General features: G+C 45.6%; 3 protein-coding genes across 4 annotated transcripts; 1 reads left to right on the top strand and 2 right to left on the bottom strand.

The window, feature by feature from the left end:
* Nucleotides 1-48,346: 48,346 nt before the first annotated feature.
* On the bottom strand, nt 48,347-155,064 carry sepsecs (Sep (O-phosphoserine) tRNA:Sec (selenocysteine) tRNA synthase). 2 transcript variants are annotated; one of them, XM_038791473.1, is made up of 12 exons: nt 154,737-155,064; nt 141,083-141,201; nt 133,893-134,047; nt 130,187-130,305; nt 103,436-103,594; nt 93,790-93,943; nt 82,155-82,257; nt 75,612-75,741; nt 72,506-72,597; nt 55,479-55,572; nt 49,351-49,441; nt 48,347-49,007 (listed from the first exon to the last, which is right to left on the bottom strand). In XM_038791473.1, the coding sequence occupies exons 2-12, from the start codon at nt 141,194-141,196 to the stop codon at nt 48,728-48,730; spliced, it is 1,491 nt and encodes a 496-aa protein (XP_038647401.1). In that variant the 5' UTR covers nt 141,197-141,201; nt 154,737-155,064; the 3' UTR covers nt 48,347-48,727. The 2 variants fall into 2 exon arrangements, with proteins under 2 accessions (XP_038647401.1, XP_038647402.1); XM_038791474.1 differs by lacking the exon at nt 141,083-141,201 and having other exon boundaries at nt 154,737-155,063.
* Nucleotides 155,065-161,962: 6,898 nt separating this feature from the next.
* Nucleotides 161,963-231,378, top strand: LOC119963016 (phosphatidylinositol 4-kinase type 2-beta-like). The gene is made up of 9 exons (XM_038791472.1): nt 161,963-162,464; nt 181,888-182,088; nt 182,639-182,770; nt 186,815-186,968; nt 198,603-198,697; nt 202,354-202,453; nt 209,155-209,288; nt 224,193-224,252; nt 230,356-231,378. The coding sequence occupies exons 1-9, from the start codon at nt 162,006-162,008 to the stop codon at nt 230,527-230,529; spliced, it is 1,509 nt and encodes a 502-aa protein (XP_038647400.1). The 5' UTR covers nt 161,963-162,005; the 3' UTR covers nt 230,530-231,378.
* A 24,299-nt stretch (nt 231,379-255,677) lies between these two features.
* Nucleotides 255,678-269,870, bottom strand: LOC119963015 (transmembrane protease serine 9-like). Its single transcript, XM_038791471.1, has 6 exons — nt 269,644-269,870; nt 263,454-263,519; nt 263,002-263,170; nt 261,469-261,737; nt 258,525-258,658; nt 255,678-256,344 (listed from the first exon to the last, which is right to left on the bottom strand). The coding sequence occupies exons 1-6, from the start codon at nt 269,816-269,818 to the stop codon at nt 256,180-256,182; spliced, it is 978 nt and encodes a 325-aa protein (XP_038647399.1). The 5' UTR covers nt 269,819-269,870; the 3' UTR covers nt 255,678-256,179.
* Nucleotides 269,871-288,358: the final 18,488 nt, after the last annotated feature.

The raw sequence follows: 288,358 nt of genomic DNA, 5'->3' as shown, positions 1-288,358 counted from the left end.
GCATCCCGATTTGGTGTCAATCCGGCACCTATCCCGATTTTGCCGTTGGAATCTATTCTCCGCCCAATTGCGTTTCGCAATTTTGGTATCGGCAAGCGGAGAATCCCGCCCATTGTCTCAGGAATGGAGAATCCCACCCCAAGTATTTCAAATATATATTCTCAATAACACAAATGAATGAATGTTTTTAAAACAGATATATGGAACGAAGAAAGGTTGTTTCATTGTTGAATCCTATGATTGTGAGGAGTAAGGAGCCGGGTTAGCTGGAATCCATTTCAAAGGTATTTCTGGGAGCACAGAATGCTTTTCCCTAGAGAGTGGCTGGAACAGGCTGTGTTCCATGTTTCAAGAGAAGATGGTTAAATAATGAAGCACAGGGAGATACAGAGCCGTGGGGAGAGAAAAAATAGCTTTAGGTTTAATTTTTCATTGTTCTAATAAAGCTGGCACAGGCTTGATAGGCCAAATAGTCTTTCATTATACTGTTAACTAACCAATTTCCAATTAACCAGAAATGTCACCTCAGTTCAATGATAGCACCTCTCAGAGAGAAGATTATAGGTTCAATCTGGATTTGAACACAAAACCCTGGCTGGCACTGCAATGCGGTACCGAGGGAGAGCTGCATTTTTGGAGATCATAGTGAAGAAAATCAATGTCCCTTCTATTATGCTGCTGTGCAGTAAGAGTGCTACAACTTACAGGCTCTGGAGCACAGAATGATTGCAGAACTTCATGCTTCATTAACAGAGTGTTAAATCTGGGAATTTACTGCAGTTGAGAATTCAATGCAGAGACGAAAAAGGAGGTGCTCTTTAACTTCAGTAGCTGGTGAGTGTTTTTCTTTTGTCTCTAAACTAGTAACCTAACTTGCTCCTACTTTACTTTCCCAAATTAGTAAACGATCAACTAGTGAAATAAATGAAGGGTTGTGAATCTTTAGAATTCTCTATCCCAGAGGGTTTTGGATGCTCCATCATTAAATATATTTAAGGCTGGGGTAGACAGATTTTGAGGGGCGCAGTTCAGTGACCTCATTCCGCCCGGCATGGATCCGGGCACAATGGGTGAATCGTGCGAGAACCCCAAAACGGGCTCTGCGCCAGGTGCTGGGCCAATCACGAGTCACCCAACTCACTCTGCCTGGCATGATTTGGATCTCACCTTTGCTGGGCGTGATCCAGTTCACCGTATTTATATGAGTCATTAGGCTCATTTAAATATCTGGAGGCCGGATTCAGCTAGCGCCGGGGAGTCAATGGCCGCGCCTGCGAGAACTCACAAGGCGCCATTTAGTACTGGTTCACACAAGAGTGGACCTGACGTAGCGGCACCTCGAATTTGAGACCCTTGGGTGGTCTGGCACATGGCAGGGTGGTACACTGGCACTCCCCAGCACATGGGCACATTGGCACTGCCAGCCTGGCACCCTGGTGGTGCCACCTGCCAGGGTTCCAGGGCACTGCCAGGGTGCCAGGCTGGCAGTGACAGGGTGCCCAGGTGCCAGGTTGACATTGCCAGGGTTGGGCCTGGAAAGCCTTGCAAATTGAAGGGGAGTGAAGGTGGGTGCGATTTGTGTGCTTCTCCAAGCTTCGCATCATGAAGGTGGGGCAGGCTGAAAGTGGGGGGAGGAACAGGGCTGCCGATCTAAATGGTGCCCCAATCTGTGAACAACCAAGATGGGTGGCATGGTAGCACAGTGGTTAGCACAGTTGCTTCACAGCTCCAGGGTCCCAGATTTGATTCCCGGTTTGGGTCACTGTCTGTGTGGTCTGCACATTCTCCCCGCGTCTGTGTGGGTTTCCTCCGGTTTCCTCCCACAAGTCCCGAAAGACATGCTTGTTAGGTGAATTGAACGTTCTGAATTCTCTCTCTCTGTATACGAACAGGTGCCAGAGTATGGCGAATATGGACTTTTCACAGTAATTTCATTGTAGTGTTAATGTAAGCCTACCTGTGACAATAAAGATTATTATTATTATTATCTGGCAGCAGGAAATTTCTCTATGTGTGGTCTCGGCAGGGAGAAACTCCCTCGAGGTCGAAAGGATCAGCAAAGTGCTGTTGAATAACCGGGTGATACATGGTGCTGCAGCCACCAAGAAACACCCCATCAGATCCGCCCAAAAGCGGACTTAAACTTCTGTTGCTGAATTGTGCCCTTGATCTCTCTGTTAGAAAAACAAAGGTATCTTTATAGGATTTAGATTTATCTTGGTAGACATTAGAAATAAAGTATAATTTTAAGTGGGTTTAATTTACTGTTTCTTTGCCAGGAAGGGTAAAACCTATAGTTAGATTCATGCTGGACAAAAAGGTTCATATGTGTGGGGATTGGATAAGTTCCAACTGTGTTTTTTTTGTGCTTAGAGAGGACCATGGCCTGCAGAATAAACAGGCCAATAGAGGTATGTGGGCATTGCTTAGCAACCTTGAAGGTCGAGAAGCTTTTAAGTTTTGGTTTAGCTAATTTGATTGCAGTTGGAGACAGGACCTCGGGGAGTGTATGTCTCTCAACTCTGCCAGAACTGGACAAGATAGGAGCTGCAAAGAGGCAAGCTTCCTACAGTGCAAGCTACAGTCCAGATAATTCAAGAATTTGGACAGAAAAATTATTAAGACAACTGGAGTTAAGTGGACAGACCAAGGTATTGTGCAGAAGAATTCAAGGAAGAGTAAACAAAGTGTTCTGAGTTAAAGAGACAATTGCTGTAACCAGATTTGAAGTGGAACAGCAGCCTTCAAAAGTACACCAAATGCTTAATGCCATTTTAATACTGTCTGGGAAATGAGAGTTAAACCAATTGTGAGCAGTGTTTGCACAGTAGTCAAGACAAAGAAATCCTAAAGGGGTTGGTGTAAAATCCTGGACTGGATTCACAGTTAAAAGTGGAGCATAAGCTTTTTTAAAAGTGTCATTTGGAAAACCTGGCCTGGACTTCAGAATACAAACCGCTAAAGGAAAGCATAGTTATGAGATTAGATTTTAAAGCGTCTTTTGGGGATTGGAGCTTGGAAACTCTCAGCTGACAATCATCTGGGGGGGAATCTTAGGAGATATCCACAAACATTCACTTGGGGTTCAGAGTGGAGAGTGTATTCGCCCACAGTCACCTTGTGTTAATGCTGCAATTGTGCAGGGCCTTGGTGAGGCCACACCTGGAATATTGTGTGCACTTTTGGTCTCTTTAACTGAGGAAGGATGTTCTTGCTTTAGACTCAGAGAGAGTGCAGTGAAGATTTCCCAGACTGATTCCTGGGATGGCGAGCTGATGTACGAGGAGAGATTGAATTGTGTAGGATTTTATTCTCTGGAGTTCAGAAGAATAAGGGGGAAGTTACATAGAAATCTTTAAAATTCTAACAGGACTAGACAGGGTAGACACGGAAGGATGTTCTCGATGGTGGAGCAGTACAAATTCTTATTTGCTAATTCTGTCCTGAGAATGAGAACATGATGAAAAGTTCCGAAGGCATTTCTCTTTCTTCAGCAATAATCTCTGGATTGTTACCACATGCCAACTGGGGTATGAATAAACAGATTAGAAGGACACATTTATGACGGAAAGTGTTGGAAGCAGGAATTTTGCTTTATGAATCACTGGCACGGATACTGGGAAAGGGGGAAGTTCAGACAGGATTCACTTGGAATCAGTGTCTTTGTGAATTGAATAATTCAGGCAATAGACAAATCTTTAAACTAATAAAAGGGGAGGTGGGAGGATTCAGGAAAGAGTCAATTCATAAGCAATAACGGAAATGTCAAGCTCTAGAGCAGAGCAGCATTTTGGATAAAAAAATAAGCAGAGTGGGTCAGGAACCAACAATGAGGGCAACAAAGATAATAGTAAGAAGTCTTACAACACCAGGTTAAAGTCCAACAGGTTTGTTTCAAACACGAGCTTTCGGAGCACGGCTCCTTCTTCAGGTGAATGGCAGACCCCATTCACCTGAAGAAGGAGCCGTGCTCCGAAAGCTCGTGTTTGAAACAAACCTGTTGGACTTTAACCTGGTGTTGTAAGACTTCTTACTGTGCTCACCCCAGTCCAACGCCGGCATCTCCACATCATAACAAAGATAATAGCACATTAGTGACTAAGGTGACATCAGGGAAAATTAGATAAAAGTTAAGACTATTGTATCTGAGTGTGTGAAGCATGCACAATAACTTAGATGAATTAATAGCATTTATTAATAGGTTTGATCTAATTGCCATGATGGAAACCTGGTTGCAAAATTACTAAAGCTGGGAAAAAAATACTCCAGGATGGTTAACCTTTAAAAGAGATAGGTAAAATAGGAAAGGAGGAGAGGAAGCCCTGATAATAAAGGATAGGCTGAAGTCAGTAGAAAAAATATCGTAGCTCAGAAAATCAAGCAGTAGAATCAGTTTGAGTGGAGTTAAAAACAGAAAGAGGCTAAAAAGACTCCCCAAAGCCTGTCCATCACCTGCAAGGCACAAGTCAGGAGTGAGAGTACCTGGCTGAGTGCAAACACCATCCAGGACAGGCAACGGACATCATTGGCACCTCATCCACCACCTCTACACCGACGCACAGTGGCAGTGGTGTGCACCATCTACAAAATGCATTGCAGGAACTTATCAAGGTTTTTTTGACGCACCTCCAAACCCGTGACTTCTATCACCTGGACGGATAACGCCATCACCTGCAAGTTCCCCTCCAAGCCACATACCATTCCGAATTGGAACTATATCGTTCTTTCACCATTGCTGGGTCAAACTCCTGGACCTTCTGGGATGTACCTATACCACATGAAATGCAGCAGTTCAAGAATGTGGCTCACTACCACCTTCTCAAAGGGAAGTAGGAGTGGAAAATAAATATATGATTTAGTCACTGATTCCCATGTCCGATGAAAGAATACATTTTGATAAATTACTTTTTAAGGGCAAGTTCATGGACAATCATGAGCTTGTCCACAAATTAGGTGCATTTCCAGATCAATATATCAAGTAAAAGGCTATTTTGGATCTAGTGTTGTATGATTAGAAACCATTAATTGTTAACCTTACAGTCGAGGCAGAGTCCAGAGAAGACTTATTATAATATGATAGGATTTTACGTTGAATTTGAAAGTGATTAATTCAAGTCTGAAAGAAGGACCTTAAATCTAAAAAAGGATCCAGATTTGTTTGAGGAGCGAGTTAACTATAGTAAATTGGGAAACGATATTAAAAGATATGACAATAGACAAGCAATGGCTAGCATTTAAAAAATATATATTTTCATTGAAATATTTGTAAAATTTTATAACAAAAACAGAAAAAGAACAATTGGCTTTAAACATTAACATAGTGCAAAAATAGATATTTCCCCGAACAGCTCTGTCCTCACAGACCACCGAAAATAACAAAAAACAAGCAAACACAACACTGGAAAATTCCATTGGAAGTGCTTGATGAGTGTCTCTGTCATTTCCATATTCCCCATTATAATATCATGAACGGGATTCTCCGATCCCGCGTTGGGTCGGAGAATCGCCGGGGGGGGGAGGGGGGTCAAGGGAATCGGGCCACGCCGCTCCGACGCTGGGCCGCCGATTCTCCGGAGAATCAGCGGCAATCACGCCCCTGTGGTCGCCGGCCCCCCAGTCGGGGGCTGTTGAAAGCTGACTCCGGTGGGGCCCTCCACGGTGGCCAGGCCCGCAATCAGGGCCTACCAATCGGCGGGCAAGCTAATTACGGGGGTGGTGGGCTATGTTCCTCTGCCAGAACTCCGAGGTCCCGCCGGGTAGGACCATGCGTAATCCACGCCGGCGGGCACTCGGCCTGTCGAGTGCAGAATCGCCGGGGGGGGGGGGGGGGGGGGGGGGCAGGGGGCACTTTCAACAGCCCCCAACTGGGGGGCCGGCGGCCACAGGGCGTGATTGCCGCTGATTCTCCGGAGAATCGGCGGCCCAGCGTCGGAGCGGCGTGGCCCGATTCCCGTGACCCCCCCCGGCGATTCTCCGACCAACGCGGGATCGGAGAATCCCGGCCATGATATTATAATGGGGAATATGGAAATGACAGAGACACTCATCAAATACTTCCAGTGGAATTTTGCCAATATGGGGAGGAGACTTTGGAGGCAGTGACTGTCTGTCTAGTTGAGGTAAGCATAACCTGGCAGGGGAGAGTCAATGATCAGGATGGTTGATCTCCCAGGATTCTGATCATGCTTCCCTCTGCTTTTGTGTGAATGCTGATTTCCGTGGGTTTCATTTCCTTTATCGGGTGGTTTCAGCAAAGGTATATTAGCCTCTTGCCCTTTGGTGTTGGAAGCTCTTCGGGGTTGTTTGTTCTCCTTGAATGAGGCCTCAGTACCTAATATCGAGAACTTGGGGGACTTGCGGCATGTAGGAGAAGGACACACGTTGGACGGCTCCTGCTCGAGGCTTAATTTTTATAGAATTTAATGCCCGGTCCCAGGGGTAATTTTCGTTAAATAAGTGCAGGAAGACATAAGGAAAAAGGATATTCAGTACCCAAAGGAGAACTGCTGTGAAGAAGGGGGCGAGTGAAGGTTCACCATCTAGTGGAAGGGTCGGCTCAGCAGCTGGAAGGAAGGCGGAGGCTGGGTCACTGGGAGGGGCCACATTGTTCACGGCAGATGGCTTTGGCTTGACAAAACAGTTCATAAAGCACATGGAGGTGATAAGGAAGGGGATGATGGCAGCACTGATGATGCTGGTGGAGGAGGCAATTGCCCCAGTGAAGGCAGTGGTGTCGAGGACATCGGCCGAGGTGCGGGAGCAGGGTGAGACACTGACGGGAGCGGAGGAGCCTTGTCGTAGTACAGCTATCAGCTCACCTCGATGGGTGAGGAGCTGCAGAGGGTGGTGGAGGCCAACAAACGTCTGCGAGCGAAGGTGGAGGACCTGGAAAATAGATCTAGGCGGCGAAATCTGAGGAATGTGGGCCTGCCTGTAGGGGTGGAGGGTCCTAGACGGACGGAGTAGTTTGCCATGTTGCACGTTTTACTTGAGTGTATTACGCGTTTATTGGAGTGTATTAACACGCCTCCGTTTAAAGGCCGTGTGCTTAACACTGCTACAGCTCTGTGTGTGTAATTTCAGCTCGGAGTCGCCAGGTGTCGTATATAGACACCTCACAAGTATCTCAAGGTCAGGTTCAAAGTAATAAAACTATACACCGATTAGTAAGTTCCAACGATCAATATTTATTATACAAATATAATAAATACGCATGCACACGCTAAAGACTAATACCTATTTCTACTATTAAACGACTAAATACTTATCTAAGTAGGAACCAGCAAGGTCAGGGGACAAGGCCTTTGTTCCTTTCTGGGCTGCACCTTCTGTTCGTTACTAGTCGAATAATGTATAAGTAATGCCGGGTTCACGTAGCGAGCGTCGTTTTGGGACTTACTGAACGATGGCTGGTGCTCAACGGCTGGTGATGGAAGACAGGATCAACGGCTGGAGTCGGAGTCAGGATACAACAGCAGATCTGGGTCGAAGTCAAAACAGCAGTCCAAGCCGGAGCACAAAAACAGCGGAGCCGGAGCAAAACAGACAGAACCATGTGCGGGGTCTATCTTTATAGGGCCCCCAATGTCCGTGCCTTTTCGGGGCGGTCTTTACCTGCCATGTATCGATTGGATCATTTCCCAATCGATGTCTCACAAATCCCCCAATCTGAGGGTCTCTTCTCGATGGGTGGGGCGGTCTCTAGGGTCTTTTGTGATGGATACTTCTGGTGCCGTTTCGTCTGGGCGTCCACTCAAAGTATCCATTCAAAACCAAATGTTGCTATTGTGTGTGCCCAGAGCTGGATTGCCTCATTACTATGCAAAGCGTTTTGCTATTTACACCTTTGGTTGAGATCTTCCACCTGGCCATAAACTAGTTTTGCTACGTGCAGAATGCTAATTAGCTTTTGCAGACTGCTTGTCCTGGCTAAACTGTTTTCTCCATTTTGTTAGCCCAGTGTCCATCTTAGGTGGCTACAGCCAAGATGTTGGTGGAGCTGTTGGGGGAGGGGGAAGATCTCTCTCGGTATGAACTGGATCGGCTCAAAAGGCATGGAGGCTTAAACCAAAGGCGAATGAGCCGCCAAGAGTGGTGATTCTTTGTTTCCATAGGCACCGCGTGAAGGAGAAGGTGCTGAATTGGGTAAAGCAAAAGCGGGAGATGCAGTGGGCTGGAGCTGGTATACGTATATACCAGGACTTAACATGGAGTTGGCAAGGAGGCACGTGGCCTTCTGCCAAGTATTGTATAACAGCAATGTGCGGTTCTGTGTTGTGTACCCAGCTAAGTTGAGAGTGACTTACAAATCCAAAGACTTTTATTTCGAGACAGTGTACCCAGTGAAGTTTTTTTAAATATTTAGAGTATCCAATTATATATTTTTTCCAATTAAGGGGCAATTTAACGTGGCCAAAACACATCTTTGGGTTGTAGGGGGTGAGGCCCACACAGACATTGGATAAGGTGCAAACTGCCGTGAGGCAGCAGTGCAGACCACTGTGCCTTCAGGGATATCCCAGTTATGATAACTGTGCAACGGTCACTACTAAATGGTGACAGGATTGAGCTCAACTGTGATGCCCCTCACAGTCAATCAATTCAATAACCTCATACGTGAGGGATAGACACTATGATAGTAATAATAATAACAATAATAATAATCTTTACTAGTGTCACAAGTAGGCTTCACATTAACACTGCAATTAAGTTACTGTCAAAATTCCCTCGTCGCCACACTCCGGCGCATGTTCAGGGACACTGGGGAGGTGGAAGAGAGAGAGAAGCGATGCATTATTGGTTGGTTGAAGCAACAGAGTGACCAGGGTGAACCATCAGTCCCACTGAGCCTTAATCCTTCATGACTTACAACCTTCAGATCTTCAGAATAGGAGATGGGGGTAGAATTTAAATGGTGCCTTTAGCTATGTCTCCAGGCACTTCACAAAGTTGTATTTAACATCAAAATAATGATGGGTGAAGCAGACTAATTACTTAAAAAAACTACTGACTTATAACTTAAAAGTTATTGTATGTTTAGCGATTACACACAGACAAGGGGGAGAATGTGCAAACACCACACGGACAGTGACCCAGGGCCGGGCTTCGAACCTGGATCCTCAGCGCCGCAGTCCCAGTGTACCCAGGGAGGTTGAGGGTGACCTACAACTCCAAAGACTTTTATTTCGAGTCAGTGGAAGCGGCGGAGGCATTTGTGAAGGCAGAAGGACTGGGGCAGAAGTGAGAAATGGGACCGAGCATTGGTCTTGGACTGAGGGTAGTGGGAGTGGAAGATTGTATGCAGCTCTATATTTTTTCTCCTGTCGTTATATGTGCTAAATTAGTTGAAGTTGCCTATTTGGACAAGGTAGGAGTTGGGATTTTCTTTTGCAAGGACAGCTCTTTGGGGCTTGTGTGTTGAAGAGGATTTCTTTGTTTTCCTGGGACCGGATGATGGGGAGGGGATTGGAGGGGAGTGGGGTCTGGGCAGGGGCCCCCACAGTAGCTAGATCAAGCTGGCCAGTGAACGGGTGTGCGGTATGGGGAGGGGCTGCGGCCATCGGAGCCTGGTAGAACAGGTTTAGATGAGTCTAGAAGGTCTGAGAAGTCGGGGGAGGGGACCGATACTGGTGAGGTGTTTTCAAGAGGAAATGGATGGGAGCATTCTGGGAGGGGGGTGCGCTTGATGGTAACAATGGGACGGGGCGGGCTAAGCCCAGTGGGCCGGGTCTGGAGTTTTGATGATGGTGGATAGGAGGGGAGGGGGACGGGGATAGGAGGGGAGGGGGGCGGGGGGGGGGGGGGGGGGGCTGGGGGGGAGTTAGGATAGTTACGTGGAATGTGAGGGGTTTTGTTGGATGGAGGTTTTTAGTGTCATCTCGGGGGTAGTGTTCAGAACCAGGGCTCCGAGAAGCGATTTTCGGGGGGTCAGACCGGCTCGGGCGTCAGGCGGCTGCGGGGGCAGATGTTTTTTGCCTTCGTCTCACTGATTGCCTCCGCGGAGGCAGGTCCTGTTGGGGTGGAGGTCAGCTTTTCCATCCTGTGCCTGGGCTTGGCGGGGGTGGGGGGACCCACTTGAATTTCTTTGACTCTCGGGAAGGTGAAGTCTCTGCTGAAGCAGATGAAGGAAGAGTTTCACAATTCGTGGGGGCTGTTTGTTATGCACTTCTGAAAATTGGTTGCCATTGAACATTGGAGGGGGGGGGGGGGGAGATCGGCGGCATTGTTGTCTTTGGTTACACTGTTTACGGATTGATTGTTAATTTGTGTTTTTTACCTGGAAAGTACGGGTGGATGTTTTGGTCTGTATATTGAGCAGGGTGCGGTTTGTGTGTGGGGATTGTTATTGTATGTGTTTTTGTTTGTTGATTCTTTGGTTGTTTATTGATGAAAATGTTGAAAATGAGGAGAATAAAAGGAGTTTTTTAAAAATCGAGAACTTAAAGAGGTGATGACTGCAACCAGTTGAGCCCCAAACCTTGGGCTATATAACACCATGATGGTGAAAGACAGCGAGGGAGGTACACCAATTGGCCGTGCATTCTTCATTAAGAAAATCCTTCTCAATTCCTGTGAATTTGAAGCTGCTGACCTCTACTGTCTGCAGGACTTCCCCAGCGCTGGACAGTTTGGCGTGACCTTCAAGAATGCTGCTGCCTGCATCAAGTTCCTGCAAGTGCTTGATGAGAAGAGAGACCTACCACACCTGAGGATCCTCTACCGGAGGTGGTGGTGTCCATGGCATTTGATCGGGTGGAGTGGCGGTACTTGTTCGAGGTTTTGGGAAGGTTTGGGTTTGGGCTGAGATTTGTGGCATGGGTGTGGTTGCTGTATGTGGCACCAAGGACGAGGGTGAGGACGAATGATATGAGCTCACAGAGCTTTGACTTACACAAGGGTATGAGGCAGGGGTGCCCGCTGTCACTGCTGCTGTTTGAGTTGGTCATAGAGCCATTGCCAATGGCTCTCAGAGGGTTAGCGCATGGGGGGGATTCTGAGGGGACAGAGGGAGCATCGGGTGTTGCTCAATGCCGATGACCTCTTGCTGTATGTTACGGATCCGTTGGAGAGTATGGAAGGATTATGGGCCGGCTGGGGAGGTTTGGAGGGTTCTCGGGATACAATCTGAATGTAGGGAAAAGTGAGATATTCCCGGTGAATGAGCTGGGGCAGCGGGCTAATTTAGGGAGGATGCCATTTACGATAGTGAGGGATAGGTTTAGGTATTTGGGGATTCAGGTAGCAAGGGAATGGATGGGGCTCCATAAGTGGAACTTAAGAAGCTGGTGGAGGAGGTCAGGGAGGATCTTAAGAGGTGGGATACACTGTGCTTAATGCTGGCGGAGAGGGTCCAAGTGGTGAAAATGAATATTCAGCCGAGGTTCTTGTTTATCTTTCAGGCTCTCCCAATCTTTATACCAAAGGCCTTTTTTCGGAAAGTGGACCCGATCATTTCTGACTTTGTATGGGTGTCGAGGGTGAGGAGGACCCTATTACAGAGGCAGAGGCAGCAGGGGAGGTTGGCATTGCCGAACTTGCTTCATTATTATTGGGCGGTGAATGTGGATAAGGTGTGGCGGTGGTTGGAAGGAGAAGAGGTAGAGTGGGTTAGGATGGAGGAGGAATCTTGTATGGGGTCTAGTTTGAGGGCTATTGTGACAGCAGTATTGACAATGGCTCCGAGTAGGTACTCAAGGAGGCCGGTGGTGCAGTCCATGGTGAAGACATGGAATCAGTTGAGGAGGCATTTTAGGGTGGAAGGGATGTTGGTGCTAACATCGCTGTGCGAGAATCATGAGGTTGAGCCGGGGGGATGGATAGTGTACACAGGTGGAGGAAGTGGGGCTGGTCAAGATGAGGGATCTATATTTGGAGGAAGGGTTCACCAGTCTGGAGGAGCTAAGGGAGAGGGTAGAGCTGCCGAGGGGGAGTGAGTTCAGATATCTGCAGGTTAGGGACTTTGCACGAAAGGTCTGGAGGGGTTTCTCTAGGTTGCCGGGTTACACCCTGCTGGAGTGACTGCTGCTCCTGGATGTGGAAGGGGAGGGAAGAACTGGGGATATATACAAGTGTCTGAGGGAGCAGGGAGGTGAGCAGGTGGTAAAGATCAAGGAGAAATGGGAAGCTGCGTTTGGAGGGGAGATCAAATGGGGAGTATGGAGTGAGGCACTGCATAGGGTAAGCGGGACCTCCTCTTGTGCACGGACGAGCCTGATACAGTTTAAGGTGATGCACAGGGTGCATATGACTCAGGCGAGAATGAATGGGTTCTTTCAGTGGGGTAGCAGATGTAGCCACCTGGGGTGGCCACGTTCCGATTCCAAAATGGACATTCGCAAAGAGTACAGGGAAAAATGCCCGCCAAGCACCAGCCAAGTAAGTCTAAGGTCAACGCACGCTACGAGATAGGCGCTTCTAGCTACGATTCTATACCAGTTCGAAGCCAGCAGTATCAGAACCGGACAACGGCCATTGTTCCTCTGACTGAGTGGGCGTCCAAAGCTAAGTATTGGCTTTTAGTAGTAGTTGTAGTTTAGTGAGTAGAGTTTATGCATGAGTAATAATTGACTGTGTGTGTAAATAAATGTGCATTGATTTCAAACTTACTAACTGATGTATCGAGTCATTGATCAGTATTCGGTTTTGAACCTTGTGGTGGTATCAGAAAGATACCTGGCGACTCTTGAGCAAAGGTAATTAAAACATAGCAAATTAAGGAAAGCATAACGAGCAACACAGATGAGTGTGAGAGGTGTGAGCGGGTCCAGTGAATCATGCGCACATGTTTTGGGGTTGAGATAAATTGGGAAAATTCTGGGCGGGAGTGTTTGCGGTCTTTCCCAGGATAATGGAGAAGAAGGTGGACCCGGACCCTTTGGTGGCGATATTTGGGGTTTCAGAGAAGCTGGAGTTCATAGAGAGGAGGAAGGCCGATGTTGTGGCCTTCACCTCTCTGATTGGGCAGCACGGTAGCATTGTGGATAGCACAATTGCTTCACAGCTCCAGGGTCCCAGGTTCGATTCCGGCTTGGGTCACTGTCTGTGTGGAGTCTGCACATCCTCCCGTGTGTGCGTGGGTTTCCTCCGGGTGCTCCGGTTTCCTCCCACAGTCCAAAGATGTGCAGGTTAGGTGGATTGGCCATGATAAATTGCCCTTAGTGTCCAAAATTTCCCTTAGTGTTGGGTGGTGTTACTGGGTTATGGGGATAGTGTGGAGGTGTTGACCTTGGGTAGGGTGCTCTTTCCAAGAGCCGGTGCAGACTCGATGGGCCGAATGGCCTCCTTCTGCACTGTAAATTCTATGATAAATTCTATGATTGCACGGCGACACATTTTGCTGGAGTGGCGGTCGGCATCGCCACCGGGGGTAGTGGCTTGGTTGAGTGACCTGTACGACGTCCTGCAATTAGAGAAGATAAAGTATGAGTTAGGGGGGTTTTGAGGAAAGATGGAGGATGTTGGTGACGTGTTTGAGGGGCTGTTCATCGCGGGGGAGGGTGGGTGGAAAAGGGGAAAGAATCTGTACAGACTATATAGTTTATTGTTGGGAAGTATGTTTCCCGGGGTGTTTGTTCGCTGTAACCTGTTTTGATACCTGTTTGCAATAAAAATACATTTCTTAAAAAACACCTGAGACTCCTCAAAGCAAATCCCCTCTTTACTCTGCTGTCTGAATGGGACTGCATGGTGACTGTGCATCTCTACAACCCCATGTTCCAGTCAGAGATTTGCTCACCTTCTTCACCAGGCAACAAGGTTGGCAACTGCTCTGTGGTCAAGGACGCCTTGGGAATCTGTACACGTAAACACCAGGTCGAGGTGACACTCAAGACTAAGGAAATAATTCTCCACCCACCCTCCAGCTTCACGATTGGGGGAAGCCGGGCTATCTCATCTATGGCAGGCAACCCAAGGTTTGTCACTCCTGTGGAAAATCTAGCCTCATGTGCCAAGGTAAATCGTGGCGAGAGTGAGGCCGTGTTCTTTGGGAAATGGGTTGCCCAATCCCTTGTCCCCTTCACCATTAGGTCAGACGGCCTGAATGTGTTGGGGATATGGTTTGGAGGGATCAGGGTATGTGTTAGAAACAAAAAGGTGCAAATAGGTACAATGAAACAAAAACAGTATGTGGGAGCGACACTTCCTCTGGCAGCCAACTGCAGTGCTTTCATCTGCAAGAATTGCAAGTAGGAAGGACATCAGACAAAGAACTGCAAGCAGACTAAGTGCTGCAACCTATGTGGTGGAAGAGAACATCTCTACTGGACTTGCCCCAGATGGAGCCTTACTTATACAAAGGCGGGTAAAGCCAAGGACTGCCAACCAGTTGGAACAGCCATCCTGAACTCCGGCAAGGAGACATGCAAACCTCCAGACAGAAATGCCTCCATCCAGCAGAATGGAACAAGGAGGATAAAGCCAGAAGACAAGGGGAAAGGAAAGAGGGAAACAGCAGGCAGCCAACCAACATCACCGCTCCCCACACCTCCCACCTCTCAGCGGATCAAACCATCAGAGAGCCAGTCAGCAGGGGTTTGGCAGCTGGTCAGGAGAAGAGGAAGAGGGGGCAAAAGGACAACGCCACCCCCCAAGTGAGCAGCAAGAGACCATTCCCATCTGACACAGATGAGAGGGCAGCTGCATTTTGGACGAGGATTAAAATGGCCATCTACAGAAGAAGCGACCACTTGAGGGGGTTAAGGCTAAGTGGGCGGAGGAGTTATGGATGGTACTGGAGGAATGGGTGTGGTGTGAAGTGTTCCAAAGGGTGAATGCCACAGCTTCATGGTGATATTAGGGATGATTGAATTAAAGGTGGTGCATCGGGCACATTTAACAAGTTCGAGGATGAGCCGGCTGTTTGAGGGAGTGAGGGACAAGTGTGAGCGGTGTGGGAGGGGCCCGGCCAATCATGTTCACATATTCTGGTCTTGCCCTGAGCTGGGCAGGTTTTGGAACTCGTTCTTCAGCACCATCTTGGCAATTTTGCAAATGGATTTGGAGACCAATCCACTAGGGGCCATATTTGGGATGTCAGACCTACCAGAGCTACAGATGGGGGCGCCTCGCTGATTGCACACAGGCAGGTCTGTTATGCTGGAGGTCGGTTTCTCCGCCCTCCTCAGTGTGGCTGGGAGACCTAATGGAATTCCTACATCTTGAAAAATTTTAGTTCACCTTGAGAGGGGCGTTCGAGTGGTTCTATAAAAGATGGCACCCGTTCAATCCATATTTCAAGGAGTTGCCCACCATCAGCTGCTAGGGATGGGGTGGGGTGTTGTGGATGTTCCTTTTTGTACTAGTTGTGTTTGGGGTGGGGTGTGTTTTCTTTGCTATGTATAAAATGTTAAAAACATTTTTAAAATACTGCAAAAAGCAAAGAAGAAGCGGCAAAACTCTAGGGAACAAAGAACAAAGAAAAGTACAGCACAGGAACAGGCCCTTCGGCCCTCCAAGCCCATGCCGACCATGCTGCCCTACTAAATTACAATCTTCTGCACTTCCTGGGTCCGTATCCCTCTATTCCCATCCTATTCATGTATTTGTCAAGATTCCCCTTAAATGTCACTATCGTCCCTGCTTCCACCACCTCCTCCGGCAGCGAGTTCCAGGCACCCACTACCCTCTGTGTAAAAAACTTGCCTCTATCTACTCTAGAGTTGCAGGAGGAGATATCTGAGCTCCAGGGCATTGGACCAGCACACCCCAACTCCAACCCCAATGTGAGGAAGCTCGCACATCCCAGCTCTTGGAATTTGGGACCAATAACGTCCCTTGAAGGGGAGAGATGGGAGAGACTTTTCCAACAGGTGCCACCTGGATGGAACAATCCCAATGGAAACTGAGGACTGTTTCCTCAGCCTATCCAAAGCGAGACAATTTACAGATGCTATGGGCAAACAGGAGCTGACCAAAGGACTGGAACTGGCAAAGACAATGGGTCTGGTAAACGACAAAACTTCCATTAATCTGCGTAGTGTTAAGCCCACTATATGATGTGTTGCCAGCTTGGATGATCTTGCCAAGATCGAAATTGACCTGCTGTTTCTGCAGGAGTGTGCGATACCACACCTCAGTTCCGACAGGTAATGGTCATGTTGGTGATCCTAGGGGCCATCAATCCTCAGGAGGAAATGACTCACGTTCCTCCAGCCTGGGTATTCTGCTACAGGGAGGCAACTTCACCATCACCAAAGTTAATCACTATCTGTGCGGAGTCTGCACATTTTCCCCGTGTCTGTGTGGGTTTCCTCTGGGTGCTCCAGTTTCCTCCAACAAAAGTCCTGAAAGACGTACTTGTTAGATGAATTGGACATTCTGAATTCTCCCTCTGTGTGACAATATTGAGTTCTTTACCCATCAGTCTGGCCTCAATAAAACTCGAGATGGATTTGTAGGTATTTGTAGTTATTTATTTTTAACCAACTTGCAACGCTGACTTGCTCCACAGAGATTCAGAACACACAGGTGGTCTTCTGAAGCCCCAGAACCGAGTGAAATCGTAGACAAAGAAATCTCTGCAAATATCATTCAAATGGCATCAAGTTTCACATACAAGATTCCCATAGGTCATCCATAGGGCAGCACGGTAGCATGGTGGTTAGCATAAATGCCTCACAGCTCCAGGGTCCCAGGTTCGATTCCCGGCTGGGTCACTGTCTGTGCGGAGTCTGCACGTCCTCCCAGTGTGTGCGTGGGTTTCCTCCGGGTGCTCCGGTTTCCTCCCACAGTCCAAAGATGTGCGGGTTAGGTGGATTGGCCATGCTAAATTGCCCGTAGTGTCCTAATAGTAAGGTTAAGGAGGGCGTTGTTGGGTTACAGGTATAGGGTGGATACGTGGGTTTGAGTGGGGTGATCATTGCTCGGCACAACATCGAGGGCCGAAGAGCCTGTTCTGTGCTGTACTGTTCTATGTTCTATGTTCTATACACCTCCTGACCTGGCCATATATCCTGATTGGCTCACTTCGAATTCCTCAACCCTGAGCCTCTTGTTACCCAGCATCCTTTTCCCCATCCTCCACGAGGCACCCCTCTCCCCTCTCTGGCCATGCTTTCTGAATCCCTTTGTCCTTTGTTTGTGAACTCATATTTATATTAGTATTCTACTCATTAAAAGAGCAACATTATTGGCGTCTCCGGTGCCGATTGGCAACAAGTGATGTATAGAACCCTTTGCTGGGCCCATCAGGAAGGATGCAGGCATAAGGGGACTGCAGATCCCAGGCAGTGGAGACACTCAAGTCAAAGCCTCATGTACATGAACGGCATCACTGTCTTCTGCTTGGATCTGCTGTCAGTTCACAGACTGATCAACATTTGCAGCCAGTTCAAACTGGCCTCAGGTGCCAAGGTAAATCGTGGCAAGAGTAAGGCCATGTTCTTTGGGAACTGGGTTGACCGTTCCTTTGTCCACTTCACCGTTAGGTCAGACGGCCTGAATGTGCTGGGGATATGGTTCAGAGGGAGCAGGGTATGTGTTAGAAACGGGAAGGAGCAAGTAGGTATAATGAACCAAAAACTGGGTACGTGGGAGTGACACATCCTCTCCATTGCAAGGAAGAACTTGGTCATCAGGTGCGAGGCACTATCAGTGTTGCTGTACGTGGTGCAGGTCTGGCCCATTTATCACATCTGCTCTGTGGCGATTATTCGAGCCATTTTCCTGCTTCATCTGGGGGTCAAAAATGGACCACGAAAGGACATGATGTCTAAATCTCTAGATAAAGAGCTAATGAAAGGAAAAATGAAATGAAAATCGCTTACTGTCACAAGTAGGCTTCAAATGAAATGACTGAAAAGCCTCTAGTCGTCACATTCTGGCGCCTGTTCGGGGAAGCTGGTACGGGAATTGAACCGTGCTGCTGGCCTGCCTTGGTCTGCTTTCATCGATTGTCATAAAAGCCCATCTGGTTCACTAATGCCCTTTAGGGAAGGAAATCTACCATCCTTACCTGGTCTGGCCTACATGCGACTCCAGACCCACGGCAATGTGGTTGACTCTTAACTTCCCTCTGAAATGGGTGAACAGACCATTCAGTTCAATGGCAGTTAGGGATAGGCCAACAAATGTTGGTCTTGCCAGTGACACCCAAATCCCATGAAAGAATAACTCAAAATATACACGTTGTTGTTCGAGCAACATTATCAATACCTCTCAGAATTTGACAGACTTAATGTGTCCCTCACTTTCTTTTCCTCAGCTGAAAATAAGTTCAGCTCTGAGTCTCTCTCCTAATTTGTTGATTGGATATCAATTATGTTTAATTATATGCAAGTGGTGGGCATTAACTGGGAGTTCCCTTGTGCCCTAATAAATAGACACAGCGGCCTGGATTCTCTGTCCTGCCGCACCAGATTTCTGGTTCAGCACGCCGGTGGGATGCTCCGTTTCGCTGGCTGGTCAATGAGGTTGCCCATTGTGGGGCAGCCCCACGCCGTTGGGAAACCTCCGGGCTCCCGGCAAAACAGAGCATCCCAACAGTTTATAATCCAGCCCTGTGTTTATGGGCTCTTCAAAAGAGGTGGGATAAACAATCACAGACTGAAACTGCTCTTCTCTTGTTAGGATGTGCATGCTTGTAATGTGTTACTCTGAAAATAATGTTCATAAAAGTATTTGAAGATGGCCTCAGTTCTAACCTTTACCAACTAGCTTTCTGGATACAACAAATTTAGAGGATTATTCCCCACTATGATGCTTGTTATCCTGCTTTGAATTTTCCTCGTGCATCAATATCTTAATGGAATTGAATTACCCAAAATGGACACGTTATTACACAGTGTAAGTTTGAAATAGATTGCTTCAAATTTAATCAAATGGCATTGAGATGCAGTTTAGTAATTCAGTACTTTTGTCAATATCAGCTTCACACTGACTGGAAACTGAAATTGTCAATTATGGCCCAGATCTTCTGATCTTGGGGAGGTGGTGGCATTGTGCTAGTGTCACTGGACTAGTGATCGGGGGACCTGGGTTTCAATCCCACCAAGGCAGATTGAAATTTGAGTTCAATTTTTAAAAAATTGGAATTAAAAAAAGTCTAATGGTGACCATGAAAATGGCCGATTGTTGTAAAAACCCAATTGGTTCACTAATGTCCTTTAGGGAAGGAAATCTGCCATCCTTACCTGGTCTGGCCGACAGGTGACTCCAGACCCACAGCAATGTGGTTGACTCTGAACTGCCCTCGGGGATGGACAGTAAATGCTGGCCAGCCAGCAACACCCACACCACAAGACCAAATGTTTTTTTAAAACTAGATTGTTGGAGACTGGACATACAACCAAAAATGCATGTCAGAATCCTGCGGAACTCCAAACACGCTAACCTACATGGGAATTGGCAGGGACGTTTTACTATCCAGTGGGCAATTCCCCTGCTCCCCAGGACCCACTTCAAATGTCTTTGATCCTGAGCTAGAGCCAGACACTTCGAACAGTTCCGATTTCTATACCTGAATGGTAGGCAGAATAAACCTAATCTAACTCCTGGGTAATTCCAGAACTGACACACCGATCACTCATATCAAGATCCCAACTACCCAGAACCCTCTCCCCTGACCCCACAACTAAACCTCCAAATACCCCTGTGACTTTCCAACAATCCCACAGACCTGGTTACCACCTCTCACCCATGTAGCCACCTGAGTTGGCCACTTCCCAAGTAAAAATGGAGAAACACAAGGAACGCAGGGAAAATTGGACAATCCCAGAGAAACAAGCAGTTTGAAGACTTTTCCTGTGTATTCTGCCTGCAAAGAAAGCAGACAGCACTGAAACCAGCAGCCATGCATATTAATGAGCGATTCCCAGGCACAATAGTAACAATCAAAGGTGATTGAAGTAAAGCTAGACTCCTCGGCGCCAGCAGGAGTCCAAGACAAAAGAAGCAAACGGGCACCCAAGGACCGCCCAGCGATCGGGAAACAGCCCCAGTATTGGGGAATTCAAACCAATTGATTGGTATGGGATCCAATCGATTGGAAGTAAGCTCGGGGTCCGCCCAAAAGGGCGCGAAGCCCCTGAGGACTATAAGATAGAGCCCCCAAGGTTAGTTCGCTCCCTTAGCCGGCCCTCCCAGCAGAACATCTTAGCAGCTCTCGAAGGACTTGACCGTAAGAAGGAGAGGCCTGGCCAACTGCTGCACCATCAAGTAAGTGTCCAGTCAATGCACGCTACGAGATAGATGCTCCTGACCCCTTAGTCCGTACCAGCTGGAAGCTTGCAGACTCAGGATCGAGCAAGAGGCCATTGTTCCCTGACCCAGCGGGTTCCCTTATCCAGATAAGTACTGGCCTGTTAGTGGTAGGAGTAGCCTAGTCTTTTAGTATTGTATGCAGGAGTAGCGATTAACTGTGTATTAATAAACGTGTTTTGATTTGAACCTTACTAATTGGTGTATTGAGTCATTGATCTGAACTTGAACTTGAACCTCGTGGCGGTATCATAAGGATACCTGGCGACTCTAGAGCTAAGGAATAAAACAGAGCCAATTGAGTGTAAAGCGCACTCACCAGAACGAGCAACACCCACGTGCCACCTCATCCATCTACCACACTACCTACCTGCTGCCTCAGCCACCTACCATTTAACTCACCTGCTATCTACCCACCTACCCCCTTAACTCACCCACCCACTTATCTCACCCAACTTATCATCCTACTTATTCATTAATGCATCCACTCACCATCCATGAACATTGATTCACCAACACACAAAAATGTAGCGTGTCCGGTCCACCTCCACCAATTCTACTCCATTGCGATGAGAGTTCTCCGAGGTTCACTGCATTCCAAACCTCCGATAAAGCTGGACTTGGAAGACACAACAAGAAATGCAGAGCAGTGCTGAGTCGGGGGAAAGTTCCAATGACGATTAATGCTCCTCAGAAGATCCAGGCCAATCGCACCAAATGGTTTATCTTTCCTAATCGACGGATGTTTCATGTTCCAGTGTTTCAAAGGCTGTACGTTTCTTTGATTCTCATTAGAAATCAGACTGCTTATTTGAATCACAAATAGACATGTCTGCCTTGTGGAGCAGCAAAAGACCAACTTTAAAAGGTGCATTGCAATGAGCTGCTCCATTAAAGAATATAGAAATCCAGGCTGAACACAAACTGTTGAATTGCCACAATTTGACAGAGTGGGTAAGGGTGTTTAATAGTAATGGAAGCTTTGTGAGGGCCATGAAGAATCTAGCACGAGTTTGTAGAGCCAAACAGAAAGTAACTTTATTTGCAACAATATGTACAAAGTATAAGCAGTTCACTACTGGTTTATCTATACAGCTGACCTCTAAATACTGCCCCACCCCCCTCATTGGGGGAGCTCATATTCCCCAAGAAACATGGGGTAACCAATTGTCCCCATCCAATAGGATCCAGGCAGGTTATAACAGGAATCCAATACATTTCTGCCTTCAAGAGTCCTCAAATATATGGCTAGTAAATATCTTATGCTAATTTCCCCATTCAAACAGCAAGCTCAAATATCGCAAAATTAGCCCGAAAGGCCTTCTGACATGCTGTATAATTTTATGACTGTATGCAACAATCGGATCCACCAGAAATATGATATTATGCCACCAATTCAGAATATAGAAACATGTCCATTCTGAACAGTCAGTAAGTCAATATCTCCATTCTTCTCAAAGTACCACCGTTCACACGCACACCTTTACATTCGTGTTAATCCTGATGCTGTTTGGAAAGTACAATACGCCAGTTCACAAAGGAATAAACAAAAAAGAAGAAAGAATCTCCTACTTCAGTACGGAGTGGATGGAGCTCATAAAGATGCCTACTAAAATAAAAATACTTCTGCAAATGTCAAACTGATCGTTAAGCTGAGAATCCAGTTTTAATAATCCCTGTATAATTTGCTGCACTGTAAAACTGCATGCTTAACAATTTATTAACACAGTAGCTTTACAGCTGATTCATTAAAAGTTGACACCGCCATATGTCAGACAATAACAGTGCTGTATCAGCTGGCACAGATGATCTTAGCTCTTTTATGTGTCCAGCTGCAACTTTGAAATAAATCATTTCACATTCAGCTGAATGTGATAACTTGCAGTTCCTTCTTTCTTCAAAATATAGTTCCTATTTCATGGCAGGAAGATCTTATAGCAAAGGAGGTAATAAGAATCTGGACAAAGCAGATCGCTTCTCTTCTTAAGCAGTCCTCAGGGCCGAGGATGACTTGCTTCCACAGTAAAAATGATTTCTTAATGACTGCGAAGTCCAATGCATGACCTAGAATCGCTGTCACAGGTGGGGCAGATGGTGGTTGGAGGAGCAGGTGGGTGGGGTGCTGGGTTGCCACACGCTCTTTTCGTTGTCAACGCTTGGCTACTTTTCTGGAGTCTTGAGGTACCTCCTGTAAATAGTCGATGTCCCTGAGCCATGTAGGAGGGTGGGTGTTCCTACTGCCTGTAGACCAAGAGGTCGGTGCTGGATCTGAGGTCCTGATCTTCAAACACTCTTCCTCAGGTGACCACAGGCTGCGCTGGTACACTGAAGGTGGTTTTGAACCTTGTTGCCGATGTCTGCCCATGTTGACAGGAGGCTCTCAAGGTATAGAAAGTGGTTCACGTTGTCTAAGACCTCGTTATGGATATTAATAATCGGGGTGCTGTGTGGTGAGGGCAGGTTAGTAGAGGACCTTCATCTTCCAAATGTTTAGTGGAAGGCCCATGCTCCTATACACCTTGGTAAGGCGTTGATAATGGTTTGGAGCTTGGTCTCCGAGTGTGTGTAGTCACAAACATTGTCATCAAACTGCAGTTCAATGACTGAGGATGGGACGACTTTGGATCTGGCCTGCAGGTGGCAGTGATTCAACAGATCCTGTTTGTTCTATAATTTAACTCCACTCCAGTGGTGAAATTGCGGAGGGTGAGATCCATCAAGAAGATCAAAAAGAGCCTCAGTGCAATGCCATAGCCTTGCTGGACCCCAGTCCAAACGTGAATTGGATCTGTGGTGGATCAGTTGGTCAGGGTCACTGCTTGTATGTCATCATGGAACAGGCAGAGGATGGTGACAAACTTTTGGGGCAGCCGAGATGCAGGGGGACTGTCCATAATCCTTCGCGGTTGACAGTGTCGAAAGACTTTGTGAGGTCCCTCTCTGTTCTTAACCAGGAATGGGCTGGAGCTTTTGGTGCTTGGGTCACAGGGGGTTTTCACTGCATTAAAGAAACCAAACCCGTCATGGTTGTCGGCTAATGGCTGGATTTCCTGTCCTTTCTCCACCTATATTTGGTTCTTTAGGTCACAGGGTTGTTTTGAATCTCAGCCTTCAGCCATCTGTGTAACTGCTCTCTTGCTCCTGGGGACTTGTTTAGCAGAGGGCTAAATAGCTGACTTTTAAAGCAGGCCAATGCAGGCCAGCAGCGTGGGTTCAATTCCCGTACCAGCCACCCCGAACAGGCACCGGAATGTGGCGACTAGGGGCTTTTCACAGTAACCATTCGAAGCCTACTTGTAACCATAAGCGATTTTCATTTCATTTAATTTCGTGTTGGGCTGCTGCTTCAGGTTCAGAAAAGCTTTGCACATGTGGCACATTCGCCCCTGGATCTCCGGGTTACCTTGGTGTTTCTGGCTCAAGTGATAAAGCGTAATTTCACAGGTGCTGATTGGAGGCCTTGAGTGCAGACCAGGCTCTGTGGACACACTGTCTCTCTGGGTCACTGGGAGTTATCAGGCTGACAGTGAGGTGTTGGCTGTCTTATCAGGATCTTTGAATGCCTCGTTATTGATTTTTCTGGTGGCATTGTCTCTGATGCTATCGCTGCTTTGGGGCTACATTGATGTTGATGACAGAGCAGATTAGACGGTGGTCCATCCAACAGTTGTTGGCTCCTGTCATGGTGCAGACGATATGCATGTCCTTGCGGTCCTTCACTTAGACAATGATGTAGTCAAGGAGGTTCCAATGCTTGGAGCGAGGGTGTTCCCATGAGGCTTTGTACTTGTCTCTCTAACCAAACAAGGTGTTGGTGATGACAAGGCCATGTTTGGAGCACTTTGTCAGGAGCAGGGTATCGTTAGTGTTGGATTTTCCTCCCCTCTCTCCACCAATTACACCTCCCCAGAGGTCTGTGTCCTTTCCAACTCGAGCGTTGAAATCACGGGAGGATGAACTTGTTGCCCATTGGGACTCAGGCCAAGGGTTGTTCGAGTCTGGGGTAGAATTCCTCTTTGGACTCGTCTGCAGCTTCCGGTGTTGGGGTGTACAAGCCAGGGACTGTAGCAAATTTGTTCTGGGGCAGGGTGAGCTTAAGGGTCATGAGGTGTTCATTTATCCCACAAGGGGAGTCTCTGAGATGGCACGCTAGCTCATTTTTAATGGAGAAGCCAACCCCATGGAGGCAGCGATCTTCTTTTGGTTTACCTTTCCAGAAAAAGGTGTAACTGCCACGTTGTTCCTTGTACTGGCCTTCCCATGCTTACCGGGTCTCGTTTAGGTGGTGATGTTAATGTCGAAATGCCTGAACTCTCAGGCAACGATAGCAGGACACCGTTGTGGTCTGTCGGGTTGGGGTTGTCCATGAGGGACCTGACTTTCCAGGTCCTAAACTTCATTTTAAAGGGTGGAAGATGTCATTGCATGTGTTCTTTTAACAGGCCCTTGCACATCAGCTATCCAATGGGCTTGACAGAGAAAGGCCTTGGTCCAGTAGCAATGGCGTCCAAGAAGAATGGAGACCGAACACCGCTGCATGGGCCTAGGACATAAAAGCGCATATGCTCCTACTGTCCTCTTTTATCCTTCCAACATGACCTCTCTTCCTGGGATTCATAAAGTGCAATGGTGCCTCATAAGGGTGGCACTGGCCTCCCACTGTTAAGGACAGCATTGTCCCTCTCTTGCTGTGGATGACCCAACTGCACCTCTCTCAATGTGAATGGCCCCACTACACCTCTCTCAATGTAAATGGCCCCACTGCACCTCTCTCAATGTTAATGGCCCCACTGCAACTCTCTCAATGTGAATGGCCCCACTACACCTCTCTCAATGTTAATGGCTCCACTGCACCTCTCTCAATGTTAATGGCCCCACTACACCTCCCTCAATGTTAATTGCCCCACTGCACCTCTCTCAATGTTAATGGCTCCAATGCAACTCTCTCAATGTTAATGGCTCCACTGCAACTCTCTCAATGTGAATGGCCCCACTACACCTCTCTCAATGTTAATGGCTCCACTGCACCTCTCTCAATGTTAATGGCCCCACTACACCTCTCTCAATGTTAATTGCCCCACTGCACCTCTCTCAATGTTAATGGCTCCAATGCAACTCTCTCAATGTTAATGGCTCCACTGTACCTCTCTCAATGTGAATGGCCCCACTGCACCTCTCTCAATGTTAATGGCTCCAATGCACCTCTCTCAATGTTAATGGCTCCAATGCAACTCTCTCAATGTTAATGGCCCCACTGTACCTCTCTCAATGTTAATGGCTCCACTGCAGCTCTCTCAATGTTAATGGCCCCACTGCACCTCTCTCAATGTTAATGGCTCCACTGCAGCTCTCTCAATGTTAATGGCCCCACTGTACCTCTCTCAATGTTAATGGCCCCACTACACCTCTCTCAATGTTAATTGCCCCACTGCACCTCTCTCAATGTTAATGGCTCCAATGCAACTCTCTCAATGTTAATGGCTCCACTGTACCTCTCTCAATGTGAATGGCCCCACTGCACCTCTCTCAATGTTAATGGCTCCAATGCACCTCTCTCAATGTTAATGGCTCCAATGCAACTCTCTCAATGTTAATGGCCCCACTGTACCTCTCTCAATGTTAATGGCTCCACTGCAGCTCTCTCAATGTTAATGGCCCCACTGCACCTCTCTCAATGTTAATGGCTCCACTGCAGCTCTCTCAATGTTAATGGCCCCACTGTACCTCTCTCAATGTTAATGGCTCCACTGCAGCTCTCTCAATGTTAATGGCCCCACTGTACCTCTCTCAATGTTAATGGCTCCACTGCAGCTCTCTCAATGTGAATGGCTCCACTGTACCTCTCTCAATGTTAATTACCCCACTGTACCTCTCTCAATGTTAATTACCCCACTGCACCTCTCTCAATGTTAATGGCCCCACTGCAACTCTCTCAATGTGAATGGCCCCACTGTACCTCTCTCAATGTTAATGGCTCCACTGCACCTCTCTCAATGTTAATGGCCCCACTGCAACTCTCTCAATGTTAATTACCCCACTGCAGCTCTCTCAATGTTAATTACCCCACTGCACCTCTCTCACACAAATAGGTGATGGTCACAGCCTCTGGGTCCTCTTTGCACCTGCTCAAGGTCCATGCCAGAGGAAACTATGATCACTCACAGTCAAAGTTTGGGTAGGGTGAGAACTGTTTCCCCTCTCCTGTGGAACATAAACAACACAATTTGCAAACTAAAAAGATGGTCTAGCTTCACAACAACTAAAAACAAAGGAAGCAACTTCCAAATCTCTCTGAAACAAAAATCAGTTAATTAATTTTCAAAACTCAGCGAACAGCTGTACTACCTTTTTTATTCATTTAAGAGATATGGGCGCCACTGGCTAGGCTAATATTTATTGCCCATCCCAGTTAACCATGAGAAGGTGGTAGTGAGCTGCCTTCTTGAACCAATAGAGTCTCTGAGGTGTAGGAGCATTGACAGTGCTGTCAGGGAGGGAGCTCCAGGAATTTTACCCAGCTACAGTGAAGGAACAGCGATATATTTCCAAGTCAGGATTGTGAGTGACTTTGAGGGGAACCTCCAGGTGGTGGCCTTATCCTTCTAGTTGTTAACGGTCGTGGGTTTCGAAGGTGCTGCCTAAAGAACATTGGTGAGTTTCTGCAGTGCATCTTGTTGATGGTGCACACTGTTGCTATTATTTGTCAGTATTGGAGGGATTGAATGTTTGTGGAAGGGGGTGCAATTGAGTGGGCTGCTTTGTACTGAATGGTGTCGAGCTTCTTGAGTGTTGTTGGAGCTGTACTCATCCAGGCAAGCGGAGAGTATTCTGTCACACCCGAGTTGTGCCTTGTGGATTGTGGACAGGCTTTAGGGAGTCAGGGAATGAGTTACTCGTCATAGGATTCCTAACCTCTAACCTACTCTTGTAGCCACAGTATTTATATGGCTCATCCAGTTTAGTTTATGCTCAATGGTAACCCCCAGGATGTTGATGGGGGGGATGGGGAAATTCAGCAATGGTAATGCCATTGAATGTCAAGGGTTGATGGTTAGTTTCCCCCTTGTTGGAGACACTCGTTGCCTGACACTTAAGTCACGGAAAGTTACCTGCCATGTGTCAGCCTAAACCTAGATATTGTCCACGTAGTGCTGAATTTGGGCTTGGGCAGCCTCAGCATCTGAGTCATGAATGATGTTGGAAATTAGCTTTTTCTTCCAACTTTATTTAATTCACTCATTTTAAATTCACCAGATGCAATTGGGAATCATTAATCCAAGCTTCTGTATTTATATACGGCATCATTACCACCATTCTACTGTACCCATGTTGAGGGAAAAGAATCTTGTTAACTCACTTTCCAATCCTTTGAGGCCAGATTATCCAAAATGTATTATTTTGTTGCAGCCATTTTTGCACAGCTGCATACAGCAGTTCAGTTCTAATTGCCGGGATTTTCGGCCTCTATTTGCGGCTGCTGTAATGGCGAGCAGGAGTGGAAAATATCAGGAGATCACAAACATCGGTTTCGCATTGTCATAAATCCAGTTCACGACCGTCCTCTCCACCTATCAATGATGGGGCCACGTTACCTGGCACCACATGTTAGGGACCTCATTTTAATACTTGAACATTTGAGATCATTCATTCTCTTTATGCACTGGTGGATGACTGCTTCTGTGCTCCGTTGGCACTGACCACCACTGCCTCCAAAACCGGCGTGGTGAGACTGTGGCCAGAGCAGACATAGAGGACATCACGCAGGGCCTCCAGGGGCATTCTAGGGAGTGGTCACTGAACGCTTCTTGGCTTTCAGGGAAATGTTGGCACTGGAGCAGTTCTGGGCTGCAAGCATTGTGAACTATGTGCACGGCTGTAGTTTAGATATGGCACCTGAGTGAAGTAACAGCGTGGTGGGTAATTCAGAGGCTTCCCACCAGTGAAAGAGGGTTTCTTTAAAAAATGAAGTCTGCAATAAGCACATCGAACTTTATTTTATTTCATCTCACCATGGGTTGGCCCATGGTGGATACTGGGTGTGTTGGCATGGAAGGTGTAAGAGAGAAGGGTGGTGAGTGGGGGGGGGGGGGGGGCATGACTTGGCACTAAGCTTGCGCAAGGGCTATAAAATGCCATGGAAGTGGGTAGAGGGGCCATGGAGTTGGGTAGGAGACATGAAGTGGCATGGATTGTCTTAGATGGAGCATGGGAGTGTGTGGGGGTGGGGGGGGTGAGAGTAGTGGCGGGTGTTGGCTGGTGGACTGGGTCACCACCCTTGTGGCTTTATTCTATTCACACATGTCTTGAGTTTTAAACTTTGTCTACTTCGAACAAAACATTATTGATCCCAAACTGGATCTTACCAACAACTTGAGGGTCTGGCCAATGATCATAACAGGCACTTGACTCACTGCCCCCCTGGCTGCCTCCAAACTGTTTCCCGGGATGAGGGGCCCGGCTCCTGTAACATCACCCTCCATCAGACTGGGCGGCACGGTAGCACAGTGGTTAGCACTGTTGCTTCACAGCGTCAGGGTCTAAGGTTTGATTCCTGCTTGGGTCACTGTCGGTGTGAAGTCTGAGCATTCTCCCCGTGGCTGGGTGGGTTTCCTCCGGGTGCTCCGGTTTCCTCCCACAACTCCTGAAAGACGTGCTTGTTCGGTGAATTGGACATTCTGAATTCTCCCTCAGTGTACCCGAACAGGTGCCGGAATGTGGCGACTCGGGGCTTTTCACAGTAACTTCATTGCAGTGTTAATGTAAGCCTACCTGTGACAATAAAGATTATTATTAACCAGACCAGGGGTGGGCAAGCTACGGCCCGCATGCAGCCCGCCAAAGGTCTTTATGCGGCCCACCAAGTCATTAAAAATAAATTTAAAAAATTTTTTTATTTAAAAAAAAAAATTTTTTTTAAGGTTAATGGGGGGGGGGGGGGTGGGCTGTTGGGTTACTTACTGGTATAGGGTGGATACGTTGACTTGAGTAGGGTGATCATTGCTCGGCACAACATCGAGGGCCGAAGGGCCTGTTCTGTGCTGTACTGTTCTATGTTCTGTGTTCTATATGAGGCGCCCAGAATCATAACCGGGTGAAGTAATTATTTTACTTAATATACTATGCGGCCCTTTAAAATTGTGAATTTCTGAATGTGGCCCTTGCACGGAAAAGTTTGCCCATCCCTGAACTAGACCATCCGGTCACTCTTTTTGGATTCTGGTTTGCGGAGTCGGAAATTTTCCCAACTCAGGAGCAAACATTCAGGCTGCTATATCTGATTTCGATGAAGGATGATTCAGGTAATTACATCACAAGAGGCTGATGCCTACAAAAATAATTACAATCCTTAATGGGAGGAGTAAAAAAATTAACAGAATGTATTTTCAAAAGAGAAATGAACCCAACTTTGTATGAAAAAAAACTTGGCAGCTTCCCCCAACATGTAATTTTTGAAAGTGCAGTTGCAGAAAAAAATATAATAGTCATAAACTAGAGTAAGCAGAGAATTTGCTTTAACAAATCTATAAGCCATTGGTGTAAAAAAAAATCACAATAGTCAAAAGCACAGCAGCTGAATAACAGAAACACATCTCTGTGTACCTTTCAAAATGGATATTGTAGTGGGGAGCACAGTCGAACAGTACAATAGAGCATCAATGTTGTCTATTGTTGACATTACTATGCTGCGGAGTTGCTGATTCAATCTGTATTGTTACGAGTTAAGAGTTAAATGTGAACCAAGTGCCTTTGTTATGATCCTTGTCTAGACCCCCAAGTTGTTGGTAAGATCCAGTTAGGGGCTGGTTTAGCTCACCAGGCTAAATCGCTGGCTTTTAAAGCAGACCAAGCAGGCCAGCAGCACGGTTCGATTCCCGTACCAGCCTCCCCGGACAGGCGCCGGAATGTGGTGACTAGGGGCTTTTCACAGTAACTTCATTGAAGCCTACTCGTGACAATAAGCGATTTTCATTTTTCATTTTCATTTCAGTTAGGGATAATAACATTTTGTTTAAAGTAGACAAAGTTTGAAATTTATGACACTTGCTCAGTGAAGAAAGCTACAGCTACGACTTTACAGCTTTGAACTAACAAAAATAAACTTTGCCACACAAGGTCAGAAAAATGGAACAATCTGCAATATCTATCTTATACTCAAACAATCAGGATTAATACAAGGCACAGGTTAATCAGCAGGCAAACTGTGGTTGAACACACTAAACTACACAATAAATCCAAATGCAACAAAAAAAGATGACACAGATTTCTCAACAACCCACCCAGATGTGCGGAATGCTGCGAGTCAAACAGTTTCACTGAAACATCTCTCTCACCAGAGTTTCCAATCTTTACCTTTGAACATCTTGCCTTGGAATTCTCTCTAAAGGTCAATCCAACCCAGACGACATCAACGATAGCCCACCTAGCAGGGTTTCAGTCCTTTACCCAGGATTCCTGAGGATAAACACAAGCACCAGTTCACAAACATAGTTTCAGTTCTTTGGCTCTGCCAAGCAGAACAATACTGTTCCAATCAGGTACCTTTGCCCCAACGGCCCACCGCAGCCCCACTGGCTCACAGCACTAACCTTCAGCTGCCATCTTAGATCTGCAGAGCTTTTCATGTGCCCACTTCAATTACCAGACTCGGACAGCATCAGCAACAGCCCATCTCTCAGGGTTTCAATCTCGTCTCCTGAGGTTCCTTTTGATGTGTTGGGTACTCTGGATCTGTGGAGACTGCGTTTACCTCAGCAGTAACATATACAGGCTACCAACATTTGAAATAGTACAACACTATTTTATTAAGCTAGGAACTGTTGAACATACTTTCACTGTCGGTTGACACTATGTTAGATTAAACTGAAGACCTATGCTTATCCTGACCAGTCTAGGCTGTTAGCACATGGCGAAGATCTGTGCTACAAGCTGCGAGCTCTGTCCTTCTCAGAGGCTGCATCCCGAATGAGCGGGAAAACTAGTGCCCTCTGGCTTTATCGTGACCGTGCCCTAACTGGTGATTGGCTGCTGTGTTGTGTGTGTTGATTGGTCTTGCAGTGTGTCAGTCAGTGTGTGTCTGCACCATTATATACTGATGTGTATATTATGACATCCCCCCTTTTATAAAAAACAATGTGTGGTTGTGGTAATAAATAATGTGTGGTGAGGATGTTCCTAACTACATGTGGGATGTGAAGGCATATTTACAAAACTATGTACATAAACACTAATCTATTTACATTGGAAGGTGTCTAGTGCAGATGGACAGTGTGCAACAAAATAGTAATGAGAGCAACATTACATACAAACCAGTGAGTTGATTAAATAAAGCAACAAAACAATTCAGAGAGTCCATGAATTCAAAAAGTTCATAAATTTAGTCTCTGAGGTGGGCGACGAATTCTGGTTGACCGCCTCAAGGATGGGTCATGAGCCGCCGGTTCTGGAACGGGCTGGACTGTGTCAGAGTCAGAGGGTGGCAGAGCGACAGGGAGCTCTGCAAGGTCCATGGCGAGGTCATCATGATGGCGAGGCAGGACCTGAAGATCATGTGGCGAGCGCAGGATGAGTCGCAGTGCACGCCAGAACAGGGAGATCATTTGCACGGGGGTCATTGGCCGCTTTGTGCTGGGCACGAGTTAGCTGCATCCGGCGAAGGACCGGAACGTGGTCGAGGTCCAGGACATGGATGGACGGCACCGTCGTCCGCAGCGTGCGATTCATGAGTAGTTGAGCCGGTGACAGGCCAGTGGACAAGAGGGCGGAACGGTAGGCAAGCAAGGCAAGGTAAAAATCAGAACCAGCATAGGCCGCCTTGCATAGGAGCAGTTTGACGATATGCACTCCTTTCTCTGCTTTGCCATTGGATTGGGGGTACAGGCAACTGGACGTGCCAGGTGCAAAGTTGTACCATCTGGCAAAGTTGTACCACTCTTGACTGTCGAAGCAGGGGCCATTGTCGGACATGACCGTGAGCGGGATGCCATGTCGAGCGAATGTTTCCTTACATGCACGAATGACAGCAGCTGAGGTGAGGTCGTGCAACCTTACCACCTCCGGGTAGTTCAAGAAGTTGTCCACAATGAGGACATAGTCTCGGCCAAGCGCATGGAACAGGTCGATGCCCACCTTGGTCGAGGGCGACGTGACCAACTCATGGGGTTGCAAAGTTTCCCATGGTTGCACAGGCTGGAATCGCTGACATGTTGGGCAGTTGAGCACGGTGTTAGCTATGTCCCCGTTAATCCCAGGCCAGTACACTGCCTCACGGGCCGGTCGACGGCACTTCTCCACTCCCAGGTGGCCCTCATGGAGCTGTTCGAGGACAAGCTGGTGCATGCTGTGCGGGATGACAATGCGGTCCAGTTTGAGAAGAACCTGTCTACTACCTTTCCCCTTACTTGGGAGTTTATCTTGGGACCTCCCTCTGTCCCCCATCTCCTTCTTTAGATCTCTCTCTGTCCCCTCTCCCCATTCTCGGATCTCTCCTGTCCACTGTTCCCTGCCTGGGACAATTGTTACCTATGGCACTCTGCACCCAGTCACCTGACCCAGTGTATTTGCGCCTTTTCTTTTCTCTTTTTATACACAGGACTATCCTGGGTCAGAAGAGCTTTACGATGCAGCCTGGCTGAATACCCGGACTGCCCATGTGCAGGAATTCTGAGGTTTCTCAGGACATGGAGTTCCCAACCTCCACGCTTAACATTAGGTAAGTTCGGGTTTCTTAACATTCATGAAAAGGAAAAAAGGTTTTCCACAAGCCTTCCCACTACGGATTTAAATGGGACAGAGATGGGAACATGGGGATCCCCAGGCACCAGCCTCCTGTCCAATTAAATGACCCCTCCATCATACCTGCCACAGAGGAGTGCACAAACTGGTATTTCTTGATCCTGCAAAAAGATCACATATAATTGTGGATCACAGAACATGCACAGCCAGGAAGAAAAGTAGGATTTTCAGCCTCTCCAAAAAAGAAATCCACGGTTGTTGATCATTTCAGGATTTCTTGTTATGTTATTAGTTGTCACCTCAGTCTTTAAACATTAAATTATTTAATTCACACTGCACGATGAGGTCTTTGGCTGCAAGCTAAGAAAGATAATAATACTGCTGCTTGCCTGCATTATGAAATGACGAGTGAAACGATATAATTTGGGCCGATCTCAGTAAAAGCAACAGAACATTCTCTCCATCCGATTTCAATTGCCTATTACAGAAAAAAAAAGACTGACTCAATTTCAATCAGATAAACGACACATTTTCCACTTGACAGAATCAAACTGCTCCAGATGCAAATCGTTCAGTGATGCCAAAGTCTCAGAGTAATTTCTTTTGCTTTCTTAAATATGATTTCCATGTGGGTGGTGCTCATTGAACAGGAGAAATTCCATTGCTGCAAAATCAAACACGCTTCCAATTTAGTAGTCAGTTTCATCATCAAGCAGCCCAGAATTAGATCTAGCATTTGCCGAGTAACACAATACTCAGAAAAATGAACCTTTGCATTTTAATGTTCACATAAACTATTCTTTTTTTTTTAAAGAACAAATTTAGAGTATCCAATTCATTTTTTCCAATTAAGGGGAAATTTAGCATGTTCAATCCACCTACCCTGCACATCTTTGGGTTGTGGGGGTGAAACCCACTCAAACACAGGGAGAATGTGCAAACTCCACACGGACAGTGATCCAGAGCCGGGATCAAACATGGGACCTCGGTGCCGTGAGACTGCAGTGCTACCACTACGCCACCGTGCTGCCCTCATATAAACTATTCTTAAGACCTTTTTGAGTGGAATTGTCAGTGCAATACTACTAATCAATTGGATCAATTTTGTGCCATTGCACCAAACTAATTTCATGTAGGTTTCTGATGAAAAAGACCCTCAAACCATCAGTTTTGTCGGGATTTGAATCAATCTCCCAGGGATGAAAAGGCAGAATAACCTGATATACAGCTAAGCCCCTAACTCCATTCCAACCACCTCAGAATCCATTCCATCTCACAGTTCTTTCCACTCAAACTGCGAATATCCTTTTATATGATGACATTTCTGACAAAGGTAATTAAGCCGCATCACCATGGTTACCATGGAAGATTGAAATCCCCTAAACCAACATTTTACAACATAATCATAAATACCTGTCATCCATCAATGAAAATTTTATACAGTGTCAGATATTCCATCTTCTGCTTGGTTGCTTCAGTAGTCACCTATGCATCATCAAAGTTATACAGCCTCCACATTTTTAATTCTTTGAATCTGGAGCTGAGTGAACTATTTCTCATTTTTTAAAAAAACAATCTTAATGGGTATATAAGAAATCATTTTTGCCCAGAATTTTCTGGGAAAATGAATTGAGTTAAAGGCACATGCTATTATTAGTGTGTAAACATCGCAGAAATTTGTGGTAGTGTAGGATATGTCATGAATTGCGATTCACCATAAATTGCTCAACAATTTGCCATTGGCTTTGTGAAAACGGGACCTAGCTGTCAACCTCCCTGTGTGTTTCAAGAAATTGCTGTATTTGCACATTAATTGTCAATTAAATGCACTACTGAAAGTTAGTGTTAGCACTTAACTGCTTAAGGACCCTTTTGCTGACAAGGTTTAGGCTCTGAAATGTTGTTCAACCATTTCAGCCCTAAAGCAAACAACTGAACCTACGGAGTCTCATTTTTCCAGCAGCAAATTGATCCTTGAGGACTTTAAATAGCAAAATATCTCTTTAAAACAAGGTAAAAAAAAAATCTTACTGTCCCTTTCTGTCTCTTTTTATTTCTCTCTGTATATTTTGACCATAATTCAGCCTAATTCCTTCTCCGTCATTCCTCTTTTCTCTATTCTTAAATCTCATTAGTTAAGACTGTTGGATCTGTTGTTTACTGGGACGCACCATTGACCTGTTATCAGCTGACATTTACAGAAATTTGCAGTTCAAAAACAGTTTGAGCTGAAGGGTAAGGGAAAGAAAGTTGCCCCATTCTAAATTTCATTATAAAATTAACCAATATGTGCAAAACATACCCTTACATAATTTACACAAAATGTAGAAATAAATATGATTTTAGTGCATTAAAATGAACTTAGGGCTTCAATTTCTAAGTTGCGGAGTTTTTAAACAAAGCATTTGTTTAAAAACAGGACTCCCAGGGTCAAAATTCCACTTAGTTGGGAAAGGTCTGCCGATTTTTAAAAATGAAGGGTGGGACATGGATGCAGATGTCCTGCCCTCATGTCCAACAGATCCCAATTTTGACGGAAAGGGAAAGAGGATGGGCTGGGAAACCAGAACTCTGCGGACACATTTGATCTCTGTGTTGAGGTCAAACAGACCTCATTTGGCGATTGCAAGGACCTTAACCGGCAGCATGGGAGTCACAAACTCTTAGAGTAGACATAAATAATCTTAGAGGGTGGATAAGGTCTGATTAACTGCTATGATCTAAAGCGTTTAATAATTTCCTTCTCGTTAAACTGTAAAAAAAACCTGAAAGCTATGCTGGATTGGTTTAATTGACAGTTCAGCTAAGGCGGCACGGTGGTGCAGTGGTCAGCACTGCTGCCTATGGCGCTGAGGACCCAGGTTCGATCCTGGCCCCGGGTCACTGTCTGCGTGGAGCTTGCATATTCTCCCCGTGTCTGCATGCATTTAACTCCCACAACCCAAAGATGTGCAGGGTAGGTGAATTGGCCACACTAAATTGCCCCTTAATTGGAAAAAATAATTGTGTATTCTAAATTTATTTTCTTTAAATTGACAGTTCAGCTGGTGTAGCATCTTTCGTTGAAGTATTTGTTGACATTTCCCTCAACACTTGGATTGTTATTATGCAAGTTTGGCTGAGTTTCAAAACCTACAATTATCTCAGCAGGGGTTTCTGAGTACACAGTTTGTTTGGCAGCTTAAAGAGTATAAATGAATTAGCTGCATTTGATGTGGGATATGAATGGAAGTTTGTTTTTATAAGAAATTAACCACTTGAGATTTAAAAGATTTGAGTAAACTTAATGAATGGGGGTTTTATCACTATTGAGTGTGAGGATTACAAGTCTTAGATTTTTAGAATTTTTTCGTTTTTCATCTCCTCATGGTTCTTGAGATCTGTCCATGGTAGATACTGGGCGAGTTGGGATTAAGGGTATGAGAGATCATGGGGGTGGGTGGAGAGTATGAATTGGCATTGGCATTGGAGGCCATGGAGAGAGTGAAGGGCATGCATGGTGGGGGGGGGGGGGGGGGGGGGGGGTGCTGAAGGCTCGCGGAATGAACAGCTTTTATTACAATTTGGACAAAATCCCAGTGAACCAAGGCGGGTTATCTAACTAGCCTGTCTTAGTTCTTGTCCCGCACCCATGGTCACTGAGTATCTGCTTCTGGAATCAAGGGGATTCAGCCTCTGATCTTCGGATAAGCGTTCTCCAAGGCGGCCTTCAGGACGCACAACAATGAAGAATCACCGAGCCAAGTTCCATACGCACGGGTATGGCCTCAACTGGGACCTTGGATTCATGTCTCACTACATTCATTCCCCATCATCTGGCCAGGGCTGACGAAATTCTACCAACTATCCTGTCTTGAGACAATTCACACCTCTTTAACCTGTGATTATCCCTCTCTCCAGTCACACCACCTGGGCCTGTAAAGACTTAATTACCTGCAAAGACTCGCATTCAAAGTATCATCTTGCATCATTGACTTTGTCTATATATGTTTTGTGGAACCTACCTCTTTACTCACCTGATGAAGGAGCTGCGCTCCAAAAGTTACTGATTCCAAATAAACAATGTTGGGCTTTAACCTGGTGTTGTAAGACTTACTACTGTGCCCACCCCAGTCTAATGCCACATCTCCACATCATAACTTTCAAACATGGCATTTGTTTTAGTGTTGATATTGATGTTGTGAAATGTACCCTGAAAGGTAAACAGGACCAACCCCAAGCAGAAATGTTGCGTAAAATACACTCAATATTTGATGTAGCAGAATGATGTTTTCAAAGAATATATTGAACATTCATATGCCTTATCCACAGAGTAATTTCAAAGCTAATTTTGTTCAGTGGAGTAAAATGTGGAACTTTTGGATGAAACAGTCATATAGATATCAAAATATAGCTTTGTGCAAATGCTCTCCACATCATTGGCCTAATTATTGCTGGAATGTTAAGGATCACCAAGTACAACACCTAAAACTAATGTAAATATTGCTGTGATTAGACGCAAGGGGGAAGAATAGAGCAAACATAGAAAGAACAAAGTCATCAGGGATCTGAACATTTTAATACTTCCATCTGAATGAATGCCAGTGCAAAGCCAAACTAATAAATAATTGGCAACACTGATCTTGACCTATGTTTCCATGGCTATGATGAGGGAAAATGAATTCCCCAGATAGAGTTCCAATTTCTCTAAAACCCAGGATCATCTCTGTTGTCTCCAACTCTTTATATGCGATTGCTTTCCTGACTTATTCTTCTAACAGGATGCGAAAACACGATCAGAAATATCATTGTGCTGCCTATTGCTTTTGTGATAACTTATATAGAATAGCAAAATGCTCCAAGGTGTTTCAAAGCATAATCAGGCAAAGATAGACACTGAGCTAAAATAGAACATATCACGACAAACAGCAAAATGCTTGGTTGAAGATACAGGTTTGAAGAATTGCATTGCGGGAGCAGAGAGAGAAATGGAGAGGCTAAGAGATTTGAGAGAGATAACTGATGGCGCAAGGCCTAGTCAACTGAAAGCATAGCCACCAATGGTGCGGTGAAGAAATTGGAGAATGCACAAGAGGTCAGAGATGGAGGGGAGCAAAGTTCTGTAAGGTAATAGGATTGGGTGATGTTACAGAGATAGGGAGAACTGAGGCTGTGCAGGTATTTGAACATGAGGATGAGAAGGCACAATGTCGGTCACCAAGCACAGGTGTGATGTGGTGAGAGTTAGGATACGGGCAGCACAGTTTCAGGTTAGCTTAAATATATGGAGGATGAAAGGTGGGAAGCTAGCCAGGACAGCATTGGAATAGTTGAGCGTGGACCAAGTCCCAATTTCAGTGCCGCCACTAGGGAAAGATTTTCCAACCACTCATATTAAGGGCAAGAAAACTTAGTGAATTATTTATGCTGCAAACAAGGAGACGGGATCAATAAAGCAGGACAACAAACATTACTCATAGTTTCTATCCTCTTTTAATGGCAGTCTGCTTGCCCAGATTCTTCCATAGCAACCCAGCAATCCAACACTGCCACCAATGACATGGGCAGAAAGGCTCAAGATGTTTTCCAACACTGGTTGTGACACTGATACTGATTAGTAGCAACACCTAGTAATAGCATTATGAGCGGGATTTACCGCACACTCCGGAGAGTATTTTTCAGCGGAGGAAGTGTCCCGCCAGCGGGATTTACCGGTCCCGCCATTGTCGACGTGATTTCTCTTGCCACCGGGAAACCCGTTCGTCGTATGGGACCGGAATTTCCAGCCGGTGTGAACAGCCGGTAAATCCCACCCTTTATTTCACAATGGTTATCATTTGAAAGAATGTGAGATTGTGTTCACACATGCACAGCCTGTTTGTTTGCCATTCTGCCATGTCACAAAACCTCATCATGCTAAGCAGAAGGATGTGAGGGAGGTTTACGAAATACTGGAGGAAAACATTGCAATTTGGTCAATTTTTTTCAGATATCCCATTTTGAGACAAGGTAATGGAAGAAACACAAAAAGCTGGCCTCGAGGGTTTTAATTATGGTTTTATGACTCAGGGTCAGAGTAAGGTGGACCCTTGGGGTTAGGCGATAATTCAACACAAAGTGTCAGCTCCCAAAATGATAAGACCACATACAACATCTGGCTCCACTGAAAACTAAAGTCAAAGCTCCCAGATCCAAGCAGTCTGTGAGACAGAGAGGTACTGTTGACTCTCACATGGACTGTTTGGAAGTGATGTTCCTGGAGTCAAGAATCAAAGCAAGCAGCTGAAACCAAGGTTAAAGCTCTGTGTGTAAAGGACAGTGTCAGTAATGATAGTAACAGTAGGAGTGTAAGTGGGGCTAATCGGTCATATCAGATGAGATGAAGCCATCTCAATTAAAAAGGTCGACATGAGGACTTGATCGATTCTGAGGAATATTCTCTTATGGGGCGGGATTCTCCAACCCCCCGCCGGGCCGGAGAATCGCCGGGGGTGGCGGAATACCGCCCCTGCCAGCTGCTGAATTCTCCGGCATGGGAGATTCGGCGGGGGCCGGAATCGCGGTGCGCCGGTCGGCGGGCCCCCCTGACGATTCTCCGGCCCACGATGGGCCGAAGTCCCGCTGGTTCTTTGCCAGTCCCGCCGGCATAAATTAGACTAGGTTGCTTACCAGCGAGACCTGGCGGCGCGGGGAGGGGGTGGGCTCCAGGGTCCTGAGGGGGGCGCAGGGTGATCTGGCCCCGGGGGCTGCCCCCACGGTGGCCTGGCCCTCGATTGGGGCCCACCGATCTATGGGCGGGCCTGTGACGTGGGGGCATTCTTTTCCTACGTGTAGGCCGTGTCAGCCTCCGCGCTGGCCGATGCGTAGGTGAACCCCCTGCGCATGCGCGGGGATATCAGCAGCCGCTGACGCTCCCGTGCATGTGCGGACCCGCGCTGGCCGGCGGAGTCCCAAAGGCTTTCCACGCCGGTCGGCGGGGCGCAAACCACTCCTGCGCCGGCCTAGCTGCTGAAGGACCGACACCGGAGTGGTTCACGCCACTCAATCCCGCCGGACCCCCCACCATGCCGGGTACGGGAGAATCCCGCCCATAATGTCTATGCTTAACAGGAACATCAGAACATTTATTATGAATCTGGGGAGTGTGATTACATCATACTCTTGAGGGGAAAAGTTACTGGTGCAGTAGTTCCAGATCCAGATGGACTATGTTATATCGATGGACTGCACGGTAGCACAGTGGTTAGCACAGTTGCTTCACAACTCCAGGGTCCCAGGTTCGATTCCCAGCTTGGGCCACTGTCTGCGCTGAGTCAGCATGTTCTCCCTGTGTCTGTGTGGGTTCCCTCTGGGTTCTCCGGTTTCCTCCCACAAGTCCAAAGATGTGCAGGTTAGGTGGATTGGCCATGCTAAATTGGCTTAGTGTCATATTCTATGAGTCAAAATCTAGTGCTTCTCCACCCCCCCCCCCCCACTTTGAAACCAATGGGCTGTTCCTGACAAAACAACATGATAAACAACATCCAGATTTGCAACCCCGAGGAGAGAGACTTAAACGTGTGGGGAGTGTGAATTATTTTCTAACGAGCTCTCTTCGGAGAAGTACGCTGTTGGAAATATGCCAACACCACCTCAAGGCAAGTAATTGAAATGTGTTTGTCCCAAAGACGAATCCCTTGATTTGGGAAAACTTGAATCTCTTGGTTCACAGTTTGGATAAAGGCCTCCTGTGAAGGGGATTGCTAGTTTCCCTAAATCTACAAATGCTGATGCCCTTATTGAAACTCAACAGGATGCTATTGTCTGCTAGCCAATACCTGTTTCATGCTGAATCAGATCAATAAGAAGTCTTACAACAGCCGGTTAAAGTCCAACATGTTTGTTTCAAACACTAGCTTTTGGAGCACTGCTCCTTCCTCAGGTGAATGAAGAGGTATGTTCCAGAAACATATATATAGACAAATTCAAAGATGCCAGACAATGCTTAGAATGCGAGCATTTGCAGGTAATCAAGTCTTTACAGATGCAGAGATAGGGGTAACCCTAGGTTAAAGAGGTGTGAATTGTCTGAAGCCAGAACAGTTGGTAGGATTTCACATGCCCAGTCCAGATGGTGGGGGATGAATCCCAGGTCCCGGTTGAGGCCGTACTCATGTGTGCGGAACATGGCTATATGTTTCTGCTCGGCGATTCTGCGTTGTCGTGCATCCTGAAGGCCGCCTTGGAGAACGCTTACCCGGAGATCAGAGGATGAATGCCCTTGACTGCGGAAGTGTTCCCCGACTGGAAGGGAACATTCCTGCCTGGTGATTGTCACACGATGTCCGTTCATTCGTTGTTGCAGCGTCTGCACGGTCTCCCAATGTACCACGCTTCGGGGCATCCTTTCCTGCAGCGTATGAGGTAGACAACGTTGGCCGAGTCGTGCAAGTATGTACCGCGTACCTGGTGGGTGGTATTCTCACGTGTAATGGTGGTATCCATGTCAATGATCTGGCACGTCATGCAGAGATTGCCATGGCAGGGTTGTGTGGTGTCGTGGTCGCTGTTCTGAAGGCTGGGTAGTTTGCTGCAAACAATGGTTTGCTTGAGGTTGCGTGGTTGTTTGAAGGCAAGTAGTGGGGGTGTGGGGATGACCTTGGCAAGATGTTCATCTTCATCGATGACGTGTTGGAGGCTGCGAAGAAGATGTCGTAGTTTTTCCGCTTCGGGAAAGTACTGGACGACTGGACTGGACGAAAGTACTGTGCTCACCCCAGTCCAACACCAACATCTCCACATCATGGCGAATCAGCTCAAGAAAGACCGAAGAAAGTCTTGATTTCAAATCAAGTGACACATGTTTGCAAACTGAGTGTAAGGATAACACAGTGGCTGTTTGGAGATGATCGTCAGAAGAAATGGACCATGAAGAAAAGACTGCAGGTGTGATGAGAAGCCGTACTCAGGCTAGAGCATGCGACAATCCATAATCACAGTCCAATGGAAGGCAGAGCAAGGCCTTTGCCGCGTCAGAAATACCTGGATGCTGATGGTTGATTGCCATCCAGGGGGAAAAGCCTTGTTTAGGGTTCAGCCATTTCAACCACCCATACTATCTGCAGAACAGGCAGGGGCAGGGAAAGGGACAAGGACTCCAAGGCACAAGCACAGGAAACTGCCTGCCACGCGTCAGCTGTCAGACAGACCCAGCTGAGCCAGAATTAGGAAACCTTTCAACCTCTGCAGCCTGTACTAATGCATCTCATGTAAGTGAAAGTGTATAGCCTTATTTTCATGTCTCAATTGAAATTGAACATATTGGAGGTTGATTGAGCAGCCATAAAGATGCTTGGGAAGCTATAATATCGGATCAATCCATTTTGAACATTGTTTCTGGGGATGAATTGGAATTTGAATTTAATATTCAAGCCAAGCAAGTTTTTAGACCTCAATCATACAAGTTGAATAGCAAAGAAACTAAAGTGATCGATGAGGAAATGTTTAGACCGCAACACGAAGGCGTAACTGAAAGGACTACACCCGAACATGAGACTTTGTCTCAAATACTTTTGGGTATCTGCGAAAAGATGGTCGATATCACATGATTCTAGATCAATGAAACCTGCACAAGCATATAAATCACCGCCATTTTTAAATGGACACTTAAGGTGTTGCTGTACCATTCCTCACCAAGAGCTGCTATGTGGCCTCTATAGACTTCAAAGATGCATATTATACTGTACTGATTACCAGAGGTTGCTTTCCCCTTTGAGGGGGAGAGTGACTGATGGTGATTTAAAATTCTTTTTAGAGTGTCCAATTCATTTTTTCCAATTAAGGGGCAATTTAGCGTGGCCAATCCACCTATCCTGCATATCTTTGGGTTGTGGGGGCGAAACCCACGCAAACAAGGGGAGAATGTGCAAACTCCACACGGACAGTGACCCAGGGCCGGGATTCGAACCTGGGACCTCGGCGTCGTGAGGCAGCAGGGCGAACCTACTGCGCCCCGACTGGTGGTGATTTAACCTGAAGATCATCATAACTCAGGCGAGGGGTGAGGTTGAAAAGGCGAGGCTTTCATGAATAACCTCAGCCGGTACAGGAATTAAACCTGCGCTGCTGGCCTCGCTCTGCATCACAAACCAGCTGTCCAGCCAACTGAGCTAAACAGGCCCCCTTGTCATACATCCACACAAGTCCATCTTTGACCCAGTACACAAAATTATTTTTCCAGGATTTATACTGAAATCCTCCACGATGTCAATCTCACTGGAGAAAAATTAGAACAAATATGTTGTCTCTGCAAATGTTTGTTGGCTTCACATTGACCATCAATGCAATTTGTTTTTTTGGTGATTGGCAAATTAGTGGCTGCTATTGATGGTGTACATTATGCCAGCACATTGTGCTGGTGTGCATTAGAGAGAGCATGAAAGGAGAAAAAAAACATGTCTTTGAAAGAAAGCATCAGGCGTTTTGACAGAAAAGTTCTTTCTAGTGCAGCTCGACCAGCTCATTAGTGAGTTGACAATGTGTTAACCAGACTTAATAACATTGATAAGCAGACACCAATTACCATCACAAGTGATGTCTCAGAATTCAGAGTGCGTCCAATAGTACCACACACATTGGAGAAAGATGGAATGCTGAATAGACAGTATGAACAAAAAGAAATTAGATTAATTATGTAAGATTGAAAGTTGCTTTGTCTTACAAGCTTTCTGTAACATAATTGCCATGTACATGTTTCTATGCAACTGGACAACCCACCTGTAGTGGTATCCATAAACCATAAAAATCATATGCATGGAACAAACTTGCCAAGATTTTCCGGAACTGGCGCATATCTACAGTATTTGGGTCACTGCTAAACATTTGCCTGCCGTCATGAATCAAATAGCATTGAAAATCAAGGAAATTTAATGAGCAGCTTGAATGGAAGCTAAATGGGGCTGTTTTCCAACTGCAATGCGAGTGGTATGAGAAGCCAGATGTTGATCTTTAAGCATTATGTTTATATACACATGTAGAGAACCATGTTTCTTAACTCCAGCACCGTGACAGCAGATATCTTTTCAATCAAAGGGCAAAGCTATTTTTTTCTATGCATTTCCCCCTTTTCATCTGATAAGCAAATGCTGACAGAAAATTGGAAGGGCGGAAGCTGATGGTTTCATGAGAGTAGCAACATAGCCAACAAAGCTATGGTTTGAAAGGTTGTTGAATGTATTAGTACAAGAAGCAGGGATACTCCCGATAATGAAGCATTTAATTTCTCAGTCTACTTTAACAATTTGCTACCCGCTTTACGAGTATCTTAACCTTATATCCTGCAGGTTATCAGTAAAAACCTACAAGATGAAGGACTTTCAGTGGAAACTGTCGACAGCATTCTATCTGCCTGGTAGCCATTGACTTGGACGCAGTACACTATTTACATCAAGCGATGGATGGGTTTTTGCAATAGGCAAAAAATTGATTCACTGCAAGCATCTGTGAAGTTGTTTTGGAATTTTTAACTTCCATTATTTCACAGGCTGGGCTACAGTGCCACAAAGACAGCAAAGTCAGATTTGTCTTCCATTGTTGTACAGCCAGAGGGACAAACTTTGGGCTCATCCACTGATCACTTATTTTCTGAGAAGTGTGTATAACCACAAACCACCGGTGACAAGATATAATGCCAGGGAAGATGTGAAGCCTGGGCCAGCCTGCCTCCAAGAGCTTTCACATGCACATCACTTACTCTTCAAGAATTGTCAATGAAAACATGTTATGTTAATTGCTTTGATGTCTGCACAGCTTCAACAAACATACATTTACCCAACACAAACAATGTGCAAAAGACTCCTATGCCCTTTATTTTTCAGGTGAATGATCTTTTGAAAATTTATTGCAAACTTCTGCTGGGAGCATATCTATCCCATCCATGTTCATACATCTACGAACATTTGCAAGAACATTTGTTTTTAACTGAACACCTTCTGTACAGTGAAGAATACCTTTTGTTGTGTGGTCCTCACAAGATTGACCACAGGCACTGTAACTAGATTGATATGTCACATCATGACCAAAGCTGGAATCGATGCCAATGTGTTCACACCCCATTCTACAAGAGCTGCAACCGCATCTGAAGCTAATTTAGCCATGATTCCATTAGTGGACATTTTGAAAGATAGGATGGAGCAGCAAAAAAATGTATCAAGCATTCTACAACACAATCAAAGACAATCCAAATACATTTGTAATGACACTTCTGCAGGACTAGAAAGTATACTACAGTAGTGCAATTTCAATTAAGGGACATGCCTGTGAGAATAGTGGTATTTCTGAATTAAAGAATTGAACTGTTCTTTGGTTTTTGAATTGGAAACAACTTCATGCTCTGGAGAGGGAGAATACTTGAGGGTAATGTTTTTCTTTTCTACATTTACTTGTATTTCTAACATAAACAGCTGAAGCACAGCCTTTGACATAATTTCCTCAGTTTTTCTTAATTGTGCAACAGTCCATGGTTGCATTAAAAGTGTGACAGAAACCGTGAATGTGGCTCGATCTGTTTCTCATCGACTTGGCATTGCGAGCCCTGATTTTTGGGAATCTCATTATTTCGAATGAACACGGTTCTGAAATAAAATGGAAGATTGGTTGCTGTTTAATCTTCATTTTATGAGCTAGGTGGAGTGAGAGATAATGGGCCCTCCATCCCCTCCCATTACTTTTTCATACAATTTGAAGTTGACTAGGAATTGTATTCAGTTACATAACGCACACATCTCATGACTGATGACATGTGCCACTCTGCCAAACACAAAAGGGAATTGCAATAGTTGACACAGATGGAGTTCAGAAACTCTGCTCCCACTTTTAAGACCGGCTGTGCATGCACAAACAGGATCTCACATTCTAAAGATTAAACATTGAACAGGTAAGTTCTCATTTAAGCTTTTCATTTTACCCTAGATTTTTTTGGCTATCCCTTTTCTGATTACAATGTATATGTTCTTCAAACATACACACGTTTCAAATGGTTCAGTGCAATGAAGTCATAGGCCTTAGCACAGCTTCAATTATAATAGAGGCTTTACTCCTACAATCTCACTGAAGTGCTTTATTAGTTAGCATTTTATATTTCCTTGGAGGTTTTGAACATGTATGCAATAAATGGAGTCACCTCCTGCTTAACTGGTTCCATCATTTGTTTTCTTGTCCCAACTGTAAAGAGCTTTTCAGACTACCTGGAATGCAATTACAATTACAAAAAATACGATTAGCCTTTATTTTTAAACTAAAAAAGGTGTATAGTTTGGTTAGCACTGCTGCCTCACAGCACCTGGGACCCAGTCCGACCAAGGTGGACTGTGTGGAGTTTGTACATTCTCCCTGTGTCTGTGTGGGTTTCCTCTGGGTGCTCCAGTTTCCTCCCACAGTCCAACGGTGTGCAGGTTCGGTCATGCTAAATTGACCCCTGGAGTGGGTCCAAAGGTTAGGTGGAGTTATGGGGATAGGGCGAGGGAGTGGGCCGAGGTTGGGTGCTCTTTGAGAGGGTCGGTGCAAACCTGATGGGCCGAATGGCCTCCTTCTGCACTGTCGAGATTCTATGCTGTAGGCTAAAATCAGCAACTTAGCCTGTGTGCATTTGACCCTAAATAGGCTCACGTCTTTGGTCTATAATCCAGTTGGGAAATGATAACGTACCATGACAGTGTTAATTCTATCAGTATTGCCTGCTAAGGGTCTCAAGTGAAATTATATCTGGCTTTTTTACATGTTCACTACAGTGGATTTGATTAGACAAGCATATCATAAGATATAGGAGCAGAATTAAGCCATTTTGCCCATCGAGTCTATCCTACCATTCGATCATGGCTGATCTCATCATGGTCTTAACACTACCATCCTGCCTGTTCTCCATAATCCTTCAACCCATTAGCAATTAAAAATCTGCCCAACTCCTCCTTAAATTTACCCGCTGCCCCAGCATCCACCACTCTGGGGTAGCGAATTCCACAGATTCCCAATCCTTAGAGAGAAGTAGGGTGGGATTCTCCCAAAGGGCGGCTAAGTGCCGACGGCGGAGTAAAAATGGGAGTGTTTTACACTGCGTTAGCGCCCGTTCCGGGACCCTATTCTGCGGTCCGCATCGTTTGCCGCTCCAGCTGCCAATCCTGGCCTGAACCCGGTGCCGCCGCGGGGTCCGTGCATGAGCAGTTGGGCCGGCACAAACTAGCGCATGTGCGGTGGCCTCCTTCCCTGTGACACCCCGACGCCAAATGGTGCAGGGCTACAGGAGCCAGTGCGGAGGAAAGGAGGCCGGGGGGCAGAGGCCGGCCCGCCAATTGGTGGGCCCCAATCACGGGCCAAGCCACTACAGAGGCTTCCCCTGGGGTCGGGAGGTTTCCCCCGTGGTCGGGAGGCTTCCCCCGGGGTCGGGACCCCCCCTCCCCCCACAGGCCGTCCACAGACCCTTCAACGCCGAGGTCTCGCCGGCTCAGAGGGTGCTAGAACGGCCTCGGCGGGACTCGGCTTTTTGTTGACAGCCATTTGGCTCATCAGGGCCGGAGAATCAGCGCATACCCCGACCGGCGCCACGCCGACCACGCCGGTGGCGATTCTCCGCACTGCAGAGTATTGGGTCCCGGTGTTGGGAGGGCGTGGCGCAATTCGGGTGGCGCCGTGCCAATTCTCCGACCCGGCGGGGGTTCGGAGAATTCCGCCAGTAGTTTCTCCTCAACTCAGTTTTAAATTTGCTACCTCTTATTCCATGACTAAGACCTCGCGTTCTAGAATGCCCCACAGGAGGAAGCATCCGCTCCATGCTTACGGTATCCATATCTTTTATCATCTTGTATATCTCAATTTGATCTCCCCTTGTTCTTCTAAACTCGAGAGTGTATAGGCCTAAACTGCCCAATTTCTCTTCATTCGACAAACCCCCTCACCTCTGGAATCAATCTAGTGAACTTCCTCTGAAATACCTCCAATGCCGCTACATCTTTCCTCAAATAAGTGGACCAAAACTGTGCACAATACTCGAGGTGTGGTCTCACCAATGCCTTGTATAGTTTCAACAATTGGATTGGATTGGATTTGTTTATTGTCACGTGTACCGAGGTACAGTGAAAAGTATTTTTCTGCAAGCAGCTCAACAGATCATTCGGTATAGTGTTCCTTACCTTCGTACTCTATTCCTTTAGCTATAAATGCCACATTCAATTCACTTTCTTTTTTATGTGCGGTACCTGCATGCTAGTTTTCTGTGCCTTATCTGTATCTGAAGGGCAAAGGCCTGTACTGCCTAGTGCGAAGGACAAAAGTGCTTTCTTACGGTAATGTTGGGATATCAAGTAAACCCTCAGATAGAAGGCAACAGATGACATCCAACCCTCATCTTAAAAGAAGAAAATAGGTCATTCCCACCCACCGCTGTACAAATGTTATTCATATTCATAAGTTTTAGTTTGACATACATTTATTGTGACAGCTTATAATTAGCAAAGAAAACAGTGCAATGTCAAATGGAATATATACCCCATTTGCAGCAGATTCTTAACTGTAGATGATGATCGAATTGTTGCTTTCGTCTTTCTCAGAAAATAATCAGGTAAGCATTAGCTCCTCAGAGTCATCACAACATTCCTTGAAAAGGGAAAAGGGTCTCCAGATGATACACAATTATCCTTACCAAAGACGAAGAAAACTAAAAGAAATAAAATGGGAATAATGAAAGTTTTCAAAATATTCCTCTGTCATGTACTTCTGCAAATTTACCTCTGAATTGAGCAAGTAGGGTTTGCCCAATTTAAGGGGTATCAAACAGGGTTACTGATGACATTTAGTCTATTTTGGACACTTTCTGGCAATTCTGCTCATCATCTTCAGATTTTGCCGACATTTCTGCTTCAATTTCCATTTCTGCTCCTGCAATTCCTTTCTCTTTCAGTAAGGTCTTGAGACATTTGTCCAGTTTTTTTATAAAAAGGTCCACATCTTGTTTTTTTATTCCAATGGCTGAGGCAGCATTCAGATAAGGACACGGATAGTTATTCGTGTGAGACATAAATCCATGGAAAGTGTATCCATTTATCATTTGTTCTGAGCAGACAGGAACAACTCTGAGACAAGAGAAAGAAACAATGTGGATCAGGTCCAAGCAGCATTTGCATACATGTTCTGTTTGACTGAAAACAAAACTGCACTGCAGACTGACTCCAAAAGCATAATTAATTCAACTCAAAATTTAAATGATATAACAAATACAAAGAAAACAAGGTGGAAGAAGTTTTTTTTTTTAAAGCCTTCTGCGTATAGGCAAGGAGAGGGTGTTTAAAATGACCAGTCTCAGTGTATGCAGCTCACATACCCACTACAGATATTTATCATTCTCATACAAAAAGGAAAACAAAGCACAAGTCAATCAATAAGTGCATTCAGCGTGCCAATTACTTCGCAACTCACCTGGCTCCAGATACCAGTCTGGTGAAAAGCATAGATCCAAGCTGAGTGACAGCCTTATCACTGTGCTCATGAAACCTTTTCAAGGACATTGCTGAAATAAGTGGAAAAGCAAGGCACAATATGAGGTGGTTGCATCGTATGAGCTTCACATAAAGCAGACAATTTGTGTTTCAAATCAAAACATACCAGCTTTTTGAAAATTGCTATAATGAGGGAGACGGCAACAAAAGAATAGAATGGGCTTAAACTATATACTGCACACATCAAACTTTCAATCTCAGCCTCTGGGAGGAACCGAATGAAAGTAACACAACTTTCTCCAAACAACTGGTGAAATCAAATAATAAGGGAAGAAGAGGATCACTCCTGTGGACCTGCTGTTTACATTGCGACAAGAAACAGTAGCTTGGCTGCCAAGGAATTTGCCTGGTAAAGAGATTAGGAAATCTTCTGAATAAATTAACAAAAATTAAAATTAGTGACCCAGCAATAATATGCACACCAATGCTTTTTAACTACTGGTTGCCTATTCCCCGCCTGAACAATAAGTGAATGAAGATATGTGTGGAGGAGACACTCTGGCTGCCTCAATGATGCCCAAGGGCCACCTGATGCAATTTTCAAGTTGGCTTGTACATGGGTGCGCAGATTTTAGATCTGAATTAGATGGGAGGCTGCTTAAATGTGCAAACTATTTCCCATGTGAGTCTATGAGCCAAATGTGCAATTTTCTGATCCAAATGAGTGAAGAATGTGCCACCTCTTTAGTCAGGCCTTAGAAGGGCAAAACTGAGGGCAGCACGGTGGCCTAGTGGTTAGCACAACCGCCTCACGGCGCTGAGGTCCCAGGTTCGATCCCGGCTCTGGGTCACTGTCCGTGTGGAGTTTGCACATTCTCCCCGTGTCTGCGTGGGTTTCGCCCCCACAACCCAAAAATGTGCAGAGTAGGTGGATTGGCCACGCTAAATTGCCCCTTAATTGGAAAAAATAATTGGGTACTCTAAATTTATTAAAAAAAAAGAAGGGCAAAACTGTCCATAAAAAGATCCATGACTCTGCTCACAAACAGCCCAGGAATCCTCATTGGGTGTTGTGCTAGGAAGAGCCAGGTATAATACCATTTGGTATAACCTGCCTGCTTACCATTAGCTGGGGACTAATGGCAATCCCACAATCCTTTGGGAGTATGAGCTTCCCCAATGAGGGGGCAGAGAAATCATTGGCAGATTTCCTGCATAAATAAAGCTGGCCAGTTTAGAACCGGCTAGAGGAGATTGAGCAGCAAGGGAGTTGCTGCTGTGTATATATGTTATTGTAAATAAATGTTATTTCTTTCTATCCTTCAACTCGTGCTGGATCCTTCGTGGCCCTTCCAAAACAAATAAAGGCAAAAAATGTTGGAAATAAACAGCAGATAGAACATAGAACAGTACAGCACAGAACAGGCCCTTCGGCCCTCAATGTTGTGCCGAGCAATGATCACCCTACTTAAACCCACGTAACCCGTATACCCGTAACCCAACAATCCCCCCCATTAACCTTACACTACGGGCAATTTAGCATGGCCAATCCACCTAACCCGCACATCTTTGGACTGTGGGAGGAAACCGGAGCACCCGGAGGAAACCCACGCACACACGGGGAGGACGTGCAGACTCCACACAGACAGTGACCCAGCCGGGAATCGAACCTGGGACCCTGGAGCTGTGAAGCATTGATGCTAACCACCATGCTACCGTGAGGCCCCTGGGCAGATCTGGCAGAATCGATGGAAAGAGAAACAGAGCCAACTTTCAGGTCATGATCTTTCATCAGAACTTTGAAAAGGTGTAACACACCACCTGCACATAACTGCCAGCAGCATGAAGTCATTCTTCTAAATTTTTATCTTAAAGCCCCTTCACTGTAACTTTGGTGTTTATATAGTGGTTTCACCCATTGAAAGTGTTTTGCACAATGATTCAAATAGTAATGTACAGTGACTGTTGTTTTGTAGGCAAATGTCTTTGGAGTCACGTCTGAACTAACATTAAATATGTCTCTGCTGTGTGTGCCCAGTGTCTACCTTCCCCATATTTACTTATGGTTCATAGATAGTCATGTAGCTTACAGCAGTATTTGGTGGCACAGTGGTTAGCACTGCTACCTCACGGCACTGAGGAACCGGGTTTCCATCCCGGCCCCAGGTCACTGTCCATGTTGAGTTTGCACATTCTCTCCGTGCCTGCGTGGGTCTCACCCCCACAACCCAAAGACGTGCAGGATAGTTGGATTGGCCTAGCCAAAATTGCCCCTTAATTAGGAAATGGACACTTTATATTTTAAAAAAAGCTTAGAGCAGTATTTAATATAGGCAATGGGAGTCTTACTGGCTGGCTTAAGAGCTGTCAACAGCCCCATAAGCCGAACTAATCAAGCATGTAACTGGCAGTGGAGGGTCTTCCAAGGATCAAGGGACCTGGGGGTTTAAATCCTGCCCCCAAGCAATACATGTCAGTCAGTGGCTGGTAGCTATGCATTTCCCAGCAGCCATGCCAGAGAGGCAGTGGCTGCTGCCATAATGCACCCGTGCTAGGTCCAGGGTTTCCAATGAATTCAGTCTACAGGGGAGTGTTGGCCAGATGAGGGCCACAGGTTCCACTTTGCAGAAAGGGGAGGTAGTTTGAAAGAATGGGGGGGGGGTTGGCTTTCAGCAGAACTCTCCCTCCAAATGTCAAGTCCCTAATCAAGCAATGAGGGACTCTCTCTCTCTCTCTCCCGTCTTCCACACCTCCCACCCCACCCCCTTCAAAACAAACACAAGCAACCCTGATAAGATTTGCTTTTTGGGCTTTCTGCATAACAAGTGTCCAGTCTGCGAGTGACTGAATACCAGTGTCACCTAGATGAGGGCCTTATGTAGGCATTAATTTCCCACTTAACAGCCTCAATTGGCAGCAGTGAGGAAAGGCTATCCACAAGCTATCCCATCCCGGAATTAAATTGGGGCAGAGATGGAAAGATGGCAGGTCTCAACCTTGCCACACTCCCACACGATTAAATGCTCCCTTACCAAATGTGCTTTGGCAATCTGCATTTAATTCCATTCTTAGTGCTGTCAGCATGTATCTCTCATAACCTTCCGAGTTTAAAGCTGGTCGGCATACTCCAAGCACACCAGTTAAGAATAACAAATGCCATTCAGTATTCAAGAGGGTTAATCAAATTTGTCATTAAATTAAATTGAGAAAACTAATCATGGCTAAGTTATAAATACCAAAGCTATGTACTGTAATATCATGCTACAATGAATGTTTATATGGCAATTAAACTGGTATTTTGCTGTCATAAAATTATAATTACTTTGGAATAATGTTTACACAATCTAAAGTGAAAATAGCATAGATGGAGCTTTTGCTTTATGACTGCTGTTTGGAAAAAAATTAAATTAAATCACTTTCCAGATATGAATACTTGAAATAGTAAAAATCAATGAAGGACTAGCAGCTGCAAAGCATCTCAAGTGTCTCTATTACAAAAAGGAACATTAGACCAGCATCATCCACTTCACCGACAATACTCCTGGTAACAGATTGAAATGCAAGGATATCTGGCAAAGTATGGTCAGGTGCCAATTACATACTAAAACTGAAAAACAAAACAAGTGAGTTATAGTCAGCATCATGAGTGAGGAATAGACGAGGCGGCACGGTGGCACAGTGGTTAACACTGCTGCCTACGGCACTGAGGACCTGGGTTTGATCCTGACCCCGGGTCACTGTCTATGTGGAGTTTGCACATTCTCCCCGTGTCTGCGTGGGTTTCACCCCCACAACCCAAAGATGTGCAGGTTAAGTGGATTGGCCACGCGAAATTGCCCCTTAATAATGTAAAAAAAATTGGGCAGTCTAAATTTATAAAAAATAAATAAGTGGGGAATAGACAAATATACTTTGTTTTTCATGTTAATTCTGATTATACCACATCTTAGGTAATGCTCAAAAATTGAGAATATTTTCTACCAGCAGCTCCACTGTGGCAACGTCTTCACCAAATATGGGCATGTTTGACTTGGATTTGGCATCAAAACTCTTCAAAACAACAAGTTTTGTGATCAATTTTTGGAGCGGGGAACTCTGTTTCTTAAAAAAATAAGGGTAAGAGCCAGCGAAAAAGGCAGCTCTCTGTGGTGTTGCCCTCAATTTCTTGTTAAAATGAACAAGGAAGAAATGGGTTCAATAATCAAATTTTTATGCAACATACTGTTTAAAAAAACTGCAGATCCAGTCACATGATGCAATATATTTTTAGCTCAGTAATAGTATTTTCCTGCTTTAGGATAGCATCACTTTAACCTTCAGAAGCAGGAATTTAAGTCTTTGTGTTGAATAGCTGGGCGACAGCTTCATGCGAAAAACACCCAGATTTAAAACAAGTTCACTAATTTTATTTTATCACTGATAATGGCTCAATAATTCAAGGTACAGATGTAATCTTGAGGTTCCAGCAACATTCATAACTGTTATTCAAATCCTTCAACTGGATTGCAATTATCTCGTAAGTCTCACAACGAATATATAAACGAAGGTCAATGACAGAATAAAGTATGTCCTGAACCAGACTCTTGGGACTAGATTTTTAGCCAGCCTGATCGTTGAGAAAAGCAATGTACAAAAGCAAATCCTTTTTTTAATATAATCAAGGCTGCAAGTAAACTGTGAGAAAATGCTAACTGCTGTGTTATAGTGACCTCTAGTGCTAAATGAAAAACAGGACATCCTGAAAGGAATTCAGATCAGACTTGTTCTGCTTTGTCTCAGGTTTGATTAAGGTCATAGTTTAGCAGGCAGCAGTAATCACTGTGCTCTTATATACTTCGGAAACTTTTAGACACTTATATGGGAAAGATGGGTATAGAGGGATATGGGCCAAATGTGGGCAATTGGGACTAGCTTAGTGGTAAAAACTGGGCGGCATGGACACGTTAGGCCGAAGGCCTGTTTCCATGCTGTAAATCTCTATGACGGTAACAACCTACAGCAGTCACCTGAAAGCACTGGAGAAGTACTATCACCAGTGCCTTCATAAGATCCTGTCTGATGACAAGAAAGGCGATCTAACAGTAATTCCTCTCCCACGCCAACTTACCCAGCATCGAGATGCTAACCACTCAAAACCAGGTCTGCTGCACAGACAGTACCATTTGCATGCCTGACACCAGTCTCCTAAAGACATTGCTCTACCACAGCAGGAGACTCCCAGAAGAACAGCAGAAACACTTTAGGGATGTCCTCAAATCATCCCTGAAGAAGCCAAACTTGCTCACTGACACTTGGGACTTCCAGGCTTGTGATCAAATTAAAAGGAGAAAGCACATTCGGGAAGGCACTGAACATATCAAGAGACTTTTTTGGGAACCTGCAGAGGCGAAGTCGAGGCATCAAGAGCGGGTGCATAAACCTCCATACAACCCATGTAGCCACGCTTCCCAGCACCACCTGCCTGACAGGTGGTAGTGTCTGCAGACTGCACATTAGAGTTAGCAACCATTTCAAAACCCATCAAATGGAATGGAAGCAAGTCAGCCTTGATCCTGAGGCACTGCCTGAGGAGGAGGGTTCTACTGAAAAATTATTGACCTGAAATGTTAAAACGCTCTCCATCTCTCCATAGATGTTGCTTGATCTGTTCAATGTTCACCAACATTTCTATGTTTTTATTTCAGGTTCCTAACATTCACATTATTTTTCTTTTGTTCTGGTGCTAAAAGCGTTTCTTAAAATTCTGCTAGTCACTCCCTCAATAATAATATATATTTTGTATAACACTGACACAATAAAATAATAATTTGTATATTAGTAAATGCATAATTTAAAAATGTAACTTTCTCCAAGATCTGCAAGATTGACTGGCTTCCCAAAGGCTTAATTCCTCTTAAAATCAAAGCTTCTAAACTTAAATTACCTGTTAATTTGAATCAAAATCATGCAAAATAAAACTTCCTGAGCTGTTACATTAAATTTGCTTAACCTAAATTACACAAAGATTTTACTTTTTTGAAATGTTAAAAATAAACGAATTAACAGAGTTGGATGAAAGTTCACACAAACGATTACCATTTGTTAAAAAATAAATAAAATCAGATCTACCTAAAGATACAGGGTTGTGGGAGGTCTCCAGAAGCCTTTCACCATGAGCCTCAGACAATTTCTTCACTTCTGTGGAAAGGTAAGTGAACATTTCCTGTAATAATACAAAATTACATTGAGTAAAACAAACTGATTTATAGTAATGACTGTTGAACATTTTTCTTTTTTGTTATAAATTTAGAGTACCCAATTCATTTTTTCCAATTAAGAGACAATTTAGCATGGCCAGTCCATCTAGCCTGCACATCTTTTGGGTTGTGGGGGCGAAACCCACGCAAACATGGGGCAGAATGTGCGAACTCCACACAGACAGTGACCCAGAGCCGGGATTGAACCTGGGGCCTTGGCGCCGTGAGGCTGCAGGGCTAACCCACTGTGCCACCGTGCTGCCCCTGTTGAACATTTTTCTTCTACATACCTTCCAATTACACATACGGTGTACAATTTCTTCCTCAGTTCGTATTCTTTTCATTTTTCCAGCTTGATAATACAGACCGTGCTCAATGCCAACTCCAAAGTGAATGTAAAAATGCCAAGGCACTATTTTGAAGAGCAGGGATGTTTCTCTTAGTGTGCTGGCCAACATTGACCTCTCAACCAGCACCACCAAAAACAAATAATCTAGTAATTTATACCATCGCTGATTATGATCTTGCTCTGTGTAAATTGGGGCCATATTTCCCTGCATTACAAAACTGGCTATGGGGCGGCAAGATAGCGCCGCAGTTAGCATTGCTGCCTCACCACACCGAGGACCTGGGTTTGATCCCAGCCCCGGGTCACTGTCCATGTGGAGTTTGCAAATTCTCCCTGTGTCTGCGTGGGTCTCACCCTCACAACCCAAAGATGTGCAGGGTAGGTGGATAGGTCATGCTAAATTGTCCCTTAATTGGAAAGAAGAAATTGGGTACTCTAAATTTATTTTTAAAATATCAAATGTGGCTACAGCCCAAAAATTAAATAATTATTTGGCTGTAATGCGATTTGAGACATACCCAAGCCACTGTCTAAAACCTGGAGAACAAAGAGTGGGATTTCTTACAATTGTTGAGAGTTACTCATAACATCACTTCACCAAAACTAGGCAACAGTAAAAAGCACAACACAAATATCATGAAGCCTGGAATTTTATGCACAGAAATACTGAAAATGACAATTTGGTCTTGATAACAAAAAACAGCATTAGCCGTTTTGCTCACTGTTTACATACTAGCAACTATATTAGTAAGCATAACATGTAGCAGAAAAAATTGAACAAAATTGTGCTGTAAAATATGTATCCTTATTGATTTTTCCAACTTCTACATACTGACACTTATTGCTACAGAATGAAAACTTAAGAGCTGCTTGTTTAACCTGATGCATCAATATACACATCTAAAAACGCCAACAGTAAAATGATTGGAACTGGACCTTTGAGAGTCTGTATATCCATAGCTTACTGAATTATCTAATTTCTAGACAAAGTCCTTTTTAAAAAAATAATTTTTATGGGATATGGGCTATGTTTGTGAGGCCAGCATGTGTGCCCATCCCTAACTGCCCTTGAAAAGGTTGTGGCGAGCTGTCTTCTTGAACTGCTGCAGTCCAAGTGGTGTAGCTACACCCACTATGCTGTCAGGGAGGGAGTTCCAGGATTTTGACCCAGTGATAGTGAAAGAACGGCAATATGTTACCACGTCAGGGCGGTGAGTGACTTGGAGGGGATTGTGCAGGTGAGGGGGTTCCCAGGTATCTCCTGCTTTTGTCCTTCTAGTTGGTAGTGGTCATGGGTTTGGAATGTGCTGCCTAAGGAGCTTTGATGAGTTCCTGCAGTGCATCTTGTAAATAGTACACCACCACTGTTAGTGTGTGTGAGTGTTGGAGGGAGTGAGTGGTTTTGGAGGTGCGCCAATCAAGTGGGCTGCTTTGTCCTGGATGGTGTCAAGTTTCTTGAGTGTTGTTGGAGCTGCACTCAGGCAGGCAAGTGGAGAGTAATCCATTGCATTCCTGACTTGAGCCTTGTAGGTGATGGACAGGCTTTGGAGAGTCAAGCGGTGAGTTACAGTATTTATATGGCTAGTTCAGTTCAGTTTCTGGTAAATAGTAACCCCCAGGGTGGTGATAGTAGGGGATTTAGTGATGGCAATGCCATTGAATGTCAAGGAGCAATGGTTTGATTCTCTCTTATTGAAGATGGTCATTGCTTGGCACTTCTATGGCGTGAATGTTACTTGCCACTTGTCAGCCCAAGCCTGGATTTTATCTAGGTCTTGCTGCATTTGCATGTAGACTGCTTCAGTGTCTGAGCAGTCGTGAATGGTGCTGAACATTGTGCATCAATGAACATCCCCACAATCATAAGCGACATCCCCACATCTGACCTTATGTTGGAAGGAAGGTCTTTAGCAGCTGAAGATGGCTGGGCCTAGGACACTACCCTGAGGAACTCCTGCAATGATATCCCGGGACTGAGATAACTGACCTCCAACAACCACAACCATCTTCTTTTGTGCTCATCTCATTTATAAATCTGAATATATTGCTTATAACAATGCCATATAAATATAAGGAAGTTATAAGAAAACATTCCACTTGGCACATCCACCCCCTATTAACATTTACCCTTTTCCCCAGATAATTTCATCCCTTTTTCTTTCATCCACCATTATACTCGTTGGGCCAAAGGCCCTGTTCCTTTTATTGTAATATACAATGATTCTAAAACAGGATAGCATTTATACATCATTAACTTGTTGAAAGATGTTTATTCTCTTAATACACATTTTCACTTGCCGATGCATATTACCCATATAACCTTATTTTATATGTATGGATCTTGGTGACAATGCAACTTCAAAGACACATTGTCCTTATGTCAGGCTTCCCAGACGTCATACTCTAAACTACAGTGCATCACAAAACAATCAAATTTTCTGTACATAATCAACACCTGAGTAAATAAAGTCCAAGTACAGGATTCATATTAGCCAGCTAGGAAAATGAAAACAGAGGTTCAATTCTGGAAAAGTTGCTGATTGCTTGCACTCAGTCATTCTTTTTTGCAGAATGTAGAATTTTGCCAAAGTCAAACGTTAGCTTCATTCAACTGGAACAAATGCCCTAATGAGTATTATTACAATTATTAGTAGCCATACCACTTGCCTAAGCTTGTTTACCATAATGCAGCAACTGAAGAGGCACATCACCAAATATATTTAGTTAGCAGTTCCAAACCTAAGCGTACAAAATTGCAAACATAGTGTAGAGGGTATTTTTCCCCATAATTGTCTGTCCTAAGTGGAAACCCATTGTACTGGTTTGCACAAACTAGTTTAGTAATTTACATGTGTGACCAACAAATGAAATGATCCATTTTGTTTAAATCTAGACAATTACAAACCCACCCTCTACTAACTGCCTTACATGCACTACAAAAACCAACATGTATGCTGTTTTAGTAATTTCTATATCAAAATTAGTCATGCCACTGAAAATGTCACATTCGCAAATTCACAGAATGTTAATAACCTCATCTAAGGTACCATCCAGACACTGAATGTTCTATTTCCCTAGCTGGAATCATTTCTAGGAATAGATTTACTCCCAAGCCCATAAAAACATATCTTAATCAATCATTTTTTAGATTCATAAATCTTCCGCGGTATATTTCCAGCCATGCATGTTCCTCTCTGTAACTCTGTAACCAGTAATTATTTTTTTTAATAAATATGCATTTCATTGCAATAGTTTATTGTTTCCACACTATTAAATCTTCATGAATTCTAAATAAAGAATGGTGACTGTCTGACTACAGGACATCTGTGTAAATGACGTTGTTAATGAACATTTAATGAGACTTAGAAAATTAATCTAATTGTGCCATTTTATCTTAATAGGATCCCTCCACCAGCCAAACTGAATTGATCTAGTTTAAATAGGAGAAAGAAGATTGTTTATTATGGACACAGTCTTTCCTGAATACAAATTAATCTAAAATGCAAGAACAACAAAAAAAATCTCCTACTGTTCAATAAGAATGCAGAAAGCAAGCAAAACAGGATGAGAGAAATAATACATAGGTGTGCAAATATCATTGGATTTATCTTACAAATCCACCATGATGCACTGTTTTGCAGTATTTTAGAACCTTTGTTCTGTGATACAAGTTAATTGCCATTTAGAATTGCCAATTTCAGCATCTTGTGTAAAACAAAAGGTTTTCTGAGTTAACTTTCCAAAGGAATTGTGAGGAAAGATTCCGACCCTATTTTATGGAGAAACTGTGAATGTGAATATAAAAGAATATATATTGGAACTACAAACATTGGAACTATATTAGAACTATAAACATTGGAACTGGCAAACGTCCAAGCGATTGAAAACAAGCTGGATGAACTTAATGCCGGACTTACCTCTCAGAGGGAAGTAAGAGACTGCTGTGTGCTCTGTTTCACAGAGACATGGCTCACCCCCGCCTCACCGGACTGTGCCATACAACCTGAAGGCTTCTCTATTCACCGGGCGGACCGCACGGCATCTTCAGGCAAAGCGAAGGGTGGAGGGGTTTGCCTCCTCATCAATTCCTCCTGGTGCTTGGATGTGGCGACCCTGGCGACCTACTGCTCCCCAGACCTGGAATACCTGACCGTAAAGTGCCGCCCATACTATCTTCCACGTGACGTGAGTTCACTTCAGCCATTATCACAGCGGTCTACATCCCACCCCTGGCAGAAGTGAGGAAGGCGCTGGATGAACTGTATACAGTCATAAACAACTACGAAACAGAACACCCGGAGGCCTTGTTCATCGTGGCCGGAGACTTCAACAAGACCAACCTCAAGAGTGTACTGCCAAAATTCCACCAGCACATCTCCTGTCCCACCAGGGGTGACAACACTCTTGACCACTGCTACTCAAAAATCAAGGGTGCCATACGTTCCATCCCCCGACCGCATTTTGGGAAATCAGACCATAAGACTGTGTTCCTTCTCCCGGCTTACAAGCAGAAACTCAAGCGGGAGAATCCAGCTCAGAAGGTTGTGCAGTGCTGGCCCGAGGAGACAGAAGAGCTCTTACATGACTGCTTAGAGACAGTGGACTGGTCCATATCTAAGAACTCAGTGACTAACTGAAATGAGTATGCCACCACCGTCACAGACTTCATCAGCAAATGTGTGGATTACTGCGTGCCAAAGAAAGCAGTATGTACGTTCCCCAACCAGAAACCATGGCTCAACCGCGAGATTGACTCCCTACTGAAGGACAGATCTGAGGCGTTCAAGGCAGACGACCCTGTCCTATACAAGAAATCCAGGTACGACCTCCGCAAAGCCATCCGAGATGCCAAGAGAGAATATCAAACTAAGCTAGAGTCACTGACATACTCTCGGCGGTTGTAGCAAGGACTAAACAACATAACGAGCTACAAAGCGAAGCCGAGAAGTATCTCTGGCAGCAGCGCACCCCTCCCCGATGAACTTAATGCATTCTATGCTCGGTTCGAGCAGGTAACCAACAATCCGATGTCGAGTGCCCCAGCAGCCCATAATTCACCCATACCCACCATCACAGTTTCCGAAGTCAGATCGGCCTTCCTGAAAGTGAACCCGCGGAAGGCGATGGGCCCGGACGGGAACCCTGGTCGTGCACTCAGAGCCTGCACAGACCAGCTCGCAGAGGTATTCACAGACATCTTTAACCTATCCCTACTCCACTCCGAGGTCCCCACCTGCTTCAAGAAGACCACCATCATACCGGTGCCAAAGAAGAACCAGGCAATGTGCCTCAACGACTACCGCCCGGTGGCCCTGACGTCAGTCGTAATGAAGTGCTTCGAGAGGCTGATCATGAAGTGCATCACCTCCATACTCCCGGAACACCTTCACCCACTTCAATTCGCATACTGTCGCAACCGGTCCACATCAGACTCCATTTCCCTGGCCCTACACTCATCCCCAGAGCATCTCGAAAACAAGGACTCCTACATCTGACTCCTATTTATTGACTACAGCTCCGCCTTCAACACCATAATCCCAGCCAAGCTCATATCAAAGCTCCAAAACCTAGGACTTGGCTCTCCACTCTGCAACTGGATCCTCGATTTTCTGTCCAACAGACCACAATCAGTAAGAATGAACACCAACACCTCCTCCACAATAGTCCTCAATACCGGTGCCCCGCAAGGCTGCGTATTTAGCCCCCTACTCTACTCCCTGTACACACACAACTGCGTGGCAAAACTTGGTTCCAACTCCATCTACAAGTTTGCTGACGATACGAACATAATGGGCCGGATCTCGAATAACGACGAGTCAGAATACAGGAGGGAGATAGAGAACCTAGTGGAGTGGTGTAACGACAACAATCTCTCCCTCAATGCCAGCAAAACTAAAAAGCTGGTCATCGACTTCAGGAAGCAATATACTGTACACACCCCTGTCAGCATCAACGGGGCCGAGGTGGAGATGGTTAGCAGTTTCAAATTCCTAGGGGTGCACATCACCAAAAATCTGTCCTGGTCCACTCACGTCGACGCTATCACCAAGAAAGCACAACAGCGCCTATACTTCCTCAGGAAACTAAGGAAAGTCGGCATGTCCTTACCATTAACCCTTACCAACTTTTCCAGATGCACTATAGAAAGTATCCTATCGGGCTGCATCACAGCCTGGTATGGCAACTGCTCGACCCAGGACCGCAAGGAACTTCAGAGAGTCATGAATACCGCCCAGTCCATCACACAAACCTGCCTCCCATCCATGGACTCCATCTACACCTCCTGCTGCCTGGGGAAAGCGGGCAGCATAATCAAGGATCCCTCCCACCCGGCTTACTCACTTTTCCAACTTCTTCCATCGGGCAGGAGATACAGAAGTCTGAGAACACGTACGAACAGACTCAAAAACAGCTTCTTCCCCACTGTCACCAGACTCCTAAATGACCCTTATTGACTGACCTCATTAACACTACACCCTGTACGCTTCATCCGATGCCAATGCTTATGCAGTTACATTGTGTACCTTGTGTTGCCCTATTATGTATCTTCTTGTATTTTCTTGAATTTTGTTTAATTCCCTTTTCTTCCCATGTACTGAATGATCTGTTGAGCTGCTTGCAGAAAAATACTTTTCACTGTACCTCGGTTCACGGGCCAATAAACAAATCCAATCCAATCCCATCCATAAACCTGTGGAAAACTTCCTAGCCAGTTTCTGATGCAAGGCGCTCACTTCGCGCAAGTTTGGTTAAAACTTAATGATGTCTTCAATTTACAGAAACAGAAGCCCATCGAAATGTAATTTCTAGCTCATTTGATACTGAAAAAAATCATGTTTGGTATTTTCCAGCTAGCAGCACTTCTAGTTCCTTAAGTTTTGAAAGTTTTCTAAAGCGTAGCTCAAAGTATTTGTGTGTCCAAGTTTTGGAAAAGAATTTGAGATGTTGGTGGTAAATCACTAGCAAGTCAGGAAAATGAAGAATAAATGTTTTTTTAGCAGCTGTATAAGGAATGAGATGGTACTTGCTCCTACCACACCAATAGATTTTTCACTTCCATACATTTAGTGAGCAGATATAATGCCTTGACACAGGATAAATGGATTTCTTTGCAGTGTATCTGCTCCATAGCACTGATCGCAATGGCAACTGCACTGTCACCCCACTCCCATCACCGAATTAATACATTGAGCCAAGTGTAGTACAGTTCCAGAGATACAACATAGAAGTGTATTTTCCAACCAGTATTCAGTTGTTAATCGTCACTTTGGATCCCACTGGATCTTTGGTCCATCTGTCAGTTATATTTAATATAAAATGTCAGATGCTGAGTAATATCCACAAGTCCCCAAAGATGTGCTGTTAGGTAAATTTGACATTCTGAATTCTCCCTCCGTGTACTTGAACAGGCACCAGGATGTGGCGACTAGGGGATTTTCACAGTAGCTTCATTGCAGTGTTAATGTAAACATACTTGTGACAATAATAAAGAATATTATTATTATATTTGACATTATCCAGTTTCACCATTCATTATGGAGAGTATTATACTAAATGACAAAATCATAAAAATAATATAAAGATTGATATGTGTACACTTGGTATCAGTTGCAGTGTCTCCATCCATTCCTGTGTCTTTACTTGAATGCCAGAGGTGAGGTGAGAGCGACTGTCCTTGACATCAAGGCAGCATTTGACAGGGTATGGTATCAAGGAGCCCTAGCTAAACTGGAGTCAGTGGGAATCGGGGGAAAACTCCCCGCTGGTTGGAATCACAACTGGCACAAAGGAAGATGGTTGTGGTGATTGGAGGTCAATCATCTCAACACCAGGACATCACAGTAGGAATTCCTCAGGGTAGTGTCTGGGCCCAACCATCTTCAGCTGCTTCATCAATGACCTTCCTTCCATCATAAGGTCAGAAGTGGGGATGTTTGCGGAAGACTGCACAATGATATCTGGGATCCCCACCACCTGGAGGTTTCCCTCCAAGTCACTCACCACCCTGACATGGAAATATATCACCGTTCTTTACCTGTTGCTGGGGCAAAATACTGGATTGCCCTCCCGAACAGCACAGTGGGTGTACCTACACCCCAAGGACTGCAGTGGTTCAAGAAGGCAACTCACCACCACCTTCTGAAGGGCAACTAGGGATGGGCAAAAAAATGCTGGCCTAACCAGCTACACATCTTGTAAATGAATTTAGAAAAACACCAGAAAAGAGGCAGCGACATTACAAATGAGAATGCAGGAATATTCCTCTTTCATGACATCATTATGTTCTTATGTTCATTCAAATGAAACGTCATGACATCAAAGCTGGAATTATTCCACACAGATGGTCTACTCCCATGTGCCTGCAAGTAGTGCTTTTGATGTATAAAAACAGTACCCAGGTTGGTATATGGATCAAAACAGCAAGCTTGCTTTTGTCTCTGTTAAACTTGAAAATATGACACTGCACATGAAACAACAGCTCAAAACCCAACAGCTACTTAATAAAAATAGAATTGTCACTCAATTAGAATTCATGGATGAAAACAAAGGGTGGAATCATGTGCCCTCCCTTGTAGCAAGTTGGAAGGTGGAGAATTTAATAAAGCACAATGGCGGTTGGGACCCCATCGTCTTTCTGCCTCCACCTTGATTAAGTCTGTGGTGGGAAGGCTCGTGAACGACCTTCCATTGGTGATGGCCCTTGTTGAAAGGCACTCAGTGCCTGATCAAAGGACTTGGCGTTGGGAAGTGGGGTTCCTTATAAGAGCCATCCCACTACCATTGCTGCTACTGTTGTCTTATCAAGTGCTTGTTTGGTGCATGATATGGCAGGCCTTACAATTAAAAGGGCAATGTGGGGCTGTGGTTGGCTCTCCAGCCAATGGCTGAGACCCCCATTGCCTCCACAACGTTCTGGCCAAAGAGTGAAAAGGAATTCATCACATTTATCATTGATAGGTAAATTCATTGTTTAAATGAGTTCAGGATATATGTTCACACAGATGAATATAATTGTCCAATATGGAAAGATATAGATTACCCTAGAGCATGGAGTTAATTAGTTGGCTTCATGCCTTGCACAGTCACAAGTTACTTGGATATTATTCTAAGCTTTCCTGTATCGCTGACAGACCAAACTGGTCTGACTTGCACCTGTGTAGTGTTTTCTTTGTGCTGTTTTCAGCATTTCACCCTGCAACTAGTCAGGCATCAGTACACAGCTAGGAATGCTGTGAATGCAGTAAAGTGCTGTGACAGCTGCCATAAATCAGCAAAATTTGCAGTGCATTAATCTTTTCATTTGTGACAGTCTTTTTTTATCATGTGGAATTGAAGCTTATTCGCATCACACACACATTTCTTTTTAAAAAGGATCATTTAAGCAGTTCACCAGAAGTAAAGACTATTCAAATCTCTTTATGCTCCTCCTGACGGTTCTTCTCTTAAGGTTTAATATGTTCATTCATTTTTCCTTCACATTTTCCTTTGAATTGGCTCCTGAACAAAGTAGATGATTCGACAAACAAGGTTCTAGTCCAATTAGCCATCCTTTACATGTGAGCTGGGTCAGTTAGGGACAAAAGCCATTTAATTGGGAAGTAGGGAAACTCAAAGCAAAGTACAAATCACCCCTTATTGAATGCACAGTTTCAGCTAGCTAACAGCCAGGAATAGTTGGAATGCTGAACAGTTTCTCTTCATCCAAGGCAAAAACCAACTGTATGCCATGATGTTGCCCATAACCACATATTCTATATCTGGGCACTGTCAAAATATCACTTCCCTTAAAACTTGGAAGTAGGAATATGGTTTCACTGACTCTAATAATGCTCTGAAGTGGTCATAGTAAGGCAGAAAACGAGACCAGATGCTAAGTAGATTGGGGGCGTAAATCAACATCTTCAGGAGAAAATAGTTATAAGCTGGTTAATTTGGAGATGCCCACCTAGCCTTATTTGAATTTGTACCATCAGAACTCAATTTTGCAATTGACTATGGAACCCCCAATAAAATTTTCCTGGAACTGCAATAACATGGAATCTTTCACCTCACTTTTCTTCTCTTCTTTTTTTTTATATGGGAAGAAGGTTATTGTAAAATGTTTCACACAAAGCTTCAGGAGAGATTATGGTCTCCATCACTGTGAAAAGCCATTCAGCACAATACATAGGGAGCATTTACAAGATGCATGAAACAATCAGCTGGAACTCAAGTACAGCAATATACCAACTCTACTCGCAAGTCAAACAATGAGAAACGTTAAAACTACCATAAGCTTTAGAGAATGACTGGGGAAGATAATAATTTATCCACATCTTTTCAGGAAATCACACTAAAGTTACTCTAACGCGTCATCCGCTCCTTCCAGAATCTTATCTTCATCAGCTTCAAATGGCTCTTTGGAGTCTTTCCTTTCATTTGCATTTTCCTCTCCTCCCAAGTCTTCCATCTCAGCTTCAGGCTCTGACTCCATTTCTTCATCTGCAGCATTAGCTGCTTCCTCAGATTTATCTATTGCTTCTTCGCCTTCATCACTCCCAGCACCTTCTTCACCGTCACTACCTTCACCATTACTGCCTTCACCTTCTTCGCCACCTTCTCCCTCTTTCTTCTCTCCATCATTGGTGCTATCGTTGAGCCCATCACCTTCACCTTCCTGCATGCTAGCCTCCTCGTCATCCTTGTCATCTGGATCATCGGTGAATGGTTTTTCACCCTTGACATACTTCTCTCGCATCGTTGCAATATTTCTGTTATTCAAGATGCTCTTAGTAACAACTAGACTACCCTTTTTTGGCTCTCTCGGTAGCTGCTTTACGGTTTTGGTTATGGTTAGCTGACCTCATGTGTTGTGCAATGAAGCCAGCCTGCATAGGAATGAACATCTCACAAGCCATACAATGGGCTGCTTTCACCTTTTTCCTGCATTGCTCCAAACCAATACACTGGAGTACATCGTTTTGCTGCATCAGCTGCTTTTTCAGAATAGTTTCATCTCCAATCTGCTCTCGGCGTGTTTTCCTGTTCTTGTTCTAGATGTATTCATCCAAGAGGTCAGCAGTCTGAGTTTGGTCCCAATTAACTTTAAAGTTTCCTTGTGAAACTTGCTCTTCGTGTGAGCAGCAATCTCCTCACCTTCAAATGTACGGAACTTACACACCGAGCAGGCATATGTTATTCTCTCTGTGAGACGGTCACAATTCTTCTTGGATTTGCCAGTCTTCTTCTTCTCTTGCATAGTAGGAAAACTCTTTGGTTTCTTCTCTCCTTTCTCATTTGAATCCTCGTCCTCACCACCTGATTCAACCCCATCATCTTCCTTTTCTTCAGCGTCAGAATCTTCACCATCATCTGTTTTGGCTTGTTTGTTTTCAGGGTCTTCAGTGATGCTCGTTGACTGTTTCCTCTTACCTGGACCACCTACAACTTTCTTCCTGCCTCTGTTTTGATTCTTGTCTCTCCTTCTCAGTCTGCCACCAAATGCTCTTGCCGAGCCCCGAGCTCGGAACAGGCCCATGGGGATAATGTTTGTGGAGAAGAGCAAGGGGAAGTTACAGGTGGAGGAGGCAGAATTGAAGTCTCTGCCTCCCATTGACATGTCATTCCACTGTGCAGACATCTGCCTGGAACCATGTAGGGGTCATTCTAGTTTGCTCTCTTATTTGGAGCCCAGTCTCAGCCCAATTTTGACCCTGTTGGCTGCTATATGCTCTGTTGTGGTACTGATCTCTGCGACTCCCGTAGAAGTTGTCATAGTGGTCATAGTGACCTCCGTAGGAATCATTATAATTAGGTCCAGAATCACCATAACCATAGCCGTAGCCAGACCTGTATGGATCATGGTCACTCATTGAAGACCTGGAATCACAGGACTCACAAGGTGTAAACCCTTGACCATCTTCTCCTCCAGCGTTCCAAGAATCATCCCCTCCGTACTCTCTGTAGCGACCGTCCATTGTGGTCCGGCTTCAGAAAGAAAACCGTTCGGGCTTCGGCGACATCAAAAGCGCTCCTTTTCTTCTCTTCTTCATCCCTCATCTCATGAAGGCATGGACTCCTTATTTCCACAAGTCTCTTGGTTCAGTGAGCGCCAGTTCAAAACCCAAGTGGTCGTTCTACACGCGTGATCCTGGACAGCCCGTCATGACAGGATAACCAACACCAAGGCTGACAGGGCTGTTACAACTGAACCAGATTCCGTCCTTGTCCCAACACCCAAACATGTTAGCAAGGGTTAGTGAAGAGCTATAAGTGGCAGGGAGCTGCTCATTTTCGTTTCCTCCTTAACCTAAAAGTAACAATACCAATTGTGGCTCTCCTCCTGCCACTCTGCCGAAGGTCAAACAGAACTGAGGACCTTCCTTTTCTGCATAGCTCAATTGAGCCATCAGAGGAAGTTACCATTTAGTTCTCAATAGAACAGCACGCAATTGCTTATCAGTTGAGCATTTTGTTCTGTCTATTAATCTGAAACAGCTGCCAAGGACAATTCACTTTCCCCAATAAAGAACACTGATATGTCAGAGCCATAGCGTTTCTGTAGGAACCTGTCTGGATTAATATATCAAAATAATTTCTGAATACAATTGAATATTCTTGCACATCTTTTTCCTGCAAATACATCCGCAAAATTTAAAAGGATTTATGGGGTGACTAATCTGATTCGGCATTTCAATGCAGCATTTGATGTAAATTTGCCTCTTGGAACTGAAGCCTGATTTAATGCGCAATACTGTTCCAGAAACAAATGTTATACTTTATACCTCGATTATGCTCATAATAGCGAATAGGAATAAACATGATGAATTAATTTCTACAAGCTTTTACGTACAAGGCAGCCGAACATATCTGAAAAGTCACCAATTAGTAAAAATCAGATTAATGAGGTTCCTTCACCATAACCCCTTGTTGTAGCTGGTTTTATCATTCAATTTTTTTGCTGACAATGTTACAGTGAAACAGATGATAAGACATTCATAGTCAATCATTGTTCAGCACGCAATTCAAAAGCAATCTTTTGATTCTCTGAACATGCAACAGGAAAACAGGTAAACAGGTAAGAAATGGGAGATGCATAAGAATTTTGTAGTGTTTTGTCTGATTTTGGGCACCTTTAGCGATCAAGGGGTAATTTAGCATGGCCAATCCACCTACCCTGCACATCTTTGGGTCGTGGGGGTGAAACCCACGCAAGCGCGGGAAGAATGTGCAAACAACACACGGAGCACCCGGAGGAAACCCACGCAGACATGACCCAGCGGGGAATCGAACCTGGGACCCTGGTGCTGTGAAGCCACAGTGCTATCCACTTGTGCTACCGTCCTGCCCGGTAAAAAGAAACACACCAACATCCATAAATTGATATTAACTATACACAACGAGAAATAGATTTAAACACTGAAATACCATTATTACAATACCAGATAATGAATATTACTGGGGTTTGATGAATTCTAGAATGATGCAGCACACAAGGGCATTCAGCCCGCTGTGCCTGTGCAGCTCTTTGCTGGAACTAGTCAATTAATCTCTGCTCTTTCCCCTTTGCCATGCCATTATTTTCCCCTTCGTGTATTTATTCTAATACCTTCTGAATGTTACTGTTAAATCTGCTTCAAGGCAGTGCATTCCGAATCACAACAACTTGCTGTGTAAAACAATACTTCCTCATGTCCCCTCTGCTTTTTCTGCCAATCATCTGAAATCTGTATTCTCCGGTTACCAATCGTTCTGCCACTGCAAACACATTGTCCTGTTTACTCTACTAAAACCATTCAAGATTTTGAATGCCTCTCTCAAATCTCCTCTTAATCGTCTCTGCCTTAAAGAGAATAATTCAGCTGCTCTGGCCTATCCGCAAAACTGAAGTCCTTCATCCAAAGTATTGTTCTAGTAAATTGTTTCTGCATTCTAAAGCCTTGACTTCAAACTGTATAACTACAACTTGCATTTATATGAAGAATGAAGGGAAGAAAGACTTGTTTTATAGAGCACCTTTCACAATATCAGGACATTGTAAAACGTTTTATGGTCAATTCAGTATTTTTGAACTGTAATCACTGTTGTAATGTAGGAATTTGTCACTTTAAGTATTGCGAGGTGTATCTCAGAGGTGAACAAACACTGAACTAAAAAATCCGATATTAGGAAGAGTCACAAAAACGCGGTAAACATGTGAATTTTAAGGGGGTTCTTAAAGCAGGAGAGGAAATTGGAGAGGCAGAGGATGAATTTCTTCACTCGTGAATCTTTGGAATTCCCTACCTCAAAGTGCTGAAGATGTTCGTCGTTGAGTACATTAAAGGCAGAGATCAATCGATTTCTGATGTCATGGGGAATTAAATGATATCTGATTGGACTGGAATATGGAGTTGAAGTCAAAGATCAGCTATGGTCCTCAGGAAAGGTGGAGTGGACCCCAGCAGGTGTGTAGCATACTGTTGCTTCTATTTCTTATGTAGATGTTTAGAGAGGGAAATCCAGAGGGGGGTGTGTCTAGGCAGCTGAAGGTAATGGTCAGAGGGCAGAGTTGGAGGAATGAAGAGTTCTTATGGAGAGGGGGTTATTGATTAGCTGGGGTTATAAAGATGGATTTAAATGCAAAGATAATGATTTTACATAGGGGTTGAGTGGAGGCCGATGTACGTCAGAAAGTAAGGGCGAGCAGAATTTAGTATGGGATATATGTGTAGCAGAGGTTTCGAGTAACTGTTTAAGGGGCATTGATGCTCGGAGGCCAGTCAGGAAAACTCTGGAATAGTCAAGTCTGAAGGTAATGAAAAAATGGAAAAGGGTTTCAGCAGCAAATGGACTAAGTGAGAGGCAGAACCAGGAGATATTATAAGCTGGAAGAAACTGATATTTGTGATGAAATGCATACAGGATTGAAATTCAGGTCAGAGTAAAATAGGAAGTTGAGGTTTCACATTGTCTGGTTAAACTTGAGATGTTGGCCTGGGATGGGTGTAGAAATTGTTAGAGCTTCAGATGATAGTTCCAAATCGTCATCAAGCTTCCCTCTTTAAGACGAACTGTCAGACAAGCAGATGACACCACGCACACGCACAAACAATGGGAAATGCAATTTGAGGGTGAGGATAGATATTCGGTGGTGATCAAGTATAAAAGTAAACCATCAACGTGGGTGTTGGTGGTCGCCATTATGACATACAACTATACCATAGCACCGTGGTTAGCATAGTCGCTTCACAGCTCCAGGATCCCAGGTTCGATTCCCGGCTTGGGTCACTGTCTGTGTGGAGTCTGCACGTTCTCCCCGTGGGTGCGTGGGTTTCCTCCGGGTGTTCCGGTTTCCTCCCACAGTCTAAAGATGTGTAGACTAGGTAGATTGGCCATGCTAAATTGCCCTGAGTGTCCAAAAAGGTTGGGTGAGGTAGGTCACTGGACCCCTCAAGTCTGCTCAGCCATTCAATAAGATCATAGCTAATCTGATTTAAACCTCTACTCCACATTCTTGCCAACCCCAATAACCTTTGAAGTGTCATTGGCATCCAAAGTAAAGAGTGAGTGAGTCCTAAACTTTTGTGCATCTTTGCAATACAGCCCAATCATCTGTTACATACCTTGCATTCAGTTATAAGGTAAGTAAAACATGTATTTGCGTGGTGCAAAAATTGAGGCTGATTCCGAATGCAAGTATAGCATGTCATGGCTGAGAAGGGAGGTCAACTTATACACTGAGCAAATGCAAAAATATGGGGCTGGATTCTCTGCAGCCCCACGCCGAAATAGCGCTTGGCGCGGGGGCGGAGAATCGACCTTTACGCAGGAATTAGGCCCAGCGCCGCTCCCGCAATTCTCCGGTCCCCGGAGAATCGCTCACCCGCGAATCACGTCGCGCGGCTGGGAGGGGGGGGGACAGGGACTAAGTGGCGCAGGGCAGATCGGTGGGACCTTGTTTCTTGGTCCTGGCCCGCGGTCCAAGTCCGCCATCGCATTTGGCATGGCTGCTGAAGGCAGCCGCTGTGCGCATGCACGGATCTGGAACCGGAAGTGCGGGAGCACGTATCTGCAGCCAAAGCTGCGTGAAGCTCCCGGGTCCCTGCCAGCCCCCTGCAGGCAAGTGAATTGCTGTTTATTTTTTTCAGGAAAGTCTGGAGTGAAACGCCAGCGTTTTTACGCTGGCATGTGGACATAGCCCCATTTAAGGCAAATCCAGCCCATGATTTTTGGTGTTGGAAAAATGAGGTTGTCTTATATACTACAATTTATGATATTTTGTGTTTTAAAAAACAGTGGTATAATAGAATTGCACTGAAACTCTATTATTATATACTATTATAATCAGAGGAAGGAAATGTATGAAATATAATTCGTTTCTCTCTGCACAAATTCTTTACATAAAACATTAGAAGCACAAACTATAACAGAAAAGCTGATGCAAGTATACTTTGAGAAACAGCATTTTAAAAATCCATTAATAATGCAATACAATTGAATACCACAACATGACAGCTATTTGCTGAGAATGAAAGTGGAAACAGAAAAATATAGAACAGTAGAGTAGCAATGGAACACCACAAACTCACCTTTCGTTCTTTTAAGAGGCGCTTATAACCATTCACACCGAGTGACAGCAATGTAATAAGAACATCAGTTGAAGGCGATGCCGAAGCTCGGCCTAGAAATATCAACGGGAAACATTTTTCATTCTTAATTATACAAATGAAAATAGAGGTCCCTCAGTTTTATGGTTATAATCGTAAGCCATGCAAACTTACTTAACAGTGGTTAACCTAAGTCAGGGAGGCAAATGTTATTTATTTTTAAAATTTTTCCAATTAAGGGGCAATTTAACGTGGCCAATCCACCTACCCTGCACATCTTTGGGTTGTGGGGGGTGAGACCCACACAGATATGGGAGAAGGTGCAAACTGCCGTGAGGCAGCAGTGCGGACCACTGCGCCACTGTGCCGCCCTTCAGGGAAGTAAATATTGATGTTATATGTGCCTATAACACCCGAGAGCTGATGATTTGGGGGGATATCCCAGTTATGATAACTGTGCAATGGTCACTACTAAATGGTGCCAGGATTGAGCTCAACTGTGATGCCCCTCACAGTCAACCAATTCACTAACCTCATACGTGAGGGATAGACACTATGATAGTAATAATAATAACAATAATAATAATAATCTTTACTAGTGTCACAAGTAGGCTTCACATTAACACTGCAATGAAGTTACTGTAAACAGGGAGGGGCCCTCCGAAGGGGGTCTGGCCCGCGGTCGGGGCCCACCGATCGGCGCCCCCCCCCCCCCCCCCCCGGGCCCACCCAACCTACATTCCGCCGCGGCCGGCCCCTGAACACCGACCCCATGTTGGGTCGGAGCCGGCGCGCAAGAAATTTCCCGCGCATGCGCAGGATTGAGCTGGCCCAACTGTGCACGCGTGGGTTGGCGCGGCACCCATCTGCCGCCGTCTACGGAGGCTGGAGCGGCATGAACCACTCCAGCGCCGTGCTGGCCCACAACAGGTTGTGGCCGGGCCCTGTTCGGCCGTCGTGAAATGCAATGGCTTTCACGATGGCACGAATACTTGGCCGCCATATCGGAGAATCGCCCCCAATGCCTAAAATTTTGCTGTATAAATAACGGCAAGGCAGTCAGCATTTGCAGTCATTACTGGGTGAAACACACAACGCCGTTGGGCATCAATACATGTACAATTAAGCACATAAAATTGGAAGTTGCTGTCACAATCCCCTGCTCCTCCAAAAACTGGGCTGTTGTAATCGTTGCTGATGGAATCAATTAGAGGATAATGATCTAAAATCCTGACTCTGAAAACAGCTGCAAAAGTTAGGGCTTGTTCAATCAGGTGGAACTGAGTGTTTAAAAAGCATACTATGTGATAATGATGCTGATCATCCCTCTAGCCCTAGAAAATCAATTTGGTGTCTTATTCCCTTTGAAGAAAATTAATGTTGTAGATTTTTTCCAAAAAAAAAATCGTTTTTTAATATATAATTTCCCTATTTTATTATTTTAGGTATTCTCTGAATCCCCTGTGATATCTCAATCTTTATTTTGCTTCATGTACAATGATTTGTCTTCTGGTGTGGTGGGTAGCATCCTGGCCTCTGAGCCAGATGTTCTGGGTTTGAGTCCCACCCTCAGGACCATAACATGGCCAAACAGGCTGAAAATCAGTCTGAAAATCCTTCCAACACATGTCAATGTTAGATGATAAGAGCAGTCATGGAAAGAAAGTTAGAGCCTCTGCCATCACTATACATAGCTCCAAACGACAACAAACATGTAAAGTGTTTGTTGCCACAGGAACACGAACTCCCTCAGTGAACTGTAACACACCACCAGCCCAATGATTCATTTATAATGCCTGCTTTTTCACTTCCAAGTTTTCAGTCTGCATGTCTCAGTGAGGGTTCTTCAAACCGATTGTTTGAAAAACCTTCTCTACTACTTGGACTTGCGCACATATGCCACATATCCAAATTCAAACAGAGACACAATTATGTGAAATCACTGTTGATTAGCTTGCAAAATGTCAATGGACAACTGTGCGCAAGGAGAATGGCAAGAGCCGGTCCTTTGACACTCATTGCAAAGTGTCGGCCATTGTTACGATTGAACATTTTTACAAAGCATAGAATCATAGCATCCCCCACTCCCCACTCCCCCGCCCAATTCCTGTAACCCCACCCAACCATTGGACACTAAGGGGCAATTGATCATGCCATTCCATCTAACACTGTTTAGAGCATTCAGCCACAGAATAGATTACGGAGGATGTTGCATTAATATTCTACACAAGTTAATGTCTTGCCAAAAATGCTCTAAACATCAAAGTTGGTTGAACGATTTTTGAACACAAACAATTGCGCCTAGAAATATTGGCACTGAATCTTACACCACATTTTCTAAAGTTTCATAATTAATGTTCTGCACGTCAGCCACAGCTGAGTGTAAAATTTTAGGGGTTGGAATTTCCTAATCTCCCTCTATAATTTCAGTGGAAACCATAGAGAGCTTACATAATTGGCCATTGGTTCAAGGTTTTCACTGATGGTTTACCAAAGTGACAGCAAGAGATTGGGGGCAAATTGTGGAAATTTCACTGCAGAATGTCTATAACAGATCTTTCTAAAAACTATGCTTGAGTTGATCAAATTCCAAAGTGGCAACCAAAAGGTTTGTTTTAAAAGGCAGTTTAGGGAAACAGGATAGGAAAAAGAGATTGTTATTTCAAGCTGGTTGATATTTTATAGCTCATCACTATATTTAAAAAATAAAGTGTGATGACTGATAAATAAAGCTGAGAAAGCATTAATATAAAATTAGACTGTCACACTTCTATTTATAGATTGACATCGGATTTTTAAAAAATCAGTTGAACGATTGAGTTAATTGTTATTCACTTCATAAATATAGAAATCTGTTTCATCAAAGCTTAAGAACTAAATCCTGCTCTGAATGTAAATGACATTCGTTTCTTAGCCAGACGTTCAGAGGAGCATTCAATCTAATATTGGCTAAGGAACTTAACCAGAATTTTGCACCACGATTTTCTAACAGCCAATCTGGATATAAATAAAAGCTAAACTTGCAGCTAATCTTATTATTATAGCTGAGATTTACTTTGTTAATGCAAAGTAACTAATAATGTAATACCTGGGTACATTTTGCTGATCTCGTTTATGAAGACATCGTCAAAACCAGCTACTATGGCACCACCTACTGGAACCATGAAGTTCTTGTCCAAGCTTTGCACAAATGCATCTATCCGGCCAACACGTGCTCCCTAATTAAAATGTTAAAACAGTTAAGAAAACAACAAAATATATTATGGCTACTTATGTAAGAAACATACAGTATCAAAGATAGTGTAATTTGAGCATTGCTTAAAAAAATTCATTTTGTCAAAACTTTTCATCTTGCACTCATCAGGATGATCACAGAATATCGAAGTCAGGGGAAACAACAGCTTTATATTGTACGAGAAGAGTGTGCTGATTGGTTGGTAAGTGGACTCTGATTGGTAGAGGCATTGCCATAGAGAATGCACCAGTTGGTGGTGACTGACAGTTGGCTGCCGAGTATGGTTTGAAATTTAAACCAGGCAGCTTGACCCTGATTGGTCAATGTATTGCCCTGTGGAGGAAACTGTCAAATGGCTGTCATTATTTTGTTTTGTTGAAACAGGTGTGTACATGTTCTTTCCATCTGAAAAGAATATGCCCTGTGTGTTAATAAATATAGCTTCCAGTACATACAAATTGCTACACTACGAGACCGACTAACAAACTTAAATTGGTTGTCAGTTAATTTTTAGCACACTGGGGACTACTTAGCATCTGATGTTGGGTGTTGTGTTTTGCGTTTTGCAAGCACATGCTGGTCGGGCATGGTCTGTACTTTGCCCATTGTGAACAGGGAAGAGATGTCCTGTTTGATATGAACTTCCAGTCTTTGGGGTGTATGGCCTACATACCTAGCGTCACATTGGCACTGAAATTCATATACCACATTACTCATTTGTGTGATGGGCAGAATGTTTTTTGGCTTGACAGCAGCATTCTGTTAGTGGTGAATACAACTCGTGTTGCTCCTGCATATTAGTAGAGTGAAAAAGCTAGTTTCACCTGTTGCTCAATTTATTTTACCCTTCCAAGGTAATCTGCGGTAGATTGGGCACTTTTCAGGGTAGAAATTGACAACTTTATGCCCATTCGTGAGTTTGTGCGATATATAATGTGGAATGTTGTGCCCTGACATTGGTATTCTTGCAATTAACCAGGTGAGTGAAGATGAAAAACTTCAACAAAATGTATTTTTTAAGCAATACTCATGTTCTGTATTACCAAACAACTATTTGTATACCTGGGACAGTGTAAATATTAAGACTATAAGATATCCTCAGTTGTATTTATCTAAGAAAGATAAAGAATGACATTTAACATTTTTTGTTTTGGGGTGTTTTAGCTTGCACCTAAATTGACAGCATCATCCAACAGATCACTCCATAAATCTGAGGCAGTTAAAGTGAGGACCATGATTGTATTCAATAGTGTTAATTCAGCTCTCATACTTTAATGCTCAATTGGATTGTGTCACCTAAAGAAACAAACAGAAGGAGTCAAATAAAAAAAATTAAGTAGGGGTGATCAGAAATTAATACTTTTAATTTGTGATCATTTATAAAAATGGGTACTGATGGACTACTGTGTTCATTAGACTTAAGGATGTTTAATGCATAGTAATCAACACTATCCATTTCAGGCGCCTTATGTCAGCATCAGATGCTCCCGGGTCACATATGGAATAGCACAGTCATGTGGTAAAGTGTACTCTTCCCAACGATGGGCTTCAGCCTTAACCTGAGGCATCTTTCTCACGTCCCACACCATCCACCTTTAAGCCTGCCAAATTGGAGGCAGGTTTTGTATTGTACAGCCCCCCCCCCCCCCCCCCCCCCCCCCCCACCCACACGAGGCTATGAGGAACTGTACTGGGGCAGCACAAACTCATCTGAAGATAGGAGATTCACTAGGTTAATCCCAGAGCTGAAGGGGTTGGATTACGAGGAGAGGTTGAGTAAACTGGGACTGTACTCGTTGGAATTTAGAAGGGTGCGGGGGGATCTTATGGAAACATATAAAATTATGAAGGGAATAGATAGGATAGATGCGGGCAGATTGTTTCCACTGGTGGGTGAAAGCAGAACTAGGGGGTATAGCCTCAAAATAAGGGAAAGTAGATTTAGGACTGAGTTTAGGAGGAACGTCTTCACCCAAAGGGTTGTGAATCTATGGAATTCCTTGCCCAGTGAAGCAATTGAGGCTCCTTCATTAAATGTTTTTAAGGTAAAGATAGATAGTTTTTTGAAGAATAAAGGGATTAAGGGTTATGGTGTTCGGGCCGGAAAGTGGAGCTGAGTCCACAAAAGATCAGCCATGATCCCATTGAATGGTGGAGCAGGCTCAAGGGGCCAGGTGGCCTACTCCTGCTCCTAGTTCTTATGATAGCAGCTGGCAGAATGAGGACATTTTCATCCCATTGTGCTGCACTAAGTTTGAACTAATGTCCATGATGACTCCTTTAAAAATCGATCATTCTTTATCTGCATCCAGCGAAGTGTCTGATCAGGAGTCGAAAGTATTTCTGACCTAGCTCCTAGACACATTAACAAAAGCAGTAAGAAATCCTGCCAGCACAGCTAAATCCTCATTAAAAATATATAATTGTTGGAACTGGATGCCACGACACCAAGTGCATCTGACCTTCACCAAAGCGATATCTTTCACTGCATTTTCTTGTATAAAGGAAGATATTTTTCTGAGCTCTTGCCACAATTTGCCACAAGTTCTTTTTGGCAGCATCTGCAAGAGGACCTACGTATCTCCACTCTCTAAATTTCTCATCACCTATTTTGTCATAAAGTGTTTATATTTACATTTACATGGTGATAATAAGTCTCCCTTTTCACAACTGTGCTGAGGAAATCACTGTAATCAGACATGCTTTATGATTTTCCTTCACCTTACATGTTTTAGCCTGCCCAAACATTCCTGTTGTATTGCCACATTTTCCTTCAATTTTATCCAGAATTGTTTCTCATCAAAACAACTACTCTGAATGATGCAAACTATGATGCAAGTAAAGTCGAAACAAGGCTTTTTACACGTTTAGGTTTTTTGATAGTGTTTTAAAAAGAACTTTAGAACATATACCTTTGAATTTACTTATTTTCACAGAATGTGGGCATCGTTGTCTAGGCCTTCATTTATTGCCCATCTCCAATTGCCCTTGAGAAGACGGTGGTGAGATGCCTTCTTGATTTGCTGCATGTGGTGTAGTTACACCCACAGTGCTGTTAGGAAAGGAGTTCCAGGAGGGTTGCCGTCGACTCAAGGGGCCAATGGCCTCATTTTGCATTGTAGGGATTCTATGGGTTCCATGGATTTTGACCCAGCGACAGTGAAGGAAAAGCGATATTGTTCCAAGTCAGGATGGGTGTGTAGCTTGGAGGGGAACTTGCAGATAGTGCTCCCACAGTTCTGCTGCCTTGCCCTAAGTTATAGAGGCCACAGATTTAGAAGGTTGCGTCAAAGGAGCCTTGGTGAATTGCTGTAGTGCATCCTTTAGATGGTACACACTGCTGCCATTGCGTGAAAATGGTGGAAGGAATAAATGTTTACGGTGGTGGAATAGGCTGCCAATGAAGCGGGCAATGACCTGAATGGTCTTGAACTTCTTGCGTAGTGTTGAAGTGTGTGGGTCAGCGATATGGCAGGGTTTCTCAGCCTGGAAAAATCAAGTTTGTCTTGAGAGGATCAACTCAGGGGTTCGCCCAGAGATGGCAACCGTTCATCGACTTCTTCAAAGAAAATTGAACGTCAGCAGTAAAGGAAGGGGGGGGGAGAAAGAAAATAGGAAGGCATGGCAGTGTTAGATAAGGACAGAGAACTCAGTATATGGATAATTAGGGAATAGGGCACGGGCAGAAGGGGACATTGTTTTTTTAGTTTTTTTGCGTGTGTCGGCCCACGTGGTTGTTTAAGAAATGTTAATGTGTTAAACTGTGAAGATTACAATTGCTTCAATAAAATATTTTCTGAAAACAAACTTAGGCCAGCCATATTAGCCTCCTGCGATGAGGTCAGATGGGGGCACGGCGGGGGGGGGGGGGGGGGGGGGGGGGGGGGGGGGGGGGGGGGGGGGGGGGGGTTGTGGCAACAGAACCCATTAAAATGTGCAGTTCTCATATGATATAACAAAAACCCTACATCACAACTCAGACTTCCTAATTATACCCAATCCAAACTCGACTCATTGATCCATTCTCCCAGCATGTTTAAAATGAGTTAACAAAAAGAGTGAAGAGAGTACAGAGGAGATTTACAGGAATGTTGCCAGGGCTGGAATCCACACCCTAAAACCCAACCCCAAGTCCCTTGAGGGGTACATTTATCCAGACCCTAACTCTAAATTTTATTTTATTGACATTTAACATCTTTTGTTTTGGGGTGTTTAAGCTTGCACCTAAATTGACAGCATCATCCAACAGATCACGCCATAAATCTGAGGCACTTAAACCCTAACTCTAAATTACAACAACAACTTTTAGACCATCTGCACCTGAAGTGTCGTAACCTGAGCCGGGATTCTCCCCTACCCGGCGGGCGGGAGGGTCCCGACGGGACGGAGTGGCGTGAACCACTCCGGCGTCGGGCCTCCCCAAAGGTGCGGAATTTTCCCCCCCAGGCCCGCCCGCGCCGCCAATCCCGCCGGCACCAGATGTCCTTTGATTCCCACTTGCGGGAACGGCCTGTCAGCGGCGGGACTTCAGCCCATCGCGGGCCGGAGAATCGGCGCGGGGGGCTGCCGACCAGCGCGGCCCGATTCCCGGCCCCGCCGATTCCCGGCGGGGGCGGGATTGACGCCGGCCCTGGGCGATTCTCCGACCCCCCGGGGGGTCGGTGAATTCCGCCCCTGGTGCTGGAAGGTGGGATTTGAATGTGCAGCTAGCTTTTCCAGCCAGCGCAGACAGAATGGGCTGAATAGTCTCCTTCTATGCCGTAATGTTTTCTATGAAAAAGCGGAGCGTAGAAAAAGTCCAAAAGGGAAATCCTGTGATAGAGTAGGAAACAAGAGAGATTAAATAACAAGAGTCAGTGGTGCAGGGTCTAAGGGGCTATTAATGGGACAAGAAACAAAGCATGTGTCTCAAGGAAGTGTGAATGGCAGAATGAAAAGCTTCCATCCAAAAGCTAAAGCAAGAGAAAAAACAGGAGTAAGATCGAAACATACAAAGAAATGGTTTCAAAATGGGGGCAGAGATTGCAGTCTGATATTGTTGATCTCAATATTGAGCTTAGAAGGCTGTAAAAGGCCTCATCATAAAATGAGGTGTTGTTCCTCGAGCTTATGGTGAGCTGCATTAGAACACTGCAGTAGACTGAGGACAGAGCAAGGTCCACAGATTTCCACCATCCACATCAGCTTTTGTACTAATTAAAGGAGTACCCTAATTTTAGAATTAGAGTCATACTGGGAAGTGTTTAAAATGACTCAGATTAATCAGGATTACGACTCTCACAGTCATGGCTGTCAGTAACATTCTCAGTCAGAGAATGGGTTCAAGTCCCACTTCAAGGCTTGAGCACAACATTCTAGGCTGATACACATGAGCAGTACCTGTCGTGCACCTGTCCAGGTGCCATCTGTTGGGTGAAACATTCAACCGAGGCCCGGTCTGTCCCTTCATGTGGATGCAAAACATCCTGTGACACTATTTCAAATAAGAACAGGAGAGCTATCCCCGCATTCTGGCCAATATTTACCCCAATATCAATACTGTATCACAAAAACAGATTATCTAGTCATTATCATACTGCTGTTGTGGGAGTTTGCTGTGTGAAAAGTGACCACTGCCATTCCCAAATTACAATAGTGACAACACTTCAAAAGTACCTCACTGTCATTAAAGTGTTGTGGGACACTGATGATCCTGAAATGTGCGATATAATTGCACATCTTTCTTGTTTCCCTACCTACACACATGAGCAGCCCAGAGTTTCGCTGGTTATACTTGATGACACAACTGAGATGTAGAGCTTATTTTGGGTCACAAGCTCCTGTCCAACAATTTGACTATTAATAGTTTCATGTGCTTATTTTTCAGAACTAATAAATGGCGCACAGGAAACAAAGGGCACGCAGTGGTCGTGCTAAAATTAGAAATACAGACTGTGCAAAACTTGGGCCTGCTGCAGATATAACATTTGTTACGGTCATTTATCCTAGTGGGAAATACTGGGCTTTCAGTTGGGATTTCAAAGTGCACTATTCCTACCTGTTCTATAAACGGACTCAGCACTTTACCCTTAGAGTGACAGTCATTTTAATGCAATTGAAGGATGAGAAAACACAGAGATGTAGTAAGAACGTAATGCTCCACATGGGTAGAACATTCTTTATGTATAATTAGAAATAAAACGTTTTATCCGCTCTTCAATTTTAGCAACAAGTTAGTTGCAAGCAGAAATAGGGATACCCATGTTATTCTTACGTCAACATTTACACTAACATCAGCAAACAGCGGAAAATGCAGCCCAAAGTATTTAAAATATGTAGGCTAAGTTAATAGTAAATTATTCCCACTGCATTTTTCTTGGTTCCTAGTAGTTTTATAGCAATGGTCTTGCTTCATACCTGTTGAATAAGGTGCATACACTTGGACAGCTGCACTCCATATGCATTATTTACTATGTGAGGGATGTCATACGTTTTACAAATTTGAGCTAGTTGTTCCAGTCTGCAAAAATAAACACATGTAAAACCATAGGATTGAAGCCAACAAACATCAGCACAATACTTGTTGTAAAATATTACTTTAAACATACATCAGAGAAATAAATTATTCGACCCAACTAGTCCATACACCAATCAAGTCTCCCATTCTTCCTCATTTAAATCTATCTGTATAACCTTTATTCCCCTTCTTCTTTGTATGCTCATCCAGCTTACCCTTAAATGCATCTATTCTATTTGTCTCATCCATTCCCTGTGGAAGCAAGTTCCACCTTTTCATCACTCTCTGGATAAATAAGCTTCTTCTGGATTTCCTACTTGATTTATTGGTGACCATCTTACATTGGTGGTCTCTAGTTTTGCTTTTCAATATCAAACCTCTGATTCTATTCAAATTTCAATTGTCATAATTTTACAGGTCCCTATTAATGCGTTTGCTTTTCTAGGGAAGAGAGATCTAGTCTGTTCATCCTTTCCTGATAAGCGTGACCAGATTTTCAAAAGTCTAAACCAGGACACACTGAAAAGTCTTTGGAAGGTGAGGCTCAGTGATGATGCATATATTGGGCAACCAATGGAAGGTGCCTGGGGAAGGGTCAGTCTAAAGGAGAAGGTCATATGATGACAGATACCAGAATCTGTCCAGCCAGAGTTGGAAACCCTGGTGGGACTTTGGTTGATTCTTGGATCTCATTGGTTGCCTAGCTGTCTGTCATGGTGCTATGCTCCATGCGCCTTTGTGATTGACAGCGATAAGGGCTAATTGCCCTCACACCTAGCCACCTCCTCCAGAAGACAATGCACCCTCTATAATTAAAGCACTGAAAAGGGTGTTTATCTCAAGAACAAACCAGATCTTGCTTCGCTACCTACTGAATTGATAGCAATGGAAATGTTTGGAGGATTTGAATTGCCCAGAGGCCAAACTTTAACTACTTTGATTAACAATTTAATCTGCACTCATCAGAACCAGTATTTACCTGGTGGGCAGGATGATGGTTTATGTAGTTACATTGTGTACCTTGTGTTGCCCTATTAAGTATTTTATTTTATTTTCATGTATTAATGATCTGTTGAGCTGCTCGCAGAAAAATACTTTTCACTGTACCTCGGTACACGTGACAATAAACAAACTCCAATGGTTGTCGGACATAACTTTTGGGGAAGAAAAAGCAATTTGAGAAATTGTTTTTTCTTGTGGGGGAAGATATAAGTGGTAGGTTTTAAATAAAGTAAATGCAATTGAAGACAGTGCCGGAAAGCATCTATTCTACCCTTGTATACTGACTCGGCATGCTCTGATCTTATTCATTCATCTATTATGTGGTAGCTTGGGAAAGCTTGGTATATTCCATCCACTGGTCTTATCTTTCTGTTGCCCCCAATGAAATTAGGCTAATCCAGCAAGATTTTCTCAATTGAAATCCATGCTGATATTATATTTTTAGTTTCTTGATATTTTACTGTTTTTGCCTTTAGTAGGGATTCTGCTATTTTTCCTGCGACCATTGAGGTTGACTGGCTTACAACTCTCTCAGAATGTTCGGGCTACCTTCTTAAATAGAACTATTTGTCATGAATCTGACACTACACCATTTTCTAATCAATTATTTAAAATGTGTAATATCCCTTGCTATCCCTTCCTTAGGTTATTTCAGAATGTACGGATACAATATGCCCAGGCCATGGCTTTTATCTTCTTTGAGTTTGAATATTTTATGGAATATTTCTTCTCTTTTTATTTTAAATGTGATGTTATTTCTAATCTCATTTCTGATGACATGTCCATATGACATGATAGTGGGTAAGTATTGGGGCAAAATAATTGTTTAATATTTCGACCAATTTGTTGCCTTTGGTTTAATCCTGCCCATACCTTTAACTTTCTGATCCCTTTATGACTTTCCTTTCTTTATTGATAAACCTGAGAATAGATACTCTTATACAGCAAAAAATTAAATAAGTAGGAGCTTGTAAGAAATGCTGATAAAGGCCTAAAACTGAAATTTGTTTTAAAATGTACTTTAGTCCAAACTTTTTAAATCCATAACCTTCACATAAATCATGAAACTTTGAAATTGGAAGAGAATAAGATGAAATGTAATAGAAATGAGGAAAAATGAAAGAACGGAGAAGCTCAAGCTGATAAGCGTGTAAGTAGAAGATTTCCCAAAGCATATAAAGTACAAATGAAGAGAGCACTCTACAGCATACTTCTGCCATGTTGTGTTAGCTCAGATTTATTACAATTACATGCCCCTCGTTGAATTCTTCCCTTCTAGGATGATGCTCTGTAACTAAAAGCTTTAAAAAAATATTCATAGCTTCCATCTCATTGGGAAGGTTTAAGGCTAATTCACATCCAACAACGTGCTCTGAAAACTCTGTTCACATTTTAACAGATGTGACAAATTCCATCAAAGCAGATGAGCAATATTCTTTAAAAAAAATCAAAGTAAGTCAAAATAAACCAATTCGCAACTTATTATAAGAAAAAGTCAATTTGATCCATCTCCTAATATTAAGGAAGCTTTTTTAAAAAATTCCAGAATACAGATCCTGCTCCGCGTCACCATCATCCTCATGCCATAGCCTACCTGTGCAAATTGCATTGAAAGCCATCCATTAGGTTTTGAGATATATTGTTTACAAACAGACTAACTAATGGGGTGAGAGCATTACCTCCGCCCACCTTCAGTGGCAGAGGTCCAAACTGGCACAGCTATGGTATACCCAGCATATTATTACAAATTAGTCCAGAAAAAAATAGGACCACAGGAAAAGTCAAAAACATTAGGCACATTAGAAATGCAGCAAAATATCACAACAGAAATGTAACATGGCTAAAGCCTTGTTAGTCTAACAACCTCATTCCTCAAAGATAGAATCACAACTAATAGTTTAAACTAATTCAGCAGGGGCATGGGAACCTGGATTGTAGTTTTGGGGTACGGGAGATTGAGAGTATAGAGGTCAGGAGCACAGATTTGACTTCGCAGGAGGGTGCCAGTGTTCAGGTAGGTGGTTTGAAGTGTGTCTACTTCAATGCCAGGAGTATACGAAATAAGGTAGGGGAACTGGCAGCATGGGTTGGTACCTGGGACTTCGATGTTGTGGCTATTTCAGAGACATGGATAGAGCAGGGACAGGAATGGTTGTTGCAGGTTCCGGGGTTTAGGTGTTTAAGTAAGCTCAGAGAAGGGGGCAAAAGAGGGGGAGGTGTGGCGCTGCTAGTCAAGGACAGTATTACGGTGGCGGAAAGGATGCTAGATGGGGACTCTTCTTCTGAGGTAGTATGGGCTGAGGTTAGAAACAGGAAAGGAGAGGTCACCCTGTTGGGAGTTTTCTATAGGCCACCTAATAGTTCTAGGGATGTAGAGGAAAGGATGGCGAAGATGATTCTGGAAAAGAGCGAAAGTAACAGGGTAGTTGTTATGGGAGACTTTAACTTTCCAAATATTGACTGGAAAAGATATAGTTCGAGTACATTAGATGGGTCATTCTTTGTACAATGTGTGCAGGAGGGTTTCCTGACACAATATGTTGACAGGCCAACAAGAGGCGAGGCCACATTGGATTTGGTTTTGGGTAATGAACCAGGCCAGGTGTTAGATCTGGAGGTAGGTGAGCACTTTGGAAACAGTGACCACAATTCGGTGACCTTTACGTTAGTGATGGAAAGGGATAAGTATACCCCGCAGGGCAAGAGTTATAGCTGGGGGAAGGGCAATTATGATGCCATTAGATAGAGATAGATAGAGAAATACAGCACAGAACAGGCCCTTCGGCCCACGATGTTGCGCCGAACCTTTGTCCTAGGTTAATCATAGAATTTTGGACAATTTGTCATGGCCAATCCACCCAACCTGCACATCTTTGGACTGTGGGAGGAAACCGGAGTACCCGGAGGAAACCCACGCAGTCACGGGGAGGATGTGCAGACTCCACACAGACAGTGACCCAAGTCGAAATCGAACTTGGGACCCTGGAGCTGTGAAGCAATTGTGCTATCCACAATGCTACCGTGCTGCCCTTAAGAAGTTAACCTACACTCCCTTATTCTACCCTAATCCAAGTACCTATCCAATAGCCGCTTGAAGGTCCATAAATTTTCCGACTCAACTACTACCACAGGCAGTGCATTCCATGCCCCCACTACTCTCTGGGTAAAGAACCTACCTCTGACATCCCCTCTATATCTTCCACCATTTATCTTAAATTTATGTCCCCTTGTAATGGTGTGTTCCACCCGGGGAAAAAGTCTCTGACTGTCTACTCTATCTATTCCCCTGATCATCTTATAAACCTCTATCAAGTCGCCCCTCATCCTTCTCCGTTCTAATGAGAAAAGGCCTAGCACCCTCAATCTTTCCTCGTATGACCTACTCTCCATTCCAGGCAACATCCTGGTAAATCTCCTTTGCACCTTTTCCAAAGCTTCCACATCCTTCCTAAAATGAGGTGACCAGAACTGCACACAGTACTCCAAATGTGGCCTGACCAAGGTTTTGTACAGCTGCATCATCACCTCACGGCTCTTAAATTCAATCCCTCTGCTAATGAACGCTAGCACACCATAGGCCTTCTTCACAGCTCTATCCACTTGAGTGGCAACTTTCAAAGAACAATGAACATAGACCCCAAGATCTCTCTGCTCCTCCACATTGCCAAGAACCCTACCATTAACCCTGTATTCCGCATTCAGATTTGTCCTTCCAAAATGGACAACCTCACACTTGTCAGGGTTAAACTCCATCTGCCACTTCTCAGCCCAGCTCTGCATTCTATCTATGTCTCTTTGAAGCCGACAACAGCCCTCCTCACTATCCACAACTCCACCAATCTTCGTATCATCTGCAAATTTACTGACCCACCCTTCAACTCCCTCATCCAAGTCGTTAATGAAAATCACAAACAGCAGAGGACCCAGAACTGATCCCTGCGGTACGCCACTGATAACTGGGCTCCAGGCTGAATATTTGCCATCCACCACAACTCTCTGTCTTCTATCGGTTAGCCAGTTTGTTATCCAACTGGCCAAATTTCCCACTATCCCATGCCTCCTTACTTTCTGCATAAGCCTACCATGGGGAACCTTATCAAATGCCTTACTAAAATCCATGTACACTACATCCACTGCTTTACCTTCATCCACATGCTTGGTCACCTCCTCAAAGAATTCAATAAGACTTGTAAGGCAAGACCTACCCCTCACAAATCCGTGCTGACTATCCCTAATCAAGCAATGCCTTTCCAGATGCTCAGAAATCCTATCCCTCAGTACCCTTTCCATTACTTTGCCTACCACCGAGGTAAGACTAACTGGCCTGTAATTCCCAGGGTTATCCCTATTCCCTTTTTTGAACAGGGGCACGACATTCGCCACTCTCCAATCCTCTGGTACCACCCCTGTTGACAGCGAGGACGAAAAGATCATTGCCAACGGCTCTGCAATTTCATTTCTTGCTTCCCATAGAATCCTTGGATATATCCCGTCAGGCCCGGGGGACTTGTCTATCCTCAAGTTTTTCAAAACGCGCAACACATCTTCCTTCCTGACAAGTATCTCCTCAAGCTTATCAGTCTGCTTCACGCTGTCCTCTCCAACAATATGGCCCCTCTCATTTGTAAATACTGAAGAAAAATACTTGTTCAAGACCTCTCCTATCTCTTCAGACTCAATACACAATCTCCCGCTACTGTCCTTAATCGGACCTACTCTCACTCTAGTCATTCTCATATTTCTCACGTATGTGTAAAAGGCCTTGGGGTTTTCCTTGATCCTACCCGCCAAAGATTTTTCATGCCCTCTCTTAGCTCTCCTAATCCCTTTCTTCAGTTCCCTCCTGGCTATCTTGTATCCCTCCAGTGCACTGTCTGAACCTTGTTTCTTCAGCCTTACATAAGTCTCCTTCTTCCTCTTAACAAGACATTCAACCTCTCTTGTCAACCATGGTTCCCTCACTCGACCATCTCTTCCCTGCCTGACAGGGACATACATATCAAAGACACGCAGTACCTGATCCTTGAACAAGTTCCACATTTCACTTGTGTCCTTCCCTGACAGCCTATGTTCCCAACTTCTGCACTTCAATTCTTGTCTGACAGCATTGTATTTACCCTTCTCCCAATTATAAACCTTGCCCTGTTGCTCGCACCTATCCCTCTCCATTACTAAAGTGAAAGTCACAGAATTGTGGTCACTACCTCCAAAATGCTCCCCCACTAACAAATCTATCACCTGCCCTGGTTCATTACCAAGTACTAAATCCAATATGGCCTCCCCTCTGGTCGGACAATCTACATACTGTGTTAGAAAAGCTTCCTGGACACACTGCACAAACACTACCCCATCCAAACTATTTGATCTAAAGAGTTTCCACTCAATGTTTGGGAAGTTGAAGTCGCCCATGACTACTACCCTGTGACTTCCGCACCTTTCCAGAATCTGTTTCCCAATCTGTTCCTCCACATCTCTGCTGCTATTGGGGGGCCTATAGAACACTCCCAACAAGGTGACTGCTCCTTTCCTATTTCTAACTTCAACCCATATTACCTCAGTAGGCAGATCCCCCTCGAACTGCCTTTCTGCAGCTGTTATACTATCTCTAATTAACAATGCCACCCCCCCACCTCTTTTACCACCCTCCCTAATCTTGTTGACACATCTATAACCAGGGACCTCCAACAACCATTTCTGGCCCTCTTCTATCCAAGACATGACTTAGGATGTGTTGGTTGGAGAAGTAGGCTGCAAGGGTTGGGCACACTGGATATGTGGAGCTTGTTCAAGGAACAGCTATTGCATGTTCTTGATAAGTACGTACCAGTCAGGCAGGGAGGAAGGGGTCGAGCGAGGGAACCGTGGTTTACCAAAGAAGTGGAATCTCTTGTTAAGAGGAAGAAGGAGGCCTATGTGAAGATGAGGCGTGAAGTTTCAGTTGGGGCGCTTGATATTTACAAGGAAGCGAGGAAGGATCTAAAGAGAGAGCTGAGACGAGCAAGGAGGGAACATGAGAAGTCTTTGGCAGGTAGGATCAAGGAAAACCCAAAAGCTTTCTATAGGTATGTCAGGAATAAAAGAATGACTAGGGTAAGAGTAGGGCCAGTCAAGGACAGTGGTGGGAAGTTGTGTGTGGAGGCTGAGGAGATAAGCGAGATACTAAATGAATACTTTTCGTCAGTATTCACTCAAGAAAAAGATAATATTGTGGAGGAGAATGCTGAGACCCAGGCTATTAGAATAGATGGCATTGAGGTGCGTAGGGAAGAAGTGTTGGCAATTCTGGACAAGGTGAAAATAGATAAGTCCCCGGGGCCGGATGGGATTTATCCTAGGATTCTCTGGGAAGCCAGGGAAGAGATTGCTGAGCCTTTGGCTTTGATTTTTAGGTCATCATTGGCTACAGGAATAGTGCCAGAGGACTGGAGGATAGCAAATGTGGTCCCTTTGTTCAAGAAGGGGAGTAGAGATAACCCCGGTAACTATAGGCCGGTGAGTCTAACGTCTGTGGTGGGTAAAGTCTTGGAGAGGATTATAAAAGATACGATTTATAATCATCTTGATAGGAATAATATGATTAGGGACAGTCAGCGTGGTTTTGTGAAGGGTAGGTCATGCCTCACAAACCTTATCGAGTTCTTTGAGAAGGTGACTGAACAGGTAGACGAGGGTAGAGCAGTTGATGTGGTGTATATGGATTTCAGTAAAGCGTTTGATAAGGTTCCCCACGGTCGTCTATTGCAGAAAATACGGAGGCTGGGGATTGAGGGTGATTTAGAGATGTGGATCAGAAATTGGCTAGTTGAAAGAAGACAGAGAGTGGTAGTTGATGGGAAATGTTCAGAATGGAGTTCAGTTACGAGTGGCGTACCACAAGGATCTGTTCTGGGGCCGTTGCTGTTTGTCATTTTTATAAATGACCTAGAGGAGGGCGCAGAAGGATGGGTGAGTAAATTTGCAGACGACACTAAAGTCGGTGGAGTTGTAGACAGTGCGGAAGGATGTTGCAGGTTACAGAGGGACATAGATAAGCTGCAGAGCTGGGCTGAGAGGTGGCAAATGGAGTTTAATGTGGAGAAGTGTGAGGTGATTCACTTTGGAAAGAATAACAGAAATGCGGAATATTTGGCTAATGGTAAAATTCTTGGTAGTGTGGATGAGCAGAGGGATCTCGGTGTCCATGTACATAGATCCCTGAAAGTTGCCACCCAGGTTGATAGGGTTGTGAAGAAGGCCTATGGTGTGTTGGCCTTTATTGGTAGAGGGATTGAGTTCCGGAGCCATGAGGTCATGTTGCAGTTGTACAAAACTCTAGTACGGCCGCATTTGGAGTATTGCGTACAGTTCTGGTCGCCTCATTATAGGAAGGACGTGGAAGCTTTGGAACGGGTGCAGAGGAGATTTACCAGGATGTTGCCTGGTATGGAGGGAAAATCTTATGAGGAAAGGCTGATGGACTTGAGGTTGTTTTCGTTAGAGAGAAGAAGGTTAAGAGGTGACTTAATAGAGGCATACAAAATGATCAGAGGGTTAGATAGGGTGGACAGCGAGAGCCTTCTCCCGCGGATGGAGGTGGCTAGCACGAGGGGACATAGCCTTAAATTGAAGGGTAATAGATATAGGACAGAGGTCAGAGGTGGGTTTTTTACGCAAAGAGTGGTGAGGCCGTGGAATGCCCTACCTGCAACAGTAGTGAACTCTCCAACATTGAGGGCATTTAAAAATTTATTGGATAAGCACATGGATGATAAGGGCATAGTGTAGGTTAGATGGCCTTTAGATTTTTTCCATGTCGGTGCAACATCGAGGGCCGAAGGGCCTGTACTGCGCTGTATCGTTCTATGTTCTATGTTCTAACTGCCTGGACAGTACGCGGAGCAATACCTTTCACTGTACCTTGGCGCACGTGACAATAAATCTAAAATCTGAAATCTTATGTTTCCTGACAGTTGTTGCATTTCCCCACCATCAATTATTATCTCTCCTTGTTTAATAAGGAAGACCTTAATGAGCTGTCCAATGACAGTTGGTAAATGCACTGCTTTGCATATTTAAGAAGTCTTCCAACACCAGGTTAAAGTCCAACAGGTTTATTTGGAAATACTAGCTTTCGGAGCGCAGCTCCTTCATCATCTGAGTGACTCACCTGATGAAGGAGCTACTCTCTGAAAGCTAGTGATTCCAAATAAACCTGTAGGACTTTAACCTGGTGTTGGAAGACTTCTTGCTGTGCCCACCCCAGTCCAACGTCAGCATCTCCACATCACAGCATATTTAAGTCTCAGTTTGATATTAATCTATGCAATTCGCTATCATCCAAATTCAGGATCATGGGTGTCACATTAGACTAGGAAGGGTAAAAGTGAGGAGACATTGTTCCCAATATTGATCACTATTTAGTCATTAGCTTCATCATCATTGTCAGTCCCTTGAAAGGAAGATGCCATCTGCCAGGTTTCATGATTTGTGTGTTCTTCGGTGATTCAGCAGAAGAACCCTGGAGCAACAGGTCTTTGGACAGAGAGGAAAAGGGTCGCCTTGAGGAAAGAGGAGTTCTTAAATTAAAGTTCTGCTCTCTCTCTCCTGCTTTCACCACTTTTCTGTAGCAGACTGTATGTGACCAGTTTCTGACTGCAGTTCAGCTTGACAGATGAGGCACTGCCACACGATATTTTTTGTGGCAAGTTCTTCCCTTGCATCAATATCAATTTGTCCCTTTTTTAATGAGGTCTTTAGAGTCCCCTTAAACCATTTCCTCAGTCCTCCTTGAGATCTGGTGTCATACTTAAGTTGTGAAAAGAAGATCTGCTTCGGAAGCATGTGGGAGCAGAGTCCAGGCCAGCGGAGATAATGTTGTATGATCATGACTACGATGATGGAGGAATTGGCTTTGGAGAGGGTGGTAGAGTTTGTTCATCTCTGTTTCTACTCGACTTCTGAGTATCCTGCAGAGACACCTCTGGTGGAAATTTCCCAGTGCTCAGAGGACCATTGGTAGGTGACCCAAGTCGCACTACCATTTAGAATGGTGGTGACAACAACAGCATTATACCGCTGTCCTTTTATGGAGATCTTTGTTTTTGAAGGCCTGATTCCACAATTGTTTTAAGTCTGCACTGGCATAGCTGATTCTGTGCTGGATCTCCTGCTTGATGGTGACATTTTCAGAACGCTCTTGAGACATGGGAACTGTTCAGCAACTTCTAAAGTCTTGCTAATAACAATAGCTGGAGGTGTAGGTGCTTATCTGGGACTGGGCTGGTGGAGGAATTTGGCCTTGTTGACGTTGAGTGAGAGACCAACCTTTTTGTATACGTAGTTGAAGAGGTTGAGGGTGGTCTGAATATCACTTTCAACGTGGACAACAACTACCAGTCATCAGCATATTGTAAGTTGCGAATATGCTGGAAATTCACCATAGCCTTGGCTCTCAGCCTGTTGCAGTTGAAAAGCTTCCCATTGTTGAACTCAACCATGAGCCCTTGTGGAAGTTGGTCAAATGAGTTCCTCGACCAGGCTCAGGTAGATAGTGAAGAGAGTTAATGCAATCACACAACCTTGCTTAACGTCTGTCTGGATACAAAAAGGCTGGGTCTCCAATCCACTGCAAAGGGTGGTTGCTGTCATATCAATGTGCAGGAGCCACAGGATAGGATAAAGCTTGCTGGATATCTCAAGTTGCTGGGAGGCTTTACAAAGGGCTTGGTGGCTGATGGAGTCAAAGGCCATGTAGAGCTATTTGCATTGTACCAAGCACTTTTCTTTTCAGGACCTCCAGCTGCAAGTCCTACGTATGAAGATAGAACCTGTCTCAACTACTCTTCCCTTGTATCAGATAGCAGTAGCCTGCTGATGTGCTTGGCTATTATGCACACTTGTAGATTGGCAACTCGAAGGGGTTGACACCCATACCCAGTATGAGGAGAGGGGAGAAAACAAAGAAAAATAAAGCAATGTCACTTACTCTATATACTACAAGCACATTGGTCGAAACTTTCTCGCTGTTCCTGCCGACAGGATCTTCCAGTCCCGCTGACCCTGCCATGGGTTCCCCAACAATGGAGGGTGCGAACAACGGGAACATTTATTGACAGCAGTTAGACCAGAAGTTCCAATGCTGGGCCGCCTCCGCTGCTGCAAAACATGCTGTGAGGTGGGAGTGCAACCCAATGCTTTATGCCTGTATATATGCAGCTTGTATGCTACACCTTGATTTTTAAAAGTACAAACACCACCATGCAGCTAACATAGTCATAAACAGAGTAACTCTTTTCATTTGAAATGAAATGAAAATCGCTTATTGTCACAAGTAGGCTTCAATGAAGTTACTGTGAAAAGCCCCTAGTCGCCACATTCCGGCGCCTGTCCGGGGAGGCTGGTACGGGAATTGAACCGTGCTGCTGGCTTGCATTGGTCTGCTTTAAAAGCCAGCGATTTAGCCGAGTGAGCTATACATTTAGCAGCATGGGTTAAGCCAGTAGAATAGTACGGTGTAGTTAACAAATCAGAAGCGAGCAGAGAGATGGACTTTACCTGTCAGGAGCCCTTGGGGCAAAGCAAGAGGTAGTGGAATGAACACAAAGGACATTTTCTGCCCCAAGCTGTTGGATCTTGCTCTCAACCGTCTGCAAATCTGTGCGCAATTCATCTCCCTCAAGCAGATTCTCAATCACTACAGGTTCAAAACCTGATCCAAAAATAAATGCAAGTGTTGAAATGAATCAGAACAATTATAAAACAGTAAGGAACATTTTACATCTCACACTGACACATGATTTCACAAAAATTCAGTTTTTTTAGTTAGCAAAATATTAAAAATGAACAAGTGTCTGCGCATTGATAAAAAAAACCATGAAAATTATTTTGTCACAATGTCACATAATAAAAAGTGCACAGGCATCCAAATAGCATTATAAACTGAAATGGCAGCCTAGGGGAGATTTTCAATCATACCTCCTTATTTTAATGTCATGTCACAGTACAGGTATATTATTTTGGAGTGGTTCAATTTATACTGTACATCTTATCCCGTTGTTGAAGGTTTCGGTGTCCTGTACATTATGGAAATATGCAATTGTGTTTGGACCATAAATTGACACATTTAATCTCTGTGGTTACATTAATAAAACAGTTATGCCTTAATAAGATCATTTGAAAAGTGATGCTATTTTATTTGTCAAAGTTTTGATGTTAACGAGTAAATCTTTGAAGCCTCTATGCTAGTGCAGGGTCCCTTAAAGGTTGCAGAACGGGGCACAGATATTAGCACAGCCAATTTGCGGCTGTTTCAGTTTTCTATTTAAGATTGGAAGCATCAAGAGTTGAGCCTGCGGCCCTCTGTGCATGATTCTCTGATCCATTCTCCAGGCTTCGTTCTGGCAGCAAACTCTATGAAATATATCAAATAAAGTTAATAGCTGGTTGCTCCCTCAACCTCTTGGTGGGTGAATGCATCACACGGTGTGATGCTAATTTGTGCTAACCAGAATGTCTGTCTTTGATTTTTGGCCTGTGCTGATTTAGATACTCCAAGCACAGGAGTAAAATCTGCAATTCATCTCAGCATGTGTGAAGTGCAGACAAGGAGCGAGATTTAATTCCCACCCCTGTGGGAGGTTTTGTGGTGGTGAGGGTATTTAATCAGGCAGGAGGGTGGCGACTGGGACCCTGCTGTCTTCCTGCCTCTGTCCTGATTAAGTCTGGGACACAAATGCTTGTGGACAGCCATCCTACTGTAGCCATCTGGGATGGCCACTTCCAGAATACAAAATGGACGATCGCAGACACCCCGGCGCCAGAAAGGCACAAACAAAGAAAGCCAACGGCCACCTAGGACACGCCCAGCCATCAGGGCACCCACCCCTTTATTGATCAAGATCAATACCAGTGATCAAGATACGGCCCAATTAATCGGGGCCAAGTTCAAGGTCCGCCCAAAAGCGCGCGAAGCCCCTTCAGGTATAAGAAGAAGCCCCCGAGAGAAAATCGCTCTCTTGGACTCGGCTCTCGAAGCGGAGATACCTGTCCACCAGCTGCACCAGAAGCAAGTAAGTCCAAGGTCAACACTCGCTACCAGACGGACGACCTTAGCTGTTCTCCTGTTACATCTTCGAACCCAACAGCCTCAGATCCGAACAACGGCCATTGTTCCTCTGACTGAGTGGGCACACAAAGTTAAGTATAGGCGTTAGCGTTAGAGATAGTTTAGTTTGTGGTATTTGTGCATGAGTAGATATTACTCTGTGTGTAAATAAATAGTATTGACTTTGAACTAACTAACTGGTGCATTAGTTCTTTGATCAGTATTCAGGTTTGAACCTTGTGGCAGTATCGAAAGATACCTGGCGACTCTAGAGCAAACATAATTAGGATCAAGGAAGGCGACCATATTGACCGCTGTATTTAGAACCAGATAAATATAGCAACACTACCCTCCTGCCAATTGAGGCCCTTAACTAATGGCCACCTAAGGTCCTCATTCTGCTACTGCTGGTATTCATCCAGCAGTGGGATATGGGGGACAAGCTGTATGGGGAGCTTTAAAAGTAACTTGCTTGCAGGCTCCTGGAGAGGGGGTCCTCATCAGCCACATTGAATACAGCTCCAGATTTCTGAACATGGTGTTGGAAATTATTCAATCCAAATTCCAAACTTAAAGATTTTAGTTGATCTCCAATATTTTGTAGGGCCTCTTCTGATTCTGCAAGTAGCACTGTGTCATCAACTTACCACATGTTTTCTACATTCATGCCCACAATTCTTACCCGTAGAAGTTTTAGTTTATTCATGAATGAGAGTATACAAAATTCTGCAAAGGACATTTTCCCAAAACAGAAAAGAAAAAGAGACAAGGAGTGGATGACTGATGAGATCCTAGCAATGATGATAGAAAGAGGAAAGAAAATATACACCCGAGTATGATGGTTGATAAGAAAATAAAGAATACACTTAGGGAACCTAAAGAGTAATGGTATAACAGGACGTCTGATGAGGCACTGGAGCTGGAAAGAAAACACAAAATGAGAGGTGAAATCTTTCACAGATAGGAAGAAAGATAAAACAACAGATTTTGGATGAATAAAAGACAAATTGAAAAGGATGCAATAGCAAAAAGATGGACAGAATATATAAGTCAACTATAGGAAGATCGAATTTGAGGGAGTCCTCAACATAATGAAGGACCAAACATTCTGATATCAGAGGTAAAGAATGCTTTAAAACTACTGGATATAGTAAAAACTCCAAACATAGGTGAAGTAACAGCATGGCATCTAAGAACAAGAAAGGGAATGTTTAACCTAAGCCAATCTTCGACAAATATCTAGGAGTAGACAAGAGCTTTACATATGCCTCACAAGTTATGTAATAACATTTGGTTGTGGTTATCACCAAAAGCTAATAGACATGCTGCTGAAATGTGACATTGACAGTAAAGATGTAAGATTGATCCAGAGGCTTTATAGGTACCAAACAGAAAGAATCAAGGTAGAAGATGGACATTCAGACATGTTTCAAGTGAAGAGAGGAGTACAAACGGCTGTGTACTGTTGCCAAAATTAATGGTAATGGGGCAAGTGAAAAAACAAAAAGGTGTTCCCAGGTGAAGTGTGAGTTGCTGGATAACAAATTGTCCAAATGTTAAATGAAAGAATAAAGCAAGAAACAAGAATTGAAAAATGAGCCATCAAAAACCAAACAAAATAGAGGCAATGGTTATGATCTAAAATTGCTGAGCACAATGTGGAGATCAGAAGATTGTAGAGTGCCGAGTAAAATGATGAGGTGCTGTTCCTCTGGCTTAACTTCAGGCTATTATCAGGGAGAGGGATTGAGCCAGTGATTGGGGAACCGAACTTGTGAAGGCGCCAAAAGACTATGGCTTTTATAATCCCAGTATTTAATTGGAGGAAATTCTATTTATCCACAACTGGAGATTGGAAAGGCAGCGTGGTAAATAAGGGAGAGGTCACGAAATGCGGTGGCGAGGTTAAGGTGGTGGGGAGATGTACCTGGGAGTCATCAGTGTACATGTGGAACTTGGCATCATATTTTCAGATGATTTCCCCATGTTGCAGTATGAACACCATGTCATAAATTCAGTCTTCGGCCCCTCTTCCCCAACACTACACTGCAATGTAGGGAAGGGAAGCCAGGTCCCTATACATGGTGAATATTAAAAAAACACAGATGAAGAACCTCTACTGTAGGGGAATAGTTAAAAAGCAAGTTTTGAAAATGAAAATATTGTAACTGTAATTAAAATACAAGCTTATATTGTTCTAAGGCAAGGTGAGATGAAATGAAATGAAAATCGCTTATTGTCACGAGTAGGCTTCAATGAAGTTACTGTGAAAAGCCCCTAGTCGCCACATTCCGGCGCCTGTTCGGGGAGGCTGTTACGGGAATCGAACCGTGCTGCTGGCTTGCCTTGGTCTGCTTTCAAAGCCAGCGATTAGCCCTGTGAGCTAATGATAAGCTTGCAGCTTGGCGGTGATAAAAGCAAACTGTTACACCAGCCTTTTAGGATCCAGACTGCAAATGTATACAGCAGTAAGTTATATACCAATGTAAGTGATGGTAAGGACCACTATTCAGAAGTCACAATTCAAAACTTGTAAGCCAATAGGGAAGAGAAAGAGGATGGGGGGGGGGGTATCAAATCATGCAGGTATAAAGCTACGGGCGCACGTGTTGCCCGCTCTCTTTGTCTTTGCTCTTCTTTCAATTTCTTCCTTATGCCCTGCTAGGCTTTTGTTTTTTTTGTATTTCCGAAGTGTACTAACCATGTTTTTGCCATAAAGCTCAATCTCGCACTACCACCAGACCCTCATCTCTTATTTGAAAATAAGAGGTCCGCTGGCCAAGAGGCGTGCTGGATTCAACCGGATGAAGGCGACCCTCTTCACCAAGGGCGTGAAATTTGGGATGCTACACCCAGCGAGGCTATGGGTCACGTACAAGGAACAGCATCACTATTTTGAGACGCCAGACGAGGCATGGTCATTCCTCAAACAAGAAAAGCTGGACTCGAATTAAAGGACGGCTAAGCTTTGGTGGAATGCGGCAATAACGCTGGGTAACATGGTACCATTTCTAATATAAGATTGTATACAATGTTGGGTGCGTGTAATGGCTGTGGTTGTGGCTGGAGGGTGCAGTGCTTTCGGCAAAGTTGAGATACGTGGGGGGGGGGGGGGGGTGAATTTTTGGGAAGTTGGAGCCTTGGTTCAACAAATGTCTCCTCACGGGGCAATGTTAGTGTTTTCTGTTTATTTTTTGTTTTGTTTTACTATTTACTCACTGGGGCTGGAGAGGTAGTTTAATTGGTTTATTCACATGGGGGGGGGGGGGGAAGAGTCCGGACAATGAGGCGACAGTCTGATCGGTGCCAGGGGCAGGAGCTGCCAGGGTCAACATGGGTCATCTGACTCTCGGGAGCATAGTGGGGGGTGAGCAAGTGCCCAGCTGGTGCTTGGCAGGGGATTTTGAGTCTTGGGGCTGTTGGGGGGGGGGGGGGGGGGGGGGAGAGGGAGGGAGGGAGGAGGGGGGCATTCTGCTTTGCTGACAAAGCAGGTATCAGTTTCGGGGTCGGCGGCTCCCTGTGGGGGCGCTTGAGGAAGCGAAGGGCGCGGGCTTGAGGTTGGCCAAGAAAGGGCGATGGCTAGTCGGCGAGGGGGTGGGGGGGGGGGGGGGGGGGGTGGGGGGGGGGGGGGGGGAGGGGGGTGTTAGCCCCCCGTCCAGGCTGATCACGTGGAATGTGAGGGGTTTGAATGGGCCGGTCAAAAGAGCGCGCGTGTTCGCGCATCTAAAGGGGTTAAAGGCAGACGTAGCAATTCTTCAGGAGACACATTTAAAGCTCACAGATCGCACGAGATTGAGAAAGGGATGGGTAGGCCAGGTGTTCCATTCAGGGCTGGATTCGAAGACCAGGGGGGTAGCAATTCTGATCCATAAGGGTGTGGCATTCGAGGCTGGGAGAATTGTGGCAGATAAGGGGGGCAGGTATATAATGGTGAGTGGAAAGTGGGAGGGGGACCGGGTGGTGTTTGTGAACGTCTATGCTCTGAATTGGGATGATGTGCAATTTATGAGACGCTTGCTGGGCAAAATCCCGGACTTAAGAGTCACACCACCCAATCATGGGGGGAGAATTTAACACAGTCATCGAGCCCGAGCTGGAACGGTTGAAGTCCAGGACAGGGAAGCGACCAGCAGTGGCTAAGGAACTGAAGGGTTTTATGGAGCAGATGGGGGGTTGGATCCCTGGAGGTTCGCGCGGCTGAGAGCAAAGGAGTTCTCTTTTTCTCCCACATTCATAAGGTTTATTCCCGCATAGATTTCTTTGTCTTGAGTAGAGCGTTAATCCCAAAGGTGGCGGAGACAGAATACTCAGCAATTACAGTCTCGGACCATGCCCCGCACTGGGTGGACCTGCAGCTTAGTGAGGAGAGAGGGCAGCGCCCACTCTGGAGACTGGATGTGAGGCTGCTGGCAGACAAAGAGGTTTGCGGGCGGATTAGCAGGAACATCCAGGATTACCTGGAAACAAACGATACGGGTGAGGTTGCAGCGGCAACGGTCTGGGAGGCTCTAAAGGCAGTTGTCAGAGGAGAACTCATCTCAATTCGATCCCATAGGGAAAAGAGAGAAAGAGCGGAGAGGGAGAGACTGGTGGAGGAGGTACTCCGAGTGGACAGGAGATACGCGGAGGCCCCCGAGGCGGGGCTACTGAGGGAGCGGCGGAGTCTGCAGGCAGAGTTTGAACTGCTGACCACAGGGAAAGTGGTAGCACAGCTGAGGAAGGCAAGGGGGGCAGTCTATTGAGTACGGGGAGAAAGCGAGTAGAATGCAGGTACACCAACTGCGAAAGAGGGAGGCGGCCAGGGAAATCGGGGGAGTAAAGAATAAGGAGGGTAACACGGTCTTGGATCCAGGGGGGGTGAACAGAGTCTTTAAGGAATTCTATAGTAAACTATATGAGTTGGAGCCCCTGACAGGAGCAGAAGGGATGAGGCAATATTTGGACCAGTTGAGGTTTACAAAGGTGGAAGAGTACCTTGTGGAGGGGCTGGGGGCCCCGATTGAATTGGAGGAGATTGTCAAGGGTATAGAGGGCATGCAATCGGGTAAAGCCCCGGGGCCGAACGGTTACCAGGTAGAATTGTACAAGAAATGTTTGGAAATATTGAGCCCACTCCTGATGAGGACCTTCAATGAGGCTAGAGAGAAAGGAACCCTCCCCCAAAAATGTTACAGGCCTTGATCTCACTCATTCTTAAATGAGGGAAGGACCCGGAACATTGCGGTCCATACAGACCGATTTCGCTGGATGCCAAATTGCTAGCTAAGATTCTGGCCACAAGAATTGAGGACTGCATCGCAGGGGTGATAGAGGAAGGCCAGACTGGGTTTGTTAAATGCAGACAACTCAAGACCAATGTCCGGAGACTTTTGAATATTATTATGATGCCCTCAGAGGGAGGGGAGGTGGAGGTGGTAACAGCGATGGGCGCAGAGAAAGCCTTTGACCGGGTGGAGTGGGAGTACCTGTGGGAAACGCTGGGGAGGTTCAGGTTTGGTGAGGGCTTTATTGACTGGGTGAAATTGCCGTACCAGGCGCCTGCAGCAAGTGTATGTACGAGCCGGCTGAGGTCGGGGTACTTCGAGCTTCACCGGGGAACGAGGCATGGGTGTCCCCTCTCCCCGTTACTATTTGCCCTAGCTATAGAACCACTAGCTCTGATGCAGAGAGCCTCGAGGAACTGGCGGGACATGCTCCCGCTGTCACTGGCAGGGAGGGTAACGCCAACCCGTTACTCCACAGGTCCAGTGTTGGAGGCGACACTGCGGATCTGGGGACAGTGGAGGAGGTACAAGAAGGTGGAGGGAGCGTTGGTCTGGACCCCGATATGCAACAACCACAGGTTTGTCCCGGGTAGAATGGATGGTGGGTTCCAGAGCTGGCAGAGGGCAGGCATCAGAAGGATGGGAGATCTGTTCATAGACGGAAGCTTTCCCAGTTTGAAGGCGCTCGAGGACAAATTAAATCTGCCACCAGGAAATGCCTTTAAATATATGGAAGTACGAGCCTTCCTGAAAAAACAGGTAGTGGCCTTTCTGACGCTGCCGCCACGGAGGATACAGGGCAGGGTGGTCTCCGGCACCTGGGTGGGGGAGGGGAGGGTGTCGGATATGGACCAGGAACTGCAGGAGGTGGAGGAAACCCCGGTGGAGGAGCTCAAGGGCAAGTGGGAGGAGGAGCTAGGTGAGGAGTTGGAAGCGGGTCTGTGGGCAGAGGTCCTGGGCAGGGTTAATTCCTCCTCATCATCTGCCAGGCTCGGTCTAATTCAATTTAAGGTGGTCCACTGGGCACACATGACGGCAGCGAGAATGAGCACGTTTTTTGGGGTAGAAGACAGTTGTATGAGGTGCAAGTGCAGCCGTGCAAACCATGTCCACATGTTTTGGGCATGCCCGGAGCTTAGAATGTTCTGGCAAGGGTTCGCGACGGCAATGTCCAAGGTGCTTGACACACGGGTGGCGCCGAGTCCAGAGATAGCGATCTTTGGAGTGTCAGAAAACCCGGGAGTTCAGGGGGCAAATAGGCCGCGTCTTGGCCTTTGCCTCACTAGTCGCCCAGAGATGGATTTTATTAATGTGGAGTGACTCGAAGCCCCTGAGTGTAGAGACTTGGGTTACCGACATGGCTGGGTTTCTCAGCCTCGAGAAAATAAAGTTTGCCTTAAGAGGGTCTACGCTAGGGTTCTCTCGGAGGTGGCAGCCGTTCGTCGACTTTCCCGGGGAAAATTAAAATGTTAGTAGCAGCAGCAATCCGTGAGGGGGCGGGGTTTGCTTCATTGGGATGGTGTGGGAAGACTGGGTCGTGTGGGGTAATGCCTATTTAATTGTTATTGTTTATTCTCTTTTTGCACTATGTTAATGTTCACTCTAGTTTGTTTGTTATTATGGTTATTACTGTTTTATTATGAAAAATTCTGCAAAACCTTAATAAAAATACTTTTAAAAAAAAAGAAAATAAGAGGTCCTACATCTAATGTGTCACTCTAATAAATGTGAAGTTATCTGCTTCGGTAGCAAAAATAGGAAGGCAGATTATTATTTGAATGGGTGTAAATTAAAAGAGGTGGATACTCAGCGAGACCTTGATTTCCTCATGCATCTGTCACTGAAAGTAAGCGCCCAGGTACAGCAGGCAGTAAAGAAGGTAAATGGTATGTTGGCCTTCATAGCGAGAGGATTTGAGTATAGGAATAGAGATGTTTTACTGCAATTGTATAGGGCATTGGTGAGGCCGCACCTGGAGTATTATGTGTAGTTTTGGTGTCCTTGTCTGAGGAAGGATGTTCTTGCTATGGAGGGACTGCAGCAAAGGTTTACAAAGCTGATTCCTAGGATGGCGGGACTGTCATATAAGGAGAGACTAAGTCAGTTAGGATTATATTCATTGTAGTTTAGAAGAGTGAGAAGGGATCTCATAAAAGTTTACAAAATTCTAACAGAATTAGACAGGGTTGAGTCAGAAAGAATGCTCCTGATGGTGGGGGAGTCCAAGCTAGGGTTAAAGTTTGAGGATAAGGAGTAAACCTTTTAGCATTGAGGTGAGGAGAAATGTCTTCACAAAGAGAATGGTGAATCTGTGGAATTTGCGATCAAAGTAGTTGAGGCCAAAATATTCTGTAATTTCAAGAATGAATGAGATAAAACTCTTGGGGCTAAATGGATCAAGGGACATTGGGGGAAGGCGGGATCAGGGTATTGAACCTGATGATCAGCCATGATCGTAATGAATGGCAGAGCAGGCACGAAGGGCTGAATGGCCACCTCATGCTTCTATTTTCTATGTTTCTAATACAGAGCTGCAGAAATACTTTGTTGTAATGATGACATCATGGGAATATTCTCCAAGAAACAGGAATGTTTTCCCAGGGAGGAAAGGGAGATGAAATATCAGGGAGGCTGTAAAATGTGATACATACCCCTATGGGAGGGTACACAACCTCAACAAAGTTAATGAAGGGAAGAAAGATGATAAAATAGAATAAACACTATAGACGAACGAGAGATCAGAATCGCTAAAACAGGAAAACAGTGACAGTAGGGGTAGACGTCCATGTTCAGTTACTATCTGATACCGATACCATGAATTATAATTTTGTACCTGCAGTGATCATTGATTTGAAGCATGATTTCTGATCAATCCTTGGCCATATGATATACTTTGCTTTAGGTCTCCTATGTCGCAATGCAAGGAAGCAAAGAGTCAGGCTCATTCCTGTTGCCATTGGAACCACAAAGCAGCTAGAAACAGTTCGAACACCTGGTAATAGAAGAGGTTCACTGTCAGCATCTTCAGGGTGCAGATTATCAAGAGAGTTAAACAATATCCACACATTTGATGGCCATGAAGGGTAGGATTTAATCGTTCAATTATTTGTTAACTATTTTGTCAAAGAATGTCAATTATAATTGTATCCAGCGCAGAAGGGTGAACATGTGTAAAAGATTAGTCAATTAAAAAGAGTCCAAACTGCGGAATTGCCTGAGGAAAATTGGACAGCAAGAACCTGCGCCAGCAAAGGTCAAGTTGCAGAGTATTATTCTGAGCAAATAATATACAAGTCAGCAACTGAAAGAAGGAACGATACAGACAAAGCAAATAGGTAACAGTTTTCCTTGTAAATCTAAAAGTGGAGTAATAAAGGAATACTTAGACTTCTGAATTAACCAATTCATTATATTCGTGGAATACATTTTTGGATTACCAGTACCTGGCCTCTCTCCTAACTGTCTAAGTTTACTTGTTTGCAAATTACACACCGTGTGGGTTGAGAAATTCAGCATCTCATCAACTGGGCACTCGGCTTCTCTGTAATATTTTATAAAACAAAAGCTCATGTAGAACAGCACTTCACTTCAAAACATGCGACTGTATTTAATTACAATTTTTCTTGAGATTTGCAATCTGCCAAAAAGATAATCAGATAGTACTTCTCTAGCTCCAGCTATTATGAAGAAATGAAATGAAATGAATGAAATGAAAATAGCTTATTGTCACGAGTAGGCTTCAATGAAGTTACTGTGAAAAGCCACTAGTCGCCACATTCCGGCACCTGTCCAGGGAGGCTGATAGGAGAAGAAGAACTGGTTGTGGTACATTTTAAGGATTAACACATTTTGGAATGTAGAAAATGGATGTGCTGCAGATGCTGTCTTGTCTTCCTTTCATTTAAAACACTGGTTGTGAAATACAGCTGCATAACACTCTATTTCTTGGTTATATAAGTATCATTTGATCCAATATGGCAGCTACAGTGTGCACACAATTCTTGTTTGGATATTTAAGGACATGGAGGGTGCGAATGTGGGAAACAGGCAGAGTAGGAATTCAGCAGTGGGATGGTCTCCCTCTAGTGTTTTTAAAGGAATCATCAACTACTTACATGTTAGTTGCTGATTGATTTCTACTGGTTGTTGCTGCAATTGTAGAAGTATTTGGTGATTTCTGGAGTTGCTTAAAGCTACTCATGGCTACAGGGAGTGAAGTGGCAAGTGCTAAAGGACTTTGTTCAGGATTCTGCACAGACCTCTTGCTCTCAGACATGGTTGGAGTAGTAGGCATTCCTCTTGGAATATAGGGCATGCTTCTCTAGAATGATTTCCAAGTGTGGCAGCGGCAGGAAATGCGGCGAGCTTCCCAGCGCTTGGCACTTTGAGGCTGGCAATGCAATTCAACGTTAAGTGGTCCACTTAAGAAGACCCCATTTGTGTCACGTCATAAATGAAGGCTCGCCAGTCGATTTGCCGGGACTGCGCTCGCCAGCACCCCGCCTCCCTGCACCCTACCCAACAAGGTCGAGCAGCACTTAAACAGCCCTTGCACAGCCAACCCCACTCAGCTCACAGCCATGACGCTGCAACAACCGGTCCCAAGGTTTGAAGACGCGGACAAGGTTTGAAGAACCTCTGGAACAGGTTTATCTGGAGCTGATGGAGACATTAGGGAGTGGCTGGGATATTCAGAGAGAGACATCAGTGACACTCCAGCATGTCCATAGCCGGTTGGAGGAGAACCAGAGGCTACGGGCACAGGAGTTGTCGCCGGCAATTCTTGGCACCGAGGCTAGAGTGCTGACTGCAGTGGAGAGCCTGGTGCATGAAAATGAAATGAAATGAAAATCGCTTATTGTCACGAGTAGGCTTCAATGAAGTTACTGTGAAAAGCCCCTAGTCGCCACATTCCGGCGCCTGTCCGGGGAGGCTGGTACGGGAATCGAACCGTGCTGCTGGCCTGCTTGGTCTGCTTTATGATGTCGGCAACAAGAGTGAAGGTGTCGAAGGCGTTGCACAGTCGGTGTCGGCGATAGCTAAGAGCCTCGGTAGACTGTCCAACTCGATGGGGCGTGACCCAGTACCAGACTGACCTAGATGAGATCTCAGATGGGAATGGCCGAGGTGCTGCGGAGCTTATCCCAGTCACAGGTGTGCTTTGCTGAGTCACTGCAGAACATGGCCCAATCACTGATGAGCATCGTCAAGGGCTTCGATGCCATGGTGCAGACATTGGGGAGCAGCCAGGGCTGGCAGAGCCAGCTCGGGGCTGCCGGGGCTCAATCCAGCTGCTCTGCCATCCTGAGGGGATTTCCATGGCCCTATGGGCACCGAGCAGGAGGAGGGGGCGCTGGGTGGCCACCCGGACCAATCCTATGATTGGCGACGGTGACCACCAGCTCCCTCACGTTCCACCCTCCTGACGAAGCCGCATCTCACAGCCACAATCTGGAACAGGGCAGCACGGTTGTGCATGTACTGCCGACATGTGCGCCGGGGCCTTTGGGCCCCAGAGGACACCTGCCAGGGGCATTCAAGGCCACGGGGTATGGTAAGCAGCTGTCTGCCTCCACCTGTGATGTGCATGTTGGTAATACATCGAGAATAGCGGTAGAGCAAGGAAGGCCAAGCACATTGAGGATCACTGAGGGTACTGGGTTGGGGGGAGGGGGGTAAGGAGTAGCGTGTGCGTTGGGGCATGGGGTGTTTGGGGGAGGGAAGGAGGGAAGGTGGGGATAGTGGGGCAGCACCATCGGGAGAGTGGAGCAATGGTGTACACTTTTACGAGGAACATTAAAATACCCTCGCCACAACCAGTATGTTGCCTCTTTGTTCCGCGATGCGGACCAACATCCAATCTCATGCCCCCCCCCCCCCCCCACGCCTCAACCGAGACACCCTGTTCACACACAACCGGCCCCGGACATGTGGCTGGGGCTAGGTCCCATCCCCAGGGTGATCAAAGGCTGGCCGCTAATTCTGACGTGCTGCCTCCTGCAGTGTTCATACACAGTGTCCGTGCATCAAGGTGTAATTGGGATGCTGGGCAATGCGCCCCACATGCTACATGACACGCCCACCCATGGGGGTCCATTTGGGATGTGTGAAGCACGCACTTAACCACGATTATATCCCTATTAGCAATAGCCTTCAACCGCAATGCCAAAGTTGTCTACCGTCAGTGGGAGTGGTCATTGGAGCAGATAGGCAAAGGCTAGGGTTGCCCCCGGAATGGGAACACATGGTCCAGGGGTTGGCATAGCGGGCCTGCTCACATCCGGCGTCCACCCTCCCCCTCCCCAGCAGAGCCCCCCCCCACCCTCCCATGGCAGCCCAACCGCACCGCACCTGGTGTTACAGTCCCCAGTTGCACCCCCCGCTCCCACACTGCGCATGGGGGCTGCATGCCCAGTGTGCCCGGGCTCATTGCCTGTGAGCGAAGATACTGCTCTCCTTCTCGGCTCCCTACAGCAGCCCGTCCGCCAGGTTCACGTTTTTCAAAGGGAAGCAGCGCCAGAGTGACCACTTGCTGGGGAGACCACTGAATCACGGGAGGTCTGGATATGGTTTGGCTCACGTTAAATATATGGAAATAGTGCTTAAGTGGTGATAATTGCTTTCTCGTCACTTTACGGTGGGATCCCGATTTTGCCAGTACGGGTGGTGCCGATTGGGCTAGGGGCTGCGCTGCTCGGGTGTTGGAAGGTGCGAGGGAGGGCAGGGACCCCAGAGGTCGGGATGCCACCTCGCTAGACTGAGGAGTTCTGGCGAGCGTAGCTCCCCAGGCACAAACGGGGCTATGTGCAGCCTCGGCCGCACGTTCCCCGTTGAGGCCCTCTATCTAACCCAGGTGCTTTTTATAGGGTTTTGTTTATCGGCACTGCCCAATGTTTTCTACTTTGCGATTTTTCCCCAAATCACTAAACTGCTAACCCTTTTGTAACCCATCGTTTCACTTCAGGAGTTAAAACCAGATTAAAAATGCATGCATACAAACAAATCCAGAAACTGGACCTCTTTGCTCGGAGGCACTCCAGGGGTGTAATTCTCCCAAAGGGAGACAAACAGCCGACGCCCGAGTGAAACCCGGAGTGTTTCACTCCGGCGTCGGAGGCCGCTCCTCGCCCCCTATTCCCCCCCCCCCCCCCCCCGGGGGGCTAAGAGCGGCAGCGCGTGAATTCCGAGCGCCCGGCCTTGATGCTTGCGTCAAAGCGGCTCGCCGGGAATGACGCGGCCGGCGGCGCCGGTGCCAACCCGCGAATGCGCGGTTGCCGTCTTCCCCTCCGCTGCCCCGCAAGACATGGCGGCTTGATCTTGCTGGGTGGCAGAGGGAAAAGAGTGCGTCTTTTAGAGACGCCGGCCCGACGATCGGTCGGCACCGATCTGCCGGTGCTGTTCACGCCGGCAGCGACCAGGTGTGGTTGGCGCCAGCGTGAACCGGTCGGGTTAGGCAGGCCGTTTGGCCCATCCGGGCCGGAGAATCGCCGTTCGCCGTGAGAAACGGCGAGCGGCGATTCTCCGAGCGGCCTTTCGCAAAACGCGACGCGCCATTCTGGGGGGGGGGGTGGGAGAATCGCGCGGGGGGGGGGGGGGGGTGCCAGGGCTGCGTGGCGTGATTCGCCCGGCCCTCCTGCGATTCTCCCACCCGGCGTGGGGGTCGGAGAATCACGCCCCAGATGTCCCAGCACCAAGCTCACAAAAAAAACTAAATGAAACTGAAACCATGTCCCACCTTTCTTAACAGACAAATATAAATTCAACTTAAAGTTTCATATGGTTCCGAACACAGAAATAAGTGAATGACAGTTAGACCTGTGGAATATGGGCGAGGCTTAATCTCAGTTTGAGAGCTGGAAGATTGCCTAGTGTGAAGCTCGTGGAAGAATCTACAGTGATCCTCACATAACCTTGTTGCTTGAGAAAACAATCAACAGAATTAGTGGGGAAGTATTGAAATGGAAACCCAAACAAGGGACTGAAGCATCCTCAGTCAAAGGTAGTAAATGAAACTTGCTGAAAATGTTAGTGAGACTCACTGGAACACTGGAGAAAATTAAAGTGTGAAGTTCCAATGGACTTTGAATACTTGTTGGTGGTCTCAACAGAAGTAAATCATTCTGAGATATCAGAAAGTATAACAGTGTTTGGGAGAAATAAGGAGTTAAACTGAGTGCATAACATATATAATTAACAAAATCATAATTGCATTGTTTAACTTGTTTTATAATGTGGAAATTATAATGCCTTAATTCTGCAATAATCCGCTGTGCCCTCAGCACTTGGAGGACTACGACAAACCAATCCCCTGATGTGGCTCATAACTTTGGTACGCAATCCACAAACGCATGGGCAACATGTATTTAACAAAAGCTAAGTGCCAGAGCAGGCCCTTGGTGTGCTGAAACAACCTTCTGCATCGTGGACTGCTCTGAAGGAGTCCTGCAGTACTCAGCAGAGCGAAAGTCAAGATCCACGGGGGTCTGTTACATGCTGCATTACCTCGCAATCATGAGGACACAGCCCTTTCCACCAGCTGTATGATGAACAATGGAGGAGAAGGAAAAGAGGAGACCCATTTGTGGCCAGGATGTCACTGAATGACCTACCCGAATGTTCCGAGTAAATCCTATCCCAAATTCCGTACCCACACTGTACCGTCCCTCTTTAATGACGATCACAGCATCCCCTTGCCACAATGTAAAAATAAACTCAACAGAAAAGAAACATTCAAAACCTAATTTATAAAACATAACAACATTATATTTTGTATAAAAATTAAATAATGACCCTTGTGCATTCTTTTAATGCCTGTCTTCCATTTGCCTTTGCCTGTCCTAGCACTCCTATACAGTGCTACCCCCAGTGGCTACAGCATTGCTGATGGAAGGATGCTCATGGAAGGCTGTTGACACTCTTTGGGGACATTGCAGATGGCCTTACAGGGCAATAAAAAGGAGCTCTAGCCCAGGAAAACCCAGTTTCAGGTTGCAGCACCTCGCCATGGGCAGCAGTGCTCTGGGCTTTCTGCCGGACAGGCAACAACAACAGCAGAAGTGGGAGTGGGAGCAGTAATGCTGTCACCCTGAGAGAGAACAGTATGTTCATGCTCCACGGATCTACTGCCACTGTTGAGCTTCTTCAAAAATCCTAGTACTCTTTTGGGGGACAGATTGCTGAACATCTGTGAGATCCTGCAAGCCCTTTTGAACATTGATATTCATAACCACGAGATTGGGAACATTACCCTCCTATTAGTTGTCGAGTGATGTGTACTTGTGATAATTTAATAAGATTCCAGATCTTCCAAGTTCCATCTCTGTTCAGTGTGATTTACTAATTCCTGTGAAAAGCTCTGAATCTGTTTCTATACGTATATTTTTTTAATGTATAAAGTTATTAACCATTAAAATCACAGTGCAAAAGTTGTTCATTTCACTGGATTGCAATTTGTCTCAGATTTTCATAACCCCTGTAATAATCTTGCCAAGGCTAGTCTTCCAACACCATACTCTTCTATTTATATAATGGAAAAGGTTGTAGCTGCAGCTTATTGTGCACAACTCCAAGCCCGGGGACCTACACTTGCCCGGGTTGAAGCAGCGGGGTTTAAATCCCCATTGCTGGTTTCCCATTGGACGAGCTCCCACCCACTCAATAGGGAAGTTCATACTCCACGAAGCCCACGGGGAGATCTATTGATGATCCCCTCTGTCCTTTGTGGCCACCATAACATCCCTCTCCTTTTAAGTCTGTTTCTCCCCCCAGGTACCCTCGCTGTGGGAAATTCCCATCTGTTGCTTGGTGATCAGCCTGAGTCCAGTCGAGGCTGGGGCTGAATCTGGTGGTGTAAACCAAATTAGGAACCTTTACTTCCAGAGAAAGCGGCAAAGAGTTACTGACACGGTCTCCTCTTTGGGATCCGCTTCACAGCTGGGTTACCTGCTTCCTCTGCTTCTATCTCATAGTCCATGTCCCCATTATCCAGAGCGATGGGCACTGGGCCAGCTTCGAGCTGTTGCCCGGTTCCGGCAGGTTTGCTTGGGGGTGGCCTCCTTGCTCTTTAGGTGGTCCAGATGTTTCTTTATGACCTTATCCTGGACCTTCACTTTGTTTGACACTGGCCCTGTTTTCTCCATTATGATCCCAGGGACCCAGCTGGGACCATCTCTGAAGTTCCTCAAGTAAACCTGATCGCCTGTTTCAAATGTTCTTTTCTGGTTCTCTTATTGGGACTTTCACTCTCCCCACCAGGTTTGGGAGTGGTAGGCTTAATCTCGTACAAAGCTGCCAGTCCATGAACATTTCCACTGGAACAATTCCTGTTGTTGTGTGAGGAGTGGTGCAGTAGTGGGATAGAAATCGTGCCAATTTGGTCTTTATGAATGCCGTAGGTTGTTTCTTCATGCTAGTTTTAAAAGTCTGTACCGCCCGTTCCAGCAGCCCATTTGATGATGGGTGATGAAGCGCTGCTCTGATGTGTCCGATGCCATTGGATGGCATGAGGTTTTGGAACTCACTACTGAAGGCAGTGCCATTATCGGAAACAAAGACTTCTGGTATTCTGGGCATACAGAAACTCTGTCGTAATTTCTCGACTGTAGTGTGGGAGATACTGGAATGCGGTGTATCCCCAACCATTTGGAGTGTGCATCTACCAGGATCAAAAACATAGAATGCATAAAAGGCCCAGTAAAGTCTATGTGTATTCCCACACATGGATGTAGAGAGACTGAGGGGGAGTGTTTTTGATTCTCCTGACATAGATTGCACAACCTTACCAAGTTTGAGATGTCTGAGTCGAAGCCAGACCACCAGACGTAACTCCTGCCGAGTATTTTCATTTTCAATACTCCAGGGTGGCCATTATGTAGTTCCAGAAGTATTGCACAACACTCTGGATGAGGGACAACTACTGAGTTTACCTTTCTTAGTGAGATAGGGTTTCATTTCTTCTGAGGGTTGTGCTCTAAATCCACCATTCAGCATCATGTACCTTAGTTTAGACAAAGTTGGAACTTTTTGTGTCCAGGCCTTAATTTGCCCTGCGGACACCGGCAAAGTCTTTAAAATACTTAGGGTCATCGTGACCTCTTCCAGTGCTGAGAAAGGAGCCCAGCTTGTGAGTAGCGAGACACAACTCAACGCATCGGTATTAGCTATGCAGGTTCCAGGGTAGTGCTTTAAAAAGTATTCATAAGCTGCGAGTAACAGGGCCCAATGCACCATCCAGGCGCAGGCAATTGGGGGTTGGCATTCTCCTCTTTAACAAATCCTACTAAGGCCTTGTGGTCTGTTATTATTATGAAATGCCAACCATACGTATATGGTGGAATCTTTTTACACCAAACACAACCGTCAAGTCCTGCTTCTCAATTTGAGAATACCTGTGCTTGTCATCGGAAAGGCTCCTGGATGGTATTTTTCTCTCCTCGGGTGTATCCCAGTTCTTGAGTCTCCGCAGGACCTTTTCTATGTTTGTCAGATGCTCTCGTTCTGAAGTCCCCGTGACCAGGAACTCATCCAAGTACACAGCCACTTTGGGTATCCCTTGGAATATGTTCTCCATAATCCTTTCGAAAAATGGCACATGCTGATGAGACCCAGAAGGGTAAGTACCTATACTCATATAGACCCTTGTGCATGTTGATTGTAACAAACGTCCGAGAATGCTCGTCTAATTCAAGTTGAAGAAAGGTGTGGCTCATATTCAACTTAGTGAATGTCTGGCCACCTGCTAACCTGAACTATAGGTCTTCGATTTGAGGCATGGGTATCTACCTAGCTTGGAATCCCATTGACTGTTAGCTTATAACCTCCACAGAGAGTGGTTAGCACTACTGCCTCAAGAAGCCGGGGACCGGTGTTCAATTCCGGCCCAGGGTCACTGTCCGTGTGGAGTTTGTACATTCTCGCCGTGTCTGCGTGGGTATCACCGCCACAACCCATGGATGTGCAGGGCAGTGAATTGGCCACGCAAAATTGCCCTTTAATTGGAAAAAAAAAAGAATGGAATCATCTCAATTTATTTTTAAAGTAAATAAATAATAATCTCCACAGAGACGGACCGATTTTTCTGGCTTAAAGACAGAGACGACAGGCACGACTCACTCTGCAAACTGTATGGGCCTATTATGCCCAGATATTTCAGACACCCAAGTTCAGTCGCCACCTTTTCCAATAGGGAGTATGGAACGAGTCTCACTCTAAAATATTTAGGTATAGCATCAGTGGCGACATAAATCTTGGCTTTATCTCCTCTTATTTTCTCAAGTCCTTCCTGGAAAACTTCAGGGTATTTGGTGATGACTTCATAGTCCTACCACGCAAGATCTTCAACCTGTTCAGCCTGATCCACTGGTGCCAATCTCTCCCCATTAGGCTTGGTCATTGTCCCCACGCAACGATGTGCACAAGTTGGGCTGATTGCTGCCTGGAAGTCACTGGGCTCATTGTGGTATCCTTTATTCATAATGGTTTCCCCTGTATAAGGTGGCTAAGCTGGCCTCCGTGTCTTCTAAGCTCAAGAGTTGAATGCCAGTTTAGACGTGGTTATGTGTCTGCTCCCTGAAAACAGAGACCGCAGCTCCTGTGTCCATTTTCAATGGATGACCATTTACCAGCAGTTCCTCCATTATTGGGGTAGTCTTGGTCAGAATGATGCCGTTTATTTGCATTGTCCCTATTTCTGGAAGTGAGTATTCCTGCATGGTGTAGACCAGTACTAGCTTTGGCTTCTTCCTTGAACAGAACAAGTTCCGCCTATTCCTATAACGCTGTCTTGGCCGTATCCTTTGGCAGTGCTTTGTCCTTTGTCTGGCACCTGTAACCTTACGGAGCATGTTCCCTAGTATTCTTGGGGCCATCAGTGCATTTCCTTGATTGAGTTGAGCTCCAATACTGTAATTGACGATCCAACATCGTACTTTCACAAGCACCCTTAGTTGAGGAATGGTCACTGTTACACGGGGCCCCTCCCCCTAACCGGAGAACATAGTTGTCTGACAACCGTTGTAGCCCCTGTGTAGGAGTTAGCAGATTGGCTTCGTTATGATGCAGAATTAATGGATCTACATGTACTTTTGTCTGAGGTTTAACTTCTGTTAGTGGGCGATTAGTTTTGGAGCTGTCCGATCCTTTTGTCTTCAATCAGCGTGACTGTACCAACCATAATGGAATGTGTAAGAATATTTTACCGAGCCCACTTTGTAAATGCTCATGATTGTAATACATTTATATTGCACACTTTGTATATATCTTTGTGTATATTTTTGAGGATTACCCACTGTGTAATTCTCTGTATGAGGTTCATATTTTTTGTTTAAAATTATAAATGGCGGGGAGGCCCGGTGGCGCAGTGGTTAGCACTACTGCATCAAAGAGCCGAGAACCCAGGTTCGATCCCAGCCCCTGGTCACTGTCCATGTGGAGTTTGCACATTCTCCCAGTGTTTGCGTGTCTCTCACCCCCACAACCCAAAGATGTGCAGGGTCGGTGGATTGGCCATATCTTTTTATTAAAACTGTTAAAAATATATACAAGGCCAAACGGTGCAAACACTAATTTTGCATTGGAGAGAAAGGGTACCCTCCCCTCAGTACCAAACTACCGGGAGTGGGGTAGGATACTCTGATTGTTAAACCAGTTCACAACACAGTTGTACGAAAAACAAAATTGTACAAGCACTAAACTTTGTGCTGGAGAGATCAGATACCCTCGCCTCTATACCAACAGAAGGGAAAGGAAGGGGGATTGGTGGGAGAGAGGGGAAAGGAGGGCGGTGGGAGGGAGGGAGTCGGGGTGTTGGTGGAGGGGGGCCCAATAGGACACTGCCTGAACTATCTACGGATGGAAGAAAAACAAAAGAACCGTCAATTATGATGTGCCAGATTCCATGAGTCAGCCGGAAGAGGTGAGGGGCGACAGTGTCAGGCATGAGCGAACCCTGCACCCTACCTCAAGAGAGCCTCGTGTGCACAATAAATTGCCCCTTAATTGGAAATGTTTTAAATAAGTTATAAATAGCTTTGCAATCTGTCTTAAAAGTAAAATAGCTACTCAAAACACTACAGCCACAGTAAAGTACATCACCCAGCAGGAGACCGCCCAAAAAGTAGACATTTAAAAGCTGATCTAATCAACAACACTTACAGGCGCTATAAGATAAGTGTCTGATTTAATTAGGAATTCAAACTAAATATACAAAGTCAGAGACAATGAGCTAATCATTCTTCCTATCCTGGAAGAATTGTCATCAGGAGATCACCTTCCATTATACATGCGTCACCTAGCCAACCAGAATCTAATCATGTATTACATGGACCAATCATCATTCTGGGATATCACTGGTCGGGCTGTGGCTATAATTTGGAAGGGTTAATAAGGCCTGCTGTTCGAGCACAGATAGAAAATAGGAGTTAGAAGAATTTCAGAGAGAGAGAGGGGGGGCGTAATTCTCCGACCCCCCGCTGGGTCAGAGAATCGGTGTGGCGTCACGCGAATCGCACCACGCTGCCCCGACGCAGTTCTCCGCAGAGCAGAGAATCGGCACCATCAGCGCCAGCATAGTCGGCGTGGTGCTGGTCGGGGTATACGCTGACTCTCCGGCCCAGGCCGGCATGGGCCAGCTCGCCAATTCTCTGGTCCGGGGGCGGCCTGTGGAGGGGGGAGGGGGTCCGACCTGGGGGGGGGGGGGGGGCTCTGTAGTGGCCTGGCCCGTGATCGGGGCCCACTGATTGGCGGACCGGCTTCTCTGGAAGGGGGCCTCCTTTCCTCTGCGCCGGCTCCTGTAGTCCTGCGCCATTTGGCATCGGGGCCAGTGCAGGGACAAAAGCCACTGCGCATGCACTAATTGGCGCCGGCCCAACTGCGTATGCATGGACCCCGCGGCGCCAGGATCGGCAGCTGCAGCGGCGTGGGCCGTTTTTACGCCGGCGTCGACACTTAGCCTCCCGAAGGGAGAATCCCGCCCCAAGTCTGGGAGTGAGAGTGAGCGAGAGTGAGTTTGGTAACTCAGTAAATCTTGTCTAAACTTGTCCCTGGTGTGTCTGGTACTTAGTCGGACCCTAAGTCTTACAATTGAAGTTAAATTCGATTTCAGAATCCTGCACCGGAGTCTCTTTTAATGCATTTTTCAATGATAGAGCTTTGTTGATGGCCTTTTTTTAAAATCCAGGTTGGGTTCTGCCAATACAATTTTGGCTATCAAGTTATTTATTCCTTCTTTTAAAATTTTAAATCCCCAATTCATTTTTTTCCCAATTAAGGGGCATTTTGCGTGGCCAATTCACTGACCCCGCATATCTTTGGGTTGTGGGGGTGAGACCCATGCAGACACAGGGAGAATGTGCAAACTCCACACGGGCAGTGATCCGGGGCCGGGATTGAACCTGGATCTTCAGCGCTGTGAGGCAGCAGTGCTGACCACTGTGCCACCCTTCAAGTTATTTATTCCACACACCAATCTGTCTCACATCATTTTGTTCACGGGTGGTCCTAATTCACAATGTTCTGACAATTTTCATCATCTGGACAAAGATTCAGTGACAGGTTCCCCCAGGGTTCTCCCTGCTGCATTAAAATGGTATCTCTGGGGTATAACAAAGGGCTTTGGATCATAGTGGGTTTTTTAACCAAATCTACTAACTCATTAAAAGTCTTAAAGTCATGGGCACCTGGATTGGTCAGACTTTCTACCACGCTAAATGTTGGGGCCCTACATGCTGCCAGTAAGCTCAATTTCTCTTTTTCATCTCCCTCAATATTGTTACCCAGACAAGTAACGCTCTGTGTATCGGGTCCAGTCTTGTCTACTTACATCATAGTGTTCAAGTTTACCAAAACGAGAGACATTTTTTTGTTCTTACCAGAGAAGCCGCTTGTTCAATAAAGAGAAAAAAAAAACTTGTTTACTCCTTGTCGCCAATGTAATTATCTCGCCAAGGCCTGTTTTCCTATACCATACTCTTTTATTTATGTAATGGGAAACGCTGCAGCCGCAGCTTACAGAGTTCATGTCCAAGTCTGGGGACTTACAGAATACTGGCCCTAGTTGAAGCAGCGGGTTTTATATTCCTGCTGCTCGTTTTCCATTGGGAAAGCTGCCGCCCGCTCAATAAGTAAGTTCATACTTCACGAATCCCACAGGGAGATCGATTGATGATCCCCAGTGTCCTTCACGGCCACTGCAGCAATCCCAAAAAATTCTTACTGCTGAATGTTTCAAACTTGGCAAGTTGATGGCTTCCCCTGAATTCAATATCTACTCTGCTCTATGAGTGGTGAATATGATTGCAACATATATGATTTACTGGGTACACTTCAAAAAGTCACCAAAGTTACAAAATTAAAGAACACTGAAATGTTCACCTGTTATATATTTTCGAACTGGGCTGCATTTTGATTGGTAAATATGTCAAGTATGACACGTGAAAACTGGTTTAGTTTTAATGAAAAAGGGATTTTCCTTCACATGACATGATACCAATTTGCACAACTTCCTCAATTTACACATTCTCCTGTGAAACTGGCTTTGAAATTGCTTCAGATAATGTTACGGAGCTAGTAACAAAGGAATTACCACAACTGGTAATTGTCAAAATTTCCAACATCAGCACTTGAAAATTGATGAAGACAGAGTATGAACAGATCAGTGTTGTTGGATTATTATTCCTCTCATTCTTCAAATCATTTTACTGCTTCCTATTTCAGTCCTCAATATCATAGACAAGTCACAATGACTAGATCTTGCTGTTGTAGCTTACTGTCCTTTGCCAAAACCACAGAAAGGTATGCAAACAACACTGCTTTATCCTGCCCTATGTCCTGTTCTCTATAAATGACCAAGAAAGAGTTCAGAAACATGGAACATGGTAGGAGAAGACAATCCATGTCCTGACATTTGGCGTGACAAAATCCTAACGCTTTAAGGCTTCCTAGAGCCCATGGAAATGTGTGCAACACATGGGCAGTGCTGTGGAACAGCACTGAGCCTGACATCACTTCTCTGCACCCTGATTTGCTGTTGGCGGTGAGGTGCTGACATCTCCCTCCCTTTCAGCACAATCCCCAGGAGGCCAGAGACCAAAGGGCCGCTGCCAGCCTCAAAAGGGCTGTGGTTACTCAAAGGGGTGAGTAGATATTGGGAGATTTGGAATACCCATGGAAGGAGCAATGGAGCCTGTACTTAGTGAGGAAGTTTACAATTAGCAGTCAAATACTTCTGATGTTCTTTCACCAGTAGACTAAAATGGCAGTTGGAAGGAGGATGATTTGGGAGTTTAAAAAACTGTACCTCATCAGTAAGGATGGCAGCTTACCTAAAAGCAGTCTGCTTGGAGGACAAGGACAGCAAATGGCTGCTGCAAGAAACAGAGCAAAAGAGGGAAACTCTAACACTCTGCGTAGAAGGAAGGTCTTGGAATAGAGGCGATGGCAGGAGACAACTGACACATAGGGCGGAGTCTTACAGCCCTGTGGGGCAGTGGAGACCATAAAATGCGGTGAGTCATTCAAAACTCCATTGACTTTGTCAGGAAAGGAAGATCCCGCAGACGGGAGGGGCAGTAAAATTCTGCCCATGAAAAGTAGCAGCACTATGCCGAGGTATCAGACATGGCGGATGGAAAAAATACAGTCAATGTGGTGTGTATGGACAACAGAAAACCGTCACAAGTTATCACACAAGAGAATATTAGAAGATATTAATTGCTATGAAATTAGGGAAAAGATAGGATAAGGATTAAGATTATAGAATGAATTAAGCACAGGAGACCATTTGGCTCCTCCTGCCCATGCCTGCTTTCTGCAAGAGCAACTCATTTAGTCCCACTCACCAGCCTTTTCCCAAAGCACTGCAAATTATTCCTCTTCAGGTCACTGTTTTGTTATCTTCTGAAGGTCTCAGTTGAATCGGCCTTCATCACATTCATGCAGTACATTCCACACCTTGTCCACTTGCCATTTAAAAAGGCTTTTCCCCATTTCACCCTTGGTTCTTTTGCAATTTGCCTTAAATTAGTGACCTCTGGTTCTCAAACTGTCTACCGACCGAAACAGTATCTCCATAGCTACTCACCGCACAATTTTAAACAGGTCGGGACAAAAGGTAAGCGAGCAGTGGAGAAGGAGCCAAGGAAGAGGGAGGAAGGGCAGCACTGAGGCGCAGCGGTTAGCACTGCTGTCCACGGTGCTGAGGACCCAGGTTCGGTCCCGTTCCATGAAATACAAAAGGAAACTCTGCTGCTTGAGAGAACACAGACGGTTCTGCATTCTGACAGATCCTGGTTTCAAGCCCATGTTAATTAGATGTTGAGAGAAAGCCCAAGAGACCCGAGTACAGGTAGATTGACAAAGGCCCTAATGCTTCAAATAAACCTACATTGCCTGAAAACATCACACCTCGATGTTTTAGCTCACATGCATAATTTGTGGACTGCTACAAGTCTGCATGGAAAATATTGTTGACGGGGTTTCTGTAAGAAACTGAAGTAGGACTCACGAGAGTTTCATAGAGATGAAAACAAAACAGCAAAATTTCCACAAGTCTGCTGTTGCAACAGAAATTTCTGTCTTGGAGAATGATATGAATGGTTAAAGCCTATTCTTTGACACATCAGTATGTGTGGAAACTAGGTCCTGAAAGAATGGGATACTCAATAGCTGGAGTACCATCTCCTTCTTTGGTAGTTACAAGAATTCCTTGACTGGGGTGGGTACTGCATTCTCTGCTTTCCATAAGATTAGGAATAAGAAAGATAACCTCATGCAGATTTACACATGTCTCTGGCATTTAAAAAGCTGAAGAATAAATGTAGTTTATGGATGGCATCTCATCTTCCCACTTCAGGGACCTGGCGACACATTCAGCTCAGACAGTTAGGATACATCTCCTCAGTCTTCTGGCTGCAAAGAGCCACATGAAAAAGAAGACTTAAACAAAACAATACCACTAAACTTCCACAGTTCAGCACAAAACCACTGGCCTCACTCACTAACGTCGGAAGGAATGACTGGCGCAGCAAGGGGAATGGCACAGAAGAGGAACACTGGCACTGCATCGTTGGGGCTGATTAACAGAAGCTTTCTTCTGCACCGGACCTTACTATTCAACAACCAGAGTTGCTTTAGTCAGATATTACAATAATAACTTCCATTAATAAAGCACCTTCAACACACTGAAACATCTCAAGGCATTACACAAGAGTGTATTCAGAGGAAAACTGACAATAGACTAAAGGGGAGAATAAGGTAGGTGGCAAAAAGGTAGCTTTCAAATACTGCCTTAAAAGGTGTAGTGGGGAATAGAGCAGAAGAGAGGATTAGGAAGGGGATTCCAGACCTCAGAGGAAGTGGTGAATGAATAAGAGGCTAAAGTTGGAAGAATCAGATTTCTTGAACAGTTGGAGGGCTGGAGGAGGTTATAGAATCAGGTGGCACCATTTTCCTCCCGCGTTCGCCACGATGGAAATGGCGACGCGTGTGCAAAATGTCACAAAACATGGAAAACGAGAATCTTGCCAGTACCCTGGCATCGCAACTGGCACTGGCCCCTGGCATCCTTGAACTGCCATCTTCAGGGACCTGGATTCCCTTTGGCATCCTGGCGCTGCTGCTCAGGTATACTGCCAGGGTGGAATATCAGTGGGTCCTCTAGGGGTCTCCTTTGTGGGGCTTCCCCATATCGGTTGGGGGGGTTCCCATTGTGCATAAAGAGCGCAGGGTCCCCAGTGTCTGGGGGGGGGGGGGGGGGGTCGGGGGTCAACGTGTGCATGTGGGGGGAGCAGTTTCCTGTGTTTACTATCGGAGAACATTCCCGCTGACGGGGTTTTTCCTGACCCCACACCCCCCCGTGTTTGCAGATTGCTGGACTATCTGGAGAGAAAACTCAGTTGTGCATCCTGCTGGCTGCATGCTGATTTTCTTGCCTCAGCCAGCACTCTCTGTGCAGAGAATGGAAAATTCCACCTAGGTAATGGCGAGGGCCTGGAGGGGTTTGAACATGAGGGTGAGAATTTTACAATGGAGGCATTGGTGGACCGGCAGACAATGTAGGTCAGCGAGCACAGGGATGATGCTTGAACCGACGGTGCAATACAGGATACGGGCAGCAAGAGTTCAGGTGCAGCTCCGGTTTATGGAGGGATGAAATGTGGGAGTCTGGCCATGACAGCTTTGGAATATTGAAGTCTGGAAGTAACAAATACTGTTAAAGAACCATGTTAATAAATGTAGGCGATGTAAAATTGTCCACACTGTGACCACAATCTTCTGATATGCCCGAATGACAGTGCAGACTCCCTATTAATAGCATACATATGATTTAGGAGCAGGACTAGGCCTCTCCGATTCTCAAGCCTGCTCCGTCATTCAGTAAAATCATAGTTGATTTGATTGTAACCTTCACTCCACATTCCTGCCTCTCCCCAATAATCTTTCACCCCCTTGTTGATCAAGAATCTATCTCCCACTGCCTTTCAAGGAAGAGAGTTGCAAAGACTCACAACCCTCTGAGAGAAAGAAATTCTTCTCATCTCTATCTTAAATAAGCGACCCTTATTTTTAAACACTCACCCCTAGTTCTAGATTCCCCCACAAGACGAAAAATCCTCTCCACATCCACCCTGGTAATGCCCCTCGGAATCTTAAAGGTTTTAATCAAGTCACCTTTCAATCTTCTAACTCCAGGAGATACAAACCTAACCTGTCCAACATTTCCTCATAAGACAACCCATCCATTCCTGGTATTAGTTATATCATAGAATTTACAGTGCAGAAGGAGGTTATTCGGCCCGTCGAGTCTACACTGGCCCCTGAAAGAATACCCTACCTAAGCCCACGCCTGTACCCTATCCCCGTAAACCAGCAACATTACCTAATTTTTGGATGCTACAGGGCAATTTAGCGTGACCAAGCCACCTAACCTGCACATCTTTGGACTGGATTAGTATTAAATCTTCATAAAAAGAGTCCTTAGATGCCAAAATTACTTGATCTTCCTATTACTGACAGCCCGCAACCTTGACCAGCAGAACATTACACCAAAAATAATCTACTTTGTTTCCAAATCTAAGTTTTGGTTGCTAAGCTTTATAGTCTGTAATAATACTATTAATTTGAGCTCAGACCATGCACTGAAACAAGCAAGGTCTATTTCCAATCAAATTGTGGGAGTTAGTGGCAGGGAAACAAGTCATTTCCAGAAATACATTTAAATAAATCAGAGAGACACATTACTATTTGCTTGGCTAATGGATCTGTAATAGGTTGTAGCTTTTGCAGAAATCAGCAACTCTCATTAACAATATGTAATATGACAAGTCTGACACATTATTAAAATATCACAGGTACACAAAGTTTAAGAACAGCACAATGTTATAAATCCAGTTGTTAACGCAAGATCATTAGCAACTATGCATTACTGTATTTATTTACACATTTCTGTCACATACTCACAACTACAAGGAGGCAAGAAAAGAGGTGATTTGTTCTCTCCATCCCCCCTTGGTATTAAGGCATTCATTTTTCCTATTTCAAACTCCAGAATTGTCTCTCACATCTGCCACCTCTTGGTGGGTTGTTCTTCAGATTAGTCATATACAGCATGTTAAAATGAATTTACCATTTTAATAATGAGTGGTTTGCCCTGCTGCCTCACAGCGATTCAATTCCGACCTCGGTTGACAGTGTGGAGTTTGTGCTGTCTCTCCATTCTGTGTGGGTTTCCTTTGGATGCTCCAGTTTCCTCCCACAGTCAAAGACGTGCAGGTTAGGTGAATTGGCCATGCTAATATTGCCCAAACTGCTAGGTGGGGTTATGGGGATAGGAGCGAGAGATTCGGCTGAGGTAGGATGCTCTATCGGAGCGAGGGCCGGTGCAGAATCGATGGGCCAAATGGCCTCCTTCGGCACTGCAGGTATTCTATGATTCTATGAATATCAAAACACAAGCTGTTGCAGCAGAAAATGTACATTTTTCAGGATCAATGCTCGAATTTAATGTAACTCCACTATTTAAAAAGGGAGGTAGAGAGAAATTCGGGAATTATAGACCAGTAAGCCTAACGTCAGTAGTGGGGAAATTCTAGAATCAATTATCAAAGATTTTATAGCAGAGTACTTAGAACAGTGTTTTTCAAACTTTTTATCCGGGGACCCATTTTTACCAACCTTCGGGATCCCAACCTTTGGGACCCAACCAGGTCGACCTTCACAACCCAAGCCGGCCGACCTGAGCGACCCACCATTTTCTCTTACCTTGTTTGTTGCTGACAAAAATGGAGGAAATGGTTTTGTGACCCTTTGGCCCCAGTGGTCCCTTTGGCCTCCCGAACCTGAAAATAAAAGGCTGCGACCATATTTTTTTAAAATGCTGCCGTACTGCGCATGCGTTCCCGATCATCAGTGCGCATGCGCAGTGCGGCGGAATTTTTAAAAATCTGTTCCTGGCCATTTTGAAGGCCGCTCGCAGCCAGCATTATTAAAAGCCGGCTGCTGCACGCGGATTTGCGCGACCGGGAGCATCGCAACGGATGGCTCCGCGACCCTCCCGACACCCGCCCGTGACCCACCTGCGGGTCGCACCCCCGAGTTTGACAATGCCTGACTTAGAAAACAGTGGCAGGATCGGACAGAGTCAGCATGGATTTATGAAGGAGAAATCATACTTGAAAAATATACTGGAATTCTTCGAGGATGTAACTAGCAGAGTTGATGGCGTGTGTCCACGTGGGTCTCACCCCCACAAACCCAAAGATGTGCAGGGTAGGTAGACTAGCCATGCTAAATTCCCCCTTAATTGGGAAAAGGAAATTGGGTACTCTAAATTTATAAATAAATAAAATAATCGGTAAAAGAACCAGTGGTGACATGAGGAAAAACATTTTTATACAGTGAATGATTATGACCTGGAATACACAGCCTAAAAGGATACTGGAGACAGATTCAATTGAAGCTTTCAAAAGGGAATGGTGGGGGGGGGGGGGGGGGGGGGGGGGGGGGCTGGAGAACCTGATGGCTGCCGACTGAAACGAAAGGGAAAATGCTGGAAAATCTCAGCAAGTCTGGCAGCATCTGTAGGGGGAGAAAAGAGCTAACGTTTCGAGTCTTTGTCAAAGCTGCCTACTGAGTGTTTCACTGTTTCCCCCAAGAAGAATCCACTGCCATCCACTCATTTAATCACCCCAAAATACATACTGAGTGTAGCTATAGACACAGAATGAGGCAATGTTTGAGATGAATCGAAAATGCTTCAAGATAAACAGAAATAAAGAAGAAGCCACAGCCCCTCTCCACAGGGCAGCAAAGGTGCCTGTCCGAACACCGCATATGGGTAGGGAAAGGACTGAGCCTGAGCACTATAGAGAACATTCAAAAAATAAGTAAATGACACTCTTGAGAAAATTAATAATCCAACCTCAGAACTGGAACAAACTGTCAGCGATTTGGGAGAGAGTAGTGGAACCTGAGAACAGAATTAGTATGGGTGGGGAGATCAACGTGCGCAGCGACAGGCTACTCTCTTATTTACTCCAAAGAGACAGGCAGTTAGTGGAGAGATGTGAACATCTCAAATTTAACAAGATGGAACAACCTGCTAATTTAGGAGGTGCCAGGAAGCTCAAAAGGTGGGGGTATTACCCAGTGGGCCAAAAGCTTTCTCAAGGATCTACTTAAATTCTCAGTTGATTTTCCATTACAACTAGAGCATGCTCGCAATCGCTGCAACATAAGCTGTCGGATGCCGATGCACCACTGATATTATTTGTGATGAAATTTCTCAGCTTCCGGATGAAACAGTATGTTCTCACCAAGGCTTGGGGCAAGAAAAACTTCCAATTCAAGGAAGGCCGATCAAGATAGATCAGGACGACTCGCCAGCTCTGCAGCAGAAAAGGAGCAAATATGCAGATAGGGAGAAGAACATAAGATTTAAACCTTACTGAACGCTGGGAGTCTATCTCGAGGAGGGAAGCAAGACCTTTTCATCGGCATGGGAGGCTGCAGAGGGACTGAGCACCTGGGCATCACTGCAAGCCTCTCAGAAGGTGAGCGGCTGGAGAGAGATGTGCACAGCATCAGATGGTAGAAATCAACAACAGTGTGATTCCCTGCTTAGCTATGCAACGTTGGTGATGTAGAGGGTCTGTTTCAGAGATGTGATGAGGGAGCGCGGTTTGAAACAGTGGTGAAGTGTGTCTCAGATATCAGTGGGAACAAAATGAAACTGTTTAAATTGCAGGTTAACTTGATAGCTGCAGCTCAGGTAATCCAGAGTAATGTTAGCTACCTGATGCAACACTGTTCTTTGGGGACATTACTGAGAAATCTTTTCTTTTTTACATACACTTTGTTTTGTTCATTCCGAAATTCGGAAAGTTTTTAGCCTTTTCTTATAAAGGTGGGGGTGGGACGGTTGGGCGGGGTAAGCAGAGAAGTCTTAGCTGGCCATAGCCAAACGTGGACGGCAGTACTGGTTTAGATGGAAGAGCTCACTCAGCTGCCCCATCACCAATGTACCTGAAAGTCCAAGCGCTGCAAGGTTTGCTCTGCAGATTTCTTGCTAATGTTCACAAATATGTATTTTAACGAGTTGGACAGTGAGGCACTAAGTTTCGCTTTTGTTGCTTTAAACAATCTTTGTTTTTGGCCTAGCCTCACTTAGAAGTGGGTCACATTTGCAGTCAAATCTTTCATGTGCATAGTTTTATTCTCAAGGGAACAATGTTAAAGTCACTGGATGGATCGCAACTTTTTTCTTTCTTTTTACCCTCCTCTCTTTCTCAATGCTCTCTGCTCTGATATTAAGCTATTTGTCAAACTGGGTACACCTGTCATGTCAATTGAATAAAGATTATTATGGATGCATTAAAGATAATTAAAGATAAAGGTAAAGTCACCATAGTCCCAGATGACCGTACACGGCTTTCCCCTTTGTGGGGGAGCGCTGACTGGTGGTGATTTAACCTGAGGATCACCACACCTCAGACGAGGGGCAACATTGAGAAGGCAGGGCCTTCATGCATAGCCTCAGCCAGTACGGGAATTGAACCAATGCTGCTGGCCTTGTTCTGCATCACAAACCAGCTGTCTAGCCAAGTGAGCTAAAATGGCCCCCAAAGATAATTAATTATAATCTGAAAGGGTTACATCACCCAATTAAGAGAAAAATATATACTCTGTCAGTTGAAACATCTAAGCTGCAAAATTGCATTTCTACAAGACATAGAATATAGTAAGCAGGGCAGATCTTGGGCAAACCAGGTATTCTTTTCCTCCCATGCATCAAGGAGAAAAAGGGTAATCTTATTCCACAGATCGGTGAATTGCAGTGTCCACTCACAACATAAGGGCAATGAAGGTAGGTTTATATTTCATAAAGAGCACCCTATTAGGCCCAGTCCCCTGCTCCCAACTCCATAACCGCACCTCGGGGCAATTTAGCATGTCCAATCCACCTAACCTGCACATCTTTGGACTGTGGGAGGAAACCGGAGTATCTGGAGGAAACCCATGCAGACACAGGAAGAATGTGCAAAGGCCACACACACAGTAACCCAAGGCCAGAATTGAACACGGATCCCTGGTGCTGTGAGACAGCAGTGCTAACCACTGTGCCACCCCTTGACAACTAAGTCAGAGATTAGGGAATAAATGACAGTGACATCCTACCAATAACTCTTTCCGATCATGGGCCTATAGCTGTGACTTGGAATCTGGGACAACCCTCTACCTCAAAGAAATTGTCATTTGAATGCATTGCTCTTAAATGATAAAGAATTTGTTGAATTTGAGAGAAAATAATTATAACTCTATCGAGAGCTCAATACAGCTCTGGAGCCCTCACCCCTGACCTTATGGGAGTGCATGAAGGCATATTTAAGAGGTTGCATTATCTAATTTGCATGTGCCAAAAGGAAGAAAAATGAATTAAAACAGACTGAATTAGAGCAGGAATTCAACATTTCGAACAGCAACACTAAAAGCAACACTCATCCGTCGGCTTTAGTGGCCTCCCTCACAAAGTCTCACATAGCTCTAGTTTGCTTTCAGAACAAGTTGACGTGTGCTTACAATGAGCAAAGCAGAGATATTATGAACATGGTAACACGGCGATGTTAATGTTGATAAAACTGAAGTAATGGAAATAAGTGGACAGATCCCCTGGCATATTAAGACACAAAGTACCTTTACATGGCCCAGTCAAGCATTAAATATCTCGGAACTCTTGTCACTCTTGTACTCTTGATCAACTGATGGAATATATGGAACCAATTACACTGGCATCATTAACCATATCAAGAATGACCTAGATCGTTGACTGACCCTTGCCCTCTCTCTGTTAGGGTGGATTGAAGTTATTAGGATGAATGTCCTCCCCAGATTGTTGTACCTGTTCCAGATGCAACCTATTCAGATTCCAAAATCTACATTCAATTTGCTGGATTGTCTGATCTCCTGTTTTATATAGCAAGGAAAACAATCCAGAGTGTGATTCAAAACATACAGCTGACTAAGTTGGAAGTAGGTTTAGCACTCCCCAATTTTTAATTCTATTTTTGGGCAGCTCAACTAAAATCTATGACAGCTTAGTTAAAGGACAAAGTAGAAACGCGGTGGCTGAACCTGGAGAAACATGCCATTAACAACACTGCCATTTATGGGTAATAGCATATGGGTCTGCAGAACGAGTGAATGGACTAGACTGATAATCAATATTTGGGAAGAAATCCCCAAATCATATGATTTACCCGGCTCAATCTCGACTCTGACCACTAATGGGTCAATAAAAAATTTCATACCCTCCACCCATGATAAGGGCTTTAAGAAATGGTCTGAATATGGTCTCACCTTTCTTCACCATCTATTTCAGCAAGATACTCTTAAATGATCTGAGCAGATAAAAGGGGAATTTAGCCTTTCAAATACTTTTTTAGATAGCTACAGTTACGACAAGACATTTTCTTTTCAAACATGAAACCTAAACAAAGTAAGAACTCCGTCTCAAATAGAGTCACACTTGCAAATATTCAACAACGTGTCACTTGGGGAAAAGTAATATACTGTATATATCAGACATTGCTCTCCATGGCACCTTGCTATTCCTAATACATTGAAAGGAATTGGAAGGTAGAACTACAATAGGGGATACCGGTGGAAGACAGGAATGATATTTGTTCTGAGGCCCATTTTGTTACCTACTCAAATATCTGGAGAGAATATAAATGGAAGCTCCTTAGTAAGTATTTCAGAACACCTCGGGCGGGATTCTCCGATCCTGAGGTTAAGTGTTGACGCCGTTGTAAACACCGGAGCGTTTTACGATGGCGTCATCTGGCCCCTAGGATCAGCGATCCTGCGCCGCACAGGGGGCCAGCACGGCACTTGAGCGCCTCACGCTGCCGATAAGGGCGTTAGCATGGCCAGCCCGAGTTCGCGCATCCGCATTGAGTGGCCCCCGACTGGTGCCGCATCGGTGCCGCACCGATCGCGCCGGTGCCAATGCCGCCGATTCTCATGGTGCCGGAGAATCGGCGGACCGCCGTCGGAGCTGCGTCGCGTGATTCGCACCCCCCAGCGTCGGAGAATCCCGCCCCACATATAACTGTAAACATTGGATTCTCCCCCACAAGTAGTTGCTGGGGAAACTGTGGGGTATCTTTTACACATTCTGGTCAGGCCCAAAGTTGGGAGTATTAGGATCAGGTATTCAAAACAATAACCACAGTATTCCACATGGACATCCTACAGACCCTCCTATCTGCTCTATCAGGTACATTTCCAAAAGGAGTGGAAGGAAGAAGACGTAACTATGAAACAACCTAAAAAACCTATCCAAAGTCAGGAGCTATCTGATTTGGAAAGAATCACGCATGCATTACGCTTACAGAGCGAAAAACTCTTCCAAAGGTGGATCCCAGTAATGGGATATTGTTCATATGAACTAAATCACAGCAAGCAACTCCCCATCCCACCCACAACCCAACACCACTCATTAGATATATTTTATTTGCCCCCTTGTTTTTGCAGTGCTTTCCCATCTATTTTCTATAGTAATTTTTCAATGGTACTCTGTGTAAGGAAACAACTTTTATACAGACCTGTTATCATCAAATTCTTGTTTATCTGCTATACCAAAACTTGTCTGCATATGTAACTTGATTCTCTGAACTAAAAGTGTCTTTGAAATATTGCTTCTTTTATATTTCTGTCAACAGCACTGATGATTAATGCAATGTACAATTCTAACTCTTTTCCCAGTTTAAATTTTGTTCCTATATATTGTGAGAAAAGAAAAAGAAAACAATAAGTTCAAAAATAAACACCGGAAGGGAAAATAATTCCAGGACTACCTGGGGTAAGACCAGGGGAATAAGAAATGTTGTTCTTGCAGCGAGCTAGCACGGACTCAATGAAATACCCTCGCCAGAGGGAACATTTTCTCTCAAATTATTGTTCAGGCACCCTCATGACTTTGAACACCTCCATCAAATCTCTTTCCAAACTTCTCAGAACAACCCCAGCTTCTCCAATTTATCCACGTAACTGAAGTCAGTCATCCCTGGAACCATTCTTGCAAATATTGTCTTTCTTTTTAAGCCTTCCTAACATTTGTCCTGGTTAAGAATAGATTTCTTTGCTGCTGCATCCATTCTATTTTTTGTCCATCTTACTTTGGGAAGGATATTATGGTTATGGTGTGAGTTAAGAAAAGATTCATTACAATTATACATGGGATGAGAGGGTTCAGTTAGGAGGAGAGACTAGAGAAACAGTAAACCAAAGAAGGTTAAGAGATCTAATAGAGTGTTTCAAAATTTTGAGAGGCCTTGATGATGTAAATCTGAAAATCTATTTCCACAGTTAGTGAGTCAGTAACTAGGGAGCATAAATTTAGGATCATCACCATCGAGTGCAGGTACAGTCTGAAATATGAATATGTTTTAGGACCTCGCTCCCAAATTCAGTATAATGCGGGCAGAATTTGCATTGTGAATACTGTACTCAGTTGTGCTGTGTCCATATAATCCTTGAGAGGCTTCTGGAAGCCTCAAGAACAATGAGAGTTACATTTATTTTTAAACTTACAGTTTTATTTCCACAGTCCCACTGTAAGCAGCTGTTAGCTCAGGACCACCTGCCTTCAGTTCACCTAAACCATCTCAAGACCTACCTCAGCATCGTAGCCATCTGATTTCTCTGCACCCTGACTGACGAGCTGTACTGGGAAATCCAATGGCCAGCTACAACCTTTATGACAAGGAGGCCTGAGGCCTAATATTCCGTTAACTGTCGGCTGACTTCTTCAGGACTGCATTCGCTCGGTGAAAACTATTTTTCTCTGATTTCTGTTTTTCTGGCTTAATATATATTTTGAAACAATCTGAAAGTCAGGAGCAAAGGCCAATTTCTAAAATCCAGATAAACAGGAGCTTGGAAGCCATTTTAAACTTAATCATTATATAAAGAACACAAATTATTCATTTGTACTTATTTATACATGAATGACAAGATAGAAAAAGCAATCGACACACCTACTTTCTATTGAATAAACAGAGCCTGCAATACATTGCAAATGTTGTCAAACCTGCAGCTCGAAGAATGTCCAGAACTACAGAATTTGTAATCTTGTTCAGGAGACTGGATCCCGCTGCTTTAGGCTGAATAGCTGCAATGTCGCCTGATCTTCCAATTCCATGCATTAACCTGAATACATAAAGGAAAAACAAATCCAATGCTTAAAACAAATGTCAGACATTGCTAAAGCTTACTACTATGATCTAATAACATACTTACTGTGCACAATCCATTTCAAAAACTTCAGCAAGGTCAATTTGGCTCTCTACCTTTCCTCCTTTAAGATGTTCCTGTCACCAAGCTTCTCTGCTCCGATGTCTCCTTATGTGGTTTGGTGTCAAATTGTATTTGATAACATTATTGAGGTGCTTTACTACTATCTGCAAGTTGTTGTTGCTATTGTTTTTTTTTAAAATAATTTTTATTGAGAAATTTTGATTTTATACAACAATAACACACCTTAGTAAAATACCGAAAATAACAATAATATTAACAATCATATACATTCGCCCCATCCCCATGAACAACCCAGCATTTTAACAACAACGCAAATTAACACACTATAAAGTTACAGAATAAACACTACAATAATGCACCCCCCCCCCCCCCCCCCCCCCCCCCCGGGTTGCTGCTGCTATTGACCCAGTTACCTATCTCTGAGCCAGGAAGTCCAGAAAAGGCTGCCATCGTTTATAGAACCCTTGTATTGATCCTCTCAGGGCAAATTTGACCTTTTCCAATTTTATAAATCCCGCCATGTCACTGATCCAGGTCTCCACGCTTGGGGGTGTTGTTGCTATTGTTGATAACATTCTAGACTCTTGATCAGATTTTGGGATTGAAACAGTTACTTGATCTTTCATGATCTTTTCTAGTTTTCCTAACTTAAATTATTTTGGTTGTCATTTCTTAGTATTAATTTCCCTATATATCAGAGCATCTGTTCTGAAGAATGGTCATATTGGACCGAAAACATTGGGTGCAATCTAGCAACCTTGTTAGCCTCGGGCGCAAATCGAGTAATGGCCGCTAAATCTCTCAAGCAGCAGAAAATGGGATTTCCACCATCAAGATCTCAGTTTGAGAGTTTTCCCACCCCCTTCCAGTGACGAAGGGTGTGAATCTGATTTCCATACATTTCAATAAATGTATCTTTAATTACTGGACTTGACATAGAAACGTCCGCCCACGAGATTTCTTCCCCACCCTTCCCCGAACGGCATGACATCACACTAGCACAAATTATTGCTGGTTTTCTAAAGTGAAAATAAAAACAGTTGTGATGACCAGGCCAGAGAAGCGAGGTGTCTGTAGCCCCAAGCCCAGTACCCTGCCTGTGCACAGGGAAGTGCCAGGGGAAATACCAGGGGCACTGGCAGAGGGCAATACCATAGGAGGTGATATCCTCCTCCACTGGGAGGGAGGGGGGGGGGGGGAATTCCCCTTTTGCCTGTGGTGGGGGAGTTCCCCTTATCCATGGAGGGGGTATGGGTGGGGGTCCCTTCTGTATGTGGGGGCTTGGGGTCTTCCCCTTATCTGCCGAAGGGATGTCCATGCCCATTGGGGGGGGGGGGGTTGCTCTAAATGTTATTTGCAGATCAGGGCGCCTTTGCACCCATCCCGCTGGCTGTGTCGTCCTCACCAGCACTTTCAAATTGCAAAGAGTGCCATTAAATCAGGTGAGAAAAGGCTGTGAAGCCGGTGAGTTTCACACAACATTTCTCGCCTAGTGCAACACACTGTGCAATTTCGGGAAGATTGCACTCATTGACTCTGTTTCTCTCCCCTCGGATGCTGCTGGATCTGTTGAGTTTTTCCAGCATTTTCTGTTTGTATAACTGTTTTGGGTTACTGGATTTAACTTAAGCTTTAATAAAATCTGCCTCTTGCCCTCGAAGGTTATAGAATAACACAATAGTCTCCCCTTAAATTAAAATATATTTGTTCAACTCTTGTAAAGTAGATTCAGAAGCATATTAAAAGGTCACAAAATATAGTTGTATCTTTATAATTGACTATCTTCTCGCCAGCTCCATGAGTGGACAAGATAACAAAAGGATTGCAAATCTGCGACACAAGCCAATCATTTGTAAGATGTATAATGTTACATTTTATTGGTAGAATAAAGAGGCCACATACTTTTTGGCTAATAAGGCTCTAAACGCGGTAAAGGAACAAAGGCAGCTTGGGGTACAGATACATAAATTACTAAAAGTTGTGACATTTGTAAATTTGGCTATTTAGAAAAAAGCAAACCAAGCATTGATGTTCCTTTTTAGAGGGTTAGAATATAAAAGCAGAGACACTGCATTAAACCTACACCAACCTTTGTTAGAACACACTTGGGCGTACTGTACTTGGGTATATATTATAAATAAGATTTAAAGGCACTGGAGAAAGTGCAAAAAGATTGCTGAGAATTATACCAGAACCGAGAGTAACTGCAAAATGTGGGTGAGAAAATCAAAAGTATCACGTAGGTTAGACATCTTTCACTCGTGCTGTATGTAAGAAGCTGGGCATTACAGGAAGAGAAAGCATCACCATGAAGAAGCGCTACAGAACAGGACTGGTCCACGTTTCAGACACCAAGCTTAGTGTCAGAGGCATTTGCGGAGTGTCCCAGGCATCTGAAATCAGCTCTTTGAAAGTTGAAACTTTCAGGGCAATTTCAGAATGCGTGCATCAGGACATCATCGGAGCCCTGATGCACATCTCTCAACTTACATCCAGATTTCGATAATATGGACACACTAAAATTTGGGCTAGTGTTTTCTCTTTAAGGAATATCAAACTGACTGGAACTCCTCTCATGGGATTTTCTTAAAGAATTAACTTAAAGAAAACAGATTTCCTCTGAAAAGAGTTACAGGATTTCCTGAAATAAATATCAACCTCCCAAGTTCAAAAAGATCATATGATCATGGACAGCACGGTGGCACAGTTGGTCGCACTGCTGCCTCACAGCGCCAGGGACCCGGGTTCAATTCTGGCCTTGAGCAACTACCTGTGTGGAGTTTTCATTTTCTCCGTGTCTGTGTTGGTTTCCTCCGGATGCTTCAGTTTCCTCCCACAGTCCAAACATGTGCACTGTCGGGGTTGTATGGAAATTGCTTAAATTTGAATTATCTCCTCACTCAATTGTAACCAATGTCAGTTGCAAATTATACTTGATTGGTTTGGTGCAGCACTCTCATACAGAGGTTATGGAGGCAATCTGTAAAAAGATTGTATAATAACAAACTGCTTGAAAAATTACAATGGAATGAGGTCTGCATTTCAGCTACAATCTTGTTAATTCTTTTGAAAACAGTTGGCAGACACCACTGTACATCGTAAGCAGCTGGGATACCGGAAGATGCTCGGCTAGGTATCAAAACATCAAATCTTAGCACTTCCAGGCTCCAGATACCATGCAAATTGTGTGTCCAATTAAGGGGCCAAATCCCCTTTTTGGAATCGAGTTCAGTCGGCAGAATGACTCTGTCTGAATTCAGAATATCCATCAGTAAGAGGAACAACGTTGTGGTGAGGTAGGGCAGAGAGAATGATAAAGTTGATTGATTTTATTTGTTTGATAAACATTATTTGTGTGAATATAGCACTGTGTTCTCACAATGACCTGCAAGTCTAAATCTTATAATTTTTCCTTCACAAAGCAGAGTTGGTAAAAGAATGCACTCAACAACTTAAAAGATATATACATGAATCTATACCTATAATGTCTTCTGGAAACTAGGTTTGAGGCCACTCTTCCTTCCCTCTCGCCAACTCCACAATTACCAAGGAAGTTATTACTGTCCATGACCGCCAGTTCATGTAGAAAAAGCTCAATTGTACTCTCATCCCATCCATCTTCTGGGCATTTACCCTAAGGAAATAATAGAACAATGAGAAGTCTGTGTCGGCCTTAATCTCTCACATTGACTGTGAAGTGTTTATGATAGGACTGGGAACAATTACAACAACTATGTTTCTCACAAGAGTAAGCAGGATTTAAACTTCAATTCTAAATATGCAATATTCCAGCTTATTGTTTGTATATAATTTCTGTATTATTTACCTGGTACTAATTTAAAGATTTCCTTTAGTTCTAGATTCAGTACCAGAGGAAATTGTTTCCCTGCACCAGTCTCATCAAATTACTTTATTATCTTTAAGGCCGTGTTTAGATCCAAATTCAAAGGAATGTGGGTCAACCTGTCCTCCAAACTTAACACTTTTGCCCTGGTATCATTTTGGTGAATATGCACTGTAATATACAAAAGCCAATGGGCGCGATTCTCCGACCCCCATGCCAGGTGGGAGAATCGCGGGAGTGCCGGGTGATTCCCGCCACGCCGCCTTGGCACCCGCACGCGATTCTCCCACCCTCCCCCCCCCCAAAAACGGCGTGCCGCGTTTTACGACAGGTTGCTCGGAGAATCGCCGCTCGCCATTTCTAACGGTTGAGCGGCGATTCTCCGGCCCGGATTGGCCCAGCGGCCTGCCCAATCCGACCGGTTCACGCTTGCGCCAACCACACCTGGTCGCTGCCGGCGTGAACAACGCGCGAATGCTGCGTGTGTGGCCTGGAGGGATGGATGGGGGGGGAGGATCAAGCACCAGGTGGGTGCTCAGTGGGGGTCTGGCCCGCGATCGGTGCCCACCGATCAGTGGGCCAGCGTCTCTAAAAGACGCATTCTTTTCCCTCCACCGCCCCGCAAGATCAATCCCCCATGTCTTGCGGAGCGCCCGCGGGGAGGATGGCAACCGCGCAGCGCGGGTTGGCGCTGGCCAACCTGCACATTCGCAGGTGACGTCATTTAAGCGCCGCCGGCCGTGTCATTTACGCGGCACCGCTTTGACGCGGGCGCCAAGGCCCGGTGCGCGTAATTGACGGGTCGCCGCTCCTAGCCCCCTGCAGGTGGGAGAATAGGGGGCGAGGAGCAGCCTCCGACGTCGGAGTGAAACACTCCAGTTTTCACTCCGGCGTTGGCACATAGGGCGAAATTCTCCGACCCCCACGACGGGTCGGAGAATAGCGGGAGGGCCTTCCCGACATTTTTCCCGCCCTCCCGCTATTCTCCCCCACCCCCCGCCCAACTCCCGACCCGAATCGCTGCCGCCGTTTTTTTACGGCCGGCAGCGATTCACAGCTGTTCGATGGGCCGAAGTCCCAGCCCTTTACGCCGTTTTTACGAACGGCAAACACACCTGGTCTGGCCGTTCGTAAAAACGGCGTCACAAACTCGCTTTTCATAACCATGGCACCGATTGGCACGGCAGTACCACGGCCGTGCCAAGGGTGCCATGGGCCCGCGATCGGTGGGCACCGATCGCGGGCAGCGGGCCCGATGCCCGCGCACTCTTTCTCCTTCCGCCGCCCCGCAGTATCCATTCGCGGGGCGGCTGGGGGGCAACCCGGCCCGCGCATGCGCGGGTTTCGCGCAAATACGCAATGACGATATTCGTTAAGCCCGTCATGCCGGAGCCTACGGCGTCGGGCTGCTAGCCCCGACCGGGGACCAGAATCGGTTCCCGGTCGGGAAGGGGCGGGTTTGACGCCAGCTTTACGATTTCTCCCGTTTTGGGAGAATCGCGCCCATAGTCTCCGTTGGGAGAATTGCGCCCAATATATCTTTCCTAAGGTGTGGCATCCAAAATTGAACAGAGTACACCAGTTGGGGTTTGACCAGGGCTCTGAACAACCAAAGCTTAACTTCCTCACTCTGTGTTCTAACCTTTTTGAGATAAAGACCAACTTTCTATTATTGTATTATTACTTTTTCTACTTTTACATTAGCTTTTAAGTTGTGTGCATGATTACCCAAATCCCTTTACTCTTCCGCAGTTCATATTCTTCTGTCCTTCAAAAAGAATTCCAATTTGTCCTTGAACATCCAAATTTCATGACCTCACACTTCCCAAAATTATACTCCATCTGCCATAGTTTTTCCCATTCATTTAGTCGGAGTCCATGGCCCTTTGAAAGTTCCTGCTTCCATCTGTCCAATATGGTGTTTTCAAATAAACTAGCATATATAGTGTTTTATTCCTTCATCCAAGCCATGGGCAAAAATCTGAAACAGCAGTAAAAATCCCTGTGGAATGCCACTTGTCACATACTGTCAATCACAGTACATTCCCTTTATCACTTCACCGGTATCGTATCTTTGAATAATGTTTCAAAGTTACCTACAAATCCATTTGCTCTCACTGCTATTTTAGCTGTGTGAAACTTTATCAAATGCTTTCTGTAAGTCCAAGCAGCCAACATTCATTGCCATGCCTAATGTACCATGCTCGTCACCTCCGCAACAATTCAACCAGCACCAACAGAACACATGCATCTAAAGAAGATGAGGTACCTATCTCGATATGTAATCCATTCAGTAGAACACACACATCACACCATACAATGAGATTTCACTGATGCAGCATACTGAAATTAGTCATTCTCAAGATCTTAATCGTGAAGCATAGAAATTAGATATCAATGGAATTCACACAGAAACTAAAAATTTGGAAAAATGCAGATATTCTCAAATAGATTTCATTTTATACTTATAAATTTTTTAAGCTCCTTATCCCCAGTATAAATCTAGAATTAAAAAGCTAGTCTCGGTAATGGTAACCATGAAGCCACGGTCGATTGTCATAAAAACCCATCTGGTTCACAAAAATCCTTTACAGAAGAAAAGCTGCCGTCCTTATCTGGCCTGCTTACGTGTGATTCCAGACCCACAGCGATGTGGTTGGCTCTTAAATGCCCTCGCAAATGATCTAGCAAGCCACTCAGTTGTATAAAACTACACAGTCTACAAAAAGGAATGAAACCAGACAGATCACCTGGCACCAACCTAGATACTGGAAAAGACAACAGCAAACCCAGCCCTGTCAAGCCCACAAAGTCCTCCTTAGTAACATCTGGGGACTCGCTCCAAAATTGGGTCTGTTGTTGCACAGACTAGGCAAGCAGCAGCCCGATACAGTCATACTAACGGAATCATAACTTACAGACAATATGCCAGACAACACCATCACCATCCATGGGCATGTGTCCTGCCCCAACACCAGTACAGACCTGACATAGCTGTTGGCACAGTGGTATACAGTCAGGAGAGAGTTGCCCTGCAAAATCTCAATATCAACTCTGGATCCCATGAAGTCTCATGGCGTCAGGTCAAACATGGCCAAGGAAACCTCCTGCTGATTACCACCTACCTACGGGCAATTTAGCATGGCCAATCCACCTAACCCGCACATCTTTGGACTGTGGGAGGAAACCGGAGCACTCGGAGGAAACCCACGCACACACGGGGAGGATGTGCAGACTCCACACAGACAGTGACCCAGCCGGGAACCGAACCTGGAACCCTGGAGCTGTGAAGCATTTATGCTAACCACCATGCTACCGTGCTGCCCCTGTTCTGTGCTGTATTTTCTGATCATGGCTAAGAACGCATACAAGCCGAGAGAAACCATCAAAGGTTTTAACTCCTGGTTTGGCTACCCTACTATAGTGACCATGAATGGATGTTGGCTGAGGATTGGTGCAATAATGGTTACTTGGGACATGATCCTCCAATTGCAACAGCAGAATCTTTGTCCTATATTGAGCTTTAGGATCAATTCAAGTCCTGACACATGCACAAGCACTGTAATTGCCCTGATTTGCATTACCCAGGACTCTGCTTAAGTCACTTAAATTGACCTTGGTGTCAGAGATCTGGCTAGATGCATGCTACTTGCCTGGATGCAGTTACCTACCCAAGAATTGTTACACCGTTTAAGCCTTGGTGTAACTTGGTGATTAATAGTGTAACTCAACCTACCGCTCCATTCGCACCCCCACTGATTCGCCTGTACTCACTCGTTCACATGCTCGACCAACCACTTTTGAGGTCTTTAAACAATTAACTGAATACAGCAGCTGACATTGTAAAAAGGGTGTGTGCCCTCTTTGCCATTCCTCTTTGTGGGTCACTATGCTGAAGTATTTCTGTTGCAGCTAGAAAAAGAAGGTCCGAATGTTGAAGGACAAAAATTGTCAGGTCATGGTGATCTTCGAAGTCAGTGACGATTTCCCCAGCATTGTTGCTGACTAGAAGATCTGGACCATGGTTACATTGCCTGCTGATACTCTTTGTTGGGAATCATCAAAATAAACCCACCACAGCAAAAAACCGCACTACCCTCCTCAGAAGACAAACATGGGACACAACCGACAGAGTACCCTTCGTCGTCCAGTACTTCCCCAGAGCGGAAAAACTATGACATCTTCTTTGCAGCCTTCAACAAGTCATCGATGGAAGACGCACATCTTGCCAAGGTCATCACCACACCCCTACTACTTGCCTTCAAACAACCGCACAACCTCAAACAAACCATTGTTTGCAGCAAACTACCCAACCTTCAGAACAGCGACCACGACACCACACAACCCTGCCATGGCAATCTCTGCAAGACGTGCCAGATCATCGACATGGGTACCACCATTACACATGAGAACACCACCCACCAGGTACGCGGTACATACTCTTGCGACTCAGCCAACATTGTCTACCTCATACGCTGCAGAAAAGGATGTCCCGAAGCGTGGTACATTGGCGAGACCATGCAGACGCTGCGACAACGGATGAACGGACATCGTGCGACAATCACCAGGCAGGAATGTTCCCTTCCAGTCGGGGAATACCTCAGCAGTCGAGGGCATTCGGCCTCTGATCTTCGGGTAAACGTTCTCCAAGGCGGCCTTGAGGATGAACGACCACGCAGAATCGCCAAGCAGAAACTCATAGCCAAGTTCCGCACACATGAGTACTGCCTCAACCGGGACCTTGGATTCATATCGCATTACATTCACCCCCTCAACATCTGGCCTGGGCTTGCAAAGTCCTACCAACTGTCCTGGCTTGAGACAATTCACACCTCTTTAACCTGGGGTTACCTCTCTCTCTGGCTCTGTAAAGACTTAATTACCTGCAAATGCTCGCATTCGAAGTATCGTCTTGCATCTTTGACTTTGTCTGTATAAATGTTTCTGGAACCTACCTCTTTATTAATCTGAGGAAGTAGCAGTGCTCCGAAAGCTAGTGATTAGAAACAAACTTGTTGGACTTTAACCTGGTGTTGTAAGACTTCTTACTTAAAAGAACCAGAGGTTGAAACATCGCAAGGTCTCAAAATATGTTCCCTTTCAAATACAACCAATATAGCAAACTGACCTCCTTTTAAGAAGGGTAAAAGCAACTAATTTTGTGGTGTGCAGACAGTCAGTGCCTTTGAGAAAATCCTGAAATGTTTTTGATATGCAACTTTGGTTATGGAATTCACCCAAACCACCTTTCAGGAGTGAAGTCATGTTCTTCATCAGATCGGCAGTGCGCATTTTCCAGAACAATACAATCACATTAATTATGAATTCCTCTTTTTACTTATAATTTATAAAAGTGCACTATTCTCTTCAACTGTACTTTCCTTCAGTTTATTTGCATGTGACTGTATTTGTGCAGTAGCATTTGTTTTCAGGATTAGTGCATAAATAAATAATCCTCTTTATTTAAACCCATTAAAAAATCAAGGCTGACATTCCATTGCAGTACTGAGAGAGTTCTGCACTGTCGGAGGTGTCACCGTTCAGATGAGACGGTAAACCGAGGCCCTGTCTGCCTGCGCAGGTTTATGTAAATAATATTTCAAAGAAGAGCCGGGGAGTTATCCCGGGTGCCCTGGCCAATGTAATTGGGCGGAATTCTCCCATCGGGAGACAAACAGCCGACGCCAGTTTGTTTCACTCCGGCGTCGGAGGCTGCTCCTCACCCCCTATTCTCCTCCACCCCCGGGGGGGCTAGGAGCATCAGCACATGAATTCCGCGCGCCGGGCCTTGACGCTTGCGTCAAAGCGGCGCGCCAGGAATGACGCAGCCGACGGCGCCGAAGTGACGTCAGCCGCGCATGCGCAGGTTGGCCGGTGCCAACCCGCGCATGCGCGGTTGCCGTCTTCCCCTCCACTGCCCCGTAAGATATGGCGGCTTGAACTTGCGGGGCGGCGGAGTGAAAAGTGTGCGTCTTTTAGAGACGCCGGCCCGACGATCGGTGGGTACCGATCGCGCGGGCCAGACATCTGCTGAGCACGCCCGTGGTGCTCGATCCTCCCTCCGCCCCCCACAGGCCCCACACTCACTGGTCGCGCGCTGTTCACGCCGGCAGCGACCAGGTGTGGTTGGCGCCGGCGTGAACCGGTCGGGTTCGGCATCCGGGCCGGAGAATCGCCGGTCGCCGTGAGAAACGGCAAGCGCCGATTCTCAGAGCGGCCTGTCGCAAAACGCGACACGCCATTTTTTGGGGGGGGGGGGGGGGAGAATCGCGGGGGGTGCCAGGGCAGCGTGGCGTGATTCGCCCGGCCCTCTCGCGATTCTACCCCCCGGCGTGGGGTGCGGAGAATCGCGCCCATTATTTATCCTTCAATCAACATCATAAAAATAAAGTATCTGGCCTATATCATATTACTGTTTGTGGGAGCTTGGTGTACTCAAATTGGCTGCCACGTTTCTTACATTGCAACATTGACTAAACATTAAAAGCACTTAATTGACTGTTTTTTTCACACTCAATCTTGGGGTGGCCTCAGTAGTATTAAACTACGAAATACTCTATAAAAAGGAATTTGGAAACAAATATTGCAAATTAGTTGATGTCAATTGATAGGGAAATATCATGAACGCATGTTTGTGAACATTTTATTAAATAAGCCTTTACGAGTGGACTAGCCAGCTATCTGAAGAATTATCAATCAACACGAGTAACTCAGACAAAGGTAAGAGACAGAGAGAATGAGAGAAAGGAGAATTTAAATGTTTTGACAATACACGTTACACAGTGAACAACTTTACTAATTGTTACTTTAACTAATTTTCATTACCTTTTCTATAAGCATCTTAATTAAGTGCTCATGTGTGCGACGGGCCTGTGCACCTTGCCGAATGTATGAAGGGGAGACAATCTGTTCACTTAAAGAGAAGTTTTCAGTATTCATTTCAACTGTCGAGACAAAAATTAAATTAAATTTAATGGAACAGTGCTACGACTGAAACTGGCAAATGTCATGTTGTAAATCATCCAGTAGCTGCATTTGAAGGACAATTAATCATCAAAACATTACATTCTGTACTCAATCAGTGATTCACAGACATTATTCATGTGATGCTTCAGGCATGTATTTCTCTCAAATATGCTCAATTTTCTTTTAATATTCATCTTCACAAGGCTATTGTGATTGCAGTACTTTAATACTGAATTGCCTCTCCCTCCTGACAGAGCCCCATAAAAGGGAATTAACCAAAGTACCACTAATTACTCAATAACTATTCAAATTTGTCCCAGATAATTGCTATTTAATGAATGAGCAGTTAGATGTCCCTTTTCTCCACCAATTTCTTCTCTTCATCTCCTATCTGAAAATGTTGATCTGCTGGTGGAAACAGTTGCCCACAGTATCATACAACCAGCCATTAATCAAGTTTTAACCTCGATAAGATATGTAATCAAACTGAGCAAAGATGGGGAGGTCACGTTGCAACCATACCTAAATCTACCCTCACCGAGAATGATATAGCCATGCATCCAGCACACATCTCTTCATGATTAACCATCTTCCAAATCCATTCCCCTTTCTAATTAAAGGGCATTGATGGTAATTGTAGGGGCACTGCTGCCCTATCTGAAGCACTAACTTCATTTTCTCATCTGTGCTGTTCAGTTAATCCATGCAAGCCACCAGGGAAGCAATGGGCAATAGGTTTTATTTACTTCTTATGAATACTTTCTCTTCATTCTCCCAGAATCCGACAAAAACAACCCCCCTTTTCTTACAAACTGCTGTGAATAAATAAGTGTCTGGATTCTCCACACCCCGACGGCGAAATCGCGTTCAGCGCCGGGACGGAGAATCCAGTTTCACGCATGAATTTGGGACCAGCACCGGTTCCGCGATTTTCCAGCCCCCGAAAAGCACCATACTGCACCGCATATCCACCACCTGCAGCCATTACTTGAGGCCCGCCCCACTATTCTCCACCCCGACCGGCCTAAATCCCGATGGCATATTTCTAATCTGGTCCTGCCATTCGGGATACTCGCAAGGCGGCTGCGGACTCAGCCCGCAGCCGTCATAGTCGGAGGGCGGGCTGCAGGGGGGGTCTCAAAGGGGACTGGGCCTTTATTGTGCAGGCGGTCTGGGTTGGGCGCGTGGACAATTAGGCGGTACTATTTCCGCGATCTGAGTCCGCCATGGAGCATGGCATGGCCGCTGGAGGCCGCTGCCGTGCGCATGTGCGGCCTCTGACTCGGACGTGCGGGGGGCCGTATCGGCAGGTGGAGCTCCAAGCTCCATGGCGGCTCCCTGCCAGCTTCCTGCAAGGCTGTGAATCTGTGGCCTTTTGATGCCAGTTTTTCTGGCGTAGAAGACCAGTTTTCATGACAGCGTGGGGACATAGCTCCTGAAACGGAGAATCTAGCCCAGGGTATCTGTCTGAAGGGCATACTCAATCATTTTCTTGTTAGCATAAATACAAGGTTTGTGATCATGGTTGCTGAGTATGGAACAGGTGCTGCAGCTGAGTCATGGCTGAATGTATTTTAATTTATTTCACTATTTTCCCCCAACTCATACTACCACAGCACCATGCACAATTCTTTGTAGGTGGTTTTAATCTGTCATGTAAAACAAAGGTTTGTCTTCTGCTTAAGACCATAAGGCACCAGCATTTTGTGTTGCTCTCCTTCTGTAACTTGCAAAGGACTCACAGACTTACCTCACTATGGGGCAGCATGTGGCGCAGTGGATAGCACTGGGACTGCGGCGCTGAGGACCCAGGTTCGAATCCCGGCCCTGGGTCACTGTCCATGTGGAGTTTGCACATTCTCCCCATGTCTGCGTAGGTTTCACCCCCACAACCCAAAGATATGCAGGTTAGGTGGATTGGCCACGCTAAATTGACCCTTAATTGGAAAAAAAAATTGTGTACTCCAAATTTTAAAAAAAGACTTACCACATTTTTCCAATGTGATAGGAATAACTAAGCTTTTAAACTGTGACGAATGGATGTATGAAGGTCATGCAAACATCTGGAATGTAAATCCATGTTCCAGGACCAAGAGTTTTACCTGACACACCTCTAAATTCAAACAGGAGATCAGGCAATAAGAACAAGCAGAAATCAGACGGAATTATCTTGGCTTTAAGAGCCACATTTCAAGACCTCTGGACCTGCACTTTGCTCTTGGGCCGCAGTTTGGACAACTTTGCCATTGGGGATTTTTCTCCAAATCTGCCAAACAGGACTATAATATATCACCACTAAGCTGATAACTTTGACCAACAGTGAAGTTGTTGATGGGGACAAGTATGGCCATATTTTCATCTGTTAAGTGTTTATAGGTACTTTTGGCACTTGTTTCCCATGGAAAAACACAGAGTTGAATATGAGAACGGAAGAGAGTCTTTCAGATGGTTTAACAAAATTATTACAGAACTGTTATTGCTGTAGAAATGCCCAATTCCTTCTGTGGCTGCCTGATCTCCTTTCAAAAAAAGAGGCCCAGAATTTGTTATCATAATAACAATGTGGTTAATGCTGTTCTTCATCGTTTATGCATAAATCCCAGAGCAACTTGAGGCAAAGGCCAGGTCGTGGTTAAAGATTGCAGCACCAATCCGACATTAGGATTGCGGCCTGAAGTTGTTATATTTGCATGGTGGGGCAGCATGGTGGCCTAGTGGTTAGCACAACTGCCTCACGGCGCTGAGGTCCCAGGTTCGATCCCGGCTCTGGGTCACTGTCCGTGTGGAGTTTGCACATTCTCCCCGTGTCTGCGTGAGTTTCGCCTCCACAATCCAAAAATGTGCAGATTGGCCACACTAAATTGCCCCTTAATTGGAAAAAATAATTGGGTAATCTAAAATTTAAAAGAGAAAAAATATATATTTGCATGGTGGATATAGACTAAACTCACATGAGGTTAAATGTTGTCCATTTCAGACTAAGTACACTTTTAACAATCCAAAAAGTGTTACTTACTGCCAGTCAGACTCTCTAGCATTGAAAAGGAACTATAAAGGGTAAAATCGTATTCCTTCCTGTTGTAAGTATTGGTGTTTTTGAAAACATATAAGGCGTGATCTACCCGAGATTAGCCGGGTGTTTCCCAGTACTCGGAGAGCCAAGAAACACCCCATTATCAAATGCCCACCCGGGTAGATCGGGGGCCTCAGCAGGGAACTCCCCGATGAGGCTGCACTTAGCCCTGTTATCTGCACTGAGGAGGCCCACCCGCCGGAACTCCTCAGTGCAGTGAGAGATCGGGAAAAAATTTGTAAATGACGCCCTGACCTCTCGCGTTCCCAACACGACATCCGAACTGCACCCCCACCATCCCCAACTCACTATAAGGAGGTACAAGGGCCCTCCCCCCCCCCCCCCCCCCCCCCCCCCCGCACCCCCAACACCCGCACAGAGCACACAACCTGGCCCGGTCACCGTCGCACAAAAATTCCGGCTTGGCAGTGCTAGCTTGGTACTCTGGCAGTGCCCTTCCAGCTGGCAATGCTGCCTGGGCACATTGACAATGCAGCTCAAGGTGGTGCACGGAGCACACCTTACCAAGACACACATGAGCGGCTTCTTCCAGGAAGGGGAGAATAAGTGGAAGTGGTGTCAGGGGTGCCCAACCAACCGCACCCACATGTTCTTTTCCTGCCCCAGACTCTGGATGGTCTTTTTCGAGGTGGGGGCTGAGACGGAGCAGTGCCCATCTGTGGTGATCTTCGGGATGTCAGAGCATCCAGAAGTCTGGACAGGAAAGGGGGTAGATGCCCTGGCCTTCGCCTCACTGATCGTCAGGTGGAGACTTCTGAGAGGTTAGACGTTGGCAGCGCCACCCAGGGCCTCGGGGGCGTGGGGAGAATGATAGTTAGGGAAGACGGGGGTAGGATGGGGTCTAGAAAGCAGGCAATGAACACGCCACCTGCGTGGTAGGGAGCTCACGAATAGTGGAGAAGGAACGGGCGGTAGGCCACCCATGGGAGGGAACACAGACCCATCCCACATGGGCTAAACTTGGAAAGCGATCAATCCACCCGCCATTGAAAACTGCCGGGGAAAACGCGACTCCCCATCCCCAACCCCACCAGAGAAACAAAGACAATTGGCAAGGAGGGGCAAAGAGCCCAGCAACGTATGTAAATATATATGGGCAAAGCTGGGTGCCCCAGGAAGAACCCTTCAAAAAGCTGTATAAAGGAACACTATTGTAAATAATGTAAAATAATACTGGGACCTCAAGTTACGGACGTGGTGACAGCGTGAGGCTCATGTTTTGTTGTTTTTTTATCGCGTTAACTTCTATTACCATTGTTCTTGTATTGTTCTTTGTCTGCAAAGCTCTGTTTTTAAATACAAATGGCAACAAAAATATATTTTTTTCAAAGATCTTGCAAGGCGTCATGAATCGGGTAGATCCCAGAAGTGGGATCTCCCGACATCCACTGGTTGCCTTGCGCCACGCTGCTTTTCGGGCGCAATGCAACTGGTACATCCGGCCCATAATGTTGTTCTTCAAATTTTTCCAACATCTTTTTTTTTCCTCGGTTGATCCAACCTTCCTTTCCCTGTCTATTTCCCTTTCTGTACCTAATACAGCATTGAATTCAACACTTTTATTTGCACTTCCTTCTCAATCCTTTGTGCTATTATTTTCTCAATCCTTCAGCCTGATTGCTTAAGGACATTCCCTTGCCTTGTTTACTCAGTCAGAGTTTCCTCCAGGTGCTCCAGTTTCCTCCCACAAGTCTCGAAAGATGTGCTTGTTAGATGAATTGGGCATTCTAAATTCTCCCTCTGTGTACTCGAACAGGAACCGGAATGCGTTGACTCGGGACCTTTCACAGTAACTTCATTGCAGTGTTAATGTAAGCCTACTTGAGACACTAATAAAGATTATTATTATTACCAGACAACCTTTTATCCTCACTCCAACACTATCTGCACTTTCAGCCATATGTCATACAAAGTTTTGTGAAACTTAAACAAATTCAAAACACCTTTAAAGGCCCTGCTACAGCAAATGGTGGACTGGCAATCTTAAGAACAAACATGTCCTTCAGACACTCAAGACATCCCAGAGATTCACAGACACCATATTTGTCTAAATGTATAGTGGTTTTGAATGCAACAGCCAATTTACACGTAGGAAGGTTCCATAAACTGTGCACTTTCAGTGACAGTGATGTGCTGATCGGATGCTCCTCCAAACCAGAACCAAAAATGCACTTTTAGTCGAATCTTGCCCAAATTTTGAACACAAAAGTACCTCAACAGCAAGAAAAGAATGACCAATACAAAATGGCAGCAAACGGGTGCTCAAGGGGCTGAAGAGACGGCAGATGTGGCGGATAGAATCACGAGCAGCAGGTGGACGAGATGGAAGACCCACAAAGTGAAGGGGCCCCAGATAACCAGGAGAGAGGGCAGCCAATGACCTGAGCATTAGCCTCCCCCCTCCACCCTGAGACGGACTGAAGGACTTCCTTATGAAGGAACTGACCCCATGAAAGAGGTGATCAGACAGATAACCAGGTGGCGGTGTCCACCATGCAAAACGACTTGGGAAGAAAGTAGAGAATCAGGAGAGGACGAACCTCGACCTGGAGAAGGGCTCGACGGACCAAAGTGACAGAATCGTCGCCCTGGAGGCAGAAGTGAAAAGTTCGGTGACGGCCCAGGGGAACTTAAAGGGGAAAGTCAAGGACCACAAAAACACGTCCCGAAGGCAAAATATTTGGATTGTGGGCCTGCCACAAAGTCATCGATGGCAGAGATCCGATGGGGTATGACACCCAAATGCTGGGCAACCCAGTCGGTGAGACAGCTTCCCCAAACCCCCAAAATTAGTTTGTTTTCGTATGGGCTTCGGCAGGTGAGGAACAGGTTGAGGAAACAAGATGGCGCTGCAAGCAACCACTTTTCAGGGTCCCTGAACAAAGGGAGACCCCGGAGTGCAGGGGTGCACCCACTTGCCGTGCACACAGTTGGCGGCCATGTTGGGTGCCCCCTGGATAACGGGAAACCCTGGAGCGCAGAGGCCCAACCTCATGGTGATAACAGTGACCGCAGCCATTTTGGATGCCCCCCTAACAAATGGAAACCCCAGAGTGTGGGGCCGCATTCACTAGGTAAGTATGGTTGATCCCGCAGGAACAGAGGGACAGAAACACCCCACCAGGATTATTACCTGGAATGTCAAGGGACTTAACAGCCCAGTGAAAAGATCCCGAGTTTTTGCCTACCTAAGAAGTTTGAAAGCCGACATAGCTTTCCTGCAGGAAACACACCCGAGGAGAAGGACTGACTATGGGTAAGGAAGGGCCTAGGTGGGACAGACATACCATTTATGCAATGGGATGTGGGCTCGGAGAGTAGTCAAATTGATTAGTAAGAGGATGAGGTTCAATGATTTTAAAATAATTCCCATTCCAACTGGGTGCCTCCAGAGTAATATACATAATACATACTGGGTGAGTGGCTATGAAGGATACATGGGGGGTGGAGGGTATGGAGATGACATCATAGTTCGGAAAGGTCATGAGGTGGCATGGGATCTGAGGGTAAAAATTCTCCGAGTCACAAGATTTTCTCTCCAAGTGAGCACCTGCAGGATGAAGTCAGGCCTGACAGCCCTAGAAGCAGATTGTTAGGATGACACAGAGGCAGGCAGGTGCCAAGATGGGTTGGTTGGAAGGCCTGTATTGGTTAAGTGGGACTTGGTCCCTGTTGTTTTAGAAGATTTTAGATCTGCTAGCCGTCACGCACACACCCAGTTCCCATGTTCCCTCATATTCTCCATGCCAATTGATGCCCATGACCACTCATACTCAATGCAAATTAAATGCAAACTAATGCCCGCCATCAACCCCATGGCCCCTCACACCATCATTCTAACTCAATGCCAACTCACCCAGCATCCACCTAGGGCAAACCTCCACAGCCATTTTGAGATTAAATAAAAATCAACTTCTAAAATTCGAATAGAGCTCTCATGAGACACACTTTATAGTGAAAAAAGAACCCATAAATGAAAGCATCAAAGCTTTTGAATCTCCTTAGGGAGTTAATCCTTTTAAAAGCAAACTTCTGCTCATACCCCTAATTCTTTAATAGCCTATTTAAGCTGTCAATCAAACTGTGAACACTGAACATCCAGTCAAGAATGCATAATGACTAGCCCTTATAGAAGTGTCAACAAAAACTCTTTGAACCGGTTGAAACAGATGCCGCACCTGCTAGCCTGTCAATCAAAGCAACCCAGCAAAGGGTTTTTTAAACATTCAGTAACAGTTGCAGCCAGTTTTTTTAACAGTTTGAAGAACTTCACTTCAAGACACATAAACAGACCTTAACTGCCCTTCAAGTACATTTACATCTACTCCAGCAATTCATGACCCCCCCCACTCTGGATTATGGCCCTTGCAACAGCCAACATAGGCTCTGTTTGAGCTCAACACAAACTTCAAATGGCCCTGCTGAGTTTAGGTTCCTCCTGTGTGATTCATGTCCTATCCCTTTACACTACTGACAAAAATGGGATCTGTCAGAAATGGGAACAGAACTTCCACATCCAAATCCCACTTGCTGTTACTTAAAGTCCACGGCGTCTCCCCAATTCTACGAAAATGTGTCCCTAAATCTTTCCTTAAACTTGTTCATTAAAAATGAAAAATAATCTTTATTTTCACAAGTAGGCTTACATTAACACTGCAATGGAGTTACTGTGAAAAGCCCCTAGTCGCCACATTCCGGCCCCTGTTCGGGTACACAGAGGGAGAAGTCAGAATTCTCAGCTGGTACGGCAATTGAACCCACGCTGCTGGCCTTATTCTGCATCACAAATCAGCTGTCTAGCCCACTGAGCTAAACCAGGCCACATATGGGGACTAAATCAATATTTTTACTGGCCATAAAGTTAATATCAGATCTGACATTTATCATTAGTTCAATAATTGGATAACCAGCAGTGGACTGTAGGATAGTAGTGTTCAAAACAACAATATGGCTGGTTTAGCTCACTGGGCTAAATCGCTGGCTTTTAAAACAGACCAAGCAGGCCAGCAGCACGGTTCGATTCCCATACCAGCCACCCCGGACAGGCGCCGGAATGTGGCAACTAGGGGCTTTTCACAGTAACTTCATTGAAGCCTACTCGTGACAATAAGCGATTTTCATTTCATTTAATTTCAAAATAATTAAGGACTCTCATGCTGTCACATAAAATTAGTTAAAGTTGACTGATTCTTCAGCTGAACCCCTAAATTATCATTTGTCGGCTGAGAAATAATCAATATTACTCATGTTATATAAAGTTTGACCTTTCAAGTTTTTATTCTAGCTATTTCTGGTCTAAGTAGCTCCTTTATTCAAAAAGGGAGGGAGATAGAAAGCAGAAAACTACAGGCCAGCTAACTTAACATCTGTCAAAGGGAAAATGTAAGAAGCTATTATTAAAGTCGTTATAGCAAGGCATTTGGAAAATATCCAGGTTATCAGGCAGAATCAACATGGTTTTGTGAAAGGGAAATCATGTTTCATCAATTTATTGGAGTTTTTTGAGAAATAACATATGCCATGGATAAAGGGGAACCGGCGGATGTACTGTATTTAGATTGTCAGAAGGCATTTGACAAGGCGCCACATCAAAGTTTATTGCAGAAAATAAAAGTTCATAGTGCAGGGGGTAACATATTGGCATAGATGGAAGGTTGACTAGCTAACAGTAAACAGATTAGGCAAAAATGGGCCAGGTTCAGGTTGGCAAGATGTAAGGAGTGGTGTGTCACAGGAATAAGTGCCTCAATGTTTTCCAATTCATATAAATGATTTGAATGAAGGGTGCGAAGGTATGGTTCCTAAATGAGATGATGACATAGAGAAAGGTAGGAAATAAGTTGTGAAGAAGATGCAAGTAGGCTTGGAGGTCCGAAGGGCCTGTTCCTGTGCTGTATTTTTCTTTGTTCCTTGTTCTTTTAGGCTACAAACAGACATAAATAAGGTCAGTGAGAGAGCAAGGAATGGCAAATGGATTATAATGTGGAAAAATGTGAAATTGTCCATTTTGGCAGAAAAAATAAGACAGAAATTAGGAGATTGTTTTTTCTCTCAGAGGGTAATGAGTCTTTGGAACTCTCTTCCTTAATAGGTGGTAGAAGCAGAGACTTTGAATATTTTCAAGGCAGAGGTAGATAGATTGTTGATGAGCATGGGGGATGAGGATTATCAGGAGTTGGTGGGAATATGGAGTTGAGGTCACAATCAGATCAGCCATGACATTATTGAATGGTGGAGCATGCTCGGGGCCAAGTGGCCTACTCCTCCTAATTCATATGTTTGTATGGTTATGACCTTGCTATTAAGAATACGCAGGTAACTTTGGCTGGTGATATGCTAGAAAATGCACTCATCAATCATATACAACACATTCCATATTGAAATATAAATTCAAATTAATAAACAACTTTAAAAATGAGATTTCCAATTCCATTTGGCAGACAAATAAGAGTTGTTTCTACTCCTGTCCATCTTCGTGTTTGAGGTTACAGGGGAGGGAGTCATTGTCAGAATAACCTTGGTGAGTTGCTGCAGTGCATCCTGTAGGTTCTACACAATGCAGTTACAGTGCGCCAGTGGTGAATAGTGTCCTCAATCCAGTGACAAAGACATCAAGTAAGCATGCTTTCATGCTCTGGATCCCGTTGAACCCCGAGTGTTGTGTCTGCATCTGGAAAGGTGGCAAGTGTTCCATTACACTCTAGACCTGAGCCTTGTAGACAGGCAGCAAGCATTTTGGAGTCAGAAGATGAGCCCCTTGTTGTGAAATACCCAGGCTCTTCTCTGCTTCTATTGCAAGAATTTGACATACTAATAGCTGGTCCAATTCAACCCTCTTGCCTCCAATCCACCCATGAAATGTTGATAATAGGCCATTCAGCAATGGTGTGCTAAAGATCAAATGGAGATGGCTGAACTTTCTATTGCTCAAGATAGCCAACAACAGGCACTAGTGTGCAATGAAGGTTACTTGCCATATGTCACACTAAATCTAAATATTTTCCTGTGAAACTAGGGGAATGACACGAGTTGGGACTTACTAAGGTTTAAGAAATGGTCAAGACAGTTTTATATAAACTGAAGTTTATGAAGGGTGTAAAATATGAGGTCAGCCATAACATTGTTGGAATATTTGAGTCTGAAAGTGACAAATGCATTAATTTTTTTTTAGAAATTTAGAGTGTGCCCAATTCATTTTTTCCAATTAAGAGGCAATTTAGTGTGGCCAATCCACCTGCTGCACATCTTTGGGTTGGGGAGGCGAAACCCATGCAAACATGGGGAGAATGTAGAAACTCCACACGGTCAGATCTGTGTACTTTATTTCCTCTTTCTACACAGCAGAACACCACTGAACACAACCCTCTCTGCCTCCTGCCACTAAGCCAATTTTGGATCAATTTTGCCAAATTGCCCTGGATGTTACCTTCTTGGCCAGTAACCCATGTGAGACATTGTCAAAAGCCTAACTGAAGTCCATGTAGACTACATCAACTGTACGACAAGTCATCTACACATCTAATCACCTCCTTGAAAAATTAAATCAAATTTGTAGGAAATGATCTCCCTTTGACAAAGCTATGCTGACTATCCTTGATTAATCCTTGTTTCCCCAGGTGGAGATTAATTTTGTCCCTCAGAAATGTTTCCAATAGTTTCGCTACGACTGAAGTTAGACTCACTGGCCTGTAATTTGCTGTTATTTCCCTACCACCCTTCTTGAATAATGGTACCACATTCGATGTCCTCCAGTCCTCTGGCACCTCCCCTTTGGCCAGAGTGGTTTTGAAAATTGTCAGATCCACTGCAAACTCCTCCCTTGCCTCCAAGAGCAGAGGCACTGACAATTTTCTAAACTACTGTCTCCACACACAGATTGCCACATTGCCCTCAGTGGGCCTTACTCTTTGCCTGGTCATCCTCTTGCCCTTAATATACCTATAAAACACCATAGATCTTCCTTTTTACCTGCTGGTATTTTTTCATGCCCCCTCTTCGCTCTCTGAATTTCTTTTTAAAGTAACCCCCTGTACTCTATGTACTCTTACTGGGCTCTCGCTCTTTTGAGACCTCGGTATCTGCCATAAACCTGTCTTTTCTTCTTTATCCAACCCTGGATATGTAGAAAAATTAAACTATTTTGATTAATTGGTGTTTTAAATCACAGTTATGCTGGGTGTTTATTTTTACTCTGCAACATTCTAAGATACTTTATGTTAAAGGCACCATATAAATGTAATTTGTTCTTGAGGACATTTCGGCACGAGGGGTAGAAGCTAGATGCACTTCATTATTTGTGGAAACAAATTTTTAAAATATCATCTGTAATGTTGCAACTATGAAAGGGGGTAAGTATAATTTATTCATTGTCACCTTTGGTAATGATAAAACTCTGGATTTTAATAGGAGGAACAATTAAATGTTCAGGGATTACCTACTAATATTCACAACAAATGAAATGTATTCCTGGGCTTGAAACATGTGTCTGGTCAATGTGACCACTCGCTGTAATCGCACTGATAAACACACAGTTCATGTTGGCCGACACAGTCCAGACCACACACTCCCCGCAGACCTATACAGCCCAGACCCACATAATCCACATAGTCCAGACCCACACAGTCCACACCGACACATACAGCCAATACTGTCCACACTGACACATACAGTCCAGACACACAGTCCACACCAGCCCATACGATCCACACTGACACAGATATTGAACAATACTGATTCACACTGACCCATACAACACAGATGCACAACCCACACTGACCCATACAGAACTAGGTTAATGGGTAAACCTTTTAGGACTGAGGTGAGGACAAGTGTCTTCACCCAGAGTGGTGAATTGTGGAATTCACTGCCATAAAAAGTAGTTGAGGCGAAAACATTGTGTATTTCAAGGAGAAATTAGATATAGCTCTTGGGGCTAAAGAGGTCAAGGGATATTGGGGGGGGGGGGGGGGGGGGGGGGCGGCTTGATCAGGGTATTGAACTCAATCATCAGCCACAATCATAATGAATGGCACAGCAGGCTTGAAGGGTCAAATGGCCTCTTCCTGTTTCTATTTTCAATGTGGTTCTATGCAGTCCACAGACCCATATAGCCCAGACCCCCAGTCCAGACCCATGCAGTCCACACAGACCCATATAGCCCAAACCCCCAGTCCACACTGACCCATACAGCCCAGACCTATGCAGTCCACACAGACCCATACAGCCCAAACATACCCATACAGCCCAGACCCCCAGTCCACACAGCCCAAACATACCCATACAGCCCAGACTCACACAGTCCACACAACTCAGACCCACAGTCCACACTGTCCCATACAGCCCAAACCTATGCAGTCCACACAGACCCACAGCCCAGACCTACTGCCCCATACAGCTCAGACCCACAGTCCACACTGCCCCATACAGCTCAGACCCACACAATCCACATTGCCTCATACAGCCCAGACCTACACAGTCCACACTGACCCATACAGCTCAGACCCACACAACCCAGAGCCAAACAGTCCACACTGACCCACACAGCCCAGACCCATACAGCCCAGACTAACTCATACAGCCCAGAGCCACACAGTCCACACTGATCCATACAGCCCAGACTAACTCATACAGCCCAGAGCCACACAGTCCACACTGACCTATACAGCCCAGAGCCACACAGTCCACACTGACCCATACAGTCCAGAGCCACACAGTCCACACTGACCCATACAGACCAGACCCACACAGTCCACACTGACTCATACAGCCCAGAGCCACACAGTCCACACTGACCCATACAGCCCAGAGCCACACAGTCCACACTGACCCATACCGCCTAGAGCTACACAGTCCACACTGACCCATACAGTCTAGAGCCATACAGCCCAGACCCACACAGTCCACACTGACCCATACAGCCTAGAGCCACACAGTCCACACTGGCCCATACAGCCCTGAGCCACACTGGCCCATACAGCCCTGAGCCACACAGTCCACAGTGACCCATACAGCCCAGAGCCATACAGCCCACACTGACTCATACAGCCCAGAGCCACACTGACCTATGCAAGGCAGTGACCACCCGCTCCCCTTCCAGTTCACTAGGCCCTAACTGAGACCTGGGAGGTAGAGTAACCTCTCAGCCCGTTTTACAACGCATTCATTCACAATCCCGGTCGGGAGAATCAACCTCGCGGCCTTTCTCCATTGAGGGATATTTACATAGAATGACAAATCGGTTTCTGATTGAGGTGGTGAGAGAGAGGATGTTAAAACTCCTGCCCTGCACACTGCCTGAAATGTGTAAAGTTCAGCCGCCGGCACTGAGGTTTTCCGGAGCATTTCTCCGGCGACATCAGTCAAGGCTTGTCCCCCTCCCCCTGTTACAGTAGATTGTGTCCGCAGCCTCCGCCTCCTCACCGGTTTATTAGGTAGATTCAGTGCCGTTCTGCAGTGAGATCCTCTGGGAAGGTCAGTCTCAGCGGCACTGGCTGCAGCAAATTGAAGAGTCTCTACAGCCCCAGCGCCAAGATCCACAATGCTCCAACTATCGCCAAATGAGCTGGAACGAACGGCAGGACACAATGTAGTTTGTTGCACAACTTTAAGAGTTCCCCCAGCCCAATCAGATATTGGTAGCAGTTACTTGGTAACTTTTTGACATTTCAACATTTTACTGCGCAGTGTCTGCGAGGGACGATAGGAGCTGTGTCCTGTCCCCACTGGGATCACAGGCTCGGGAAATCACTGCTGTGCACACACTGAATAAAGTGCCCGCAGAAAATAAATCGATTTCCTAACCCTGTATGGATGCTGTCTGAAAAATGCTGCATCTATTGTTTCTGAGTGTTGAAAGACAGATGGGCTGGAGCAGGAGGGATATTTCAGATTATCCGTTTCCATTTTTGTTCGGATGTTTCCATCACAAAATTCTTCATCTGTCTACATCAGTGAGAAGAGTCCATGTCAAACTTCATCGTGCAGAGCATCTACCCAACAAGGATGAAAAGAGTAAACAACAGTAAACCTAGAAGTAGTAACTCACGAGTTGGGCTATATTTTTAAAGGAAAAATAAACATTGATGAAGATAATGGTGCTGATGTCCACAGTGGTTTTGTTCTAAGAGAACACTGTTTCAGCAATTATGGACAAGAGTGAGTTGATATTTGCAGATCAAAGGGGAAAGTTTTGATTAGAAGAACTTGACAATGGACAAGGACGGTTGTAATAAAATGTTTAAAGAACAGAAGTTTTAAGTTTTAAAGAACTTGCAATGTTTTTTTGCTGTTCAGTGAGTGAGACCGACCACTTTAGAACACATTTCTCAAATCAAAAACTATAGAAATGATCCCTAAGTGAGTGGTGAGTTGGTACAAGAGCCTGTCAAACATGAAGGCGAATGTGTATTTCACATTTTTTTTTAAATTGTTGCAAGGGAAATTGTTTTCTACACAGAGGGAAATAAGCTCTTTAGACAAAGTGACATTTGACATTTGAAGAGATGTAAAGTCTGAATTTAGATTAAAAGGACCATGCGAACAGAGGAATAGGCCATTCATCCATCGAGTCTATCCTTTATTTACTTCAATCTGAATCTTTATTTTATCTCCCTGCCTGAGTCCATAACTCTTGCCTAAAAAAATTGATCAGCTTAAATTTTTTAATTTCCAAATGACCTAGTCTAAACATCTTTTTGGAGAGAGTGTTGCAGATGTCCACTACTCTGAAGAAAGCACTACTGCTGATCAGCCCAGCTCTAATTTTAAGGATAATAAATAAAAACATAAAGTGTTATAGAACTTAACTGAAGCTTTTACATTGCTATTAATAGGAAACTCTGAATCGCTCAACAATGTTTCACTTAGTTACATTTTTCAATAACACTGCTAGAACATTAAATGAGGAATTACTGTAGTCTAAAAGCACTTCCCTTCAAAGGTACACCATCTTCCTGAATACAATGTTTACCAAACCTCTCCTTTAATTAAACCCTCGGCAATCCCCAAAAAACTAGCAAAAGAGTTATTTTGTTAGAGGGTCACAACCAACAAATTAAATCAATGTTTTCTCATATGTGAGGTTAAACCAAATCTTGATAAAATAAAGGAAAATCCAAAGTTGTTTGTAAGTATATTAAGGGCAAGCGGATGACCAGGGAAAGAGTAGGGCCCATTAGGTACCAATGTGGCAATTTGTGTGTGGAGCCGAGAGACGTAGGGGACATTTTAAATGAGTACTTTTTATCTGTGTTCACGATGGAGAAGGACGATATAAATCAGGGAGGGGGACTCTGATGTCATTGAACAAATTACCATTGAGAGGGTGAAGGTATTAATGGTTTTAGCAGGCTTAAAAGCCAGGCCCAGATGAGTTGTATCCCAGGCTGCTGTGGGAGGCAAGGGAAGAGATTGCAGATGCTCTGACAAAAAATTTTAAATCTTCTTTGGCCACAGGAGAGGTGCCAGAGGACTGGAAGACAGCTAATGTGGTATCATTATTCAAGAAGGGTAATAGGGATAAACTAAGAAATTATAAGCCATTGAGTCAAACTTCAATCTTCGGGAAACTTGTAAAAACGTCTAACAGACAAAATTAATTTCCACTTGAGGTGGCAAGGATTAATCAAGAATAGTCAGCATGGCTTTGTCAAAGGATGATCATGTTTGTTGAGACTCTTATTTTTCTCTTCTAATAAGAATTGGTAGTCCAGGTGGTGAGAGGTGTCAAAAATATCACTTTATTGTTTGTTACTCACTGGTATACACTTGATTAAGAACTGAATAAAACTTAGAAGTAAAATATCAAACAATACCTAAAAAGTCAAGCACATGGCAAAAAGCATAAGTACAAAGGAAATTACTTAACACAAATAGATAGATGATTCAAGAATTCAGGAACAAAGGACCTCAACCACGAGGTCTTACTTTTAAGGGAATTATTATCTCTGGTTTAACCTCTCATTTACTTTTATTTTTGGCTTCTAACTCTCAGCTGAGACCTCCTGCTTTGTTCGAATGAATGTCTGTTACTTCGAAGATAACTTGTGTGGACGTTACTTAAGATTGACTGGTTCCTATCCAAACTAGCTTACATTCTGCGTGCTCAGTCTTATGAAAAATACTGAATATGTTTTCTCACACTTTGCTATGTTTCATAGCTTGGTGGAGACCTAACTAGAATTGATTAGTTGATCACACAGAGATCACTCAGTCCTCAGTACTGAATACAATGGAATACAATGGTTAAATCATTATGAAAATGAAAATCGCTTATTGTCACGAGTAGGCTTCAATGACATTACTGTGAAAAGCCCCTAGTCACCACATTCCGGCGCCTGTCCGGGGAGGCTGGTACGGGAATCGAACCGTGCTGCTGGCCTGCTTGGTCTGCTTTAAAAGCCAGCGATTTAGCTCAGTGAGCTAAACCAGCCCCAGTTATATGAGAAAATGACTGGGTTCCCACAGTTAAGACACTTTTAATATTTTGCCCATTAGCTATATGCATTCAACTAGCCCCTATATGAATAAACTAGACTCTATCAATGTCTTACAAATTTGATTTAATTTTTCGAAGTGTGTAGATGAGGATAGTGCAGTTTATGTAGTCTATGTAGATTTCAGTAAGGTTTTTGACCAAGGCTGTGCATGGGAGACTGATCAAGAACGTAAGGGCCCATGGGATCCAGGTAATTTGGCAAATTGGATCCAAAATTGGTTTAGAGGCAGGAGGCAGAGGGAGATGGTCGAAGGTTGCTTTTGTGACTGGAACCCTGTGTCCAGTGGTGTTCCTACGAATATGGTGCTGGATCCCTTGCTGTTTGTAGTGTACATTCATGACCTGGATGTGAATGTGGGAGGTTTAATCAGTAGTTTTCAGATGACACAAAAATTGGTGATGGTAAATAGTGCAGAGGAAAGCCTTAGATTAGGACAATATAGACAGGCTGGTTTGGTAGACAAAACAATGACAAATGGAATTTAACCCGAAAAGTGTGAGGTAATGCATTTTGGGAGGACTTTGTATTAATATTAAAGAAACTTCCGGAGGCGTGGGTGGAGGCACTGGTTTTACAGCACACTCCTTGGGCTGTGTAGGGATCTGACTGGTTGATGACAGAGACTTCTCCATTTGGATCGGTCAATTTGCAGGCTCTGAAATTCTCTTTCAGAACACATGTACTCAGCTGGTATTTATTTACATGCTTGCAAGTTCCAGCAGTCACTGCACAGCAGCCATAATAAGTAGCCTCATAATCATCGTAACCCAAAATCGCTTCTTTGCCCTGTCATGATATGCAGGCGCACACACACACACACACATACACACATAATGATATGCAGACAAGCAGCTAATGGACACAGAGAACAGGACATGACCAATAAGCAGGCAGGACACTCAAGAGTGGGATCTGACTATAAAAGACACGAGGCACTCACACTCCGCCTCTTTCCACTGATGAACATCTACAGAGTCAGTCAAAAATGTTTGTTTTTTTTTCAAAAAATATACTTTATTCATAAAATTTATCATAAACTTTACAGAACATTTCAAATTGTCTTGACTGTGCGTTTCCATCCGAGTTACATTCATTTGTCTTTCTTCAATTCAATTGGGATAACGTTACACACGTATCCTACAATAAGTTACAGTTCTTTCTTAAATATTTACATTGTTTTGCTTCTTTCATAAATTGTGGTATTGAAGACCCGGGCCGAGGGGTTTTACACTGTTACCAACCCCTCGGTGTACATTTGTTGGTAAGACCTTACACTGTGGTCTTTTCCCATTGCGCCTTGGCGGCAGCTGCCCCAAGCTTGAGGTGTCCCTCAGCACGTAGTCCTGGACCTTGGAATGTGCCAGTCTGCAACACTCGGTCGAGGACAGTTCTTTGCACTGGAAGATCAGCAAGTTTCGGGCAGACCAAAGAGCGTCTTTCACCGAGTTGATGACCTTCCAGCAGCAGTTGATATTTGTTTCGGAAACAGTCCGTAGAGCACGGAGTCCTGTGTTACAGAGCTGCTCGGGATGAACCTTGACAGATACCACTGCATCTCACTCCAGACCTGCTTTGCAAAGGCACATTCCACAAGGAGTTCCACATTTCCCCCACATCCACTCCGAGGGCAGCGTGCATTGATGCTGAGCCTTCGGGTGTACATGAAGAATCTGACAGGGAGGGCCCTTCTCACCACCAGCCAAGCTAGGTCTTGGTGCTTGTTTGAAAGTTCTGGCGATGAGGCATTCTGCCAGATGGCTCTGACAGTCTGCTCAGGGAACCATCCAACGTCCTCCACAGTCTCCTTTTCTCTGAGGGTCTCGAGGACATTACGTGCTGACCACTGCTTCATTGCTTTGTGGTCAAAGGTGTTTTTCTTCAAAAATTTTTCCACGAAGGACAGGTGTTTCGGCACGGTCCAACTGCTTGGAGCGTTCCGCGGCAGTGAGGCCAGGCCCATCCTTCTCAACACCGGGGACAGGTAGAACCTCAGTATGTAGTGACACTTGGTGTTTGCATACCCTGGGTCTATGCACAGCTTGATGCAGTTGCACACAAAGGTGGCCATCAGGATGAGGGCGGCGTTGGGTACGTTCCTCCCTCCTTTATCTAGAGGCTTGTACATTATGTCTCTTCGGACCCGGTCCATCTTGGATCTCCAAATGAATTTGAAGATGGCCCGGGTGACTGCTGCGGCGTAGGTCCGAGTGATGGGCCAGACCTGCGCCACGTACAGTAACACCGAGAGTACCTCACATCTGATGACCAGTGTTTTGCCCGCAATGGAGAGGGAGCGTTGCTCCCGCCAGCCCAGTTTCTGTTTTGCTTTAGCAATGCGCTCCTCACAGTTTTTGGTGCACGCCCCAGCCGCTCCGAACCATATCCCCAGCACTTTCAGGTAATCTGACCTGACCGTGAAGGGGACAAAGGATCGGTCGGCCCAGTTCCCAAAGAACATGGCCTCGCTCTTGCCGCGGTTTACCTTGGCTCCTGAGGCCAGTTCAAACTGGTCGCAGGTGTCCAAGAGCCTGCGTACAGACGCGGGATCCGAGCAGAAGACGGCGACGTCGTCCATGTACAGGGAGGCCTTGACTTGCACGCCTCCGCTGCCTGGGATCGTCACCCCTCTCATACCCGGATCTTTCCTGATGGACTCGGCAAAAGGTTCTATGCAGCACACAAACAGGGCCGAGGAGAGAGGGCAGCCCTGCCTGACTCCAGATTTGATCTGGAAACTTTCTGATTCCCACCCATTGATTGAGACTGCGCTATAGATGTTTGTGTAGAGCAGTTTGATCCAATTGCGAATTCCCTCCCCAAACCCCATTTTGGAGAGCACATCCATCATGTAGGTGTGCGATATTCTGTCAAAAGCCTTCTCCTGGTCAAGGCTGATGAGGCAGGTGTCCACCCTCCTGTCCTGCACGTAGGCGATCGTATCCCTGAGCAGCGCGAGGCTGTCAGAGATCTTCCTGCCGGGTACAGCACAGGTTTGGTCGGGATGGATCACCGACTCCAGAGCAGACCTTACCCGATTGGCGATGACTTTGGCTAAGATTTTGTAATCCACATTTAACAGTGAAATGGGTCGCCAATTTTGAATTTCTTCCCTTTCCCCCTTCTGCTTGTAGATGAGGGTGATGATGCCTTTTCTCATGGATTCTGACATGCTGCCATCCAGAAGCATACTCTCGTACACTTCCAGCAGGTCTGGGCCCATCCAGTCCCACAGAGCCAAATACAACTCAGCCGGTAAGCCATCGCTTCCGGGGGTTTTACTCGTCTCAAAGGACTTGACGGCCTTTGTCAGCTCGTCCAGAGATAATGGTTTGTCCAGGTTTTCCCCCTCATTGTCGTCCAAGATCTCCGTGATAGATGACAGGAAGGTCTGGGCAACAGTGCTGTCTGTTGGCTTCAGATCATACAGTCTGGCATAGAAGGATTGACTGATCCTCAGTATGTCAGACTGCGATGTCTTTACAGAGCCATCTTCTTCCTTCAGGCTGCTGATCACAGAGGTGTCCCTGTGTACCTTCTGGAAGAAGAAGCGTGAGCACTTTTCATCCTGCTCCACGGAGCGGACTCTGGACCGGAAGATAACCTTGGAGGCCTCCGAGGTGTTGAGCGAGGCTTGCTGGCCCTTCACCTCTTGGAGATCCTCCTTGACATCAACCCCCATCGACTGCAGCTGGAGCAAATTTTGCATGCTTTTCTGGAGCCTGGTCGTGATCCCTCGTCTCTCTCTCACAGTCAGTCAAAAATGTTGTTCCAATCTCACATCTCCATCACGTGGCTAAGAGCTAGTCTGGTTCAGTGCTATTGGTTCAATAAACCTGACTGAACTAACTTCAAGGTCTGGAGTATCTTTCTGATCTAATCTACATCCAGTTGCAGCCAGTGTTAGACCAGTGTACCTAACACGACATGCCCCACGCCATGTGCATGAAGATTGACCAAAACTTTGGAAAACCTTAATAAAGTTTGTTTTAAAAATGGCCTTTGCGAAAAAGCAGCAGTGACAACACCATGCCGACGTCACCGACATTCACGTGACGCGCGCCTCAACTACGCGTGCGCACTCCTCAGAGAGACTGAGCCATCGGTGTTGCGCATGCTTGGAAGTTGTTGAGAGCGGATTCGCCCCCCACTCACTGAATGCGTGTGGCCCCGCCTCCTGTTGCGTCACAGTCGAATGGACGAGCTGAGTGGCGAGCAGCCGGCGCTCGAGCGCCTGTCGGTGGGTGGAGGGGACGCGGCCTCCGGACCCGGGTCTGGTGCCGACGCCGACAGCAGCGCCGCTGCGCTCTCCTTCGGCAGGCGTGTGAGTAACCCGGGGGGAGCCGTCCGTTTCCTGCCGCGGGTGGAACGCGATGAGGTTGAGGGAGATGGCGGGTCGGAGCTGGACTCCTCCTCTTTGCTGCTCTTGTATCCGGAGAAGGAGCCGCTCCTGCGCTGCCCGAGTCCACTGGACAGCTCGTGTGAGCACCCGCAGAGTCCCAGCAGCCAAGGGCCCGACTTCAACCACTTCCCCGAGGATCTCGACTTCACCGATATCGTCTTGCGGGCTGAGCAGGCCATCGAAAGCGGCGTCTGCCCGCAGCGCATCTCGCAGGGGTCGAGCGGCAGCTACTTCGTCAAAGATCCCAAGGGGGTGAGTCTGGCTCTAGGTTTTGGATTTGATTTATTGTCATGTACCCAGGTACAGTGAAAAGTGTTGTTCTGCCTACAGTCCAGACAGATCACTCCATATATGAAAAAACATAGGACATACATAAGTACACAATGTAAATACGTAAACACAAACATCAAATGAAGCATGTGGCGTGTAGTACTAAGGTAGAGAAGATGATCAGGTGGAGAGTTCAGTTCAGTCCATAAGAGTCATTCAGGGATCTGGTAACAGCGGGGAAGAAGCTGTTTTTGAATATGTTAGTGCATGTTCGTAGACTCTTGTATCTCCTGCCTGATAGCGGATGAGAGAATAACCTGGTGGGAAGGGCCTTTGATTACGCTGCTGCTTTCCCACTTTGGGGTCAGGGTTCTGCGATCTCCGGGGTGTGGCTGGTGGGCGGGTGGAGTTGTGTCCGCTGCCTGGTCTCACGGGAGAGAGTTTCTTTAGCAGAAGGTTGTGAGGTTTAGCTCAAACCAGCTGTTAATTTGCGGCAGAAGATTTTTGACACTCGCAAGTCTGCTGCAGATAAAGTTTAGCTCCGTGCTGGAGCCCTTTCCACTGCCAGCGGAGCCATTGTCTTCTCTAATGCTGAGGACTGACAGGCTTCTTTCATCTTATTCTTTAATTACTTTCCTACATTACAACAGGGACTGCACTTCAGAATTATTTTATTGGCTGTGAGGTTTAAGGTTTTATGGGAAAACCTGGTGGGAATTTGGAACATGCCGAGAGGGTGGTAGAGGTGGGAAGCCTCAACATTTTAAAAGCATTTAGATGAGCTACGAGGCTACGACCAAATGCTGGCAAATGGGATGAGTATAAGTTGGTGCTGTAAAACTCTTTGACTCTGACTAAGACCAGTATTATCAGTGATTATCAGGAGTTGGTTCAATGATGGCTCAAAGAATATCTCTGCAAAGCTCAAGTTGGGAGTGTGGTGCATCTGCAATAACAACTTCCAAACCATTGGAATTGTTAAAGGAGGCCATTCAGTCCATGTCTGCACTGGACAAATGCAGTCTACTCTTAATTGCAAATATCTGACAATTATAATGCCTTGCTTCATTTACTTTGGATAATTTGACATTTTGTATTCTGTACAAAATATGACACTTGATTTTAAGAACAGGCTGTAATCGACCAGAGCAAGAAAATGGAAAAAAACGAATTCCGCTCTCTTCCTATCACTTTTGTTGGATTACGCCTTTCTTCTGGCTCTATTCTTACTGAAGTATAAATCTGATGGCGAAGATGGAGAAGAATAGATGGGAGCTAAGAAGGGGTTGACAAAGATGTCATGGACACAACACAAAGGGAATGTTAATGGTACCATTTAGTACTAAATTTTTGGCCTGCTGCGATGCTCCAGTGAAGGCCAACATGATCTGAAACACTATTTGTTTGGTTGCATTTTAATTATTTTTTAAATAAAGTACGGATGTGTAATATACAGCCCTCACTGAAATTTGTGAATCAGTAAAGTTGTTTGTAATTTGGGTAACTTTCAACAAAATTTGGGTAAATGATTTTTCACTTACATGCAGCAAATATAACATTTTCTGATGAAGAAGAGTAACTTTATGATAGTGTTTCAAGTCCGTATGACTGTTCAGAGCTGAAGAGAGGTAGAATATTATGTAGTTGGAGAGAGGATGGTAAAGATAGAGAAGAATAGGTCAGGGATAGGTGAGAGTGAAGGAGAGATTGACAAAGATGGCATGGAAACAAGACAAAGGGAACGTAGCATTTAGGACCGAAGAAGGTGCCAATAGTGGCACAAATGTGTGCATAATGTTGAGTTCAGCAGACTGTAGCGTGCGTCATCAGAAGATGCCCTTTAAAGTTCATGTTGGCCTTACCTGGAGCATTGCAGCAGGCCAAGGATTTAGTCCTAAATGGTACCATTAATATTCCCTTTGTGTTGTGTCTATGACATCTTTGTCAACCTCTTCTTAGCTCCCACCTATTCTTTTCCATCTTCGCCATCCCCTCTTCAACCATATTTCTACTCCCCCCTGCAGCTCAGAAGAGTCATACCTTCAAATTCTGCCTGAACTTGCGCAATCCACTTCATCTGCTTGTCCTGTCCTTTTATCATTTGCTGTAGTTTGCTCAATCATTGGTGTTGGCTTGCACCATTGTGATTCCAATTAGGAATTCACTTTCTAAATAGCATGTGTGATTGTGGTCTGGAGAGAATAGGTAATAAGTATCAAGGGAGTGAATCTTGAAAATCCCTAAAGAAAAATTAATTGCATGAAGGGCTTTCGACATGGTAGCCTTTTCTGCAAACTAGCTACTAGCATGGCCTCCCTACCCCCATGGCAACCAAATCACATGGGCTCAGTACAACTTCACACCATCCCTTTTCTCTCTCTCTCTCGTTGAACCTTAAACTAAGAGTATAAAACACAATCATCCACTGCTTGCACAGAAGCAGCCTGCCATTGTCACCAAATGCAAAGACGTGCCCTTTCTTCCTGTGATCATCCTGTGATCATAAAGTAATTCTTTAATAATGTTAACTGAGCTAATTAGTAGCAACTTCTCCCTTGGTTCAGAGTGTTGAAGGGGATAAAGCTGCATTTCAGGACTTAACAGGCTGGACTGTGACCCATTGCAATTTAGAGGGAGTGTCAAAGAAACCAACTTTTGTATGGGATGTAAAGATCTATTTGAACCTCTGTTTTGAAGGATTTATGAACCATGGCACTATTCAGCACACATTTCCATGTTGGCCATGTTAGCTTTTCTCCCTTGACCAAAAAGAAATTCATCTGGTTATTCATCTTGGAATAATACTGGCATAGAAAGCCTTTAGTGTTTGAAATACTTCTGCAGTGTTATTACAGAGATGCTACTTTGGAATGTTTTTATAAGCCACAGTGTAAATTTAATTTTTTTTGTGCATGCACAGCCCATTTCAATGAGTCTTCATTTAAAGAGCTGGTGACAGTCCTGAAGATTCTCAATGTTACCATGAGCAAAATGCTGCTATTTAATGTAAATAAATTTGAAACACTTATCTAATGCAAGAAAATGCATGAGCAGCCTTGACTGAAAACATGGGTGTAGAAGTCAGGTATTTTAAATACACTTAATATAGGTAAGAAGACTGTTTAAGACAGAAATATTAAATCCCAGTTTTAAAATGAAAGAAATATACAACTTCCAAACTCAGACATGTGTTTGGGAAAAACAGAACCACTGATAAAAACATCACATTCTTTCAAGGGCAGCAGCAAAATCCCATGGGTTTTAAGGTGGTATAATCAAAGGACCCATTGTTTTGATTTCTGGCCACTTGTGATAACAGCCTGAACCACATTCCATAACGTATGCAAGCTGAAACATTTTAGACTGTGTCAAAATACAGTTTCATTTATATTTTCGAAATAATAGCATGATGAGCTGACTAACGTCTCAATTGTTGCAGATAAGCAACAATTGGAAGTGGCGTTGCATTGGGAGGATGGATGGCTTTTTATCAAATCAAATGTGTTTTGAATATAGCTTAAACCAATTAGGATTATATTGGGGTGTGATCGGATCGCTTAAGACAGATATCAAAGAGTATATCCATGGATGATTTGGCCACCATTTTAGACAGAAGACAAGTAGACGAGAGACAAGAGACAGACAAGACGAGGCAAGAAGACAGAAGAAGAAAGTCAGAAAGACACAGAGAGAAAGAGACAGGAAAGAGACAAAGAGAACAAGACAGAAAGAGAGAGAGAGAGAGAGAGTAAAGGAAGAGAATTAGAAAAGAGTTCTGTATTCCTATTTCATTTTCATACTTTGACTTCAGCCTTTGACTTTTAAAGTTGTGTTCAGGCTATTGTCTCAGAAGATAATTCCTGTGATTCTTTGAAGAAAATCAAATTGTCTACAAACTACCTTTTAAATCATTTTCAAGTTGTAACCAATGAACTTCAATAAAACAATTCTTATTTGCACCTGACAAGTTTTTAACTTGAATTTCTACTGAGTTTCAGCAATGTCTCACCAACAACCGGCAACCGTAAATTAAATAAAACTGGATTCAAATCCTAAGATACTTCAATGGGGATCAGGGATGTCAACTCCCTCCCAACCTTCTCTGACTAGCATGAATAATCACCAGTGTGACATCCTGTATTCCATCTTGACTCCTGAAGTTCACCTTCCATAGTGATAAATTAAATGAGTGCCATCTGGGTGTTGCTGAGCTCTCACCCAACTTCACAGTACTCAACCTCAGTGCAACTAAACTCCAATACCGTTGCTTCGTGGTACCAACAGGCAGAAGTGCGCTCCTTAATAATAATAATCTTTACTATCACAAGTAGACTTACATTAACACTGCAATGAAGTTACTGTGATAAGCAGCTAACCTCACTTTCTGCTGTACTTGTACCTAGCAGTGTATTCTGATTTTAAAACTGTGTGAAGCCTAAATATTAATGTTTAGATAAATGAATATGGACATAAATCCTTTGAGTTTTTTTTTTACTGCTTTGTTAGAACCAGAATATTGTTACAGAATTTAGTTGTTCAGTCGATCTCTGAGCCGACATGGTTCTGTACATATGAACATTTCCTATTGCCAAAGCGATGGGCTTTGACGTCAGGCAATGCCACAGAGGATGTAATGGCTTCTTTCAAAGAGTTGAAAAATTGTGTCCTCAAAATTTGAAATTGCAAACTGCAATTGCACAATGTTGTTGAAATATTCGCTCTAAGTCGTCCAGATTGCCAAATCAGCCCCCGAGCACCGCCATTATATATAATTTTTGTTAAATATGTAACTTGTCATGTACATGTTTTTCGAACGTCATCAGATGTTCTCAACCTGCTTCTAATGTCAGCTGTACAACAATTATTGAACCTAGAAGTTGTACTTTATTAGGATTCTGCTACTGGGAAAGTGTCCACTTTGCGAGCATCTTTGTCCAAATATGAAACATTGGGCTACTGTTTAAGGTTTGCACCGTTGCCATTTTAGACCATTACTGTGCATTGTAAGGGAGTTGGATAATGTCTAGCCTTTTCCTACTTCTTGCTAAGTTTAAACTTCATTAATTAGGTTGATAAACCATGAGAAGTGGGACATTATTGTCGAACTCAAGTGAAAATACTTCAATGTACAATTCTGTCATCAAGCTGCTGGTACAAAGGTTGCTATTGTTGATTGATTGGAGTGATTGCTCTGGTTATTTTAATTGAAGTAGATCTGATCAGTGGAATAATGTAATTACATTTTGCGCTGTCAGTATTACAAAGGTCAAATTGCAAGATGCTACCCACTTTGCAGATACCTGCCGCTACAATATTCTACGCACCCTGATAAATTAAATGAATAAACTCAGATGTATAAACTCACAGATGTAACATGCCTTCTAAGAAATACTAATTTTGTCCTGTAATGCCAGATTTGAGATTTATTCCAAAGTTTCTCCTATATTGATCATTCCCAGACTTGGAGACCCAAAGGTGTCTCAGTAAGTGAATGAAAACTATTTTTGCATTTTGCCTCTTTCGATCACTCTCCCTGTGGCTTGTATTTGTATTGCCTCTTTAAAATGTTTCTGGATGTGTGGAACCAGGCACATTCTAACTAATTGCTAATCAATTCTGGAGTGTTTCTTATAGGTGATCTTGAGGAGGGTTGTCATGATGATCTATATTTAACTTTTCAACAGCATTGCCAACCTTTTATCAGTAGGGAAACTGTTCAAATGGTCATTGAGGTTAATTGTTGTGGGGATTTTGTTTTAGTTTGGTAAATGTTGTTACATTTCTGGCTTCTGCCCGAGAGGCCAGATGATCACAGTTCAAAACCAAGAAGTGCATAACTTTCTCGTATTTGAGAGCTGTGCAATCTCTAGGTTGTAATGAATATCGTAATGACCTGTTGAAGTCAGGTCTTCTCATTTATCCATGCTTTGTGGTCTTGCATTTGCCTCTTCAGTTGCTTGAAAGAAGCTTCCCATTTTCAATTTCAAATTGTTTAACATTCTCTCTATTTCTAACCCTCATTTTCATTCACCCCCTTCAACAAGTTCTGTCTGGACCCAGGCATTTATTATTAGAAAGAAAGGGCACGTCTTTGCATTTGGTGACAATGGCAGGCTGCTTCTGTGCAAGCAGTGGATAGACTGAGTTGCAAGTCCCAGAAAAGTTTTGAGAATGTCCCTGAAATGAATAACAAAGTTTAATTTTTTGATGCACCATTGCTTGAAAGAGGAATATTGACCAGGTTACCAGAAAAATTGCTGGTTTCTCTTGTGTAATGCCACAAACGTTTATGTCCACCTGCAAACATATGAACATGTTTGTGTCTCTGAGCAATTCACAAATGAAGTCGTAGGTACTTGGTAGGGGAATGTTCTCCAATTGAGGAAAAACATATTTGAATGTCATGGTGTTTTATGCGATTCCTAATCTACTTTATTAATAATCTTTATTAGTGGCTTGCAGTAACACTTCAATGAAGTTCCGGCGTCCGTTCAGGTACACTGAGGGAAAATTCTGAATGTCCAAATTACCTAACAGCACGTCTTTCAGGACTTGTGGGAGGAAACCGGAACATCCGGAGGAAACCCACGCAGACACGGGGAGAACGTGCAGACTCCATACAGACAGTGACCCAAGCTGGGAATCAAACCCAGGTCCCTGGCACTGTGAAGCAACAGTGCTAACCACTGTGCTGCTGTGCCGCCCATACAGAATTGTCACGGCACAGAAGGAGGCCATTTGGCCCATCTTGTCTCCACCGGCTCACGAAAAGAGCATCTTGGCTTGGTGCTATTTCCCTGCCTGTTTCCTGTACCGCCACATATTGCTCAAGCAATCATCTAATGCCCACTTGAATGGGTCAATTGAACCTGCCTCCACCACACTTCCAGGCAGTGCTTTCCAGACCAAAACCATTTGTGTGAAAATGTTTTCTTTTCACATCACATTTGCTGTTACACATTGCCTTAAGTCTCTTGTTCTTGATCCTTTTAGGAGGGGCAACAGTTTCTCCCTATGTAATCTGTCCAACCATGACTTTGAGCATCTTGATCAAATCTCCTCTCTGCCACCTTCTCTCCAAGGAGAGCAGTCTCCACCTCTCTAATCTATCCTCATAACTGAACTTTCTCATCCCTGGAACCATTCTTGTAAACATCTGTGCGAACGCCAATGCATTTACATCCTTCCTATAGAATTTTACACTATACTCCAGCTGTAGGTCTGACTAGTGTTTGTACAAGTTCAGCATGACCTCTTTGCCCTTGTACTCGGCCCCTATTATTGAAGCCCAGAATAGTATATGCTTTATTAACTGCTCTTTCCACTTGTTCTGCCATCTTCTGTGATCTCGGCACATATACACCTTATGACATGGGTCATTGAAATGTAGAAAATAGGAACACTAGTAGGTCATTCAGCCCTTTGAGCCTTCTCCACCTTTCATTATGATCACGGCAGATCATCCAATTCTGTGACCTGTTCCCAAGAGCTATATCTAACTCCTTCTTGAAAGCATACAATGTTTTGGCCTCAACTGTTTTCTGTGGTAGCAAATTCCTCGAGCTCACCACTTTAGGTGAAGAAAGTTCTCCTCATCTCAGTCCTAAACAGTTTAGTCTGCATCCTCAGACTGTGACCCTTGGTTCTGGAGATAGTGTATATAGTATGGTGATAATGATATTCATCCAAATCATTAATATACAGTGTGAAAATCTGGGGTCCGCGCACTGATTCCTGCGGTACCCCACTAGTCACTGTCTGCCATTTGGAAAAAGACCTGTTTATTCTTACTCTTTCCTGTCGGCCAACCGGTTCTCTATTCATCTCAATACCCTGCCCCCAATCTCAAGCACTTAAATCTTTTTTTAATAAGTTTAGAGTGTCCAATTCTTTTTTTCCAATTAAGGGGCAATGTAGCGTGGCCAATCTACCTTTCCGGCACACTTTTGGGATGTGGGGGCTGAGACCCACATAGACACGGGGAGAATGTGCAAACTCCACACAAACAGGGACCCGGGCCCAGGATCGAACCCAGGTCCTCGGCGTTGTGAGGCAGCAGTTCCAACCACTCTGCTGCCCTCAAGCACTTTAATTTTACGCACTAACCTCTTACACCCAAATAAATTATACCTACTGGCTCCCCCTCAACTTTTCTAGTTACAGGATGACCCGGTGGCTTTCATAAATCCATGCTGACTCTGTTAGATCCTGCCACTGTTTTCTAAGGGCTCTGCTGTTAAATCTTTTATAATGGAATCCAGCATTTTCCCCACCACCTACTGACTGGTCTATAATTCCCTGTTTTCTCTCTACCTCCCTAAATAGTGGGGTTAGAGTCTCTAGACTCTTGGAAGATGAGAACCAATGCATCCATAATTTCTAGGCCACTTCCTTAAGTACTCTGGGATGTAGATTATCAGGCCCTGGGCTTTATCAGCCTTCACTGCACTGTGAATTCTATGATTCTAACAAACAAAGTCCAAACTCGATTCCGTCCCAGTCCTTCAGCTTTCACAAATGCGTCTGCCATCTCAAAGTAGTAGTCCCTGGAGTTGTGACCCTCCCCTCCGCCGGGTAGACCACCCAAAACCTCGCGTTGCTTTTATACAATGCCGCCTTCACCCGGCCAAAGGCCTCCCGCCTTCTTGCCAACACCACCGTGCGATCCTGGTATATACGGATAACACCGCCTCCCCACCTCGCCCCTCGATTCAGCTTTGCCCATCCCAACACCTTTTCCATCACCTGATATCTATGAAAACAGACTATCACAGCTTTTGGTTGTTCATTCGCCTTTGGTTTTGGCTGGAACGCCTGGTAAACTCTGTCGAGCTCGTAGAGTGAGGGATCCCCCTCCTCCCCCAACAACTTGGTGAACATCTCCGCTAAATACTCGGTCGGCGTCCAGCCCCCGAGGCAGTCCCATGATCCTCAGATTCTGCTTTCGAGACCTGTTCGCCGAAGCCCCCCACTTTGGTTCTCGGCCCTTTGTTACTCTCCACTATCCTCTGCAGCTCCTCACCCATCAAGGTGAACTGGTAGCTGTGCTTCAACAATATCTCCTCCAACCCCTTCAAAACCTTTCCTTGCTCCTGCACCTCCGTTGATGTCTATGCCAAAGTATCCTTTTCCAGCCCAAGTGTCTCATCCATTCAATCCATGAGTGAGCCCATCATCTCCTTTCGATGCATTGTGTTTTGGTTTAAACTCTTGATCTAGCATTTCTCTTGCCCAAAGTTGACCTCTCTGCTCAAATACAAATCCACCCACCCGCCTGTCGTCCTCATTAATATCTTTCAGGGGAAACCAAACCTGACATGCTTCTAACTGCCACAGAATTGTTACAGGCGGGGGAGGCCATTCAGATTGTCATGTCTGCACTGGCTCTGCAAATGATAATGACATAGTGCCATTCTCCTGCCCTTTCCCCATACCCTTGCACATTGGATAATTATTTGAATAGAAAGAATGCCCTCTTGAATGTTTCGATGGAAACTGCACCACATTTCCAGGTACCCCTGACCTATCTACGTGATAATTTGTATTAATTTTAATTAACAGTTAGCTCTTAAGTTCTTGGCAAGACCCTCTCTCCTGTTCTTCCTATAACATTGTTTCCAACATGAATCATAGCTTCAGGATGCTCACCTTTTCAAAAAATGCTGTACCTGGTCTATTTTGACTTTGCCGTGGAATCTGGAAGGTCTCGGTACATGGAATAATTTTCCTGTCAAAGTAATTTTATTAAAGTTGGCCCAGATGGACTGTCCCCAAATATTGGGAATGGTAGGAAATTTAAAATATATACTTGAAGCAAAATAATTGATCTGTCTACAAAATAAACTAATATTGTTTCTGAATTGGTGGTCAGGGGGTTGTTTCTGAAATGATGGTCAGGGAGCTAACTTTGGAAAATTGCTATGGGACATGTCTGCCTATAGAAGAAACTATAATATTGTTTCTGAATTGGTGGTCAGGGGGTTATTTATGAAATGGTGGGCAGGGAGCTAACTTTGGAAAATAGCTATGGGATGTGCTTCTCAAGTGTGAATGAACCATTAGTTTCAACTCCGTTTTAACTGGAGTACAGAAACTGCTCATGAACTACATTTAAAATGGAACAAGGGACGGCAAGGAAAAACATGCACTAGAAAAGCAATCAAATAACCTATGAAGCAGACATAATGTGAAGTTAACTAGCATGCGAAAACTAAATCAATTAGTTTCACCTGGAAGGAAAATTGTGAAAATTAGTGTGGACCTTTGACTGGTTGTTTAATACTAATAATCTTTATTAGTGCCACAAGTAGGTTTACATCAACACTGCAATGAATTTGTGAAAATCCCCTAGTCGCCACACTCCGGCGCCTGTTCGGGTACACGGAGGGAGAATTCAGAATGTCAAATTCACCTAACAAGCACGTCTTTCGGGACTTGTGCGAGGAAACTGGAGCACCCAGGGGAAACCCACGCAGACACTGGAAGAATGTGCAGACCCCATACAGACAGTGACCCAAGCCAGGAATCAAACACGGGATCCTGGTGCTGTGAAGCAACAGTGCTAACCACTTTGCTGAGGTGTTTTGTATGCACCTCTTGATTTTTAAAAAATTGCTACAGCTGCTGTGATCATTTCATAATATGTTGTTTTGCATCAATAAACACAGTAACCGTTTGCATCTTTTCTCAATCTCTATTCAGGGATTTGCAAGGATAAAGTTTGGTAAATTATATTGGCTGCAATGTAAGCATAAATTTGTTTTACTAAATACTAGGCCACTTCCATAACTTTCATTGAACCTCTCCCAACAATATAGAAATGTTTATTTATTTTGAGAAGTCTAGCACATGGGATGAGTTAACATTTGTCGTCTTAATCATTTACATTTTATAACCCCTAATAAATTTCTTAATGGATGATCTTATCTTTGACCAAAGAATGCTATCTATGTGATATGGAACAAGCATATCAGCTGAAAATTGTGCAGTTTTTGAATGGGTTGAGTAAAAGGTGGCTCGGCATGGTGGCACAGTGGTGCACTGCTGCCTCCCAGTTCCAGGGTCCCGGGTTCAATTCTGGCCTCTGGTTACTGTCTGTGTGGAGTTTGCACTTCTCCTTGTGTCTGCGTGGGTTTCTTCCGGGTGCTCCGGTTTCCTCCCACAGTCCAAAGATGTGCAGGTTAAGTAGATTGGCTATGCTAAATTACCCCCGAGTGCCAAAAAGGTTAGATGGGGTTACTGGGTTAAGGGGATGGGGTGGAGGCGTGGGCATAAGTGGGGTCCTCTTTCCAGCGGGCGGTGCAGACTCGGTGGGCCGAATGGCCGCCTCCTGCACTAAATTCTATCATACAATGTCGTAATATTTTCAAGCAAGATTTCCTCCCAAATCAGAAATAGGTCATAGCCTGTGTTTTCTTTTAGCTTTTTAGAATCCGTGATTAGCAGATTAAATCTGTTGTTACAAGCACATTTTAGACATTGCTAGCTAGCTTCATGGTGTGACAGCTTTTGTGATTTGGGTGTTATGTTTCCATAGCTATATCTTATACTGTGTGACATTTTTAGACTATGTAAATTGAACACTGATCATAAGGCTTTGTTCGTGGCATAAAACCTCAGTTTCTAATCTTTCATCTTCAGCATTCCATTGGGTCACAGATTGAACTTGTTGTACAACCTCCTTTCTCATTTGAACGTGACTGCTGAATACATATTTTAACTGAGCTGAGATGCTTGGTACATAGTGTCCTGTTCTAAGATTGAGATATGTAGCTGTCTCACATTTATAGCCACGAATATTGTCAGTTCTTTCACTTGGGAAAATTTGCTAATCTGGCTTCTAATGTCAATGCTGCCAGTAGACTGCGATCAGGGCATTTAGGAGTTAAAAAACTTAAACGTGGAAAATATTGGTGCAAAATAATTGTGTTTGTATTATATAATGGTGTTAAATTTTTTCCTAAAAAATGTTTAAAATATTACCTTGAATTAATTCTGATAAATGCTTGGGTGTAATTTTTGATAGTCAACTTTGAACTGAATAGCTTTTGTAAATTTCAAAAGTGCATTCAGCCTTTATTCTGTGGATTCGGTGAAAGTTAGTGCATGGTAGCAATATTGCTTTGCTTTATAATTAAAACGTTAATTTTTGGAATTTGGTTCTTTAACCTTTATTCCTTTACGGTATTAGGCATTGATGGCTGGGCCAGCATTTATCGGCCCTTTTAACTGCCCTACAGAGCAGAAAGAGGCTATTCAACCCATCAATTCTGCAACGACCCTCTGAAAGAGCACCCTAACTAAGCCCACTCCTCTGCCCTAACCCTGTAACCCACCTAACCTTTGGACGTTAAGCGCCAATTTAGCATGGCCAATCCATCTAACCTGCACATTGTTGGGCTGTGGGAGAAAACCTTCAACAACCCTGTCTTCAGGGCTTCAGAATACCTTCTATCCACCTGGAGTATTTCCCTAATCAACCTATCCGTCTCTGCCCTTTCCACCTTCTCCCTATGAGATCGTATCGAAATTAGCTCCCCCCAATCACTGCCTTCAGCGCTTCCCACACCGTTGCTGCTGAAACTTCCTCCATATCATTTATCTCCCAATAATTCTGAATAGCCTTCCCCACCCGTCCACACACCCCTCGCCTGCTAAGAGTCCTACATCCAGTCTCCATTGTGGGCGCTGACGCCCCCCTCCTTACTCACACGTAAGTCCACCTAGTGTTGGGCATGGTCTGACACAACAATTGCCAAATGCCACAGCTGGCACCCTCCCTGTCCTTGAACGCGACCGATCTAACCTCAGTTTAATGATCGTATTAAAGTCCCCCTCCCATGATCAACCGATGTGAGTCCGGGTCCAGGATCTTCCCCAACACCCACCTCATAAACCACGCGTCACCCCAGTTTGGTGCATCAATATTTACAAAGATCACCGGCATCCCCTCCAACTTTTCACTTAGCATAACATACCTACCCCTGAATTTGCCACTATGCTCCCTACCTCAAATGAAACCCGGTTATTAATCAACATTGCAACCCCCCTAGTTTTAGAATCTAGCCCTTAATGAAATACCTGTCCAACCCAGCCCTTCCTCAGCCTAGTCTGATTCACCACCCTCTGGTATGTCTCTTGTAACATTGCCACGTCCGCCTTCAGCCTCTTTAGATGCGTGAACACACCAGCCCTCTTGACTGACCCATTCAACCCTCTCACGTTCCATGTGATCAGCCTGGACTGCAGATCAACCATCACTCTTCTTAGGCCAGCCTCCGGTCCGCGTCCCGCGCCTCCTCAGGCCAGCCCTCAGGTGACCACCGTCATCGACCTCCCATTTGTTTCCAAGCACCAGTCACTCCCCTGTCAGCAGAACAGTTTCCCCCCCCCCCCACCCCCAAACAAAACAACACTCCCAACCCCCCCACTACGCTTCCGTGAGCTAGCCTGGTAGCCCCTGCCCATGGCGGCAAGCATTCTACCCACTGATCTTCTCTTCTCACTCTCTCTCTTCCCCCCCCCGGCTCGAACATACATATGCAAATTATAATCCCCAACAAACGCAAAGAAAATTCCACCCACCATCCCCCAATTAGAATAAAGTTAACTTACATGCAACACTGATCAACGGCCAAAACCTGGTACAAAACCAATACATACAAAACCCAAAAAGAAAAGAAATTTAGCAGCACAAGTACAGAATTACCCATCCCCCAAGTTCAATGTCCTCCATCTCTTGCCAGTCACCTGTATTTCACAAAGTTCATCGCTCCTCCAATGATGCGAAATAGAGTTCTTGACCTCCATAGGCGACCCACAAACGAGCTGGGTGCAGCATGCCGAACTTCACTCCCTTCCTAAAGAGGGCTGATTTACTTTGTTGAAGCTCGCCCTTCTCTTAGCCAGTTCTGCACCAAGTCCTAGTAAATGCGCAGCTCGTTATCTTCCCATTTGCAGCTCCTCATCTGCCTGGCCCACCTCGAGATCTGCTCCTTGTCCAGGAACCGGTGCAATTGAACCACCATCGCGCTCGGTGGCTCATTCATCCGCGGCTTCCTCGCAAGCGCTCTGTGCGCCCTGTCCACCTCCAAGGGCCGAGTAAACGCATCTTCTCCCATAAGCTTCTCGAGCCTATGCCCCTGCATGTGACCCTGCGTCCGATCCCTCAGTACCCTCTGGAAGGCCAACGATCCTCAGGTACAGCCTGCGCGACCTGTTCTCCAATTTTGCAGCCTTTGCTGGTGATCCCTCATCAGCCCCATCTCCGCCTCCATCGCGGTTAGCTGGTCCTCGTGCTCAGCCATCGCCTCTTCCACCTTCTTGGTGGCAGCACGGTAGCACAAATGATTAGCACTGTGGCTTCACAGTGCCAGAGTCCCAGGTTCGATTCCCTGCTGGGTCACTGTCTGTGCGGAGTCTGCACGTTCACCCCTTGTCTGCGTGGTTCTCCGGGTGCTCAGGCTTCCTCCCACAGTCCAAAGACATGCAGGTTAGGTGGATTGGCCATGATAAATTGCCCTTCGTGACCAAAAAGGTTAGGAGGGGTTATTGGGTTACGGCGATAGGGTGGAAGTGGCGGTTTAAGTGGGTCAGTGCAGACTCGATGGGCCGAATGGCCTCCTGTACTGTATGTTCTATGTGTCCCTGGGCTTCCAATTTTTGCTCCACCCGGTCAATCCCTCTGTTAATCAGGTCCAGGTACTCTTGCCTTTGCTTGGCAAAGCTATCCTGGAGGAAGTTCACCAGCTGCTCTGTTGACCACTGGGCTGGCAATCCCAGTCCCTGAGCCTCCACTATGCTTTCCTGTGCCCCTGACTTCACTCCCTTTGTCGAACAATCTATTTTTTGCAGAACTTCTGGTCCACGACTCCATAAACTGGTGGGGAATTATTCTTCTCCAATTTTACCGGTCAAATCCCCCATACGTCGGGGGGGGGGGGGGGAAAGGTCCCAAAAGTCCACCACAAGCGGGAGCTACCAAATAAGCGATCTCTCACTCCATGGCCACCACCGGAAGTTCTTGGCACGCAATTTTCTACACACTTACTGATGAAGTCAGTGACGGTGGTGGCATTCTCATTTAGGTTGGCCGCTGAGTTCTTGAATATAGTGCACTGGGAGAACGTACAGACTCCACACAGTCACCAAGGTTGGAATCAAACCCGGATCCTGGTGCTGAGACAGTAGTGCTTGCTTGCCACTGTGCTGCCCCTATTGCAGAGGCCATTTGAAGCAACCACATTGCTGTGGATCTGGAATCAAATGGAGGCCAGGTAGGATGGCAGATTTCCTTCCCTAAAGAACTTTATTGAACCAGATGGGTTTCTGCAACAATCGATAATGGTTTTATGGTCATCATTAGTCTTTTAGATTTGTATTTATACAGAGTTCAAATTTCGCCATCTTCCATGGTGAACCTGGGTCTCTGGATTACTAGTAGTTACCCCTGCTTCACCGCCTCCCCATATGGTAATATATGGTGAGACGGGAAATGAGATTAATCAAAAAGTTTATTTTGTGAAGTGACAAAGGGTTTAAATATAATTATTGAGCCGATCATTCATTTCAGATAGTTTTAGATATTGATTGGGAACATCATTAAGACAAATAAAACAGGTATTTTAATTTTTACCCTACCAGTGAGTTACATTTGGAGCCTTGCTCTGGGAGAAGTTCAAGTCCAGCAGAAAGGAGTAGGCAAAGTTTGAGGTAACTTGCAAATCTGACCTTGCTTCCATTGGAACAAAAAGGATTTTGAGGCTTGATGTGACTTTTAATTGTTTTACTTGTTCTCTTGAGTGTTAGTGCCAACTGCCCACGGTGGCAATTTTTTGAGCCATGATTAGATTTTGTCTGCTATTCTACAATTGGAGCAGCCCTTTCTTGATTTCTAATTACCAAACCTGTGAATTTTCCAGCATCGGTTACTTGAAGAGCAATAAGAGCAGGAAATTCTGACTTTCCCTCCTCCCCCTTTGCTAAAGCTAATTACTGTGACAGTCCTGGCTGCGATCAGAGTGGTGATTGAATAAGGTATTCCAGGTCTCCGAATCCATGCCATACAGGAAATTGTATCTTGGTTGTATCCTAGCAAATTATCAAGAAGATTTTAGATTTGATTATTGACTAGAAGCCTTGACTATATCATTTTAAGAAGCTTCAAATAAAGGTAAATGTTGGAGACTTGTAACTTTTCTCTTTTCACAAAAGACTATTGTTCAAACCCACTTGAATGGGATAAATATTTTTGTTCTTGGTTGTAATGATTTAGTTAATTGTTTTTGACAGTCTTTAAATTCACTCCTACTTTGCAGTGAATGCCACTTGCTGTTGCTGCACTTAACATTGCCCACAGACAATATGTTTATCAGGGAGCTGAAATGGAATGCATTTTATTGGAGTCTGGGATCTGTGTCCAGTGCAAACAATGTTATGCCTCCTCAGTTAGGCAGATGAGTGCCCAGAGTCTGCATCAGGAAATTAAAAATTATGTACATAAGGAAAGAACGATGAGATTAAGAAGGAGAGATAAAAGACGGGAAAATGTTAAATGTCTTTTAAATCTCCAAAAATTCTACATTCGAGCCATAGTTCCCTTGATGTTGATCTGTACAGCAAAAACTGTCTCTTTTACAACATTGACTTCCGCCCCATGATGCGTACCTAATATATGTAAAATCTTATATCAACATTTTATTATCTGAAAAGTCTGTTCATTTCTGATTCTACTGATGCAGGTCTCGTCTTTGAGGTGACCAGACTGTGCGCCATTATAGTTTCTAATTAATGTGTGGGTATTTGTAGCCCAGTGTTGGGATTCAAAGTTCTCTCTACCATATCCTCAGCCGCCTCTGCAGTTTTCAGATTCCAATTGTGTCCCTCAGATTATTGCGTACCCATCCTACTTTTCAGCCATGATCTAGTTGAGAGCTTGATCCTGATCCAATCATAGAATTTACAGTGCAGAAGGAGGCCATTCGGCCCATCGAATCTGCACCGGCCCTTGGAAAGAGCACCCCATTTAAATCCACACTTCCAACATATCCCAGTAACCCCACCCAACCTTTTTAGACACTAAGGGGCAATTTGGCATGGCCAATCCACCTAACCTGCACATCTTTGGACTGTGGGAGGAAACGAGAGCACCCGGAGGAAACCCACGCAGACACGGAGAAAGCGTGCAGACTCTGCACAGACAGTGACCCAGTAGAAAATCGAACCTGCAACTGTGCTAACCACTGTGCAGTTTCATATCTTTGTCAGTAGCAATTGGTGCCTTCAACCACTGACATTTCTCATCATGCACATAGTGATATTATTGTAAATGCATTATATTGATTCTCTCAGTGCATCGAGTAACTAAAGTCTTTTTCATCTTGGCAATTTTGAACAAATGTGGTGGCACATTGAAGTTCCTCATAGGATAGGGGGTGAGGGCATTTTGGAGACCATTTGCATCGACCTGGCAATGCAACATATCCACTTACAATGAGCAACACTGAAGAAATCTAATCATGTCTTTTTTTTAAAAATTGTTTATGAAATGGCCAAGACCATTGCATACTTCAGTAATCTATTCTGGAGATGAGAACTTTGAACAGAATAATTCATGGAATATTTTGCCTTTGTAGACGAGTTCTCCCATCCATAAGTAGCCTGAATAACTTGTACTGGCAGACAGTGGGCGGCAGTGTAGCACAGCGGTTAGCACTGTTGCTTCATGGCGCCTGGGTCCCCGGTTCGATTCCCACTTAGGTCACTGTCTGTGCGGAGTCTGAACGTTCTCCTCGTGTCTGCGTGGGTTTCCTCTGGGTGCTCCGGTTTCCTCCCATAAGTCCCAAAAGACTTGCTTGTTAGGTGAATTGGACATTCTGAATTCTCCATGTGTGTACCCGGACAGGCATCGGAGTATGTCGACCTGAGGATTTTCACAGTAACTTCATTGCAGTGTTAATGTAAGACTACTTGTGACACTAATAAAGATTCTTATTATTACTATCATAAAAATGTCATCTTCCCTCAGTCTATGCAAGCCCCGTTCCTCTGCTTTTCATGGAAGCTAAGAGCCATAAAACTGTACCATTTTAGCAATCTTTCTGGATTTTATTGTAATTAAAATAATTGCCATCATGAGTGGCATGATTACACAGTGGTTAGCACTGCAGCCTCCGTGCCAAGGGCCCAGGTTCAACACCGGCCCCGGGTCACTGCTCGTGTGGAGTTCACGCATTCTCCCAGTGCCTGTGTGGGTCTTATCCCCACAACCTAAAAATGTGCAGAGTAGGTGGATTGGCCATGCTAATTTTGCCCCTTAACGGAAAAAAAATTGGGCACTTTGAATTACAAAGAGAGACAAAGGAATATCCATTGAGAATGTTCTGCCAAGTCCAGTGAATCTTGAACGGTGGAATGGGGAAATAGGTCAGCACATTGGTTAGTACTGCTGCCTCACAGTGCCAAGAGCCCGGGTTCAATTCCAGCCTTGGGTCTCTGGCTGTGTGGAGTTTGTATATTCGCCCTGTGTCTGTTAAAATTTCCTCCTGTTGCTCTGGTTCCCTCCCACAATGCAAAGATATGTAGGTTAGGTGCATTGGCTGTGCTAAATTGCCCTTTAGTGTCCCAGTGCCTGTGTGGGTCTTATCCCCACAACCTAAAAATGTGCAGAGTAGGTGGATTGGCCATGCTAATTTTGCCCCTTAACGGAAAAAAAATTGGGCACTTTGAATTACAAAGAGAGACAAAGGAATATCCATTGAGAATGTTCTGCCAAGTCCAGTGAATCTTGAACGGTGGAATGGGGAAATAGGTCAGCACATTGGTTAGTACTGCTGCCTCACAGTGCCAAGAGCCCGGGTTCAATTCCAGCCTTGGGTCTCTGGCTGTGTGGAGTTTGTATATTCGCCCTGTGTCTGTTAAAATTTCCTCCTGTTGCTCTGGTTCCCTCCCACAATGCAAAGATATGTAGGTTAGGTGCATTGGCTGTGCTAAATTGCCCTTTAGTGTGCCAGGGATCTGCAGGTCAGGTTAGGTTATTGGGTTATGGGTATAGGGCAGGGTGGACAGGGGGTGCTCTTTTCAGGGGGCTGCTGCAGGCTTGATGGGCCGAATGGCCTTCTGCACTATAAGGATTCTATGATCTCCTCTGCATTCTTTGAATGGAAGCATTTAAGAACCCACTTTTACCCGACATTCGTAAATATTCTGCCTCTGATTGGAATCGTGTGGGATTTTCATGGAAAATGTTTGAAAGAAATGTAATTTTATGTTGGCTGACACCCAATGCCCTTTTGTTTTTTTTGTAATTATTGCTCATGCATTAATTTTAAATGCTGAATGCAAAATTTCAACTTGTCGTATAGTTGTGTTTGAAATAAAGATTTATGTACTATCACTTTTTTCACAGAAAATAATTGGAGTGTTCAAACCAAAAACAGAGGAGCCCTATGGGCAATTAAATCCAAAATGGACCAAATTTTTCCACAAGATCTGCTGTCCTTGCTGTTTTGGCCGTGGTTGTCTCATCCCTAATCAAGGTTATTTGTCAGAAGCTGGTGCTTACCTTGTAGATGAAAAACTGGGTCTAGGAGTTGTACCAAAAACAAAGGTATGTTTCTGTAGTTTTATGGAAATAACTGAATAAATTACAGAATTGCATCCTCCAGAGGCTGCTTGATTCTTGAGAACAACTTGTGCTTTTCAACGTGTACTTTCAAAAGCCTTATGCCAAGAGAGGTGCTCTCTGCACTGCCAGGCCGTCTCGGACTCAGTTTTAATGAGTTCGCACCATATTGTGGTAGTCTGTATGAAGTAGCCCCTCTGTAACCCCGTCTACATTTTCACTTAATAAGCCCCCTCAAAACCTATATTTTCAAACAGCTTTGATTAATCTTTTCCGTCTTTAGTTCCAAGTTTATTTTAATGTTAGACACTAAGTTCATTATTGCCAGCAGATGGCTCTCGTATTGAGCCATATAAGTGTAAATGTTTTGTTAAACCATTGTCAGGTGCAAATAAGTGTTGTAATGTTGTATAGCAACATGCACGATCCTGCTCTTCAAGGAAGTGAATTCAGACTTGTTCACCTCTGATTCAATCTCAAATAAACTCCAGTAATAAATTCTTTTTGTGCATATTGATTTCTCTTTTAAACATAGGTAGTTTGGCTTGCAAGTGAAACGTTCAACTATAGTGCAATAGATCGTGCAAAATCCAGGGGAAAGAAATATGCTCTTGAAAAAGTGCCAAAGGTCGGTCGCAGGTTCCATCGGATTGGGCTGCCACCAAAGGTATTAATCTTAAATCTTTTATAGGTAATGGTGGACAGCGGTTTTATGGTCATTTTAGTATCTTTCAGTTTGTAGTGTTTGCTTGATTATAGAAATATAATTTATTTAGATATAGTATTTTGCATTTGGGTGATGTTTTCAATGTGTGGAATTTTTTTCCCCAACATTATGGGCATCGCTATTTAGTTTTGTGTTGACAGTTCCTGTGCATTTTATTATTAGATGCATGTAACTGCCAATATAATCTCTGGGCTCTATTTGCTCTGTGCTCTTGTCAGGGGCTTTTCACAGTAACTTAATTGAAGCCTACTTGTGACAATAAGTGATTATTCTTATCATATGGCAATACAAAATTGAGGGAGCAGCATACTTTTGGCCTAGATTTGTGAAATGTGATTGTTATCTTTTTTTTAAAGTTTTGGAATCTCGTGACCAATTTCAGCAGGTTCATGTGACATCAGAATGTTCCATGTGCAAGCAGTGTGACTGCTTTTAAAATGCAGCTGTACAAAAATAATGTAATTTCAGTCACATGGGTCTCCTAAACCGACAAGAGCACAGAGCAAATAGAGCCCAGAGATCATAAATAGACTGCATTCATCTATTTTTTAAAGTGCTTTTATTCGGGAAATTTTCAATTTTACAACGTACAGAAAAGACAATCAACTTTAACAACTTTTGTAACAATGCCCCCGAATCCCCTTCCCCTCAAAAGCACAACCCAACTCTTCCTCCCATTTTCAGTTTACTTCCTCCAGCGAAGCCTTTCCCTTCCATCAACTGCCCATTTATCCTCCTTTTTCCCCTATCTCATCCAAAGACACTACCTTGTCCACCAGAGAAGGGGGCAGCAGCCGTGGAAACATAGGGTGTTCCTTCAGAACAAAGTTTTATACCCGCAGATACCGAAATCCCCCCCCCCCCCGCCCGAAGCTTCTCCCTCCAGCCCAGCAAACTGACGTTTCACGAAAAAATCCCTAAGCGTCTCTACTCCCTCCCTCTCACAGATTCTAAACGATGAATCCATTCCCATTGGAATAAATCAATGGTTCCTACAGATTGGTGCCATTAATGGCATGGATTCCAGTTTAAAATGCTATCCAAATTGGTTCCATATTCTCAGGGAAGCTGATACGTATCACTGGGCTCAAAGAGAACGGAAGAGGAGCAGTCACAAATGCCCTCAAACATGAACCGATACAAGAAACCTCCTACATCCGCTCCCAAACGGACCCTGGGTCCACTGCCCAACGCTGCACTTTCTCAACATTCGCCGCCTAGTAGTAATTAATTAAATTAGGTAATGCCACCTCCTCGGGGACCATCTCTCTCTGTAGGAATGCCTGCTGAACCCGGGAGTTCTTGCACACGCACCCAGACAAAAAGCAACATACGCAGAAAAATTGGAAGGCTCTGAAGTACAAACAAAAACTTTGGAAGGACGTCAGGACCCTTACCGCCAATGATAATGGGAAGGCATCACATCTTTTTTTAATTCGCCTTTGCCCCCTCTATCTGTCTGGCCAGGTTCAACAAGGCCCAATCACGAGCCACCCATATCTCCAGGTACCTAAAACTAGTCCTGACCAGTCAAAACAGAGGGTTCACCAGAAAAACCTCACTCTTGCCCACATTCAATCTATATCCTGAAAAGGAACCAAACTTTCTTAGCGCCTCCATTATCTTTTCCACATTAGAGAATGGGTCTGTAATATACAACAGTAAATTGTTCGTGTAAAGGGACACCAGATGTTCCCTACAACCCGTCTCCATACCCTTCCAGTCAGTCGGCGACCTGAGTGCAATAGCCAATGGCTTAGTTGCCAAAGCAAAAAGTAATTGGGAAAGTGGATATCCCTGCCTTGTGCTCCTATACAACCAAAAGTACCCCGAACTTAATGCATTAATGTGAACGCTCGCAGTGGGAGCCCTGTACAATAATCTAATCCATGAAATTAACCTAGGCCCATATCTAAACCGCCCAGTACCTCAAAAAGGAACCAGTCAAAACCTTTCTCTACATCAATTTTCTCCAGCTCAGCCCCTTTTTCAAATCCCGTTTGGTCATCGGAAATTACCAATGGCAGACAGCCTTTAAAAGGAGTTGGCAAGAGCTTTGTCTGCCTTCAACAGAGAAATGGACCGATATGACCCATACTCCACGGGATCTTTTATCGTTCTTCAAGATTAAAGAAATAATGGCTTGCGCCAATGTGGACGGCATTACCCCTCACTCGGACAGTGAATCGTTGAACATGTCCAACAGATGTGGCCCCAGCTCCATCGCAGATGTTATATAAAATTCCACCGGGAATTCATCCGGGCCCGGTGCCTTCCCAGGCTGAATAGAACAGATACGCTTCATAGTTTTCTGCAGCCCGAGCAGCGCTTCTAGCTCCTGCAATCTCTTCCCCTCCATCACCGGAAAGCCCAACCCATTGAAGAACTGTGCCATAGTTAAATCTTACTCGGGAGACTCAGACTTGTACAACCCCCAGTAAAATGTCTCCCGAACCCAAATTTATTATTCAACATAATACGACCCACTCCCTCGCCCCTCAACATTTCCAACCATATCCAACAATGCTTTAAGACATCAAAAAGCCCATAATACAGGATTACAGACGTAACATAAACATGAAAAATAACACAGCCCCACCATTCAGGTGAAGCCAACTACTGCATTCAAATTTCCCACAGTCCATGCTTCTGAACAAAGTTATTCACGTTCTCCGGCGTATCAAAATAATGGTCCTGGTCTCCATGTGACCCGCAGATGAGCGGGCTACACAACTCCAAACTGCATGCCGTCATGTCCTGATTGAACACTACTCGGCTTTTTGCCAGTTGTGCCCCAATATCCTGGTAAATTCTGATGGTGTTGCCCTCCCATTTCATTCTTGTGTTTCCTTCGCCCAACTCAGGATCCTTTCCTTGTCCAAGTACCTATGGTGACTGACTATGATCGACTGTTGTGGCTCCCAGATTTGGTCTTCTGTCACATGGCCAGTGGGCCCAATCTACTTCGGCAGTGTTTACGAAAACCTCCTTCCCACCAGTTTCCTGAACATCTTTCCGACAAGCATTTGCTTGTTCTGTGCCCTCGAGCAGTCCGACGATTCTCACATTTTGGCATCTGGAGCGATTCTCTGGATTGTCGACCTTGGCCTTCAACGCTTTCTGCTCCTCTACCAACACCACCACCTCTGCTTCCAAGCAGGCGATCCGGTCATCATGATCCAAGACCGTTTCCTCCACCTTCTGGGTCATCGAGCCCTGTGCTTCCGACCGTTGTTCCATGCTGTCCGAATTGGCTCCATCACCTTTGCCAGATCATCTGTGACCGCCTGCCTCTGCTTACAAAGCTCCTCTGCTATATATTCCACCAGCCTCAATTGTCTACTGAGGCAATGGAAACATAGAGACTGCCGCCATTTTCTCCCCTTCTGCAACACATGGTACTTTAGAGTCAGTAGAGGAGCCCTTACTCAGCTTATTTCTTGTGCTGTAGCCTGCAGACATCCCACACAGGAGGAGGACCCTAAACTTTTCAAATACCCCACTTTTTCACCTGAATAGCACTCATTAAATGGAGGAAAAGGGTCAAAAACCAATTCATGAAGCAGGCTCCACCTTATGGCGACCTCTCACTTGATGGCCACCATCAGAAGTCCGACTACATAAATCTATTAAATTTGACTTAATAAATGACTATGCCTTGAAAAATATGGATGAAAAATTAATTCAATTGATCTGAAACATTATTGGTGTGGTCAGCCAGATTTGATTTCAGTAGGTATATATATTTAATATGGTTTTAAATGCTTGGAACAGTTACTGCTGCTGATTATGAATAAACCTCTTAATTTATGGCTGAACCACAGCAGGAATCTGATGCTGAATGAACCTTTGTTATCTGTGTGACAGCAGCAAAATAGACTGCCTGCTATAGCTGTTTTCTATTGAGAGTTCAGACTGGTCTTTCTGGGAAGCGTAAACACTAAATAATCCTTGTAGACTTCAGCCTGTATCCTATTTCTGTAGGTTGGTTCCTTTCAACTGTTTGTAGAAAGTTACAAGGAAGCAGACTATTGGCTTCGAAAATTTGAAACGGACCCATTGCCAGAAAACACTCGCAAGCAGTTTCAATCTCAGTTTGAGAGATTGGTGATCTTGGATTACGTCATTAGGAATACAGGTAAATATCGATTCTCCATTTTAAAATTAGATTGTAAACTTCATAGAAATCTGGTAACTTAAAAATGTTTTTGCTGTTGATTATAGTTTTGGATGCACTTTAAAGAGGCAGAAAATTAGAATTAAAAACTGTCTCTCCCTCTCCTAATTAGGCATATTAATTTAGTAATTATTGAAAATGAATCAAGTACACTAAGCCTGCTTGACCTATCTAGTGACCTGGAAATGGCACCAATCAATCTAGCAACATTAATCTGGGGAGCCACCACAGGCGACCCTAGTCAGTCTCCACAGGTACTTTGGAAAACAAAGATGTGATTTTTGTATTTGTATTGTTACACATGAGAAAATATAGTTTTAGGTGAGTTTAATTTAATGTTTCTGTGCCTGGAAAGATGAAACCTATAGTTAGATTCATGCTGGACAAAAGTGTTTGTACATGTGCGACTGGTTCAATTCAACTGTGATTCTATTGTGTTTCGAAAGGGCAATGGCATGAAGAGTAAATAAACTAGAGTGGTTGCTCAGCAACTGGGACCTTGAAAGGTAGGGCAGCTTTTAAGTTTTAGTTTAGCTAGATTTGATTGCAGTTGGAGATGTGTGTCGAGAGGGAAGACAGCTTACAAAGCACTGTTACAAGCAGTTCATTTAGAAGGCTAAAGAGGGAACATCTCTCTCTCCGATTTGCTAGAAGAAATATCATAATATGGAGTGGTTAAGAAAATATGCCAGAAATCCTCCAGCTAGTTAAGGAAACCAGAGAAATGAACAGAAGTTTCAAAAGAATTCTGGAGTTAACGGAACAGAGGAAACTAAGAACCAGAACCGATTACTGTTTGTTAAAGTCAGTTGAAAATGCTTTGGATCGGAAGAGACCAGTAAGATAGCTGCAATAATACTAATGTTTGGGAGACATTTAAAATAATTGTGGAAATCAGTGGCTGGACGTCGGGAGTCTGTGAAAGCCTCGACAAAGAAATCTGAAGGTAGAGGTATGAAACCTTGATGGAAGCAGCGGACGGAAAGCATAATTTGAAAGTGTGACGTTTGAAAGTGGAATTTGAAATCACTCGTGTGGAAGACAGAGTTTAGTGAGACAAGGTGGGTCGCATTATAAGAATCATCTGGGAGTATTTTGAGGAGAAATCCACAGATGTTCACTTGGGTTCAGGGAAGTTTTACGACTGCAGAAAAGACAAATTCATTTTGGGAGCGAGAATTTCAGAAATTAGGCTTTGATGGTTTTGTAAACAAAATCTTCATTAAAACAAAAAATTGAAAACACTATTTAACTTACAGACTTCACAGTTCTTTTTTTTTTAAACAGACAATTTTATTGAGGTATTTTGGCATTTTAAAACCCCCCCCCCCCCCCCCCCCCCCCCCCCGCTGACGATTAGTTCCCCGCAAAGAAGTCGATGAATGGTTGCCACCTCCGGGCGAACCCCGATAGTGATCCTCGTAAGACAAACTGATTTTTTCCAAGCCGAGAAAGCTTGCCATGTCCGGCAGCCATACTTCGGTCCTTGGGGTCTTCCGACACCACAAAAATCACCACCTCTGGACTCATCGCCACCCTTGTTTTCAGTACCCGGGATATGACGTCCGCAAATCCCTGCCAGTATTCCCTGAGTTTTGGACACGCCCAGAACATGTGGACATGGTTCGCCGGTCCTCCCCCACATCTAGCACACTTGTCCTCCAGCCCAAAGAATTTGCTCATCCGGGCCACCGTCATGTGGGCCCGGTGAACCACCTTGAACTGAATCAGGCCGAGCCTGGAACATGTTGCGGTTGCATTTACCCTCCTCAGAGCGTCTGCCCATACGCCTCCCTCCAATTCCCCACAAAGCTCCTCCTCCCACTTGAGTTTCAGTTCCTCGGTCCCTGTGTCCTCCGCTCCCATAAGCTCCTTATAAATATCCGAGACTCTCCCCTCTCCTACCTCACCCCTGGAAACTACCCTGTCCTGGATCCACCTTGGTGTAAGGTGTGGGAAGGACGGGACCTGTCTGTGTACGAAATCCCGCACCTGAAAGTACCGAAAGTCATTCCCCCTCGCCAGCTCGAACTTCTCCTCCAGCGCCCTCATGTTCGCAAAGCTCCCTTCCAGGAACAAGTCGCCCATCCTTCCCACCCCCACCCTACGCCACACTCTAAACCCGCCATCCATCTTCCCCGGGACAAATCGGTGGTTGTCACATATTGGGGACCAGACCGATGCTCCCAGTTCCCCCGCATGCGTCCTCCATTGGCCCCAAATCCGCAAAGCCGCCACCACTGGGCTGGTGGAGTACCTGGCCGGCGGGAGCGTCAGGGGAGCCGTGACCAGGGCTGCCAAGCTGGTGCCCCTGCACGAAGCAGCCTCCACCACCAACCCCGTACCCACCATCCATTTCCTTATCATGGCTATGTTAGCCACCCAGTAGTAGTTGCTGAGGTTTGGCAACGCCAACCCCACCTCGCTACGGTTCCGTTCCAGCATCCCCCTCTTTACCCGCAGGGACTTCCCCGCCCAAACAAATCCCAGGATGATTTTATTGATTCTTTTAAAAGACCGCGGAATGAAAATAGGGAGACACAGAAAAATAAACAGGAATCTCGGGAGGATCGTCATCTTCACCGTCTGTACTCTCCCCGCTAGTGACAGCGGTAGTGCATCCCACCTCCGAAACTCGCTCATCATTTGCTCCACAGCCTGGACAAGTTCAACTTGTGCATCTTGCCCCAGTCGCGCGCCACTTGTATCCCTAGATACCTAAAACTTTCCCCAACCAGCCTAAATGGTATCTCCCTCAGCCTAGTCTCCTGACCCCTCGCCTGCACCACAAACATCTCGCTTTTTGCCATGTTCAACTTGTAGCCCGAAAACTGGCCAAATTCCCCAGGGATGTTCAAAATCCCGTCCATCCCTGCCGCTAGATCTGACACATACAAAAGCAGGTCATCTGCGTAGAGCGAGACCTTGTGTTCTATTCCCCCCCCCCCCCCCCCCCCCCCCCCCCCCCCCGACCATTCCCTTCTATCCCCTTGCAGCTCTCAGAGCAATTGCCAGCGGTTCTATGGCCAACGCAAACAGCAGTGGAGAGAGGGGGCATCCCTGTCTTGTCCCGCGGTATAGTCTAAAATACTCAGATGTCGTCCTGTTCGTCCTTACACTAGCCTCCGGGGCCTGATATAGCAGTTTAACCCAGTCCACAAAACCGTCTCCAAACCCAAACCGTCCCAGCACCTCCCATAAATAGTCCCACTCCACCCGGTCAAAAGCCTTTTCGGCATCCATTGCCACCACTACCTCCACCTCTCTGCCCTCCGGGGGCATCATAATCACATTGAGTAGCCTTCTTAGATTGGTTACCAGCTGCCTGCCCTTAACAAACCCCGTTTGGTCCTCCACAATCACGTCCGGTACGCAGTCTTCGATTCTGGACGCCAGGATCTTGGCTGGCAGTTTAGCGTCCACATTAATCAGAGAGATTGGCCTATAGGACCCACAAACCTCCGCATCCTTATCCCGTTTTTAATATCAGAGAGATGATGGCTTGAGACATCGTCGGGGGTAGCACCCCATTGTCCCTCGCCTCGTTAAACACCCTAACCAGCACCGGCCCCAGTATACCTGCAAACGTTTTGTAGAACTCCACTGGATACCCATCCGGCCCCGGGGCTTTACCCGACTGCATGGCTTTCAGGCCCCCCCATTACTACTTCAGCTCTAATCGGGGCCCCCAGCCCCTCTACCACCCCCCTGCCCACCTTTGGGAAGGTCAGCCCATCTAAGAAGCGCCTCATCCCCTCCGACCCCGTGGGGGGTTCCAAGGTATACAGCTTACTGTAAAAGTCCCTGAATACCCTGTTCAATCCTGCCGGGTCTCCCACCCGGTTCCCTGCCCCGTCCACTACCGTCCCTATCTCCCTGGCCGCCTCCCTGTTCCTAAGTTGTTGTGCAAGCATTCTGCTGGCTTTCTCCCCATAATCCTACACCACGCCCCTGGCCTTTGAGTTGCTCTACGGCCTTCCCAGCGGATAGCGCTCCCAGCTCCGCCTGCAGTCTCCGTCGTTCCCCAAGTAGCTCTGCCCTCGTGGAATCCGCGTATTCCCTATCCGTCCGTGTCATCTCCTGCACCAGTCTGTCCATCTCTGCCCTATCCGTTCTGTCCCTATGTGCTTGGATTGAGATCAGTTCCCCCCTCACCACCGCCTTCAGTGCCTCCCAGAGCACTGCTGCTGAGACTTCCCCTGTATCGTTGACCTGCAGGTAGTCGCGCATGCATTTCCCCACTCTCCCACACACCCTCGCCTCTGCTAACAATCCCACCTCTAACCTCCATTGTGGGCGCTGGTAACTTTCTTTGCAGACCAGCAGGTCGACCCAATGTGGAGCATGGTCCGAAATAGTGATCGCCAAATATTCTGTATCCCTCACCCCCTCCAAAAAGTACCTACTCCTAATAAAAAAGTCTTGTGAGCATGTGAATAGAACGAGAACTCCTTCCCCATCGGCCGGCTGATTCTCCAGGGGTCTTACCCCCCACCCCCCTGCCCGTTCTGGAGCACGGCCAGTCCAGGTTGGGGTCGAGGACTGTATTAAAGTCCCCACCCATAATCAACTTGTGCGAATCCAAGTCGGGGATTTTCCCCAGCAGCCTTTTGATGAAATCTACATCATCCCAGTTTGGAGTGTAGACATTCACTAGGACCACCTTCACCCCCTCAAGCTTACCCCGGACCATGAGAAATCTACCACCCCCATCCGCAACTGTGCTGTCCGCCTCAAATTTAACCTGTTTGTTAATCATGATCGCTACCCCTCTGGTCTTATCGTCAAGCCCCGAATGGAAGACCTGGCTAACCCAGCCCTTCCGTAATCTAATCTGGTCCGCCACTTTCAAATGCGTCTCCTGCAGCAACATTACATCCGCCTTCAGAGCCCGTAAGTGCGCGAACACACGTGTCCTCTTGACTGGCCCGTTTAATCCTCTAACATTCCAGGTGATCTGCCTGTTTGGAGGGCTCACTGCCCCCCCCCCCCCCCCGGCGCCGATCAGCCATCCCCCTTCAGGGCCCACCCCCTGCCCATGTGCCACACCTCCCCTGGTCCGCGTCTTGGCAGCTCCCACCCCCGTCACCCTCGTCAGCAGATCATTTCCCCCCCCCCCCCCCCCCAGCAACAACCTCTTGTAACTCAATCCCCTGCCACCCTGCCATATACTGGCTGTATACACACCCCCCACCTCGCTCCTGTTGACTAGCTCAAAGCAGCTAGACGGGTGGCTCTCAACTCTGGCGTCACCATGTCTTCCACCTATTGTCTCCCTGCCCATCAACACCACCTCCCCAGAACAGCCCTATTCGAGCAATCGCTCTGGGACTGAAACAGAAAGAAAACAAACAAAGCAACATTCCCAGAAGAATAAAAAAGGCAAAGAGAACCCGAACAGCACCCCAGCACCCAACAACTTAAACTTTAACTATAACTTTGGCTTTAACTTTAAAACTTTCAAATAGGCAAACACAACCCCCAATTGTAAGTAAAAGAGCATGCCGAACGACATCACTAACGCGAAGGGCAATCTGTGAACAAATGCAGGCATCCCTTAATACACTCTAACTTGAGTCCATGGGTCCTCAGTTCGGCACCAGTCCATGCCCCTTGGCGAAGTCCATCGCTTCCTCCGGGTCGTCAAAATAATGTTGCTGTTCCCGGTATGTGACCCAAAGCCGTGCCGGGAAAAGTAGCCCGAACTTGACCTTTTTAAACAGAAACTCTTTAATTTGTCTATAGGCTGCCCTCCTTCTGGCCACCTCCTGGCTCAGATCCTGGTAGATGTGCAGGACACTGTTGTTCCATGAGCAGCTCTTCGTGCTCTTGACCCACTGTAGAACCCACTCCTTGTCCACGAACCTATGGAACCTGACCACCATCCCCCCCTCCCCTCCCCTTTGTGGCTGCCTCGCCTGCACTCTGTGTGCCCTGTCCAGCTCCAATGGACGTGGGAAGAAATCATCCCCCACCAGCTCCTGCAGCATGTCTGCCACATATGCCGTGGCATCCACTCCCTCGGCCCCCTCCGGGAGCCCAATGATTCTCCGATTCTGCCGGCGAGACCTGTTTTCCAGGTCCTCCAGCTTGTCCATCAGCCTTGATTGATGCTCCTTCAACTTACTATTTTCTATGTCTGCTACCGTTTGGAAATCCACCTGCTCTTCCACTGTCTTCTCCAGTGCCTGGGCCTTCTTATCCTGAGCATCCAGCCTCTGGTCAAGTCGCTCCACCGCTTTCTGGAGCGGTTCCAAATTATCCCGCTTCAGTGCTGCGAAGCTCTCTTTCATGACCTGCAGCATGTTGTCCAGTGCTGTCTGGACGTCCTTTCCGTGGTCCGTTCATCGGCCATCTTTCCTCCCACTTGAGCTTCTACACCACCTTTATTCAGCCCCTTCTTCGCCTGTTTTCGCTCCCTTCTGCTCCTTAAGTCCATACAACTCTGTATGGATTCAGAACTAGCGTGCTATTGTTTTTCACTCCAGCGCTCAAAAGTTCAAAAAAGTCGGGGAACAAGGTATTAAAGTCTGACCGGAGCGAGAGCCACCAAATGCGTGACTTACTCCATCATAGCTGCCACCGGAAGTCCCCAGACTTCACAGTTCTAATACTAACAGATTATATTCAATGTAACTATTAACACTAATTCCCATTAAACAACAGGGGCAGCAGGGTAGCATGGTGGTTAGCATAAATGCTTCACAGCTCCAGGGTCCCAGGTTCGATTCCCGGCTGGGTCACTGTCTGTGTGGAGTCTGCACGTCCTCCCCCTGTGTGCGTGGGTTTCCTCCGGGTGCTCCGGTTTCATCCCACAGTCCAAAGATGTGCGTGTTAGGTGGATTGGCCATGCTAAATTGCCCGTAGTGTCCTAATAAAAGTAAGGTTAAGGGGGGGTTGTTGGGTTACGGGTATAGGGTGGATACGTGGGTTTGAGTGGGGTGATCATGGCTCGGCACAACATTGAGGGCCGAAGGGCCTGTTCTGTGCTGTACTGTTCTATGTTCTATGAACACTTGGCCTTAAACTTGGCTCTTGCTCTACTTACTCATCAAGGCAAAGGCAGCGCTTTGATTTGTGAAGCCATCTTGCTTCTTTTAGGGACATCTCTTTCAGAATCCTTTGTCAAAACTTTCTCTCTCTGGCTTTCCCCATGATTTGTTGCAAGCCTGTTTGTAACATTAAGCTTGCAGGTTTCCTGACCAGACTGGCTGCCCTTTACAAGCCTCTCTGTAACTATTTTACAACCGCGTGTTCATAACTTCCTTCTATGGCACTTTGCCATGACCTCTTCCACTGGCTCGTGCTCTTGCTCTAAGATCCGCCCAGCCCTTCAAACAATGCATCTCCCTTGAGGTGATCAAACCTGAATCTATTTCCATTATTTAGCCGAGTGCCCATTTCCGTCAACGCCAAACGCCAGAGCCAATGCACCTAGATTCCCATTATGAGACTATTATGCCCTCAGACTCTGTTAATGGGCAGATGTCTGGTCCTGCAGGAATGCGCCGAAGAACAATACGCTGAACCACATTATGCATTTCCTAACATTCATCTGATGGAGCTGCGCTCCGAAAGCTAGTGATTCAAAACAAACCTGTTGGATTTTAACCTGATGTTGTAAGACTTCTTACTGTGCCCACCCCAGTCCAACACCGGCATCTCCACATCACATCTTCCATAACTAGGTTAGGTTTGAATGGGAGCCTGTGACTCCGCTAGGTTTCCTCTGCTGCTAGTAGTTTTCCAATTGAGGCCGGCACGGTGGCACAGTGGTTAGCACTGTTGCCGATGCCGCTGAGGATCTGGGTTCGATCCTGGCTCCGGGTCACTGTCTGTGTGGGGTTTGCCCATTCTCCCAGTGTCTGCATGGGTCACACCACCACAACCCAAAAAGATGTGCAAGTTAGGTGGATTGGTCACACTAAATTGTCCTGTAATTGGAAAAAAAAAAATAGTTGGGTACGCGATACTTAAAATAAAAACCTTTAAATTGTCTGCTTCATTTTTGGACCCATTTCTGAACCCATATTTCTAATATCGCCCTGTCATGGACAGTTAAAACTAATCAGGTCCTGTGGCTTGTTCCTCAACATTTAAAAAAATAAATAAATAAAAGTGTCTAGTTTTACGCTGAAAAAGTTGACAAGGCACCAGCACCGATGCTCCAACTAGTGGGGGGCCAACAGCTGTGCCATGTAAAACACGCCATACAACACAGCGCCGGCCGCATGCGGACCCGATCTGCCAGATAGTGCCCACGTGGAAACCTCCCGGCCAGCAGCATGCCCCCCCCCCCGTGGCAGTTCTGCACACAGTCCGCAACTGCCACGCCGGGTTCCGACCTCTGAGACCGTGATTCAAACTGCGCAGGCGGAGCATCGGGGGAGGGCCTTCAGGTAAAGTCCTAATACCGGCCCAATGGCGTGCGACGTACTCCTCCATGATGCTGTTTTGGAGGGGGGGAAGCATCTGAAAACAAAAGCCGCTCCCGATTCCGTTGTTTAAACGAATTCTCCGCCTGATCGTCGGCAAGCGAAGAATTCCGCCCATGGTATTTTGATCCGGGGTTCCATTCTGGAATCGCCTTGTCCAGCTATAACATCAACTGGGATCGGAACAGTTGGAAGACCAAGTGACAAAACCTGGAGTTTTGAATGCAAATAGTGGCAAATGCAGTGGTACTTAGTGCTATTACAATCTCATAATTTGCAAAATGTAACATCTGCATTTCCTGCCATGATAACTGACTGGCTAGAACACCTCTGGCAGTATTTGTTTTCAAACATGTCTAGTGTGATGATGTTTAAACCAGATTAGGTAGGTTAACAGAACCCTTCCCTGAAGGCCAACAGTGAACCACTTGAGTTTTCTGATTGCTTTTTCTGATGCTGGCCTGCAAATTAACAAGCTTCCCGCATTCAATTTTACAGCTAGTCATTTTGGAATTTGAAATATTACCCATTGGGTTTGATAAACACCACCATACCCAGTGTGTCCCGAGCAGAAGTTTGTTTTCTAGATTATGTTTAGGAGGTAAACTTGATAAGAAACCACACAATAAAATGAGAACATATAATGCAAAGAGATCTTCTGCTCTATCGTCTAGTACTTTAGAAGAGCCATAAAATATCTTTGACTGTTGGTACATCAATATCAACTTTGACTGAATTGGTGAAAATAGATGTAACCAAGTGAAAAATTTAAATATAGGAATTGTGAAATGGATACACAAATTAAGGAATGATCTGATTGTGAAGGTTTCAAGGAAAGTAAAAAAAGAGCTCAAGCATGGAGTTAGATGGGCAAAAGGGGTCACGAAATGTCCATGGCAGCCAGGATTAAGGAGAATTCCAAGGCATTTTCTACGTATATTAGGAACAAGAGGGTAGCTGGAGAAAGAATTGGTCCACTCGAGGACAAAGAAGAGAAATTGTGTGGAACCAGAGGAAGTAGGTAGAGGTCCTTAATGAGTATTTTGCATTGGTATTCACAAAGAAGACGGACACATTGGTGGTGTCTCCGAGGGATGTGTAAACACTTTAAAACATGTCGTTATTACAAGGGCGTAAGTGTTAGGTGTGTTAAAAAGCATTACGGTAAATAAATCCCCAGGGCCAGATACCATCTATCCCAGATTACTGAGGGAGACAAGACAGAAATCTTTGTGCCCTCATTGGCCACAGGGGAGATCACAGAGGATTGGAGGATAGCCAATGTTGTACCGTTATTGAAGAAGGGTTGCAAGGATAATCCGGGTGATTATAGGCCAGTGAGCTTGATGTCAGTGATAGTGAAATTGTTGGAAAACATTCTTATGGATAGGATCTATGCACATTTGGAAGTGAATGGTGTTATTAGCGACAGGCAGTTCGAGGGAGGTAATGTCTCACTAATTTAATTGAATACTTTGAGGAGGTGACAAAAATGATTGATGAGGGAAAGGCCGTGGAGGTTGTCCACATGGACTTTAGTAAAACATTTGATAAGATCCCTCATGGCAGGCTGGTGCAAAAGATTAAAGCACATGGGGTTAGGGGTGAACTAGCTGGATGGATTCAGAACTGGCTTGGCCATGGAAGACAGAGGATAGCAGTGGAATGGTGTTTTTCCAAATGGAGGTCTGTAACTAGTGGTATTCCGCAGGGATCAGTACTAGGACCTCTACTCTTTGTAATATATATAAATGACTTGGAAGAAAACGTAGCGGGTCTAATTAGCAAGTTTGCGGATGATACCAAGATTGCAGGAGTTGCGGATAGTGATGAAGATTGTCAGAGTATACAGGATGTAGACAGGCTGCAAAATTGGGCAGAAAAATGGCAGATTTAATTTAACCCGGACAAATGCGAGGTGATGCATTTTGGTAGATCCAATTCAGGAGAGAGCTATACTTAAAAGTGGCAGCACAGGTGGAAATGGTGGTAAAGAAAGCCTATGGCATGCTTGCCTTCATAGGACAGGGTATTGAGTATAAAAGCTCAAACATTATGTTACAGTTATATAGAACATTGGTCAGACCACATTTGGAATACTGTGTTCAATTCTGGTCACTGCACTACCAGAAGGGCGTGGAGGCTTTGGAGAGAGCACAGAAAAGGTTTACCAGGATGTTGCCTGGTATGGAGGGTATTAGCTATGAGGAGAGATTGAATAAACTGGGATAGTTCTCCCTAGAGAGATGGAGGCTGAGGGTTGACCTGATAGAAGTTTATAAAATTATTAGGGGTATAGATAGGGTGAACAGTTGGAAGCATTTTCCCAGTACGGAATTGAAAATTACAAGTTCAAGGTGAGGGGGGAAAGGTTCAGTGGAGATGTGTGGAGAAAGTTGTTTTTTTTTTTTTTACAGAGGGTGGTGGTGGCCTGGAATGCACTGCCATGTGAGGTGGTTGAGGCAGATACATTAAGACTTTTAAGACTTAACTAGATAGGCACATGAACAGATGAGGTATAGAAGGATACAGGCGGTTGCTCGAGATAGGACACGTGATCGGCGCAGGCTTGGAGGGCCAAAGGGCCTGTTCCTCTGTTGTATTCTTTGTTTTGATGGGGTAGATGGACGTGAACTTGATTCACAAGTCCAGAACCAGGGCATGACATAGGAGATGATGTCCAAAAACTTATTTACACCGTACTGGACATCTGAAACACACTTCCTTCAGCTGTTATGGTTTTTAGTTGACAGTTTCAAAACTGAGTGATGTTTGATTAGGGATATGGACCCAAAATCAGGGTATGGTTGAGAAGTGGTCAGCCATTATCTAACTGGAACAAGGTTGTAGGGCTGTTAAGAAATTGCATATTATCTATCTAATGTCTCAATAGTCCTTTAGGCGTAGGAATCATGTCAATTTCCCATTGGTTACCTTAAATTGCCAATCAATTTAAAATATCTGGAATTTATTATGTGATGACCCAAGATAACACAATTCAAGCAAATGACTTCAAGATGCTGTAGTCAGATGGAATACCAAAGAATCTAGATGGAAACAGGGAAATCACATGGTCAGTATTTTTTTTAGAGTTCCATAAACTGAAGAATTAGCTCCCAAGTGTTTCACTACTTTTTTTTTTTCTTCCCTTGTTCCACAGATAGAGGAAATGATAACTGGCTAATGAAGTATGAAAAGCCAGAAGCCAGAAAAGAGCTTTCTGATGAGGTTGATGCTTTCTCATTAAATACAGAGGTAATTCTGTGAAGTATGGCAGAATGCAAATGAGTTAAGAATTTGCAACTGTTTCCTGCTTTATTTATTACAATTTAATGTTAATATCTGTCAATAAAAACGATGCAAACAGCTTTTTCATACAGAATATTGTGGGGAAATTGTCTATTAATCCTGGAGTCTGTTTTCCAAAGTTTGTTAAATATTTTGTACTCTGTAATATGGGGAAAAACAGTTAGACAGTTGCATGGCAGGGTGGGTACAGAGGGATATGGGCCAAATGCGGGCAAGTGGGACTAGCTTAGTGATAGAAACTGGGCGGCATGGACAAGCTAGGCCAAAGGTCCTGTTTCCATGATGTAAACCTCTATGACCACTGTGACAGGATTTTGCAATGGCAGTGTTTCCCATCCCACCACCTGATAAGTGTGTGGAATGCACCTCCAACCACAGGCTTCACAGCTACTTAATTTTTTAAAAATATATTTTTATTGAATTTTTTTATATTTGAACAAATAACAGTATATACAGCAGGTGCTTAAAGTTACAATATACAGAGAACACAATCCGAAAACAAGAATACATCCAATCATAACCCACCCACCCCCACAATAATTTTTTTAAACCCCTAACGGCTGACAATAACTAACTCTTTAAAAAGGGAAATGAATGGCTGTCACTCTGGATAGAATCCCTCTACCGACCCACTGATGGTACTTGACCTTGTCCAAATATAGAAATTCAATGTGGTCACCCAACCAAGCCATGACACTGGCTACAGTAGAAGGCCTCCATCCAAGCAGAATTCTCCGCTGGGCTATTAACGAGGCAAAGGCGAGGATATCTGCCTTCATTCCAATACCCCAAAAAATAGCTACCAACAGTTCGACATTAAGAATCTGTGACATGGTGTTGAAGAAGGAGCCCCAAAAACGTATTAATTTGGGACAAGACCAGAACATACAAGTATGAAGAGCCGGCCCTCAAGAACACCTATCGTTCACCCCCGAAACAAAACCCACTCATTCTTGCCTTGGTCAGATGAGCTCTATGTACCACCTTGAACTGGATCAAACCAAGCCAGACACAGGAGGATATAGAGTTGAATCTGTGAAGAGCCTCATTCCCCACCACCTCATCGAAAAATAATCCAATTCACCCTCTCATTTCTCCTAGACCTCATTCAACAGAGCCAACTCTGCTGACCAGACCTGACCATAAATACCCAAAATGCCTCTCCCACCAGACCCAGATAAAATCCTTTCAACATGGATGACAGTGGTGCCATGGGCAATGAAGGCAAGGTCTTCCTCAGAAAATCGAGAATCTGAAAATACCTAAACACATTTGTTCAAGGGTTCTGAAAGCCCAAACATTTCGAGCCCCTTTCCCTCTCATAACCTAAATGTCAAATCTAAGCCCAGTGGCACAAAAAGATAATTAGCACAGATGGAAACCAACAATGCGTGGAACTAAATTTGAAGTGCTGTCTGAACTACTTCCATATTCGCAGGGTGGACACGACCACTGGATTCAAAGAAAATTTCTCAGGAGAGAACTGAAGCGAGGCAGTTGAAACTCCCAAACTAAAGCCCTTACGAATCCCACAGCTATTTAATATTCCAAGGAGCATTAAGTGGCTGGAGATGGGTCATGGTGGGGGCAAGGGAGCACCAGCAGGGAAGAACTTGGATTTTGAGATGGTGGTGAGTGCTTGATGTGGAAAGAAGACCCTTGAGGGTAGTGAAACCCTTCCTTCTGAGCAATGTGACTTGCTGGGATTCCCTCTGTCCCTGAATCCCTCCTGCCAGCCTCAATATTGAGGCTGGGCAGAAAGCAGCACAGGTCGAGGGCAGGTGGCGGGTGGGAAGGCCATCCAGCGAACTTTATGGGCCCCCTTGCCGGTGGGAATCATGAAATTCTGCCCAAATGGGATAATTATTTCTGACTACTTTCACGTTCAATTTGTATTCTGGAAAATAATAGCTACCCGCATAGATCTATTAATTATGCAGTAAATCTTTCTTCGCCTCTTTTATTGCATAATTCTGGTCAGTAAATCCTTGTAAAGAGCCACACTTCCATAGAATTAAAACAATTGACGATCCATGGTTCTTAATGGATTATCAATTGTTTTACCTCTATGGAAGTGTGGCTAGAGAATGCAACCATATGTAATTAAACACTTTCCATTTGTGTACATTCATCTAGTGGGATCACTTCTTCATAGCGTTGCACGTTAAAAATGTCAGATGCATAGCTTCAAAAAAAAAGACTATCTGCTAAGCTAATTAAGCTTGTTGACTTAAATATAGACAAACTTATCAATGACACACCAGAGTACAGTACAACAGCCACAACTTGTACAGAAACAGTACCTCAACACAGGCAATCTTGGGACCGAGTCCACACTGGGTTTCAGATCTTGCTGATTTTGGGTTTGGTCGGTCAAGGATTGCTTGGAGCATAGGAAAAGGCAGGTGTGCAAAGCCAATAACTAACTAGTGAAAGCAATATTGTGCTAATGCAGCACCTAGCACAAGAAGCTGGATGGGAATTTTAAGCAAGAGCTAAGGTAGGTTGGTGAGCTCGCTGGCTGACTGAACAGGACTTGGAAATTGAGGACCTAGGCAGCTGAGTTTTGGATGACCGCCAGCTTGTAGAGTGTGGAGGGCTAACCAGGAGTGTATTGGAATAGTGAAGACTTGTAGTAGCAGGTATGGATGAGGGTTACAGCAACAGATGAGTTGAGGCAGAGTCTGCGATGTTGAAAAGTGGAATGGCAGTCACATTTGTGCAAATATGTGACAAAAATCCCATTTTGTGGGTTGCAGACAGTTTACTTCAGTCTCGGGTAGTTCTTTCATTTCCATTCCCCCTACTCTCCCCAACCATGGTAAATATAAAAGGATACATATGACGAAATACCTAAAATAATTTGGCTGGCTTTGATTCTTTTCTTAATAATTAATAGAAAAAAATGGTAAATATTCCATCCTTGTTTGAACCTTATGATTGGATCTCATCATTTAAAGTTGGCAAAATTTTAAAGCCAGTAATGAAATTTGCTTAACATGGATATTTAGATGTGCAAGATATATATTTTGTAAATCAGTAAGCCTTGAATTACATCAAATATTCTTCCAATTTATTTGTTCGATTTCTCATCCTTGTTTATGAATCCATTCATGTCCTTGCCCCTGTTTGACCTGATATTTAACCTGTAAACCTCAGAAGATCTAATACATAACCAAAACGATTCCTAGCCCATTCTTTGCCAGAAGTTAATGTTTATCCAACGCCCTCCTCAATCAAAAACTTAATTTAAATCAGTCCAGGAATTTATAGTTTGTGTATACTTTTTCCATGCTTGTCTTTTTTCTCTCCATTCCACGGAAGGCTAACCAATATTGTTTATGGCCTCCTTGATTGTATATTTCTGTATATGAGGAAAGCTTTTGGACATTCATGCCCTATAACGCGAGGACTGTGAAGACCTACGGTCTGGTGAGTTAGCTGAGCACCTTTGGGAAGGCAGCGCAGTTGGTTTTGATATGATAGCTAGACATGGCTTTCTTTAATGGATATTGCCTTGAGTGGAATTAACATTTACCATTAAGTGAATTTCTTAAACCATATCACTATGCAAAATGTTTAAAAGCTGTTCTACTTAATAGGACTCTGAATGGATAAATTGCAAAGAGCCCGTCATTAAAATTGCAGCAATCGACAATGGCTTAGCTTTTCCATTTAAACATCCTGATGAGTGGAGAGCCTGTAAGTACATTTAGTTGTAATGTATATTTTGTTTGTGAATGATTCTCAGTTTGGATAAAAAACATTTTCTGAAAGATGTTTGCCCTGTTTAGTATCCTAATCCTACCCCATTGTACTTTGCACATTTTCATCATGTATATTTTTCCACTTGTAATGTTGTTAAAGCACATTTCACTATTGTACTAAATCAGCAATGAGAATGTTGCATAATGTATGCGGCATCCACAGTTTACCATATGCGAACTGTTGACAATTTCACCAAATATGGCATGCAAACCAAACAGCAGAAAACTATAAATGCCAAACTAATGACCAAAAAACAATCGATCAAACCTTCTCCACTCAAATAATCTGGGTTCAAAGTAAAATACTGTAAACCTGCAAACCTTGTTTAAAATTATATTTTGTAGTGAGTAATTTCCTTAACATTTATTTTATAAACTCTTAATTTCACTCCAATCTACTGGGATTTGGTCATCAAAGCCACTGATTTTGCTGATTAAATAAAACAAATTGTGTTTTTATTGGAGTATATAAAATCATTTGCAGCACAAAGGAGGCCATGCGGCCCATGCTGATTCCCCCATGGAGCAGTTTCACTCAGTTAATTCCTGTAACCCTGCAAGTTATAAGTGCCCATCCAATTTCCTTTTGAGATCATTGTTTCCGCTTTCTTGGGCTATGAGTTGTCCCAGATCATTACCATTCGGTTTTTAAAAAAGACCTTCTTCCTCACATTTTCCCTCACCCATATTCTTCAATCTGTGCCAGCCCTCTGAAAGAACACCCCACTCTGACCCACTCCCCTGCCTTATCCCTGTAACCCCACCTAACCTGCACATCTTTGGAATGTGGGTGGAAACCAGAGCACCCAGAGGAAACCTACAAAAACGAGGGGAGAATGTGACAACTGCACACAGTCACCCAAGACTGGAATTGAACCTGGGTCCCTAGCACTGTTAGACAGCAGTGCTAACCACTGTGCCATCTTCTCAAGGATCTTTACATCTTTGCTAAAATTTGATGATCAGAACTAGACTCAATCCTGCCATTAGGACCTAACTTGAGCTTCATAAAGGTTCAGCATAATTTCCCTGCTTTTGTTCTTAATGTTGCTATTTATGAAGCCCAAGATCCCATTTGCTTTGCTAACCACCCTCTCAACTTGTCCTGCCACCATCAAAGATTGATGCATATGCACCCCTAGGTCCCTCTGTTCCTGCACACTTTTAGAATTGTGCCACTAAGTCTCTAAATTGCTTTTCCATTTCTTCTGCCAAAATGCATCACCTCTCATTTCTCTTTATTAAATTTAATCTGTACTTCCCTGCACATCTTGCTAGCTTATGTCCTGTTGCAGGTGGTTCATATCTTCCTCACTATTTGCCACACTTGCATATCCCAAGAGATTTCACTCCATGGGCGTAGGGTCGGAGAATCGGCCGGCAGCGGCGTTAATCCCGCTCCCGCAGGGTTTTTTATTCTCTGACCGGCTAAAAACCGGCGTTGTGCAAATCCCGCCGGCAGCCTCTGAAAACAGCTGGCGCCGGCGGGATGTCATTATATTTTTGTTTCAACAAATCTCCGGCCCGGATGGGCCGAAGTCCCGCCGACGTGGCCACGGGTCACGTCGGCGAAAAACAGAGTAGCTTTAAAACGGCGTCAACCATTGATGATGGTTGACGCCGTTCAGTGTCCGAGGGCAATTGGGGGGGGGGGGGGGGGGGGGGTGCGGCCGGCATGGGGGGGGGGTTGGGGGTTGTGGCATTGGGGGGGGGTTGCGGCATTGGGGTGGGGTGGGTTTGCGGCATTGGTGGGGGGTAGGGGTGGTGGGGAGAGGGGGTAGGGGGTGGTGGGAGAGGGGCGGTGGGGAGGGGGGTTAGGGGCGGTGGGGAGGGGGGTAGGGGCGTTGGGAGGGGGTAGGGGTGTGGGGTGGGGAGGGTTTTGGGTGCAGCGGCGTGCAGATAGGGGGGGGGGCGACGGATGCCCGGGGCCAACGCAACCGTCGTCCCCACACCCTCTGTACGCCGCCTGCCCCCCTACCCCAACCCCCCCCCCTCACCCACCCCTACCTCCCTCCAACGCCCCTATCCCCTCAGCCACCCCACCCCCCTCCCCACCACCCCTACCCCCCCCCACCACCCCTACCCCCCCTCCAACGCCGCCCCCCCATCTCTCGCAACGCTGCCCCCCCCCCCTCAACGCCGCGCCCCCCCCCTCAACGCCGCGCCCTCCCCCTCAACACCGCCCCCCCCCTCAACGCCACGCCCCCCCCCCCCCTCAACACCGGGTCTTCTCCCCCCCCCCCCCTCTCAACGCCGGGTCCCCCCCCCTCCCTCTGAAGGCCGGTACCCCCACCCCCCCCTCCCTCTGAAGGCCGGTACCCACACACCCCCCCCCCCCTCCTTCTGAAGGCCGGTACCCACCCCCCCCCCTCTCTCCCTCTCTCCCTCCCTCCTCCCCCCCTTCCTTCCTCCCTCCTCCCCCCCTTCCTTACTCCTCCCCCCTTCCTTACTCCTCCCCCCCTTCCTTACTCCTCCCCCCCTTCCTTACTCCTCCCCCCTTCCTTACTCCTCCCCCCTTCCTTACTCCTCCCCCCCTTCCTTACTCCTCCCCCCCTTCCTTACTCCTCCCCCCCTTCCTTACTCCTCCCCCCCTTCCTTACTCCTCCCCCCCTTCCTTACTCCTCCCCCCCTTCCTTACTCCTCCCCCCCTTCCTTACTCCTCCCCCCCTTCCTTCCTCCTCCCCCCTTCCTTCCTCCTCCCCCATTTCCTTCCTCCCTCCTCCCCCTTCCTTCCTCCCTCCTCCCCCCTTCCTTCCTCCCTCCTCCCCCCCCTTCCTCCCTCCTCCCCCCCCCTTCCTCCCTCCTCCCCCCCCCTTCCTTCCTCCCCCCCCCCTTCCTTCCTCCGTTAGTGGGGGGGGGGGGGGGGTGCGGCGTTGAGAGAGGGGGGCAGCGTTGGAGGGGGGTAGGGGTGGTGGGGAGGGGGGTAGGGGTGGTGAGGGGAGGGGGTTGGGGTAGGGGCAGCTGCGTGCAGAGGGGGGGCGACGGTGCATTGGCCCCGGGCATCCGTCGCCCCCCTCCTCTGCACGCCGCTGCCCCAACCCCAACCCCCTCCCCTCACTAACTCTACCCCCTTCACCACCCCAACCCCCCTCCAACGCCGCTCCCCCTCTCTCAACTCAACGCCGCAAACCCCCCCCCCCCTGTCAACTCAACGCCGCAAACCCCCCCCCCCCCCCTGTCAACTCAACGCCGCAAACCCCCCCCCCCCCCCCTCCCCCCTCTCCTCTCAACTCAACGCCGCAAACCCCCCCCCCAAAACCAACGCCGGGTCTGTCTCTCTCCTCCCAGAATCGGCAGTGCTCTACTGCATGGACAGGCAGGGAATTTGGCCCTCCCAAACCTATTGTATTATTACTGGGCAGCCAATATCCAAAAACATTTTACTGTGGAGAAGCAATCCTGGTTCAATTTGGGGCCAAATTAATTGAATTGAATTTGATTTATTGTCACATGTACCGAGGTACAGTGAAAAGTATTGTTCTGTGTACAGTCCAGACATCGTTCCATACATTAAAAAAAAATAGGACACGCATAGAGATGTAGGAAGAGGAACTGTGTGAGAGAGCTCGCCGAGAGTCGCCACGCTTTGGCACCACCTTGAATTCCTAAAGGGTAGCACGGTAGCATTGTGGATAGCACAATCGCTTCACAGTTCCAGGGTCCCAGATTCGATTCTGGCTTGGGTCACTCTCTGTGCGGAGCCTGCACATCCTCCCCGTGTGTGCGTGGGTTTCCTCTGGGTGCTCCGGTTTCCTCCCACAGTCACAAAGATGTGCAGGTTAGGTGGATTGGCCATGATAAATTGCCCTTAGTGTCCAAAATTGCCCTTAGTGTTGGGTGGGGTTACTGGGTTATGGGGATAGGGTGGAGGTGTTGACCTTGGGTAGGGTGCTCTTTCCAAGAGCCGGTGCAGACTCGATGGGCCAAATGGCCTCCTTCTGCACTGTAAATTCTATGATTCTATGATATGTAGCCGAGTCAAAAAGCTGGAATTCCTTCCATAACAGCACTTTTTATGTCCACCACACGGACAGTAGCAGTTCACAATAGCTCGGGGGCAATTAGAAATGAGCAATAAAATGCAGGTCTCATCAGCAACATGCACCCCACAGCTGAATGAACAATTCTCATGCTTTCCTGGGTGGCCTCCATTCTACGTTCTGCAACCTTCAGCTCCTCAAACTCTGCCATGACCTCTCTCACACAAAATAGTACCCATCCACCATTCCTGCCCTTGTTGACCTCCATGAGCAATCAGCTCTTCTAACATCTCCAATTTAAGTAAAACCCCGGTGTGTAAATTCATTCATGGCTACACCCTTCCCCCATTTCTTGACTTTTCTAACACAGTAGAACTCATCATTCTTCTGGCTTTAGCTGCCTGTGTAACATTACATCGTAAATGCAGGTTTCTGCTGTAAGTGAAAAGCATCATAATAGCGGAAGAACAGAGCCATTTCAATGTGCGAAAGTGTGAGTATATAAGAACATAACGAGGAGCAAGTCGATAATTAAGCCCGAGGTTGCTCCGCCATTCAATACGATCATGGCTGATCTAATCTCGGCCTCAACTCCACTTTCCTGCTTGTTCTCCATAACCCTTCAACCCATCACTAAAAATCAGTCTTTATCTCGGAGGCTCGCTCTTGCAGTACTTCACTCTCCTTGCTATAATTACAGCACCGTTGCCCTTTTCTCCTCTAATCCGATGATGGTCTCCTTTAAAATCTGGGAACAGTTCTGACAACATTTTAAACTCGTGTTATGTCCTCACTGGCCCCTGTCTGTAGCAACCACCTTTTCTTATCTTCAGGGCTGGACTCCCCCTTGTGGAAATTGAAGTGTCTCGAGTAGTTTGGTAACCTGTTCATGAAGGGGAGATTTGCCAGTGAGTTCCAGGCACCCACTACTGTGTATAACAAAAAAATGTTTTTAAAAACCTTGCCTCGGACATCTCCTCTAAAACTTGCCCCTCGCGCCTTAAACCCATGCCCCCTAGTAATTGACCCCTCTACCCTGGGGAAAAAGCCTCTGACTATCCACCCTGTCTTTGCCCCTCATAATTTTGTAGACCTCTATCAGGTCGCCCCTCAACCTCCGTCGTAGTGGCGACAAATTTCAACTACCCAACTATAATCTTCTTTGCTGCTTTCAAGTTCACGATTTTACCCGTACAGCCTTCACTGCATTTCCTCTGGCTCCACCTTACTGGGGGGGATTCTATCCTCGGCTCAGCCATACAAGGAGTCTATCTCAGTCCTATATTGCCACATTCTTTCATCTGATTCCTCTCCACTGGGCAAGGCAAGGGTAAAATGGGAGAGTGAACTGGGCCCTACACACAACTGGCGCGGTCTGGACAGAGCCCCCACATGGTCAACTCCACGTTCTCGTGTGCCTGGTTGAGTCTAATTCAGTGCAAAGTGCTACATAGGACACACTTTACCAAGGCAAGAATGAGCGTATTTATCTTGAATGTGGAGAACAGATGTGACCGTTCGTTTGCCCCAGCAGATCCCACGCATATGTTTTCGTCCTGCCCCAAAGACGCCAGCTTTTGAGCTTTTTTTGAGACAATGTCTAATATTCTCTGAATAGAATTACAGCAATACCTGGCGGTGGCCATATTTGGAGTTTTGGATTCTCCAACAGCTCACTGAGGTAGAGACGGATGTTATCGCCTTTGCTTCATAGCCTGGTGATGGATTCTGCTCGATTGGCAGTCTCCCACCTGCCTAGTGCTTTTAGCGGGTTGGGGGAATTTAATGTCCTTTTTGCATTTAGAGAAAATTTAATTTACGATCCGGGGTTCTGTTGGAAGATTCTACCTAAGATGACAACTGTTTATCTCCTTTTTCAAAGATCTAGGCACGGTAGCTGTTAGGAATTTTGGATATGTATAAGTTATTTGCTTTTTTCTATATTCATGTTCTGTCCTATATCTGTTTTGTGTTGTTTATTGCTTTTGTTTTATGTTTGTTTCTATAAAATTGAAAACTCTTTAAAAAAAATATTTGTCATGTTTTTTTGAGTTTTTGCGACAATTAATTGCATACTCCAGTGCTGTGTCACAAGAATAAAACATTTGAGGTAATGGATGTGTTTGAATGCTGTGATGTCCAAGCTGCAGCCTCCAAATTTTGCCAATTTAACCTGCGGAGCATAACAATAATTTTTGGTTTTATATTTCTTCTTTCAAGGCTTGTTATAATGGAAATGTGCATACTTAACACTTTTCTGGGTCAGGTGATTTTGTTTTGTAAATAGGTTTTGATATAGGACGGCACGATGGTGCAGTGGTTGGCACAGCTGCCTCACGGCGCTTATGGAGCCGGGTTCGATCCCAGCCCCAGCTCACTGTCCATGTGGAATTTACACATTCTTTCCGTGTCTGTGTAGGTCTCACCACCACAACCCAAAAAGATGTGCAGGTTAGGTGGATTGGCCATGCTAAATTGCCCCTTAATTGGGAAAAGAAGGAAATGGATACTCTAAGTTTTTTTAAAAAAAAGAGTTTTGATATGATTGCATTCTCGGGCATTTATGCTAGCCTGTCATAAGGTAAGTTTTAAGCATTGACATTTTGATGTGCAATTGTCTAAATGGAGCTCAATTTTCTGCTTTGTCTTTCAATAGATCCCTTTCACTGGGCCTGGCTTCATCAGGCAAAAATCCCTTTTTCGCAAGAGACAAGAGACTTTGTTCTTCCCCAAATTTCGGATATGAATTTTGTTCAGGATCTTTGTGAGGATCTATATGAACTCTTTAAGGTTTGTTTTCTAATGGACTTTCAAATCGTTGTACGTAGGAAGTTGTGCTGTCTGGGGAAAGTGCAGAAATGACTGCACAATTTATGAGCTTACACCATTGAAAATGGACTAATTTCTAGGTAGTTATAATACAACTAAAGCTTTACTCACATGTATATTTAGCTAATGAAAGCAAAGTTCTATTTCTTGGTAAACCTGAATTTAAGACCAGCCTGTGGATTAGATGGTTAAATTTACTGTTGCTTAAAGAATTAACGTTTTCAATATAGTTGCTATACATTCATATGAACATGCAAAATTGGTAGATAGGAAAAGACCAGCTATCTGTCAAGCCTGTCCCAAACTCATGTTGAAACAGTGTCTGGATACTCTTTGCTGGTATGTGCAGAGTTTTGTCTTCAGATGGGTATCAATCTAGTTCCGATCAATTACTTTTTATTTGAATAATTTACAGAATTAAAATTAAATTTGGGCAATGTGAATCTAGGCTTGCAAAAATGCTGTTTCTCTAAAATAGGTTTTGCACGTGGTAATGATGTGTGTAATTTATGGGTGCATGCCTCTTGAGCCTACGTTTGAATTCGTCTGAGTAAAGATATGAGAGTTTGCATGTCAAGCAAATTCAATCTGCACTGAATCCAATTCTTAATTAGGGATAGACTTTGAGGACAAAATTCATTATTATTTGCAATTCCCCAGGTGAGGTCCAGGAGTTATCAAAAATCCCAGCATTTCAGCAGAATATCACAACTATTTTAACTTTTGTTTTGAAGCATATAGCAGATCACCACGAGTTTTGTCCATAAGTTAACCCTTGCTGTATTTGACCTGGGAGTTGTGGACTATACCGTGAAAGTGCAGTTTATTTTTCTTGACGGTGTAGTTAGGAACAAAGGAAATAGGTACAGGTGCAGGAGTACGCCTTTCATCCTGCTCTGGCATTGAAACTGATCATGGCTCCTTGTCTACCTCTCTGCCATTTTTCTCCAATAGCCCCGTATCCCTTGATGCCATTGGTAACTAGAACTCTGTCGATTTTCTGTCTTGAGCATGCTCGTTGATTGATCTTCCGCAGCACTCTTGTAGAGAATTCCAAAGATTGACAACCCTCTTGAGTGAAGAAATTCCTCCTCGTCTCCAGTCTTAACTGGCCTGCTCATTTATTGAGACTGTGTCCCCTTCTCCTAAACTCACAGCCAGAGGAAACATCATATCCACGTCTATTCTGCCATGCCCTGTAATTCTGCAAGTTTCGGTGAAATCGTAACTCATTCTTCAAACCTCCAGATATTACAGGCCCAATTCCCTCAATCTCCCCTCCAAAGACAATTCCACCATCCAGGGATTAATCTGGTGAACCTCTTGCATTCCCACTATGGCAAATACATCTTTCCTTTGAGATACCAAAACTGTGTACACTACTCCAGGTGTGCTCTCTTCAAGGCTGTATACAATTACTGCAAGACACCTTTACTCCTGTACTCAAATTTCCCTAGTGATGAAGGGCAACATTTGTCGTCCTAATTGCTTACTGCACCTGCATGCCAGCTTTTGGTAACTCATGATCTAAGACACCCAGGTCCCTTTGAACATCAGCACTTCCTGACCCCACTCCATTTGAGAAATACTCTGCATTTATTTTTTTCGACCAAGTGGATAACTTCACACTTATTCACATAAATCCACACTAATTACTTAATCACAAACAAGTATCATAAACTTCCTATCTTCGTATCCCTCCTGATCTCTAAATTTCCTCCAGCTCTGTCTTCACCCCTTTGTCTCCCCCAATCCTCTCTTCCTCTGACTCTTGCCTCCTGCCCATGCCCCCTCTTGGGCACACTGGTGGACAGGCCATCAGCTGATGCCTCTTGGTCAAAATTCCTTCCACCTCCTGTTTCCCCACTTTCACTGTCCTTGGAATCCATATTTGTGACCAAGCTTTGGTCACCAAATCTGTTCCTTATCTTGGTGCCCATTTCTTATTGCATCTTTTGCACTGTGACATTGTTATAATAATTATTGAACTGCCTGGAACTGTCATGTGCAAAGCATGATTTTGAATTTAATCATTGCAATTGGCTGGCCATTGAACATATGAACAAGGAGTAGGTCATTCGGCCCTTGAGCCTGCTCTGCCATTTAATAAGATCATGGTGAATCTGGCAGTAACCTCAAATCTGCATCCAACCTTCCTCTGATAACCTATCATCCCTTTACTTACTAAAATCTATCACTTCTGCCTTAAAGGCTCTGCTCCCACTGCCTTTTCAGGAAGAGAGTTCCAAAGACACTTAATTCTCTCAAATCAGCTCATCTGTTTTAAATGGGAAATCCCTTACTTTTAAACAGTGACTCCAAGTTCTAAATTCTCCCACAAGAGGAAACATCCGCTCCACATCCATCCTGTCAGGGTCCCTCAGAATCTTCATAGGATTAAATCAAGTTGGCTCTTACTGTTAACTCCAGTTGATGCAAACCTAACTTGTCCTCGGGAGGCGAGGTCATTGCAGGATGGAACTAATACAATACAATGTAGAGAAAGCTTTTGTGTTCTTATCTGGCTCGGTCTGCAAGTAAGGTCTTTTGCTCAGTAGGAAAGTTTTTTTACAAACTATTTAAAGCAGTGCACACTTGGCAGAGGACAAGGGGAGAAGCTTAAACACACCTGTTGAGACAGCTTTTTGACGACTTCCTGCCAAAGTCTGCAGAGGTTCTAACACGAGCCAAATCTGTTCTGGAAAGCAAGTCTGTGTGCCATTGGGATGTAGGATGAATTGAGAGCTATATGTTCTTGTTGTTTAATTGGGAGAAGAAAGAGTATTGTATTTACTGTATTGAGTATTTAATGTAGTAATTGTAAGCAATTTCCAAGTGTGATTAACAATTTTAATATTATATTTTAAAATATCAAATCCCAATTTTTTTTTAGTGCAATTATTCCTGGTATTCTTTCCACATAGTCTTATGAAATAAACTCAAATATTGGGGTTTTGGTCCAGTATCCTAGCCACTGTTAGAATCGTAATTGCAGCTATTAAGTGGAAATAATGCACCAAGTTTAAGCTTGTCCGCATTGTTACATCACCCTGGGATAGGGTGCGGTCAATTCCGACCTTGCTTGATCCGGAATTGCAACACAATTGAATTAACCAATAATTCTTAGACAAACCTGAAGTCTTTGGGCCTTAGCTGCCCAATAATTAGACACCAGGTTTATAAATTTCAACACCATTCCTTTTTATTTATAACAAGAACTAATAAAATGTGCAGCAAATGCAACTGGTTAACCCGTATGTAATTTTTAACCCCTGTCAAATGAACACTGGTGAGGAGAGGGGTGAAATAATAAGGATGAAAGTCAAAACATAATCTTTGTTTCAAATGGTTGTTTCTAGCACTTGTTCTCCTCTTCAAGCTTTGCTTTCAGTTTGGGATTTTTCACTCTAGATTCATTCAGGTCTCTCTAGGTTCAGAAATACCTCAACTCAGTCTTTCTGGAGAGCAGAGAAGGAGCAGGTCGTTGTCTTGAGTGTCCAGGATTCAAACTGAGCTCCTTGTGTCTTTAAAAATTGTTCCCCTCGAGTAGGACCCAGTCGCCATCTTTTCTGGCCTTTTGGCCAATTCATTGACTCTCAGCCAATTAATTAAATCGAGTCTCACGTTGTCTCGGGTGCCGAGATGTCCCAGTTCTCCTGCTTGAACACTAGCCGCACCATATACTATGTTGCAACTTCTTGAATTCCTCATTCTCTTTGCTGCTGGACTTAAAGGTATATGTCCATTAAGCATCCTTAGATCAAAATTGATAATGGCAAAAATAAAGGGGAAATAAGCGAATCAACAGGAAGGACCCAAAGCTATTTCAGCCAATCTTATTTGTTGTGAAATGCATTTCTTACTGTGGTAACTTGAACCACAAAAAGGTCGAAGTTAGTTTTAAAATACACTATGGACTCGACAGGAGCAGCTAGTTAAACATCGAAGTAACAGTAACCGAAAAGAATCCGAACTAACAGCAATTAAGTAAATATACTCTGCTAACAACAGCTAATTACGGCACTTATGATGGCATCAGCAATAAGATGCATGATAGCTCAGATGGCTGGACAGCTGGCTTGTGATGCAGAGCAAGGTTAATTTCTGTACCAGTTGAGGTTATTCATGAAGCCCGGTCTTCTCAACCTTGCCCCTCACCTGAGGTGTGGTGATCCTCGGGTTAAATCACCACCAGTCAGCTCTGCCCCACAAAAGGAAAGGCAATCTCTGGTCATCTGGGACTATGGTGACTTTACTTTATAACACTTGCCGCAAAGGTAAGTAGGAGGGATAGTGAAGCATGCATTTTGTCATATCATCTAGCCATGAACCATTTCAAGATGAAAATTGATTTATTCTGTCTAATCTCTTTCTGGGCTTAGTTTACAAAATGGAACTAGATGGAGCAATTTACATTTTTTCATTTTTAGATTGAGTTGTCCAGTAATCCTTTGCCGACTGGCCTGAAACTTTTGTAATTTAGCTGCTCAACATATTACTTTCTGGAATTTATTACTGCAAAGTGTGAATAAAAATGTGCATCCCACAACGTTCCTCATACAAATCTTATTTTCCGTTGCCTCAATTTTCTTTGCCTCTAACAAATGGAGCTGTGATTCAGAACAAGACTTTACCTACTCCTATTCTTTTTATTATCTATTTGGCCCTTCGAGCGTGTAACAGCATTCAGCGAGGTTGTGGCTAATCTAACAGCTCCGCCTATCCTTCCAAACCTTTCAAAATGGCACACAGTGCTCCAAGTGTGGCCTCATCTGTGCCCTGTATAGTTCTAAGATTGTTTACTCTTGAACTCCAATCCCTCTGTAACAAGTGTCTTTCTAATCGTTTGCTGTACCTACATGTTAACTTTAATTCAAGTGCATGGCCACTCCAATCCCCCAAATACCAACATTTCCCAATCTTTCTGTTCAAAAAATATTTTTCCTACCAAGGTTAACAACTTATCCATTTTGTATACCATCTGCCGTGTTCTTGCCCAATCAGCCAACCTGTCAATTATTCTTCTGCAACTTTTTTGTATCTTATGCACCCTCAACCATCTTTGCACTCTTTACCACCAAACTTTGTACCGTCGGCAAACCTGTTTACTTTGTGCAGTCGCCTGGATTTTCACAGTAATTTCATTGCAGTGTCAATGTAAGCCTACTTGTGACACTAATAAAGATTATTGTTATCATCTCGTCAATAACATTAAATTTAAATAGCTGCTGCTCAAGTAGTGATTCTTGCGGTATTCTTCTAGTTGCAACCTCCCAACCCCAAAATGTCCCATTATTTCTACATGGAACTGTTAATAGCCCAATTCCATGAGTCCTAGTTCGTGAAACGTCTTGTGTAGCACTTTATTGAATGCTTTTTACAAATCCAAAAACACCATATCCACTGGTTCCCCTCTTCTCCATCTTGCTAGTTATACTCAAAAATTAACATTATTTCCCCTTTCCTAAATCCCTGCCGAATCTATCTTACTGAAACTGTACAGGGCCTTGGGCCTTGGTACGACCAAACCTGAAGAATTGGGTGCAATTTTGGTCTCCTTATCTGGGGAAGGAAATACTTTCCATTGAGGGAGTACAGTGAAGGTTCACCAAACTTCCTGGGATGGCAGGATTTTCATATGAGGATAGATTCGGGTTGACTAAGCCTGTATTCACCTGGAGTTTGGAAGAATGAGACGGGGTCTCATCAAAATGTATAACATTCTGACAGGGCTGGAGGGGCTGGTTGCATGGATGATGTTTCCCCTGGCTGGGGGCTCCAGAACAATGGATCACAGTCTCAGGATACAGGGCCACTTACATATGAAGATGAGGAGAAGCTTCTTCACTCAGATGGTGGTGAACCTGTGGCATTCTCTACTACAGAAGGCTGTGGAGGCCAACTCACTGAATATATTAAGAAGGGAATAGATTTCTCAGACCCCATGGAGGTATGGGGAGAGCACAAGACACAGGATTCTGGCATTGAGATAGAGGATCAGCCATCCATATTGAATGGCAGGTCAGGCTCCAAACAATTAATGGCCTACACCTATTTTCTGTTTCTTTGAAAGTAGGAGTGTCATATTTCCAACTTGCCAATTCTTTTGCAACTTCCTAATACCTCAGTAAGGTTGTAGAAGGCCCTTCTGCTGTCTCCAGCTCCCTTTCTTTAGCAACCAGGCATGCAAACCATTGGGACGGGACACGTATCCATTCTAACTTAGCCAGACTTTCCAGTGCAACCAACCTCTTCATTTTCACCCCATTTCTGCACCTGTATTTTGCTTGGAGTCATCGGGCCATGCCTCAAAACGGACTACCTCAGGATCGATTCCTTATTGAATTTTGAAACTTGCCAGTATTGGGTCAGGCAGCTAGCCAGAACTACCCTATTTTAGACCTGTTCTTTGGCAGCTAGCATGAATATAATGACTGAAATAGCTTGTGCAGATTAAAAATCACATAGCTAAAATCACAGCCTCAAAAGGTTATTCTTGTGGGGATGGGGTTGCACGAACACTTCAGGATGCTATATCTTATATCACCCTTTTTGTCCCTAATAGTATCCACACCACCTAATTACCCAGTTTACCATTTACATGCCAGTAGGAGTCTTTTGGGGTCTCTTTTATGTTAACTATTCTAATTCTCTTACTTATTCTTTGCCAATTTTATTTTGTTCGCCTCCCCTCAACTTATTGTATTGGGCTCCTCCCACTCTATCTCCTTTTTTTAACCCAAAGTCGTCCCCCGTCCCCCCGCTGACTTAATTATCCTGGAAGAAATCTATAAACTATTTCCATCTCCGGGCAAACCCCTACACAGACCCTTGAGGCGAACTTGATTTTTTTCCAACCTGACGAATTCCGTGAGGTTGCTCACCCACACCACTGGGTTCGGAGCTCTAAGTCCCTCCATCCCAACAAGATCTGTCTCCGGGCTACCAAAGAACGATGCAGCAAGGAACAGACCCTTCAGCCCTCCAAGTCTGTACTGGTTATGATACCAACCTTGGCCAAAACCCTCAGCACTTCCTTGTGCTGTATCCCTCTATACCCATCCTATCAGGATGCCTTTTGAACGCCTTTAATGTATCTGCTTCCACTCACCAGCCTGTGTATAAAAAAAAAAACCTGCCTCGCACATCTCCTCTAAACTTTGCCCCACGGACCATAAACCTATGCCCCTTGGTGACTGACCCCTCCACCCTGGGAAATTGTACTTGCCCATCCACTCTATCCATGCCCTTCATAATCTTGTAGACCTCTGTCAGGTCACCCCTCAACCTTCGTTTTTCTATTGAAAACGGTCAGAGTTTATTCAGCCCCTCTGCATAGCTAACACCCTCCAGACCAGGCAACGTCCTGGTAAACCTCCTCTGCACCCTCTCCAAAGCCTCCACAGCCTTCTGGGAGTGTGGCCAACAGAATTGTGCACAACATTCCAAGTTCGGCCGTACCAAGGTTCTATACAATTGCAGCATGACCGCTTTTTATACTCTATGCCCATCCAATGAAAGCAAACATTCCATTTGCTTACTTGACCACCTTGTCCACTTGTGTTGCCACTTTCAAAGATCTGTGGACCTGTAGGCCCAGATCCTCTGACTTTTAATATTCCAAAGAGATTTGCCATTTACGGTGTATTTCCCCTCTATGTTAGACCAACCAAAATGCATTATCTCACATTTGTCTGAATTAAAATCCACTTGCCATTTCTCTGCCAAAGTCTCAAACGTATCTATGTCCCGCTGTATCCTCTGACAATCCTCACCACTATCTGCCACTCCACCATCTGTGAACTTACTCATCAGACCACCTACATTTCCTCCAAATAGTTTATGTATAATTCACACAACAGAGGCCCCAGCACAGGTCCCTGTGGAACACCACTAGTCACAACCTTCCATTCAGAAAAACGCCCTTCTACTGCTACAATTTGCCTTCTGTGACCAAGCCAATTCTGTAATCATCTTACCACCTCATCTCTGATCCCAGGTGACCAAAGGGGCAAAGACCAAACATTGGCCTCTCTCACTCCCGGGTCTTCCGATATTCCAAAAAGTACCACTTCTGGACTCGGGACCACCTTCACACTCCGCACCTCCGACATCACGTCAGCAAACCCCGCCAAAATCACTCCAGCTTCGGACAGGCCCAAAACATGTGGGCATGGTTCGTGGGCCCCACTGCGCACTGCCCACACCTATCCTCCACCCCCTCAAAAAACCTGCTCATTCTGGCCATCATATATGCCCTGTGGACTACTTTAAATTGAATGAGGCTAAGCCTAGCACATGAAGATGCATTCGCGCTCCTCAGAGCCTCTTCACATAACCCAGCCTTCAGCCCCCTCTACAGCTCTTCCTCCCCCTTCCGCTTACCTTCTCCTATCGGGGCACCCTCCCAGTCCATTAAATCTTTGTAAATCTCTGACACCCTGCCCTCACCAAACCCCTGTTTTCGACAGCACCTTGTCCTGCAACCTGGGGGCTGACAGGTCAGGAAAGGAATGCACTTATTTCCTCACATAATCCCGAACCTGTAAGTACCGGAACCCATTCCCGCTGGGCAGTTCATACTCCTCCACCAACTCCTCTAAACCTGAAAAGCTGCCACCCACGAACAAATCAACAAACCTCTCAACTCCCGCATCCAATCCCCCCGGAACAAACCAGTGATTCCCACAAATCGGAGCCCAAACCAAGGTCCATCCAGCCCCATGTGCTGACGCCACTGTCCCCACTACCTCGGGGCTGCCACCACTACTAGACGTGAGGAGTACCTGGCCGGTGGGAACAGCAGAGGCGCCGTCAGCAGTGCTCCCAAGCTAGTACCCTTACACGAGGCTGCGTCTATCCACTCCCATACCAACTCCTCCCCTACTACCCACTTCCTTACTATGGCTATATTTGCTGCCCAGTAATAGTTCATTAAGTTTGGCAAGGCCAGCACCCACGTCCCCGCTCCAACAGCATCTTCTTCACCCGAGGGGCTTTCCCCGCCCACGCACCCCGAGATCAATGTATTGATCTTCCTAAAGAGGGCCTTCGAAGTAAAAATCGGAAGGTTCAGGAACATGAATAGAAACCTCGTGAGTACCATCATCTTCACAGATTGCACCCGCCCCGCCAATGACAACGGGAGCATGAGCCTCTTAAAATCCCTCTTCATTTGCTCCACCAACCGGACCAAATTCAATTTATCTAATTGCTTCCACCCCCGCTCCACCTGGATGCCCAGATACCTGAAACTCACCCGCACTACTTTAAATGGCAGCTCACCTAACCTTCTCTCCTGCCTCCTCGCCTGAATCAGAAAGACCTCACTCTTCCCCATTTTTAACCTCTTCCCAGACTACTGTACTGGCCAAATTCCACCAAAATGTCCATGGTAATTCCAATACTTTCCAATGGGTCTGATATGTAGAGGAACAGGCATCCACATATAGTGAGACCCTATGCTCCACCCCTCCCGACCTCCCCAGCACTACCCCCTGCCAACCTCTTGATGCTATAAGCGCCAATGCCAGTGACTCTATCGCCAAAGCAAAGAGCAGTGGGGAGAATGGGCATCCCTGCCTCGTCCCACGATGCAGCTTAAAATACCCCAAACACGCCCGTTTCGTCCTTGCATGCGCTGCCGGCACCTGATACAACCAGACCCAGTCCACAAACCCCTGCCCGAAACCAAACCGCCCCAGTACCTCTCTCAAATACTAATAATAATAATAGTTTATTGTCACAAGTAGGCTTCAATTAAGTTGCTGTAAAAAGTCCCTAGTCGCCACATTCTGGCGTCTGTTCAGGGAGGCCGGTATGGAAATTGAACCCGCGCTGCTGCCTTGTTCTGCATTACACGCCAGCTGTTTAGCCCACTGCGCTAAACCAGCCCCTCTGCATTTGCCCATTCTACCTGATCAAAGGCCTTCTCTGCATCCATAGCGACCTTCACCTTCCGTTCCCTCGAGGGCATCATTGTAACGTTTAACAAACTCCTAATATTAGCTGACAGATGCCCCCCCCCTCTTTACAAACCCCGTCTGATCTTTCCCCCCATCACCCACGGCACACAGTCCTCAATCCGCGAGGCCAAGATCTTTACCAACAACTTAGCATCTACATTCAGCAGTGATATCGGGCCGTAGGACCCACACTTCTCCAGATCCTTATCCTTCAAAATTAAAGATATTGAGGCCTGTGATAACATGGGGAGGGGAGCTCCACCTTCACCCTCTCCTCATTACCAGGTCACCCAAAGACATTTTATAAAATTCTACTGGAAAATCATCTAAACCAGGGGTGGGCAAACTACGGGCCGCATGCGGCCCGCCAAAGGTCTTTATGCGGCCCATCAAGTCATTTAAAAAAAAAAAAAAATTTGTTTTTAATTTTTAATTTTTTTTTAAGGTTAATGGGGGGGGGGGGCTGTTGGGTTACTTACTGGTATAGGGTGGATACGTTGACTTGAGTAGGGTGATCATTGCTCGGCACAACGTCGAGGGCCGAAGGGCCTGTTCTGTGCTGTACTGTTCTATGTTCTATATGAGGCGCCCAGAATCATAACCGGGTGAAGTAATTATTTTACTTAATATACTATGCGGCCCTTTAAAATTGTGAATTTCTGAATGTGGCCCTTGCACGGAAAAGTTTGCCCACCCCTGATCTAAACCTTCCCTGCCTGCATCGCCCCCATACCCTCCATCACCTCTACCAGTCCAATGGGTGCTCCTAACCCACCTATCAGGTCCTCCTCCACCTTAGGGAACTCCAACCTGTCCAAGAATCTGAAGCTTCTGCCTCTCCTTCAACAACCCTGCCTCTGAGGCCGCTGAATACCCTCTGTCCACCCGCAGAATCTCATCCACCAGCCTTGCCGTCTCTGCTCACTCCTCCTGTGCGCCCGGATCGATATGAACTCCTCCCTAATCACTGCCTTGAGTGCCTCCCACAGTGTGGTGGCCGAGACTTCACCTGTATCATTTAGTTGCATAATTCTCCAAATGGTGACCCTCACCCGCTCACATGCCTCCTCATCCGCTAACAGCCCAATGTCCACCCCCGATCCACTCGCCTCATAAACTCCGCATCGTCCCAATTTGGGGCATAAACATTTACCAGGACCATTGGTAAGCCCTCCAACTTCCCACTTGCCATCACAAACCTTCCCCCTGAATATGCTACTATATTCCCCACCTCAAACACCACCTGTTTATTTACCAGCACCCCCCACCCCTCGTGTTGTCTTGACTAATCCTGAATGGAAGACTTGCCCTACCCACCCTTTTCTTAGCCTTGTCTGATCCCCGATCTTCAAGTGTGTTTTTTGTAAAAAGGTCACGTCCCCCTTCAAGCTCCTCGGGTGCGCAAAAACACATGCCCGTTTAACTGGCCCATTCAGCCGCCTCACGTTCCATGTGACCAGCCTGGTTGAAGGACAGCCTGCCCCCTCCCCTGCCGATCTACCCCTTCTTAGGGCAGCCCCTGGCCCATGCCACGCAATCCTTCAGGCCCACCCTCAGATGTCCACCGTCACCACTCCGTCCTATGCTACGCCACAGCAATAACACCTTTGTCAGCAGCCACCCCCTCCTTCCCTTAAACAAGACAATTACCCCATCCCACACTGCTACACTAACCATCTGATCACCCCCCCCCCCCCCCCCCCCCCCCCCCCCCCCGCTCCAATGCGCACCCATTAACTAGCCCACCCATCTAGCCTGGCATCCCCTGCCCAAAGCGCCTAAACGTTCTACACCCTGCTGATTTTCTCCCCAACCGCGCGCACACCTCACAAACAACAATGAAACAAAATAAAAGATGCAATTGTCCTCAATCGCAACAAACCATCTCAAAGGAGAAAAGTTCTCCAACAACCAATAAAAACAATGAAAACGGACAGAAAAAGCACCCATCTCCTCCACAGTTCAATATCCTCCTTCTGCTAGTCCATTGTCTCTTAAAAATGGCATCGCTTCTTCTGGTGTTCCAAAATAATGGTCTTGGCTATTAAATGTCACCCAGAGGCGGGCAGGGTACACCATCCCAAACTTCACCGCTTTTTAAAGAGCGCAGCCTTCACCCGATTAAACCCTGCTCTCTTCTTCGGCAGGTCTTCTCCCAGGTCCTGGTACACCCGAAACTCGTTCCCCTCCCAGGTGTATCTCCTCGTCTGCCTCGCCCACCTGCATTTCTTCGCCTTGTCCAGGAACTGGTTAATATGCACCACCATCGCCCTCGGTGGCTCATTCGCCTGCGGCTTCCTCATCAGCACCCTGTGCACTCGGTCGACCTCCAGGAGCCGGTCAAAGGCCCCCTCCCCATCTACTTCTCCAACATCTTGGCGACATACGAACCAGCGTCCATCTGACCTATAGACCAAAATATCTGCCTTCTCTGTTGTGTATACTGACATGTGCCACAACTGGTTCACTCCCTTCACCCTGCTGAATATTCTGCACACTCTCCATGATGTCCTTTGCTCTGTCAGAAGACAAAGGCAGAACACCATGCAGGGCTCAAAATGATGGCTCTAGAAATGCCTTATACAGAAGAATAATGCAATCTTCTGTAACAGCTACATTTCTACTCTGCCATTCCTTCCTGTACAGTCCTGCCCATTGGTGCAATGGTCAAGGATATTCTCCTCAGAGTATCATCACTCCCAGCAGTCTCTAATACTGTATCTGAGAATGGCACACAACCCAAAGGCTCCTGCACCTGACCATTCCCTGGATGTACAATTTGAAAACTCTTTTCTCCCTGATGCTCTGCAGTGACTCTAGTTGCCACTCAGCTCAGAAATCTAAGTTCCAGTTCAAGCCGCTGGAGACACTTCAGCTTCAAATCCTCACAGGAGTTGCAAGCAATAGTTCTTGCCTTCTATCCAGGATCTAAAAAATATCTCTTTCCTCTTCAAATTTATTTATACTATTCATTTTAATTAATGCTCCGAGACTTGCCTGTGGACCCTGCTACTGTTATACTTGGCCTGCTCATGCTGTTGTTACTTTCCTTTAACCTTGCTCCCTAGCATTCACTAGGCTCTGCTGCTGTCCCCTCACATCCAAGCTCTTTGAACAATCAGTCACCTACCTCATTGTTTCAACCGATGCCAATGCTTATGTAGTTGCATTGTATATCTTGTGTTGCCCTATTATGTATTCTCATGTATTTTCTTGAATTCTGTTTAATTCCCTTTTCTTCCATGTACTGAATGATCTGTTGAGCTGCTTGCAGAAAAATACTTTTCACTGTACCTCGGTACACATGACAATAAACAAATCCAATCCAATCCATGGCCGGGATTCTCCCCTACCCGGCGATGCGGGGGGTCCCGCCGGCGTCGGGCCGCCCCAAAGGTGTGGAATTCTCCGCACCTTTAGTGGCCAAGACCTCGCATTGAGGGGCTAGGCCTGTGCCGGAGTGGTTTCCACTCCACTGGCTGGCATGAACGGCCTTTGGCGCCACGCCAGCCAGGGCCGAAAGGACTTTGCCAGCCGGCGTAAGTCCGCGCATCCACCGGAGCGTCAGCGGCTGCTGACGTCATACGGCGCAGGGGAGGGGGTCTCTTCCGCCTCCGCCATGGTGACGGCCATGGGGTCATCATCGCGATGACCCGGGGTCAGATCGCCCCGTGCCCCCCCAGGACCCCGGAGCCCGCCCACGCTGCCAATCCCACTGGTCAGGTAGGTGGTTTAAACCACGCCGGCGGGAGAGGCCTGTCAGCGGCGGGACTTCGGCCCATCGCGGGCCGGAGAATTGCCGCGGGGGGCCCACCGACCAGCGCGGTGCGATTCCCACCCCCGCCGAATCTCGGGAAGGGGAGGGAGGGGGGGGGGGGGATAATTCGGGACACGGCGGGGACGGGACTGACTCCGGCCCTGGGCGATTCTCCGACCCCCCGGGAGGTCGGAGAATCCCGCCCCATGTGTCTCATTCCTTGATTTTTATTATGTTCTCATTGCCCTCTCTGACTCCCTCAAGCTCCATTTCTGTCATTTGCTAACTGTCTATATTTTATCTATTTGTCTCTGGCACAATTTTCCTTTGGCTCATTTTCTCTTGCCTTGCTACATTTATCTAGCTTTAAATATTTGTGTTACTTAATTACTAATTTGGGGAACTATGCAAATTTACAGTTTCCTGATTTGGAAATGAAAGAAAACTACTATTGCAGGAAATGCTTAAAAAAAACAGCACTTCCTTGCCCCCTCTACACTGGTGTTATCAGTCTAAGTCAATCTATTCCTACCCTGTTACCTACATTAACAACTGGGTTCCCACTATGACTTCTGGTGCAACTGAGAAGTGATTGCAAGACTTCTGAGTTGACTTTGGGGGTGTAATGCATTGAAATGTTTAATTTTTTGTTCTGGTATCTGTTTCCTCATGCTCCTCAGTTGTATACTTTCTCGTCTGAGGATTGTTGCATTTTAAAACATAACTAGTTGCACGTAGCAGAGGGTTTTATTAAAGCGACGAGCTGCATTGATAAAACACTTCAATATTGGTAGCTTAACTTTTTTTTTAAAATTTAGAGCACCCAATTAATTTTTTCCAATTAAGGGGCAATTTAGCATGGCCCATCAACCTACCCTGCACATTTTTGGGTTGTGGGGGTGAAACCCACGCAAACACGGGGAGAATGTGCAAACTCCACACGGACAGTGACCCAGAGCAGGGATCAAACCTGGGACCTCGGCGCCGTGAGGCAGCAGGGCTACTCACTGCGCCACCGTGCTGCGCCACCAGCTTAACTTCTTTTAAAGACATTGGCTAGTTTTCTATGGCTCTCTACAGAAACATTGATTTTTTAAAAAAAAATATTGTCATTTATATTTTTTGAATTATTTTATTTTTCAGACTGACCGAGGATTTGACAAACCCACTTTTGAATTGCAGATGTCAGTGATGAGAGGACAGGTAATTGTATATTTGCTTTGAGTTGTGATTTTTTTTGCAAATGAAATTGGGTAATCCAAGTGCCCTTTAATCTAAAAGGTTGCTATTGGGAGTGAACTGAATCAGAATTGTTACAACACAGAAGGAGGCCATGTAGCTCATTGCATCTGTGCCAGTTCTCTGAAAGAGCAACACCTCAAGCCCCAGCCACCTTTTCCCTATAATCCTACAAAATCAATCCTTCCAGATAATTTTAAAATCTTTCCATCCAGATAATTGTCAAGTTTTTTTTATTCAGGCTTCTGTTGAATCTACCTTTCAACACTCAGACAATGCATTCCAAATCCTAGCCACTCATTGCTTTTTAAAAAACGTTTTTTGTCATGCTGCCAATTTTTTTTCAGTCAACCTAAATCAATGTTCTCTATTCTGCCAATAGAACATAGAACAGTACAGCACAGAACAGGCCCTTCGGCCCTCGATGTTGTGCCGAGCCATGATCACCCTACTCAAACCCACGTATCCACCCTATATCCCCAACAACCCCCCCCCCCCCCAACCTTACTTTTTTTAGGACACTACGGGCAATTTAGCATGGCCAATCCACCTAACCCGCACATCTTTGGACTGTGGAAGGAAACCGGAGCACCCGGAGGAAACCCACGCACACACTGGGAGGACGTGCAGACTCCGCACAGACAGTGACCCAGCCAGGAATCGAACCTGGGACCCTGGAGCTGTGAAGCATTTATGCTAACCACCATGCTACCGTGCTGCCTGACATGGTAACAGTTTCTCCATTTATATTCTGTCCAGGCTCCTCATGATTTTAATTTGTGACTCAGTTCATCAGTTCACTGAACAACTGGTTCATGATGTAGAACGAGGTCAACAGAGGAGAGGAGTCCCCAGAGTGGCTCAGAGATGAGAATTTCCTGTCCAATTACCATAATATGGTTTTTCCCCATCAGTAGATTCCCATACGACTGAGGTTATTCATGAAGGCCTCTTCCCAGCCTTGCCCCTCGCCTGAGGATTGGTGATCCTCCGGTTAAATCCCCATAAATCAGCTCTCAAAGGGCGAACAGCCTATGGTCATCTGGGACTATGCAACTTTTATCAGATCTCCTTTTAATCTCCTCTTCTCCAATCTAACCACATAACTAATGTTTCTTATTGCTAAAACCATTCTTGTGAACCCTTTCTCATGCCTTCACATCCTTTGCTAAAGTATGGTTCCCATAATTGGACATAGTATTCTACAGTTAGGTCTGATCTGCAGTTAGGTCTGAATAATGTTTTATGCAAATTTATCAATACTTTGTATTTGGACTCTTGACCACCAAATCCTGGACTCTTTAGCACCTAAGATGCTGTATGTTTTGTGGACTTTTTTCTCAATTTGCACTGCCACCTTCAATGATATATGCTCAGTCATACAATACCGAAGAGGCCTTTCGGTCCATTGAGTCGACACTAATCCCACTTTCCAGCACTTGGCCCATAGCTGTTGTGACATTTCAGGTGTTCATCCATGTACTTTTAAAGGTTCTGGTTTCCTGCCTCTACTATCTTCCCAGGCAGTGCATTGCAGACTCCCACCACACACTGGGTGGAAAAACTGTTTCCTCAAATACCTTCTGCCCCTCGCCTTAAAATTTTCCCCCCTCGTTATTGACCTTCAACTAAGGGGAGCAGCTGCTTTCCACCCTGTCTATATACCTCAATCGGGTCCCCTCTCCGCCTTCTCTGCTCCAAAGAAAACAACCCAAGCTTATAGCTATCTTCATAGCTCAAATCTCCATTCCCGGCAACATCCTGGTGAATCTCCTCTGCACCCCGCCCAGTGCAATCCACATCCTTCCTATAATGAGGCAACCAAAACTGAACACCGAACTCCAGCTGTGGCCCAACCAAATTTTGAACAGCTCCATCATAACCTCCCTGCTCTTATAATCTATGCCATGACTGATCAAAGCAAGTGTCCCAAATGCTACCTTAACTACCCTATTAACCTGTCCTGCTGCCTTCAGGGATCTGTGGTTAAGCACCCCCAAACCCCCTGTTCCTCTGAGCTTCCTAGTGTCCTGTCATTCATTGAGTACTCCCTTGTTGCACTTTTCAGGGTTAAGTACCATCTGCCACTGTTTGTATCTTCCTGCAACCCTAAAGCTGCCTTCCTGGCCCCCCCAAAAGCACTTTTCTTTTTTTATAAATTTAGAGTAAAGGGGCAATTTAGTGTGGCCAATCCACCTTCCCTGCACATCTTTTGGGTTGTGGGGGGCGAAACCCACGCAAACACGGAGTGATTGCACTTTTCTAAGCTCTCCCCATGAAACCCCATTTGGAGACCCTTCCAAGATACCACTCCATTCCAGGTCCACCAGCTCCACTGTTCCCTTCAGAACTCTATTGTTTATATTGTATTGCCCCTCCATTCTTCCTGCCAAATGAATCACTTCAGACTTTGCATAAGTTTTCTATGTGGAGAATGTCTGCTCCTCGCACCGGTCTACCTATGTTCCCTTGAAATCTCCTCAGTTCACAATACTACCAAGTTTTGTCATTCCATATATTTTTTAATTGTGCCCTTTACACAAGTCGAGGTCATGAAAGTACATCAGGGCAAACCAGAGTCTTAATGTCAACCCTGCAGGATCACACTATAAACCTTCCTCCAGTCTGAAAAGCAACCATTCATCACTTTTCTGTTTCCTGTCATCCATCCAGCCATTTTTGTATCCATGGTACTAATGTTCCATCAGCATTAGAAGTAACTTTGAGAAGGTTTGCTTAGCTGATCCCTGGAATTAGGTGAGAGGGAGCTATCCTGTGAGGAAAGTCTGGACAGTCTGGACCTGTATCAATTGCCATTTATAAGATTAAGAGGCAGTCTAATTCAAATACAAGATACTGAGGGACTTGACGACAATAAGACCATAAGACATAGGAGTGGAAGTAAGGCCATTCGGCCCATCGAGTCCACTCCGCCATTCAATCATGGCTGATGGGCATTTCAACTCCATCTACCAGCATTCTCTCCGTAGCCCTTAATTCCTCGCGACATCAAGAATTTATCTATCTCTGCCTTGAAGCCATTTAGCGTCCCGGCCTCCACTGCACTCCGCGGCAATGAATTCCACAGGCCCACCACTCTCTGGCTGAAGCATTTCTGTTCTGAATTTACCCCCTCTAATTCTAAGGCTGTGCCCACGGGTCCTCATCACCTCGCCTAACGGAAACAGTTTCTTTGCGTCCACCCTTTGTAAGCCATGTATTATCTTGTAAGTTTCTATTAGATCTCCCCTTGACCTTCTAAACTCCAATGAATACAATCCCAGGATCCTCAGCCGTTCATCATATGTTAGACCCGCCATTCCAGGGATCATCCGTGTGAATCTCCGCTGGACACGCTCCAGTGCCAGTATGTCCTTCCTGAGATGTGGGGCCCAAAACTGGACACAGTACTCCAAATGGGGCCTAACCAGAGCCTTATAAAGGCTCAGTAGCACATCGCTGCTTTTATATTCCAACCCTCTTGAGATAAATGACAACATTGCATTCGCTTTCTTAATCACAGATTCAACCTGCATGTTTACCTTTAGGGAATCCTCGACTAGCACAATGTAGATGATGAAAGGAGTTTTGCTTGTGGGAGAGACTAGAACCAGGCGACACTGTTTAAAGATGATGGGTCTCCCAATTCAGACGAATGAAAAATTTTTGTTTGGGTCGTGAATCTTTGGAAATCTCTTTTGCCAGAAAGTGTTGGAATACTTTTAAGGCATGGTAGATACATTCTTGACTAACAAGGGAGTGGAAGGATACCTGAGTAGGCAGGAATGTGGACTTGATCTTATTGAATGGCAGATCTGGTTTAGGGGCCAAGTGGCATACTCCTAAATCATGTTTGTGTAGCTCTGACTTTGCTGACGTGCCTGTTAAGTGCCACATTGTCAAACGCAGTTTTGAAAGTCCAGGTACACTGACTGTATCAACTACATTACTACATTATCCTTAGCAACCACCTCTGTTACCTCATCAAAAAACTCAGTCAAAGTAGTTAAATGTTTTTTTACCTTGACCATTCCATGCAGGCTTTCCTTAATTAATCTGCATTTGTCAAATGCTCGCTGTTTGTCCTAATTGTCATTTTCAAAAGCTGCCACCAAGCTTCAATTGACAGGCCTGTACTTACTGCACTTAAACCCTTTTTTTGAACATTTGTAGTTCTCTGGCATCACCGCTGTACCTAGGGAGGATTGGAAGGTTATAGCCAGTGCCTCATTTCCATCCCTACTTTCCCTGCATTATCTATGTATGCATCTCATTTGGTCCTTGTGACTTAACTTTGCAAACAGTCTACAATTTATATAAACAAGCAGTGACTGAGTGTAATATAGCAAAAACTGTGGATGATACTAAAATAGGTGGGACGGCAGGCAGTGAAGAGGAGATAACATTTTTACAGACGGATATAGATAGATTAGGAGATGGGCCAAAATTTGGCAGATGGAGATTTTTGTAGATAAGTGTGAGGTTATCCATTTTGGCCGGAAAAATAGAAAGGTAATTATTATCTAAATGGAAAGAAGATTCAAGATGCGCCTGGGTGAATGGATCTGGGTGTCTTTGTTCGCGAATCTCAGAAAGTTTGTATGCGGGTACAGCATATCATTTAAAAGGCAAATTGAATGTTAGCGTTTATTGCCGAAGGACTGGAGCATAAAGGTAGAGTAGTTCTTGCAATTGCATGGGGTGTTGGTGAGACCACATTGAAGTATTGTGTCCAGTTTTGGTCTCGTTATTTGAGGAGGGGCGTGGTAGCATTGGAGGCAGTTCGGAGGAGGTTCACCAGATTGATTCTGGAGGTGGAAGGGTTGTCATATGAGGAGAGATTAAACAATTTTGGCTTGCACTCGTTGGAGAAGGATGAAAGGGGATCTGATTGAGGTATGTAAAATAATAAATGGGATTGATAAAGTAAACATAGACCAAATGTTCCCCATTGTGGGGAAATCTAGAACGAAAGATCACTGGCATAGGTTGAGAGGTGGTAGATTTAGAACTGAGATGAGGAAAAACTACTTCTCGCAGAGGGTGGTGAATTTGTGGAACTCGCTGTCCCATAGTACAGTGGAATTTGAGTAATTTAATAGTTTCAGGAAAAACATATATTTTGTATCAAAAAACGTGTTAACGGGACATGGGCAACATGTGGGGAGGTGGACTTGAGACTAGGAAGAGATCAGCCATGATCTGATTGAATGGTGGAGCAGACTCAAAAGGCTGAATTGCCTACTTCTACTCCTCATTCCGATGTTCCTAATCGTTACTTCCTCTTGTCAGCTTTTAGTGTATCCAGTGTCTCAATTTCCACTTTTACTATGACTTGGGCAGAATCGCCTTTGGGAAAGGCAAATGCCAAGTTCTCATTTTTAATACCTCCTACGTCTATGGATAAATGCCATTTTTGATCCCTAATCTGCTCCACTCCTCCTTTCATGACTCTTTTACCATTTGTATGCATATATTAAGTCTTTCAGATTTGCTTTTCTTTTATTCATTCTTTGTTTCTCTTTTTTTCCACTGCCTCCTCCCCCCTCATGAACGTTCTACATTAAGCCTAGTTCTCAATTATATTATCCCTCTGTCATACACACCTTTTTCTGCTGTTTCTTTCTGTCATTTTCTTCACCCGGGGAGCTCTGAACAAGAAAATCCAGACCTTTTCCCCTTTTGTGAGAGTGATCCCGACTACTCAAACTGTCCCCTTTGAAGGCAGCCTTTTGTTGGGTTACAATCTTGCCTTCCAATTTTGGATTCCAATTTATCTTGGCCAAAACTGGTCTTCTCCCAATTAACTGTTTAGAAAAACTGTTTATCACCATTGTATTCACGTGCTCTCCATGAGCTTGTGAATTCTAATATGCAGTTACCACCTATTTTATGCAGACTCATTATAAATAAAATGTTTCTGATGAGCAGAATACTTTTAGGAGCAGCAACGTGGTATAATGGCTGAAAAGTCAGAGCATTACAGTAATTCAAAGAACAAATTGTTTTTTCTAACCTGTGAAAGGAACTGATAAAATGATACTGCATGCCTTTTCTCTTTGTTCAGATTTTGAATCTTACTCAGGCGCTCAAAGATGGGAAAAGCCCTATTCAGCTGGTCCAGATGCCTCGTGTGGTTGTGGAAAGAAGTAGTTCTGGAAGCCAAGGCAGGATAGTGCACTTGAGCAATGCCTTCACCCAGACATTTCATTGCAGAAAACCCTTCTTTTCATCTTGGTAGTGAATGTATAAAGAAACAAATCTGTCGCTTGGATGATTTTGAGCTACCTGTTAGATACCACTGTAAATATGCAATAAGGTGATGGTGAAAGGGGACAGCTTGAATTGTACTGGATGTCTCCTTTGTGGAAGTATAAATGAAGTGAAATTTATCTACTGTATCTTACCTGCCAAAAATAGTTGCTTTGATGTAATTCATCAAATGTTAGATGCTGAAAGTAAAGTTTACATTTTTTTTGCTATGTGAAAATTTTGAACAAATTTGTCAGGGATCATATAAACAAACTACTGTCTTAATGTATTTTTATACAATATAGTGCATCAATTTTTCCAATAGTAATGTATTAAATATCTGGACAAGACTGTCCTAAAGGGAATTTCTTGAATAAAGATGTTTGTGGTTATAGGTTCAGACCAAAAACTTTAATTTCATACAGAGGATAAGAAAATGATTTTTTTTTTTTAAAACAATGCTGATCACTATTTCTTTAATTGAAAGGCATTAAAACACTGTTAAAGCTCATTTTAAAATGTTCAGTTAGTTCATTGCAATGCGCTATAAACTAAATGGCATCATTTTGCTTTTGAAGTCCGTGAAATGTATTTGAAATGGACAACTGTAACTGTTCTGTTCTAAACATGTGGAGTACTTTGCCCTTTACTGAAGGTCATCAAACTCTCCAATCTATAGCTTTGAGTACTGTTTCAAAATGAGATTGTGGTAGAAAAAAGACAAAATACTGTAGTCGGATTACATTGAGACAACCTAGACATTGGATACAGCAGTATTTTGTTATTCTTTGTTCATGCCATTTTTTGAAATGTAAAAAATACTAAAACTTAATTTGAACGATGCTTTGTAATATATATTTGAATCCACCAATAACTACTGAATAACTCAAAATTGGGTGAAATGACAAATGAGTAATTTAAATATTGTAATCTCGATCTGGAATTTGCTGAAAGATCAGCATAGACCATTATTCTAGTGCAGAAGTTCCAGATTGTTATGGTGAATGACTATGCCATTGCTTGTGCCACTTGGTAAGTTCATGAGACATTGGCACTGCTCCACCATTACCCCACTCCAAAAACAGCGAGCAAGTAATCATAACCTTTGTCATTTATTTTCATGAGCCATTGCAAATTTGCTGCATTTAAGCCAGTGCTTATGCTGCTGCCAATTAGTTTGGAAAATATGGCACTGGTATCCTAGCTGCAGCAAGATTGATGCTAGTCATGTTTGTTTCTGGGGCGAAATTCTCCAACCCCCAGCAGGGTCGGAGAATCGCCTGGGGCTGCCGAAAATCCCACCCCCGCCATGGCAGAGATTCTCCGCCACCCGGGAAGTGGCAGCGGCAGGAATCTCGCCACTTCGATCGGAGAGGCCCCTGCGGTGATTCTCCGGCCCAGATGGACTGAAGTCCCGCCGCCGGGAGGCCTCTCCTGCCACCGAGGTTTAAACCACCTCTGGTTTATCAGCGGCGTGAGCGGGCCCCGGGGTCCTGGGGGGGGCGGGAGGCGATCGAACCCCGGGGGTGCCCCCACGGTGGCCTGGCCCGCGATCGGGCCCCCCGCTCAGACTCGGGGCCAGTGCCCTGGGTGCACTATTTTCCTCTGCGGCCTCCGCCATGGCGGAAGCGGAAGAGAACCCCACATCGCGCATGCGCCGGCAGTGACGTCAGCGGCCAGCTAACGCTGACGTCACTGCCGGTGCATGCGCCGACCGGCGAAAGCCTTTCGGCCAGCCCCGCTGCCGGGGGCGCCGGTTTTTTTGCGCCAGTCTTCTGGTGCCAACCGCTCCGGCGCGGAGCTGGCCCCCAAAGGTGGGGAGAATTCCCCACCTTTGGGGAGGCGCGACCTCTGAGTGGTTGGAGCCACTCCCCTCCGTCACGCCGGGTAGGGGAGAATGCCGCCCCTGATACCCAATCATCCACATTTCATATGCACACGATCCATCTTCTACTTACCATAAATGCAATCAGTCGTCAATTCTGTCTGTAAAAGCATTGACTTCATAGTGTCTTATCAGTTAAATTGTACACTCACTCCAGTTTATTTTGTAGTAAAATGTCTAAAGTATTTAGCTGGTGCACTCCATTCTCTGTTACATTGACTTTTTGTTCAATCTTGACGTTAGTTCAATTATTTTATTGTCACATGATTAGCGATAGAACTGCCCTTCAAAAGATTGGGAATACTGTCACAAACATGCACTTTCCTGACAGCAACTCAAATAATAGATGGAGAAAGTGAAGTGGCTATTTTGTTTTGAATTTTGGACTGTACATCTTGGAGCAATTAGGGGATACATTTCTTACTTTATCTCTGGTTCATTAGATGGAAACTGATCAAACTGATTTGTGACAGAGCCTCAGTTTCACAAAAAACATATGCAAGGTCGAGCTGAGGATTCTGAATAATCATAATTTGCTGCTTAAACTCTTGAATTTCTGACAAGAATTTTGCAACCCCCTGGGGGTGGAATAGCAGATGGGAGTGACCAGCTAGCCTCAATTAGACCCTGGACCCATTAATGAAATTCTAAACTAATATTATACTTCAGTTATTTGAGTTTTTCACACTATATACATGTTCAGTTTTGGTTCAGATGTTTAGTCATGGGTATCGTGATTCAGAAATGTTGCGAATAGTGCCTTAAAATTACTTTGGCTTTGGAGGGATATGATTGAAGTTTTTATAGTTGAATTGAATGAATAAATTTGGGAAGCTATTTAAAATGAATTGATTGTAAAGTGTACGCTTAAGTATGTAAGCCTAGAGTCAGACTAAGTGCCAGAAAAAGTATATTCTTGGGTTTAAATCTCCCAGGGAATTTTAATTATGTATATGCTGCAATACAAAGGACAGACATTCCTGAGGGCGAACAACATTAGATCATATCTAAGTTAAATATACTTTGGTGTATGGCGAATAACCATAATCTCCTAAAGTATTTTTTCCTTGTACATGTGGGAGGTATATTGCAAGATTTTTCATGCCAGGTAAATTTTGACTCCTTGGGTATTAGCATTACCAAGGGATGCAGAGTGCATATTTGTACAGCACCCTGTGGATGAGAAACATACTTGTATGGTTCAAAAATATTTCTATACCAAATGTTCATTATTTACTGTTTTGATGAAAGGAATAACAACTGCTCAGGTGCAGAGATTGCCTCTTTGTGGTCATTTGTGGTAATGATATTTCTGGAACTGGCAGGAGCAGGTGAGGCATAATGGAAGTAAAGACTTTCATAGCTTGATGGGATATCCTTTTGTAGAGGGAATGACATTTGTCTTGAACCTGACCCACAGCAATTTACATTTATATAGCATCTTCAATATAAAATATCCCATGGTGTTTCACAGGAATGTTATCAAATAAATGTAAAACAGCCTCATGGGAGATATTGGGACAGGTGGTAATTACTTTGGTCAAAGATTGGTTTTGACAGAAAGGTGGAGGAGCTTTGGAATATAATTAAGAGTTTGGCGCCTAGGCAACTAAAAGTACAGCTACCAATTGTGCAGTGATTGCAAGTCACAGGTTATCTGATAGTTTTAGGAAACAAATTCTACTGGTGCAGATTTGTGTGGCGCAGTGGTTAGCACTGCTGCCTCACAGCGCCGCGGACCCGGGTCATTGTACGTGTAGAGTTTGACCATTCTCCCATGTCTGCTTGGGTCTCACCCCCACAACCCAAAGATGTGCAGGGCAGGTGGATTGGCCATGCTAAATTGCCCCTTAATTGGAAAAAACTAATTGAGTATTCTAAAAAAAAATTTTAAATACCTGTGTGGATTTACTTTTGAGTAGGTGAACAATTACCAAATGTTCTATGGCACAAGTCAACCCCTGATTATTTTTATCACTTAAAATTACATAATTTTTGTATACCTCCATGTAAAAGCTGACCATGGGTTTTTCAGGGATCAAAACCCCAAAAATTTGAAACCAAAGCATAATACTGAAGATATTTAGGTAATAAAATCCTAACTGTCAAAGTACTTTTCATCACATTGATGGGATGGTGAGATTCTTCAGACTTTCTGGTTAAATGGCAGCACCTCCAAGTCTTATTTTGATTTAACTGTAAATGTATAAATGCCAATGAAAATGAGTAAATTAATCAAACCTGTTTTGTTTATATTTATGCCAATGATTAAAATCAGATTATGAATGACAGTATGTTGTGATTAATTATAACTTCTTTAAAGGCACATGTTTTTGAATCTGAAAGTAGAAACTCAGTTAATTTACAGATGTGGGTCTTCGCTAGACTATCTGAATCTTAAACTCTGAGGCAAATACCATTACCAAAGAATGGGAATGAATAGATCTCGCTTGTCCATTTTATAAGTTATTTGAATCTTTATTTCTTGGAATTCAGTTTTTTATTCCAGCTGATGAAAATTGGTGACTGGTGGAATCTTTTAAAATGGATGAGGAAAATAATGGCACTGACAATTGAATGTAACCCTATGACTAGTAGATGGAGTGGCAATCATTTGGATTTGTGTGCTTGACCTTGACCCACTTGCATGCAATGCTATGGGTGTAAAAGTTGTGTTTAAATGTTTGTCTCAAAAAAATTTGCTTTCAAAAACTGGTTTTGTACCCATATAAATTAAGCACAAAAAACATCTCCAGTTGACTTGGGCAAGAGGATGAGACTAAAGGTCTGAACTAATCCTACATTTCCACTTTAGTGGGTGAGTGGCCTTTTAAACTTGGCAGGTTTTTATTGGTTGAGATCCATGAGCTCTCTGCAGTAGTTAGCACTGCTGCCTCACAGCCAGGGTCGTGGATTTAATTCTGGCCTCGGGTGACTTTATGGAGTTTGCACTTTCTCCCCATGTCTGCATGGGTTTCCTCCGAGTACACCGGTTTCCTCCCACAGCCCAAAGATGTGCAGGTTAGATTGATTGGCCATCCTAAATTGCCCTTAGTATCCGAAAGGTTAGGTGGGTTATGGGGATAGTGTGGGGTTCTTTCAGAAGGTTGGTGCAGACTTGATGGGCCAAATGGCCACCTCCTGCACTGTAGGGAGCCTATGATAAGGTTACTGGTGGCAGCAAGGTTTCTTAGCTAATAGAGGAATGCCAGGTCGAGGCAAAAGTTCCTAGTCTGTTTTCAGGAAAACTTTCTGCAGTAGCGTATTGAATTCAATGAGAAAGAAAAATCTGCTAGACCTGGTTCTTGAGAAAGATGAGCCAACTGGATCAAGTGTCAGCAGGGAAACATTTATTGGAGTGTTCATTGTATCATAGGGTTTAGGTTGGTTAAGGGCAAGGATCAATCTAGTGCAAGAATAATTAATGGGTGGAAAGCCAATTTCGATAGTGTAACAATGGATCTGACTTAAATTGGAATCAAAGTTTGGGAGGAAAAACTAATTGAATAATGGGCTGCCTTTAAAGAAGAGGTAGTTCAAATAGTAGAGGTGTATTCCCATAAAGGGGAAAGTAGGGCAAACAAATCCATGTCTAGAAATTTAAAGAGGGGAATTTGCAACAAAACCTTAATGCCCTCACACACCAGTCACTGAAGTTGAGCAAGCAGCAGGTGGCGAAGAAGGCAAATGGTATGTTGGCCTTCATTGCGAGAAGACTTGTACAGGAGCAAGGATATCTTACTACAATTATAATAAGGCCTTGTTGTGACCACACCTGGAATATTGTATGCAGTTCTCATCTGAGGAAGGATGTTCTTGCTAGAGGAAGTGCAGCAAATAGTCTACCAGACTGATTCCTGGGTTTGTGGGGCTGGCATGAGAGATCGAGTCAGTTCGGATTATATTCACTAGTTCAGAAGAATGCGGGAGGGGGGCTCGGAATCTCATAGAAACCTATAAAATTTGAACAGGACTAGACAGGGTAGATGCAGGAAGGATGTTACTGATGGTGGGGAATCCAGAGGCAAGGGTCACAGTCTGAGGATAGTGAGTAGACCATTCAGAACTGAGATGAGAAATTTCTTCACCCAAAGAAGGTAAGCCTGTGGAATTTGTTTCCATAGGAAGGAGTTGAGGCCAAAATATTGTATGTTTTTAAGAATTAGCTCTTGGGGTGAAAGGGATCAAACTATATGGAGGAAGAAATGGGGGAACAGCCTATGAGTTAGATGATTAGCCATGATCGTAATAAATGGCAGGGCAGGCTCAAAGGGCCGAATGGCCGCCTCCTTTCCATGTAAATTGGGATTAAGGTGAAGAATCATGAGTAAATTATACAACTGAGAACTTAGCCAAATGTAGAAGGTTTAGAGGGGAATTGGGGGTAAAAATAGGAGAAGCAAAGAGTCGAAAAAGGGACTGGCAGCTAATATAAGATACCAAGTCTTTAGAAAGTGATGCTAGGAGTGGAAACAATTGGGGATTAAAATGGGATTTGCACATGGACACGAGGCAAGTATTGAATACTTTGCAACTGTCTTTGCAAAGGAAGATGGTGCTTCTCAGATCATGGTGAAAGAGGAGTTAATTCTGGCACTTGAAGGGTTTAGAATTGATCAGGAGGGGACTTATGGTGGCGTTATGTAGGAGAAGGTCGCTCATAAGGTAGCTCCTAAATTGGTTGACAAATCCAACCCATCCAACTACTTTTATGAGAAGATGTTGAAAGCTGTGAAAAATGTTGGAAAGAAGGGTATGAATGGCAGCCCTTTATCCGAGAAGATACGAAGCTCGTTGGGAGCAAATATCGGCTGAGGCCATGGCTGTCACAATAGATAGGCTGATGGAGGTAATGGCAATTGAGAGACAATTCGAAAAGCACTTTGAGACGCAGGGAAGGGCGATGCTCGAGACCCTCAAAAGGTCTGTGGAGGATGGGCTAAGCACGAGAGAGATTGGGAAGCACTTTGGATGGGAACATGGAGAGGTGCTGAAGGGGGCGGAGGAGATTTTGTCACAACACAGCAACCAAATAGCCTCACTGGAAGCTGAGCTACAGGTGGTGGAGGAGAGGAATAAGGGCCTGAAGGTGAAGGTCGAGGACCTGGAGAACAGATCGAGAAAGCAGAAGCTCTGGGCCGTGGGGATGCCAGAGGGGGTGGAGAGTTCAAGGCCGACTGAGTACTTTCCCCAGATCTTTAACAAAGTTGATGGATGAGGAACAAATGTCCCTTCCTGGATAGGGCCCATGACTGCTCCAGTTGAGGCCATAGGCGAATGAGTCGCACGGGTGGTGATGGTGTGGTTTCTACAGTTACCGGATGAAGGAGCAGGTCCTAAACTGAATACCGGAATGGAGGTGGGAGGCATTCTGATTTATCAGGATGACTGGGCAGAGCATGCAAGGAGGCGTGCAGCCTCTAATAGGGCAAAGTCAGCTTTGTACAAGAGCAGTTTACATTTCAGTGTAGTGTACCCAGCGAAATTGAGAGTATCGCACAGCTCGATTATCAATTTTTCGAGACAGTAAAGGCCTTCATCAAAGGACAAGGACTGGGACTGAATTGAGTGGGCTTGAATGGGATTTTAATGGATGTTGATGAGAGGATTGGGGATATTTTAATATTTTAGTGTTTATGTTTTGTTAACTGAGATTTATTGTTCTGTTTTGAAGTGTATAGCTTGTTAGGGGAGTGGTGGAGGGGGGCAAAGAAGTTGAAGGTAAGGATTAAGGCAGTAATGTGAATAATATATGGCCCTACATGGAAGGTTGAGAAGAGAAAAGGCTTTGGTTTTGATTATTCTTTTGTAGCGAAGGAGCTTCAGTCTTTTCTTTGTCAGTTGAGTGCAGGCCCTGGTGGAGGGCTAGGGGCTACTTCACTAGCAGTTAGAGCATAAGAGATGGCAGAAGCTGGAAGACCTTGAAAATAGGTCGAGGAGACAGAACCTACGGATTCTGGGTCTCCCTGAAGGCGCGGAGGGGTCGGATGCAGGTGCGTATGTGACCATGATGCTGGGAATGCTGATGGGCGCGGGGGCCTTCCCGCGGCCCCTGGAGCTGGACGGGGCGCACAGAGTCCTGGCAAGGAAGCCTAAGGCAAACGAGCTGCCGAGAGCTATGGTGGTAAGATTCCACCGCTTCACCGACAATGAGTGTGTCTTGCGATGGGCAAAGAAGGAGCGAAGCAGTAAGTGGGAGAACTGTGAGATCAGTGTTTACCAGGACTGGGGTGCAGAGCTGGCTAATAGGTGTGCGGGATTCAACCGGGCCAAGGCGGTCCTCCACGGCAAAGGGGTGAAGTTCGGGCTGCTACAACCGGCGAGGCTGTGGGTCACGTACCAAGACCGGCACCATTATTTTGATATGCTGGATGAGGCAAGGACTTTTATTAAGAACGAGAAGCTGGACTTGAAGTAATGGACTGCTGTATGTTGTTGGGGCACCTCGGTGGGGGGGGGGTTTGAGGGGGCGGTGTTATGTTGGTTTTCCCCTGTGTTTTTTTTTTTTGCCCCTTTGTTCTGGGCCCTCGAGGTTTTGGGTCTGTTTGCTGTTCGTATAGAGCTGCGTCACAGGCAGTGAGGACGGGCCGGACAGCGAGAGCAGTTTGCGGGGGGGTGGTGGGGGCGGGGGGGGGGGGGGGGGGGAGGGAGTCGTTCACCATTGGGGATAGCACCCAAAGTTTGTTTGTTTGAGCTTTTCTTTCTTGACACATGAGAATAAGGGGGGGCTCACTCTCCCTCACTTGGTTGGGGCGGGGGAGGGGCGTGGTTGGAGACCCATAGAGGGAACCAACAGTGGGATTGGAGGTAGAGGCAGGAGCAGCTGGCGTCAGCATGAGTCAGCTGACTTACGGGAGAGCAATGGGGGGGGGGGACACGTGGGGTTAAGCGGATGCTTGACTTGGGAGAGGGGGATTGAGGGGGGGGGGGGGAGGGCTGGGATGCTGCTTTGCTGGCAGTAGGGGAAGCAACTTTCGGAGTCAAAGGGGGAGTCGGGATGGGGAGCCTCTGGCTGGGGGGCTGGAGTGTGCGGGAGACGTGGACACGTGGCTGGCTGAAAAAAGGGGATGGTTGGGGGGGGGGGGTGTAATTAACCCTCCGACTAGGCTGATCACGTGGAATGTGAGGGGCCTGAATGGGCCGGTCAAGAGGTCCCGTGTGTTTTCGCACTTGAAGGGGTTAAAGGCAGACGTGGCCATGCTACAAGAAACGCATCTGAAGCTTGCTGATCAAACCACGCTGAGGAAGGGAGGTGTGGGACAGGCCTTTCACTCAGGACTGGATGCAAAGACCAGGGTGTTCGTAATCTTGGTGAGCAAACAGGTGGTATTTGAGGTGAGGGGTATTATGGCGGATAAAGGGGGTAGATATATTATGCTGAGTGGCAGGCTGCAGGGGGCCTGGGTGGTGCTAGTGAACGTGGTGTGTCCTGAATTGGGGCGATGTGGACTTTATGAAGCGAATGTTGAGTAAAATTCCGGATCTGGAGTCATGCAGTCTGGTAATGCGGGGGGACTTTAACACGGTCCTGGACCTGGCACTGGACCCGTCTAGGTCTAGATTGGGTAAGAGGCCGGCAGCAGCCAAGGTCCTGAGGGGGTTCATGGACCAGGTGGGGGGAGTGGTCCTGTGGAGATTTGCTCGGCCAAGGGCGAAGGGGTTTTCTTTCTTCTCCCATGTCCACAAAGTGTACTTGTGGATTGATTTTTTTTTTTCTCATGGTGAGCAGGACGTTAATCCCGAGAGTGGAGGGGGTAGAGTACTCAGCCATTGCGGTCTCAGACCATGCTCTGCACTGGGTGGAGTTGAGGCTGGGGACGGAGAGAGGCCAACGTCCTCTATGGAGACTGGACGTTGGACTATTGGGCGGATGAGGAGGTCTGTGGGCGGATTTGGAGGAATATTCAAAACTATGTGGTGACCAATGATACAGGGGAGGTTTCAGTCAATACGGTCTGGGAGGCGCTGAAGGCAGTTATCAGGGGGGAGCTAATTTCTATCAGGGTCCACTGAGAGAAGAGGGATAGGATGGAGAGGGAGAGGTTGGTGGGGGAGATACTTTGGGTTGGCAGGAGGTATGCGGAGCCCCCTGAGGAGGGGCTGTTAAAGAAGTGCCGGAGCCTGCAGGCGGAGTTTGACTTTCTTACCACAGGGAAGGCAGAGGCTCAGTTGAGGAAGTTACAAGGAGTGGTGTATGAGTATGGGGAGAAGGCAAGTAGGATGCTGGCGCACCAACTACGGAAGAGAAGCGGCCAGGAAATTGGGGGAATTAGGGATGGGGGGTGGGGGGGGTTGGTGTAACACGGTCCTGAGCTCAGAAAGGATCAATGAGGTCTTCAAGGATTTTTATGGTAAATTGTATGAGTCAGATCCCTCGGAGGGGAGGGAAGGGATGAAGCAATTCTTGGACCAACTAAGGTTTCCGAAGGTGGAGGAGGAGCTAGTAGAGGGAATAGGGGCCCCGATTTGAGGTGGAGGAATTGGTTAAAGGTTTGGAGGGTATGCAGTTGGGCAAGGCCCCGGGTCTGGACGGATATCCTGTAGAATTCTATAGGAAATTCTCAGAGCTTTTGAGCCAGCTATTGCTGAGAACCTTCAACAAGGCTAAGGAAAGGGGAACCCGTCCCCCGACAATGTCGTGGGCCTTGATCTCGCTCATCCTTAAGCGAGATAAGGACCTGTTGCAATGTGACTTCTGCAGGCCGATATCGCTCCTTAATGTAGACGCCAAACTGTTGGTCAAGATCCTGGCCACTAGAATTGAGGACTGTGTCCCGGGGGTGATTAACGAGGACCAGACGGGGTTTGCCAAGGGAAGGCAGCTGAACACGAATGTGCGGAGGCTCTTGAACGTGATCATGATGCCCTCGGAAGGAGGGGATGCAGAAGTGTTGGCTGCAATGGATGCATTAAAAGCCTTTGATCGGGTGGAGTGGGAGTACCTGTGGGAAGTGTTAGGCAGATGTGGATTTGGTGAGGAATTCATAGGGTGGGTCAAATTACTGTATCAGGCCCCCGTAGCAAGTGTGTCCACGAACCGGCTGCGGCCGGATTACATTAGGCTGCATCGAGGAACGAGGGAAGGGTGCCCCCTCTTCCCCCTGCTGTTTGTCCTGGCAATCGAGCCATTGGTCATGGCGCTGAGGATGTCTAGAAACTGGAGGGGGCTGGTTTGGGGAGGGGAGGAGCATCATGTTTCACTGTACGTGGATGACCTGCTCCTGTATATTTCAGATCTGGTGGAGGTGATGGGGGAGGTCATTGTGGTGAATGTATTATACTAATAATCCACCAGTGTATTTGTATCCGCTGCTACCTTCCCGCAGGATACAGGACAGGGTGGTCTCGGTCATGTGGGTAGGAGACGGAAAGGTATCAGACATACACCAGGAGCTGCAGGAGGCGGAAGAGGCCTCGGTGGAGGAGCTGAAGGGCAAGTGGGCGAAGGAGCTGGATGAGAACCTGTGGGCGGACGCCCTGGGCAGGGTCAATTCCTCCTCATCTTGTGCCAGGCTTAGCTTGATTCAGTTTAAGGTGGTACACCGGGTGCACATGACAGCAGCAAGAATGAGCAAGTTCATTGGGGTGGAGGACAGGTGTGTGAGGTGTTCAAGGAGCCCAGCAAACCATGTCCATACGTTTTGGGCATGCCGGCAAGGCTTTGCAAAGGCTATGTCCAAGGTCTTGGACACTCGGGTAAAGCAGAGTCTGGGGATAGCGATATTTGGGGTGTCTGAAGATCCTGGAGTGCAGGAGCCGAAAGAGGCCGGGGTCCTGGCCTTTGCCTCCTTGGTAGCCCGGAGACGGATCTTGTTAATGTGCAGGGACGCGAAATCCCCAAGTGTGGAGACTTGGGTCAGTGACATGGCTGGGTTTCTAAGTTTGGAGAGGATAAAGTTTGCCTTGAGAGGGTCCTTGCTGGGGTTCTCCAGACGGTGGCAACCGTTTCTTGACTTTCTCGTGGAAATTTAAGTGAGGAGGTCAGCAGCAGCAGCAAACCGGGGGGGGGGGGGGGGGGGGGGGGGGGGGGGGGGGGGGGGGGGGGGGGGGGGGGGGAGATTTTTCTTGTAAATGGTAGTTATCCCACCTTGTTTTGTTAAGTTGTTAATTCTTTTTTTTTTGTTTTTTGTTGCCTTCTTTTAGTAGTGGTTTTGTAAAAAATGTTGTAAAGTTTTGAATAAAAACTGTTGTACAAGGCCTCAACAGCTAGTGTCTATATCAATAACGTGAGCTTGGGATATTTGCAATTAAATAGGGGAATGAGGCAGGTGTGCTCTATGATCCTCCTCTTGGGTGCATTGGTGATAGAACCGTTGGCCGTCGCCTTGAGGGCTTCAAATAAATAGAAAGGGGAGGGGTGAAGCAGAGGATGTCCCTGGACATTGATGATCTCTTACTTTATGTGATGGTCCCGATTCCCAGCATGGCTGATATAATGGAGCTGCTGAGGTCTTTCAGCTCTTTTTCAGGGGACAAGCTAAACTTTGGGAAACAAAGTGAGTGCTTTCCACTTGACCCCCGGGGAAGGGAGTTAATCTAGGGGTGGTACCTTTTATCTGACTGGTTCCAGCTTTAGGTATCTGGGGATTCAAGAAGCCCAAGACTAGGCCATCTCCTTAAATTGAACTATATGAGCTTGGAAGGTAATCTGCATAGGTGGGATAATCTTCCCTGTCCTGGGCTTGCACGGTTGAGTCAGTCAAGATGAACATTTTGCCAAGATTTCTTTTTGTTCTAGTGTTTGCTGGTCTTTCTCGATTAAATCCTTTTTTGGGGGAATTGAAAAGTTGATGACATTGCCGAACCTGATAGTTTATTACTGGGCAGCGAATGTGGAGAAGGTATTGAGTTGGTATAGTGACCTGGGGGCTACTTGGTGCAGATGGAATCGAAATCATGCAGAGGGTCTGGTCTGAGGTAATTGCTCCTGTTCTCATGGGCAAAGTATTCGGCAAATCAGTGGTTGTCTCCACTTTGAAGAAATGGAGACAATTTTGAAGACATTTTAAATTGGGGTCCGTATCAAAGCTGGCTCCGATTTGTGCGAATCATCTGTTCGAGCCTGCGAGATTGGATGCCACTTTCGGGGGGTGGGAGGGGAAGGGCTGGAGAGAGTGGGTGATCTCTTCCGGGAGGGATGGTTTGCCAGTTTAGAGGAACTGTCGGAGACGTTTGGGTTCTGGCAATCTGACTTATTCAGACATTTACAACCGCAACTTAGCAAAACCGATTTTCCTGACATTCTCCATGGCACCCCAAACTCTCTAATGAAGAGGCTTCTTTTGCTCGCAGGGTTGTAGGCAGGGAGCATTTCTGAACAGATTATATTGGAGGATTCGGTGTCAGTGTAGGGGTTTTAGGCCAGGTGTGAGGAGGAGTTCGGGCTCATTTCAGATGACGAGGTGTGGAGTGAGACCCTGCGCAGGGGGAACTCCACATCCTCTTGCGCAGTGGCATGCCATTAGGATCTTTCTTCATGATGTTCACCAGGGAGCGATGGTCAGTCTCTGTGGTAGTCCATACACTTAATAATGAAATTAATTGATGCCGGTTAGCAGGCCTTTCTTTTTCGATTTGAGCATATCTCTGCTCCGTCTGGGTCATAGAGTGAGATGAATATGCAACTATTTTTCAAGAGTCATCATCTGCTTTTTGTAATAATACCACTCCAATGCCATTTTGGCTAGCATCAGTTGATATTTTAGTTTCTCTTGTTAAATCAAAAAATGCTAGAATTAGTGTGGTGATTAAAGATGACTTCAGATCTTGCCATTCCGCTTCATGCTGTGGAGTCCATATGAATTCTACATTTTTCTTAAGTTTCTTAATTCCGTCATCCTACTTGATAGATTTGGAATGAAATTTCCCTTTAAGTTGACAACACCAATCATTCTTAATATGGCTTTCTTGTCCTTTGGTGTTTGCATCTGACCAACAGCTTGAATTTTAGATTGATCAGGCTGTACCCTGTCTTTTTAAAAAGTGGAATTTTTGGATGCAAATTGGCATTTCTCCTTATTCAGCTTGAGACCATAGTAATCTATACCGTTGAGGACTTTTAGTAGCCTCTCCGTGTTCTTCCTGTGTGTTGGACCTTATTATTACATCGTCAACATACACACGTATACCTGGAATTCCTTCTATAATGATTTCCATCTCATGGTGAAATACTTCAGAGGCTAAAATGATGGCGAAGGGCAGTCAATTAAAGCAATATTAGCCAAAAGAGTGTTGAAAGTACATAATCGGTAACTTTTGAGATGATGTCATTCTGCTGCATCCTATTTAGTTCGTCCTTGAGACGATCACTCAGTGGCGGTACGACTCATCTGGGAGCATGAATAACGTTCAGCATTCTCTTTCAACTTGATGCTGTAGGTGAATAGTAATATTCCCATCCCATTAAACACATGCTTGAAATTGCTCAAAATGGTTTCAATCTTATTATTTGGTGAATCACTTAAAAACTTGGCAGTGTGAATTCTCTGAATAAAGTTTAACTGGATACATGGGTCCACTGCAATAAGAGGAGGTTTTACGTCATCCACAATCTCAAAGTCAAGTGGAATCTTAATGTCACCACTCTGCACCATCAGGCAGCAGGAACCTTCTGTCTCTATTTCATTGCCGTTGTAGTCAGTTTTTTAAAAATGTTTTTATTCACCTTTTACACATTTTCTTCAAAATTTACCCCCACCAATAAACTGTAAACGGTAATGGATACAATATCAAACTGCTTATTAACAACAACGATCCCATCCTCCCACCCAACAGCCCGCATGACAATATAAGCATCAAATTAAAAAACAAACAAACAAGGAATCAGGAATTGCCCATGGTCAGTATTAAAATATATAGTCTTCCCCCCACCCCCTCCCCCGCCACTAATAATCAAGGCCATCCAATCCCCGAAATAGTACAACGAATTACACCCAGACTCCTCCCCTTCACTTCCTCTCAAACACCTCACCCAGTATCGGGCCCTTCCCCCAACTTCGCCCCGTCTAGGCTCATTGAAACCTTTTCTACCAGGCTCTGATGGTGACAGCCCCTCCCCCCACCTCACTCCCGTTCATTGGCCGGCTTAACCCAGCCAGTGTGGAGGCCCCCGCCCGGGTCTCCTTTCCCAACCACCCCCCCACCCCGCCCGCCCAGACACACAAGCCCCAAAGAACCATCATTGCAAAGGAAAGTCCCAACTCTTACCTTGTCCAAATAGACAGCGTTGATTCACTTAGTACATACACCAACATGCAGTGAAAAGATAAAGATACATACAGCTACATATTCTCCTACCAACCCCCTACCCTCAGTACAAGACCAGTCCTCAGTCCCATTTCTCAGTTCTGCCACAACCCTTCTGCCTTCGCAAACACCTCCGCCGCTTCCACCGTCTCAAAATAAAAGTCTTTGGATTTGTAAGTCACCCCCAACTTAGCTGGATGCACTGTCGCACCGCACCTTGTTGTTATACAGTGCCATCTTCACTCTGCCAAAGGCCGCGCGCCTCCTTGCCGACTCCACCGTAAAGTTTTGGGGCCCGATTCTCTGCTCCCCACGCCGGGTGGGAGAATCGTGGGAGGGCCGCTCTGGCACCCCCGCGATTCTCCCCCCCGCCCCCCAAAATGGCGTGTCGCGTTTTGCGACACGCCGCTCGGAGAATCGCCGCTTGCTGTTTTTCCCGGTGACTGGCGATTCTCCGGCCTGGATGGGCAGAGCGGCCTGATGTCCCTGACGGGTTCACACTGGTGGTAACCACACCTGGTCGCTGCCGACGTGAACATCGCACGACAGGTAAGTGTGGGGGCTGTGGAGGTGAACAGGGGGCGAGGAGCGGCCTCCGACGCCGGAGTAAAACACTCCGGGTTTCACTCTGGCGTCGGCCGTTGCGGATAATTTCGCCGCTGGTATATGCGTATACCAACTCCAGCCCACTGCACCTCCCGCTTCTGCTTTGCCCAGCACATGACCTTCTCCTTCATGCAGTACCTACGGAAACAGTCACTATTCTTGGCTGCTCACTCACCGTTGGTATAGGTCTCCACGACCTATGAGCCTGATCCAGTTTGTATCGAGAGGGATCTTCCCCTTCCCCCAATAGCTCCGCCAACATCGTGGCAAAGTACTCCGTCGGCCTGAGGATCTGCCGCCTGGATCTGTTTTCCAGGTCTTCCATTTTGGCTCGCAGACTTTTGTTGGTCTCTATCACCCTCCGCATCTCCTTCCTGTGGTGGTATGAGTAGCATAGTTGCCTGCCATTGGTGCAGAACACCGGCTTACCATTGGCCCTGGTTGGTCATGTGCCTCTCGACCAGTTGGTTGAGACCAGTCATGTGACGGCTCCCTGATTGGTCGAGAGGCTGAGTTAACCCCGCCTCTAGGGCGGGGTATAAATACCCAGTACTCCCGGCGGTCGTCCTTCTACTGTAATCGACCGCAGGGCTAACATCTAGTAGATTAAAGCTATACTTTTGTTCAGCAACTCGTCTCGCGTTCAATTGATGGTACATCAATTTAATCTGCTAGAAATTTGAAGATGGAGCTCCCGATCAAGCCCGAATGCCTCCGCATCAGCCCGCAAACTCCGAACGCATCGGAAATCTTGAAGCATTGGCTGGCATGTTTCGATAGCTATCTGGCGACCGCAAGCAGCCCCCCCCACCATGGCACAGAAGCTTCATATTCTCCATTCCAGCATGGGCATGGCGGCCTATGCAATGATAGGGGAAGAAAAAGAATACGACGTGGCCACGGACAAGCTAAAAGGACAATTTCTTAAGCCGGTAAACCGTGTGTTCGCTCGACATCTGCTGGCTACCAGACAACAGTACCCCGGTGAGTCCTTAGACGATTTTTACCGGGCCCTCGCTGTCCTGGGGAGGAATTGCGCCTGCCTCGAAGTTTCAGCCACTGAGCACATGGAACTTTTGATCAGAGATGCTTACGTGGCTGGGATGCAGTCCCCCGCTATCCGCCAGCAGCTGCTGGAGAAAGACGACCTCAGCTTAACTGAGGCACGGACTCTCTCCACCTCCCTGGAGGTCGCCGACTTAAAAGCCCGCACCTATGTACCCAGCTGCGCTGCAGCGCCCTGGGCCTCCTGGCACGCTTCCCCACCGCCATCCGCCGCTCCCGACCCCCCTCAGGCCTGTGCCGCGGGATGCCCCGACAAGTCCGCGGGGCCCCGCTGCTATTTCTGTGGGCTTGACAAACACCCTCACCCGCGCTGCCCGGCCCAGTCCGCCCTTTGTAAGAGCTGCGGGAAGAAGGGCCATTTTTCGTCGGTCTGTCAGGCCAAATCGGTCGCTGCTGTGCCGCGCAGCGATCGGGGATCTCCTCCTCCGGACCCTTCCATGTTCTTCCAGCGTACCGCACCAATCTCCCCCCCCCCCCGCCCCTGGGCCCCTGCGCCTGGCCTGCGTGCCTCTCTGCCCCCGCTCTCAGCCGCTCCGATCGGCCCACCGGCACCGCTAACCCCGCCCCCAGCAACCACGAGGGCCCAGCGGGCACCGCCATCTTGGGCCCGGATGCCACGTGCGGGTCCTGGGCGCCACCATCTTGGGGCCCTGACTCCACATGCGGGTCCTGGGCGCCGCCATCTTGGGGCCCCGACCCCACGTGCGGGTCCTGGGCGCCACCATCGTGGGGCCCCGACTCCACGTGCGGGTCCTGGGAGCCGCCATCTTGGGGCCCCGACTCTACGTGCGGGTCCTGGGCGCCGCCATCCTGGACTGGCACACAAGGTCCTGCCAGCACCCAACTCAGCCGACGACGACTACGGATCTTCTCCACGGCTCGTGGCCATTCAGCTCGACCAGTCACGTCTACGCACGCTCGCCAAGACGACGACGCAAATACACCTCAACGGGCATGAGACGGACTGCCTGCTGGAGCACGGAAAGCTTTGTATACCCTGACATGGTAATACGCTGTGTGCTCCCTGTTCACCCTGTAAAACACAAAATAGGGTTAGCCTCAGGTTCGCACTCCGTCCGCATCACCGGGTGTTGCATCGCGGACCTCACGGTCCAGGGGAAAGTTTAAAAAAATTATAAACTCCTTGTCCTCCCTGACCTTTGCGCACCGGCACTCCTAGGACTGGACTTCCAGTGCAACCTGCAGAGCTTGACCTTCCAATTCGGCGGCCCTATGCCCCCCCTCACTGTCTGCAGCCTCGCGTCCCTCAAAGTGGACCTCCCCTCCTTGTTTGCTAATCTCACCCCCGATTGCAAACCCGTCGCGACCCGGAACAGATGGTACAGCGCCCAGGACCGGACCTTCATCAGGTCCGAGGTCCATAGGTTGCTGAAGGAAGGGGTCATCGAGGCCAGCAACAGTCCCTGGCGAGCCCATGTGCTGGTGGTCCGGACTGGGGAGAAAAACCGGATGGTCATCGACTATAGCCAGACCATCAACAGGTTTACGCAACTGGACGCGTATCCTCTCCCCCGTATTTCCACCATGGTAAACGAGATCGCAAAATACAAAGTCTTCTCCACGGTGGACCTCAAGTCCGCTTATCACCAGCTCCCCATCCGCGCGAGTGACCGTAAATACACCGCGTTTGAGGCTGATGGGCGCCTCTACCACTTGCTCAGGGTTCCATTCGGTGTTACTAATGGGGTCTCGGTCTTCCAACGGGAGATGGACCGAATGGTCGACAAGTACGGATTACGGGCTACCTTCCCGTATCTCGATAACGTCACCATCTGCGGCCACGACCAGCAGGACCATGACACCAACCTCCGAAAACTCCTCCAAACCGCAAAACTTCTTAACCTCACATACAATAAGGATAAGTGCGTGTTTAGCACTGACCGTCTAGCCATCCTCGGCTACGTAGTGCGTAACGGAGTGATAGGCCCCGACCCCGAACGCATGCGCCCCCTGATGGAACTACCTCTCCCCAATACCCTCAAATCCCTCAAACGCTGCCTGGGTTTCTTCACTTACTACGCCCAATGGGTTCCCAACTACGCTGACAAAGCCCGCCCCCTCATTCAGTCCATGACCTTCCCGCCATCGTCAGAGGCCTGCCAGGCCTTTAGCCGCATCAAAGCGAATATCGCAAAGGCCACGATGTGCGCCATCGACGAGTCCCTCCCCTTCCAGGTCGAGAGCGACGCATCAGAAGTAGCTCTGGCGGCCACCCTGAACCAAGCGGGCAGACCCGTGGCCTTCTTCTCCAGAACCCGCCAGGCTTCCGAACTCCGCCACGCCTCAGTGGAAAAGGAAGCACAGGCCATAGTAGAAGCTGTGCGATATTGGAGGCACTATTTGGCCGGCAGGAAGTTTACCCTCCTCACAGACCAACGGTCAGTAGCCTTCATGTTCGATAATGCACAGAGGGGCAAGATCAAGAACGACAAGATCTTACGGTGGCGGATCGAGTTGTCCACGTACAACTACGATATCTTGTATCGTCTTGGGAAGCTCAATGAGCCTCCTGATGCCCTGTCCCGCGGTACCTGCGCCAGCACGCAGATAGACCGCCTCCGCTCCCTCTACGCGGACCTCTGCCATCCAGGGGTGACCCGTTTCTGTCATTCCATAAAGACCCGCAACCTGCCCTACTCCATCGAGGAAGTCAGGACAGTAACCCGTGACTGCCACATTTGTTCAAGGACAAACCGCACTTCTACCGCACCGAGCGCGCGCATCTGATCAAAGCATCCCGCCCCTTCGAACGTCTCAGCATAGACTTCAAGGGGCCCCTTCCCTCTAGCAGCCGCAACATTTACTTCCTGACGGTGATCGATGAATACTGCCGCTTCCCCTTCGCCATTCCCTGCCCCGACATGACCACATCGACCGTCATTAAGGCCCTACTCTCCATCTTCTCCCTGTTCGGCTACCCCCCTCCTCTCCATCTTCTCCCTGTTCGGCTACTCCGCGTACATACACAGCGATCGGGGGTCCTCCTTTATGAGCGACGAGCTGCGTCAATTCCTGCTCAGCAGGGGCATTGCCTCTAGTAGGATGACCAGCTATAACCCCCGGGGTAACGGATAGGGCGAGTGGGAGAATGGTACCATCTGGAAGACCATACTACTGGCCCTCCAGTCCAGAGATCTCCCTATTTCCCAATGTCAAGAGGTGATCCCCGATGCCCTACATTCTATCTGCTCCCTCCTCTGTACCACAACTAATCAGACACCTCATGAACGCCTTCTTGTTTTCCCCAGGAAGTCGTCCTCCGGATCCCCTCTCCCGATGTGGCTGGCCGCCCCGGACCCATCTTGCTCCGGAAGCATGTGCGGGTGCACAAGTCCGACCCGTTGGTGGAACAAGTCCAGTTACTCCAAGCTAACCCGTAGTATGCATACGTGGAGTACCCCGACGGTCGGCAGGACACGGTCTCCCTCCGGGACCTGGCACCCGCCGGAATGCGGCCCTCCCCCCCTTCACCACAGATAACCCCCCCTGTCCTTTTTCCCCCAGCACCCCACCCAGGCCTCCCCTCCCCCATCCATGGCGTCTCCCCCACCAGCCCGGGGTACGGAGACAGTTCAAAGACCATCGCTCCCGGAGTCCAGGACATCAGCTGAACCACCACCATCGGCTGAACCAATGTCACCAACTCCCCTGCGGCGGTCTGCCAGGACGTCACGGGCAACGAAAAGGCTGATCGAGTCCATTTGACTTCAACACCACATGGACCTTGTATGGACACTATGTACTGTTGCCAAATGTCTGGGCCAGTGGGAAGCCAAGGATGCATTTTTTTTCCTTCTCTCCTTACTACTCATACCACCAGTTCTCCCCCCCCCCCCCCCCAAGCTCTCATTGACATCCCCCCCCCCCGGCTTCTTTCTCCGCAAGGGATGAATGTGGTGGTATGATTAGCATAGCTGCCTGCCATTGGTGCAGAACACCGGCTTACCATTGGCCCTGGTTGGTCATGTGCCTCTCGACCGGTTGGTTGAGACCAGTCATGTGACGGCTCCCTGATTGGTCGAGAGGCTGAGTTAACCCCGCCTCCAGGGCGGGGTATAAATACCCAGTACTCCCGGCGGTCGTCCTTCTACTGTAATCGACCGCAGGGCTAACATCTAGTAGATTAAAGCCATACTTTTGTTCAGCAACTCGTCTCGCGTTCAATTGATGGTACATCACTTCCCCATCGAGGTGAGTTGATCACTGTGTTGCGATAATGCCTCTTCCACTTCCTTCAGTGTCTCACCTTGCTCCCGCACTGCAGCCGCTGCTTTCGATACCGCCGCCCTCACTGGGGCAATCACCTCCTCCACCAGCACTTTCAATACCGCCCCATCTCCTTCCTCATCGCTTCCATGTGCTTTGTGAACTGTTTTTCAAGTTCCACGGCCATCGCCTCGGTCATCCTTTCTGCCGTGAGCAGTGCAGCCTCACCCGGCGCCCCAGCCTCCGCCTTCCTTCCAGTTCCTGAGCCAACCTTTCCACCCCCCGGCGGACCTTCATTTGCCCCTTTTTTCACAATCGTTTTTCTCTGAGATTTGGACATCTCCCTTCTCTGTGCCTTCCTACCCTTGTTTACTCAAAAGTTGCTCCTGGGACGGGGCATCAAAACTCTGAAAAATCAAAAAAGTCAATGCTTGGGCGGGAGCCCTCCAACGTGTGGCTTCCTCCCACCTGCCGCCACCAGAAGTCCCCCCTATTAGTCAGTTAACCTACAAATTGGTTTATTTAAATTTGGAAGGGTTTCTACTTTTTAAATTCTGATTCTGTTACCAAGTTATCATATGCACCTGTGTCCAATTTGAACTGCACATCCGATCCATTTACAATTAATGTTTCAATCCAATCCTTGTTCACATCGGAGAGTTGCATGATTGTCCATATAATTAACTTTAATGGTGTCCAGTGAAGGAGGCATAGCAGAATTAATTTCTGAATTAAAAATTTTTTCTTCATCCTCATAACTTTGTATGCTGTAAACCTTTTTATTTGGTTGCAACGCCTTTTTAAAGTTGTTCTGCTATATCGCTATGTTAAATCGGCATTGTGCAGCAAAATTATTAAGTTTGTTACACATTAAACATCTTTTCCCAAATGCTGGACATTGTTACTTTAAGTGGGTGTGACCACAGCATCGACATGTCATCACGCTTATGACATCATGCGCAAATCGGTCGACTGACTGGTCGTGTTATTTTATCGAAGTGCGCATGTGCAACTTGGTCCTGCACACATGCAGAATGTTCAACATTCGAATTGTGTTGTCTTCTCAAATGCGCCTGCACAAAATGGTCACCTCCTGCAGCGTGATGTTTTTTTAATCTGCACCACAGAGTCAATGCGATGACCACCTTGCTCAAGTTCACCCCTTTTTCTCTGGATTGGAACTCAGCATACTCATTGATGGCTTGCTCACTTGCTTTACACAGGTTGATAGCTTGGCCATCTTAATAAACATTGTCACATCTGCTCATCAAAAATGCCAAACAGAATCTGGTCTCTCGGAATTGATTCTGTAACTGGGGAAAAATTGCAGGATTGCGCTCGGAGCCTTAACGCAGTGACAAAATAGTCAAATGATTCTCCTTTGAACTGCAACCTTTATTTTTAAACATGTATCTCTCGTATACCTCGTTAATCTACTTTTAACATCGAGAATCAAATTTTTCCCATCCAATTATTTGTATTTTGATGTCCGTAAATTCAAACTGTTCAAATGCCTGTGGACTTGCCAGATTTAGTAGTAGGGCTATTTTTCTATTATCAGGAGCTGATTCAAATGCAGAGACAGATAGAAAAACTTCAAATTGTTGCTTGCACTTTTCCAATTCAAGCTAAGTTTACTGGACATTTTGAAGTGATCAGGTTTCGTCACAGCTTCCATGTTGCTCTCTGTTTTCTTTACGATTCTGAGATGTGTAGCAGTGCGATGATTTTTTTTCTTCTTTCCTTATTGCTTACTCTTTAGGAACACACATCCTGGTACCATGTGGTGATCTTTGTGAGGTTGACTTCAGGATGGAAAGTGTAGTGATCACAAAGACACTTGAAGTTCTTTTCATGAACTAAACTAATTTTATTTACATTACTTGATTTAGAGTTCAACACTAATTCCTATGGTAAACAAATATATAATTAAACTACACACACTAACACTATCTATCTTACTAGCTCTACAATGCACTCAACTCCAGTCCCCTCTTAACACTAATCTACCCACTCCAGCTAACTCTCCTAGAAATCCAAGTGCAATTTATCATACTGTCCCTTAGCTCCCTTTAGTGGCTATAACAAACTCTTCACATGCTGTACATTTGTATAATGTCACATCTCCCTCAACCACAGCCCGTGTTTCTCGATTTTTAAAAGCACAAATGAACATCAGGAATTCCCCGCAGTGGAGGTGGAGGATCACGGAGGCCCCGGAAAATACCGGGTCAGGCCTGCTAATGACATGCCAACGGCGTTTACTGTACGCGTGGAGTGGAACGCATTGATGTTGCTGTCAAGGCACCGGAGAATTGTGATTTGACGTGAAACTGTTGCCCATGCCACAATTTCAGCGGCAGAATTGGTTTTCCAACCAATTGCATTTCCCCATTCCAGCGTCAACCGACGGAGAATCCCGCTCATTATATTTCTACCTTTCCTCTGTCCTGATGAAGGGTCACCAACCTAAAATCTCAAATCTGTTTCTCTCCACAGATGCTACCTGGTCTGTTGAGCATTTTCAATTTTACTTTAGATTCAGTGTCTGCAGTATTTTGCTTTTGCTGCACTTCCAGTGGCTAATCCTTTGAGCAGGTTTCTGTGGCCACTAACGTGTAACTAAGTATGATTGCAGCCTATATATGTAATAGGTAGAGTAAAGATCATGACCATTGCGTTTGATTGCTGTAAGTCAGTTAATTTTGTAAAAGTTACAGCAATATATTGACTGGAGCAATTAAAATAGGTGTTCAGGAATGTTGTGAGCATTCTGATAACTTCGAGCACATGCAGATACTAACATTGAGCTCCAAGACAAATGTTAAAAGTTTCAGTGATGAAAGATTTGACAGCAGGTGTGGCACAGACCGGAATTCTTTTGAAATGTCAAATGCATTACCCATAGCAGAACAGAGGCAGTATTCAAAAGGATGAGTCAGTCGTGCCCTGCATGAAATTATAATAGGATAAAAAGAGTCCATTCAAATTTACTATTCCAAATTTTTAACTATCGCCTGGCAAGTCAAATCCAAATTGATTAAAACTAAATTAATTAATGAAACCATATGAGAGTGTTTCAGTCTGGCACTAGGGGTGAGATTCTGTTATCCTGAAGCTAAATGTTGACGCCGTCAGAAACACCATCGCGTTTTTCAACACAGCCTCAGGATCAGCAATTCTGGCCCCTACAGGGGGCCAGCACAGCACTGGAGCGGTTCAGGCCACTCCAGCTGCTGATCCCAGCGTGAACTGGGCACCACGGGATCCACACATGCGCAGTGCCACTGGTGGCAACACGCACTTGCGCAGTGGCACCAACGTGTGCATGCACAGTGGCTTCCTTCAACGCACTGGCCCCAATGCAGCATGGCGCAGGGCTACAGGGGTTGGCGTGGAAGAAAGGAGGCCGCCAGCCAGAGAGGCCGGCTGCCAATCAGTGGGTCCCGATCGTGGGCCAGGCCACATCGGAGGCCCCCCCCCTGGGGTCGGACCCCCCTCCCACGCCAGCTGAAAGGAGTGGATAGCGCCGGCGGGACTCAGCATTTTTCCGACGGCCGCTCAGCCCATCCCGCTGCATTGCTGCAGGATAAGTTATTGTCAGAGGATGACTGCCCTGTGGAGGAGCTGATGAAGAGGAAAGGGGCTCCTGTGGAGGAGGTTCAGCACAAGTGAGAGAGTAGTGCTTTTGGGGGGGGGGGGGGGGGGGGGGGGGGGGGGGGGGGGGGAAAGAGAGAGGAAAGAGGAAGAGACAAAAAAAAAACAGGGTTGTTGATTACCTGTTGCTGTGGTTGGATTTGTATACATGAAAAATTCCTTCAATAGAATTTCACTAGCCCTTGCAAATTCCCATCCCTCCGCCATATCATTGGAGTCCCACAGTGCCTTGTGCTGTGGATTGCTATCCCAAGAACTGAAAGGTTTGAGGTTTCTTTCTTAGAAAAAAAAAAGTTGCTAGCTTGGTGTGCATAATGCAATTGGTTGCAAGAAAGTCTTCACGGATTGCTGGCAGGCTGAATACTAAAGCTACCTACCGTTTCTGTAGGAATGCAAAAAACTGTACTGTGCCCTTTTTGCAAGTGTAAAAATAAACCAAAGCTAGACTTGTAACAAATTCCAAAACTCATTTTATTAATATTTCCATTATAAGAGTATAGTATATACTTATCCTTCATACTGAAATATTCAGTCACGTACAAAATTCCACCATTCTTGATGGGTAACTAACTGGCATTAGTACAAATATTTGGGTTCAATAACATGCCCAATGTTTTTTTTTTAAAAAGCCCAAATTTCAGGAACAATGAAGGTAAATTTACAGATTGTAAATTGTGAATAATTTGTTTTAGAACATACAGCAAATGCAAGAACAAGCAGAAAATATTTCTTTGTATTACTTGCATTCAAGTGTTAAATTACATTATCAAAACAATAGAAAAAAAGATGGGCTTAACATCCAAGAGTCACAGTAAGAGCTGTAAACCTTCAGTTCATTCAATTGCATGATATAACTATGAATGGTTCACTTGTAAAAACAGTTCCAATATATCTATGCATTATTAGCAATAATTACATCTATAATCACCACGACTCAAGACTGCCAACTTCACTTCACCTATTTATTATTCTTCCTATCCATTCCTGGAAGGCAGCTGTCCTTGCATAGACCCCAGGTCGATTAGGTCTTCCACAGCCGATTCCAAAAGAAACAATTGCAGCTACCACCCATGCCCGAGAATTCTCATCTTGACATAGGAGCGGTCCTCCAGAATCTCCCTAGAACCAAGGGCAGTAAAGAAACTCATTTGATTTGTGTTATTGAATAATTGGCAGTCCCATAATAAAACCAAGAAGTCCAAGTAATTAAAGCCACATGTGGTAAGTTGGTAGTCAAGTTGCAGATGTAGTAATTTGTAGGCTAGCAATACAAGCCGTGCTGCACTGTGCAAACCGTGGCATGGTGGCACAATGATTAGCACTGCTGCTTCACAGCACCAGGAACCCAGCTTCAGTTCCAATCTTGGGTGACCGACTGTGGGGTCCGTGTGTTCTCTCACCGTCTGCGTGAGTTTCCTCGGATTGCTCCCGTTTCCTCCCACAGTTCAAAGATGTGCAGGTTAGGTGGATTGGCAGTGCTAAATTGTTAGGTGGGGTTACTAGGATAGATTGGAGGCATGGGCTTAAGTAGGCTGCTCTTTCCAAGGGCTGGTACAGACTCAATGGGCCGAATGGCCACCTTCTGCACTTGGAGTCTATGACAACAGTCAAAGGAGGTAAATTTGCCATCCCACCTAACCCATGTATAATCCAAATGGAATACTCTGCAACACATGGAATACTCTGTAACACATGTGTCTTGGGTGCATGATTGCTGTATTGTGGTTACTGCTCAATGGAATAGCAAGATTAGGCCCCAATCATGAGCTCTGGGCAGGTGGATGACAAGTTAGAAACTCATTGCAGAAATCAGGATTGAAAGAGTTTTATTCTAGAGCCTCATTAATGCATCACATTCAACATCCCTCACAGGATTGAATCATTCATGGCAACAAAATTGACTTTACCCCACCCCGAGCAGTAGTGGGAGAAAAGCTGGATTAGTCCCAAGAAATCTCATTACTGTGCCAAACTTGTATTTCAAAATTTCATGCACAGAGGTTTAAATTGTTGTAATTCCCTCTGCTTCACCCTCAAACCACCATTAATTTTGACTCAAAAAATTTTTTTTTTTTTAAAAATGGTGGGCCAGGAAAATCCATGTTACTTTGAAGCAACACATTCTTCTGAAATGGGCTGCTGTAAAGGTAATTTTTTTTTTTTTTTTTTTTAAAGTGATTATTCTTTGACAGGATGTGGCATCACTAGTGAGGTCAGCATTTGTTGCCCTTGAACTAAGTGGCTTGTGAGACCATTTCAGAGAGGGTAGTCATGTAGTCAGTCACACATAGGCCAAAACAGCAGATTTCCAATTAGTGAACTAGATTTGTGCGTGTGTGTGCGCGCATGTGGTTGGGGGGGGGGGGGGGGGGGGGTTAAAACAATGGTTTTGGTTTCATGGGAAAAATGACAGAGGCTAGTTTTCAATTCATGGACTTTATTCATAGAATTTACAGTGCAGAAGGAGGCCATTCAGCCCATCGAGTCTGCACCGGCTCTTGGAAAGAGCACCCTACCCAAGGTTAACACCTCCACCCTATCCCCATAACCCTACCCAACACTAAGGGCAATTTTGGACACTAAGGGCAATTTATCATGTCCAATCCACCTAACCTGCACATCTTTGGACTGTGGGAGGAAACCGGAGCACCCGGAGGAAACCCACGCACACACAGGGAGGATGTGCAGACTCCGCACAGACAGTGACCCAAGCCGGAATCGAACCTGGGACCCTGGAGCTGTGAACCGATTGTGCTATCCACAATGCTACCATGCTTCATGCACTTGCACTCGTCCCCAAATTAGAACACAAAATTTGAGCTGCATCTAGTGACCACAAACTTCCAAGAAAGGATTACAATACTTAATACTGCAGGAATAGGGGTGCTGAACTTGGCATTTGGCCTAATGACTTCAAACAAAGCTTCAGCAAGAGATCTCAACTTTTCAGTATCAGTTGGAAGTCATAATGTAGCAACTCTTTAGAGGAATAGAGAACACACGTTTTGCAATTTCAAGACCAGCACCAAGATGGGGAATCCAATGGGATGAGTGCTTCAGGGCTTGCAACCAAAATAGATCAAATTTGGGCTTCATCCATCGCACAAATCCATCACCAGCCAAGAGAGTGCCCCTTGGATTAGCCCTTCATTGCATTTATGTAGCTCCTTCAAGTAGAAATTCCGTGGGTCTTTTCTGTTCTTTCATGTGGTGTAAAGTGTTTATATACAACAATATGTCTGATGGAAAGTGGCACATTTAATAATTTAAAAGTAGAGGAAGGAAAATCAATTCTGTACCTGGCATGCATCTCTGCCTCCTTCCAAGAACCCTGCGCAAATCATCTGTTTAGTTATTGTTACTTTGCCTATTTGACATTGGCTATTGTTGAAAACCTTCACTTCGGTCTGCAAAAGCTCATTGCTAGGTGATCCTGGCAAGTGAAAAGAAAAAGTAAGTACACCAGAAGAGTTGAGAAGTTGTTTCAATCAAACAAGATCAACATCTAACCAGTCATTTTCCCCTAACAAGTCCCTAACCAACACGCAGCACTGAACAATGAATGGAATGGGCTTCTACCAATACTGTCTAACCAGTTTGTATGTTGTGCAGGTTTGCTCTTGGCCATCTAGAAAAGCAAGATATCTAATAAAGCAATAACTGGGTATATTATGAACCATGCCACCAGTCTTTTTCCTTTGTGGGACCAAGAATACTCTCTGAACCCTGCAAGTAAAGCTGAGGTCTCCAACACCCGACTGGACAAAATCCCTGGAACCCATTACCAACATTTCAAAAGAAAATGGTGGTGGTGGTTTGGGGCCGGGGGGGGAGGAGGAGAAGAGAAAGAGTGGATTTTCCAGCCACTCTCACCAGCAAGATCTTCCAATGTTGTTGCCTTCAGGTGAACCCCTGATAGGGGTTGGATTAAAATCCCATTGACAGCAGCAATCTGCCTCCTTCCACAGAGAAACACCATGGGTGGTGTGGAAATCCCCCCCCCCCCCCCAATAATTCTAGATCTGAAGTCAGCAGAAAATGCTGAAGAGACTCGAGCAGGTCTGGCAGAGTCCATGGAGAGAGAACACGAGTTCACTTTCAAGTTCCAAATGACTTCACTTTGGAAGAATTACCCACTGCCTGACCATGGGGCCCCTCAACTGTTGGCCAAGGACAACTTCTTGCTCACTTTGCACAATATTGGTGGATTTGAATGGCTGAAATGAAAAAGCTCAATCCTGAATTCTGCAGCAGTGGGAGAGTTTTTAACTCCCCTTCCATTTGCCAAGGGTTTGAAAGCAGGCTTAATCTTACAACTTATGTTCCATAACAGAGCACTTGGAAAACAGTGGCAGAATCAGACAGGGTGAGCTTGGATTTATGAAAGGAAAATAGTGCTCAACAATTCTGATGGAACTAGAGATGAGGGGGAGCCAGTGGATGTGGGTTACTTTGACTTTCAGATGGCTTTCAACAAAGTCCCACACAAGAGGTTAGCATGTAAAATTAAAGCGCTTGGGATAGGGGTAGTGTATTGAGATGGATAGAAAATTGGTTGGCACTCCGGAAACAAAAGAATAAATGGGTCTTTTTCCAAATGGCAGGCAGTGACTAGTGGGATACTGCAGGGACTCACTATTCATACAATATTGGTTTAGATGAAGGAACCAAATTTAATATCCCTAAATTTACAGATGACACATCTGGGCAGGGGTCTGTGCTGTGAGGAGGATGCAGAGATGCTTCAGTGTGATTTGGACAGCTGAGGGTGGGCAAATTAATGGCAGAAGCAGTATAATGTGGATAAATGGGAGGTTATCCACTTGGTAGGTAGCAAAAGCAAAAAGGCAGATTATCTGATTGGAGAGGTGAATGTGCAACAAGACCCCCTCCCCTCCGTGACCTCATACACCAGTCGCTAAAGGTAAGCATGCAGGTGGTAAATGATATGTTAGCCTTCATAGAGAGGGGATTAGAGTACAGGAGCAGGGATGTCTTTCTGTAATTATACAGGACCTTGGTGGGATCACACCTGGAATATGTGCAGTTTTGGTTTCCTTATCAGAGGAAGGATGTTCTTGTTAAAGGGAGTGCAGAGACGGTTTACCAGATGGATTCCTGGGATGGCAGGACTGACGTACGAGAGATTGAGTCAATTAAGATTTCATTTGCTGGAGATTAAATAATTTTTTGGGGGGTGTGAAGAAATTGATTTTTTTTTTTTTTTTAAAGAGGAAAGATGTTTCCGATGGAGAGTCCAGAACTAGGGGTCACAGGGCAAGTCATTGTAAACATAGATGGAGGAATTTATTCACGTGGAGAGTGGTGAGCCTGTGAAATTCACTTACCACAGAAGCAAGAGGCCAAAACATTGCGTGTTTCAAGGAGTTAGGTCTAGCTCTCGGGGTGAAAGGGATCACAGATATTGGGAGGGGGGAGTTTTATAAATGTTGAGAACAATCTATGGAGTTGACTGATCAGCCATGATCATAATGATGTGGAGATGCAAATGTTGGACTGGGGTGGGCACAGTAAATCTTACAAACCCACTAAAGTCCAACAGGTTTGTTTCGAATCACTAGCTTTTGAAGTGCAGCTCCTTAGTCAGGTGAAGGAGCTGTGCTCCAAAATCTAGTGATTTGAAACAAACCTGTTGGACTTTAACCTGTAACTTGGGGTTGCTTACTGTGATCATACTGAATGGCGAAGCAGGCTCAAAGGGCAGAAAGGCCTATTCCTATTTTCTTATGTTACCAAGTACATCATTCATTTGATAAAAATTAAATCTATACAAGATTGCATGAGGATGTGTGGTTTGCAATATAAAAAAAAATATAGCCTTAATTCAAGAACCACCAAGTTAGCATTTTGAATAGCATGGCACTTATTTGCCACTTTTGGCTGCATAGTTATCCCATGCCTTCATAATCACCCCACCCCAGAGATAATTTACACATTATGGTTTGAAATATGCCATTGTTATCAAATGCCAGAATTGTACCATAAATTTATGCATGCATTCCAGCACTAATATTTACAACTAGACTCAGAAATAACTATTGTGAATCCAAACTTGCTTTTCCACTTCCTTAAACCTTAGCAAATCCTCAAAAGCTGTGCCAAGTGCTTGGGAGCATTGGCAATTTATCTTGACTACCTAAGTGAAGCCGTTATGAAAGTGTTTGGAACTGCAATTCAAACTTGCACTTCAACTTCTACAAAGCTAAGATTTTAGATATATACCATTTTCCTCGGTCGTCCCCCATCCAATAATTATACACCTCCTGCCAGTCAGAAATGATGCAGTGGCTGCAGGTAGACAAGCTGGTTGGACAAAATCTGTATATTGGACTGGATGTACCAACTCCAAAAGGGCAACATCATAATCATAATTAGCTGGTGTATTCCGAGGATGAATAATGATCTTCTTAATTTTTTGATGCTGAACGTTGTGGTTATTTGGCTGATCCAGGAAATGCAGGCCAAAAACAGCAGTCCAGGACTCAGCATCCCTGTAATTCAAAACAGGCAAAGTGTCACAACTCTTGGAAGAAATTGACTAAATTAATTTCCTAGAACCAAATGGCACTGCACTGGTCAATTGGATAGCTGGGGGTAAAAAAAATTAGCACAAGTACACTAATCTTACTTAAAGTTTGCCAGACTTACTCTGACAAGTGAAGTGGTGCCAGGATTCTTCTCCCACTCCAGTTGGTAACAATGCAAACTTAACTAGATCATTTCCTATGGTAAATACATTCTATTGTGACCATCAACAAAATTCTCATCCAACCCAAATAGTATTTATGCAAATGCTTAAACTCAATGCATTGGTATAGTATACAAGTTAAATGCCATATTATTTACAGTACTTTGACAATTATAATCAGTGTTCTTTAGTGGCCATCCCAAACATACTAATTGATGTGGAAAGCACAGTCATTTAAAAGGAGCAATTGGATTATGTAATGGAAGGTCCAAGGTCTTTCTGGCTGAATGAAAAAAAAGTGAGCCAACTAGTCTTCATCATAAGTCAATTGTCAAACACCACCAAGGAAGACAAGTGTCCAAAGTCATCCGAGCAGTTTATTCTCACTAATGTACAGCTGCTTCTTAAAATAAATAACTGTTAGGCTGAATGGCAGGTGTCACTGGAGGACTTGCAAGTTTAATACATTTGTGATGTGACAATGCTAATAAGCAAAAAATCCATTGTTCAGAGATCAAAAAAGCAACAGGAAAAAATCTCATCCATGGTGCTCATGGAACCATACACAGGAGGCAATGAGGGTCTGAGTCACCTCTCCAAAGAACATTCTAAATTAACTATACTTCCTGTATGTTCTTCACAGACCTGCAAACATTACCTTTTAATATATATCACAGTTTTAAAAAATATCCCATGCAGCCTGCAAGTGGATTATGACAGTTTTTAAAAAAGGAATGCACCCAGGGAGTTAGGCAAGAAATACCATGAGAAGGTTCAAATACAAGACAAAAAAAAACTTGGGTGCTTGTTGGATGGACGCTTGTTCATTGAAGTTAAGTTGTGTTACTAAATGTAATGTCTGATCAGACGTACTATTCAGTAGGATTATCTTATTACATTTAAAGTATATAGTTACTGATTTGCAACAAACCTAGATTGAAGCATAATACAAAATGTCTATCCAATCTGGGTTATGCTATTCTTAACAATCAAGCCACTTATAGATTGCCAAGAGCCATTACATCTACGACAGATCTGTATTTTGACAATGGATAATTGACATTTACCTGCCCTCAAAGCAATGTGCAGCAGAGAGAATCCATCTACAGGCCACAAGGGTTGCTCCACAAATATGATTTCCATTACGCTGCAAACTCACTTGAAAAGGCCACTCGCCACTCTTTGTGCCTATTCCACCTATAATCCTGCCAGTTACTGTTTTTTGACGTCCACAGCCTTTCAGAAGAAAAGAAAATGATTTTTTTTTTTATTAGGAGATATTATCTGTTTCTAGCATTGACCAACAAAAAAAAAAGAATTACAGGCAGTAAAGGATATATGGAATCCTAGAAGGCCAGACCACCACATTGGTGTGAACTTCAATCCAATTTTATAGCTGCTGACTCAAACCAGTATAAACCATGAAGAAAAATATTTCCACTACCCCTCCAATTACTCACTGAGAGGCAATGTGTTTTTTCAATATTTTAAACTTAATAGAAATACAGTTGCCACTTACCACATGCTGCATGATCAGATCTTTTACAAGCATCGTTATCAATACATTTGGCTGGAAAGTGAAGGACTGCAAAGCAAAACAAAACTTGTTTCAGAAGGCAAGATATAGGTACATATACCAATTAATATTAAACAATACTTCATGCAAACTCTCCATTTACATGGATCTAGTCAGAACCAGTTTAGAAGATACAGCTGGACCCACCTCTTGGGGCTTTTGAATTTTAGGGTGTAGAAACATTCAATTAAAATTGCTTAAATCTAAATCAGCAATATATTATGTTACGCCAATTGGAGGAGAAACTTTGTTTTCTCCACCTAAAGACAACGTGATTACAGCAGCAAGAATAATATGGGCAGCAGTGGTTAGCACTGTTACTTCACAGCACCAGGGTCCCAGGTTCGATTCCTGGCTTGGGTCACTGTCCCTGCAGTCTGCATGGGTTTCCTCCGGATGCTCCGGTTTCCTCTCACCTGAAAGACGTGCTGGTTAGGTAGCTTGGACATTCTGAATTCTCCCTCCTGAATTCTCACTCAGTGTACCCGAACAGATGCTGGAATGTGCCGACTAGGGGGTAACTTCATTGCAGTGTTAATGTAAGCCTACTTATCATAGAATTTACAGTGCAGAAGGAGGCCATTCGGCCCATCGAGTCTGCGCCAGCTCTTGGAAAGAGCACCCTACCCAACGTCATCACCTCCACCCTATCCCCATAACCCAGTAACCCCACCAAACACCAAGGGCAATTTATCATGGCCAATCCACTTAACCTGCACATCTTTGGACTGTGACACTAATAAAGATTATTGTTTTAGGAGTTTTCTAACTGGACCAAAGCACAAATACTACTGCATTTGATCAATATTTTAGGCCTCTTAAAATAGCCAAGGAATGCTACACACCAAGAGCTGTGACAGGTGTACATTCAAAACAGCAATGGGTCCATTTTCTCTGTAGATATAGATCTACCTCTTAATTCGTGATGATGTGGAGATGCCGGCGTTGGACTGGGGTGAGCACAGTAAGAAGTCTTACAACACCAGGTTAAAGTCCAACAGGTTTGTTTCAAACACGAGCTTTCGGAGCACGGCTCCTTCTTCACCTGAAGAAGGAGCCGTGCTCCGAAAGCTCGTGTTTGAAACAAACCTGTTGGACTTTAACCTGGTGTTGTAAGACTTCTTAATTCGTGAGCAGTGAAGGAACCTGTTTTAAAACCCAGTCACTGATTTGTTCCTCTTTTCTCTGTCTAGACAATTTGCCCTTTTGCTTGATCAACAATTTTCAAACTTCGTTAATGATGTAACTGCCAAAATATATTTTTCATTGTTTCCCCAGCATCTGCAATATTTTGCAGTCATACATCTGGTGCTAAATTGTTAAATGGTAGCTAGCACAAATGAGATCACAGTCGATGGAGGCCTGTCATTTGCTGACCGTCATCCTGCTGGCATGTTCCTTGCTCCAGGACATTTTTAAACATTGCTCTCTAAGTGAGGAAAGGCAACCAGCTCAAATTACAGGTAATAATTCTTCCCTTATTAATAAAAAAAAGGAACTCTAAGCCATTGTGTAGGTCGACAGTAACCGTACCACCAATGGTGAAGTGATATGCCCCAGCACCGATGACCACCATTGCAAGATGGCCACAGCTGCCTCAAAAGGCTGTCATGTGGAGAGCCCTCCATTATGGCAGGTGCCACCTTCAATTGGCTCCCCAACATCAGGAGATGGCCTGCCACCCTAATTGAATGGGAGGGTGCATCCTGGCCACTAATTGACCACTTGTCAAGCACCAACATCTATCATTATAAGTGCCAAAAGGATGGCCATGACACACACACACAGCCGCCAACACTGCCTGCCCCCCCCCCCCCCCCACCTTGATGCTACAACCAAGAAAGCACAACAGTGTCTATACTTCAGGAAGTTTGGCATGTCCACACGCAGATGCATCATCAAAAGCATCCTATCTGGCTACATCACACCTTGGTATGGCAATTGCTCAGTCCAAGACCTTAAGAAACAAGAGTCTTGAACACAGCCCAGTCCCATCACACGAATTCACAGCAAATCCACTGTCTCCTTGGAAAAGTAGGCAGCATAATCAAAGACCTCACCATCCCAGGTCCTCTTCCATCAAGCAGGAGGTGCAGAAGTCTGGAGAACAATCCCAAATAGATTCAAAAACAGCTTCTACCCCACTGTTACCAGACTCCTGAATGACACCCCTATGGACAGAACTGACCGCTCCACACCTTTCACTGAGTAACACTATACTCCATATGTTTTACATGTCTATGTATTTACACCTGTTTTATCATATGTCCCATGTTTTTCATGTATGGAATGATCTGTCTGAACTGTACACAATACTTTTCATTGTACCCCAGTACATCAACAATAAATCTAAACGTGATGCAGGGTTGCAAGCTGGAGGTATTCTCAACAGTGTCTAGACGCCAGAATAAAAATTCAGCTCATGTGTGTTCATCAACCCACCACTCATGCAAGTAGAAATTTCAATTTAATTATGCAAAAAAAAACAGAATGGTGACCCTACTATTGAAAATACCATCACAGCTTTGGGGCCATTGTTTATGGCACCTCTGCCATTCTCACCAGCTCCATACTCCACAAGCCCAGTGATAGGTGGAAGCCCCAAGGGTGTGGGGAGAGTGGAGGCATCATATGGGATTAGATGGGGCATCAGTGTGGGCACCAATATGTGATAATCACTGGTTCGCTCAGGGGGCACTGGACAGGGGGTTTCGGAGGAGACAGCGGGCAGGGATCTAGAGATTTGGGGATCTCTTTATTGATAAGGGTTTCCCAAGCTTGGAGGAGGAGTTTGAGTTGCCAGATGGGAATGGATTCCAGTACCCGCAGGCGAGGGATTTTGTGCGGTGGGAGGTGGCAGGGGCTACAGGACAAGGTGATATCGAGAACAGGAGTAGGAGAGGGGAAGGTCTCAGAGATCTACAAGGAGCTGATGGAGTTGGAGCGGGCCCCCCAATAGGGGAGGTGAGGAGAAAGTGGGAAGAGGAGCTGGGTGGGTAGTTGGAGGCCCCAAGGAGAGTTAATGCATCCTCGTTGTGTGCCAGGCTCAGCCTGATACAACTTAGGTAGTCCACAGGGCACACATGGTGGCCCAGATGAACAGGTTCAAGGAGGTGGAGGATAGGTCTGGGCGCTGTGCAGGGGCCCAGGGGAGAGGGGGGGAGGGGGGGGGGGGGGGGAAGGGAGGAAGAGGGGTGGTAGTCCTGTAAACCATGTCCGTAAGTTTTGGGCGTGTCTGAGGCGGAGGGGTTTTGTGACGCATGTCAGAGGTATTACAAATGAGGGTAGTTCTGAGTCCAGAGATAGTGATCTTTGATGTGTCAGAGGACCCGGGAGCCCAGGGGGAGAGACCCCAACGTCCTGGCCTTTGCCTCCCTGGTGGCCCGGAGCATGGATCTTAGTAGAGTGGAGGGACTTGGAGCCCCCGAAGTCAGGAGTGTGGGTTAGCAATATAGCGGGGTTTCTCAGACTCCAAAATTAAACATTTTCCTTGAAGGGTTTGCTCAGAGGAGTTGGCAGCCATTCATCGACTTAGTCAGGCGGTCGGTGGTGAGGTGGGGGGTGTGTGCATGGCAGGTGGGTGGAGAGGGCGACACCGTTTGTGTAAGCCATGTTTTGGCTGAGGTTTCTGCCCAGGAGGATGTTGGGTATATTATTGTGGATTTTTTAAAATTGAAATTTGATGTTTAAGATTGTTAAAATTATAAATGCCTTAATAAAATATTTTCTAGAAAAATAAAATACCATCACAAACACTGCCAATTCATTTTAATTTACACTAACTACAGGCCAGTCAATTTAACCTTGCTGGTGAGAAATCTTTCAGAAACAATAATTTAGGAAGTGAACAAAATCTACATGAAAACTAGCACGGACATGGGACGGGAGAATCCAGGGGGTGGGGGGGCCATGAATCCCGCCCAAACACCAGCTGCCGTATTCTCCTGCACTGATTTTTGGGTGGGACAGGATTCACGCCATGCTGCTCGGGGCCGTTGGCAGCAGCCCCCCCCCCCCCCCCCCCCCCAAGCAATTCTCCAGGCCCCGATGGGCTGAGCGGCCACCTGTTTTTGGCCAGCCTGCCAGCGTGGATTGGACATGGTACCACATGGCAGGACCGGCAGGTTAGTTGGCTGGTGCGGTCCTCTGGGGTGCCCCGGGGATCCGACCATGGGAGGAGGGCCCCCATGTGACCTGGCCCACAATCGGGGACCACCGATCTGCAGGCAGCCTGTGCTGTGGGGGCACTTCTTCCTTCCATGCCAGCCCCTGTAGGGCTCCGCCATGGCCGGCGTGAAGAAGGCACCCTCCTGCGTATGCGCCAGAATACACCGGCCAGTCTGCACATGCGTGGAACCACGCCGGCGGTTCTGCGCATGCACTAACTCACCCAGTCCCTTTGGTGCCAGCTGGCACAGCACCAACCCCTGGAAGTGCAGAGAATTCCACTACCTCCGGTCAGCCCGACACCAGAGTGGTTCGCGCCGTCTTTGACGCCGGCGTCAGGCCATTGCACCGATCGCAGAAAATCCCACCCATGGAGTTTTTGACAACAGGGAATGGGATTGATGAAGCATGCGTTTGCTGAAATGCCACATAATAGGCTTGTCAAAGATAGAGCCCGTGGAATATAAGCCAACATTGAGAAATAGTATTGGCAAATGGTGGTTTTGTTAAGGAGCAGGGAAGGACGTTGTGTTAAGGAACAGGAGAGAGACATCAGTTGCAAAAGCCATTTGGAGGAGGTTGTTCACCTCCTCGTTCACCAACCTCACCGAGGTTGTTCACCTTGGGAGAAAAGATTTGTTCAGAATCATAAGGGATTTGGACAGGGTACATTTTGGGTTTTTTTTGGGAGAGGGGAGAAAGGAGAGAAATGGAGGGGGCAAAAGTTACCAGAAAATAAAAATACACTGATTTAAAGGCAGTTAGCAGACAGCAGGACATTTTTTTTGTTGTTTTAAAAAGGGCAGCAAGTAGTTAGGATCTTGAATACAATGCTCAAGGTCAGAGACTAGGAATAACACTACAATTAACCTCACTGCCTACAGTCCAACAAAGCATGTCCATCTACTAGGCACAAGTCAGGAGTGTGAAGGAATGCTCTTTCAATTTGCCTGGATGTAGTGCAGCTCCAACACCATTAGAGGCCACACCACTGGGCAGCACAGTAGCACAGTGGTTAGCACTGTCACTTCACCACACCAGGATCCCAAGTTAGATTCCCGACTTGGGTCACTGGCTGTGTGGAGTCTGCACGTTCTCAGTGTCTGCATAGGTTTCCTCCGGGTGCTCAGGTATCCTCCCACCCAAGTCCAACAACATGCTGTTAGATGAATTGGACATTGAATTCTCCCTGTGTAACCGAACAGGCACCAGAATGTGGCGATGAGGGGCTTTTCACAATAACTTCATTGCCATTAATGTAAGCCTACTTGTGACAATAAAGATTATTCTTTTTTTTTAAAATAAGCATGACATCATCCAGAGCAAAGGCACTCAACTGGCAGCCCATCCACAAACATTCACACCCTCCACCACCAACACAGTGGCAGTACTGTGCACCAACTACAAGATGCAGTGCAGGAACTCACCAAAGGTTCCTTAGACAGCAGCTTCCCAATCTACAACCACAACCAACTAGAAGGACAAGGACAGCAGACACATGGGAACACCGCCACCTGAAAATTCCCCACCAAGCCAAACATCATCCCAAAATTCCCTTCCCAACCGTACTGTGGGTACATCTGCAACATATGGGCTGCAGCAGTCAATGAAAGGTTAGAAATACAGTTCCGCCTGTAAGAGGAAAGTTAAGTTCCATGCTTAGACCCTTCCTCAAATGTCCTGATGGGGAGCAGACCCAAAACACTCATTTGGATTTCCACTCTTCAATATGCAGCAGCTGCCAACATTCTGCAGTTCCTACCTTCAAATCAGCGTTTAAAAAAACATTAAAAAGTCTCAAAGCCTGATTAGCTTACTCACGGTCGACTCTCAACTCACTCTTCCAGAAGAGAACCAATGCCCCGTGACCAAAACTGCAGCCTTTATCTTCACATTCAAATAAAATGTTTAATCTATCACACTGCTAAATATAAACCCGTATCCCAAGAATAAAAATCATACTCACTCAACACAATAGCAGTCAGCACCGTCACTATAACAACAAACAGCAGGATTGAAGTTATTGTAAGGATTTTTAAAATTCGAGTACTCGGTAGTAGGGTCTTGATTTCCTGAGGTCGCGGAGCTTCTATGTTGGTAATAATCATTCTCGCTGCGGGAGTGGCCCTATCTGTTCTCATCACTCTATCAGATAGCGCAGTCTGCTCTCAACCAAAAGCTGCCCATGTCTAAGGTGCGTGTTATTTATAAAGCCTACTGATTACCTCAAGTGATAAATCACTTGATAAACTTCCACGTGCTGAATGGAATTTCCCGTGTGGCTCTCTGTTGTTGCATTACCTTCCCGTCTGAGCATGTGTGGCGTTTGGCAGGTTTTGTGAGTATAAGCAGGTAGAGCAAGTTGGAGGATTTTAAAGGGAAGAGGAAGATCTGCACGAAAACCTTCATTTTAAAAGGAAATAAGACGGCATTATAAAACTGCAAACAAGAATGAGAGCTTAGCATTGGGGGTTGTTATTGGACATTAATGAGTTGGATATGCAACCATTTTGGTTTTCAAATGTGCTCAGGACATTAAAACAAGGAGAGGAGTGGGAGACATGGGGCTGGATTCACCGCTTTTGAGCCTAAGTGCAGAGGATCTGTGGCGTTGGCGGATCCCATCCTGCGACTGGTGATGTGCCAGCAGCCGCACCGCATAAGGCTCCCACCATACAAACGCTGGAGAATGGCTGGGTCTGTGGCCGCGCATGCGCACGGCGACAACCTGCAGCGGTCACGCCGTAAAACATGGCGCCGGTCGTGCCTGGACCGGACCTGCCAGATACTGGCCCCCTGGCCACCCTCTGGCCATCCCCCACCAGTCCCCTGAATGTGTCACCTGGTGAGGGAGTATGAACAGTGGTAGATTGATCATTTAAAATTTCTTGAAAAAGGACTAAACAACTAAAAATAATACTCCGGTATTTGAGTTATAATATAAGTAGAAGAGCGCACAGCTTATTTGGAAGCATTAGGGTGCACTACACCGATTAGAACTTAAACATACGGCGAAGGATTTTGCTACAATGGAAGGACGAAAGGCCCCCAAGCGTGGAGACCTGGATCAATGACATGGCGGGCTTCATTAAGCTTGAGAAGGTCAAATTCGCCCTGAGAGGATCGGTGCAAGGGTTCTTTAAACGGTGGCAACCTTTCCTCGACTTTCTGGCTCAACGATAGGGTACTGGGACAGTAGCAGCAGCAACCGGGGGGGGGAATGTTGATTATGTTTGCTTATTTTATTTAAATTTGATTTATTTAATTTTAATTTATGGTTAAGTTCTCTTGTTGCGGGGGGGAGGGGGATACATGCGATGTTACGGTTTGGGGGGAATTGTGGGTGGTATGGGGCTGTTAATTGCATATTACTGCTTGTTGCTATACTTGTTATATTTTTATATTTTTTGTAAAAAATTCCAATAAAAATTATTTTTAAAAAAAGAACATAGAACATACAGTGCAGAAGGAGGCCATTCAGCCCATCGAGTCTGCACCAACCCACTTAAGCCCTCACTTCCACCCTATCCCCGTAACACAATAATCCCTCCTAATATTGTTCAATATGCCATAAATATTGAATTTATGCACGGTAGCACAAGTGGCTAGCACTGTGGCTTCACAGCGCCAGGGTCCCAGGTTCGATTCCCCGCTGTGACACTGTGTGGAGTTTGCACATTCTCCTGTGTCTGCGTGAGTTTCCCCCAGGTGCTCCGGTTTCCTCCCACAGTCCAAAGACATGCAGGTTAAGTGGATTGGCCATGCTAAATTGCCCTTAGTGTCCAAAAAGGTTAGATGGGGTTATTAGGTTACGGGGATAGGGTGGAAAGGGAGGCTTAAGTGGGTTGGTGCCGACTCGATGAGCCAAATGGCCTCCTTCGGCACTGTATGTTCTATGTTTTAAATATTTATATTCAAGATAAGATTGATTCCAAGCATCCTGGAGATGAACTATTAGGAAACATTGGAGAAAATCAAGTGCTGCAATCCAAGAGAAGACAGTTAAAGGAAACCTTATTTGAGGTACATTATTTAATATACCATATATACTCGCGTATCCTGCGATCTCGCGTATCCTGCGATCTCGCGTATCATGCGACCCCTAAATTTTCGTCCCCAAAACATGATTTTATCATATATCTTATGTATCATACGAGTCACTTTTTTGAAATACCAGATGACACTAGGCTAGGCTTTCCGCCGTAAACAACCGAATGAGAAACAGCTGTTTTGCTGTTTCTAATCACGATAATAAACAGTTACCTAACACGTAACAAGTACCATAACATATAACAACGATCGAATACATTCTACCCTTAGCCACTATGGAGAAAAGATCTGCGAAGAAATATACTGCCAAATTGAAGCTGCAAGTTGTTGCCGAAGCGGAACAAAGCAACAACGTTAAAGCTGCAAAGCTGTTTGGTGTCGGAGAAAGCTGTGTCCGAAACTGGAGAAAACAAAAAGAAAAATTGAAGGAAACTCCTTCCTATAAATGCGCAAATCGCGGGTCGAAATGTCATTGGCCGCAGTTAGAAGATAAAGTATCAAAGTGGGTGTCCGAAAATCGAGAAAATGGTTATATTATAACACGATCTAAAATAAGACTTTATGCTTTACGAGAAGCAAGAAAAATGGGCATTCGTGTGTTTACTGCAAGTCCCGGATGGTGTACGCGGTTCATGAAAAGACATGACTTTGTGTTAAGAAGAAAAACAAAAATTGCACAGAAACTCCCAAAAGAATTAGAAGAAAAAGTGACTAGTTTTCAAACATTTGTAATCAAACATCGCAAAGCTAACAGCTATAAGTTATCGTGCATTGGAAACATGGATGAGACACCCGTGAATTTTGATATGCCATCAAACTCAACCGTTAATAAAGTCGGCGAGAAAAGTATTTTTATCAAAACTGTTTGTGGGTAAAAGAAGCATGGGCTGAGATAGATGGAGATTTGATTGTTAAAGCATTTTAAAAATGTGGAATAGCAAATGCTTTGGATGGAAGTGAAGATGATGCTTTATTCGAAGATGCAGGAGAAGAGGATGAAAATATTGAAGAGGGACTTCCGGTGTGCATCATGAAGTGAGTGAGCACACAGAGGCAGCTCCTGCCTAAGGTTGCAGAAAAGAGCTCTTTTTTGGGCAGCACGGGTTGGAATTTCGATGAAACGGCGTGGGTGAATGTTCAAGGAGTATTTTCCCCCAGGAATAGGATGTTTCTTGGTTATCAGACCCTCAGAAACAGTGCAAGATTTGTCTGAACAGCAACAAACAAAAGCCTCTGCAAGCATGCTAGCGGGGGAAGGGCCAGCTTATAGGTCTCAAGCTGACCTGAGGGCCTTTATGAAAGCTGAATTCTAGCAGCAGAGGGAAGAACTGTGAAAAGATCTCACCAAGGCCATTGAAGAAGCGGAGACGGACTTCCGATAGCGGTGATGCGGAGCTAAGCCGCACGTTCAGTGGCTCCCACTATTTTCGGACTTTGGGGCTCTTTTAAGGGCTCGTAGTGGTGCTGTTTGGAATTTTCCCCGTGTGGGAACACTCCTTCTCAGATTCTCCACCGGTGGATGGCCTGGACTAGAAGTGGAGCGGTCAGAAAACCGGCTTTGCAGTTGCGGCTAACCGCAGCTCCCGCTACTTAAGGACTTTTGGGCCGATTTGAGGGCCCCAAACGGCGCTGTCGCAACGAATCCCGGTGGGGGAAGGTGTCTAGAGGAGCATTCCCCATAATTTATGGTGCTCACCCGGAGTGGGGCAAAGGAAAAGGCTGCAGCAGCTCCACAAGAAAAGCGGGGGAAGAAGGACAAAATGGCGGCCGGCGGAACACCCGAGGACTGGTGGAAGTGGGCGCAGGGCCAGCGAGCTGCTCTTCTGCGCTGTTTTGCGGAGCTGAAGGCTGAGTTGCTGGACTCACTGAATGCGACTACCAACAAGCTGCTTGGGACCCAGGCGGCCCAGGAGGTGTCCATTCGGGAGTTGCAGCAGCAGGCCGCTGAGAGGGAGGAGGAGGCCGTGGTCCTCGTGGGGAAAGTGGAGTTGCACGAGGCACTTCACAAAAAGTGGCAAGACCGCTTGGAGGAGCTGGACGTTCACACGAGGCGAAAGAATTTGAGGATCCTGGGCCTGGCGGAGGGGCTGGAGGGGTCGGATCTCCCGTGGTACGTGACCACGATGTTGAGCTCGTTGATGGGAGCGGGGTCCTTCCATTTGCCCCTGGAGTTTGAGGGAGCTCACAGAGTGCTGGCCAGGAGGCCTAAGGCAAATGAGCCCCCGAGGGCGGTGCTGGTGCGGTTCCATCGATTTAGTGACCGGGAGTGTGTGCTGCGCTGGGCCAAGAAAGAGAGGAGCAACAAGTGGGAGAATTCGGTAGTACGAATCTACCAGGACTGGAGTGCCGAGGTGGCAAAGCGGAGTGCCGGGTTCAACCGGACGAAGGCGGTGCTGCATGCCAAGCAGGTCAGATTTGGAATGTTGCAGCCTGCGCGTCTGTGGGTGACATATAAGGACCGGCACCACTACTTCGAGTCCCCGGAGGAGGTGTGGGCCTTTGTACAGGCGGAGAAACTGGACTCGAACTAGGATCTGGGGACACACTATGGCCGTTGCTGTTTTCGCTGTTGCTGTTCTTCAATTTTGACACGTGTTTTTTTTATGCTGCTTTTCTTTTTGCTCTGTTTCCGGGTGGGTTTGTCTGTTGGGTATGGGTGTGGGGTATGTGGGGAACGTTGGGGGTATGTGCTTTATATGTTCTCTTCTGTACGGGGCCGGGGGTTGGGGTGAAACTGGATTTTGAGGAGCTGCGTCGGAAGGGTGGGGTGTGGCAGTGTGAAAGCGCGGGCTTTCCTCTGGTTGTCCGCGCTGCGGGTCAGGGGGGGCGGAGCTGGAGGTGGGGGCGTGGCCTCTACTGGTTTTCTTTCCCGCGCTGAAGCGGTGCCAAGGAGGTGTGGCAAGAGGGGGATGACCCCATGCCGGGAGGAGATGGGTTTTGGCAGGAGCTGCCGGGTCAGCAGAAGTCAGCTGACTCACGGAAATACCATGGAGGGTGCGTCGCGGCTAGGTGGGGTCCTAGCCAGGGGGGGTGGGGGGGGATACCGGGTTGCTGCTGGAATGGCCAAGAAGGAGCTGGCGTGGGCCGGGGGGTAGAGGAGAGGCGTTATCGCCATGGGGAACGGGTCAGGCGGGGCGAGCTGGCCTGGGGCGAGCAGTCGATAAGCTATGGCTAGCCGGCGGGGGAGAGGGGCAGGTTGCTCTCTGATTCGGCTGATTACCTGGAACGTGAGGGGGCTGAATGGGCCGGTTAAGAGAACCAGGGTATTTTCTCATCTGAAGGGGCTGAAGGCGGACGTGGCTATGCTCCAGGAGACCCACTTGAAGGTGGCGGACCAGGTTCGTCTGAGGAAGGGGTGGGTAGGGCAGGTTTTTCACTCAGGATTGGACGCGAAGAACCGGGGGGTGGCGATCCTGGTGGGGAAGAGGGTGGCGTTCGAGGCGGCTGAGGTGGTGTCGGACAAGGAGGGCAGATATATTATGGTGAAGGGTACGCTGCAGGGAGAGAAGGTGGTGCTGGTTAATGTATATGCCCCGAATTGGGATGATGCCGGCTTCATGAGGCGCTTGTTGGGCCGCATTCCGGACCTGGAGGCAGGGGGCCTGATCATGGGGGGAGACTTTAACACAGTGCTGGATCCCCCACTAGACCGGTCCAGTTCAAGGACGGGTAGAAGACCGGCGGTGGCCAGAGTGCTGAGGGGGTTTATGGACCAGATGGGAGGGGTGGATCCCTGGAGGTTTGGGAGGCCGAGAGCGCGGGAGTATTCCTTTTTCTCCCATGTCCATAGGGTCTATTCCCGAATAGATTTTTTCATCCTGAGCAGGGGATTGATCCCGAAGGTGCAGGATGCAGAGTATTCGGCCATAGCGATCTCAGACCATGCTCCGCACTGGGTTGATCTGGAGATGGGGGAGGCGCGGGACCAGCGCCCGCTCTGGCGCCTGGATATGGGGCTGCTGGCTGATGAGGAGGTGTGTAGGAGGGTCCGGGGAAGTATTGAGGGGTATCTTGATACCAATGATATGGGGGAGGTCCGGGTGGGGATGGTCTGGGAGGCTCTGAAAGCAGTGATCCGGGGGGAGCTGATCTCCATCCGGGCCCATAGGGAAAGGAGGGAGAGGAAGGAGAGGGAGAGACTGGTGGGGGAGCTCCTGGATGTGGACAGGAGATACGCAGAGGCACCGGAGGAGGGGTTGCTGGGGGAACGGTGCAGTTTGCAGGCCAAATTTGACTTGTTGACCACCAGAAAGGCGGAGACACAGTGGAGGAGGTCGCAGGGCACGGTATATGAGTATGGGGAGAAGGCGAGCAGGATGTTGGTGCATCAGCTCCGCAGGCGAGATGCGGCTAGGGAAATTGGTGGAGTGACGGATAGGGGTGGGAATGTAGTGCAGAAGGGGACAGAAGTAAATGGGGTCTTTAGGGACTTCTACGAGGAACTGTACCGGTCAGAACCTCCAATGGGGAGAGGGGGGATGGAGAGCTTCATGAACAGGCTACGGTTCCCAAGGGTTCAAGAGGAGCTGGTAGAGGGGCTGGGGGCGCCGATAGAGTTGGAGGAGCTAGTCAGGGGGATTGGACAAATGCAGTCAGGTAAGGCGCCGGGGCCGGACGGGTTCCCGGTGGAATTTTATAAAAAGTATGCGGATCTGGTGGGCCCCATGTTGGTGCGAGCTTTCAATGAGGCATGGGAGGGGGGGCTTTGCCCCCGACGATGTCGCGGGCACTGATCTCTCTGATCCAAAAGCGGGATAAGGACCCCTTGCAGTGTGGATGATGCAGGCCTATCTCGCTCCTCAATGTTGACGCTAAGTTGCTGGCGAAGATCCTGGCCACCAGGATAGAGGACTGTGTGCCAGGGGTGATACACAAGGATCAGACAGGATTTGTCAAGGGACGGCAGCTCAACACGAATGTGCGGAGACTGCTAAATGTTATTATGATGCCGGCAGTGGAGGGGGAGGCGGAGATAGTGGTGGCGCTGGATGCGGAGAAAGCATTTGATAGAGTTGAGTGGGGGTACCTGTGGGAGGTGCTGGAGCGTTTCGGATTCGGGGAGGGATTCATCAAATGGGTGAGGCTGCTCTACGCGGCTCCGATGGCGAGTGTAGTTACAAATGGAAGGAGATCGGAGTACTTTAGGCTCTACCGTGGGACCAGGCAGGGGTGCCCCCTGTCCCCCTTGCTCTTTGCACTGGCGATTGAACCTTTGGCTATGGCGTTGAGGGAGTCAGGGAGATGGAGGGGTCTGGTGCGGGGTGGGGAGGAACATCGTGTATCGCTGTATGCGGACGACCTGCTGTTGTATGTGGCGAATCCAGAAGGGGGAATGCCGGGGGTGATGGAGCTGTTAGCGGAATTTGGGGGCTTCTCGGGCTATAAGTTAAATTTAGGCAAGAGTGAGGTATTTGTAGTACACCCGGGTGATCAGGAGGAGGGAATTGGGAGACTCCCATTTAAGAGGGCAGTGAAGAGTTTCAGATACCTGGGGGTGCAGGTGGCCAGGAGTTGGGGGACTGTCCATAAGCTTAATTTTACCAGGCTGGTGGAGCAGATGGAAGAGGAATTTAAAAGGTGGGACATGGTGCCGCTATCGTTGGCGGGTAGAGTGCAGTCCGTCAAAATGACGGTTCTCCCGAGGTTCTTGTTCCTTTTTCAGTGTTTGCCCATCTTTATCCCTAGGGCCTTTTTTAGAAGGGTTACGAGCAGCATCATGAGCTTTGTTTGGGCGCATGGGACCCCGAGGGTGAAGAGGGTCTTCTTGGAGCAGGGTAGAGATGGGGGGGGGGGGGGGGGGCTGGCGTTACCCAATCTCTCGGGGTATTATTGGACGGCCAATGTGTCGATGGTGCGCAAGTGGGTAATGGAGGGGGAGGGGGCAGCATGGAAACGGATGGAGAGGGCGTCCTGTGGAGATATAAGCCTGGGGGCCCTGGTAACGGCGCCGTGGCCGCTCCCTCCTACGAGGTATACCACGAGTCCGGTGGTGGCGGCTACCCTCAAGATTTGGGGGCAGTGGAGGCGACATAGGGGAGAAGTGGGGGGCTCGATGTAGGCTCCGTTGAGGGGGAACCATAGGTTCGTCCCCGGGAACATTGATGGGGGATTTCAGGGTTGGTAGAGAGCGGGCATCAGACAGCTGAGGGACCTGTTTATTGATGGGAGGTTTGCGAGCCTGGGGGAGTTGGAGGAGAAATTTGGGCTCCCCCCGGTGAACATGTTCAGGTATTTGCAGGTAAAGGCATTTGCTAGGCGGCAGGTGGAGGGATTCCCTTCGCTTCCCGCGAGGGGGGTGAGCGACAGGGTGCTTTCGGGGGTCTGGGTCGGAGAGGGGAAGATATCTGATATCTACAAGGTTATGCAGGAGGCGGAGGAGGCGTCAGTAGAGGAGCTGAAAGCTAAGTGGGAGGGGGAACTGGGGGAACAGATCGAAGACGGGACATGGGCTGATGCCCTGGAGAGGGTTAATTCTTCCTCCTCGTGTGCGCGGCTTAGCCTCATCCAATTCAAGGTGCTGCACCGGGCCCACATGACTGGGACAAGGATGAGTAGGTTCTTTGGGGGTGAAGACAGGTGTGTCAGGTGCTCGGGGAGTCCAGTGAACCATGCCCATATGTTCTGGGCATGCCCGGCACTGGAAGAGTTCTGGAAAGGGCTGGTGAGGACAGTGTCGAGGGTGGTGGGATCCAGGGTCAAGCCAGGATGGGGACTCGTGATTTTTGGGGTTGGGGTGGAGCCGGGAGTGCAGGAGGCGAGAGAGGCCGGTGTTTTGGCCTTTGCGTCCCTAGTAGCCCGGCGAAGGATTTTGCTACAGTGGAAGGATGCGAGGCCCCCAAGCGTGGAGACCTGGATCAATGACATGGCGGGTTTCATTAAGCTATAGAAGGTCAAATTCGCCCTGAGAGGATCGGTACAAGGGTTCTTTAGGCGGTGGCAACCTTTTCTCGACTTTCTAGCTCAACGATAGGGTACGGGGACAGTAGCAGCAGCAACCCGGGAGGGGGGGGGGGGGGGGGTGGGGGAGGGAAAAGGTGGGGGGGGGCGCGGACGATGACTATGTTTGTTTATTTAATTTAAATTTATTTTGAAGTTCTTTTGTTGTTCATTGGGGTTGGGGGGGTGGGGGATGGGATACATGCGTCGATATGGTCTGGGGGTGGTACGGTTATTATGGGTTATTTTGTTGCATTTCATTGTTTGTCGTTATGTTTTATATTTTCTGTAAAAAATTCCAATAAAAATTATATTTAAAAAAAAAGAAAATATTGAAGACCTGGAAGATGATCAGTATGACGACTGCCTCGATGAAGAAGAATTCCAAGCTTTATTTGATGATAACACTGATAACAATGAAAGCAAATTTGAAGGATTTTAGTTTACCTGTAATAGTTTGTTTTAATAGTGTTTTTATTTTATTAAATGTTAATTAACCTCCATATGTATTCCTGTTTTATATTTCATTATGTCCAAAAATAAATATAATAGTTTCATTAACTACTGGGTACTATTTGACTTACCGTAAATGGATACGGTCTGCTTAACAGCCTAACAGCCTAATCTTGGCCAGCACTTCACTCCCGCAAATTTTGTATCTCGCGAATCATGCGACCCCCCCAAATTTAGGTTACAATTTAGGTTTTCAAAAGTCGCATGATACGCGAGTATATACGGTATATGGTATACACAAGGCTGTTCAAAATACCTAAAACATTGATGTTTACCTAAAGGCTTGGTTTATGTGCCTTAACAAAGACAGAAATATTTGGGCACAATTACAAATGGACAGGATACAATTATGTTTATGCATGTGTAGGGTACAATTATGTTTGCTCCCAGGCTAGACAGCTGGTTTGTGATGCAGAGCAAAGCCAGCAGCGTTGGTTCAATTCCCGTACCAGTTGAGTTTAATCATGAAGGCCCTGCCTTCTCAATCTTTCCACACGCCTGAGTTGTGGTGATCCTCAGGTTAAATCACCACCAGCCAACTCTCCCCCTCAAAGGGGAAACAGCCTCTGGTCATCTGGGACTATGGCGACTTTACTTTTATTGGCCACTTAAGGGCCTCAATTGAAATGAAGTGAAAACCGCTTATTGTCACAAGTAGGCTTCAATGAAGTTACTATGAAAAGCCCCTAGGCGCCACATTCCAGCGCCTGTTCGGCGAGGCTGGTACGGGAATTGAACCGTGCTGCTGGCCTGCCTCGGTCTGCTTTAAAAGCCAGCGATTTAGCCCAGTGTGCTAAACCAGCCCCAACTGGGGAGAGAGTTGGTTAGCGAGCCAGACCTTACCTGCCCCCCCCCCCCCAATAAAATTGGAGACAATTCGGGAGCAGGTGGCAGGGTGGTGGGACGATCACCTAGGGAATTATACAGACCCTGCTGACCTGCAAACTCACTGGCACAAGAGCATAACATCCAATCATAATAATCTTTTAAATAATCTTTATTGTCACAAGTAGGCTTACATTAACACTGCAATGAAGTTACTGTGAAAATCCCCTAGTCGCCACATTTCAGCGCCTGTTTGGGTACACAGAGGGAGAATTTAGAATGTCCAATTCACCTAACAGCACGGGACTTGTGGGAGGAAACCGGAGCACCCAGAGGAAACCCACGCAGACACGGGGAAAACGTGCAGTCTCCACACAGACAGTGACCCAAGCCGGGAATCGAACCTGGGACCCTGGAGCTGTGAAGCAACAGTCTTAACCACTGTGCGGCCATGCTGTTTGGGTTTTGACTTCTTTGTTAATCAGAAATATCTCAAACTCTTTAGAATTAAACTAACACCTCTGACAATCCAGAAATTGTAAACCAACTTCCCAAAACCTAACAGTTTGGCACTTCTGCAATGGGACATAAACTTAACATTCATCCATTTGCTATAGCTATTGACAAAACAAAGACTCTTTCTCTCCTGTTGCAAAGAGATTGACAAATGTTCGTTCTCATGTTTCTTTTGTGTTTGACATGCACTGAATGAAACTTTGGGGGATATACTACGGAACTTTTCCTTCAACATCTCTGTCTACCTTTAAATATCAAAAATAGCTTCTTGCTTTCATACGGACTACCCTTGTGTGTTCTTGATGTCGTCCTCTAACAATCTCTCTAAACCTTGACAGAATAAAGACTAGATCCTAAAGGGGTTTGATCTATACTCAGTTGATTTCTACATGTGAAATACTCCTGTATTTTATCATCATCTCACTGTTTAGGTCAACCATTCATAACATAATTGAACACTTTATTGAGCACCTCATCCCTACAAATCACTTCACTCATTTCTCCGCAGACATTGGCATGTCATTTAGATATGTAAAGTAATTCACAAGTGGCCAAGAATGAAATAATTTTCTTGAGAATGTCTTGAAAGAACATCTGTATTAGCACGACCTGCTTACAATATTTATCTGACTGATGGGTGTTAAAAGCAATGCTCAGATCTGAAGCCACGCTGCCACGAGAAATGGTGCCCTTTTGTTGAACCAAATGTGATCGTAAGGACTTGGTGGTCAGTTAGCAATGTGAATTTCCTACCGTAGAGGTACCTGTGGAATTATGTAACACTGTATATGATGGAAACCCCACTTCCTCAACTTATGAGCAATTTTACTCTGACGTCATTAATCTATGTGAAGCATATGCTACAGGTCTCTCCAAACCACCTTCCATAATGTGAGCTAACACAACACCAAACCCCTGTGGTGAGGCATCGCAAACTCAAACCAGTTGTTTCCTGTGATTATAGTGGGCCAAAACAGAAGTTTTGCTGTTCTGTCAGTTCTTCACCACTTCAAATGTCTCTGGCCCTATAGACCATTCACAAGCTATTTAACCTTTGAGCTGTTGATACCATGGGACCAATGTATTAGCTAGGTTGGAGATGAGACTACTTAATCAGCCATGTTGTCACACACTTCAATCACCACTCCCAACAGAGGGGGAAGTATCACAATATGGTTTACTCTGAAAATATACTGCAAGCCATATCAATTATGGTAGAAGGGAATCCTTGGTTGAGGAAAAAGGAAAACATAGCTGAAATGTTGCTATGGAAGGTTGCTGGTACGGAACAATGGAGATGGAGAAACTGCAATGGAAATGGGGAAACTGTGAGGATGGAATGGATTTTGGGGCAGCGTGGTGGCACAGTAGTTAGCACTGCTGCCTCACAGCACCAAGGACTTGGGTTCCATTTTGACCTTGGGTGACTGTCTGTGTGGAATCTACATGTTCTCCCTGTATCTGCATGGATTTCCTCCAGGCGCTCCGGTTTCCTCCCACACCCCAAAGATGTCCAGGTGGATTGGCCATGCTAAATTGCCCCTTGGTGTCCAAAGGTTGGGGGGGGTTACAGGGATAGTGGGGGTGTGGGCCTGCTGGGGTGCTCTTTTGGAGGGTCGGTGCAGACCCCGATGGGCTGAATGGCTTCCTTCTGCATGTAGGTATTATTATGATACCCTGGGCTAGTGCGCGGTCAATTACAGTCCCCCTTGACCTGGAATCGCAACACAATTGAATCAACCAATAATTCTTAGAAAAATACTCAAAGAATTGGCCTTTGGTTGCCAAGTAATTACAGTCACGAGGGATGGCACCCTTTTGTTGAACCAAATGTGATCGTAAGGACTTGGTGGTCAGTTAGCAATGTGAATTTCCTACCGTAGAGGTACTTGTGGAATTATGTAACACCGTATATGATGGAAAACCCCACTTCCTCAACTTATGAAATTAGTGTGGGAGGAAACCTAAGCACCTGGAGGAAATACATGCAGATAAATTACATGTAAATGTAAACACAGTTACTTTTTGTTTATAACAAGAACTGTAATGACATGTGCAGCAAATACAATGAGTTAACTATTCTCTAATTCCACTTGCCCCCTCCCTCATTAATACACGCTCACACATACACACAGAAGATAGACAAACACAGAGAGGAAGAGGGGTGAAAATAATAAGTAAAAGGATAAAGAGTCTTTGTTTCAGATGGTTGACTTTAAGCACACTTTCCTTAAATTTAGGCTTTTGAAAAGCAGTTTGAGCTTTTCACCGTAGATTCATTCAGGTCTCTGCAGTTTCAGAAAAACAGCAGCTTTTCTGGAGAGAACACAAAGGTGAGAGAGAGAGATCAAGGCCTTTCTTTTGAACGTCCAGGATTGGCTCTGGAAATCACCCCACTCAGGCAGGATCCAATCACCACCTGTGAGGCAGAATATGGCTCTTTGGCCGATTCATTTGTCAACAGCCAACCAATCGAACCGAGTCCCACCCCATGTCTCGGGTGACAAAAAGTCTGGTTCTGCTGTCCGAAGGTAGCACAGTGCACTATGTTGCAACTTTTTGAATTCCTCATTCTCGCTGCTGTTTGACTTAAAGACAAATGTCCATTAAGCATCCATGGATCAAAAATGATGACAGTAAAAATAAAGAAAGAGCAAATAAGGGAATCAACAGGAAGGACCCTTACAGTATTCTATGATTCCATAACTCTTTACAGGAAGCAGGGTGTGGAGAACTGTAATTGCAGTAGCTATGAAAATCCGTGGACTTATAATGCTTATTAGTTAATAGTCTGGGCGCAATTCTCCGCACCCCACGCCGGGTGGGAGAATCGCGGAAGGGCTGGGCGAATCACACCACGCCGCCCTGGCACCCGCCGCGATTCTCCCACCCCCCCCAAAATGGCATGTCGCCTTTTGCGACAGGCCGCTCGGAGAATCGCCGCTCGCCGTTTCTCATGGTGACCGGCGATTCTCCGGCCCGGATGGGCCGAGCGGCCTGCCAAACCCAACCGGTTCATGCCGGCGCCAATCACACCTGGTCGCTGCCGGCGTGAACAGCGCGCGACCGGTGTGTGTGGGGCCTGTGGGGGGCGGAGGGAGGATCGAGCACCACAGGCGTGCTCAGGAGATGTCTGGCCCACGATCGGTGCCCACCGATCGTCGGGCCGGCATCTCTAAAAGACGCACTCTTTTCCCTCCGCCGCCCCGCACGATCAAGCCGCCATTTCTTGCGGGGCAGCGGAGGGGCAGACAGCAACCGTGCATGTGCGGGTTGGTGCCGGCCAACCTGCGCATGCGCGGCTGATGTCACTTAGGCGCCGCCGGCCGCGTCATTCCCGGCGCGCCGCTTTTACGCAAGCGTCAAGGCCGGGCGCTCGGAATTCACGAGCCGCCGCTCCTATCCCCCTGGGGGGGGGGGGGGGGGGCGGGGGGAGAATAGGGGCGAGGAGCGGCCTCCGATGCCGGAGGGAAACACTCCGGGTTTCACTCCAGCGTCGGCTGTTTGTCTCCCTTTGGGAGAACTGCGCCCTCTATCTCTAGAAATGGAGGCAAAGAAGTTGAGGTCAGGAAGTGAAGAGTTGGAGATGGACCATATGAAGATAAGAGAAGGGTGGAAATTAGTATCAAAATAGATGAAGTTTCCATGTCAGGGTGAGAGCTGGAGCAATGACCTGGATTGCATTACCTGCAAAGGTGGTGGAGCAGATTGAATAGTAACTCTCAAAGGATTGGAATACAAGGGAAACAGTTGCAGAATATAGATGTACACATGTAAAATAGTCGTCTACGGGAATCCCAATTTTATACTTATGAATCTAAGTGAGGATGTTTGCAAAAAAAAAAATGAGATTGCAGAGGACAGAGTGGCTTCAGGAATTCCTTCCATTGTTCTGTTAGTCTTCACACACCCAATAAAGACTTTAATTGTTTCATGGAGGGACTTTCTAGTGTTTTGTCATCATTTTAGAATTTACAGTGCAGAAGAAGGCCATTCAGCCCATTGAGTCTGCACCGAACCTTGGAAAGAGCACCCTATTTAAACCCCACGCCTTCACCCAATCCCCTTTATCTCCGTAACCCAACATAACATTTTTGGACACTATGCTACCATGCTGCCCTAATTATATTTTAGTTGATATAATAATGTGCAAAGAAGTTGGATTTTCAGCCCTTTGTGTCTGTGTTGACTCTTTGAAAGTGATGTCATTGTCTGTCTGGGTTTGGTTCTCTTTCTTTCCTTCCAGGAGGGAATTTCAGACATAAGCTCAGAACTCCGTATTACTGCAAGGGTTTCTGATGGGTAATCGTCTGAGTGAGAAAGGGTATTTGGTGAGACAACCTTTGGGGCGGCACGGTAGCACAGTGGTTAGCACAGTTGCTTCACAGCTCCAGGGTCCCAGGTTCAATTCCGGCTTGATTGACTGTCTGTGCGGAGTCTGCACGTTCCCCCCGTGTCTGCGTGGGTTTCCTCCGGGTGCTCCAGTTTCCTCACACAGTCCAAAGATGTGCAAGTTAGGTGGATTGGCCATGCAAAATTGACCCTTAGTGTCCACAAAAGGTTGGATGGGGTTACTGGCTTGCGGGGATGGAGTGGAGGTGTGTGCTTAAGTAGGGTGCTCTTTCCAAAGGCCGGTGCAGACTCGATGGGCCGATTGGCCTCTTTCTGCACTGAAAATTCTATGATTCTATGATTCAATGGGCCAAATGGCCTCCTTCGGAACTGTAAATTCTATAATTCATGTGGGGAAAGCGGAAGCAGACCACAGGCTCTCGAGACTTGCCTGACCTGTTTCTTTTTTTGTTATCGGATCACGCAACATGCCATGACCGGCTGGCCCCATGGAGCTGCACTTGGGGTAGCGTCTTCACACATGCTTGGTATTGCCAGGCATCGGCAGGCAGGTCCGCAGCGGGCAGCAGTGGTCGAAAGTGGACTTGGGCAGATGTGCGGCCTTAGGCATTTTTCATCCAGCGATGCAGTATATGTCTGGAATTTCAGCAACAGAGCCATGTAGATCTTGGCCGTTGTACTCAAACAGATGGGACTTGCCTCTAATGTGGTGCGGGCACATGGCCAGGAATCAAATAGACACATGGATCACCTCCTCAATCACACTCCGGTGCTGACTGATCCGCATTTGGATGCCCCAGCGCCGTTATTGCCATCTCTTCCGGCGTCCCCGCTGGTGCCACCTCCGCAGGTTCCAGAACCCCAGGACACTGAGACGCTGGACGTGGTGACCTTGGATTCTGCCTCGCAGATGGAGACACAACCGCCTGGAGTTGCTGAAGACTCAGGCCCAGATGGAGAAACGGCTGGGGTGGCGCTGCTCGGGCTCTGTTCGAAAGCGGCAGTCCCCCGTGCACTATGTGCCCCCAGACCCCGCGCGGACGATGCCCGAGCACCTCCAGGTCAAAGAGGACCACGGGGCCTTCTCGACAATTCGCCACAGCAGGCGCCATTCAGGACTTCGAGGGGGTGGGGGGTGAAGTGGGGTTCACGGTGTGAGGACTATTCGGTTCCTTGTGACCTCGCCAGAATATAAACTTCCCCATTAACAAGGGAAGCCTGATGGATATAAAAACTCCAATCCAGATGTGGGTTGACAGGAGAACCCTTCGGGAAGTGGTGTTTGTGCACTGAGTATGTAATTAAATCTTTTTGTTTTTTGCTTCCACCATTGCTTCCCGTAGTCGCTCTGTCAGGATTCAACATAATCGAGGAGCCCAGGTCCCTCATTTCCAGGGGTCCAGTTATCAAAAAATCAATCATTGGGGACCAGAGTTAGGTGTAGACCAGACCAGGTAAGGATGGCAGATTTCTTTCCCCAAAGGACATTGGAAATCCAGGGTTTTTAATCAATGATAATTTCATGGTCACCATTACTGAGACTAGCTTTATATTCCTTCTTTAATTAATTTAATTCAAATTCCACCAGCTGCCTTGGTGCTTGTTAGGTGAATTGGACATTCTGAATTCTCCCTCGGTGTACCCGAACAGGCGGCGGAATGTGGCGACTAAGGGATTTTCACAGTAACTTCATTGCGGTGTTAATGTAAGCCTATGTGTGACACTAATAAAGATTATTATTATTACTTCTTGAGATTTTTCAGCTATCAGCTGTTCTCTTTCGCAACTTCCTCTGCTTATGCACTCACCTCATGCTATGGGAATGTTTAAGTAAGACTTTCATGCTGCTTTTCAGCAGGTTTTTCCACCTGGTAGCTGAGCAACCTGTCAATCTGGCCCACTGCCAGACAGGCAAGATAGATATGGTGGTCCTCTCGTTAAACACAGCAGGATCTCTACGTTTTCAAGATTTCTGGGATTCCTTCTCTGCTTTCACATAGTGCACATAACTCAGTAAAAAGAGAAATGTTTGCAGATGGTTTATTATTCTCACATTCAGATATACAGATAATTTACTCAAAGTATGTGATTATAGTTAATGGTATGTTTGCTGAACATTATTCTAGCCTAAGGTTAATGTCAAGTAAAGTTACGGTAAATGAGGAAAGACATACATAATATTTACCGTCAGATTCAATTATTTCTCCAGGCTCTTAAAGTGGAAGAGTTCCTTCAGCTCTTCTTGCCCATTTCCCAAAATTCACCTAAATAAATTTGTGCTATGTCAAAAATATGTCTGGATCTTCGCCTATGCTAAGTATTGATAACACCCCTGTCTGCACTGATGATGCACGATCAATCACTACTGAAGCGAGATTGTAGTCCAATTGAAGGCTTTAATAAACAAGTAGTTACCCCAGCAGCTCCGGTACAGAATGACTGCTGTGGGTGAAACACAGACTCTTATGCTCCGCCTTCTGGGCGGAACCAGCAGGCAGGTTCTACCACTCATACTACAGTATAAGGTACATCCCTTAGGGGCTGGTTTAGCACAGGGCTGAAAGAGATGGCTTTGAAAGCAGACCAAGGCAGGCCAGCAGCACGGTTCAATTCCCGTACCAGCCTCCCCGAACAGGCGCCGGAATGTGGCGACTAGGGGCTTTTCACAGTAACTTCATTTGAAGCCTACTTGTGACAATAAGCGATTTTCATTTCATTCATTTCATTTCATTTCATCCCACCTGGGTACTGCGATACCCCTAATATAGCCTACCACAAATTACCCCCAATATCTGAGCACACTTCATTTCAACATCCTCATTTACATTTCCCTGCAACATTCTTGAGTGACCCTCCGCAACCTCTTCTCGCTCTGCAACACAATTCAGACCCATTGTTCTTCTAATTCTGGCCTACTGTCATTTTGTAACCCTCTGCTTCAGCAGCCTTCAATGTCCTGGTCTTACATTTTGGAATCCCTCCCCGAAAACCTACAGTAAGTTACATCACCTCCACTGTCATGAACTGTTCTGACTGGTTTTGCTAAAATAGACTACAATCCATTACAATGCAGCTGATCCAAAACTCAGACGTAGCATGTTCACTTAGTGGCCATGTAGTTATAGAACATAGAACAGTACAGCACAGAACAGGCCCTCCGGCCCTCAATGTTGTGCCGAGCAATGATCACCCTACTCAAACCCACGTATCCACCCTATACCCGTAACCCAACAAACCCCTCCCCCCTTAACCTTACTTTTTAGGACACTACGGGCAATTTAGCATGGCCAATCCACCTAACCCGCACATCTTTGGACTGTGGGAGGAAACCGGAGCACCCGGAGGAAACCCACACACACACGGGGAGGACGTGCAGACTCCGCACAGACAGTGACCCAGCCGGGAATCGAACCTGGGACCCTGGAGCTGTGAAGCATTTATGCTAACCACCATGCTACCGTGCTGCCCCGTGATGTGGACATCAGGAT

The sequence above is a fragment of the Scyliorhinus canicula genome, chromosome 3, assembly GCF_902713615.1.
Source record: "Scyliorhinus canicula chromosome 3, sScyCan1.1, whole genome shotgun sequence".
Classification (NCBI taxonomy): domain Eukaryota; kingdom Metazoa; phylum Chordata; class Chondrichthyes; order Carcharhiniformes; family Scyliorhinidae; genus Scyliorhinus; species Scyliorhinus canicula.
The sequence above is the reverse complement of the archived record's forward strand: the minus strand, read 5'-3'. Positions and strand labels throughout refer to the sequence as shown.

What these genes read in the sequence shown, in the direction of transcription:
- LOC119963015 (XM_038791471.1), bottom strand. Translation starts at nt 269,818, where the DNA reads ATGAGAACAGATAGGGCCACTCCCGCAGCGAGAATGATTATTACCAAC. An exon ending in GCACATTGCTTTGAGGGCAG is followed by an intron (nt 261,738 to 263,001) that starts GTAAATGTCAAT and finishes TTTGAATTACAG; the next exon opens with GGATGCTGAGTCCTGGACTG. An exon ending in GAGGCAGAGATGCATGCCAG is followed by an intron (nt 256,345 to 258,524) that starts GTACAGAATTGA and finishes CCTTGGTTCTAG; the next exon opens with GGAGATTCTGGAGGACCGCT.
- sepsecs (XM_038791473.1), bottom strand. Translation starts at nt 141,196, where the DNA reads ATGAATACTGAAAACTTCTCTTTAAGTGAACAGATTGTCTCCCCTTCA. An exon ending in TTAAGATGCTTATAGAAAAG is followed by an intron (nt 134,048 to 141,082) that starts GTAATGAAAATT and finishes TTATTTCCTTAG; the next exon opens with GGTAAATGCCCAGAAGATGG. An exon ending in CCACAACCCTGTATCTTTAG is followed by an intron (nt 49,442 to 55,478) that starts GTAGATCTGATT and finishes CACTTATTTCAG; the next exon opens with CAATGTCCTTGAAAAGGTTT.
- LOC119963016 (XM_038791472.1), top strand. Translation starts at nt 162,006, where the DNA reads ATGGACGAGCTGAGTGGCGAGCAGCCGGCGCTCGAGCGCCTGTCGGTG. An exon ending in GGATTGGGCTGCCACCAAAG is followed by an intron (nt 182,771 to 186,814) that starts GTATTAATCTTA and finishes CTATTTCTGTAG; the next exon opens with GTTGGTTCCTTTCAACTGTT. An exon ending in TCCTGATGAGTGGAGAGCCT is followed by an intron (nt 202,454 to 209,154) that starts GTAAGTACATTT and finishes GTCTTTCAATAG; the next exon opens with ATCCCTTTCACTGGGCCTGG.